We start from the raw sequence: 260,670 nt of genomic DNA, 5'->3' as shown, positions 1-260,670 counted from the left end.
CTAACCTGAGTTAAGCCTACACTTGACTCCTACCCAAAAGATGCCTGGATCCTAAAACTACAGTCCCTTTCATCCATGGACTTCTTTAAAATTTTTTGTTTGTTTGAAAGGCAGAGTTACATAGAGGGGAAAAAAAATAGAGTGAGAAATCTTTCATCTGCTGGTTCACTCCTCAAAAGGCCACAATGGCAGGAGCTGAGCTGACCTAAAGCCAGGAGCCTCTTTCGGTCTCCCACACAGGTGCAGAGTTCCAAGGCTTTGGGCCATCCTTGACTGCTTTCCCAGGCCACAAGCAGGGAGCTGGATGGGAGGTGGAGCAGTCCACATGAGATGCTGCTGCTACATGTGGAGTTTAGCTACTACTGTGAGCTGGACTGGAAGCTCACAGCCAGACCCTCGTGTGGGGTGTGGGAATCTGCAGCCTGGGGTCAATCGCTGTGTGTTGCTGTCAGTTTCCAGGCTCCCGCCAGCTGTGTGATGCTGTCACAGCCGTCTCCCTTGCTGTCATTGATAGTTGTCAAGGGAACTTTAATCTCTTATCCTTAGAATCTGCAGAGAAAGGGCCGATCAGAAGTGAGCCATGGACCAAGAAGATGGAGTGAATGTCAGGGGCCACATGAAGGTCACCCCACTCACTTCCTGGGAAGTGTTATAGGCAGGGAACCCCAGCTTGCCCCTGAAAAGGCATTCCTGTTCACTGTTGTAAAGCAGATTGCAGTCTGCAATAGAACCAGTGTAACAACTAGGAGTTGCATTCCTAAGAACTTAGCATCAAATATACCAAGAGATGTGATTTAAAAAATATATGTCATAGAGGGATGCAGAAGCTCAACACCTGTAACTGTGGAAGATTCTGGTCCGACTGCCCCCCCCGCCCTGCTGTGGCTGACCAGGGTCCTGGACATTGCCCAGCCCTACCTCTCGTTGTTGTGGACAGTAAGGGAGCTGGACCACAGTGTCTGAGTTAGTGCGGGCAGGGAAGCCTCCCTTCTTACCAGGTCTGGTAACTCCTGGCCCACAGTGCTCCAATCACCACCCTATCCAGCCTGCCTTATGAAAGAGCTATAAAGCAGGCATTAAAGTACAGGGCACACTGATTACATGAGGGCCCCGATGTGCTGTAAAGCTCATGGGACAGTGTATAAAACACAGCTCTATTGTAACACACATTTGACCTATCTAGTACATTGTATGCTAACTACAATAAAGACTAATTAAGTCCTTAAATAATGATAATTTTGTTGCCTTCCAGGATATAGAAAGGCCCTGGAGGAAGTGATTGGAACAACCCATATCCCTTAATGGGCAAGCTTTGGGCATGTGCATTGATTTCCTTTAAAACAATTCCCTTACTCCTTTGAGAACTACATGATTTTGACACATCAGTGGCAGTCGGCAGTGCTTACTATGCCTCTACAAATCCTGTGCCTGCAAACTGTGGCTTATGCAAAATATGGACCCAGGTCCCCAGAGGCAATGCCAGGGCCTGGCCACTCACTGGACGAATCTCTCCACAGCATCCTGTTCCTTCACATACATGCACACCAGGCCAGCTGGGCTCTGAGTAGCTTTGTGATGGGAGTCCTCAGTCCCATGTCAGAAGTGAAGTGAGGGAGTCAACCTAAAGGCTACAGGGGTCATGCTGGTCTTAACCCTATGGTTCTGACATCACATGTATGGCTGCACAGCAGGAGGATCTTGAATTGGGTCCTCTGGGTGACATGGCCTTTGTTTCCCCCTACTCCCTACACGGAGGGGGAGGGGAATCTAGAGCAGTGGGGAGGGTGCGGGTGCCACCCACAGAGGTACTTGTCACAGACTTCCCCTGCACACCCCACCCTGAGCTGCCCTAAGAGAGTGATGACTGTTGGATGTGAATTGGCGGGGAGAAAGTCTGATTTAAGCCTAAGGGCTGGCTACTTTTATTTTTTTTTTAAGAATTGTTTATTTTTACTTGAAAGGCAAATTTGCAGAGAGGAGAGACAAAAAAAAGAGAAAGATCTTCTATCTGCTGCTTTACTCCACAAGTGCCTGCAATGACCAGAATTGAGTCAGGAGCTTCTTCTGGGTCTCCCATGCAGGTGCAGGGTCCCAAGGCTTTGGGCCATCCTTTGCTGCTTTCCCAGGCCACAAGCAAGGAGCTGGATGGGAAGTGGAGCAGCCAGGACTAGAACTAGCACTTATATGGGATTCCAATGCTTGCAACAAGATTAGCCAATTGAAACATCGTGCAGGACCCAAGGACTGACTTCTGACCTAGGAGGAGGAAGGACACTGCAGAGTACCATGCCATGATCCAAGTGAGGGAAGTGTATTCAGGTGGGGGCTTGGTTTAAGGATCAAGTGTGTGGTGTTGAGCCAGCAGACCAAAGCTTTTTCCATAACCTCTACAAAAAAAAAATCAGTTTTTCTCTATGAGAGAGAGATAGACACAGAAAGAAAAATTTTCCATCTCCTGGTTCACTCCTCAATTACCCACAATAGCCAGGGCTAGGCCAGACTGAAAGCAGGAGCCAGAAACTCCATCTGCATTCCCCATGTGGGTGTCAGGAGCCCCAGCATTCATTCAAGCCATCTTTTTCTACTTCCCAGGATGCATAGCAGCAGATGGAACCAGCACATTCCATATGGGATGAGCATGTCCCCAGCACCAACTTAATCCCCCATACTGTCAGACCTTCTCCTCATCAGCTCTGTTCTGCCCAGTTGGGGCACTGCTCTGTGTCCTTAGGGCCAAGAAATGATTCCTCTCCTCACTCAGTGCCCTGCCCCTAGGTGAGAGGACACACTCATCAGGACCCCAAACTGAGGCAGGTGTTGGGAGAGGGTACCGGCTCTGCTCTGCTCTGGATCTCTCTCTGCCCAGTCCCTCAGTGAATGACCTCTGTTCCAGCTCCCTGCACTCCTGGGCCAGCTCCCTGTTGCCTAGCCTTTCCTGGCTCAGGTCCTTCGGCCTCATGTAGCATCCTTCCTTCTTGGCCTAAACCTGGTCTTCCCACTCCCTCACCAGCCTCAGCGTTTCTCCTTCCTTATCTCCGTCCTCTGCCTGCCCTTATGCCATGTGATGTCTACTGCTGCCTCTGAACAATATCTGTTCCCTCTGCATGTACCCTCACAGTTCATCGGCCGTCCAAGTGGGTGGACATTATGCTGGCCCTTGGGAACCCAATGATGGACAAAGGATCTCACTGTTCAAATGGACTGGACAGAGAGTAAACTCACAAAGAGCCAGGGAGATTATCACATGTGATAGCCATGTATGAAGGAAACAAGGAAGGCGTGTGGAGAGTGACAAACGCTTGCAGTGGTCAGGGGGTGAGAGTCAGGCTGAGAGCAGGTGTGAGCCAGGTAGCTGCCCATCTACAAGAGGGGAAAGGGGTTCCAGAGAGAGAGCACGGGGAGAGTAAGGCAGCTGAGAACCTGGCATGGCCTCAAGACCCAGTGGTCAGCAAGAGAGAGGAGTGGCCATGACACCGGCCCCTGGGCAGCACAACCTTCTGGGATAACAGAAATGTTCCCTCTGTGTAGGTGTTCAAATCAGCTGAAATGACAGGACATGGAAAGCTGCATTGCTTGGACATACCAACGTATCTGCATACACGCAACCTTAATGTGCAGGAACACACTAAGGCTGACCCCCACTCTAAGAGCAACGAGAGGCACTTGGAATGCCTAAGACATGGGGGTGACAAGCCCTGCCTGCTTCCTACCTCCAGCCCCTTGGTCATCCTCACTGTCTTTGGGGGTGGGGGGAGTCCTCAACCCTAGGCACCTGGTGCCTCCCTGTGCAGCAGCCCCTGTCCACTTCATTCCACCCTTGCGTCCCTGGGACCTCGAGCAGCCTAAGGGGCAGCATGCATGCTCTTCGCTTCCATATGCCTGATGCGTGCAGTAAGGCCATGCCCAGACCTCCCCAGAGTCTTCTGCACCCAGTGTACTCTGGCCATCTGGGGGACATCATTGCTGGAAGTCACCTCCCCAACGGGCCTGGGAGCCAGTGCCTTGAAGCAAGTTCATGGTGATTTCTTCCTCATGATAGTACTGGGGCAAGGAAAGGACCAGATTCCCCTTACCTCCTGCTGTGTCCATCTGGCCACCTAGGTCCCAGATTGCCAGATCACTGGGCTCTAGAAGCTAGCTCAAGAAGCTACCAGCCATGGGCCTGGTGGTGGGCTGGGGGAGGGGCACAGCAGAAGTCTCCTCCTCCCCCAGCTCTTTGGAGCATCAGAAGCTGAGTCCCCTCTTGGCCAGGACCCTAAGTGAGAAGGCTGGACTGGGCTGCCTACTGTGCTCTGGAAGGAGCTGGGGCAAGGAGCTGGCCGGGGGGGGGGGGGGGGGGCTTTGGGAAGGGGAAGGACAGACGGCAAAGAGATTGGGCCCAGAAAGGAGTGGCGGCGTGCTGGGCTAGGCTGGCAAAGGGGTGAGGCTGGGCTGTGCCTGGAGCTCCTCCACCCGACCCACCAGCACTCTCAGGGCTGCCCTTCTCGTCTCTCTGGGCGGGGTGGGTGGGGCGGTGAGGAGGGGGAAGGTGATGAGTCGTGCAACAGGGACCCAGCCCCTGTGGAAGGGCTGCCGTCAGCACAGAATGGCAAGGAGCCCCACCCCTCCACCAAACCCACTCTCCCTGTCCATGTCCTCTTGGGGAACTGCTTGCCAACCCCTTTTCCTTTCTCTGCCTTGGTCCCAGCTGTCCATCAGAGCCTAGAACTACGATAGTCCAGAGCCCCAGGTGTGCCAGGGAAAGGCAAGTGGAACCTCAGAGCTAGCAGACCAGGTGTGCAGTCCCACTTTGCAGCTGTGGCCTTGAACTTACCTTCCTGCATGGCAGCTCCCTTACCTGTCACATTATCAGAGATCCACAACGTCCACTTACACCAGTGGGGGTGTGATGTGCAAACTGCCCACCTCCCAACTGCCAGCCTCGGTGCCCTCTGTCCACACCCTACACTTGAGTTGCTTGATCCGGGGCTGTATTCCCTTGCCCAGGGCTTCAGATAGCTGTCCCATGCCCAGGGAGTAGGGACATACCTCTCTCTTCTTCCCACACCCAGTGCATATGTGTTCCCAACTGTTGCTTCATTCTCATTGAACTTGGAAAGCAGAGCTTCCAAGACAAGGGTCTCTAGAGGCCAACTTGTGGATAGCCCTTGACTCAGTAGAATGAGGGCAGAGAAGCCTTCCGCCATGGCTCCTGCCATGGCATGGAGCACAAGTCCCTGCTTCCCTTTATTGTTGGTAGATTAGGGTGGGAACTCAGGACCAGACTCTCAGCCAAGAGAGAGCTGAGGCAGGAGTCAGCTCCTGGAAGTGCTGCCCAGTTGGTCCGTGCCCAGTGGCTGGTGTTTGGGGGCGGAGCAGCAGGCCGTGGGAGCTGCAGAGCTGGTTGGAGTGTGGGGACGTGTGTGGAGCTGAGCAGGCCCCTGTGCTCATTCTCTCTGTCTCACAGTCACCTGCCCAGCCCCAGCTCTAGCCCCAGCCCTGCATGGCCTCCATGGCAATTTGATGAGTCACTTGCCCTTGCCCACAGACAGGATGGCCACACCCGGGGCTGCTGGCACCTTGAGCCGTATTCCTGCTCTGAGCTGCTGGGTGGGCAGCCTGCCAGGCCGCAGATGGGCACTGACAGGGAGCTGAGGTGTTCTGGGCTTTGGGCCAGAAGAAGGACCTGCTTAACTACAGAATGCCTTGTCTGTATGGCCAGGCTTGGGGTCTCATGCACAAACCCTGGCCAGGAGCCTTCTTCTTATGATAGCCAGTTGCCACCAAGAGCCAATGAGTGTGTCCCTGGACTTGGTAGGCTTGGGCTGCAGGCTGCTCCCAAAGGGTCTAATGCCTGCACCAGCTGGACCTGAGTCAGAGCCAAGACAGACAACTCTTTAGCAGCTTCAACTGCTGCTTCATGGGGTGCAGAGTCCTGCCCTCCCCAACAGCCTTCCAGCGGCCCAGTTGCTATTAGCTCCACCTCCTGACCTTCTGGTTGAGCTGTCCCTCTGTCGCGTGCACGGCCCAGCCTTGCATCATCAGCAAACCTGTCACAGCACCCTCCAGTCTGGGCTGCGTGCATACTGCGAAACACATGCCTTCCGCAGGGCACCCCAGGGACCCTTGCTGACTTGATGCTTCACCCCTGCTGCCACCTTTTCCTGTACAGACTCATGGGAGTGCTCCTCATCTGTCTAGTTCTCCATGTCCTTTATCGCTCGGGATCTGCCCATCACTCCCTTGAGGAGTATGGCTGCTGCTGCTATTAGCACTCATTGTAAGGCTGTGGAGACAGGCTCAGGAGAAGAGATGTACCCAAAGTTAGAGGCAGAATGGGGGTACCAAAGTGCTTGCCCTGGGTGTTGTGTCCATGCCCTAAGCACACACACTGAAGCCGTGTCCAGGTGGGGGGTAGCTAGGGCAACTGGGGCACAGGTGACACTTGAGTGGTTGATGGTTGTCCCCCTCCAACAGATGATTCTGTGCCCAAGGATCCTGAGCTAAGAACACCCTGGAACTGGTGCATGTCTGAAAGTCAGGGGCAGATCCAAGAGAGGAAGGAGCTGAGGAAGAACTGCAACACAAAGGGGTAGGAGCTGGCATGCTGCCACCCCCAGCCAATGGGCCCCAGGGCTGCCAGAGCTGGAAGAGGCAAGGATCGGAGCTCCCATAAGCAGCTGACCAGAACCCAGCACCTCGATTTTGGTACTGAGAGAACACATGTCAGCTGTCATAAGATACCAAGTTTGTAGTCATTTGAGCGTAAGCCTCAAGAAGCAGAGTGACAACAACCCCATGTGAGGCAAGAGCCATCAGCCTGTGTCAGCACATGGCTTGAAGCAGGTGTGAGACTCATGACTGGCCAGGGAGGGGGCAGCATCAAATGACACAGTGGCTCAACAAGAGCCCCGTATATGTGGCAGCCAGCGGCACCCACTCAGCTCTGGACAGCCAACTTCCCGGCCCACCCCTGCAGTTTGGTTTTGACACCCATGCCCCAGTGGCTCAGGGAGAAGCAAGAAGGTTGAGCAGACGTCACCTCTGTCAGGAGGACTTCACAGATCTGATTATGCCCCTTTGAAAGTCAAAGGGGCCCCAGCCTCAACAGCTGGTGGCCCATCGTTCTCAAGCTTCTCCACTTAATGGGGTGTCTGTAGGCAGTCGGAGGCAGCACAGTCAGCATTAAACACTCCAAGGGGACAGAATGGGGCCCTTCATGCAGGGAACCCGGGCAGATTCATGGGCCCTGGGAGCCCCTTGTTACTTCCCTATAAATGGGTAGAATAAGATATAGTACAGGATAAGAGCCTGAAAGGGCTCAAGTCACATGATCTGACAGTATTGCAGCTGGGAACTTGGCCTTGGAAGTCCACCAGCTGCCTGGACAGTTGGGCCCAGCAGGCTTTTGGCCTTGTTGTATCTTCTTAGGGATGGGACAGTTCCTGGTTTGCTAGGGAGTAGAGAGGTGCAGGCAGGGGCATGACCACTACCTTTGGAGTTCTCAACATCTCACTTGGAGTTCTGAATCTGGCCTGGCCATTGACCACCATGTGATTCTGGGTCCTAGTTTCCTTGCCTGTCACATGATAGGGTGGGAATGGGTGCTAGAGTCCTGCTGTGTGTGTGGAGTCACTCAGGAGTCTGGTAAGGGGACCTGATGATGCAGGCTGGGCTGTGCCCAAGGCTGTGCATCTTTAGTGCTGTGTAAAATGCTGTCACCTTGGCATCACCAGGGAACTGCTGGGGTTACATCCAGGACCTGGGGCACGTGTGAGGGCCTCTACACATCAGTATGTCCTCAGCAATATGATGAGGACCTGGCATTTGGAGCCAAGATCAAGTGTTGCACCATTTGGCAGCCAGGTGCACACTTAGGACAGTACTGGTCTCCTTGAGCCTGTGAAGTGGGAGCAGGAAAACCTAGTGCCTAGGCTTGTCGGGAGGATCAAATCAGACCACGGAGCACAGCCCAGTGTTTGGAGGACCTGGTGGCTGGAAGGAAGTCGCTTCTCCTCTTACACAGTCCCGTTTGCGGAACTGGAACTGGCCAGTTTCCGCCTTCCTCAATGAAGTTCACCTTCTGAGACAGGTGGCACCTGCTCTCCTCCAAGTCTCTTCAAATGCCCCTGTCCTTGACAGTTGCCTCCTGCTGCTTTGGCCTAAGCTCCCTGATGGCACTGGTGTCTGCTTGGAGCAGCCTGGGGTATTTGGACATCGGCCTAAACCCCCAGCACCCAGCAGGAAGCGGCTCTACCCCAGAGAGCTGCATTGCAGTGTTTGTCACCCGCAGGTGCTCAGGATGGGACACAATGGTCTTTAAGGCTGGAAGCCGGCTACAGACAGGGGTTCCAGTTCCGACGTGTGTGTGTGTGTGTGTGTGTGTGTGTAGGGGGATGACAGCCAGGAGCAGGCATGCATGGACTACAGAGAGGCTCAATGTTCAGATGATCTCCCAGCCTGTGCTGGCGAAGCCACGTCTAAACAGAACAATTACCCTAATTGCTGTTTGTGTGAATTAAACTGTCATTGCATGGGTCTGACAATGGGGTGAGTGTTGCTCACCTTGCCCGGCTGTGGAAGAGCCAGTGGCCAGCTCCAGGCAGAGCCCGAGGCACTGGACCGGGAGGGCCGGGAGTGCAAGCTAAAGCCGGGATCCTTGGGGGCCCAGGTTCCAGGCCTTGGGAGACCTCTTGGGTTCTAGGTGCAAAAATGCAAAGCTGACCTAATGCCTGGCAAAAGACACACCTGCCGTGCCTGTGGAGGTTTTGTGGGTCACTGCGAAGCTTGCTTAGAGCTTCTCTCTCGGGCCTTATCACAATAATCTCGGGGTGCTGTCAGTTCAAGTTTGCATTTTCTTATCACATGTTTTTGACCAGAGCTTTCCCAGTTCTGCCCCAAATGAGCACCTGTGAGAGAATACAGCTTGCCCGCTGGCCTCTGCTCTCTGTCCAGGACTGAGGTGAGGCCCTGGGTGGCACCCAGAGGGGGCAGCCAGGTCCCCTGCCTGGCTGGACCCACAGCCTCAGTGCCTGCTGGCCCTGGGGACGTCCTGAGCTTGGGCTGTGACAAGAACTCCACCCCAATATGGGTGTGTCATGCTGCAGGCTCCTGGCTGCTTTGCTGGCCCCAGTGGTGACTCTATGGTGAATGTGCCAGTCATTACTCTTGAGCTCCTTGGCAGAACTTTCTAGATGCTCTGTATGTGTTATGAAGATACCTTTCTCGGACACTTGGAATTTTAAAAATCCGTTTTAAATGTGAGAAAAAAGAGTTTCCTTCTGTTGTCTCACTCTCCATACACCTACAACAGCAGGGGCTGGGCCAGATAAAAACCAAGGTCCAGGGACTCCATTTGAACCTCCCACACGGGTGGCAGAGACGCAGCTACTTGAGCCATGACCCCTGTCTCCCTGCGGCCTTGGCAGAGCTGTGGGGCTGGCATTGTGGCACAGTGGGTTAAGTTACAGCCTGCAACACCAGCAACCGATATGAACTGCTAATTAGAGTTCTAGCTGCACTGCTTCTGCTCCAGTTTCCTGCTAACGCAGCTGTGAAAGCAGTAGCTGACTCAAGTGGTGTGGCCCTTGCAGCTGTGTGGAAAGCCAGGATGGAGTTCCAGGATCCTGGCTTCAGCCTGGCCCAGCCCTGGCCATTGTGGCTATTTGAAGAATGAATCCACAGATGGAAGATCTCTTTCTGTCTCTTCCCCCTCTCTGAATCTGCTTTTCAGATAAATAGATAAATCTCAATGAACAAATAAGGCTGGAAACAGAGACAGGACTGGTCCCACAAGGCACTGTGCTGCACGCCCTTCCCTCACGGACCAACTAATGCCCATGAGGATCCCTAGACTTTCCTGAGAGGCTTGCAATATCCTGGGCCTGGTCCCTTATGCAAGAGCCTCCCACCAAGGCCCTGAGCAGGTCCCCATCCCTAAGTGATGCTTGCTCTTCCTCTACTATTGAACTCAGCAGCGGGAGAGGAGAGCAGGGTATCCACATCTGATGCTCATGTCCTCCTCCTCTCTGCCAGGCTCCAGAAGGGGTTTTCCTGCTTTTCTTCCTGGCACCACACCCCTCTTCTGTATCCTCCACTGAACCCTAAGCTCCTGGCTTAGCCTAATCGCAGCGGAGCTGCAGGGAAAGGAAGCAAAATCTGAATCACATCAAGAGTGCTGAGACTCGCAAATGCATTACACGGAAAAGGTGCTGCCGCCACCATGGTGGGGGACTTCCAGGCAGCAAGAGCACACTTCCCCAGAGGAACTGGGAGCGTGAGCCGGGCAAAGCACTCCAGAGCTGTCCCATCGTCACGGGACCTTGGGGCAACAGCCCACCCAGATGTGTTTGAGAGTCTTCCCTGGTTCACCAGAATACAGCTGCAATGGGACTCCTGGGAGACCCTGCCCCTGGCCGTGACCAAGGCCCCAGTCTCACTCCCAAACATAACCTTGGTCATGGACTTGGGTGTACATGAAAACAGGACTCTGTTCAGATATTACAAGAGCTGGGCAGGCTGGGGTGGGCAGAGCTGGGGAAAGCCGAGAAGAGGGACCATGCAGAAGCCTGTGCACCTGCCAGGCCTTGTTGTGTGCCTGGAGTGGTCACCAACAAGGGCCACTGCTTCCAGCAAGGCAGGCTGGGGCTTGGACAATGGCTCACTCTCTTACAGCTTCCTGTGGAGGACACTCTGGAAGACAATCAAGTGGGGGTGTACATGGGGTGTCTAATAGCAGGTAACAGGAAAAAGAGAGCCATTGCACCATGGTGCTGACATTAGGTCAAGAAGAGCCAGTCCACTTCCAGGCCTGAGTTCCTCAGGCTGCTCAGGGAGGGTCCAGGGCCAGCAGACAGCCAGAGTGGGGTAAGGTCACTTAAGACTGCTCGGCCCAGCCCTCAGCCCATGGGAGGACTCTGTGGCATTTTCACATAGCCATGCCTGGCTGCTTATGAGGCCTCCTGACCCTAGTCTGTGGTTCACACAGCAAAGAGCATGGGGCCCTGGGGCAGTGCTTTCTTATGATATGTATTTGTATTTTGATATATTCAAAAGGCAAGACACATAACAGAGAGGATTTCCATCTGTTGGTTCCCTCCGCAAATGTCTACAACAACTGGGGCCAGGCCAGGTTCAAATCAGGAACCTGGAACTTGGTACCTGAGCCATCATCCTGGCTCTTTAGCAGGAAACTGGGGCCGGAGGCAGAGCCGGGACCTGGCACTTGGATACAACCTGTCCACCGACCCAAGCAGCGTTGTAAGTACTGCACCCAGTGCTCACTCCTGTAGTGCAATTTTCACAAGCTTGTTTCTGGGAGCTGGCATTGCGGTACAAAAGGCTAAGCTGCTGCCTGCCACCCCAGGATCCCAGTTTAGACACCTAGCTGCTCTGCTTGCCATACAGCTCCCTGCTGATATGGCCAAATATTTTGACCCCTGTCACCCAGGTCTTGGTTTCTGGCTCCTGGACCTACTGTGACCATTGTGGCCAAAAGGGACATTTCAGGAGCTTAGAGAGGTGTGGACTTGGGGATTCAGGAACATGATTTTAATACATTTATTCTGCAAGTCAGAGTTATAGAGAGGGAGAGAGAGAGAGAGAGAGATCTTCCATCCAATGGGTCACTCCCTAGCTGGCCACAATGACCAGTGCTAGGCAGGCCTGAAGCTAGGAGCCAGGAACTTCATTGAGGTCTCCTATATGGCAGCATTTCAACTGCTACCCAGGTCATTAGCAAGGAGCTGGGTAGAAGTGGAGCATTCAGGGATGAATCGGTGAGCAACACGGATGCCACTGTTGTAGGTGGCAGTGTTACAGGCTATGCCACAATGCTGGTGGCAGGATTATGATTTTTTGTAAGATTAATTTATTTTTAAACACATTTTATTTTGTTTTATGATATAGTTTCATAGGCTCTGGAGTTGCCCATGCCCTTCCCCAGGGTCCCTCCTCCACCATCCCCATTGATTTCCCCTCTAGTTTTACCATGGATGTCCTTCATGAATAGTCATAAGTCCTTCGTGCTGTTATTGAGTGTTTGCTAACAACGTAGGCATGGACATTGTCAGGGAGTCCATCGTATTACTGTCAGGAAAGTTTCAATTCTTTCACTGGGAGTCCATTTCTGGTCTGTATGCATAGTGATATACACATGTTGTCTTCATATCTGAACGTATCAGTCTCCAAGGATTCATTTATTTATTTGAAAGGCAGATTTACACATACAGGAAGAGAGAAGGAGAGAGATTCTGTTCACTGGTTCACTCCCCAGTTGACTGCAACGGCCATGGCTGAGCCTGTCTGAAGCCAGGAGTCAGGAGCTTCTTCTAGTTCTCCCACACATGTGCAGGGACCCCAGCACTTGGGCTAGTCTCTGCCTCCTTCCCAGGACATAAGCAGGGAGCCAGATGGGTAGTGGAGCAGCCAGGTCTTCATCTTGTGCCCCTATGGGATCCCAGTGTGGCAGGTTGTTCGACCATGTATCTGAGGAGTGACTTGCAGCCAGGCCATTGGGCCACCCTCACTGCTGTTCAGGACTGGACTCTGCCATCACCCCCCACAAAATCCCTTGGTGAATTTGACCATCCCAAGAGGCTGGCATTGGTAGAATCACATAGTCTTGGTGCTGTTGTGTCTGGCCTGTTTCTTGCAGCATTATGTCACCAAGAGTTGTTCCTCTCATAGCGTGGGCCAGCATGCTTTCCCTTTGCTGGGCTCGGTAATACAACATTCTGCTGCAGGTACTGTTTGAATCTTGTTACGCACTCACTTGTCAGTAGACGAGTGGGGTGTTTCCATCTTTTAGCTATCGTGTAAACACGGCTCCCATTTTCACTCCTTCAGGAACACACCCAGACTTTTCTCCCTCTTACTTCAGTCACTTCACCCCTTGTATTGGCACAGCCCAAACCCCTGTTGATTTCTATATTCCCATCCCCACTGATTGTCTCTTGCTCCTGCCCCTTCGTAGACCATTCACATATTCTCATTGCTGGCTTAGGAGAACACTGGCTGGGGGCTGTCCCAGGATAAGTTTTGTGAGGTGCCTGCCTCAGCATTCCCCAGTCTGCCCCATTGGGACTGTCTACTCTGTCACTGTCTACTCTGAACTCAGCCTCCTGCCTACCAGGAGTTGAACGGTAATTGGAAGGGATTAGTGGGCGATCAGCATGGAGGAGCTGGCACGGAGCAGTGTTGGTGGTTGGCGTTGCCCTGCAAAGCTTGTTCTGACAGGGAGGAAGTGAGCTGCAGCATTCTGCAAGAGAACTTGGGGGAAGCAAAACCCCCTCTCCTCAGGGAAACCACCCTGTGGTCTTTGGTGCCATAAAGGCAGTGTGAAGGCCAAAAGGCAAACCCCAGAAACGAGCTGCCTGAGTGGCAGCAATTTCTCTTGCTGAAATCCAAACACATTTCACCTGGGAGTATCCCAGGAGGTCCCCAGAACAAGTGACTGCTCAGAGTCCCCGGTGATCATCAACAGCCTCTTTGGGCAGGTCAGGAGTCAGGAAGCGCCTACTTCCACCCTTGACACTGAAAACTCAGACATTCGGGGAGCAGCAGCAGGCTGGGGCGGGATGCAGCACAGCCCTTGTGCCCAGGGAGGCCGCGGGCGTGAGGGCAGGATTTACGCACATGAGGCAATGCTGAGAACAATACAAGACAGAAGTGAGTCATTCACTTTATATCAAAGCAAACGGAGGGTGTGGGCAGAAGCAGCTCAGGTTGGCATAAAGCAATATGAAAAGAAATAGTACAGCAACTAGGAAAATAGACCATGGTGGTGGGGGGGACAGGCAGGGAGGAATCCAGCACGAGAGCGAGGGGTAAAGAACTCAGTCTGGAAGAAGAGCTAATGCTAGAAGCAGAAACTCCTCGCTAGGGTCTCTCGCATTCCTACTGCCTGAATACAAAGAGCAGATGCTAATAAAACTCAGTGTGGCAAAGAGGGATGACAGGGGTAGGAAAACGCATGGAGAACTAAACCTAACTGCGCATCCAATCCATGACCCCGAAACCACACCATTCCGGGCCAAAAATAAGATGAGAGATGCAAAGGAAAGACCTGAGCCTGTCATCAACCCAGGTGGAAAAACAGCCAGAGATGAAAGCGACAGAAAGAGTCCACTTGGAGGACGGATGGAGCACAGATCACGGTGACAGCCACGAGTGTCACTCTGCAAACAGCAGCAGAGAGATCAGCACCATGCCACGTCCTGGGTTAGTTACTGACCCTGAGGCAGGAAGCATTTTTCCGACATCCAGGCAGAAAGCAACAAGTCATTGCAGGAGGAAAAATCAGGTCTACCTCAAACTTTTCCACAGTCAACGCCAGAAAAGAGTAAAGCCACGTCCACAGCACACAGAGGGAGGGAAGACGAGACCCAACGAGGCCGTTCATCATCAGACGAGCCTCGGCACAGAAGTGTGCTCTGAGAGCCACAGGGGATGGCACCAGTAGCGGCTGTTGTATCTATGTAAATACAGAGTGGCCAGCACCATGACACAGTAGGCTAAACTTCTGCCTGCAATGCCAGAATCCTATATGGACACTGGTTTGGGGTCCAGCTGCTCCACTTCCCATGCAGCTCCCTGCTGATGCGTTTGGGAAAGCAGTGGAATGTGGCTCAAGTTCTTGGGCCCCTGCATCCACATGGGAGACCCTGAAGAAGCTCCTGGGTCCTGGCTTTGAACTGGCTCAACTCCAGCTATTACAGCCATTTGGAGAATGAACCAGCAGATGGAAGTGCTCTTTCTCTCCTTCTCTTTCTCTTCTGTGTGTGTCTCTCCTCGCTGTAACTCTGCCTTTAAATTAAAAACAAACAAACAAACAAACAAACAAAAACTTTAAAAATAAGTAGATACAGAATGGCTGAGCAGGATAGAAACTGCAACTCCCCCAAGAAGAAAAATGTTGCAAGCGACTGGAATCAGGAAGTGGCAGATGGGGCTCAGCATGGCAGCCAGGCCTGACCAGCCCACTGCAGTCTGTTAAAATTTTCCTAAAACAGCTGTTCCAGCCCACAAGGGGGTCCTATAGGTGCAAAGAGCTTTGCAGGTTTAGAAATATCTACCTGAGGTTGAAAAAGACGCTGCCATCTTTGTTCTCACGTGATGCTTGTGTACAAATGAACTTAACATGTTCATATTCTTTAATTACCTGCTATCCCATTTTATTTTACAAAGATTCTTTCTTTTCCTCCCTTCTTCCCTCCCTCCCTCCCTTCCTGCCTTCCTTCCTTCCTTCCTTTGATGGAATGACAGGGGGGTGGAGGGGAGATCTCTCATCCACTGGTTGACTCTCCAGTTGACCACAGTGGTTGGCCTACACCAGGCAAAACTAAGAGCCAAAAACTCCATCTGGATCCCCCACTCAGGTGGTAGGGGTTCAAGATTTTAGGCCATTCTCTACTGCCTTCCCAGGTGCACCAGCAGGCAGCTGGATGGGTAGAAGGTCACTCGGTCTAGACCTGGCACTCAGATGTGGGATGTCGGTGTTGTAAGCCATGGCTTAACCTACTGTACTACAACACCTGCCTGGAACCCATTCTTACAAAGCTGTTGGTAGATCACCTACTGACCATCTTGTATTTGTCATTTCTAGGCTGTTAGGGCTGATGCCTAGCACATATTCCTGTGGGTTTTCCTAGGTGGTAAGGTCTCTGTGATTTGGATTTTGATAGCACACCACATAGCATTTTGACCAACAAGACCATCAAAATCTTCACTGGGAAACATTGAAGGAAAGATTGAGTGGGATGTACACTTTCTCCTCCTCATGGGGCCTCAGTTGTTCCTCCCCGGACAGGGACAGGGAGGGACAGAGCCCTTGGAGGATTCCAACTATAGTAGGGAGAGGAAGGGGCAGTGGCAAGCAGAGGTCACAGTGGTGACACTGCCCACACCCATGGCACCTGCAGGGCACAAAGACTCAGCTCTCTACAGGGGTCATGCTCCCCTGCTCCTCTACCTCTGAAAGGTCATTAAGTCCTTAATTACACAGCAGGTGGCAATAAAATGGTCTGGGGCTTCCTCATCTTTCTCATCTTCCCCCTGACCCGAGGCTGCTGCTTAGGGCAGCGGCTGCTGTACTGACTCCCCCAATCTACCTGCAGGCCATTGGGGCAGCTACACTGCCATGGGCCAGCAGTCCTGCCCCATGAGACCCAGCAGGGGCTGAATCTGGACCCAGACATGCAGAGGGACCCCGGCCTTTGGGGAGGATTTGGCCGTGTGCGGGCACTGCTTTGGTCCCAGGGTGGACGAATAAAGTGCCCTGTGGCCAAGCCTGGCTTTGAGGTCCCCTCACTTACCTCACTGTCAGCATCCCTCACCCTAACTATCTCCTGTGGAGTTTGGATGAGGTCACAGAGCAGGCACCCCTTCCTGTGGCCCCTTTTCTCACTGCCCCATGGACCCGTTCCACCCCAAACAGCGGGCTTTCCTCCGGGCTCCGTGTCTGCACCTGCCCTGGTGGCCCCCCATTTGACTCCACACAGGGTCCCAGTCTCTTCCAGTGGGAGGGGCGGGGCCGAGCAGTGTGCTGGATGCAGTCTGGGGTTCTGCAGCAGGAGGGATATGGCGGAGACACAGCTGTTCCAGTACAGGGCAGTGTCGCACTTTCTAGGAGCTGCATTTTAAGAACCAAAATGAAACTAGAGAAACTGCTTTTAATGATGTGTTTTTATTTAGCTTGATACTTCCCAATGGTTATCCCTTCAGCATCTGATTCATAGACATGTTACTGAGATGTTTGATGTTCTTTTTCTTCCCCTGTAGTGTTAGAAACCCGTGTTCTACCACCACAGCTGGGCACTGGGTGACCCAGATGGTCAAGGCAGAGACTGAGGGGCTGGAGTGGACAAAGGAAGCATAGTGAGACATCCATCCGTTCGTTCGATTGTTCATTCATCAGACACTAGTTCCTTCTTGCTACTGCCAGGTTCATTGCCAAAGGCCTCCTTGCTATGTGCTCCCCCTCCCATCCCTGCATTCCTGCTCCCACTCCAGGTATCTTGACAGGTGCTCTGCCTGGGGGGATGGAAGGGGAAGAGAAGGACAGGCAACAAGGAGGAAACAAGAGCTTCCCAAGAGTCTGCAGGGGCCCGGGTCCTGGAGATGCCCTGGAGCGGGGGTGCTGACCAGCCCCTCACTCCCTGCTCTTTCTGGCTCACCCACGGTGTGTCCGCAGTGCACCAGGACCACACGCTCTGTCACCATCTATGACCACCCCCAGGAGTGCTGAGCCACCTAGCCCAGGATCCCTTGGGGCTGTCGGGAGCCGAGACTGCCCCTTTCAGGGTGTCTGACGCGCTCCCTGCTGCATGTCTGGCATGCTTGTCTGGTGACTGTCGGGGACGCCCACCCACCTACACAAGCCTCTGCGCCTCCCCCTCCACCTGATTCTCCTGCAGAAACAGGGTTTCGGCAGAGCCAGGTGTGTCAGTCTGGGCCGCTTCCTCCCTGGGCTCTAAGCACGCTCTCGGGCTGTGCAGTGGGGCCGTGACACCATTCCGTGGGACATGGCTGTGAAATGAGGTCACGAATCCAAAGACAGGGCAGGGATTGTGCCCTCTCCTCCTTCCACAGGGGACCCCACCCTCTCGCAGCTCCCCCACAGTGAGCCTGGGACTGAGGCAACCCTCTCTGGGAGCAGGAAGCCTTGCAGGGCGTGTCATGGCCCCAAGGGTCTCACATCGAGCTGGGGGTGCAGCAGTCCCTTGCCCACTTCTACCTGCTCGGCACCACCTTTATCTGCCTGATGTTTTAGGTTCCAGGTGTTACTGTTGTAAAGGGAGTCTTAGCATCCAGACTTGAGTCTTTGATCACAGCTCGGGGAACAAATGAACGAGGTAGGTGCAGAAAGTGACCAGGAACTGGGGCTGTTATTGATACAGGTGGGCTGAGTAGGGGCGGGTGGTGGGCCGACTCAGGACTCAGCTCACCAGTACTCTGGGGTCCAGGCAGGGCACCATAGCCTGGCTGAACTATGGGCAAGCCCAGAGGCCCAAGCAGGGCATCACCACTGGGCATCTACTAGCCCAGCTGCCAAACCCACAGAAGACTCCAGACACATGCCAGGGTTCCAAGAGCTGCCCACCCCTAAAGAAAGAAGGTAGGGGTGTCTATACTTGGGGGTTGAGACACAAAGCCTTCCTGAGTACACACTGGCACCAGCTGTCACCAGGAGGTGCTGTTGGGGTTGATGTGGTACGCTGGATCTTAATCTGGACACATTTGCCAAAGTCATCAAAACATGCTGGTGACATCTACATTGTGCTGGACACCCAAACCAGACCCAAATGGTTCCCGAGAAGGGAAGTGGTGCACTGGGCCGGCAGACAGGTGCTTCCCAGGGAAAGGGGGTGTGAGGTGTGGCTCCCAACTCAGCTGGGAACCCTGGGAGTGATCAAGGGTTTCTGGGCAGAGGCAGCCAAGGCCGACACACCCACCTGCGTGTGCATATTCAGACCTGATTCTGCCGTCAACCCAGCCAGCTCTCTCATGGGCAGGCTGCGCCAGACCTGCCCCCACAGCATGCAAGCTCAGCCCTGGCCTTGGGGCTTGGGTGTGAGTGTCGGGGTGGGGGGTGGAGATAGAGGGGAAGCGGGGCAGGGAGCTCTGCCTCCAGTGTCCGGGAGGTGGTCACGTCTGCCTGCAGCTCCAATTCCCAAAGGTGTCTCTCCTCCAGAGGCTGGGGATTGGGGCACCTGCCAGTGTGAGGGCCATTTGCAGAGAAGGGTTCAGGACCACCCCAGCTGCCGCTGTCCAGGATGACAGGGGTGTGAGCTGCCAGCGGCCTGGGGAGCGGGCTGGGAGCCGTGTGTCATCGCTCAGGAAGCTGGGGGCAAGCGCTGACAGCTCCCCTGACGCAGGCAAGGGGTGGGGGGCGGGCAGGGGTGGCTGCCAGGGGACAGCAGCCCCGCTTGGCAGCCACACCAGCCCCCACCCAGCCAGGCCCAGGGGTGGGGTGAAAGGAGGCAGTCCTGCCCCGAGCCATTCACGTACCCAGTGCACTTTTACTGGGGAATCGAGGCATGGGATTGGGGGAGTGCAGTCCAGGCCCAAGGAGACCCTAGTAGGTTCGGTCTCCTGCAGGAGAAGAGGCTCTGGGGACAGCTCCCTGGGGGAGGGTGGGCAACAAGCAAGCTCCTCTTCTTTCACCTGGGATTGGTGAGCACACCAACCTGTCCTTCCTGGGGCCAGACCCCTCCACTATGACCCCCGATCATTGTAACTGCCTGCTGCAGACCACCATGGGAAACTCACCAGAGAGTGGCAGAGTGGCCCAGGGCATCCCCAGTTCCTGGCCGGACTTGACATGGTGCCAGGAGGAGCCCACATGGCCCCTCGCATGCTAGGAACACACTGCTCGCCTCTGAAGGCAGGCAGATCGACCACGGGCACCCTGAGAGCTCAGCCAGCAGGGTCTATCAGCAGGAGCAGCTCTTGCCCCCGCAGCCCTGCCTCCATCTAGCTCTGTACCCCCTACCTCCACCGTGCCCATTGTGCTCAGCTTGGCACCTGCACATGATCCAGCTTTGCATCCCTGGGGTGGGGGCTCTTGGAGGGAGGGGACAAGCAGACAGGGCTGTGTTATTAGGGTGCAGAGGTGACCGTGTTGGGGGTTGAGACGCAGGGGGCAGCCACCAGGGCTGGGAGAAGCTGCCCAGCCACATGTGCTGGCAGCTGGTTCTGGCCACCCCCTTCCCCTGGGCACCCCACCCTGGCCACTCCTGTGCCCCAAAAATGCCAGGCGCCTCACCCAAAACTCTGCGACTGAGGGGTGTGACGGAGCTGTCAGCAGCCCAGGCCACTCCTAGAAGGGTCGCTCCTCCCGCCTGGCCAGCCCTGCCTGCTCCCCCAGCTGAGATGCATGTGGTGGGAGGAAACCCAGTGCCAGCTCCAGGCCTGAGCCTCCTAGTATGGCCTGTCACAGCTCCCTCGGCCTCAGCTTCATCCATGGTTCTGTGGCCTGTCCAGGCTGTCCCACCATCTGTTCATACCCTGGGAGGCCTGACGTCTGCTCTCTGACCCAGTGCCCAGGAGGGACAGAGGAACAAGACAGGAAGGTTAGATCCTGACATGGGCAGCAGAGAGAGAAACTGTTGAGCAGGACCAGCAGGTGTGAGTGTGGGGGAGGGGAAGGAGGAGTGCCAGACACCCAGGACTCCTGTGCACCTGTCATCTACCATAAACCTGACTTCCCCATGGAATCTCTTCTCCACAGTGTTCAAAGCTGGAGGCCCACTGAGGGTCTGTCCAGGCTAAGGACCTAGGAAGACAGAATGGGAAGGGACTCTGTAGTGCCTAGGACCAGGCACAAAGCTCCTAGGACCAGCGTCAGTTTTCCCTAGAGACTCAAGGAAGGACACTAGGGGAAGAACCTGTCACTAGGCTTGTTGCTGCCCCAGCACCTTCGCTGTTCTGTCTTAAAACCTGCCAGGAGCGAGGTGCACCACCCCTATGTCGTGGTTTCTCCACAAGTCTGTGCTGCCATCTGGTGGTCATACCTGGAATGGCAGGAAGTGGTGGTGCTGGAAGAGGGGAGGGTAAAATGAGGGGTTTGAACCGTTCAGGAGCTTGCCCAGGGCGGAGAGAGCAATGAATGGCAGGCAAGCTGAAAGTTCCCAGTCATGGACTCACTGTGGGACCCAGACAGTCCTGGTCCTAACTGGCAGCTGAGGCTCAGACCAGCTCATTGTCTTAAACTGCAGTGAAGATGGGCACCCAGGGAGCTCCTCAGTGAAGCTCCCCTGCAGGGATCTGACCCTGACCCCCAGCGCAGTCAGGAACCTCTGGGTGAAACCGTAAGTGCAGAAGCCAGCCTGGCCTGTGGCCGCTCAGGGTCTGTGCCTCTGGCATCCTGCCCCCCCCCCCCAAGGGATGCAAGCAACCCCACACAGTCTAGCCCGTGGGATGGGAAGCCCAAGAATTCCAGGAACCAAACACCTTCAGGACCTGTCCTGAGACATGCTTGGGGAGAGGCCAGCCAAGTCCCTCAGAGCCTGACTGAGGGCCTTTCCTAGCCTGCACCTGTCAGGGATGGGACCCTGCTGGCCCTGGGGCTGGTCGGCTCACCCTTCCTGTTTTCCCTTTCCCGCTGGCCGCTGGGGACTCGAGAGTCGTTCCCAGGTGCTTGACAGTACAGAAGTCATAGTGAGTCACACAGAAGGGCTTCTGGGAAACAGAGGCCGTGGTCCCACCTGTGACCCGTGTCAAACCCTACTGCCTGCCCCACCCAATGGCTTTGCTTTGGAGAACCGTCCCTCCATGCCCACCCGCCCCATCCCTGAAGGAACATATAGGAGATGCATCCGAATTTGCTTCCATTTAATAAGGGATGGGGAGGCACCCCCACCAGTACCCTCAAAGCCCACACCCTCACCCACGTCTTCTGCTCACAGCAGGTGTGACTCTGCCTGCCCCTTGCAATGGGGTCTGGGCCGGGTGAACAGGAGCTGGTTTCTAGCAAGCTCTTTCAGGTATAGAAGAAAGAAACAACTCCAGCAAGGGTCCTGGAGGGTCCTCGCTGTCCTCCTGCTCAGCCATGCCTTTCTCTTCCTTCCTCAGGGATTCCATGTCCTTCTGGGGGAGCTCGTCCCGCTCCCACCTCCTTGGAATTCCGGGCTCTCTGTCTTTGCAGGTTGGCTGAAGTGGGCTCAGGCAGGACCATCCCAGAGTGCAGAGGGCTAGAAGTCAGGTTCTGCAAGAGATAGGGACCCCCAAAGGGTCAGGGAGCCAGCTGTCTTCCCATTCATCCCCACCCCTCGCCGTGCAGTGGGGAAAGCTGTTCCATAGGGGGCAGACCCCAGGCTCTGCTGTCTAGACCACCCTCTGGCTCTGAGCTCGCACCAAGTCCTTCACACCCACCCAGGCTCTTCTAGGGACACAGCACCCTTGGCCGGGGCACCTTGAGGTGCCTCTCAAGGGCAGGCCGTCTTTGCACAGAAGTTAATTCTGCAAAAGTGAAGGCTTGTAGGGGTTCCTGTATGGGTCAATTTCAGGATCGAAAAAATGGTTTATTGACAGCTAGTGTTTATCACTCATGTAAATTTGAGCATTTTTTTTAATGTGATAAACAAAATGAGAAAAATGAGTTTATTTTGGTGTAAAAAATAATTAGGGTTGGCACCTAGAGTGCCAGCATCCTATCTGGGCGCTAGTTCTAGCTCCGGCTGCTGGACTTCCCATCCAGCTCCATGCTTATGGCCTGGAGAGCAGCAGAGGATGGCCCAAAGCCTTGGGATCCTGCGCTCATGTGGGAGACCCAGAAAGAAGCTCCTGGCTTCAGATCAGCTCAGATCTGACCGTTGCGGCTGCTTGGGGAGTGAACCAATTGATGAAAGACTCTGTCTCTCGCTCTGTCCATAAAATCTGCCTTTTCAAATAAAAATTTTTAAAATTCTTTGAAACCCATGCATATAAGGAGTCTTCCAAAAACTTTATAAGGGTTTAATGCTGTGATGCAGTGGGTCAAGCCACGTTTGCAGTGCTGCCATCCTGTATTGGACCACAGGGGGTGCTGGCTGCTCTTCCAGCCCCGTTCCCTGCTGACACTTCTGAGAAAGCAGTGGAGGGGTCCCAAGTGCTTGGAAGACCATGATGGAGTTCCAGGCCCTGGCTTAGGCCTGACCCAGACCTGGCCTGTTGCAGCCATTTGGGAAGTAAACCAACACATGGAAGATCTCTCTCTGTCTCTTTCAAATACATAAATGAAATAAAACATGTTTTAAATCATAAATATATATTAGGAAAAACTATATTGGTTTCAAAAATTTTACATCAGAATAAACTGACAATTCCACGGTCTATGAAGTCTGATGCTCCCTTTAGTAGATAAACTATTGAATGCCAAGGAGAACAGCCGGTAGCGAAAGCTACCCAGGTCTGCATGTCTGTGAGGGTGCACCTGACTACTCACCTGAACGTTCTGCAAAGCACCCTGGGAAGCACGGGTGGTCAAGTGGCAGTCCCTTCCATCAAGAGTTGCTCATCTGGGACTGGTCATCACAGGTTAAGCCACACCCTGGACACCAGCATCCCATATGGGTGCCAGTTCAAATCCTGGTTGCTCTACTTCCCACTCTGCTCCCTACTAATGCACCTGAATAACACAGCGGATGATGGCCCAAGTGCTTGGGTCTCTGCATTCACATGGGAGACCCAGGGGAAGCTCCTGGCTCCCAGCTTTGGCCCCATCATCTGGGGAACAAATCAGCAGGTAGAAGATTCATTTCTGCTTCCCTCCCCCTGTCTCCTCCCAGCCCTCTGCCCACAATTCTGATACGCTGATGTTCAAATAAATAATTAAATCTTTTTACAGAGTAGGAGTTCTTTGTCCAGTTCATTGCACAGATGGGTTAATCCCGGGGTGGGGGGCAGGATGACACAGCAGGGAATTGGTACGGAGCCGCCTGCTCTGCCAACCCACAGCCAAGCTGCCCTGGAAAGGGCCAAGGGCCACCATTACCTGTGACAATGAGGGTGGCCACACTGACCGCCTGGCCCAGTGGGTTCTCGGCCACAGCCTTGTACTGGCCACTGTCCTCGGGGCCCACGTTGGCAATGACGAGGGAGCAGACGCCCTGCACGTCGGTGCTATACACGGTGGGGTTCCTGTCCAGGCTCTGGCCATTCTTATACCAGGTGACACGGGGCCGGGGCCAGCCCTGCACGGCACAGCTCATGCGGCACTCACAGCCCTGTGGCAGCAGGTGCACACGCAAACCCACCAGGAAGCGCGGCTTCTGACGCAGGTCAGGCTCCTTGTAGCTCGGGGCCCTCATGGTGAACTTCTCTGTAGGGAAGTGGGGGCAAGAGCCAGGAGCATCAGTGGGGGACCGGGAACTGAGCACAAGGGCCAGGCCACCACTGAGCTACCTGGTGTTGCAAAGTTTTATCTTTTTACATTGCTTCTTTTACTGCAAGCAAACACATAGTCCCTTGCCAACAGGCAGCACAGAGAACCCAAAAGAGAAAGAAGAAAATTCAGCCTTCCTCTCTCACCACCTGCAACTAATATTTGTGTGTGTGGAACTTTCCAGAAAGTTCTGTGTTCCAAAGTTGAAATCCGTCATCTGACTTCCCCACCCGCCGTTTCTAGCGATTATTCAAGGTCTGCATCCAGGAGGGCGTGTAAAACCCACTTTGCTTTCAGAGAAAGTGATTTCACATTACCTTCCCCCGGTCACCCTAGAGACCCAAAAACCCACAGCCTAGGGGTGGAACCGCCTGGCTGAGACCCAGAACTGCCAGGCAGCAGGTGGCAGAAGCCAGCTACGGCCATCTGCCAGGGAACCTTGCCCTGCCCTGCTCTGCCTGCCTTGTGTCATCAGGACTCCCACCTCGCCTTCGCGGGGTGCACCAGGGCTGGCTGTCTGAAGGTTCGCTGACCCCCAGCTCGTTCTTGGCCACCACACGGAAGTAGTACTCGTGGCCGGGGAGCACACCCAGGAGAGTAAAATGGTTAGTGTGCACGCGACTGGCCGCTTCCCTCCAGGGTCCATGGTCTGTGGAGCGGATCAGCACAGTGTAGTAGAGGGGGGGTCCCTGGGCTTCATCCGGCGACGGCTCCCATTCAGCTGTCACCGTCCCCAGCATGTTCCCCTGCAGGCGGACCGGTCCTGGGGCTTGTGGGCGCGCTGTCGGGGAGAGGTTGGGGGAGACCAGGTTAGAGCTCATTTCCCCTCTCCCCAGTCTGCTAGCCAGATGGGTATCCAGGGCCCCCAAAGAGCTGGCTCCAAAGGCTGGACAATGATTCTTAAATTCACCTTAATTTCCTGGGGAAGTGACAGGCAACTCAGAGAGCTGCTCTTACAAGGTGAGCAGGTTGGGTATGTTCAGGGACCCCTCCAGGGCCAAGGGTTGCCCTGGCACGTGGGCCACAGGTCAACCCCTTGGGAGCCTCTGAGTCCTGGCACAGGGTCCCTGCCCCGCACACCCCAAGTCAAGTGTAGCCCAAGTCAGGATGGAGCCATGGAAGAACTATCTGTTTCTTGGGCTCCTCTGACTTTCTGCCTTCCAGCACACAGGGAGCAGGTACCAGGGACTCAGCCAGACTGTGCCAACACCTGCCTCACCTGCCACTGTGATGAGAAAGCGGTGGTTGATCTCCTTGCCCTCGGACGTCCTCAGCATCACGGAGTAGCGGCCACTGTCCGAGAGGCTGGCTGTGGGGATCAGCAGCCGAGTGAGGCCATCCTTGGTGGTTGTCACGCTCCTTCTGGGCAAGGGAGCACCGTCCTTCAGCCACACGACCTCAGGCATGGGGGAAGCCTGGGGAATGGACGGGGCACATGCTGTGATGGGGAAGTGTTGTGGCCACAGCGGCTGGGCCAGGGACAGAAGCAGGAAGAAGCAGGTACTTCCAGTACCTTCTGGAAGTAGAGGCAGCTGGCCCGAAGCACAGAAACTTGGGACCAAGTAGGTGACTGGGGAAGCCCTGAGGGACGGCCAAGCCAACTACTTCATGCTGCCCACGGCATGTGGGGCCCTCAGAGCTGAGAGCCCTGGGCAGTGGGATCAGATGGGGGGATGCCCCAGGCATTTTCCCAGCTGGAGGGTCCTGAGAGCTCCAAGGGCTGAGCCACAGGCAAGCACTACAACGCCTGGGATATAGTGGACACAGTGGCTCATGCTGCAGACTTTTGTCGTGATGATTGGATCATTGAGAACATGTGATGCTTTATTCTGAAGATATTTATTTGAGAGGCAGAGAGGTGGGCCGACAGAGAGTTCCCATCCTCTGGTAGGCCAGGCTGAGGCAGGCTGAAGCTGGGAGCAATGAAACTCTACCCAAGTCACCACGTGGATGGATGCAACCCATTGAGCCACCTCCTCTGCTTCTAGAGGTTCATGGCAGCTAGAACAGGGACTGGAGCCTGTCCAACGTCAGGCACTGTTTAAGGGCTCTCTGAGTCTTCAGAATGAGCCTCTGGGAGGTCACCCATTTGAGAGGTGAGAGCACGGAGACAGGTTAAGGCACAACCCAGCAGCCTGGCAGCAAGTGCTCCTAATTGCACTACAGCTGCATGGTGGCAGTGCAGCTCAAGGGTTTATCCACCCTGCAGCCACCCCCAGGGATGCAAGAAAGACTCAGCCAGCAAACACTGAGCCTCACTAGGCGCCTGCAGGTGCAGTACCAGATGCTTCCCCTAGAGGACGCAGCAGGCTTGGCAGACTCGGTGCAGGCTGGGGCCAGCTGAGGGCTGTGCCTCCCCAAACCCTCCCTCCAGGGCCACTGGTTTCCAATATGCCCTGTTCACTGACCAGAACCCAGAAGCAAACAAGGAACAAAGGCACCTGTAGGAGTACATCTGACACCCTTGGTCACTGAGGGCTCCCGATCACATCCCCTGCGGACACTTACCTCAAAGGTGACAGGCACACGAATGGTATCCCCAACCCTGAATGTCAGCGACTGGCTCATGCTGGAGTCCATCAGGAACCTGGGGCCAACTAGAACACATCGGACATTTGGGGCCCAACCCCTATTCGCCAACTGGGTGGGATGTCTAATGGGGCAGCGACCCCACAGAGCTGGGGCATCAGGAAGATGGGTAGGGGATCTGAGGGAAGGGAGGCCCCTGGCAAGCATAGGGCTGGCCGGTGAAAAGTGTCGTGGCCTTGGTGTGGGGCAGAGGTTGCCACAGATCTAGGTAGGAGGTGGCTAGGGATTGCAATATGGACACATTTCAGCCTGGTGCCTGGCATGTGGTAGGTGCTTAGTAAACAGTACCTAGCACATACTGGCTTGCTTCATTAGTTCAGCAGGGGCACAGCTCAGGGAGTGGGGAGGCAGCACTAACCAGCCACAGGCTTGGCATGCACCAGCGTGTCCAGGGCCACGGGCTGGCTGCGGCCCCCTGCGTTGACTGCTGTCACTCGCACATAGTACCCCTCTTGGGGCCGAAGCCCCTTGGCTGTGAAGGTGGTGGCTGCCAAAGTCCCCGAGTGGCATGGGCTCCACTGGAGACTGTCGGAGCCACATAGCTCTACCACGTAACCCTGGGCCTCGTCGCCGTCCTGTGTGTCGGGCCCAGTCCAGCTCACAGTGATGCTGGTGTTGGAGGTGTCTGTGACCCGGAGATCCTGCACGGGCGCTGGAGGTCCTGCGAGAGCACCGTGGGAACATCAGGAATGGCCCCACAGCTCTTCCTTCAGCCCTCCTGGGGAGAAGCCGGGTCCCTCGCTCTCAGCCAATTTTGCACTGGCCCCAAATCCCTACTCTCTCAGGTCCCACACATATCTTAAGCCATCTCCTCCTGAAAGCGCCCCCTCCTCCCCTCGCTGTCCCTGCATCATTCCCTAACTCGGCCCTACGGCTTTTGTTGTGTCATGCTGACCTCCAGGTCCCCTGTCTTGACTGCTTCTGGCTTCCCACTCTGCCTAGTGAGTGGACTGTAATTCCAGCATGCACGGCCACCCAGGGGCAAGGATGGGAGTTGCAAAGCACCCAAGTGAGAGGGACTTGCTCACAGCTTTGGCCTCAGGCCCCACTGTTCATTGAGAACATGGGGGAATTATATTCCAGGCCTAGCAATGCCACCTTGAGACCTTATTCCGCCAGTTTTTTATAGCCTTTTTAATTATTTGAAAGGCAGAGAGAGAAAAAATTCGTCCATTCACTGGCTCATTCCCCAGTTGTCTGCAATAGCCCAAGCCAGGGGTCAGGAACTCAGTTTGGGCCTCCTATGTGGGAGGCAGAGACTGAAACACCTGAGCCACCACTTGCTGCCTCCTAGGGTTGGCAAGAACAGAAAGCTGAATTAAGAGCAGGGCTGGGACTCCAACCAGGCTCTCCGATAGTGTCGTGGGTGTCCCACATGGTGACAGCCTCTGTTCCAATGCCCCTCCCTCCTGCAGCATCGGGAGCTTTAAAAGCCTTCAGGTGTTTCTAAATGAAGTTTGGAATCACTGGTTAGGGCCAGCACTGTGCCATGGAAGGCTAAGCCGCCATCTGTAACGACAGCATCCTGTATGAGCACTGACAGACTCAAGCCCTGATGCTCCACTTCTAACTGAGCTCCTGCTTAATGCTGGGAAGGCATCCCAAGATGGTCTGAGTGCTTGGTTGGGTCCCTACTACCCACAGGGGAAGCCTGCACGGAATTCCAGGCTACTGTCTTCAGCTTGGCCCGGTCCAGACTGTGGCAGCTATTTTGGGAGTGGGCCAGCAGATGCCAAGACTCTCTCTCTCTACCTTTCAAAATAGGATTTGCATTAAGATCAGGCAGGCCATAAGCTTGGGTCCTACACATCTTTGATCACAGAGGGTTTTGGCTAATGCTGTTGTGCTAAAAGTATCTACCAGCAGCCTCCAGTGGCCCAAGGTCCCAGGGAGGGGAGTGCAATTTGAGGCTCAGTGTCTTGCGATGGACACCAGGACAGGGCTCTCAGCAGGTGAGCAGATGTTCCGTGGGTAAAGAATGAACAAGGAAGTTCCCCTGTTTGCTTCTGAGGAGGGTGGGTGGGAAGTCGGGGACTGTTCTGCCCCGAGTCCAGCGTGGGTGCTGCAGACTTGGGAAGACTCCTGGCTCCACAGCTGGCTCTGAACAGGTGCAATTTCAATTCAGTGCCTTCTGACCTTGGCCTTCTAGCTCCCCCTGACCTGTCACCATTCCGGGCTGATGCTTCACTTACTCAGGGGGTCCGAAGCGAAGACAGCTTCTGATGGGGGCCCAGGCTCTCCAGGGCCTGCAGGAGCCACCGCTGTGACACGAAACTCATACTGACAGCCCTGCCGCACGTCCTCCACTGTCCACCTCCTGTCTGTGAACAGCCCACTCCGTGTCAGGCCACAAGGCTACACAGCAGGCCACATTGAATCACCCCCTCCCTGCTGCCCCAGCCAGCAGGTGTTATCTGGTGCTTTCCAAGGGGAATGAGCCACATTCATGGTGACAAGGCCCCGATCCCCGCCCAGGCCTGAGTGTTCTGGGCACACGCCTTCACCTCTCTGGTTCTCTCTGTTTGCAGAGCTGAGGCCCATGGGAGTGTACCCACAGCTTACCCCATCCCTTCCCCTAGAGACGAGGATCTGAGGCCTGGAGGCCATACCCTGAGCCTCAGGGCCTGAGTCCACCGACTCCATACCTGGGCCTCTTCAAACAGAGCTCAGAGATGCCCAGGCCCTCAGGGGACCCCAACCCTCCAGTTTGTCAAGTTCTTTCTGTCCTCAGGAAAGAGTTCCTTAAGAGATGAATTGGTGCTCCTGAACGTTATTATTTTGACTTTTTGTTTTTTCTGGAACCTTCCTTGGAGTGTGTTGAGGAGGGGCAGGCTGTCTCATCTCTGTTAGAAGATGTTTATCTACACTGCTGTCTCTACATCTTAGATGCCAACAGCATCTTTCCCAGCCCAATAATGACAATCAAAACTGCCCCTCGTAATACTGTTTGCCCACCCAGATGGACCCCTGTGCAGGACTCTCACCGGCCACGGGCTGGTCATTCACAGTTGTCCAGGTGCTGCTGCCCTTCTTGCGCTTTTCGATCAGGTAGCCCAGGATGTGGGCACTGCTACGGGGTGCCGTCCATGTCAGTGTGATGCCCCGGCTGGAGGCCGACACAATGGTGGGGCAGGAAGGGGCCCCCGGGAGGGCTGTGACGGAGAGGGAGGCTGGTAAGCCAGAGACTAGGCTGGAGAGCCAGGCGGTGCTCTGGCTTTCCCCAGGGAGTGGCAGGAAGGACAGAACAGACCCTTCCCTGTGGCTGAGGGAAGATGCTAGTGGTCCCTCCTGCATCCAGCCCTGACCCTGAAGCTCCTCTCACCTTCAGGTGCCACTAGCAGCTCCTCAGACTCCAGGGCCTCCCCGGATCCCTCGGAGGTCACAGCCCGCACACGAAAGGCATACTTCCGGCCCCGCTTGACACCATTGTCCATGAAGGTGGTGCAGTCTGGGGGAGGCTCCCCCACCTTCAGCCATGTGCTCCTGCCAGCCTGGCGCCTCTCCACCACATAATGCTCCACGGCCCGGCCCCCGTCATCCCGTGGGGGCTGCCAGCGTAGACAGACCCCAGCCTCACGGCAGTCCTGCACCTCCAGGGGGCCCAGCGGGGGCTGAGGCTTGTCTGGGACCCACGAGAGAAGGCAAGAAGAGAGAGGCAGTCAGGAAACCACAGGGTGTGTGGCTGCTCTCCCCCACCCTCGACTCTGTCCATCGGCAACTGCACCTGCAGCAGGATGGGCCAATCAGATCTTGAGATACCCTCTCCCTGCTCAGTGATCCCAGGGATGTGCTGTGGCCCCACCAACCTGGACCCACACCTGCTCAGCCCTTTGGACATAAGCAGTTGCATATAGCTGCACCTGCTCAAGGCCCAGGCCCCAGCAGCCTTCTTCCCCTACCTGCACCCTCCAGCAGGGGACTGGCCCTTTGCTTGTCCCTTTTGCTCCGTCCTACTGCCTCTTGCGGGGCACACAGGACAGGTAGATGCAAGAGGGTTTTTGCATAGCATGCAAGTGAGGGTCCAAGCCAGCAGAGGCTACACCAGACCCCACCTTGGCGGCAGGGAGGGAGAGGCTGGGGCTGGCACCTAGGACCTGCAGGGTGAGGTGGGCCTGTGTGGAGCCTCCTTGGCTCTTCAGTGTCACACTGTACTGGCCAGCATCCTTCCTCCTAGCGCTCGGCAGGCACAGGCGCGTGTAGTCATTCCCTTGGGCCACCTGGGCACCCTGGCGGCCGCTGCCCAGCACCTCGGCCCCATCCTTGCTCCAGGCGGCCTGCACAGGAAGGCGGCTCTGGAAAGGTATCTTCATGGTCACAGGCTTGCCGGCCTTGACCACCAGGGGCTCTCTCAGCTTCTCCAGCACATCCAGAGAGATGGTGGGGGGGTCTGGAAATACAAGGGGCAGGGGGAGAAGGAAGTCAAGGAAGCCAGGACCCAAGGCTGCTCAGGAGCAGATAGAGAACTGAGAGGGACATTCTGGCCAGGAGTGTGGAGCCTTGTATTCCACCTTGTCCTATGGATTAATAAGGAGAGAGGACCTGGTGTGCGACAGGATGGCCCAAGGTTAGAGCTCACGGAGAATTTCCAGACAAGAGAAGATGCCGGAATAGGGAGGGTTAGCGTTGGCTCTTTTAAGCCCCCTTTCAGATGGCAGAGGTGGAGCGAGCCTCTGGCTGTGGCCACAAGCTCAGGATGGGAAAGAGGAGACAGTTGCTTGGTGCAGAGATTGTGGGGGACAGGGAAAGCAGTGTTGGCTCTCACCCTGGACGGTCAAGGTAGCTTCGCTCTGCTGGTCACCAACCATAAATGTGTACTTCCCTGCCTGGGTCCCCTGCACGGCGGCAATGACAAGTCTGTGCACCAGGCCTTTTTGCTCCAAGATGACCCCATCCTGGGCGGTAAGCTGCAGACACAGGCCCCAGCAGGAGTCGATCAGTTTCACTGTCACAGGGCCAGCTGGGTTCCTTGCAACCACAGTGAGGTCCTAGTTACAGTGTGTGGTAGGGGAGGAGGGCAGGGGAGGGAGCCACGGGCTAGTGACCCAGCTACCAGGCACGGGTGCCCAATCCCATGCTTAGAGTGGCTCATTGAACCATCACGGTAACCTTAGCGAATGTGTGCTATTCTTAATCTCATTTTTATAGGTAACTCTAGTGGCAGTGCCAGGATCTGCAATGAGACCTCACTGGTGCCAGTATCCGTGCTCCGAGCATCAGGCTACAGCCCCATCCTGGCCTGACAGCTGTTGCAGAGCATGAAGCCAGAGATTCCACCTGCTTGGAATGGCAGGGCGACATTAATCACAGGCCTTGAAGGTTGGACACAGGTATGGGGAGGCATTTGGGACGGTTGAAGGAGGCCCATATAATCTTAAACATAACACACATTGTTAGCTGTTTAATTTCTTTCCGTTAGCAAGAGCCCCTCACCCCACTTCTTCTGTTTCCCTCCCTGGGAGAGAGATGGTTACAATGGTACCTTAACCCCATCCTTAAACCATGTGCCGGACCCCAGGTCGCTGGTGAGGGTACAGGAAAATGTGGCGGCTTCCCCCTGTTGCACCTCCACATCAGCCAGGCCTTGGGAGAAGTAGTCCCTGCAGCCTGGGGAGATACAGAGAAAGTCCCCATGGCCCACGCCATGCCCTGGGTGGCCACCCATTGCTGCCAGCTGGGCTCAGCTGATGTCAGCCACACCACACCTCCCAGTTGCTCCGGCAGCACCCAGGCCTTTTGGGAGGGATGGGAGAAGGGAGAGAGGACAGAATCAGAGACATACCCCTGGGACTACAGCGAGCATGGAGACCCAGCCCAGCATCCCAGTGCTTGGAAAAACCCATACTGACACTTACCTTGGCCATCCGTGGAGAGGGCACCCACACTGGCCTTGTCTCTGGCCCTGGGACTCCTGGTGACTGCAGGGCTGATGCTGTGGGCGTCTGAGTGGCCACCCTGGCTACCAAAGGGCTTTGGGGGCTGCTGGCTCTGGGCTTCACTCAGAGACTCCCCCGGGCACCCCCCTTGCTCCCCTCCAGGTGGCTGCCGTTTGCCTCTAGCCTCCTCCACATCCCTCCTCTCGGGTACTCCAACTTCAGCCCCTGCCTGAGCTTTCGACCACTTTATCCATGCCCCAGGTCTCTGGTCTAACCTGCCAGACTCTCCCGCTCCCTGCACCTTGTCCCTGGTTAGTGCTGCAGGACCTTGGGCTCTCCTGGCCTCAGCCCACAGACACCCCTGCATCCCAGGGGAGACCCAGCCTCCTCTCTTCCCCTTGCCTAGCTGTGTCCCTCTTGCTCTGTCACCATCGGAGCCACTCCGGGTTTCCCAAGACCCTGACTCCTCAGGTTTGGGGTTAGGGCCATCACCCTGCCCACTGGCAGCGCCTTGGCGTGAGCCACTTAAGTTCTCTGTGTGACCAGTCTTGCCTTTGCCAGGGCCTTGCTCTCTGCTACCCAGAGGCTCAGGGCCTTGATGCCCCCTGACCACCTCTTGCCCTGTCGCGCCTTCTCTGCCCTGTGAGCCCCCTGGCCCCTTGTGGGTTCCCCCCAAAGTGGCCTCTGTCTCATGGAGTGAACCGTAAGCTCTGGAGCCTGAGAGCTGGACCCCAGGCCTCATGTTGCTGTGGCCAAAGCCCTGGTCTTCCAAGCCTGAGGCTTGAGCATTGCTCATCCCCCGCCCACCCATAGGCCCTGACATTGCCTCGCCCCCTGCCCTGGCCGCTGAGCCACTGTCCACCCCTGCTGGGCCCCAGGAGTCTGCTCCTGTCCTTCCATCTCCCAGCTGCGAGTCTCCAGCTCCAGGAGGTGCCAGTGCTCCCTGGTCAACAGCTCTGTTCCCATCTGTCGTCCCTGGGCCTGCTTTCCAGGAGGCCCCATCATGCCCAGGTGCCTGAGCAGCTGTTCCTGGCCAGCTCTCAGCCCCGCTCTCCCAACTGGGAGTCACACTGTACCCCATGGAGCCTGTGGTCCCAGAGCCATCAGGCCACACTCGGACCCCTTCCTGTCCCCTGGAACCAGCAGCACCCTGGGCCTTAGGGCTCCCTAAGATGCCACAGTCTCCAAAACTGTTCTTGGAGCCCACCCCATCTGCAATGGTCTGGGGGCCTCCTTGAGGCCCCAGAAGCCCTGGGTCTATGGGACTGTCCCCAGATGCTGTGCCATCTGTAGGACCCAGCATTCCTGCTGCTCCTGGGCTCTTCCCAGGACCGACCACATCCACAAGCCCCATTCCTCTGCCCCTCTCTGGACTACCCTTAGTGCTGGTGCCACCTTCTGATGCTGCCCAGCACCCAGACCCCTGACCCCTGGCTTCATGGCCACTGAGTCCAGCTTCATGCCTCATTCCAGACCATGAGCCCAGTTCTCCAATCTTGTCTGAACCATGTCCACTGCGCATCTGCCCCCCTGGCCCTGCTTTCCCAGCCACACCTGGGCTTCCCTTGTAGCCACCTTCACCCCCTGGACCCATCACGCCAGAACCACCCAGGCCTCCCCTATAGCCTCCTTCATCTCCTGACTCTATCCCGCCAGCAGTACCAGGGCCCAAGCCAACCCTACTTGGGCCTCCCCTATAGCCTCCTTCACCCCTTGGCCCCATCGTCCCACCTGGGCCTCCCCTGTAGCCCTCTCCATCCCCTGACCTTACTCTACCAGCCCTACCTGGGCCTCCCCTGTAGCCTCCTTCACCCTCTGGAACCATCCTCCCAAAACCACCTGGGCCTTCTGTGTAGCCTCCTTCATCCCCTGGCCCCATCGCCCCAGTCCCACCTGGACCTCCCCTATAGCCTCTTTCACCCTCTGACCCTACTCTACCAGCCCCACCTGGGCCTCCCCTGTAGCCTCCTTCATCCCCTGGCCCCATCGCCCCAGTCCCACCTGGACCTCCCCTATAGCCTCTTTCACCCTCTGACCCTACTCTACCAGCCCCACCTGGGCCTCCCCTGAAGCCTCCTTCATCCCCTGGAACCATCGCCCCACCTGGGCCTCCCCTGTAGCCTCCTTCACCCCCTGGCCCCATCGTCCTACCTGGGCCTCCCCTATAGTCTCCGTCACTCCCCCCAGCCCCACGTGGGCTTCCCCTGTAGCCTCCTTCACTCCCCCCAGTCCCACCTGGGCCTCCCCTGAAGCCCCCTTCATCCCCTGGCCCCATCGCCCCAGTCCCACCTGGGCCTCCCCTATAGCCTCCTTCATCCCCTGGCCCCATCGCCCCAGTCCCACCTGGGCCTCCCCTGTAACCCCCTTCATCCCCTGACCCTTCTCCGCCAGTCCCACCTGGGCCTCCCCTATAGCCTCCTTCGCTCCCTGGATCCATTCCCCCAGTCTCACCTGGGCCTCCCCTGCAGCCTCCTTCACTCCCCGCAGTCCCACCTGGGCCTCCCCTATAGCCTCTTTCACCCCCTGGCCCCATCGCCCCAGTCCCACCTGGACCTCCCCTGTAACCCCCTTCATCCCCTGACCCTACTCCGCCAGCCCCACCTGGGCCTCCCCTGTAGCCTCCTTCACCCCCTGGCCCCATCGCCCCAGTCCCACCTGGGCCTCCCCTGTAGCTTCCTTCACTCCCCCCAGCCCCACCTGGGCCTCCCCTGTAGCCTCCTTCACCCCCCGGCCCCATCACCCCAGCCCCACCTGGGCCTCCCCTATAGCCTCCTTCACCCCCTGACCCTTCTTCACCAGTCCCACCTGGGCCTCCCCTGTAGCCTCCTTCACCCCCTGACCTTACTCCCCCAGCCCCACCTAGGCCTCCCCTGAAGCCTCCTTCACTTGCCCCAGTCCCACCTGGGCCTCCCCTATAGTCTCCTTCACTCCCCCCAGTCCCACCTGGGCCTCCCCTATAGCCACCCTCACTCCTTGATCCTGCTGTTCCCCAGTCATTCCTTTGCTTTGCTTCACCTGCTGATCCCTCGGAGCTTCTGCCCAAGGCTGCCTTACCCCCTGGCCCTATCCTCCCAGTCTGCAGACTCCTTGATCCTTCTCCATAAGCTGTGCTGTCCACAGTACCTGGAGGTCTGTACATTTTGGATGCCGTCCCATCATCCAGCATAGCACCTGACCCAGAAGCCCACTGGCTCTCGGCAGCAGCCCCAGCCTGAAGAGCTGATACCTCAGGGGACCTGGAATGGCCCCAGGAACCAGTCTCAGCTGCAGAGGCCTGAGCACCGAGGAGCCCACGCCCCTCCCCATCACCCATTCTACCTCCTGCCCTCATAGCTCCTGGCCCCCCAGGGCCATCCTTATAGCCTCTGTCCCTGACTGTCTCCAGGGACTCTGAGACTTTGAGACTGCCTCTATCCCCAAATCCCACTGCACCAGGATCCCCAAGACCACCATCCAAACCATGCCCTTCCCCAGGGCTGGCTCCCTCCAAGCTTCTGGACATAGCCCAGTCCCAGGCTCCACCCATGAGGGTTCTCCCAGGGCCACCCAAGCCAGATCCCCCTGTAGCAGCACCTGAGGGGTCTTGGTTCCCAGCATCCCCTGCACTACACCCATAAGCACCTCTGGCCTCACCCTTAGCTTCCACAGCTGTCCCAGAGCCTGATCCTGTTTTCCCCAGAAGCCCTGGGCCCTGGCTAGAACCAGCCCCTATGGTGGCACAGAAGCCCCCAGAATATGCCAAGCCACTCCCATGCCTGTCCTCCGTACTCCTTGCTCCTCCAAAGCCACCTGCCACCCCCCGGTTACCCTCTTCCTGGGAATCTGCTCCAGTGCTTCCTAGTGTCCCCAGGCCCCAGACGGTCCCGTTGTGCCCTGTTAAGGAGGAACCATGCCTGCCACAGACACCTGCATCTGGGTGGGCTGTGAGCTGGAGCCCAGAGGCAGGCTCAGCCCCCTCGAGGGAGCTAGCCACAGTGCCCTGCACTCTGGCTTGCCCTGCCTGGACACCGAGGTTGCCGGAGTCTATAGCTCCTGAGGGCTGGGCTCCCGGCATGTGTGGCTGCTGATCAGCGTGAAGGCCTTCATCCTTTCCGGCTTTTGGAGAGGTGTGGTTTCCATAGAGGTCAGCACCCATGTGGAGGGCAGAGGGAAAAAATGGAAACCCATGTTAAATCCAGCCAAAGCCCCTATTAGGCCCCAACCTCAGTGATCCCAGCAAGGGAATCAGAAGCTGGACTGGGCCAGCAGGTGCATGGGTCAACCCTAGTTCCTCACCCAACTGGTGAACATTTTGACCCATGGATACCCAAGATAAAAGTCATTTGTTCAGCAAGCTGCCTGAAAGTTACATGGTCTTTAAAAAAGATCTTGCCCTGCCACCTGCCCTACATGTGACCAATTTGTAGTTTCCTAGAAAGCCACTGAACCCATCCCTGTCCTCATGAGGCTACAAGGGTGTCCTCTGGCCTGGTCCAGGGGCTTCCTGTGTGGGAACCAGCTCCTGGCCAGGACCCTCAGGCCATCTTGGATCTGTGCTCCTGAGCAGTCCTAGAGGGCAGGATCAGGAGCACTCCTAAAGAACCCTCCTTTGACCTCCCACCTCCCTTCTTGGGCACCCCTGCCCTGAGGGGCTTGCCCTGGCAGGGCAAGTAGCCACTTACCTTCTACCACCAGCCAGGCGCTGGAGGCATGGAGCCCAGTGCCCAGTGAATAAAGACCCCTGTCTGAGAGCTGGGCCCCTCTCACAACCAGCCGGTGGGTCAGGCCATCGGGTGACACAGACACCTCATGCCGATCACTGGGCCACAGTGGCTGGTGCTGGAAATGCCAAGTGGCATTGGGGCAGGGGCTGGAGAGCGTGCACTCAAAGACGGCGTCGCCCTGCTCCTTGCAGTGGACGTCAGCCAGTGGGACCACCGCCTGGGCAGGGATGGCTAGTGGGAAGCAGGAACAGGACCATTGTCAGTCTAGTAGGGGGATACAGCAGGACCAGGTGCAGCAGGAGCCAAGGACCTAGGGAGCCTGACATCATGCCAACTGGGACACAAATGCCCTGTGTGGCCTCGGGTAAATCACCAAAGACCTGCAAGCCGGGGCGTGGGCTACATGCTGCAGGGCTGTGGAAGGCTGCAGAGTCCGCCTGCTGAGAGCACAATGAGCTTGGCAATCAGAGAACATGGCTAGGGAGCCACCTGAGTATGTCCTTGGAATGGAGACTACACTCAGTCAGCCACACTGCATGCCCAACAGACGTCATCCATGACCCTTCCTGGAAGCCCACTCACCACTGGCTTGCAGTTCCGTGGAGAAGACCACGGTGTCCTCCACCCTGATCTGATAGATGCCAGCATCCTCGGGTCGCAGGTCCTGCACCTGGAACTGGTAGCGCTTCCCCAGTCGCCGCAAGCAGTGCCTGGTCTGGTTGTCAGAGCCATAGGGGATCATCCCTCCATCCTGAGGCCGGGAGAAGAAGAAAGGACAGTTCAGCACATCTTGGATTCCCAGAGCCTCCGGTGCCAGCCCTGCTCTGGCTATATGCAGTGGCTTTTGCCCACTACCCAGGCAGCATAGTGCTACCATGGTAATATAAGCAAGGGCCTGGGAAGAGCTGGGTCTGGTGGACATGGCAGGACATGGCCATGGATGAGAACACGTCCTGGGAACAGCGGTGATTTCCACACAGTGAAGAATGTGCAGGTGTTCTGTGAAGAGGCAGAACTTCTGTTCTGTTCTTGTGCAGGCTGGAGCCCCAGCTCAGACCGGGACAAGAGGCTCTGCCCCAGTATGGCAAGGGAGGCATGAGGCTGGGAGCAGTGATCCAGGGCCTCAGTTCATTCATTCATCAAGCAAGGCTGTCCAAGTGCACTGCCAGACATCCAGCCATCTATATATACCTCCACCTTCAGGAGGCAAGACCTGGGCAGACATGCTACTTGCTCAACAATAGCCAGCACCAACACCCAGCAAGTGCCCACTGGATGCCAGGCAAGCACTGCCTTAAGTGCTTTGGGCACCTAAGTATAGAAAACACATGCGGATCCTGCCCTTAGGGAACTAATGTTCTATGGAGGAGACAGAACATTTCTGAACATCATAAACAAGTATGGTAGAAAGACAGAACTATGGTGGGGGGGGCAGGGTAGAGTCACACACAGGATGGGGTGGAAAGTCTCTCTTAACCTTGACCACTCGCCTGCCCAGTCTATGTGTTGTGTCCTAGCAACAAGGGTGGGTTGAGATGCAATGGGCAGAGGGGCAGAACTGATGGTGAGGTGGGGAAGGGGGCTCCAGGTTTAGACTTAGCCCCCTCAGTGCACAGGGAGACATGTCCGCTGTCAGCCCCATTTCACAGGTGAGGGAAATGAGGCAAAGGGCTCATACCTGACCTAACACCACACACACCTGCTCAGCTATACCTGCAGCTACTTCACTGCCTCCTGAGGCCCTTGTGGCACTGGGTTCAGCCTCAGGAAGAAGCTCCACATAGCAGTTGAGTGGCCTCAGGACCCTCTTCCTATACTACCCTGGCACTCAGTCATGGGCCCAGCCGGAAACGTGAGAGGTTCCTGTGCCAAGGTGTGAACCAAGTCCAGCAAGGGGCTCCACGGGCCCAGGAGCTCACAGCCACGCTCCCTCCCCAGCACCTGCAGCCTCACCTTGTACAGGTAAATCTTGCTCTCAAGATCTCTGAGCTCCAACTCCAGATCAAATGTGGCCACCCCTTCCTTGGTGACTCTGATGTGCCTCAGGTTGGAGACGGCAGTGACGTACTGAAAGGCAGACAGGAGCAGGGGGTTAGCCTGCGAGCTCCACATTGGAGTGCCTGGCTTCTACTCCTGCCTGCAGCTGCTTCCTGACTGCACCTTCCTGCTAGCGCAGACTTGGGAACGCTCACACCATCTGCCACCCACATGGGAGGCCTGGATTGAGCTTCTGGCTTTGGCCTGGCCCAGCCCCAGCCAGTAAGGGCATTTGAGGAGTGAATCGGTGGATGGAGTTTGTCCTTCTGTCTCCTGGCAGGGCACTGAGAACCCCAAGCCCATGGTGTTCCATGCATTGGCCCTTTTACAATTGGGGAAGAAAATCCCCCCCACCCAAGGAAGGTCCCTGGGGTGCTCTTCCAGCCATAAATTCTCCCAGCTGACAAGCTTCAGCTCAATATCTGCTGGGTGCTAAACTCTGTGCGGGGCTCCAGTCTGGAGGCTTGAAGAATTACCCACAAGGTAACAGAACACTGCTCTCAGAATAGTTAACTTAGACAAAGGAAGGAACTTGCTAGATGGTTTGTAAAGCTAAGGAGGCCATGGCTTGCCCTTCCCTGAGCGTCTTGGCAGCAGCTCAGGGCCTCCCTGTCTAGCCTCGGCAGTGGTGCCAGTTGGTGGTCAGCCAGTGTTGTGTGCCAGGCACCAGGCCAGGAGCTTCTGGTGCGTGCTCTCACTCATGCTCTGATCAGCTCTACCAGGTAGCTACAACTGCAAGCCCCATTGGACAGAAGAGTCAAAACAAGGCCTAGAGGCCCTATCTTCTACAAAGCCCTGCATCTTGTCAGCATCAGAGCTGAGTTGCAAAGCTGAGTGGCAGCATAGGTCCTTAGCTCCATGTCCGTTGAGGGCTTTGTGGGAGCAATGCTTGGCTCCCCAAGACCTGTCTGTCAGCTTAATGCTAAATGCGAGGTCTCTGCGAGGCACCTGTGCTTCAGGTGCATGGTGCTACCTGGGCCATCTTGTCCTCCTGCTCCTTCTTCAGCTCCTGCAGCTTGCGCAGCATGCCCCGAAAGTCAACGATGCCATATCTCATGCAGATCTGCTCATAGTCCTTCCTGTCTGCTGTCATCAGCAGCTGCCACACCTGCTCCAGATCCACCTTCTTCTCTGGGGCTGGAGGCGGGGCCCTGAGGAACAGAGCCAGCAAGTCAAAGGGCACAGGAACCCTAAGAGGTCCTGGCAAGCTGCACCACTGGCATCCAAGGAAAGGGGCAAAGGGGCTGCAATGTCGAGAACAGGCCACGGTGGGGACTGCAAGGACCCAGCTGAGGGTAGGCCAAGCCTCAGCCCCTGGCTCTGGATTCCAAGAGAAACTATTCAGCTAACTTGAACTTGAGCTATTTGGTTAGATGTCTGGGGATGGGGTGGAGTTTGCATTGTCCCCTGACTTCACAATCAGACTTTTCTGGCTCTCTATTGGGGGACCAGCCCACTGGGAAAGCGAGGAACTCAGAACTCAGAGGGAGATGGTAGAGCCAAAGATGGAGCGCTTCCCATGGCCAAGCTGGACCTGGTATGGTCAGCTCAGGCTCTCCCCATCCACCCTGCTACTGCCCCACTGCCTGGACCCCTGCCTATGCTGGCAGCAGCCCAGGCCAGGACATCAGAGCAGCCTGCAGATTCTCTGCCTAACAGGCCCACACTCACCTCTTCTTCAGCATCTTCCGGAAGTCTACCAGTTCTTTCTTGAGATCTAGGAAAGGAGCAAGAGTGAGGCACTGAACCAGCTGACCCAATGCCTCAGCCTCACTGGGGGCCCAGCACATTGCTCTCAGGCCAGCTGTGACTGGCTGTGACCGGCCATGACCAGCTGCGCATTGGGGTGACTGGGCCCAGCAGCCTCCCCATACTGCCAAGACCCCAGGAGGTCTTTGCCAAGTTTACCTACCCTCTTGGGGTTCATTCTGTCTCTTCCGGCCCTTCCGAAAGCCCACTGGACCAGCCAGGGAAGAAAGGTGGGAGCCGAGGTGGACCAGCAAGGAGAGAGGCAAGACACATTGATGGTATTAATGGAAATCCGTGGAGAGTCCCAGAACTCTGGCACCCCACTGTACTCTAAGGCAAGAGGAATGGAGCTGTCAGGGGTGGGGGTCAGGTTCAGGGGGCTCTGATCCTCCAGGCCCTTAACACAAACTTGGGAACCAGGTGGAGGCATCTGTCCAGTAGTGAAGGCCCCTGGCTTGTGCACGTAGCATAAATGAGCAAAGTGGCTCTGGCAGCCACAACAAATGGAACCTCATCTAAAGGGACAGCCGCAGGCTCCTAGTTCAGGACAGAGGCTTCATCTTGCCAGATCCATTGGCCATAGCTGCTTGGCCACTCGTGTGCCATTCACAGTCCTTCTCTTCATCACCTGCTTCTATCAAAGAGGATGGAAAAGGTAAATGCTGGCCTTCCCAGCTTTCCTTGCCAGCGGCAGTGACCATGGCCAATGTAGAGACTTGATCTGCTTCCCCAAGAGCTGCCCACCTCCTGGATGACTAGAGGCTGCTACTTAACTCCCAAATTCCAGGCACCATGCAAGCCACAGAGAACATGCCTAAAAGGGGATGTAGCCCCAGTGTCACCTGTTGGTCCCTTGCTGCACTAACTTTACACTAACTTTATCCAGCTAGGACAGCAAAGCCCAGAGAGGAAACAGAAGCCCCTTATACAAGTTAGCAGCAGGAGACCCAGGACTAGAACTGGGCAGTGGTTTGCAGGTCCCAACCTCATGGCACGAGCTGAAAGAACCTGTATCAGAGCCTGTGCATGGAGAGGAGGGCCAGGCATCTGCCTGGGTGGGCCTTCAGTGTGGGAATGAGGGAGGGGGTCCAGCCCTGGGGGAGAGAGCTCTCTGGAGGCCTGTGCCCTGATGGGCAAGCCCCAAGGGAGTGGCCCACCTTCAATGACGGTGAGTCTAGCTGAGCATGTGGCTTCCCCGTACATGTTCACTGCTGTGCAGCGGTACAGGTCCGAGTCATCACCCATCAGCTTGTTGATCTGTAGAGAAGCCGAGGGCAGGGGGCACAGGGCAGGAGAGAGCAGGGTCAGTATTGCCCACCCCTGCTCTGTTTGCCAGCCATAGCTTTACACTCTGGTCCTCAGGGAGCTCCCAAACTCCCAAACACACAGCACAAGGCAGCCACTCCTTGCCATCAGTGCCTGCTTTGGTTGAGGAAGGTGTCCAGTGGATCTAGAGTGCTGGTTCTGTTACTGATGACCAACCCTGAAGCCCTGGGCATGGTACCTGACCTCCGTGGCCTTCTGTGTCTTGCCTTGGAAGACAGGGGTAACAACAATGTGAAAAGAAATGGGTGCTTAGGACCCAGCACACAGCAGCTGTGCAGTGACTGGTATTGGCAACATTCTAAGGATTAATCAAGAATCAGGGAGTGGCTAGACCCTGATTCTTGCTCTGTAACCCTCAGCTCTTCCTAGCAACATTGAGTAGCACCTGCTGCAGCCCTATTTTACAGACCTGGAGACTGAGGTGGAGGGAGGTAAAAACTTTCCCAAGCCACTGTGGATGTGGCTGTAGTTTTTTTGGGTTCCAGGACTCTGATGCTCTCCCAGAGAGAGCCCTCTGGCTCATACAGCCTCTGGCCTGGGCATTGCCCTGGGTGGGTTCACTTCCAACTTGCATTGTCTCTTACTCCCATGGGGATTTCAAGCCCTGTGTCACGCTGTGCCATCCCTACCTGCAGCGTGTGCTCCTTGCTGCCAGCAGCCGAGATCTGGTACTTGCTGGAGTTACTGAGGTCACCTTGGGAATTCTGCCAGCGCACCTCAGGCATGGGCTGTCCACTGACCACTGCCCGGAAGATGGCATTCTTCCCTGTGGTAGGAAGAGGCCAGCAGGGAGCCAGAAATCAGGGAGTGGGGACTATACTTGGCTAGGATGCACATCTGATTTGTGTCACACTGCCTGCTCTGGGTATTTCAATTGCCCCTTCCAAGAAGGAGGCCAACCTTGGTCCATTGGCCTCAGGACATGGAAGACAACATGTTGCAAAAACTTGGACTCCTGACAGGACAGGTGAGGCTGAGCTGGCCAGGTGGGAAGGGCAGCTGGAAAGGGCAGAGGAGGATGGGACAAGTTTCTACTCTTGAGTGGAATAGGGAACAGCAACCTTGGAACACAATGGCTGCTTGGTACCCACCAGGCTGGACCTGACACACATGGGCTTCCACCCCAGAAAAGACTCCAAGCTCCTTTCTCCCCTCCAGCCTCCCTCCAAGAGCATCTCCACTCTGTGCTAGCAGGTCCTAGAAGGCCCAAGAGTCCTCCCCAAGCTGATGTTTAGAAAAATAAGTACAGCGATCCTGCTTGTCTACAGAGGATATGTTCCAGAACCCTGTGGATGCCCCAAAATGGGAATAATCCTAAGCCCTATATCATTTTCCTATATGTTTAATTTATACACTAGGTGAGGAAGGTGATCCACTGTCAAATAGAACCACTGTAAAGCATCCACCTTGCAGATCCGTGAACATGCATTCTCTTGCTCAGAGCATCTTACTATGCTGCCACCTTTTCATTCAGAGGAAGCAATTGGTGGCTTCTCTCTGGCATGTGGGCATTGCCAGCATCCCTGTCTTTGTGCTCGGTCTTTTCAGCAAAGTGAGGACTGTTTGAACACAAGCCTGCCACACATGAACTGCAGCAGGTGGATCTCCTGGCCAAGCAGTTGCTAAGTGACTAATGAAAGGGCAACACACAGAGCCAGAGCATGAACATGCTCAACAAAGGGATCCTTCACTTCCCAAGAGGGATGACACCAGACTCGGACAGCACCTAAGTCTCCGAAAGTTGGGCATTGTTTATTTCTGGATTTTCCATCAGAGTGTGTGTGGCCATGATAACTGAGACTGGAGATAAAGAAAGTGACTACCCCGTCCCCAGCAAGCCGTTGTCCCCAGTGCTTTTCTGGAGTGATGGTTCCACTGACCTTCCAGGAACAACTTCCTTGGGCCCCTGGGGTTTGATTGATGCCTATGGGGATTGGGAGGCACCAAAGGGCCATTCTGGGACAGTGGGGATAGGAGGAGTAGAAAATAACCCCAAGTCAGTACTTCTCCCTCCTAGTTCGCCTCCCTTCCCCTCATCAGCACCCCAAGTCTTCTCCCAGGCACCCTTAAAGATAGGAAGGAGCCTTCAAAAACACCACAAAAGCAAATATGATGAGAACATTATGCACGGATTTCCATTCTTTTTTATGCACCAAAGTAATTCCATTTTAACTAAACTTTCTAATATGCCCTCATGCAACGTGCTAATGGACCTGAGCCCCCTGCCTGGTGCATGTTGGAACTAGTGCCAGCCCTGGGCAGCTGCCTTCCAGGGTCTCACCCTCCTGCAGAGCCAAGGTCACGGGCTTCCGCTCAAAGCCAGGCAGGCTGCCGCCTTCGGGGATCTCCTCCACCAGCTGCTGGACGCTCACACCAGGCATGGAGGGCTTCTTGAGGGGCTTCCCTGCAAAAGGCGACAGAGAGGGAGCTGGGGCTCCCCTTCCCCCACACACTGGGTAGTCTTGAGCACCCATAGATCCTCCCCCGTCCCCAGGAAGGAAGCACCTTCCTACTAGGGGCAGGGGCAGGTTGGTTGGTTCTCCCTGCTGCCCTTAAGGTAACCTTAAGCCTGCCCCTGGGGAAAAGCTGGAGAAGGGGGAGCCGAAAAGGCTCTTCCCCAGGAAGCAGGCGCCTGCATTGGCACTAAGCACCCCTTACTCAGGAAGACGAATCAAAACCAACAGCCCAGGGACCAGCATTGTGGCACAGTGGGTAAAGCTACTGTCTGCAATGCTGAATCCCATATGGACGCCGGTTTGAATCCTGGCTGTTCCATTTCTAATCCAGTTCCCTGCTAATGTTCTGGGAAAGCAGTTGAGGATAGTCTGTACCCACATGGGAGACCTGGAAGTATTTCCTGGACTCCTGGCTTTGGCCTGGCTCAACCTTGGCCTAGCCTTGTGTGTTGTGGCCATTTGAGGAGTGAACCAGAGAGTAGAGGATCTCTCTCTCTCTCTGTAATTCTGTCTTCCAAACAAATAAATACATCTTAATTGGGGTGCAGGGGACACCAGCCAGGGCCGGGGCTGGGCTGGAGCAGGGTGATCAGTCCTCACACCTGCCATGGTCCTGCTTCCTGCTGGGTTCTTCCGAAGATGGGAGCTGGAAACTGGTTTCCTGAGAACAGAAAGCAGGTTGCTTATGAGAGGTGCACACCTGTGTGTGTGTGCGCACACACACACACATATACACACACACACACACAATCTGTTCATCCGTGATGCCTCACAAGGGAGCTAGGAAAGGCCACGATCCTCAAGAACTTGTCAGATTCCAACTTAAGCCATTGACTGGCTTCCTGCAACCAGACAGGGAGAAGGCAGAGACCCCAGCCTGACAACCCCAGGGGTTTCCCAAACTGGAGGAACTCAGACTCATTCCAGGATGTGAATGCTCCCAAGCCATGCCCTGGGCCTCTTGGCTCCTCCTTCAACTCTGAGATTTCCCCACAAGGCCCAGCATCTCTCTCCCTCCCACAACCTCATCCGATATGGAATCCTTCAGATCTCAAGGTCTGTAGAGGACGGTCCCTGGCTTTGGCTGCCTTGAAGCTCTTCTTGGCCTGGGCCTGTAGGTTCCCCATAAATCCATCTACTCCTCTCTGAAGCCGGTGAGTGATGTGTCAGGTGAACAGGAGTCAGCCAGCATGCTGGGAGCATGCACCTGCTCTGGTCAGTGGGGAGTCACCCAGGGAAAGGAGGTGCTGGCTCTGGGATGGATGAGAGCCATGAATGGGGAGGGGTCTTAAAACAATTCTCTCACAGTCCCTTCCTGTGTGGTTGGCCAATGGCCAGGAGACTCCATTAGGAAAACTCCATTTCCAGACATTAGGAAGGGTACATCCAAGTCTTCTGGGAGGATACTGACACTCCTATGTCATAGCTGCCCACCCGCTGGCACTTGTGGCCCCAGGATGTCCCTTCCACTGCCCTGTCAATCCCTCCTCCAATGCGCTGGAATGCCATGGTGCGCCAACTGAGCACTGGAGCGGTCACAAGGCGCCATAGCCGCAGCGCCCAAAGGGGTCACAGGGGAAGGGATGGGAGGGCAGCCACCAATGGGGAGTACCTGCGCTGGCCATGGCTGGGGGTGCTGCAAAGACCTATCACATGGTAGAGTTAGGCATCGTGGCCCACGGCCACAGCCCCCACACTGGGATGGTGTGACATCACCAGGGATGTCTTAGTCACCATCGCCCCCCCATGGTCTTGCCCCACCAGTTGTCAGCCAATTACCCGCTGTGTGTCACAGTCCTTTTCTCCCCACAGCCCTGACCTTCAGATTCCTGCAGAGAGGGGGCAGAGGGAAGTAGAACTCCAGAGGGGGCATCTCCGGGGCTGATACAAAGCCAGCTTAGCCCCTAGAACCTGCTTCTCCCCCAGGATAGACCAGCCTTGGGCCAAGGTCAGTGACCAGTGGCTGATGTCCATTCAGCTGGAGACCCCAAGGCCATGGTCTTGGAGGTCATGGGAGGAAGTAGGGAGAGAAGCCAAAATGGCCTCCATGGCTGGTCCCCACATCACACAAGAATTGTGCTCCCTCTCAGAAACATACAGCAGCTCCCCTCAGCCCAGCCCAGCCCCGCTCTGGTCCCAGGAACCCCAGCTGTGCCCCTTGGCCTCTCTCTGACACATATCCCTGCTCTCTACTTGCCCCACTGTCACATCCTGCGGGTCTAGGTCTCTGCTACTGCTCACTTCAACCAGGAGGAATTAAGCAGGAAAAGCTAAATGCTAGTTGCCCTGGTTGTGCTATTAGCCAGGCCAGCCTTGCAGCCAGCCTTCTGACCTGCCGGTGAGGTTTTCATCTGATCATCATGTCATACCCTAAGCCAAGCAGGGCGGGGCAAATCAGAGTGAGACCAGAACCCACCAGAGGGGCCCTGCATGCACCCCAGCATGGACCAGCCAGGCAGGGAGCGTCCCAGGGCTGATCTCACACGCCCACCACCTGCTCTGCCTGGCTAGGAAAGACAGAGAGCTAGTGCCTCCATCGCTGCCCTCCCTGGCCTGAGGGATGAGGGGGGCTGACCTGCCCGGGTGTGCAGCCGCCTTCCTGCTTCCTGGCCTCTTCCTCCTCTTCCTCGTCTTCGTTCCCAGCTGTTGTCCGCAGCCGCAGACTCTGCATCAACCGGTGGTGGTGAGGCAGGGTTGTAGCAGATGTAGGTCATCAAAGACGCCAGACTCCCTGCCCCTCCCACTCGCCCCGCCTCCCTCTTGCTCCAGCCCTGGCTTGGGAGGGCAGGGCAGGGCAGGGCCTCCCCCACCCCTCAGGGCTAATCCCCAGCCTCAGAGGAGGCTCCCTTGCAAGGGTCCTGAGACACCCCCCCCCCCACAATTAAGCAGAGCTTTTAAGTTCCCAACAGACTGCTCAGTGGCAGTTTGCTCGGTGATGTCACCTTGTTTATGCCATCTTTCTCATCATCCAAAGCCTTTTGTTCCAGTAAAACCGATCTCCAGAGACTTGGCCCCTTAAGTCATACAGACCTTGGAGAATTCCACGCCAAAGACCACAGCCTCTGAGACCCAGACCAGTAGAAAGACTGGTCCCTTAGGCTGTGCTTGGTGGCTGCTCTCCCCTGATAGTGGCAGGGCAGGGGACACCCTGAAACTCGTACACCCAAGAAGATTCCAGCCAATGTGAGCTTGCCCAGGGTAGAGGGGTGACCTGTTCCCACAGGCTGTAGTTGGTGGGGCAGCTGGCTGGATTTTGAGGATGCATGGACGGAAGGTGGAGATCAGAAATAGGCTGGCTGGCAACAGACCTCCAGGACAGGGCAGGACAGCTGAGGCCCTGAAGGAAAGGTGATGAGGCAACCTGGGCAGGAAGGAGCCACCTGCTCTCTCCTTAAGGGCAGAGAATGGGTTGGAGGCAGGAACAAGGCAAGGGGACTCATCCCTTTAGAGGTAGGGTGCCCCGCATTTGCCCATGTCGTTCATGCCTTGCCAGGGCCTCAGCCATCACCTCGGCAGGTGCAGAGGAGGTTACAGACCTCTTGCTCTCAGAGATGTGTACACGTGTATGTGTGACTGTGTGTGTTGCACAAACGTACACATGCACTTCTATCTATGTCCCCTTTCCCATGTATTTCAGAGTCTGAGGTTGGGCTGCCATTTATTCAGTCTGTCACAGGTGGAATGCAAGGGTAACTTAATTTGGTGAGAAGAACTTTGAGATGCGTGTGTGGTTTTTCCATCATTGGCTTTTTGCATGAATGTTTCAGAGACTCCTCATACGCAAAGATTTCCATTTTCTCTTAAACCAAAATAAACTTATCTTTCTGTTCCATTTTCCACGAACCCTTCAAGGTAGCCTCAGAAGGAATGAATTCCCACCTCGTGTTGGGTCCTTTGAACTGACAGGGCCCTCCCCTCAAGAAGCTTACAGTCCAATGGGCTGGACAGAGATTGACTCTCCTGTTGCAAACTGCTGTGCAGGCTCTGAAGGACCTGACATGGAGTGAGGGTGGACACGTGGCTTTGCAATGCCCTGGAGAGGATGGCTTTCTTATGGTGGAGTATGAGGTGCCAGGGGCTCTGCTAGGCCACCCTGGACAGGAATCTGTGACCATGGCTCAGTACAGAGCGCTACCGCATGTCAGGTGCCTCTCCTGACCACGTACATGGAGGCCAGCAGGCCCAACCATCCCGGTGTCAGATTAGCCCTCTCCAGGGGCACCCCTGCTGTCTTCCCTGAATCATACTTGGATCCCCGTCACTGCAGTGAGACGGACATTTCATGCCTCCAAGAACCCGAGATGGGTCAAATGATTTTCAGCCACACTTTATCCTTGATCAAATGTCACGCCCAGGAATATTTAGCTCTGCCTGGCCGCCCAGCCAGCAGCAGGAAGGTGAGAATCTTCAGCTGCGTGCAGGTCCTATCCCAGACAGGGCTGGTGCTTCCTGTGACTGGCACTGGTAGGCAAGGAGAGAATAGCCAAGGGCCCAGGCCATCCTGGGAACTGTCTGCCCACCCCTCAACCCAAGAAACGGGGCATTGCATTTCAACCTTTTCCCACTGATCTGTCCCAGGGGTCAGTTTTTCTCCAATGGTGAAATTTCCCACATCTGCCCATGGTCCAGCTGTGTTACATCTCCCAATAGGCAAATCCTTGTCGTTACTGCTCAGGGAAATGATTGAGCCACAAATGATTGTCCCATGCCAGGGCTTTGTGTGCATCATTCACTCTTTCTCCCTGCTCTGTAGTAGGAAAGGGCTGGAGAACTTGGGGACGGGAAAAGGCCATTATGTATTATCAACTTTCTGTCTTCTCCACTATCCCCCCAGAGTGGAATGGCAGATACCAAGGGACCCAGGCTCCCTCTGGAGGTCATTGTAGTTCCCATGGCCACGAGTAGACGCAGACAACCTTTGAGATCCTCCAGTCTTGTGATTTGCTGAGTGGGTCCCTGAGTAAGGCCCCTGTGGAGCTGACAAACAGGGCAATCCCATGCAAACTAAGTTTAGCTGTTGGCCACGGCTGCCTCTGTGCCTTGGGGTGAAACAGTTCTGTCCCAGCTGGTCTGCCCAACTGGACAAGACAATGAAGATGTCCTCCAGGGGGCAGAGTTCTCTCTCTCCCCACTGTAGCCCAGGCAGATGGGCTGGGGCAGCATGGTTCTAACCAAACACCTGCACACACATGCATGCACACGTGACCATATATACAATATACACATGTGCGTGCACATACAACACACACATACACCTGTGAATACAGCACCATCTCATGCACACACACTGCCACCTACAGAGCTGAACTCTGGTGAGTGGCACAAGTCCTGCCTGTGGAGACAGCGTCAAGGATTAGGGCCTTCTCCTGGGCCTAGGACTAGGGTGCGGGACTCTGTTCCAACCACAGGCCTTACCCAAGGAGCTACAGCTCTGCACACTGAGGACAGATAGCACTCCCCCTGTGCCTCCCCACCCTGGTCCCTGTGGTCCTCTGGGCCCCTACCAGGGCTGCACTCCCTGGAGCCTGCTCTTTGAAGCCATCCACCAGCCTGGCCTGTGTGCCTCCTCTCACCTTGGCTTTCTCACTTAGTGTAAGAAGTCGCTTGTGGCCTCAGGGGAAGGAAGATCTGGGAGACCCCCAGGGGTGACCACAGGCTTGCTAAGCTGGCTTCCCCAACAGAGAAACTGCAGCCAGGAGTCACTCCATGCTCCCAAAGCTGCAAGAGGAGTCCCTTGGAGCGACAAAGAGGAGAGGCTCCAGTTTCTAGGAGCAGTGAGGACACTGCAGGGGTCACTTTGTTAAAAGGACAGTAGAGACCCTGGAAAGACCAGAGCTGGACAGGATCATTGAGGTCATCTAGCAACAGCACCAATAAAATTAGAGCCGCATGCTTGACCTTTGGGGAGCTCTGGCTATGTGCTGGCCATCCTTAAAAGTCTTTAGTTGCTTTAGCTTGTTTCATCCCACCCAACCAAACCCTAGGGCAGAATCATTATTGACACTGTTTTACAGAAGGGCAAACTGAGGCAGAGGTGTACATACTGGCCCAGGTGAGTGGCAGAAACAGGATGGGAGTCTTGGTGCCAGCCGCTGTTTTCTTGATCAGTGTTCTTGCGGTCCCTTGTATTACTCCCAGCAGTGTGTACTGGGTTCTGTGGAAGGCATAAGCAGATAAGTCACCCCAGCAGGGGACAGTACAGGATCCTGCATTGCACTAGAAAGCTGCACCTGCCTACTGGAGTCTATCAGCTGGTGAGGGGCACACAAATCACTGCTGTGGCCCAGGATTCAAGTTCTCTTGCTGGTAAGGGCTTTGGGCCCCATGGTGGGCACAGCCAATAGCATGCCCAGCCCATCAGGCAGGAGCCTGGCCCAGGGCCCTCAGCCACTGCATGACCCTGGGTTGTTTCATTTTGCCCACAGAACACCTTTGGAGGTAAACTCATTATCTGCTCCTGAGACTTTTTTCTGTTGTTCATTCTTTCTTTTTTTAATGAACAAGTGATGAGGCAGGACTCAGAAACAGGTGATGGGTTTGGCTATGTGGTTTGAACCACATAACACGTTGAATTCAGGGACACAAACACCTTGCAAGGTCATGGTGCAAGTTGACATTATTACAGGACTGGCAGATGGGTGAGTCCTTGGTGCCCGCCCAGGAGCGTGACATGGGACTGGGCACTCTTAGTGGCTTGGGGTATGGGAGGAGACTCCTTTGCTTTCTTTTCCATCGGGGGCTTTGTTACAAGCCTGTGGGTAACTTGCTGGGAGACAATATTAGAGCTTTTCATGGAGCAGCCCACTCCATACCCTAGGAGGGTCTCCCGGGGTTCAGAAGGTGCTCTGCCTCACCCCTCTGGAGACCCCACAGGCTCAGTGCAGCACCCCAGTTCATCATGTCCTTGGAAGCTGCCAGTGACAGCATGGAGGGTAGAGGGAGGAGATGGCAAGTTGACTGGGAGGGAGACACCTCCTACACACCACTCCCAAAAACGGTGATGTGGAAAAGCATGGGAGCCCCTACAACCAACTGCCTAAAGGCAACCATGATGTATGCCCTAGGCCACTGCCACCACAAAGGGCCCCCCAGAAACATGCCCAACAGGGACGGAAGTTCTCCTCACCCCACTGGCATTTCAGCTCAGTCACCGCCCTGAATGACTGAGCCTGGGAACCCTCAGCTGAATACTGTCTGCTCTGAGGGCTGAGAGAACATTGAGGGGGCCCTGAGGCTGAACCGGGATTGGGGAGTCAGGAGCCCCAGCTCCTGGGACTGGTCCCTGGAAGATCCAGCAGACTGCCTGACTCAGACTCTCAGATTGGAAGCTGACACCAGCAGGACTTAGTTTGAGGTGGAATCTGCATTCTGCCTGTGCAGAAAGCCTGGTTGCAACAGAAGCCAGCTCTTCATGGCATCCAAGCTATCCCCTCCAAGCAATGCCCTCCCCATCTGCCTTCCTGCCAGCCGCCTGCCATCCAGCCAAGTTAGCTTTTGTCCCACACCCCGTCACCCTCCTGACTGCAATGCCAACCCTGCCCTCCTGGGATGCCCACGTAAGGCAGTATCTCCACAGAGCTGCACTTTTTCCCCCTTAGTTTTCCCAGCTCCCTCTGTGTCCTGGGAATTTCTGAAGCACCTTAACAGGCTCCTTCTCCTGCCACACCTTCCCACACCTTTACCCAAGCATGGTGTCCCCCTGGGCAAGGCTCTGCGGACCTGGGCAGTTTCTGCCTAGTCCACAGCCCTGGGGGTTGGAAGCTGGTCAGCAGCTTTACCTACCCTTTCCCTTCCCAAGCAAACGAACTCAGCCCACGCAGGTGTCTCAGGCAGGCCACATTCCTTGACACTTGAGCCAGGGCCCTTCACCAATAGCCTGCAGGCCTCCCACAGTCCTTTGTGCCTTGCCTATGACTTGGTGTTGATTTCGGAGTGGGTGAGGGGTCCCAAGAAATTGGCTGGCACAGAAACAGCAAGCTTCTGCTTTAGAAAGACCCTTGAGTGTTGTGCAGTGGGTACATTGGAGTTGAAAACAACATCTGAGGCTGAGATTTGCCTCCTGGCTTTGACTGGCAGGGCCCAGGGGAGGGGCCGCCTCCCCTGTCATGTGGGCTCCTGAGGGCAGAGGCAGGAACTCCCGCACCAGACACACGGGAAAAGTGTGCTGAATGTCCGTGCACTGACTGATCTGCATAGGAACTGAAGCTCATATGAGTTCTGATCTGTCTGTGAGAGGCCCACCCCGCCTCTGGCCAGCCATACCCAGGACCCTGGAGAGATGGCCTGTGGCGCAATCCCCCCTGCCTCCAGCATGGTTCCCTCCCTGGGATCAGCTGTCCTTGCTCTGGCACCAGCTTTGCCGATTCCCAGCAACCTGACCACATGTGGCTGGTGGTAAAGATCAGCCTGAAACCACATCCCTGACCAGCACTTGGGCCCAGAACATGGTGCCAGCTCCGGGCACTGCAGAGAGGACCAGGCAAGGGCTGGGCAAGGAGCAGGCCGGACCTTACCAGGCCCCTCGAGGTCTCAGGAAGTTCATCCATGGAAAGGAAAGACCCTGGTATAACTCCAAAGGCAGACCCTGCCCCAAGGGGGCTGGAGGGAGCCAGGTCCTGCCTCCTCTGATGAGGAACACAGCCTCTGCCTCCAACAGTTGCTGGCTGAGGGAGGTAATTTAACCACATAAGCTCTGCCATCAGGTCACCAGCCACAGCCGGTCAGGCAGCTTTCTCTGTGACAAGTGGAGCCGGAAACCAACATGGGCTGAACACGGATAGTGGGCAGCTGAGTAAGGCACTGGGCAGTCCACAAGGCACCATGTAGGAGGTACGCCATGGCCGAGCAGATTCCTGTCTAGATGGGCTCAGGTTGACCATTGATTAGCCAAGGTGACCAACAGCGCCTAGCGCCACTGAAGCTACCTTACTCCATCCTTAGGACATTGGTGCATTTATTGGTTCTCTCCCCACTTCGATTTTTATTGATTGATTTGAAAAGCAGAAGGACAGGAAGAGATGGAGAGAGAAGGAAAGAGAATCTCCTACCCACCACTTTACTCCCTAAATGCCCACGGGGCTGGAGCAGACTCAAGTCAGGAGCCCTCACACAGGTAGCCAGGACCCAACTGGAGTCACCCCTTCCTGCTTCCCAGGGTCCACACTGGCAGGAAGCTGGACTTGGGACTTGAACTCAATACTTAGCTGTAAGACGCATGTGTCTCAAATGGCACCGTGCCCACTGCATCCAACGCCCACCCCGACCTTGGTTCTTGACCAGCCCATTTTAACCCTCCTGGATTCTTATCACTCTTCAATGGCCATTGCTTTGAGTGTGCCTACCTCCAGGATCACACGCGAGAAGCCACAGTTGAACTGCCATTTGGCAGTTGTTGGAAGAAACGCCTCAGGATTTCAATGGCACTTGTTTGAAATGTCCTTTGAGAGCTGTACTCTCGTGTGCAGCTGACCCAAGTGTGACAGTTTTGGCATCTGTGGCGTGAAAGTTGGCTCCACTTGCATTGTTCAGTCAGGATTGTGTAAGCTGAATTGATTGAGACGCCCATGGTAGCACCACTGCTTCTGCTGTGACTTGCCAGTCATCGACAAGGAGGAATGAGCAAGATGACCATCTTGTAAACTGATGAGGTGATCTTACTTGTCATCATATCCCTTCTTCAAATGAGTTGTTGGGGCTGGTGCCCTCGCTTAATAGGCTAAGACTCTATCTGCAGTGCCAGCATTCTGTATGGACACCAATTCGAGTCCCAGTTGCTTCACTTCTGATCCAGCTCCCTGAAAACGGCCTAAGAAGGCAGCAGATAATGGCCCAGGTCCTCGGGCCCCTGTATCCATGTGGGGGGCCTGGAAGAAGTTCTGACTTCCAAGCGCCCATCTCTGACCATTGTGTCCACTGGGAGTGAAGCAGCAGGTGGGAGATTTCTCTCTTTTTGTCTCTCCTTCTCTCTCTGCTTTTCAATTAAAAATAAAATATCCAAAGAAGAACTGTCGACATGCAAACTACTGATTTCTTTGGGAGTACAGACCAAGGAACTTTACATAAATTAGCAACAGTGTCATCATCATCACACCCCATTTCCCAAAAGCAGGGTATCTGTTCCAGCTCCAGTTGTGACAGAGTTCACGTTGCTCCCACAGAGTTCTCCTCAAACAGAGGTTGTGTCCTTCTTAAGGCTTCCTCGGGAAGGAGAATCCTGTTCTGCAACTCCCACAAGAACTCTGGAATCTTCTAGCTTCTCTTCACACAAAGGTGGTTGGTTGTAGCTTCCAGGTTGAGGAGCTGAAGGCCAAAGGTCAGGATAAAAGATTCATACAGCTCTCCTTTCTTGCTCAGCCCCAACTACTGGTTTATGAAAGAGTCGCACAGTCACCAATTAGCTGGTCAAAACCATCTACCTTCCATTTCCTGAATGGAAGTAGAGAACTGGTTAGCAAGCAAAAACTCAAAGGGAACCACAACAGAGTTGAATCAATCTTTCTCTCTCTTTTAATATTCATTTATGTATATATTTGAAAGGCAGAGAGATCATTCAAAGTTGGTTCACTCCCCAGATGGCCACAATGACCAGGGCTGGGCAAAGATAGAGCCAGGAACCTGGAATGCTGTCAAGGTCTCCAATGTGAGTAGGTGAGTAGGAGAGATTCAAGTACTACTTGGACCATCTTCTGCTGATTTCCAAGATGCATTAGCAGGGAGCTGGATCAGAAGCAGAGAGCTGGACCTTGAACCAGCACTCTGATGTGGGATGCTGGTATCACAAGGGGCGGCTTAACCTGCTGCACCACAACGCTGGCCCCTTGGTTGATTTTGGTTCACAAAGAGAAAGCAGGGATTCAAATGGCCAACCAGAACTTGGGATGCAGAGTGCTAGTGCTCCATCAGCTCTTCAGGTCTCAGCAAACACAAACACCAGGGCAGCAGAGGAAGGAAGCACTCTGTGCGAGAGCTGCATCAGCAACTACAGAACCACTGCAAGAACCATAGGTGTGCTGGGTGACACACTCATATCAGGCTCTCCCGGGAGGAAATTCAGGCTGTTCCTCTGATGGCCCAGATGCTGTCGTCACTACGATTGATCCTCATTCATTCAATCTCACAACCAGGCTCCAGGTAAGCTTGGAATTTCTTTTCTAGGAAATTCAACATTCCAAGGGGATTTTGCTGCTGCCAGAGTCCAGAGTGAATGCCAGACAGATGAAGATCTTGGTAGTACCCCCACCCCAGCTCTTAAAGGTCTGGGTACTATATGCAGTGGACAGGAAGCCTGAGGCATCACGATGACGGGAGTTGGGCTGACCAAATGAGCCCTATTGGTGCAGCAGCAGAGCTGGCAGGAAGTTGAGCAGACACATCTCTCCCTCCAACAGTCAGGGCTCTCCCCACATGCATGAACAGAGACCCAGACCTGATGCACTGCACCCTGGCTCAGGTGCCTCAAGACTCAGAAGAGACTCCAGGAAAAGGAAGGAGGGAGAGAGGGAAGGAAGAAATGAGGGATGAAGGAGGGACAGAAGGAGGGGAAACAGGAAAGAAAGAAGAGAGGAAAAAAGAGTAAGGAAAGGAGGGTGGGAGGGCAGGAGGGAAGAGAGGAAGGAAAGAGGAAGAGAGGGGGGAAGGAAAATGCAGGGGAAGAGGGAGGAAGCGAAGGAATGTGCAGAAGGGAGGAGTGGAGACAGGATGGGGCCCTGAGATCCAGGAAGACATAGAGGACCAGTGGGAGGAATACTGTTGCTACCAGAGTCAGGGAGGCAAGGGCTCCTCTGTGTGTCACGCTGAGAACTCTTTGGTGCCAGTGCCCAGGTGTCATAAGAAAATGTGCTCCCTTCCCCCCTTGCGGCTTCCTTTTCCTCAAACTCCCAAGCCACCCACTCTCCATGCAGTTAATTTTGGAAAATGCCCAAGGTAGTCCCTGGCTCATTCAGAGCACATCCCAGGGGGCCAACTGTCAGCCTAGGTCATGCTCCTGGGAGACTGGGCAGCTGGGCGGCATGAATGTTCACGGAGGAAACGGGCTTTGCCTCTGGGTGGCCAATTGGCGCCCCTGGGAAGACACCATCAGGAACCAGCTCCACAGCCTCGTGGATCCTGAGGACCCGAGGCCCATTCTGGGCCCAGCCTGAGCCTGTCCTGTGGTTAGAAAGCCCACTGTTCCCCTCCGGGCTGGACAGAGCTCAGCACTCTTCCCTGACTGCTCCTTCTTGTGGAGTATGAGCCGGCCATGGGACAGGGAGATGGGATCCCAAGATGGGCAGGCTTGGCCTCCATCCCACCCATGTTTGACCCCTCCTTGTGCACAAGGAAGGTTTCTGTTGGCTTCCCTAAACTTGCAGGCAGCTGGGGCCAACCTCGCAGGTGCCACCCTCAGCTGCGTTTACAGGAGTTGTAGGCACAAAAAAACACACCCTTGCTAATTTCAAGGAAGAGGAACTTTCACTTCCTGGGAGACTTGCTGAGCTCAGTGTCAAACAAGCTCAGGTCAAAGAGGAGCCAGACCAGGAACTCAGGTGGAAGGGAAGACTGGGTGCTTAAGTGTGGTGGGCGGGACTGGGGGCATGGGCGGGGCTGTTTCCTGGTCACCGTGGTCCTGTAAGGTGGTTGTTAGTAGTTGTGTTCAGGTGCAATGGGATGGGAAGACTAAGTACTATCCTGAACACAGCAGAGTGGTAAGTGAAAAACAACTGTAGCTCTCCAAATAGCCAGTAGAGAGGGGGTTTAGAATGTTCCCAGCACAAACAAATGCTCAACATTTAAAGCGATAGGCCAATTACTCTGGATCATTGTTGAAATCACACACGGAACCCCATAAATGCATGCAACAAGTAGGTGTCAATTAAAAGTAAATGTAGATATCGCTTTTAGAAAGTAGCAGCAGCAGTAGTCTGGGAGTCCCCTGGGATTTCTGTGGCACAGCCCTAGACTCCACTCTTGGCACTGACACTTCCTAGCCCTACGACCATGGCCGAAGCACAGGCTCATGGAAGCCCCGGTTTCCACTAACATGATCAGCACAAGGGGCCTGGGCTTCAGGATCGGGCACCTGCACGGGAGATGTGAGGAGTTATTCGAATATCCCACCCTGGACCCTACACCATTTCTTCTTCCTCACAGCTCACGAAATTCGCGCCAGTCCAGCCATCCACCAATCAGATGTAACCCAGCATTTCACCTGAGAATCCCACCCCCAATCTTCCAACCCCTTCCCCAACCCTTCCCACTCACCAATCATCCCCAGGCATTCACCTGCAGGCACCAATCCCCTGGGGTCTGTCCTTAAACCCTCCCAATCCCCGCCCCCCCACACCTTGCAGACAAAAAGGCCCCCAGGTGTGGCTATCTCTCTCTCTTCTCCTTCCGGCCTTCCTTCCCCACTCCTTCGCTTTCCTCCTTTTCTTTCCACCACCTCCACCCTGTTCCTGCCCCACGGGAATAAACCTCCTAATACCTCAATGCGTCTGGTGTTTTCAGCTCACGGTAAAGAACCAGGTTGCTGGAATTAACTGCGTGTAATAATATTGTAATATCGTATGAACTAGAATGCTACCCTTTTTAAACAACTAACAGGAGACCCGAAAGAAGTTCCTGGCTCCTGGCTTCGGATTGTCTCAGCTCTAGCTGTTGCAGCCGCTTGGGGAGTGAATCATTGGATGGAAGCTCTTCCTCTCTGTATATCTGACTTTTTCAATAAAAATAAATAAATCTTCATAAAAAAGTAAATATTTTTGAAGCACCACTCGGGACAGCTGCATCCCATATCCTAGTACCTGGGTTCAAGTCCTGGCTCTGTGCTGATTCCAGCTTCCTGTCCATGCACACCCTGAGGCAGCAAGTGATGGCTCAAGCCCTTGGGTCCCTGCCACCATCCACGTGGGAGACCCCAGTTGAGTAACACGCTTTAGTTGTCGTGGGCATTTGGGCAGTAAACCAGCTGATGAAAGATTTTTTTTTTAAAGATTTATTTTTATTATTTTTTTTTATTGGAAAGGCGGATATACAGAGAGGAGAGACAGAGAGGAAGAGCTTCCATCCAATGATTCACTCTCCAAGTGACTGCAACAGTCGGAGCTGAGATGATCCAAAGCCAGGGGCCCAGAGCTTCTTCTGGGTCTCCCACGTGGTGCAGGGTCCCAAGGCTTTGGGCTGTCCTCGACTGCTTTTCCAGGCCATAAGCAGGGAGCTGGGTGGGAAGCGGGGCTGCTGGGATTAGAACTGGCACCCATATGAGATCCTGGCACATGCAAAGCAAGGGCTCTAGTCACTAGGTCACTGTGCTGGGTCCGATGAAAGATTTCTGTGTCTCTCTCTCTGCCTTTCAAATAAAACAAAATAAATTCTTTTTAAACAATGGGCTGTCAGTTGAGCCTGGAAGAATAGTTCTCTCACAGAGAAGCAGAAAGCAGACTTTTTAGCCTCTACGTAGGCTGGTGGCAGTGACCTTGAGGGATAGCCTTGAAAGGCTGATGACAGATGGAACAAACCTGAGGCTGTTAGGGAAGGGTCAGGTGAGCAAAGGCAAGCCAGGCCCCTGGGGAGGAGCTGGAGCAGGAAAAGGGTGCTGGACTTGGCTCTTGTGACTGTGGAAATAGAGAGGCCCTGTCCCTTGATGCTCATTGCCCATGACCGGCTCACTAACATCCTTAATCCTGCAGGGTGTGCACAGCCTCGCCTACTCCCACAGCGATAGCTGACCTCAGTCAAGGCTGCCTGTCTGACGGCACAGGCACCAAAGCGGGTGTAGCCTGAAGGGGGAGGTGCTCTTTATGGGGACCTCCTGGGGCTGCCTTCATCACCCTTCCCACCCTGACCAGTGGGAAGACAGATTATTGCCAAGTCCTTCCTGGGCCTGTCCTTCTGGGGGACCCCAAGCATGGACCCCGCAGAGACAGATGACCTGGGTTTGAAACCCAGCTCTTTCTTGGACTTCTTTCCACTGCTGTGTGCAAGCTTGGAAATGGAGCTAAGAGGCTCTCTGCTCTGTAGAGCTGCTGTGGGCTAACATTGGAGTCATGAGTGAGAATGGCAGGCAGACAGCAGGTTCCCCGTGCATGGCAGCGGGTGACTCACTCAGGTATAAAATCCTTGACCCGAACTAGCACTTGCTTGCTCTTGCTCTAGGTTCAAGGTCATCAGCAGTCAGCAAAAGGTGGCGGATACTTCCTCTGGTTGGGACCTCAAGGGATCTGACAGCATCTTGGGTTTCAGTGGTATGGTGTTTGGCCATGACATACAATCTAACTATGGCAGGCAGAACCTTCTAGATAGGGTGGCTAGACCACTGGAGTGGCAGTCTTGGTCTAACTAGATTCCAAAGGATCCAGCATCTCCAGTAAGATGAATGAGACTCACAGCCCTTTGGACATCAAGCCAACATCTTGAGTCACAGAAGTGTGCCCTCCTCACTGCCCTGGCACCCCTGAGTGTCCAGTGCCAACTCCTTCTGCCTTGGGGCTGTGTGTCACTAGGTGCTGCCACATGGTAGGCACCAGAAAACACCAAAACCCTTTTGGGTAAAGCATTCACAGGCCGGCATTTCACTGATGGGACATCTGGGAGACAGCAGAGTGAGCCAGGCACCAATGAAGAACGCCTGTGTGCCCGATGGGGGAGCCTCCCCCTCCCCGAGCCTGGCCCTTCCCTGCGTCCTCCTACCTGCCTTCCTGTCCCACCCAAGCCCCTGTCCTGAACCGGCCAGCTGCAGTTGGCCGTGATTAATGGTCTCTATTAACAGCAAGTTGTAAACTGAGTGAGGATCAGGAGTCCATGAAGAGCTTACCTCTGCTGCTGTAGCCGTGTGCTTTAACCCCTGAGACAGCCTCAGGGAAAGATCAAGGCAGCCACCTTAGCTACCCACAGGTGCCATCGGGAGGAGCCAAGCCTGGGGGCTGGGTCCCAGGAGCTGGTCTCAACAAGCTGGACTTTACTTTCTGCTTTGTTTAAAGACAGGCTTAGCTGCAAGGACTCCCGCCTCTTCCCCTACTCAGCTGACCTCACAGCTGGCCCAAGTCACACAGATGTCACTCCAGACCTGGTCTGTCCCACTCCTCACTTTCCCACCCCATCACCCCGCCTCCTACTCTGAACCTACCCAGCAGCTACCAGCACCATCCTCTGGGGAGCCAAGAGGTTGCCACAGGGCACCACTGTGTCCTGTAGCAACTTTGCACTCTGGGGGGTCCATCTCTTATCTGTAAAAAGCAATGGGACTCACAGGCTGTACCTGAACCCACTGAACAGGTGGGAAAGCTGAGGCCCCGAGAAGCTTCTGTCCCTCAATGCTGCTGCTGAAAACTTAAGCCTCTATCACCAACAGCTCCCTTCAACTATGAGTGCAATTTCGGGTTGGTAATCTCTCGCGTGTGAAGTGCTTACGTGTAAAAACAGCGGATTAGTGTCACCTGGGATCAGCAGGCCATGCTGCCTGCTTGGGACCCAGAATGGTGACATCAGGGTGCAGCAAGCTGCCCTGTGCCTCCTGGAGCACAGGGTCCTACCGCCTGTGACCTCCGCCTGAGTTTATGGGCGCCACCCTCCCTCGCTGGTACTCATATAAAACCCTCTCCCCCCCGGACTCCAGGAGAGATACCCCGATAAAAGCCTCCGCGAGTGGGTGGCAGAAACTCGGCGAGTTTTGTCACATATTTCCCCGGGTTAATGACTTCGGAGAGGGAATCTGAGCCGCGGCTGTCTCGGGCACAACAAGCCTTGTCGCCTGGTGGGACCATCTCAATCTTTCTTAGGTGACAGCTGCTGGCGGGCCTGGGACTGACATGTCCTCATTCCAGGGCGCCACCTGCTCCACGCGGCTGCACGCGCTCCAGGGGCGGTCTGGCAGCGGGGCGGAGCCCCTCGTGACGTGGAGGCCGGGATTGGGCGATTGCAGTGTCAAGTCACTTGTGTGGGCAAGGCTAGGGCGGGCCTCTGCGCCGCTGGGCATCTCTGGCCGGCCAGTCCTAGCCTATTCGACCCCTACGGCCACGGCGTGGCGCTTGCCCTTTGCATCTCGGTGGGGCACATGGTTGACCTTTCCATTTTTGTCCTGGGTTTAATGAGTCTCGATGTCCGGCCCCGGGCTTGACACAGAGTGGCATCTGATACCTGTTTGTTGGGTGTGTGAAGCCGTCGGCTTGTCTGTCGCCCGGGGAGTTCTAGGGCTAGTGCGCCTGGTGTTAAAAGCTGAGCCACCAGAATACTTTGTGAATCATGTCAGCCACAATGCAGCTCTTTCTTGGAGCTCAGATGGGCTGTCCTGGGTGGGGGAAAAAGGGGCAGGGAGGCTGGAGACCACTCCATACTTGGTCCTTCTAGGAGGGAATTTACAAAAAAAAAAAAAAAAAAGAAAAGAAAAAGCACAGACTGGAACAAGGGGGTTATTCTGGTACAAACTATGTTGCAATTCATGCACAGCTAGTCTATAATATGTATTTTCCATGAACTTTTAGAAGTATCTGCCAAAGTTCTGATTTCATTTGGAGGGATGGCGTTGAAGCAGCAGTCGAGACTTCCTGACCTTTTTGTCGACTAGTGGATGTGAGACAAGTGTGTTGCCTGGAACGGCGCTGTCTTTGGGATTCTGAATCCTGACACCGCTCCCTAAAGGCGAGGGACACTTCATCCTGGAAGGTGCCATGAGAGGGGGGTACTCCAGTGTCAGCCTCACTACTCCGCCATGTCTTAGATGAAGTCCCCATGTCTTCCCAGCAAGCTCCCATTTTCCTTGGGTTCCCCACCAGCATCTGAGGTATACCACCAAAGCCCCCCACCTATGTGCAGGAGCCACAGGGATGGGCTGCGAATGCTTGTGGAATCGTATTCAACGGCAAAGCTTCCTTGGTGCACCTACTTATTTTGTAGATGAACCACAGTTCCCAGAAGAAAGGTGACTTAGCAAGCTTACACGCAACCAGACTCCCAGTGTCTTGGAGGTGAGCGAATCTTAAATCTCTCATCTGATGCTTCAGTTTCCTTGCTTCAGCAAGTGGCTGTCCAAGAGGCGTGTGAACACCTCTGGTAATCCCAAAAAGTGCCGCTGGACAGCCCTTTCCTTCTTTAGACAGCCTGATTGGGCATTCTTCTCAATGTTATGTCCAGAGGCGTCTCTGTCCACGGGGTACTGATCTGCTTCCCTAGGACAGCCGTGATGACAGCTGTAACACCTCCGGCATGCCTTTCCCAGGATGGTCTCCCATTTCTCATGGCTCTTCTTCATGTGGCCAGGATCAGGGGGGCCCGCCCTCCTGCCCGCTGTCCTCTGTGCCCTGTGTCCTCAGATGGAACGCAGCACCCAGCTGTGAGCCATTCTTACTCTGGATGAACTGAGCACTGATGTCCCAAGATCTGCTAATTCAATCTGAGGTCAATTTCGTTTGTTTGTTCTCAACAGTCAAGTTACACAGCGCTAGCATGTTCATGTCCTCTGTCACCTCTGCGTATCCACCCCTCCCTCTTCCTTCCTTCCTTCCTTCCTTCCTTCCTTCCTTCCTTCCTTCCTTCCTTCCTTCCTTCCTTCCTTTCTTCCTTTCTTTCTTCCTTTCTTTCTTTCTTTCTTTCTTTCTTTCTTTCTTTCTTTCTTTCTTTCTTTCTTTCTTTCTTTCTTCTTTCTTTCTTTCTTTCTTTCTTTCTTTCTTTTCTTTCTTTCTTTCTTCCTTCCTATTACCAAGGCAGAGACAGACAGAGAAAGATCTTCCATCTGCTGGTTCATTCCCCAAATGCCTGCATCAGCCAAAGCTGTGCTGGTCTGAAGCCAGGAGCCAGGAACTTCCTCTGGGTCCCCACATGAGTGCAGGGTCTTAAGAACTTGGGCCATCCTCTCTGCTTTCCTAGGCCATTAGCAGGAAGCTGGGTTGGAAGTGGAGCAGCCAGGATGTGAACCAGTGCCCATACAGAACACCAGTGCTGCAGGCTGTAGCTTAACTGGCTGTGCCACAGACCTGGCCCCATCCCCCCATTTCTTACTTGTGTAAGTGGGAAGCTCAGGTCCAGCCTCACTGTAACCTTACAAGATTCTTTTTGCTTCTGGTATTCCCTGTGCTGCACACTCCTGCCCACCCTGCCCCTTACACACATGCCGCTTCGTGCCTGCAATTTGCCAGGAGTGCACTCTGTCTTTACCCCACCTGCCATCCAGATGTGTGCCTACCCCCATCTGCCATCCAGATGTGTGCCTACTGCTACTCTCTCTTCTATAGCTGTGCTCACTAGGATGCTTAAAGCTCCCCTGTCTGAAAACGTTCTAGTCCTCTTCCCCAAATACACTTCCATGTCTTCAGACAAAATTTTGCACGGTAAGAACACCAAGTCCCTAATGACTCAGCAAGCGCACTCTCAGGTGTGTGCCTGGCAGAGGTAAGTGACCCTGCCAACCAATGGGCATTTGCAACAGTAGCTCAAACTGGGAACTTCCCAAATACCCACCAGAACTAGGGTGGAGAAGCGGCTGGTGATCTGGTATGCAATGTGGCAATGTCAATGAATGAACCACTGCTCTGGGGAACAGCACGAGTGATTTTCACAGACATTGATGAAGAGCAGATAACTCCATGACCTCATGACATGCCATCATGAGCAGGTAAAGAACCCATTATACTGATAAAGCATGGAACTCTGGCTTCCAGAAACCAGGAATGCATTCTGATTGGGCCAGAACACACAGAGACTTTGGGAAACTGAAAATGGTTTGTACCTGAACTTATGAGAGCATGTGCACCACTAAACTGAACTGTTCTGTTAAGACTTGTGTAGTTTACTGCATGCAGATTATAGTTGAACACAAGAACTTAAAAAAAAAAAAAAAAAGCATCCCTACCAAAGTAGAGAGTGCTCTTCCTGGCCACAGCCAGGCACCACACTTTGTGCAATGCAGATCTGGCTTGACACCCTCTCTTGATTGTGAGAGGAAAACTGAATTTCAGCGGGAGCTTAAAGTCCCAGCAGAGTTGGGACAAAGCCAGGGCTCCTGACTCCCATCGTACAAATTCATCCTGCTATACACTGGCTTGAATTGTTAGGCCTCCTTAAAAACAAACCAAACTAAAGAAAAAGCCAAGTATGTGACAAGACTGGGTTCTTTCCCCTCTTGGGATCACCCGTGGAGAGTTCTTCTAACACAGTAAAAAGAGTATACTTGCTGAGATGCAACTGATCCAAGAATGGTGGTGGGTTTAGCAAGGCCCGCTATCACCCTGCGGTTGTCTGAGCACATGACACCTCCTGCTCTTGGGAGGTAGTCAGGCCCATGCAGAAGGAAAGCCCCATGGGACCTTGGCACCCAGGGTTTCCTCACAGTAGGGGACCAGTGACAGCTTCAGTATAACCTGCACATCAAATCCAATTTAAAAAAAAAAAAAATCAAATGGCTGTATGTCCAGTCAAGAAGAATGTTGGTCTTATGACTACCATGGAGCAAACTGTGCATCTCAAGTTTAAGGGATCTGGAGGACGCTGGTTAAGAGTGAGCGATCGTAGTCCCAGCCTCCATGCGGGGCTGCCATTCTAAATGATTCTGGTAAACTGGGCCAGCTACCAAATGCAAGAGGTAGAAGAAACGGAAGGAAGAGGCAGGGAATGAGAGCATAGGGGAGCTCCAGTTCCAGCTGAGCTCCCTGCTAATGTGTCTGGGAAGGCAACAGAAGACGACCCTTCCCTGGGTCTCCGCCACCCATGTGAGAAGCTCAGATGGAGTCTGGCACAGCACTGGCCATTTGAACCATTTGGGGAGTGATCCAGTGATAAAAGATCTCTTTATCACACTCACTCTGTTTTGCAAATAAATGTCTTTTTAAAAAAATATTTATTTATTTTTATTGCAAAGTCAGATATACAGAGGAGGAGAGACAGAGAGGAAGATCTTCCGTCCCATGATTCACTCCCCAAAGGCTGCAACATCTGGAGCTGAGCCAATCCGAAGCCAGGAGCCAGGAACCTCTTCTGAGTCTTCCACATGGGTGCAGGGTCCCAGGGCTTTGGGCTATCCTTGACTGCTTTCCCAGGCCACAAGCAGGGAGCTGGATGGGAAGCAGGGCTGCTGGGATTAGAACTGGCACCCATATGGGATCCTAGCACATACAAAGCAAAGATTTTAGCTGCTAGGCTACCGCGCTGGGCCCAAATATGTCTTTTCTTAAAAAGGCCTCTGGACTTTTCAAAGAGCTTTAGAGATGAACAGTCAGGTCATCGTCATGATTTTGTTCCCCCTGGGCTTGGACCAACCTCCAGGATCACCTACCAAGCAGATGGCTGCCATCATGCCAAGCTAAATCTCTACCATAGCTAAGCTAGGCCCCACCCTTGGAGGCAAAAGGAACATTCTCTGAGGCAGAAGCCGTGGCAGTAAATCGTTGTCTGAAGCTAACTTCTTTTATTCTGTGTCCACTGTGAGCCTTACACGCATGGCTGGGCAGCAGCCCTGTGCCTTCTTGGGTCTCTACGTCACAAGCATAGTATTATGAAACAGCACCCTACCACCACCGTTGTTTGTTTGTTTGTTTTTTCTTTTCTCGTAAAAATTTTATCTGAAAGAGAGAAAAAGAGAGGGAATCATCATCTACTGGTTTATTCACAGGAGGGACACAGTGGCCAGAACTGGGCCAGTCTAAACCCAGGAGCTTTCTCCAGGTCTCCCAGATGTGTGCAGGGGCCCGAGCACTCAAGCCATCTCCCACTGGTCTCCCAGGCCATTAGCAGGGAGCTGGGTTAGAAGTGAAGCCTCCAGGACTTGAACAGGTACACATGTGTGATGCTGGCAGCAAGCAGAGGCTTAACCTGATACATCAAGGCACTGGCCCCAGAAGACCCCTTTTGAGTATTCTTACAATATGTGGCCGATTTCAGCTAGTCCTGGCTTTCAGTCTTACCTTAGCAGTAATGAATGCACAAATTTTTTCTTAAAAAGTGATAACATGTGATACATGTTTATTTTTTAAAACTTAAGCAGAGAAAATTAAAATAAAAACAGTAAGCTAACTGTAGTCATTTCCTGAAGTACAGTTACAAAAAGCAAGTCCATAATAACAGTGGTTATTTCTGGGTCCAGCACAATAGTTTAAGTGGCTAATCCTCCACCTGTAAACACTAGCAACTCATGTAGGTGCCGGTTCATGTCCTGCTTGTTCAATTTCCATTCCAGCTCCCTGCTTATTGCCAGGGAAAGCAGCAGAGGATGGCCCAAGTCTTGGGACTGTGCACCCAAATGGGAGACCCAGAGAAGCCTTCTGGCTCCTAGCTTCAGATCAGCTCAGCTCCAGCTGTATGGATCATTTGGGGAGTGAACTAGCAGATGGATGAGTTTTCTCACTATCCTTCTCTCTGTAAATCTGTCTTTCCAAATAAATAAATAAATCTTAAAAAAAAAAAAGGATTGGTGTTATTTCTGCCCTATATATCTGTCATCCATCTGCCCGCTTAACTGGTAGAGCAGTCAGTTTGCCTTCTGGAGCTCCCATTGGCCTCAGTGGTGATTACTCATGGTGTCCCACCTCCTGGTGAAGCTAATCAATGGTTGATGAACCAAAGCCAGTCAGAGGCTTCTCTAAGATCGACCACACAGATGCTCTGGATTGACCTGCTCCTCAGTGTTGAGGTCATTAGCAGCAACTCACACCCATGAAAGGATCCTATCAGAGGAGAAAACCGATCCCCAGAACCAAGGAAAGGCTGGAGAAAATTAAATCCCTGAGCATGCTGGTGGATCCAAGGGACCCAATATGCCTGAGGCTCTCTTTTTGTCTTTTAAATAAAGACAAATAAAATTTGTCAAATAAAATATATTTTATTTGAGGATCCGGCGGCGTGGCCTAGTGGCTAAAGTCCTCACCTTGAACGCGCCAGGATCCCATATGGGTGCCGGTTCTAATCCCGGCAGCTCCACTTCCCATCCAGCTCCCTGCCTGTGGCCTGGGAAAGCAGTCGAGGATGGCCCAAAGCCTTGGGACCCTGCACCCGTGTGGGAGACCCGGAAGAGGCTCCTGGTTCCCAGCTTTGGACCGGCGCGGCACCGGCCGTAGCAGTCATTGGGGAGTGAATCATCGGACGGAAGATCTTCCTCTCTGTCTCTCCTCCTCTCTGTATGTCTGACTTTGCAATAAAAATAAATCTTAAAAAAAAATGTATTTTATTTGAAAGGCAGAATTAGCGAGAGAGGATACAGAGATCTTTCATCCACTGGATCACTCCCCACATGACTGCAATGTCTGGGGCTGGGCCAGGCTGAAGCCAAGAGCCAGGAACTCCACAGGCCTCCCACGTGGGTAGCAGGGCCCAAGCACTGCTCTTCACAGTGCACCAGCAGAGAGTCGGGTCAGAAATGGAGCAGCTGGGACTCAAACCTCTGCCACAATGCCAGCCCTGGGAAGCTTGCTGTGCAGTGGAATTTCCCACCGATATGAACTATTCATTCCCATTATGTTATCTTGACTGGTATAAATCATCATTTTGAAGTCAGAAGCAGTCGAAAAATAAACCTTTGTATATGGTTCAGCCTAATAATTAGAGCAAACTTGCATTAGATTTTGATTTGGCCTCTTAACTAGTTCTGGTAGGCTTTCAAAACTTGCAACCTTTTATAGTGAGATAATCATAGATTTACATATAGTCGTAGGCAATGATGCAGAAGAGCTACCTGTAACATCGTGCAAACAAAGGTGCAATATCAAAAGCAGGCTATTCACGTTAATATTACAAGCGGGATAACTGTGAAGGTTCCAGATCATTTCTATCATGACAACAATCTCTATGCTGTTGTTTTTAGTTAAACTTCTGCCTCTCGCCCCTGATCCTCAAGCACTTGGCCACCACTAACGTGTTCTCCATTTCCATAATCCTGCCATTTCTGGATTGTTATATAAAGGGAATCATACAGTATGGAACCTTTCGGAGACTGTTTGACTCCATAATGTTCTCTGGAAACACATCACGGTTGTTGCAAGCACTTGGGGTAGATTCCTTTCCATCACCGGGTTACAGCTTGTGGCATGTATCTTCCAAACCATGTTTAACTGTTTGCCAGTGACTTAACCATTCAGTTGTCCACTTTCTTCTTCTTCTTCTTTTTTTTTTTTTTTGTTTGGCTATTTTGAATAAAGCTGCCACACACGTTCATGGTCAAGGTCTTGTGTAACCATGAAGGTCCGTTTCTCAAGGTTAAATGCCTAGGAGTGCACTTGCCCAGAGTCATGTGGTATTTCCAGTTTGTTAAAAAAAAAAAAAAAAAAAGTCTGCCAAATTATTTCCCAGTGACACGGCATCATTTTATAACTTCATCAAGCCGCGTGTGCGTGACCTATTCCTTCACATCCTCGCTGGCCTCCGGTCTTATCATTTTTCTTAGGTGTTGATTTCTTAGCCGTTTTGAGAGTTAGGTAGTGATTCCTAGTTGTGATTTTAGTTTGCACGTTCCTGGTGTCTGCTGCTGGAGGCAAACATTTCTTCCTGTGTGTCCTCTACAGGGAGATGCCCCTCCCTAACTTTTGGCTAGTTCCTGGAATTTTTTTTTTTTTTTTTTTACCATTGAGTTTTTTAAATTCTCAAAGGCCAGGGCCATGACATAGTAGGTTAAACCTTTGCTTGCAGTGCCAGCATCCGATATGGATGCCTGTTCAAGTACCAGTTGATCCACTTTCAATCCAGCTTCCTGCTAATGTGCTGGGAAAGCATTGGAAGATGGCCTGAGTACTTGTCCCCTTGTACCTATGTGGGAGACCTGAAGAAGCTCCTGGCTTTGGATTGGCTCAGCTATAGCTGTTGTGGTCATCTGGGGAACAGTAGATGGAAGATTTCTCTCTCTCTCTCTGTAAATCTGTGTTTCAGATAAAAACAAATAGATCTTTAAAAAGTAATACTAAATTGTCTTTCTGTTCCATCTATTAGCCCTTTGCCTGAGAAGCATTTCTCAGATGTTTTCTACTCATCTTCTGAATGAGATTCCTTGGAGATCAAAAAGCTTTAATAAAATCCAAATCATTGTTTTTTTTTCCTCAGTGCTTTTGATGTCATGTGGAAGAGCTCTTGCTTCACCTGGCCTTCCAATCCTTTCCTTTTATGATTTTTTCAAATAAAAATTTCATAGTCCAAGGTTTTGTATTTAAGTCCATGGCTTTCTTTTTTTTTTTTTTTTTCAGTTTTATACAGTGGGAAACTTCACGTGAGGTTAATTTTTATTTTCTTTTGTTTGTCTTGTTGTTTTGGCCCATGGATGTCCAGTTACTGATGTGTCTTTGTCTCCTCCAGCATCACACCCTTTGATTATTGCATTTTTAAAAGAGTTACTTACTTTTATTCAAAAGGCAGATTTACAGAGAGAAGGAGAGACAGAGAGAAAAATCTTCCATCCTCTGGCTCACTCCCCAAGCAGCCACTACAGCTGTAGCTGAGCCAATCCAAAGCCAGGAGCCAGGAGATTCTTCCGGGTTTCTTACATGGGAGCAGAGTCCCAAGGCTTTGGGCCATCTTCTGCTACTTTCGCAGGTCACAAGCAGGGAGCTGGATGGGAAGTGGAGCAGCCAGGATACACACCAGCACGCATATGGGATCCTGGCATGTGCAAGGTGAGGATTAACTACGGAGCCCTTGTGCCAAGCCCTGATACTGCACTTTTTAAAAATGTTCCTGGCATGTAGTATTAGGAGAGATTCAGGAACTCAGAGATGAGACACCAAGCCTTTGACAGGAAGCAGTTCTTTATTACTATTGTTTATTGCTATTATTATTACTGTTACAACAAAAGGCTGATTTGGATATGTATCCAAAAGACTGAGCCCCAGGCTTGGGTCCTTGCGCCCACATGGGAGACCAGAAGAAGCTCCTGGTTCCTGGCTTTGGTTCGGCTCGGCCATCTGGGGAGTGGACAGTAGATGGAAGACAGAGTAGATAGAGACATTTCATGATACGTATTTTCAGCTCCTTTGCCCCCAACATGTGGTTCCACGCATTTTTGATTGAATGTCTTAATGCTACACGGCAGCTATAGGAACCAATAGAAAACTGCATATACATACACAGACCAGTTACTGATAAAGTTTAGCTAATTCCCCTTGAAACCCCTGATATTCCCTTCCCCCACACACTGAGCTGCGTGCTGTGTTGGCATAGACTAACCCCATTGTTCTGTGCAGACAATTAGGGTACAAAATAGTTCCAAGCAACAAGGAGAGATGACAAGCACATTTCATTCCTGCAGTTAAGTTCTCTTTTCCTGACCTCAGGCAAGCCTCCACCATAATGGCTCCTGGCTTTGGCCTGGCACAACCCCAGCCGTTGTGGACATTTGGGGAGTGAATCAGCACATGAAAGATTTCTCTCTCTCTCTCCTCTTCTTGCTGCCTTTCAAATAAATAAATAAATCTTAGAGAAAGAAATTTTGTCTTCAGTATGGAGTTTGTGGTCAAGACTATGATCAATATCACACAAAATCTGTTTTAGGGAATTCACAATAAGGTTATCACACCAAAGCATCTTAAAGGACTTGCACTAGCATGTGCCCTACGTGATTTTACATTGAACTAAGGATTCCCAAACTGATATATTCAAAGAAACCACATTTGCCCCACTTCCGGCACCACACTGCGACCCATTTCCTGGGAGTGTATACCAGAAGTGGGTTTTGAAAACCACCACGGTAGATAATCTCAGGAAGACCACAGACTGCTCAGCTCTGGTAGAAATCTTAGTGTCTTCTAAGAAAAGAGCAGTTTAGGAAGCATGATCTGAGACCCCCGGGGACTCCCACGACTCTCACAGTAAATTCATCAGCACACAGCCTTTTTCCCAGCAATCTTCTGCAAGCTTCCTGTGGAATTTTCCAAAGGCAAGATGACATGCTATGGCGCAGGCAACTGAAGGCAGGAGCAGATGTGAAAATTCAGCTGTCCTCTATTCAACCAGAGTCAGAGAATTTATTAGGAAAAAAAAAAAAAAACTGATGCCACTTTTCTCATGACATGTTTTTCTTTTGGAAAAGATAGGATTTTTTCCCATCAAAAGATGTGTTACACATGCTGGGGTTTATTAAGCTTGTTCAAACCATTGTTTTAAAATTTCTCAGTCCGAATTTGAACACTGTGTGTACAGATAGAACTCCCATAAGCAAAAGCTCTCTAGGCTCCTCAGTCACTATTGCAACTATGTGAAAACATCAGATCACAAGGTTTATAAGCTGCTGCTCTAAGCCAGCCTCTTGGGAGCCAGGGGAAGCTGGCGCCCCAGCAGGACCAGTGCTGTAATGGGGCTGAGCTCAAAGTAGAGCCCACATCTTGCCAATTTTGGTCCCTGACAGTTCCCACAACCCTACCTTGCCGACTGTTCACTTCTCTGCCCTGAAAAACAAGCAAACACACCCTAAGACACTGTGTAAGAAATTGGAAAGTAGAGAGTGAACTGTTACCCTAGACTTAGGCACATGGTCAAGTCTACACCCAACAACATGTGAGTGTGCAGGGCAAGGAGCTGAGCCAGGAGGTTCCCAACATAGAGAGCTCGGTACCTGGTGGGTAACTGCTGGGGATGGAGGTGCCTGGCATCAAGTGGCCCCAGGATTGATGCAGATGTCTGTGTGGCACAGGGAGCTCACGCTGGGGTCCTGGCACATTTCCTGGCTCCCATCCTATGTTGATGTCACTGAGGTCTTGCCTGGCTTTTCATCCTGCCCTCCCCTTCCCACTGCTTGCCCTGGGTTCAAGCCACTAGAGACACCCAAGGGCCATAGCTGGGTGCCCTTCCCTCTGTGGGCAAAGCCAGCCAGGACACATCTAGTGTCTTTCCATGGCCACATCTCCTTCTCCAGAGCAGCTGGAAAAGACCCTTCTTAAGAACTTGCCTGGTTGTACTGGGATGGGCCAAGCTTATTTTCCTCTTGTCCATGGCCCTTGTGCAGCTTCAAAACATGAGATTATTTTATATTTTATTTATTTTTGGGTGCAAGACATCTCAAATCCAATGTGTTTTTTTTTTTTTTCACACTACACATCCTTCACCTCCCTTCTCCCTGGATTGCCAAGGAGGATCTGGGAATCCCATCAACTTCCTGCAGAGGCCAGCTGTAGGGAAGGCCAGAGCCTTCCAGGGCAGCACAGCTGCTTAGTGGTGGGGCCACTGGCCCAGAGGCCGGGACCCGAACGCAGACATTCTCAGCTCCTGCGTAGCTAGTGAGAAGCTCACTTTTGGCCTTGAGCAGCCAGGGACCCCTGGCCAAGGGCTGTGGTGCCTACTTCCCTACTCACTGCCAACCTTGATTTTCTCCTCCACTGGGGGCGTGGGTCCTCTGCAGTCAAGATACAATCAAGGAATACCTTCCTCCATTCCCATTTTCAGAACCAAGCCCCTTCATGTATTAATGTTCTTGTAACGGCTAGGGCACAGTCCTACAGTGTGCGAGACGGTTCAAGCTGAATTTTCCAACCCCAGGAAGGGCGCAGCACTGCAGGAATGGTGCTAACTACACCGCGGCCGAACCCTGCGGCTCTAGCAAGGCAGACAATCCCTTTTCTTCTCTGTTCGAGTTTGAGAACTGCTCTTCTCTCCCTTGCGCGGGAGCCTCAGCGCGCCGAGGCGAAGGCGGGCTTTGTTGCCAGGCGACAGCTGAGTGTTGTGCTGAGTGGCTGCTCCAGTAACCAATAGCACGCCGACGGGGGCGGAGCCAGCTGGGTCCCGTGCGGCAGCGGCCGGGTTGCAGGTTCGTGGACCCCGAGTTGGGGGAGGGGTGCGGGAGGTCTTGGGGGGTACTAGGTGTATGGGGGGGCACCCTGGGCGCGGTGGGCACTGGACGTCGGACCAGGCTTCCCAGACTCTGTACTTAAAGTTGCCGGCGGGCTGGAGTGGGGAGGAGATGGCGGAGGGCGGTGCGCCGGGGCGAGGGTCACAGCCCGGCCTTGCCCCGGCCCCCGACGCCGCGGCGCCCAGGAAGCCCTCCTGCTGGTCACGTCAGGTGGCCAGTGGGGAGGGCTAGCCATGCGCTGGGCCCTGGTGGTCAGGAGGCCCTGGGATCCCGCGGCCCGGCCCCCGGGCCCAGCCCCCCGCTGCCCGGCCCAGTCCAGCCCGGCCCGCAGGCTGAGGGGCTGCGCGTGCCGGGCCGTGCGGTGACCGCCTCCCTCGCGTCTCTCTTGCAGGCGTCCGGACCTGCCGATCTGGCCGGCCTGATAAGCATGAAGGTCCTGTGCTTGGTGGCCGTGGTCGGCTGTTTGCTGGTGCCCCCAGCTCAAGCCAACAAGGTGAGGGGGCAGAACCCTTCCTGCCTCGCCCTCGCCCCCAGGGCTTCCAGGGAGGATATGCCTGGAGGGGCTGCAGGCTGCAAGTGGAGGGAGGATTTGGGGTGTCGTGCCCAGTGTATGGGTGCTGCTCTAAGTGACCTGTAGGGATGGACTTCCGGCATGGAGGTGGCTGGCGGGTAGGATATTGAGTTCTTTACCCACAGTTTTTGATGCCGTGACTTGCACCTGGGTAAAGTTGTGAGTGTCCTTGCCGCACCGCTGGGGATGGTCAGCCACACCGTGGTGCACATATGGCCTGGAAGTGAAGCCTTGTGTCGAACCCCGTGAAGCCATGGGGTCCTCAGGTATCTGGAGGGGCAGATGACCTGCAGTCCACTTGTGGAGTATTTCCATCTGAAAGCCCCTAGGATCTTGAGCCATTGACATAGAGGGTTTGTTTACATTCCCTCTTAGGAAATCTTGTTTAGGATAAGAACTCCTTGGGCTGCTGCCTCTTGCTGCTGGGCTCCCCATGTGTTCGTGACCCAGGACCTTGGAGATGGGGTTAGCCTCGTGGATGGAGGTGCCAGGGTGTCGCTTGTCTTGCTGCTCATCTTCAGCCCCTGGACGTGGGGAATGGCAGCCTTTGGTAGCTTGCTGTGGACCACACAGAAGTGGCCACATGCCCTCTCCACCAGGAAGTCCCAGCTGAACGCGGGCAGTCACGTGACGACACAGGTGCCTTCCCTTCCAGAGCTCTGAAGACATCCGCTGCAAGTGCATCTGTCCCCCGTACAGGAACATCAGCGGGCACATTTACAACCAGAATGTGTCTCAGAAGGACTGGTAAGGCGCTGCTGACGGGCTGGCCCTGGGGTGTCCCTTAGGGTGGTCGGACCCCTGCAGGGGACACTTGCTCTCCCCTCGCTGGGAAGAGCCTTGCTGTGGAATCACTTATCCTTGGTTGGTTGTGACTGTAACCCCACCATGTACACCTGAGGGGTTCCTGACCAGGGCATCAGTTTCGCTGTTGGCTTTGGATTTGAGACTTTAATGATGTGCACTATAGCACAGAAGCTGGGAGAGGTGGGTGTGATGGTCTCCTTCTGAAGGGTATTGGGTCGGTAGGCTCTATTCCCATTTCATGCGTGGAGAGACTGAGGCCTACAGAAGCAATTGAAGGGATTTATCCACTTCCGGGAGCCTCGCTTTGCTATGATTTGGTTCAGCTTGGTGAAGGCAAGCTTAGGCACTTGGTCCTGCAAGGGACGACTCGAGGAGCTAGAGATGGCCTCAAGTGGACAGGACCAGGGCTGTGGGGAGGGCCGGCTGCCAGGGGAGGCATCCCCCACTGCTGTGAGTGGTTTCCACAGTGCGTGGGCTGAGGCATCTGAGCACAGACTCCTTGTCAAAGAGCTCAGCCGGGAAGGCAGACCTGGGTTTGTACTGCACTTGCTGGGCATGTGCTAGATCCTCGGGCAAGCTTTGTGAAGAAAACCTGGGCAAGGTGGTGGCAGCCTCCTTAGGTGCCCGGGATGCCCTTGACCCAGTGAAGCATTTTGAAGCTAGCGCTATGTCCAACTCCAAGCAGTTGCAGTTGGTCACATGTACTCCGCAGCCACCCTTCCAGGCTTCAGATCCGGCTTCAAATTCGGCTTTGCCCCTTGGGAACCACGTGAAATACTTTGTTGCCAGCAAGCTTTGATTTCCTTATCTTTCAAATAAATGAGAACTAGAATGGAGGCAAGATATGGAGTGTGTATGTGTGCAGTCACACGCAGCCATATACAATGCAGACACTCCACACACAGCCGTGCACAATGCAGACGCTCCCCAACGTACAGTGAAGTGATGTCCCCAAAAGCCTTTGATAGCTTGAAAATATTGTACACTGAAGCATGCCTTGGTCACAGTGAATCGACACAGCACGTCTGCTTAGGGACATGGGACACAGGCGAGTGGGAGTTGTTGGCCCTCACCACAGCTGGGCCGTCTGGGAGCTGTGGCTCCCACCCCTGTCTGGCTGCAGTTGGAAAGTAGAGGAAGTCGAGACCACCTGTAACAACAGCTTTGTTGGTGACATATAAATGCTTCCCAGTCACAGCGTGATTAACAACGCGTGAGCTGGGGGCAGCAGAGTCAGCGCCACGCTTAGCCTGCAGCCTGGGAAAACAGTGGCTTTCCCCAAATCCAAAACAGCAGACTTTCCTGCTCTTTCTTCCGCCTGTCCTGATGACCCACAGGGCGTGAGGCCCGGGTTGTTATTTAGATGGCATGGTGTAGAGGGGCTGACTTAATCCTCTTGTAATAGGGTGTATTGCATGCTCCTGTGGGTTGTCAGCATATAACCCACGGCCTGAAGACCCCCGCATGGTTGGCTACAGTCCTGTCCAGATGTGCCTGGCTGTACTGCCTCCACATCCTCTGATGCCCCTAGAAGTCAGAATTCTGGGCTGCTGGCCAACAGCCTTGTATGCCCAGACCCTCTAGACAGTTCCACGAAGGGTGATGTGTGTGAGGGCTGCAGGCCGGGAGGTGAGGCTCCAAGATGCCAGGAGTCTGTCAGACTTACCAGGCCTGGGTCAGCTCAGGCTTTCTGGGGCCTTGGGGTTGGTTCCTGCTCCACGACCTCCAGACTCTTAGCATCTCAGGGCCACTTTGGGTTTTCAGGTCACTGCCACATTGTCACTCTGGTGACATATGTGGTCCCCTGCAGGGCAGCAGTGGCCGTGTCCCCTTGGTGACATGGGGTGAAGCCAGAACCCTCAGAGTCGCAGGCCTCAGGCTCAGTGGCCTCTGTTGCTGGTCTTCTCTGCGTCTGTCCAGTTGGCCCCTGGGCTGCTGGTATTCTGCCATCTAGTGTTGAAGATATGTATCTGCACTGTAGAGGAAGGCAGAAAACACTGGGCCCCTTGTGAAGCTGCCAGGGTACAGTGGAGACCTAGGGTCTGGCCCAGCCTCAGTTGCTGGTCCGCCTAAGGAGTGAACCAGAGGATGGAACCTCTCTCTTCATCTCTCCCTTTCTCACTCTGCCTTTCATCTAAAAACATAGTCTAAAAATCTATTTCCTTGAAAGGCTGTTGGGATTCGACTTGATAAAACAGCAGCCGTCTTGCTCTTTCGGTGACCCTGCTGGTCATCCCAGGCCTGGCGGGAACCCCGAAGACGACCAGCTGCTCACTCTGCAGCTCCCATCTGAGTGTCTCTTAGGACAGTTCACACCTTGGCAAGGTCCAGAAGACTTTTTTTTTTTTTCCTTTAAAGATTTATTTATTTGAAAGACAGTATGACAAAGAGGGCAAGACAGAGAGATTTCTGATCCACTGGATCACTGACCCACATGGCCGCAATGGCCAGGTCTGGGTCAGGCTGAAGTCAGGAGCCTGGAACTCCCTCCCAGTCACTTGGGCTGTCAGTAGCTGCATTTTTAGACGCATTAGCAGGGAGCTGGACTGGAAGTAGAGTGGCCGGGCATGAGCACTCATGTGTGGTGGTGGTGTCACTGGCGTTAGTTCAGCTCCCTGCCACACACAGTGCTGGCCCCTACATAAATATGGACGGTAATACCAACCCCTCTACAGACAGAAACTGTTGAGGAAGCACGAAACGTGTGAAGCCCAAACCAGGATTGTTGTGGCTGGGAGGCAGGGAGAAGCAACCTTGGCCCCTCTGGCTCCTGCACAGGGACCCCCTGCCTCCCCAAAAGGCACCTCTAGTAAGGTCAGGCCATGCTTGTAAGTGTGGAAGCCAAGGCGCGGTGGGGTTAAGCCCACTCCCTGCGGACACAGCAGGTTGAAGAGCACATGTGGCCAAGCTCCCCTTGTGCTCCTCCCTGACCCCTCGAGTCCCACAGGTCCCAGAGGCCGAGAAGGGAGACGCCAGGAAGGACCTTGTTGGTTCCTAGAAGAGCCAGAGGCAACTCCATCCTTTACTCCTTAGAGCTGTTATCTTGAGGAACAGGACCCTGATTTGGAAACCGGGTCAACCCTTTCCAGCCGCACCCTATTGTGGCCTTGTGGGAAATCTACTGACACTTCGCACACACCCAAGTCACCTTTCAAAGCCAGGACCCCTAAGGGGTTGTGGGTATGGCTCAGCCAGAGAGCAGGCTGGGTGGGAGACCCTCAGGATAGGAGAAGAGCTTCGTTAGCCCCACCCTGGGGTGTTGGGGATGCACTGTCTGGTTTTGAGCCTTATGCTGATGAGAGCAGGGTTCTGCTGTGGTGAGGCTCCTTGGTGGAGGTGCGCTGGTGGTGGTAGGCCAGGTATGCAGTTCCAGGGAGGGGCAGTGGGGACCCCGGAACCGGCATGGGAGGCGGCAGGACAGGGAGCAGAGCTGAGAGTGAAAACATGGCAGAGATGCCTGCCCTGAGGGTGGGACCAGCCAGCGGGGTGGATGGCAGAGGTATACTCTCTGCCCCTGGGGAGGACAGCTGGTGAGCCTGTGTGGGACTGGGTGAGCCTGTGCAGGACTGGAGAGGTGAGGGTGTCTCTTTGAGACTTTCAGATTGGACCTTATAGGGCTAATGTGAGGGTCAGCTCACGGGAGCACTGAGAGTGGAGATTGAGAGTCCAGCCCATGCCACCTCCAAGTTGGAGCTTTGGGAACAGGGCATGCGCGGCATGGGGCTTAGTGGTGGGGTCCCCTGTGTGGGGAGCCAATGGCCAGTTCAGTGGCGATAGAGATGGTGGGCTGTGGAGTTTTGCCTGACACTTCTCCCCCAAACCCTGCCCCCCCCCCGCTCCTCATGGCCCTGCTGTCTGTGTTGCAGCAACTGCCTGCATGTGGTGGAGCCCATGCCGGTGCCGGGGCACGACGTGGAAGCCTACTGCCTGTTGTGTGAGTGCAAGTACGAGGAGCGCAGCACCACCACCATCAAGGTAGCCCCCAGCCCCTGCACCTGCAGGCCAGGTTTCTTCTGGAATATTCCAAGTGGCTGAGCCAGGCCTCTGAGCTCCTAGGCTGGTCTGTTACAGACGTGGGGACCCACTTCCTGTAGTCAGAGCTGGCTCCCGACTCTCACCCTCCCCAATAGGGAACTGTTGGGGGTCTCCCTCTCCCTTCCAGCTGTGCCTTGAGGAACTGTGGGGGTCTCTTTCCCCTCCAGCTGTGCCTTGAGGAGCTGTAGGAGTCTCTCTCTCTATCTCTATCTCTCTCCCATCCAGCTGTGCCCTGGGGAGCTGTGGGGTGGTCTCCCTCTTTCCTCCAGCTATGCCTTGAGGAGTTGTGGGGGTCTCTTTCCCCTCCAGCTGCGCTTTGGGAAGCTATGGGATTATCTCTCCTGTCCAGCTGTGCCTTCTGCCCCTTCTTTTCAGGGAGAGAGCTGTGCTCACCGCTGTCCTCTCCCTTCCTGCTGCAGGGAGCTGCAGCCCCTGTCCCCCAGCTGTCGCCCACTCTGGGCTCACAGTGCCAAGGAGCTACTTGTCCTCTGCCCGCAGTCCCCCCGCCCCACACAGCCCGCTGTCTCCTCTCTGAACTTGCTCCCACTGTCCCAATTCTTGGGACCAAAGTCTAGAAAGCTTCAGTTCAGTGCACAGACAGGTTAACAGGGAAGTGACTCCGCGGCGTGGGGACCTCAGGAGGCTCCCGAGTCAGCAGGCTTCTGTCCGGTTCTTACCCAAGGGGTTCTTCCTTTCTGGGGTACAGCCTGAGGTCTTATCATTCATCCTGTGTAGAGCATCCTGAATGCTACTGGCTTAGCCAGGGAGGAAGCCAATCCAGTTGAACTTGGCTGTTGACTGGACTGGATACAAAACTTGAAAGTCCCAAGTTCCCATCCTCTCCTTCCTTTCCCCTGCCACCCCTCCTCCCCCTCCCCCCAGCCCAGGGCTCGGGCAGGAGGCAGTGGCCAGGCATGGTGGAGGTCAGCACAGTGTCTGAGGTGGAGGCAGCAACATGGGGCTAGGTCATGGCTTTGCCTCTCCCCATCTGCACTTTCTGGGCTGGGTGATTGCAGGCCCTTTTCTCAGTGAGTGTGGGTGTACCCACAGGCTCATGGAGGTGATCCTGTGGTCCGGGTAACTGGGCTGTGTTACCAACCCCATTACAGAGAGTCAGGTACTGCTTGCTTGCTTGCTTGCTTGCTTGCTTGCTTAGAGGGTCCTACCTTACAGCTGCTCTGCACACCTCAAACTCTGACCCACCAAATGGGTCTTGTCTTTAAGATAAACACCCATGGGGATGCTGTTGTTGTGGGAGGTGGGGAATGGCCTGCCACTGCCTGTTGGGCAGCCTCAGCCAGTGGCGGAGTCCCTTACCCATGTGTTCAGCTCCATTGTGCAGGGGTGCCTGGCACCATATCCATTCTGTCTGCATGTGGTCCCTGAACCTGCTGGCCCGGGCACCCTCTGACTGGCCTCTACTCTCGCTATCACCAGCTGCTGGCTTCTGTTCCAGTCCTTGTCCCTGATGGCTTTCCTGCCTTCCCTTGTGAGCCCCAGTCTCTAGCTGCGGCATCCTACTGCCATCCCAGGAAGCCTAGCACATGCCTCACTGTTCTTGGGGAGCCCTCTTGGCCAGGGTTACCTCCTAGTCCTGCCTCAGGGTAGCTTTGGGGTCACCACCAGGTGGCACAGAGCGGAAGGGCCTTGGGTTCCTGGCCCCTAGCAGGTGTATTCACAGAGCACTTGGGACTGCCCCTAGGTCATCATCGTCATCTACCTGTCCGTGGTTGGGGCCCTCCTTCTCTACATGGCCTTCCTGATGCTGGTGGATCCTCTAATCCGGAAACCGGACGCGTACACTGAGCGGCTACACAACGAGGAGGAAAATGAGGTAGTCATGCCCCAAGCCCCACTCTGTGAGCCCCCAGGGCCAAGCGTGGAGAGCGTTACCCAAGCTTGGGAGGGGTCACCCTCGTGCTCCAGTGTCCTCCACCCGACCCCGACTCAGCAGGGACTCCCCTTGGCCTTGAGTTGAAGTGGTGATGACCCAGTATTTTGCCAGTGTCCCTGCATGAGCTGGGAGCTGTGCCTCCTGTTAGACATATACACGCACTAGTGCAGGCACTAGGGTGGCTTGGCGGGGAACTTGGGAGCGGTGGGTTCTGAGATCACATAAATATCTGTGAAGCTCTTGGACAAGGTAGGCATGGCCTTGGGGCCTTGCAGGGTAAGCCAGGACCTCAAGAGCAAAGGGGGAGCCGGGTAGATGTTGATGGGAGTGACGTTGCCATGGCTACGTGAGGACCTCTGGGCAAGCAGGGGTAGCTGGGGAGGAGCTGCAAGGGCAGGAATGTCCAGGGAGCTTCTTGGTTTTCTCAGATGGGGAGCTCCTGGCTTCTAGATTTATTCAGAGGAAGGTGGGGACTCGCTGGCCCCAGACCCCCTGCAGGCCCCGTGGAAGCATGGGCAAAGGTAGGTGAGCTGCTGGTCGCGCTCATGCCAGGCCCAGCACACTGATGGCCACTCCCCACCCTTCTCCCATCATCCTCCAGTTTTGCCCAGTATTGCAGAGAGGAGCCACCTTTGTTGGCGGAGCTGGGGAGGAGGGCGTCTCCTAGGCAGTGGTGACCACATAGCCCCACGTGTGCCCCAAACCCTCCCAGTCACACTCACCACAGCTGGCCAGATGCATGACAGCAGGGATGCGGGTCTGAAGCAGGGGCCTGACTCCCACCACTTCCTCCTCAGGAGACACAACACACTGTGTTCCTGGGCTGTGTCCGGAGGCCCTTGCTGCTCCCTGGATGGAGTGAGGGCAGCAGGGAGCGAGCTCATGCACTGGTGGTGGGGAAGTGGCTCTACCATGGAAGAAATAAAAGAGCAGTGGAGGGGCCTGCAAGCCCGGTGATGGCTCCAGGGGCAGACTTCCTGCCGACAACACAGCCTGTGCAGTTGTGTGTTGGAGGTCAATAGAGGTAGCCTGGCCTTGGCTGAGCTAGCTCCAGGCAGTCAGAGTTCAGAGTTCCCCAAGTCCTTGACTGGAGGGGGACAAGGGGTGTGTGTGTGTGCGCACTGCCCAGTTGCAATGCATCTGGGCTGACATGAGCAGGGGCCAGGGCAGGGGAGGAAGGGAAGCAACAGCTGCCTGCCTTGGTATGTGCCCAGGCTGCCCTAGCCTCCTGCTGACAAGGGTTTGGCCGGAGGTGGAGTGGAGGGTGTGAGGCTGGTCCCAGGAGCCAGGGAACTGGCGGTGCTGGCGTTGGCAGTTGGGTGGTCTGCATCCAAGAGGAAGCCTCGCCTGCCTACCTGGTGATTAATGCGGAGTAATAGCAGCTCTGATAGGGGAGGGGCGTCGCCACCAAGCCTGCGGCGATTAGGGCGCGGCGCTAATTGCAGCCCTGAGTGGGGGCGTCCCTGAGAGCCCATGATTACAAGCCCCTGCTGCCATTTCGCCGGAATGTGTGGCTCTCGGGCACGGCCTTGTGGCTCCTGGCGTCCTGGGTGTGGAGCCAGGGGCGGGCAGCCTGTCGGGTAAGGGTGCTCCTCACCTGGAGTCTGGCTGTGGGAGGGGCCCCAGGGGTGGAAGGAGGGGTTGGAGCCCGCCATCCTACTTGTGGAGGCTGAAGCAGAGTCAGAGGGTTTGGCTTGGGAGGCAGGAATGATGGGGTAAGGCCGCTGTCCAGCCATGCTGAATGGGACACACGTGCTGCTAGGGCCGTGGGCTGTCCCAGGCAGTGCTGGCAATTCCAGGCTCAGTGCCCTGGAGACTGGCATGGATATGGTGGCCCCCTGCCTCCCACCCCAGGGTCACGCCTTTGTGGGGCAACAGTGGGTGGATGAGGACGCTGGACACCCCTGTGCACCATTCATCCCTGGGGTTCCATCTGGGCTCCTGATGGCTACAGGGCTTGCATATGAACACAACCCAGACCTTGCATCTGCCCTGGACTTCAGCTACCTGAAACACAAGGGTCCTTCCTATGTGACCTCAGGAAGGAAGGCTGCCTGGCAGAGGCAACGCCAAGCAGGAGGATGGGCAGGCTGTCACCTTCCAAAGATGCCTGGGAGGGATAGTTCACTAGTTTACTGGGCCACTTCAGTCAATGTGCGAGGGGCAGGGCCACCTGAGCAAGCAGCAACTGAGAAAGAGTGGGCCCCCAGGACCTGGCAGGGTTTAGTCTTCTTCCTAAGACCAAGAAAGCCAGGGCGAGGTTTCCCAGCCTTGGCACCCTTGGAGGGAGAACCTCGGTGCTGGCACCGCGATGCAGTGGGCTAAGCCTTCCATACCAGAGTGCCTGTGCGAGTGAGTCCTGCATGCTCCATTTCCTGTCCAGCTCCCTGCTGATGTACCTGGGAAAGGAGTTCCAGGCTCCTGGCTTCAGCCTGGCCCGACCCTGAGGGGTGGACTGAGATGGAAGTTCTCTTTTTCTCTTTCTTTCTCTCTTTCACTCTGCCTTTCAAATAAATAAATAAAATAAAGACCCTGCAGGCCCTAAGGCCTCCCAGCGCTGCCCTCCCCCTCCACCCTGAGTCAGGGACCCAAGCTGAGCTGTGGTGGTCAGAGCACCTCTGGGCCCCATTTCCTAAGGCCAAGAGCACCCCTGCCCTGAGGCTGGGGGCCCAGGAGAGGAGGGGGCGGTGGGGGTCCGTGGCGGGAGATGAAAGCCTCCAGCGCAAGCTTTGAAGGCCCTGGCAGAGCCCTGGTGGGCGCGGCTGCGGGGGCGCTGCCTCTTGGGATTCCAGCGGCATTAGGGCTAATCCCCAGGCTCAGACGCCCTTTGAAAGGAGGAAGCGGGCCTGTTTGCTGCGACAGAAATGGCAAACAGAGCCGTGTCAGGTGTACGGGGCTGGCCCCCTTTGAAGAGTGGCGAGTGAGGGCCCCTGAGATTGGGATGGGGGTCCTCAGGCCCTCGCCCCTGAGTGGGGGCATACAGGGGAATCGAGGCAAGGTGATGGGTAGCAGGCCCTCCCTCATGCATCTATGGGGAAGAGAGAGGACACAGGGACCTGCAGCCCTGGGAAGTACAAAGGACCAGGACAATGAGGGTGACCAGTGTCCTTCCTTCTCCCTGAGTGCAGGTGTGGGATTCTGCAGACATTTCTATAACATCCCTCAAGGACAGCACCGTGTGTAGTCATTGAGAAAGGGGCTTCAGGCCCCTCACCCAGACTCCACCCCCGATTCCCCTCAAGGGCCTGGCCTTGTGCTTGGCCTGAGTCTGGAGTAGATGGAATGGCTCTTAGCTCAGCCCCACCACAGTGCTGTGTGAGCGCCTTCTAAGTGCTCATCCACCCTTCGCAGTCTGGTAGGGCTTGCAGGGGAGCTGGGGAAAATGGAAAGTGCAGCAGCATGATGTGACCCCTGGGCAAGGTGACAGGCAGCCAGGGTCAGAGCTAACCTTGGGCTGATACAGAGCAGCCGCATCGCTGCTTTGCATGAAGGCCCTACTTGCCTGCCTGGCCACGCTCCCCACCCCAGGATTGGGGACAAGGACCGAAGGCCAGCTGCAAGAGGGCAGAGCTCCGGCTTAGCCACTTGGGTGTCAGGGTCTTCCCAGCGTCGGGAAGGAGGCTTTCCCTGGGCCTCCACAGGCACTTGGCTGTGCTCTGACCTGGAGAGCAGTTGTGGCCCGCACTTTGGCAGGCCTGTGGTTCCCGCACAGAGGACACCAGTAGAGCAGATGGGTGCGAGGCCTGGCCCTTGCCCTGCCGCCACACTGCTGCGGAGCTGGCAGATACAGCTGCCCACACAGGGACTGTTGGCTAAGGCTGCACGTGATGGAAACAGATGAGACTGCCACACTGTGCCTTCTGCCTGCTCCTTAATGCCTGCTGTCGGCTCTCACTGGCACTGCTCCATGAGAGGCTGTCCCAGGATGCAGAGGGCTCATGGAGGACAGGGCAGGGGCCCCGATGGCCCTCCGAATCGGGATGGCTGAGTAAGGAAGATCAGCTTGGCTGAGGCCAGTCCACAGTGCTGCACATGCCCACGTGGCCCAGCTGAACCCTGAGATGGGACTGTCCGCCACAGACAGCACTTCTGTCCTGACCCCCACCTTGTAGAACCGCCTAGGGTTTGTGGGGGGTGGAGAGTGGATAATTAGCACTACTGTATGATTAAGGAGATGCTGTTTCAATCTCTGCCTCAGGATGGAAGAATAGGTCCTGAGAGTCCCGTAACTGGCCCAAAGTCACCCACCCAGCTAGGGTCAGAGCCAAGATTCAAAGCCAGGATGGTTTGGTTTTAAACATTGTGCTAAACTGCCAGGGGAGGAGCCAACCAAACATCTCTTCTCTCCTGCTGCTGCCTGGTATCTGGTATACCAGGGGCTGCAGGATGTGTGTGAGAAATGGAAGCAAAAGACAGCGTCTGTCCTGCGGCAGGAAAGTTGGAAGTCCTTGTGTCTGCCGGTGTATGTATTTCCGTGACCATCTAAAGGTCTGCCTGCTATTTAGCTTCACTCTACCCCTTTGCTCACTAGGAACCAGTGTCTTGTGGGTCACAAGCCTTTGAGTCATGAAATGAAATTGGGGATTTTAGCAAAATGGAAGTGTGTGTGTGCATACTGGGTAGATTTATTAAATTGAAGTTTTGGGGCGAATGGAGTGACTTGTCCAGGGCCACATAGCCAAGGTCTTGCCCTGTCCTTCCAGCCCCTGCTGTGCTGCCTGTGGTAGTATCACAGATGGACCCCAGGGGTGTCTGAGGCTACAGGGAACAGGTACTTCTTGGGGCACAGCTTGGAACCCAGGAGACCTCCAGGAGCCAGCCTTCCTCCGAGCTCAGTGCGCCCCCTGCCCAACACTGCCTGCACCTGCCTCTCGGGTAGGGTCTGGTCCCGTAAGGACAGAAGAAGCCTTCCCCAGGGGACCCCGGCTTCCCTACCTCCTTTACCCTGGAGATGAGCAGTCACAGGAGACTTTCCCTGACGCCTCGCCTGGCCTCCTTTGCAGGGCCAGCCCCTTCCTTGTCTTGCTTACCCTCCCCTCTCGCCCGCACCCCTCCTGCCTGCGCAGCCTGGCAGGTGTGAGGCGACAGAAGCCGCGCCAGCTCAGGGGCGTTCGAAGCTAAGTTGCATTTACTGGGCGGCTCTGGGCTTAGAGGGGATCGCTAATCCCTTAAGAGACGAGTGGCAGGAGATGAGAGGCAGAGAGAGCCAGGGAGGAAATCCCCATGGGGGGTGGGCCTGGCCCTCGGCATTCATCCCTCCCACCCCAAAGATCAGCTTGGGGTCTCTCAGGAAATGCACAAAGGCACGGAGGTGCTAATTAGGGGAGGATGCTCCTGACAAGAGGCAGGTCTGGGGGGGGGGGCGTGCCAAGCAGGAGGCAGAACAGGTCCTAAAATGCCAGTGCAGAGGTCCAGCTCCAAGTTTCCCTCCCTGAGCAGGCCCCTCCCATTTGGGTCAGGTGGCTGGAGCCCATCCTGGGGCATCCTGCCTTTCCCCTGGGCAGTGGTGGGCGGGCGGCATCACAGTGTGTTGGCTTGTGGCCTTAGCCCAAAGTCCCCTGCTGAAAAGCCTCCACTCTTTAGTCCTCTCGGGAGGCAGAAATGGGCCTGCAACCATGTTGCAGGAACAGGGACCCTGCAGGCTGCTCTGGCAGGTCCTGCAGGTGACAAGGCCAGGTCCTCTAGGGTGTCCCCAGCCTGCTGGAAGCTCCGAGTCCTCCTGCACCTAGAGCCAGCCGTACCAGAACTGCCCCTTTCTTTCCTTCCTGCTGCAGGACGCCCGCTCTATGGCTGCAGTCGCTGCATCCCTCGGGGGCCCCCGGGCCAACACGGTGCTGGAGCGCGTGGAAGGGGCCCAGCAGCGGTGGAAGCTGCAGGTGCAGGAACAGCGCAAGACGGTCTTCGATCGGCACAAGATGCTCAGCTAAAAGGGCGCCGGGGACTCCAAGACCCAAGGCTGTGCTGCCCACTGGACGGAGTCGGGGACCACATGCATCCCTGTGTCGACACAGGGCCATTCTTTCCCGAAGCCTCCCTCTGGCAGCCTGTGGTACTTGTCCTACTTCTTCCTCTAAAAATGCAGGACTCTGCTGTTTTAACCAGGGAACACGATGGTACAGGGACAGTTTCAGATCTCTAGTCTCCCCAGGTCTATGGGGGTGAGGTGGTGAGGCCAGCAGCGGGAAAGCTGTGCCATCTTGGAGTTGGTCTTAGGACTGAATGGCATCTCTCCTGGCTGCACCCTCTCCACCCTTCCACCTCCAAGTCCTGGGGATGTGCGTCCTCAGAAGAAGGCGCTGGGGCATCCAACACTCCGGGTTGAAGGAAGCACAGCCCAGCATTCAGCAAGGTCCCCCTCCTGCTGTGTCCTGTACCAGCCCTCAAGAACAGCCCAGACCCCTCTGGAGACTCCTGGGAGCTTGGGGCTCCTCCCCTTGCAAGGGATGTGGCAATGCCCATGCATTCCTGCTCACCCTGCCACCTGCCCCACCTGTCCCCAGTGTCTACAGTTGCCAAGCCACACTGGGGAGAGAGACAGGACACAGGAGGCTCCCGTCCTCGGTGACACCATTAGTCCCCGAGTTTGATTGGACCACTGCATGGAGAGAAAGGTCTGTCCTTCTGTTGTCTGTCAATCAAAGCCATCATTAAATTGTTTGAGTTCTCTTTCTCCCCATGGGAATTGCCGTGCCTGATGTCACCTTGATGTCCCACAGTCTGCCGGAGTCCAGCTCCAGCTGAGTTCGGAACTCGTGAAGGGTGCGTGGATGAGGCGCAAAGGGGAAAGAAAAACGGACCACTAGGATTTCATGATCATAATGGACAATGCACGAAAGCTGTCCGCTTTATTTATACAAAATCAGTCAAACTCTGGCTCAGACTTTTTACATCATGGTCAAGTGGGTTTTTCTAAGGATAATTCTGCCATTTGTTTTACCTAAAAACAATAGAAGTTCCTGCTACAATTCTTATCCTACAACTCAATCTTGTATCAAAGAAAAGGGGAACCTAAAGATCAAGGAAAGAATGAAACCCTAAATATAGGTCCCTTGATTAGCATAAGGTCAATGGAAACTGCCAAGACAGTAGGAATAATAGAAGGCCCTTTTGCAAGACATTTTTATTAACATTAACCTCCAAGCTCACATTGACTAAAAGGCCAGCCTCACAGTAGCAAACAATGCCTGGATGGATTAGAATTCTTCCACAGGGTGGTCCAGTGTCCATGCAAAAAAAGGTGGAAGGTTGTAGAGATGTCCGCTGGGCCCTGCCAAATAGCGGGAAGTTCCTTGCGGCCCTGCCTGCAATGGAACAATACTCTTCACACCTTTGTGTCCCCCACACCCACTGCATGGACCCCAACAACAGTCAATGGTGCTCATTGCGAGACACCCAGGATCCCCAAGGGAGGGCAGCAGGCATCAAGAGGACAGCCACCCCAAGGAGCCTGGCACTGAGTCAGCTCCATAGCATGATGAGCAGGGTGTGGGCAGACCCAACCAGAATGAGGGTCTGTCCTCAAGGATTGTTCCCATGCACAAGCACCACACTGGGTTCTTGGTGAGGGCTGGGAGCTGAAGGGACCCCTTGGAGCTCTTGTTTTTTCTGAAGTTCAGAGCCAAGGATGAGGTGTTAGAGGGGATGGGAAGAGGGCACGTGCTGAGGAGGCTTCCTAGATGCCAGGGAAGGACACTGCTGAGCAAACTGTGGGCTCCTGGGCTCATGTACACATGTACATAGTTGCCAGGGTGTTAGTGCCAGGATTTCCCCGACAGGTACACAGGTCATTCTGTGCAAGGTGGGGCCAGAGGGACCTGAGCTGACAACATCTGTGCCCTGTAGAGCACTCAGCATCCCCTGGGGCCACACACTGCCTGAGAACTGCTGTGGCCACTTTGTTCTTTCATGATGGGGATGCTCTTGTAAGAGGCAGGTGAGCAGGTGCAGAACCTCATGAGCAACCGTGCCAGCAAGATGCATCTGGCAGGACCAGATGTCCCTGTGAGATCACACTGCCCAGGGACACCAAGAGCTGCTTCTACAGACAACCCCAGCCAGGCCCTGGGTCAGCTGTGAAGCAAACAACCAGCTAATTAAGAATGAGCCCATGTGTGGAAAATGGCCATTCTACACAAGGATTCAACGGCAACCAAACACTCAAGAGGCCTCAACTTCACAGACACACACATAGACACAAAATCTGAGCTCCAGAAAGTTCCAGAATGCACCTCATTATCTTCCTATGCATCCCAAAAGGACAGGCCCCCGAACAAGGGCAAGGAGGCTGCCTGCTGTTGGGTCGCAGGGACAGCAGTGTCTGACCTACCTCTTCCCCTCCGTGGCGCTTCCTGTGTGGCTGGCCACACTCAGGAATGCCCTCAGTCCACCAAGAGCAATGACAGGTTGGGTGTGGCCCTGAGCAGTAGGATCTCAGAATTGGTCTGCACCACTGGAGGCTGGCACAGTTTCCTCAGGTGGGCAGGTGGACCTGTCTCATCATGCCCCCTCACTCTTCACCCTGAGGAACTTCCTTTTTCTGGCATCCATCCTTACCCAGCTGCCCCAGCCCCACTTCACTGCTCCCCCGGGTTGCTCAAACAGCCGTGGAGGCCGAGTGGTATCCTTCCCTTGCCATGGGGACCGGTGTGTTTCCTGGGACTCCCTCCTCTTTCCTACTGCCTGGAGAAGCCTGAGGCTACCAGGCACAGCTCTCTGCTGCAGGGACATTTCCCTTGTTCCCACCTGGCACGACTTCCCTGTGGCCCCTGCTGCTCCAAGCCAAACTAGGAGGAAACTCCCATCATCTCCATCGTTGCTCCATTCTCCACCCCGCTCCTCAGCCTGTAAAAAGAACCTTCCACAGGCTGCAAGCTACCTGTGGCCGCGGTGGAATCTCCCAGGCCTCACCTGCCATTGCACACTGCTCACCACTCTACTCCATGCCCTATGCGGGCTGACCTCACCCTCCCAGCTTCCCCCACATAGTTCTCAGCCTGTCAGGGCATTGCCTGTCTGCTGCACTTAACCCTGCAGGAAGGTCTGCTGCTTGTCCCCAGGCATCTGGATTCTGACCACCCTCTCCCATCTCCCCCAAGTGCAGCTGCCCTTGCTCAGCTGGCCCCATCTAAGCTGCCACACCCAAAGATGCTCGCCAAAAGTGGATTCTCTGACAGCTCTGTGGCCCACAGCTGCGACCTGGCCGGCCCCTGAGCTCCACACTTGCTGACCTGGTTCTCATTGCTGGCCTGTCCCCTGGGAGCCCCAGATCCTCCTCCAGCTGGGGGAGTTCAAAATTGACCCCTCCCTGTTGTGAATTGTTCTTGTCTGTGCTCTGTGTCCATTGGTGGTACCCATGCCCAGCTCGGGTGGTCATCAGGCTTCATCCTTGCCCTGAGTCACTGAGGGTCCCTCCAGAGCCCTGGAATCTGCCCTGCCCTGTCCCTCCTTGCCACCTTCCTGGGTCTAGTCCTCATCAATTTGCATGAGGTACAGCAGTTCTTATTGGGAGCCACCAGGGCCCTGTCACTTCCCTCTTGCCCAGCCACCGGAAGTTCCCTACTTCCTAAGAGGAGCCCAGGAGCAATTGAAAAGAATTACATGCCGGGCTCTGTCAGGCCCAGGAAGTGACTGCCGGGTCTCAGGTCCCCAGCTGCCCTGCAGAGTCATGTCCTGGTCAGGGACTGACCTAGGTGTCCCTCAGCTCCTACAGTTCAAGTCCTGCCCTGGGAGTCAGAAGAGGAGCTGGGCTCAAAAGAGGATGACCCTGCTGATGTCACTCCTTGGCAAGTGGATTCTGCTCAGCTGTGTCCTCCCAGGCTCCAGGGGTCAGCAGATGGAGCAGAGGCCAAGCTGGGCAGGCTGGGAGGCCAGGGCCCTGGCCCGTGGCCTCAGCAGGGTGGGTCTCCTCTCTACGCCTCAGCTGGTCCAGAGAGTAAGATGAGGAGGGTTAAGCCCGTGGTCCCCCACAGCATCTCTCATGTGCCAGGCATGCTTAGATGCTACCAGGAGGACACTTTTTACTCATAGTTGTGAAGTCATTTCAGTGGGGATCAAGGAAAGGCACGGCTAGCACATGCATGGCCGGGTTTGGTGGGTATGGGTTCCAAGGAGCAGAGAAGGGTGGGGAGTGTATGTGGAGCAAAACAACAAATGCAAATGGAACTATGAGTGGCACAATTTTGGAGGAAGCTGGAGACTGGGGTGTGGCTTTGGGGCCCCTAAACCCATGGGTACCTTCAAAGCTCATATCTCCTAGAGTTCAGCCTCCCCAGGTACACAGAATGTTCTGGAAAAGTGCAGGTGTGGGGAAAGGTGTTAGAGCAGCACAGGCCAGGCTCCAGCATACTCATGGGCCCTGGACCTTCCTCGGCCCAGGAGAACCTTACGGTGCAGTGGCCAGGAGTGTGGACACTGGAGACAGACTGGGGTCTAACCCTAGCAGAATGGACAGATCCTCCTGCCTTCATGGTCACTTCGGGGGCACTGGGAGGGGTGAATGCAAGTGTGCAATGTGACCTGGCCAGTAAGAAGCACCCAGAAGGTTCGTGTAATCTTGGTCTCAACACCACCCTATGGGTGGGAACGCGGGCTGCAGCTATTGCCCGGAGAAGTCCCTACTGGCGCCTGAGCCAGCCCCACCAGGCTCCTGCCTGCGGAGCAGGGTAGGCAGGGGGAAGGCAGTGTTGAACTCCACGCAGGGTGAGGGTGATGAGGCTGAGGCTAAAGAACATACCTCTGGTGGGCAGCTTGTATACCGCCTCCCTGCCCAGGGCAGCCGTGCCCACCGGGCAGAGCTGGGCTTCACTGGCTACACATCCCTGGGCAAAGCGCTTCCTCTCTGCTCAGCTGACCCCTGAGGGGGTGGCCGGGGTGATGTCCCTGGGGTCCCCTGCTGTCCTCTCAGCACCCCTATTCGGTCCCACCCGACAGCATAGCCCCCAAGCTCCTGTCCATAGGGCCTTCCTCCGGCAGGAAGAGACCCCTGGCCACTCATATGACATTTCCTAAGCTCTCCTGCGGCACAGATTGTCCACTTACACTCTCTGGGCCTCCTTGCGCACCACACGAGGGGTGTGGCCCCAGCGTCGGCCCAGGGCTAAGCTGGGCTAGGCTGGGCTAGGCTGGGCAGACAGGCAGGCAGACAAAACAGCATCACCTGTCCGCCTGGGCCAGGACTCAGGGTAGCCAATCACAGGCGGCCAGGAGTGGCCCTGTCTCCCTCTGGGAACAGAGCCCAGATGAGAGAAGCCCCCACCGCACCCCTCCCTCCCCCTCCCCTACTGGGTGTGTCGCTGCCGTTTGAAGCTTAATCAGGTAAAGTGTACCTGGCTCTTGGTGCCGGGGCAGGGAAGCCGGGGACAGACAGACGGGCAGCAGCTGAGATCCTGACCGGGACAGCTATGCCAGAAGAGTGACGGTCCAGAGAGGTAAGGGGGTGTGGGTGGTGGCCAAGGGATGTGGCCGGCTTAGTCCTGTGGGGCTGATGGCCCCATCCACTCTGCAGGGGGGAAGCCAGGCACGCCATTCTCTAGGGGCTTCATCTCCCGCCTCCCTGCCTGGAGGAAAGCCCAGTAGAGTCAGCCACCTGCTGGGCTGTGGCAGCAGCACCCACCTCTGAGGGAAGAAGGTGAGCCTAGCTGTGCCTCCAAGCAGGGGCTTCTCTGTGGACTGGCCTGCTGCTTGTTGCCACTGTCCTAAGATGAAGCCCTGAATGCTCAGGCTGCGTTCTGGGAAAGGCTTTCTCAAAAAGGAGCTAAAATGTGAAGGGGGTGGGTAGGCAGGGGACAGCCCGGTTCTGTGTCTGGACTCGGTAGGGGAAGCAGGCCTAAGACGGTGTGGGGAAGGGCCAGGGAGCCTGATTTCTGCCTAGAGTCACGGATACTCGTCGCAGCCTCTGCAGCTCTGTGCAAAGTGAACCATTAGAAATGAGCCCGCTGTGGACAGATTGCCTTTTAAGTCCCACGGCCTGCGGTTGCCTTGGCAGGGCCAGACCAAACGCCTTGGGGTGGGGGCCTCCTATGGTCCGTGGGCTGGATGTTCCCCGGCCCTGGTTAGGTGTGTGGCCGGTGAAGCACTCTGTCCCAGGCTCAAGTCCTAACTCTGTCACCAGGAGGCTGGGCAGCGACAGGACACCGGGCTCTGTTCCATCTTCTGTGACATGGATTAACAGCCACCTCCAGCCCAGGACAGATGCTGCATAGATATTTTTTGTTGTTTTTAATCTGGCTGTTTACTAGAAAGCTCACTTGAGCTCTCTGAGTTTCAGTTTACCCATCTGGAAAATGGGATCAAAAAGTCAAGGGGATCACATCGGTTGCTCAGCACTTGGTAGGTGCCAGATAAACAGTGGCCTCTTTTCCCGTGATGTGGGCTGAGATTCTGCCCCCTGTGGGAGGGTAAAGCCCTGAGTGTCCTTCCCCTCATACCTGTGCTTTTTCTCCTGTGCCCAGTGGAAGCCGCTTAGATGACAGAGTTGGTTTAGATGCCCTATCTCGCTGCTGAGTGCCACAGGTGGTAGATGAGCTAGCTGTGGCCTTGAGGACACCTGCTTTACCGCACAAAGTACAGATCGGGGATATAGGGGACTACAGGCTTGGGCCCTGGGCCTCCTGCACTTGAGCCTCCATCTCGGGCACCTCCTACATGGCAGGCTCAGGGCTGGCCTTGGTGCCTCTTAAGAAACTGTTTCTTCATCCTTAGAAGACAGCAGGACCCGATGTGTGACGAGGGGCAGCTAAAGAGCGTCCCACGCCCCTCACAGCTAATGAGGCACCAGCACGTGCAGGCTTTAGGACTTGGAGCAGAAGACAGAAGCCAGAGAGGGTGTGCCCTGGGCCAGGAGAGACACTAGCAGGTTCTTTAGGGAAGGGAGGACTTGGGCAGGTGGAGGGACCCTCTACTGCAGACCTCAGGATGGAGGGGAGAGCGCAGAGGCAAGAAACTCCAGGGACGTCGGCAGGGGGACAAGGGATATGGTGAGAGGAGCTGGGGAAGGTGGCAGGTCACTGGGGACCAAATGGACCAGTGATACTGTGGCCTTAGTGAACTACCTGTTACATATCTGGGCAGTGACAGGATTGAAGTCATTGGTGCTTTAGGAAGACAGATCTGACCCTGGACTTCTGGAGAATGTGTTCAAGGAGCAAGGTCAGGGTGGGAAGCAGCGAGCATCCACGGCCAGCATACCTGCCGGCTGCCCAGCGCCTCCCAGCCAGGCTGTGCACACAACAATGCTTTCATGCCTGAGCATTCTGAACTTCATACTCAGAAAGCAGAGGCTGCAGCTCTCCAGGTCCCGTGGAGGAGGAGACAGAACAGCAGACAAAGCTGGGGTCCAGCCCTGCTTGCAAGCCAAGCTACGAGATGAACAGAGCTCCCGCTGCCTCCAAACTATAGGGGGAACTTTGTGCATGGGCGACAGGCAGGAAGGTCCTGGTGACTGTATGCATGGGGAGCTGCTGTGACCCCAGCCCCAGGGGAGCAGCCAGGCCAGGGTTCTGTGTTCCTCTGTGGAACTGCTGGAGTCTCCATCCGCCCCATGGCGACACAGGGGGCAGATGCGATTCAGGGCGTGGGTGCTTACGCTGCCTCCTGTCACCACACCAGGCAGCATCTGCCTCAGCCCTGTGACTGGGGGTCACACACTACATCAGCACTGGGAGGACAGCAGGTTCACTTTTTCTGAGAAACTTCAGAGGATTCCACCAACCTGCAAAATCCCTAAGAAATCTCCCTTTGGTGAAGGGGTGAGCCTCCCTTTTCCTCCATTCCTCTGTGCTTCAGGTTGGCACTGCGACCCAGAGCAGGAGGCCCCGGGGGGTGACAGCCACAGGGACAGGCGGGCAGCACTGTCAGGGTCAGCCCCCATGGCACCTGCCCAGTCTCCCTGGTCCCCGTGCATGCACCACTGGGTTCAGTGTGATCATGCCCCCACAGTATCTGCAGGATGCCTGTCCTCATCCTCTGAAATCCAAGAGATTAGCGTAGAGCATGTTTGCTCTCCAGGCAGGACTAGCGGGTCACTGGAAGCTCAGCCAGGGTCCTGCCCTTTGCCTGGCGACCCCAGCTGCTCTCCAAAAGCAGCGGATTTGGAGTGGTGGCACCTTCAGGTAAGAGTTGTCTGCGGAGGCACAGTAGCACTTACTGGTAGCTTTGAGACAAGAGGTCAGACAGAGGTCCTGGCTCCTAAGCCGCAGCACCTTCCTTCCCCTTACAGGTGCAGCTCACAGCCAGGGCACCGGCGAGCGTGAACTAGTGGCAATGTGTGACAATTTCTCCTCTCATCTCAGCTTTCCTCTGGATGCTATAACAACACCCATGTGTGCCGGCTTCTCTTGCGACCTAGGTCCACTGTCAGCTGTGTGACCTCAGTGAGTGACTCTCCCTCTCTGTGTCTCTTGTTGGGAATGCCTGCCTTGTCCTGGGGATGACACGTGCATGAGTACCGTTGCCAGGGTGGCTTCTGGCAGGGTTAGCTCCCAGCTCTAAGCACTGACTGGCTGCTGAGGCCCTGGGTTCACACTGTGCCTGCAGGTCGACCCAGCAGGTCTGCTAGTGACAAATTCAAGTGTGAGTTTTGCTCAAGGAGAGAGAGATTCGCACTGAATTAGTAGCTGTTACATTAAAAATGGCCAAGAAAAATCACACTTTACCTGTAGAGTTCTCCTTCTAGGACAAATGTGGCAATGGACGCCCATGGCTGTAGGCATCCATTCTGTGTCCAGCTGCACCAGTTAGGGGTTGGGGGTGGGAGAACACTTTCTATCCTGGGAACTCTCCAAGTCGCGTCCAGGGCGGCCTTCAGAGTCCCAGCTCTTCCCAACGTCATCCTGCCTTATTGACAATGGGTGCTACCATTAATTCAGTTCCTATTCAGTGCTGCTTGGTCCCTGATCTTTTCAAGCTGCTGTGTAACGGGTATCATTACTCTCATCCTACAGTTTGGGAAACTGAGGCTTATAAAAACCAGTGACTGGCTAAGACTACGAGTTCATCTGGGCCAGATCTGTCCTAAAGTCCACATTCCATTCTCGGGCCAGGCTGTGTCCCACCTAGGAACCCCCCCCCCCCCCCCCCAGGGACAAGAGGGGCTCTGTAGCCCTCCTCCCCACATCCTCAGGGCTGGGAGGCGATCCTGTCATCTTCCTGGGGAAGGGGAGGTCACCTCCCTGAGCACAGCCCTGTGACTCCCAGCATTGCAAACACCAGGCTAACGGCAGGGAGTTCAGAAGGGTCCAGCGCCTCTCCCCAGTCTAGTCCCAGGCCACACTGTAAGCATCAAGACTTGCTACAAAAACAAAAACAAAACAAAGAAAAAAAAAACAAAAACAAAAAAACTGACCTCTAGAGGTCCCTGCCCAACCAAGAATGTCCTGGTGCACCAATCCAGCCAGATTGTGGGGACCTGTGACAGAGCTGTGCGACTCCTGCCGCCTGGCAGCAGGAAGGCGGCCATGGGACAGGACAGGGGACCATCACGCAGACTTCCAGGCGCCAGCAGCCTCCTGCACCTGCTCACCTGCCTCTCTCCATTCTCCCTGAACTCCTCAGCGTAGCCATGCCACACCACGTTTGAAGGTGTGGCTCTGTCAGCCCACGCTTGGGCTCTGCCATACTTTTCCATGGGGAAAAGTGGCTTCAGGCAGGTTCCTGAAACCTGAAGCAGGAAGGAGGCGTGCAGGGCAGGTGTGGGGCTGAGCCCAGCTGTGGCACGGTGTGGGGGGAAGCCAGGTGCCATGCGGATGGGGGGACCTGCTGCCCCTTAGTCTCAGCCATGACTGCTGATACTCTCCCAATGCAGGATCCTGCAATGGCTACTGATATCAGAAGGTGGTGATAGCCTACCCAAAGACAATCAGAGTGGCAAAGTTATCCTTCTAGAAATATTTACAATGGAAGAGGAGGAAAGTCAGGCTTTCTCGTTACGTGTTATTTGATGTATGTGGCTGGAGAGTGATTTTTGTAAGATTTACCATTTATTTGAAAAGCAGAGTTACAGAGAGAGAGGAAGAAAGATCTTCCATCTGCTGATTCAGTTCCCAAATGGTTGCAAAGGCTGGGGCTGGGCCAGGTGGAAGCCAGCAGTCACTCGGGCTGTCCTCTGCTGCTCTCCCAGGCACATCACCAGGAAGCTGGAAGTGGAACAGAAGCTAGCTCTGCAGGTGATACTTTAACCCACTATGCCACAACACCAGCCCCAGGGACTAGTGTTTTTTTAGAAGTGTTTGTCTTAAGGCCCACTTTGGGACCTTGTAGGCTCAACACAGATTCCTCTGCTGCAGAATGAGATGCTCTGGGATTTCTATGACGGGAAACACTGACTGCAAACCTCCCGTTTTGGGCCACAGAGTCCCCCTCCCCCTTTAAGATCTATTTATTTATTTCATCGAAAGGCAGATATACAGAGAGGAGGAGAGACAGAGAGGAAGATCTTCTGTCCAATGAATCACTCCCCAAGTGAGCGCAACGGCCAGTGCTGTGCTGATCCAAAGCCAGGAGCCAGGAGTTTCCTCCAGGTCTCTCACACAGGTGCAGGAACCCAAGGCTTTGGACCATCCTTGATTGCTTTCCCAGGCCACAAGCAGGGAGCTGGATGGGACGTGGGGCTGCTGGGATTAGAACCGGGTTCCATATGGGATCCCGGTACATGTAAGGCAAGGACTTTAGCCACTAGGCTACTGTGCCAGGCCCCCACGGAGCCCTTTGATTAGCAACCTCACTGCCTGGAGGCAGGGCTGAGAGGGAGTGGGGTTCTGAGGGAGGAGTACTGGGCAAAGCCAGGGAGTCCTTGGGCTCTTTACAGATCGCCGCACATTCTGCCTGAAGAGGCTATGGGCACAGCCACTGGGGAAACAACCAGTGTGGGCTCACAGCTGCCTTTGCCCATTGAAGGCCTCACTGGCCCTTCCCGCCCTCCACCCGTGTCCATCAGCAGACATCTCCTGAGCATGCGCAGTGGGTCAGACAGGAGTCCTCACACTCCCACTTTACAAGCCGGTCCCAGGGACCACTGTCAGGAAGAACCTCTAGTCCGCCTGTGTCCAGGGAAAGCAGAGAGGGGACCAGGTGGAACTGGCTCTGCAGAGAGAGCTGCAACGGGCACAGAGGCAGGCAGCGAGGCTGGCAAGGGAATGGCACAGGACAGACCGCAAGCTGGGGCAGAAGGCAACAAAGCTCTTCTCAGCGTTGAGTGGCAGCGGGAACTGCACACCCGCAGTGCACTGGGCACTGAGGACAGACTCCATGTAACTGACATCTCAATGGGAGCTTTGGGAAAGTTCAGCGCATCCGAGGGGCCCATCGGGCACAGCAGAGCAGGGCTGGTGAGGAACGGGCATGGCTGGTGCTAAGGACCTCTCCCAGCTGGTCGTCTGTGGCTTGGAAGTTAACACACATAGGTTAATGCAGCCAGAGTCCTTCCACACTCAGAGGGAGAACCACTGTGTTCTCTTTCAGAACCACACTTTTCTGAGTAAGTTTAATGATGTAGTATGTTGTCTTTAATTCAAAACAAATCACATTTAATTGTATGTGAGTTTTACTCACCTGTATATGTAAGAGTTTACATGCTGTGAATTCATTCACAGACTCGGGGATCAAAGAAGACACTGAAAGAAAGCACAGCCACTGTCTTCCTCAGAGGCGCTCTGAACTTTCCCTAACACGTCCGGAGTCACAACTTGCGCACCCTTTGGACAGGTCACAGTGCAGAAAATGGCCACCGGCTGCTGCACCACTTCTCATCACCACACTGTGGCGCTGTTCACAACAGCTTCTGCCTAGTCCAATGAGTTGGAAGCAGGGCAGTTTGCAGCCACCAGATCCTGCCCCCCAACCCGCGGGGGTGAGGGTACAGGTGTGGGTGGGAGAAGCCTTGCTCTGTTTTTTATTTGTTTTGTTCTTTTGTTGTTTGCTTGTTTGCTTTAGTTTTTGGCTTAGGCAGAAGCACAGCCAAGGTGCCAGACTCAGGCGTCCTCCCTACAATGCAGCATCCTCAAAGGTGGTTTACCTCAGCCATGAAAAGTCAGCTCCTCTTGGTGCCTAACACTTGGGTCGGGGCTGGGAAGCCCGTGTTCGTGGCCAGGGACTGGAGTTAGCATGCCTTCTAGTGGACAGCAGGACCAGAGTGGGCAGAGAAGTGTAGGTGGTAGCCAGGACCCTTGAGACAAGCAGCCAAGATATGAAATCAAGAATGAACAAAGATATCAAGAGGAACTGAGGGTGTGTCTGGGAGACTTATTTTTTCTAGAAACTTCTCTTGAAGTCATAAAGACCCCTGTGTCTGTTTCCCTTCGAGAGCATGTGCAAGTCTCCACTGCTGTTTTTTTGGTTGGTTTGTTGTTTGGCCTCGTTCAGCACACTGGAAAAAGCTAGCTGACAGCAGGGTCGGGGACTGCAGGAGAAGGTGCAGAAGGAGACACGCTCCTAGGAAACCCAACTTGCCCCAGGGCTCCCCTTAGCCAGGAAGGAGCTGGCCCCTTGCTGTCCTCTCTGTGGACTGCAATCCATACCCCCGCCCCCATCTCCTCCCCACGCAGCAGGCTGAAGTGTGGCCAAGCAGGGGAGGGGGCATGGACTGGGAGGTGACGCCTACCTACCTTGGATCTGATAACATCACTTGTGGGGAGGCTTGGTGGCACCTGGCTCAGCACAGACCCCTCATTTCTGAAATAACAGCTTCCTTACAGCTGGGGGAGAAGCCCTGTGGGGCCAGGTCCAGCCCAACAAATCCAGCCTTCTGCCTAATCCCCAGGGACTCCGCTGTGATCCGTGTGGCATCTGTCTCGTGCCAGGGGCTGGCTTGCCTTGGGGGCATACAGGAGGGAAGGTGGGAACGTACCATGAAGGAGAAACCCAGGCCCACCTGGGGAGTGTGGATCCCAGACCTCTGGTACCTCGTGTGGCTGTCCCTGGCAGACATCTGAGTGGCTGGCAGCCCAGCCTTATATGGAGCCGTGTGATTCCTCCTGAGGCACCCACTGCTGACCTGCCAACTCCTGAGTCCCCTTGTTGGGGAAGGTCAGGTTCCAAAGGTCTCAGGGAGTCAGTCCCTGGAAAGCAAGACCCTGCAGGAGCCACTGGGGGCTGCCTCCGGCTCCTACTTGGTTCTCACGAGTGAGTCCTCTCCTGCGAGGATGTTGTCCTTGTCTCTATAGAAACCGCAGATCAAAGATCACCAGGTATCCAAGGGTAAATGCAAAGTTCTAGCCACATCTGGGTCCCCTTCAAGATGTTCCCAACCCACGCAAAGAAGGAGCAACCCCAAGAAGCCTCTTAACTGACCTTTCCTTTTCCTCCTCTTCAGAAACACACGCCCTGGGGGACGCCCTCTGCTGACTCAGCTGCTGCCACTCACCAGAACAGCCTGGGACCTCAAAGGCCTTCAGGAACAAGAACGAAGCACTGCGGGGACCCTGGCATGGGGCCTCGGGGTTAGTGCCCGGGGAGGGCCCCTCACTGGGCTGCAGGTTGCAGGCAAGGGCAGAGGTCACTTGTTCACCCATGGGTGCTGAGAGGGAGGGCGAGGGCCCTGAGAGTAGCACAGTGCCAGGCGCTGGACTGGAGATGGTTCCGGCTGAACCCCCGGTTGGGGCTACACGTGCCCGAGCCATGGCTTGAGCCAGGGTGTCCTGGGGAGCTACCCCACAGGGCGCAGGGAGGCCTTAACACACAGGCTCCCGGAGCAGCTGCTGGAGATGTGACTTGTCCCAGTGGCCAGGCCAGGGCAGACCCCCACTCCTCCACCCCCGGCAGGGGCCACGCAGTGAGGGTCTCTGCACTTCAGGCCCCGCTCCACGCAGCACCATGAATAACAACTTCTGCAGAGCCCTGGTGGACCGGAGACCTGTGGGCCCCCCCACGTGCATGCAGCTGGGCGTCATGCCGCCGCCCCCACAGGCGCCCCTGCCCCCCGCCGAGCCCCTGGGGCCCGCACCCTTCCTACTGTACCCAGGCCCCGCGGAGCCGCCCTACTGCGACGCCTACGCAGGAGTGTTCCCCTACGTGTCCTTCCCTGGCGCCTTCGGCGTCTATGACTATCCCTTCGAGCCCGCTTTCATCCAGAAGCGCAACGAGCGCGAGCGGCAGCGGGTCAAGTGTGTCAACGAGGGCTACGCGCGCCTGCGTGGCCACCTGCCGGGGGCCCTGGCGGAGAAGCGGCTGAGCAAGGTGGAGACGCTGCGCGCTGCCATCCGCTACATCAAGCACCTGCAGGAGCTGCTCAGCACGCCACCCGACGGCCCCGCCCGCGCACCGCCCGAGTCTGCCGAGTCTTCCCGCTTCTCCTCCTCCTCGCCTTTCTTAGAGTCGGAGGAATCCAGCCACTGATCCGGCCTGAGGCCGCCCGGGGACTCGCGGGGCGGAGGAGGAGCCCTCAGACTCCGTCCCACGCAGGAGCAGCGTGGAGGCCGCTGTGACATCCTTCCAACACCCCATCCCACCTCCGCTCGAGGCGGAGGGGCAGGGGCAGAGAGACAGCTACTGGAGGCATCCCCAGCGGGTGCTGGGAGCGGCCGCTGCGCACTGTTACCTCCGAGCCTGACTCTCCACTTCTGCCTCTGCTCCTGGTTGGTGAAAGCGGGAAAGTGGTGGCTCTGCTGCGTCCTCCGTGGCGGCAAGACCCTCACTGATGTCTGCGGCAGCCTTGGGCAAGCCAGACTAGAAAGTGCCATGCCTGGCTGAAAATACTAGCAACTTTGGAGGATGGAGAGGACACCCAGCCCCCTTGGGACAGACAGGTGTAGGGAAGAGGCAGGGTGTGTGTGCTGGTGGTCACAGTGGCTTCTTCCTTGGAGGGCCCTGCCCTCCTGCTCCCCCCTCCTCAGTCCCTCTCCCACCCCCTGCCAGGTGGCTTTCTCCTTTTGCCCAGATTGCAACAAGGACTGCGATTTTTGCCCCCAGACTGTAAGCCTCCAGGGACACACGGGCATTGTGTTTGCACAAAGGGCTAAATAAAAGGACTATCAGACTTGGTGACTTCTGGATGATCCTCCGCCCTTGCCCACCCTGATGCACCTTCACACGCCTTTCCAGGGTCCGGGACACTTGGGGCTGGGGTGCAGTGTCCTGCTTATGCAGCACCCCACAAAACAAGCGCAGAGAGTTCAGCATTCACCAGGAAACACACAGGAGTGGCAGGGACCCAGAGATGAGACACACGTCCATTGCACAGGTGGGAAGGGAGGGTCACCACAGCGTGGCGAGCGCTATGCTAAACGTGTGCACCCTCCATGTGGCCTCAGGAGCCTTCCACCCTATTGGGAGGAAGTTCACCATGACCCTCATGTGGGGCATGCAAGAGTTGGGATGCAAGTAAGAGAAGCTTTGGCCTGGGCAGGTCTGAGATGGACAGCATGGCGTTGGGGAGTGGGGCGGGGAGTTCCTGGCTGGGTGGGTAGGTAAGTGAGGACCCCAAACTTAGCCTTGAGATGGGGAGCTGGTCTGAATTGAAGGTGCCATATCATAGGCTGCCATACTCCAAACTCCAATGCCCCGACCTTACCTCATTTCCATCCAGGCTGGACTGCTTCTGCCTTACTCAGGGTGTGTATGAGTCCCCTACCCCCACCCTCGCGGGGGAGGGGGCTCAGTCTGGGATGTCACTGGCTGGGCCGGGAAGAATGACAGCTGCCTGGCTTGGACAGTCCCGCGGTGACTGCCTGCAGCAGGGAGCCGAGGGGAGGCTAATTTTACTACTGGGAGCAGGGAGCCTAATCCTGCCACCCCTGCCCCGCCCACGGCTGGCTCAGCAGGCCAGGCTCGGCCCAGCAAACTCAGCCGTCCAGTCCCCGAGGCAGCGGGGCACTGGGGACGCAGGGAAGAGAGGGCCGTGGGGCAGGGGAGCAGGAGGAAGCCATGGAGCCATCCTCCCCGCAGGACGAGGGCCTGAGGAAGAAACAGCCCAAGAAGCCGCTGCCGGAGCTCCTGCCCAGGCCGCCCCGGGCGCTGTTCTGCCTGACCCTCCAGAACCCCCTGAGGAAGGCTTGCATCAGCATCGTGGAGTGGAAGTATCCTTCTTCAGGCAGGCGGGGCAGGGGGCTGGGAGCACACACACCCCAGGGACAGCGGCAGCCGGGGACTTGGCAGAGGGGCACTGCCAAGGCATGAGGCAGGGGAGAGAGGGACTGCTGAGACTTGTGGAGCCCCAGCGGGCAGGCAGCTCCAGTCTTGGATGTCAGCCACAGTCATGGATGGCAGGGCCCACTTCATATAGATGGCGGCCAGCTGTGCTCAAATCTCCATCATCAAGGGCATGGCCGGGGTCTCGGGAGTGGCAGCTGACTCCTTGTGGCCACTTGAAAGCCCCCTCCCAAACCCCCACCTCCTAGTGGATCTGACAGTGAGGAGAGAGCCAGGGTTGCTGGAGGCCTGCGACCACATCCCTCCCCCAAGGAGCTCTGGGAGAGAGCAGGAATGATGACAATGCCTGGGTTATTTGTGGCAGGCAGGCAGGAGCCCCAGAGAGGAGGGGAGGCCTGAGTCAGGTGGGCTGTGGGAGCAGCTCCTCGGGAATACTCGGAATATTTCCTAAGGGTTTGGGAAGGCTGGGCTGCCTCCAGCTGTTCCCTGGGAGAAAGCAGAGTGAGGAGGCTGGAAAGATGGAGTGGAGTGAGATTGCCGTGTGGAGCCAAGGGCAGCCCTGCTCCTGCAGCCATACAAGGCTGCAGTACTCTCACCTGGGCCTCTCTCTCTCCACCTGCCTCCTGCCAGGGCTCCCCCACTGCCTCTTGTGCTGCCTCGACTGCTCAAGAAGGAAAGCTGGATTTTCCCTCCCTCCATGTGTGCGGTGTGCCTGCCTGCCCCAGCAGCTCACTCTCCCTCTCTCTACCCTTCCCCAGCTCCTGCACGCCTGCTGTCTGGGGTCACGCAGTCCAGGAAGGCCGCTCACCTGCTTCTGGGGACTGAGCCCTGTGTGGCAGGTGCTGAGCCCCAGGTCTGCAGCAGCCCCTGGCCCCTACCTGTTTTTATGGGTGAGCTCCCGCAGGGGCCCTGGCCGGCATCTCAGAATCATGGCTCCAAGGAGGAAGAGGAGGTGGCAACACGGCTCACACATGTGCCTAGAGTGGAACAGAGTAACTGTGTGCCGGGAACAGCATCTCTGAGGGCTCACAGAGAGGAAGCGCCCTGCTTCTGGGGAGTGGGGACTGAGCCCTCAGGGGAGGCCCCGCAGCGGAGCAGGAAAGGGGCAACAGGGCAGAGTGCTGGGTACAACGCACCACGTGGTGTTACAGTCACAGCTCAGAGGGAGCCGGTGCTTGCTTCTCCTCTATCCTGCACCCCCCACCCCCATGCCTTACTCGCTGGCCCTCCTTAACCCAGACCCCAGACCCTTTGAAACCATCATTCTGCTCACCATCTTTGCCAACTGTGTGGCCCTGGCTGTGTACCTGCCCATGCCCGAGGATGACAACAACTCACTGAACCTTGGCCTGGTAAGAACGTGGGCCAGACTGCCCTGGCCCTTGCTCACCTCGCTGTTCTGTGGGCAAAGAACCAAGGCCACCGAGACCGAGAGAGGGGACAGGGAGGAACCTGCCCACCCCATAGCTAAGCAGTCATGCTGGCGGACTCCGTAGTGTCCAGCTCGGTGCTAAACAGTTTGTTGTGTCATTCAAGCTCCATGATTAATCCTGGGGGAAGTTACTCCTCGGTGCGGTTGCATCATTATTCCCATGAAAAAGACCAGGCATGTTCGGCCTCACTACCAGATCTGCGACTCCGAGCCCTGGCAGGCTAGACTGGCCTTCAGCGTCGGTCTTGGGGACCTCCTTAGCCTTCAGGTGAACTATTTTCAGGCCTTGGGTCAGAGGCTGACGGACTTGGGCAAGTGACTCTGCCCTCCACAACAGGTGTCAAGTTACCGTTGTGCTTCTGGCATCTTGAGACAAAATGGCTGCCTCCAGTGTGTGCTGGTGGCCACAGGGGTTTCTTCCAGGGCTATGAGCTGGAGCTCCCCAGCCTCCTCGGGGTACGGTCAGGGCTCCAGGACCTGAGGGGGTGAGCTCCCCGCAAGAGGCAGAGGTGATCCGCAAATACGACAGATAGGATGTCAGCGATAAGAAGGAGGAGGGAAAAAGGGAGGAGCCCACCACACCAGCCGCCAGCCGCTGCTGTGTTCTCTCAGCCAGAGGGGACAGGAGGGAGGAAGGCAGGGGCCCTTGGCCCGGGGGCTGCCTGTGGGTGTCTGAGGAAGGCGGCTTCTAAGAAGGGAGGCTCTGGGCTCACTTCTGCACTAACTTCCTGCTGCCGTAGTCCTGGAACTCACTGAGCATGGAGCTATGAACAGACCTATTCCCTTCGTCAGGGAGCTTAATCAGACCCATTGTTCCAGGAAGTTACCGTTAAGCTGATTAAATAAGACAGGGAAATGGCGGTGGAGATGGATGAAGCTGAGGGATGCTAGGCCATCTAGGGACAGGGCCAAGCTGGTCCTGGGGCCAGGGCTGGATGTTGCAGCTGAGACCCAAAGGAGGAGGACAGGGACAGCTTCCTGGGCAAGTGACCTGAGCAGTTCCACAGATGTCCCAGCTTAGGGGGCCCCAACTTGAGGTTTAATTCTCCAGGGGCTTGGTGTCAAGCTGTTGATTAACTTGGTCTGTGGAGTTGGGTTTTGTGGGTGAAGTCGATTGGCCCACGGCACCCACACCTGGAGCTTGGCTCATTCATGGTCTGCCTTCTGCCACCACTTGCCTGCATCATCAAAGGGTGGCTTCTTAACCTGGCTTCTTGCCACCTGGGGGTGGGGGGCTTAGAGTTGAGCCTGAGCTCTTTTCTTTTTTTTTTTTTTTCTTCTTCTTTCTAAAATTTTATTTACTTTACTTGAAAGTTACAAAGAGAGAGAGAGAGATCTTCCATCCACTGATTCATTCCCTAAGTGACTGCAATGGCTAGATCCAAGCTGGTACGAAGCTGGGAGCCAGGAGCTTCTTCCTGGTCTGCCATGTGGGGTACAGGGGCCCAAAACCTTGGCCATTCTCTGCTGATTTCCCAGGCCATAACCAAGGAGCTAGATCCAAACTGGAGCAGTTGGAACTCGAACCAGCACCCATATGAAATGCTGGCACCACAAGTGGAGGATTAGCTTGCTATACCACTGGCCCCTGAACTTTTCTTAACTGATGGGCAGGAATGGGGAAGCCCATCACTAGGGTTGGGTCTGTGGGCCTTGGTGTCTCAGCTGTCTTTGGGAAGAACATGATTGTGTTGGTCTCTGCTGTGGGCAAGGTTGAGCAGATCTGAGTAAAGGGAGACACCTGGCCCCACTTGTCTGCCCCTGGCCTGGGCCCAAGATGTCAGATTGGTGTGTGTGTGTGCTGGGTGTGTGTGTCAGATTGGTGTGTGTGTTGTGTGTTGGGTGTGTGTGTCAGATTGGTGTGTGTGTGTGTATGTGTGTGTATGTTGGGTATGTGTGTGTTGTGTGTGTTGGGTGTGTGTGTCAGATTGGGGTGTGTGTGTGTGTATGTGTATGTGTGTGAGTGTGTGTATGTGTGTGTGTGTGTGTATGTGTGTGTATGTGTGTGTGGTGTGTGTATGTGTGTATGGTGTGGTGTGTGTATGTGTGTGTATGTGTGTGTGGTGTGTGTATGTGTGTATGGTGTGGTGTGTGTGTATGTGTGTGTGGTGTGTGTATGTGTGTGTGGTGTGTGTATGTGTGTATGTGTGTGAGTGTGTGTATGTGTGTGTGGTGTGTGTATGCGTGTGTGGTATGTGTATGTGTGTGTGTGAGTGTGTGGTGTGTGTATGTGTGTGTGTGTATGTGTGTGTGTGTATGTGTGTGGTGTGTGGTGTATGTGTGGTGTGTGTGTGTGTGTGTGTAGGGCAGACTGGGAGGAGGTGCCTGTGACGGTGTGCACCTTTCCCCCATAACACTAAATCAACGATAAAATGCCACGATAGACTGGGAAAGAATTTGAGAAGCTATATATGTTAGTACCTTCATCGGCAGTAACTTGCTACTTCTCCAGATGGATCCCCTGTTATAATTTGTACTATCCTTGCTCCTCAACTATTAGGTGGCCATTCATAGATGAGGAATTAGGGTGGGCCGGGCAAGAAGAGGGGTTAGGGTGAGCCAGGATCTGGAGGCAAAGTAGAAAAGAAAGGTGTCTCAGCCAGCCAGCCAAGTATGGGTTGTGGTGCGTGGGACAAAGCAAAGGAGGGAGAGAAGGAAGCAGGCTAGACCAGAGATGGGTTGGTCAGATGAATAGAAGGGGCCACAGAGGGCGTCTCACAGATGGGAGCGGATGGACAGGTTCTTGACTGCAGCTGGGGTGGTGGCCCTGGGGACAGAGAGGGCAAGGTTGACACCGGGATGTGGATTGGGGCTCAGAGCTGGTGGTGGTGACACCAGGGGCAGCAGCATGGAACTGGCAGGGGGAGAAAGTGGCTCAGCCTTTGATGTGCTAGGTTCCAGGGTCTGTGTCCACTGAGTGAGCAGTGTGAGGAGTTGACATCATAAGAAACCTCACCTTGGCACATGGTAGGGCTGGGGTGCACCAAGCTTCCCACAGGTGGCTTGCAATGCCAAGTCAGGGGAAGTGGGCACACTTGACTATGGACTGTCGCTGTGAAAGGGGCTTCCCTAGGTGGTCCCTCCAGGAGCCCTCACCTGCCCTCACAACATCTCCTTTCCCCAAGACTTACTAGGGGTCAAGATCCTGCAACTGTGGATCTCTCTGGGTCCAGAAGTGCCCTGACTCTCCTGGTTCTGTGTTGGTGGGAAAGTTTGAGGTCCTTTTGGGACAGAAGAAGAAACTGGGGACTGGAGGGTTGAGGGTCTGAGGGAACACACAACTGGCCCAGGAGGGAGAGGAGGATCGGCTGCTCATGCCTGGCCAGGAGGAGGAGATGGGCTCCAAGCTCAGCGAGATGGGAGGAGCCACGCAACATGCGGTTAGGAGAACGTTGGCTGTGTAATGTGAAACGGATACTTAACCCCTCATTTGTAAAGTGGGGTGATATGTTCACCCTCAGATAACCTCAGTGTCCCCGATTGCCAGGAGCCTGGGCCTCTGTCCTGGCCTCCCACGTGGGTGGCAGGAGCCCAAGCACTTGGACCATCATCTGCTGCCTTTCCAGTACCTTAGCAGGAAGCTGGGTCAGAAGTGAAGCGGGGGCTGGCATCAGGGCATAGTAGACTAAGCCTCTGCCCACAGCACCAGCATCAAATATAAGCACTGGTTCAAGTCCTGGCTGCTCCACTTCCAATCGAGCTCTCTGCTTCTGGTTGCTAGGAAAGCAACAGAGATTGGCTCAAGTTCTTCGGGCCCCTGCACCCACATGGGAGACCTGGAAGAAGTTCCTGGCTTCAGATGGGCTCAGCTCTGGCCATCACTACCATTTGGGAAGTGAACCAGTGGAGGAAAAATCATTTTCTTCCTCTGTGACTCTCCTTTCTGTAACTGTGTCTATCAAAATAATAATAGTTTTTTTTTTTTCTTTTCAAAAAGTGGAATAGCTGGGATTTCTCATGCTCTGATATGGGATGCTGGGGCACAGACAGTGGTTTAACTCCATGACCCAGCCCTGACTTCGTGATCTTTGGGAAATCACTGATGGATCCAAGACCTTCTAAATATGGAGCCTTACCTACCAACAGAAGGAACTGGGATCACACAGGTCCACGGAGATTTGGGCTGGGCTCCCCAGCCAGGAAGCCTGGACACCAAAGCACCGCCACCCCCAGATGGTTCTAGCAAAGGGCTCAAGCCTCACAGCTTTGCCCAGGGATTAGCACACATAGAAGGCTTCCTCTTCCCTCTACCCCTGTCAGGCAGCTGACCCTTTCCCTTCCCTTTCTGAAACCTCCAAATACCCGACGGGCCCACTGGGCACCTTGGTCATGAACCACCTCAATACCCAGCACACTGGGAGCCCGTGGTAGTCAGGCCCTGTTGTAGGGCCCCAGTGCCCACAAGCAGCTATTATTGTTAGGTGTGTGACAGATGAGGAAACCAAGGTGTGAGAGAGGAGCGAGGAGGGGCCATCCCTGGCCTGAGGGCACAGATCCCGCTGGCTACCATCCTGCTTGCTCCAAGCTGCGGAGCAGCCACCTGACCATGCCAGAAAGGATACTCACAGCATCCTGTGGGACCCCACTGGACCAGAGAGCAGCTGTCTTAGTGTTGGGGGGTGTGTTGCAAGGAGTACTGGGGCTAATAGAACCTCTCCCAGGAGAGTGGAGGGCTTGGGAAGGGGCACCTGTGTCAGAGACCTGGGGCCAGCTGAAGAGCAGGGCGAGCCATGACCAGAACCCAGGCCCTTCCTCTGCAGCCCAGACCAGGCTTTCTTTTTTTTTTTTTTTAAAGATTTATTATTATTATTATTATTATTTACTGGAAAGGTGGATATACAGAGAGGAGAGACAGAGAGGAAGCTCTTCCGTCCAATGATTCACTCCCCAAGTGAACGCAACGGCCGATGCTATGCTGATCCAAAGCCAGGAGACTCTTCCGGGACTCCCACGCGGGTGCAGGGTCCCAAGGCTTTGGGCCGTCCTCGACTGCTTTCCCAGGCCACAGGCAGGGAGCTGGAAGGGCAGCGGGGCTGCCGGGATAGAACCGGCACCCATATGGGATCCTGGGCGTGCAAGGTGAGGACCTTAACCACTTGCACCACCACGCCGGGCCCCAGACCAGGCTTTCAAAACCAGCCCTGCCCCTCAGGTGCTGCCTGCTCCCCAAGACTTGAAGGGGTTCTTCTAGAGGAAGTCCCGTGAATGATTTGAGGGAGACATTCCAGGGCCACCACATCACCCCGTGGCCAGCCTGAGGGGGTCTCTGTGACAAAGCACAATGACAATGGGGCTTCACTAATTTCTGGCCATGGCCTAGGAGCGGACGCCTCGTCCCCCTCGGCTCATGGCTTCACTAAAGCAGTCCTATGTGGAAGTGCGAGAACAGTACTAGGACAAAGCCAGGTGGACAGAAGCAGGCACAAGTGCCCTGTGATGCCAGGGGAAGAATGAGGGGTTAGGATCACCATTGTGACTTCCGGGCTGGCTAATGGCATCCCAGGTAAGGACACTGCCTACTAGGCTGTCCTTCCAGCGCATAAGTCCCATGGAAGTCTGGGGACTGTGTAGTGTGAGTGCAGTGAAGGGGTGTCCCAGGGTTTAATAGGGAGGGGCAAGTGGGAGGATGTCTGCCCACCAGGGAACACTGGGTGGTGCCCCTCCCACCGGCAAGGATTCTCAGGCACCAATGTCAAAATGACCGAAACAGGGAAACTGTGAGGTCACCGCTGGCCAGGCCTGTTCCCAAGCATCCCAACATGACACAACAAGGAGATGGAGTCCTCCCACGGCCTGATTTCCAAACTTTGGACAATCCTTATTAACACCGGGTCAGGCCACTGTTGCCTGCTGCTGCCATGTTTATTCAACCCCTCTGTACTCCCAAGTGGCCACCGCCCCCGGGGCTCGCCAGCCCCCTGCTGCATTCCTGGGGTTCAGGTTGCCACCCTGTAGCCTCTGGCACCCAGGGTGGTTGTCTTTTTATAGGGTCAGGAATGCGCTGCTGCCCGTTCCACCTGCTGTGTGGGATGGGTGAGACCTTGGAAGGACCCTCTGCTCTAGCCTGGTCCCTTGGAGCCCCGGGACCTACAGGGACAAGTGAGGCTGAAAACTAAAGGAAAACCCAGCTGTCAGCTCATCTTCCCTGAAGGCTGTGGATGCAGCAGTAACCCAACAGCAAATGCCTCAGGGCAAGTCCTGGCTGTTGGCTACATGGGTCAGTGGGAAGCAATGGAGCTTTCAAGTCCTGCAAACTGCCTCCCATCTGGGCCTTGAGGCCTTTTCCCAACTGCTGGCCACAGGACCCTCTCTGGTCCTTCTAACCACCTGGCTGTTGGAGCCTGGCTCTGCAAATGCACATCCTGTTTGCACTAACAGCTATGGCCACTCTGAGCCCAGGCCCATGGAGAGAGCAGTGGGAGACCTGGGGGGTGGATCTGGTGGATGCATTCTAAAGTCCCATCCTCCTTTGGAGTCTGAACCTGTACGCAGTACTGCCCCTCAGTAGCTGTGTGCTCCTGGGGAACTCACTCAACCTTTCTGTGCTTCCATTACTTTACCTGTAAAGTAGGGGTGAGGGAATCCCATGGACAGGGCTTGGGTGAGGATTAAATGCACACATGTGCCTGGAACAGTGGCTGCTAAACAGTGTGGCTCGTGTCATCTGGTTCCCTTTCCCCCTCCCCGGCCCTCCCACCCCTTTCCCAAGGGTACTGACCATTCTTCCAGTCCTCAGCCCCTCTGTTCCCCTGCCCACATGGCCCTGGAGCTGGGTTCCACCAGGGAGAAGGGAAATGGGGAGCTCAGAGGTCAAGAGGCCCTCTGAGGTCATGGCTGTCTGGGGGAGGGTTCATCAGGCCCTCTGAGGTGCCTCCCTCACCTTACCAGGTCATTGTCCAAACCTGGAGCCTGGGAGTGTGGTAATATGCCTCCTTCATCCCCCAGCTCACACACACCTGGTGGAGGCTGTGGCCACAGTGACCGGCGCCTGAGGCTGTTCCAGAAAGGCTGACTGCATCTCTTGGGTGGGGCGGGGCCTTGGACTCCTTGTTTGTGAAACAGGGACAGGGGATGGCAGGGCCGATCTGGGGTACCCAACTGAGGGGTGTGAGAAATGCCTGTTTCTCCTCTGGAGCCACTTGGTGTGAGTTCTGCATGCCCAGCCCTGTGGGGTAACTCCAGGACAGTCTGGGTGCTTGCGGTCATTCCACCTGCCAAGGTCATGGGGTCATAGACTAAGACAGGAGTCTCCCTGCTCTCCAGGAGGTCCCAGACTCTGCCACATCTCGCACCCTGAGGGCCCTGTGACTTGACTTTGAAGATCTCCCATCCCTGGAATGAATCATGGGGTCCTGCCACAAACCTTCTGGGATAGATTCAAGGGGGTGGACAAGGAAGAAAAGCAAGCGTCACTGTGGGAAAAGCACTTCACAGCAGTCAGGCCTGCCCTGCTGTCCGAGCACTTGCTGGGAGGCTCCTCAGAGTGGAGGGATGTGTGTGGGTCTCACTGGGTCCCCCACCCCCTGACCTCTCCTGGCATCCTGTATCCCTTCCCCCTCTGCCTCCCTGAAGCAGGTGCTCCCCAAAGAGTGGACAGCACCAAGTGCCTCCTGCACCTGCAGGATTTGTGAGACCTTAACCCAAAGGAGGATGATTTTCAGTTCCAAGGATGGACAGGCACTGGGTAACAGCCATGTGCCCACAGCAAAACTTCTCTGATGCTTCTGACATCCCACTCTAGCCATTAAGGTCCTTTCTGCAAACATCTGTGCGTCCAAGAGTCCTCCAAGGGGACACAGGCAGCCTGGGAGAATAGAGTTCAGACCAGGTCATAGCATTTGGAACTGGAGTGCTGGGGAAGGAGGTGGCAGAGGTCACAGATGGGGAGATATGCAGCGCAGGTGCGTTAGGACGGGAGCCCAGCTTGATCCCGTCTTCCCATAAGTCAAGCAGTGCCAGGTGGGGGAGCACCTGGGACTGGCTCATCCTTGGGATGGAAGACTTGACCTGGAAATGGAGGCAGTGGGGAAATGAGGGGGTGTGTGGCCTGAGCCCTGCCTTCTTCAGCCCAGAACTTAGGGAGGGCCAGCTCCAGCAGCCCTGGGAGCAGGTGCAAGGTCTAGGGGTCAGCATTGTGCCCCAGGCCTACCTCCCACCAACAGTGGCCCAGGATGTGCAAGGAGAACTGCAAGGAGTGGGTATGGGGTGATAAGGACCCTTGTAGGGTGCTGATCCCAGAGACCCCAGAGTGCTTGGGCCTGGTCTGAGTTCAGGAGGCCGAGGAGGCCAGGGAAGGTCCTGTCCCTTGGCTGTGGTGGCAGGGGCTGAGGTCTGGTGTCTCTGCTACAGTGGCCAGCACAGCTTCCCATCGCTCATTCCTTCACCAAACATTTCTCAAGACATACTGTGTGGCAGCATGATGTGCTCTGAGATGCTCTGTGTGAGGGCCAGTCTGTTGCTGTCATCTCCAATCCTCTGTGTCCCATCTCATGGTCCTGCAAGAGGGCTATTTCACAGCTCATGCCGCAGGGACCTGGCCTTGGGACTGACAGGCCCAGCTGGGAACTGCTGCCCACCCACATGCCACATTCTGGGAAGTGGCTACAGATAGGATCACCATAAAAGAGACTTGGTGCTGCTCAGAGCCCAAACTCACCCCAGAGCCACTGTGGCTGGCGTGGAGCAGTAGCTGCCCACAGCCCGTTCCACAATGACAATGCTTTGGATGCTGGTTCCTTCAGCCAGGCACACAAATCAGCAGGGTAGGCACTGTCCCAGGTGCAGGAAAGGCAGCTAAAGCAGTGATGTGAATAGCTGGAAAGCCCAGTGCTGCCCGATGTTGCCAAGAGACATAAAACAGAGTCAGAAGACAGAGGAAGACTGAGGGCTGGCGGGAGACAGCCAAGTGACCTGGGATGAGCACCCAACGGAGGGCAGAGCCAGGGTTGGAGCCCTGAGCCTGAATTTCCTCTGGGTGTTGAGGACCTGTGTCCTGGGGATGGGGTGTCAGGACTCCCAGGGGAGATAGCCACAATGCTTGTTTAGACAAAAATCTTGCCCTCAGTCACCTTCAGTGGCAATGGGTGCATTAGCCCCATTACACCATTGCTGCTGGGGAAAGGTCTTGTCTGTCCTGGCACCCCTACTGTTAGGGACACCCCATGGGCCTCCAGGAAGTTGCAGCTGGCCAAGGGCGCCGTCTGACAGCTAAAGTGAACTCTCCTATGGGTTAAAAAGGAGAGGTGACAGGCTTGGGGACCAAGCAGAGAACCTGGCAGAAAGGCCATGGTGGGCACAGGCATCATGGCTAGGGCAGCTAGGGGACACAGAAGTCTTCCCCATGGGCCAGAAGTGTGGCCAGTAGCCAGCAATCACATGTCACACTCAGAAGCTTAGGAAGTTTCCCAGTAGAGCACAGCCTATAGGCCAGATCCCAGCTGCCTCCCACCTGCTCGTGGCAGATGCCCTGCCGATGGAAATCAAGATGCTTTAGGGAAAAGTTAATGACTTTGATCTTGCAGAGACATCCATAGTGCCCAGTCCAGAGCTTAGTCACTCTCTGTGGCCTGTATGCACCTCATTCCCAGTGGAGGCTTCAGCTTGGGCTTCAGAGGCCATAGGGCCAGCACAGGGTGACACGGGTGCCCCTGGGCTCATGGTGTACTTTGGGCCTGGCCCTCTTCTGCCTCCTCCTGGCCAGGACCCGTGGCATGCTCTCAGCCCAGGCTCTCCAGGACTGGGCTGCAGGAAGGAGGACAAGGTGAGCTATACCTCAGAGCCATGGGCTGGGGAACCTGAGTGACCCCAGCTGGGCCCATGGCCCCAGTGAGCTGGGCAGTGGCTGGACAGGCAGTGGCAGGTGCAGGCAGCTCTCCTGCGCGTCTGGCTGGTTGCCCAGCCTGTGAACACTGCAGCTATTTTTGGGTCCTGTTTTCCCTCCCCTCAACCTTCCTCTGTCTGTGTCCTGGGGTGGAAGTGACCTGAAAATTGAAATGCTGACTGGACCTTCACTCTCTTCCCTACGCCTCTGCTTTAGGTGGCTTGGTTCCCGGGATAGCACCTGGCCAAGTCCAAGGAGACCCATGCCTCACACCTCCTCAAAAGCAGCCTGTACCCCAGTCCTCTCAGTAGGACAGTATCCTGACTCCCTCTGTGGTCCCCTTCCATGAAGTAGTCAGCCCTGGATTCCCACATCATGTTAAGCAGGGTCCTGACCTACAGGCCCTTCTGCAGCAGGATGTGGTCCTGCAGTTCAGTCATTACACCGTTGTCTTCTGGAAGAAGGAAGAAGCTTTGAGGGCACAAATCAGGAGATAGAATCAGGGGTGAGGCTCAGGAAAGGACTCCAGCCCATGCGTGTCTCAGTTCCCCTACTACACCTTGCTTCCCCCACCTGCACCTTGGTTCCCCCACCTGTGCCTCAGTTCCCTTACCTGCTGCGTGAAAGAAGAAGGGCTGTATTCAGGGAAAATCCCTGAGTCACGAGTCTGGAGATTTCCGGTGCCACATGCAAGCTTGTGCCCATGTTTCACACATCTGCCCCCTTGGAAGCAAATTCAAATTCCAAATCACAAGAATGGATGGGGCAAGCAAGTTCCCAAATCTGGCTCTGCTTGGAGTCAAGCAGCAGCTATGAGCCCACAGTGTGAGCTATGCCTCTGCAGTGGCTGGTGGGCAGAGGGCCTGGGCCTCTTGGCCTGCTTTGCTGGCAGAGGGTATCGGTGACTCGCAGTGATGGGGCCTGGGACCATGGGACACAGGCCCTCTTGTAGCACAACTGCAGGGGTACCATCAAGTCTTTCTCCTCCACGAATTGTACAGTGCTACAGCTGGCCCAGGTAACAGACTGGGCAACAGCTCTTGGGGAGGCTGGGGAGGCTTGCTTGGGGTAGTCTGGTGGGGGCGGGCAGGGCTCTTGGGAGCTGCCTAACCAGGATTCAAATGGCTACAAGGAAGGCAGTGCCAACCTGGTGACCTGCAGTAGGGACCTGCTGCCTTAGAATGAACACTCACCTGAACATGAGGTAGGAGGGGGAGGCAGCCAGGAATGAATAAGTCAGGAGATCTGGCTGCAGGGGAGAGACCTAAAGGAGTCAGCCAGGCCCTCTGAAAGGTGGGGCTTAGCTGAACCTTCCACCTCTTGCCTGCTGGCCTCTGCCACAGGAGGTCACCGGGCACTCCAGCACCACCCCCATAGTAGTACAAGATATGGAGCAGTGGTCTGCGAGGTGGGGCACCCCAGGTGCCCTGGGTGTGTGCCCATTTGTGGCCCAGGTGTGACCAGTTACACCCCCACAGGAGAAGCTGGAGTACTTCTTCCTCACCGTCTTCTCCATTGAAGCTGCCATGAAGATCATCGCCTATGGCTTCCTCTTCCACCAGGATGCCTACCTGCGCAGTGGATGGAACGTGCTGGACTTCATCATTGTCTTCCTGGGGTGAGCCTGGTTTGGAGGCGGGGGTTGGAGGCTGAGCCTGCCCGAGGATGCTGCCCAACCACAGCCAACAGCCCTGAGGCAGACAGAAGCCCAGTGCTGTGCTGGCCACACCGTGGAGCAGCTCCTGAAGGAGGCCAGCCCTGGCAGTCACCACCCCTCCCCTTGCTAGGTACGCATGCATTCTTCCACCTATGTTGTTGAGTCATTCACTACACAAACCTGCTGTGGGGTTCCTCATGTAAAGTACATGAAGATAAGCATGGAGTGGCCACTAGGCTGCCCAACACAGTCCACAGAGGGGCTCAATCACAGGAGGGTTACTTTCCTGCAGTTGTGCAAGCGGCGGGTCCCAGGTCGCAGTGACAGTGGGTTGGTTCCCCCGACTTCCCTCCCTCCTGCAATGACAGATGCCTTTTCTCAACACGTCCTTCTCATGATCTCTCCCTGTGCACAAGGAGCCTGCTCTCTCTCTCTGTGTCCCAAGTTTTCCTCATAAGAGCATCAATCAAACTAGATTGGGCTGCCCTTGTGACCTTATTTTAATATAATCACCTCTGAAGGCCTTTGTGTCCACACACAGCCACATCCTGAGGTCCTGGGGAGGCAAAGTTAGGGCTTCACCAGGTGATTTCAGAGGGGACACAGTTCAACCCATAACACGACCTTTAGTAGCCACCACCCAACTAGAACAGCAGCATTGATTGAGCAATTACTATATACTCTACACATCTCATTCAATTCTTCCAGGAATCCTCTTGTTTCTCCCATTTTAGGGTCAAGGGACAGAAGACATGGGCGGGTTATCCAACTTGCTTCAGACCACATAGCCAGCTGGGGGGGGGGGGGGCTAGCCCTCAAACCAAGGCAGCCAGGGCTACAGAGCCTAGCCTCTTTTCAAGAAGTATTTATTGTGCCAAGTGTAATGGCTCAATTGGCTAAGTCTTCACCTTGCAAGCACCAGGATCCCATGTGGGTGTTGGTTCATATTCCAGCTGTTATACTTCCCAAACAGCTCCCTGCTCATGGCCTGGGAAAGCAATAGAGGATGGCCCAAAGCCTTGGGACTGTGCACCACATGGAAAACCTTGAGGGAGCTGCTGGTTTCTGACTTCAGATAGGCTCAGCTCTGGTCATTGTAGCCATATGAGGAGTAAATGAAAGATCCTTCTCTCTGTCTCTCCTTTTCTCCATAAACCTGATCTGCCTTTCCCATAAAATTAAATCAATCTTTGAAAAAATTTATTATTTGTTTGTTCGGAAGACAGAAACAGAGGGAGAACTCCCATTCACTGGTTGACTCCTGAAAAACCTGCAAATGGTTGAGACTGGACTGAGTTCAAAACCAGGAACAGAGAATTCAGAATTCAGTCCAGGTCTCCCACTGGAGCGTGAGGAAGCCAATTGCAATAGCTGCCTCCCAGGGTCTGTACTAGCAGGAAGCTGGAGGTAGGAGCCAGAATTAAATCCAAGGGTTCAGACATGTTGTGGGTGCTTGGCTAACATCTCAACTGCTGGGCCCGTCAGTTTGGCATGTGATATGTTGGTATCTACGGCCTGTCCAGCACTGCCTTCTATGAATTAGCCTTTATCCTTCAGGGACTGCACTGGCTATAAGCCAAGACAAATGAGTGCTGAATGATGTGGTGTGAAAACCCAAGGCTATAAGTACCCCTTGTTTCCAACATGCTTTGGCCAAGGGGTCAGGCTGGTGAAAGAACGATTCATAGGCAAGGGGATTTGAAGTGGATGCCAAGGGCTAGTGGGGATTTGTGCAAATGGGAGAGAGTTAGCAGGAGGGAGAGTGCAAGGGCAGCAGCTTGAGGACAAGCCTGAGGGTCAGCTGGCACTGGGCTTTAGGCTGGAGTGACCACTGTGGAGCCCTCGGCCCACCTGGAGTGTTACACAGCGCCAGGCCAGTGACCTCAACCTCGCTTAGGTACCAAAGCAGACATGTCTAGTGGATCACAGCACTGCAGCACCCAGAGCAGACCTGGCGAATGGATCATAGTGCTCTCCTCGGAAGCCCCGGCACCCTTTCCAGTAGAATGTTCGCTCACGAGGTGTTACCCAACCAGCCAAACTTAGCAGGAGCATGAATCCTGTTTGCCTTCTCTCCCTTGAACCTTTCCACAGGCTCCCTCAGCCAGGAGGGGACCCAGGAGGCCCTGGGACAGCAGCTCCTCTCACCACTGGCCCTCCTTGGCCCCTTCTGCCCCCCAGGGTCTTCACCGCAATTCTGGAACAGGTCAACGTCATCCAGAGCAACACGGCCCCGATGAGCAGCAAGGGAGCTGGCCTGGACGTCAAAGCCCTGAGAGCCTTCCGTGTGCTCAGACCCCTCCGGCTGCTGTCGGGGGTGCCCAGTGGGTGGCAGTGCCTGGGCAGAGCCCTCCCTCCCCTCCTGCCCTGGCCTCTTGTCCTCAGCTTTGGTGTCTCCACCTACCTGTGGGTCCCAGAGACAGCCCAGATCTCCAGGAGGGTGGGCCCAGAAGTCCAGCAGAAGGACTGACTTCTTCTCCTCTGCCACTGCCGCAGGCCTGCAGGTGGTCCTCAATTCCATCTTTAAGGCCATGCTCCCCCTGTTCCACATCGCCCTGCTGGTCCTCTTCATGGTCATCATCTACGCCATCATCGGGCTCGAGCTCTTCAAAGGCAAAATGCACAAGACCTGTTACTACATTGGGACAGGTGAGTCCCCTGTGAACTGCAGGGTGGGAGAGGCCCAAGGACAACTCAGCATGGGACCACCGCAGCCCATGAAGACAGGGGTAGGAGTGAGTGGGGAGAGAGGTAGGCCTTGGCCTCCCACACTTACTGTCCTGGAGAATGGCCTTCTCCTGGGCAGCAGGCAGCTGCAGGATGGACAGCTCTTCCAGAGCCAGTTATCCAGGGGAGTGGGCTGTGTATTTCCCTCCAGTTGTATTTCCCCTTGGAGGTAAAGTTCCAACTTCACTTCCAGGGGCCTCTCAGGGACGGTACCCCAGGAAGCCTCTGAATGGGTCCTCGGGAAGGGAAGCATGCAAGTGCCAAAACCACTAATGAATCCATGATGTATGGACATAAATAACATATTTTAATAAACATTATCTCTATTTTCCAAAAAAGGAAATCGTGAGAAGGGCAGCAACATTTTACAGTTTTTACAAACCTTCCTGTTGCCTGGCTTAGTGAAATCAGCTGGCTCTCCTGGCCCCTTCAGCGTGTAGTCTGTCCCAATGTCATATTTCCTAGAGCCACCGGTGACCCCACCGGGAGAGTGGTCTGAGTGTTACAGGTTAAGCAGCTCTGTCTGAAAAACCCAAGATTTAAATGGCCCACATGTCCCACAGTGCTGACATGACTGAATGCCACAAGTGGAGAATCTCACCCCACGAAGCTGCCTGTGTGCAATGCTGTTAGAAATATTGTATAAGCTTCCTTCTGGCTAGGTGTCTAAAATTCAGGTAAAACATAGACAGCCTTCACGTGGAGGCTTGGGTCCCACTCCCAAGGCATTTCACCATGTGTCCACAAGTATTCCAAAATCAGAAGTTTTTCTGGGCCTAAACATTTCGGACCTGGGACACTTAGCCTGAAATATGCAGATAGTCAGGTGGATGCCCCCAAGGGCTTCCATGCCCTCTTCTGGGGCTGGCCACTCCCTGCTCACAGGCTGGGGTCCAGTCTCCACCTGTGGATAGTGCAGGAAGGAGCTGACCCCTCGTAAAGCGAGACCAGTCCCCGAGCCCAGGTGTCTAACACCATGGGGATCTGCCGTGTCTCATGAGGAGAAAGTTGAGTGAGGCCTGAATCTGACATTAACAAGTCAGCTCTTATGAAGCTGTCTGCTTCCCCAGCCCCACCCCTTGCAGCCTCTGTCCATCACTACGACCACCTACATGGTCTGTGACACTCAGATGGTGGTCTCACAGGGTGTTCTCGTGGCATCCTGACACATGCTCAGAAGGCCCCCTCTGTCTGGGTCTCCCGACAGCACGGGACAGGGACCTCATCTGACCATTAGCATTCTCCCCACCAATCCATCTTCACAGAGTTGAGCCTACCTGGTAACTCAAGTGAGGCAGGATGCTCTATGGCTGGGGAGCTAAGCTGTGGTCAGAACTCAGAGGGAATTAGAAGGTACCCACACTGAGGAGCTTAGAGACAGCAGCAGGGGGAAGGAACATGGGCCAAGGATGGGCAAGGACTCCACCAAAAGAGGACCCTTGCACGAGTGCAGGGGTCCGATGCAGCCTAACACAGCACTCTCAGGTTCGCATCCCACACAGGATGCGCAGGTCAGAGCTCCCAGCTGCAGTCTAGCTGGGCCATCCTGCTTCTTGTAAAGTGTTATGGGTACACCTGGGTTACTCAGCTCCGTGGTTGCACCTCAGCAGCCCTCAGCCTGCCCGACAGCCACCACCGCTACGCCTTGACTCCAGGGCCCCCCTCCGTCTTTCTCCCTTGTTGTCCTCCCACTCCTGTCTCTGCTGGTTTCCTGCAGACATCGTGGCCACAGTGGAGAATGAGAAGCCCTCTCCCTGCGCCAGGACAGGCTCGGGCCGCCCCTGCACCATCAATGGCAGCGAGTGCCGGGGCGGCTGGCCGGGGCCCAATCACGGCATCACTCACTTCGACAACTTCGGCTTTTCCATGCTCACCGTATACCAGTGCATCACCATGGAGGGCTGGACTGATGTCCTTTACTGGGTGGGTAAGGTGGGGACGCCTGGCCATTCCATTCAGGGCGGGGGGTGGCGGGACGTGGTGGCGGGATCCTGACTGTTAGATTTGCCGACCACTTGTAAAAACAGCAGCAGATTGTAAAAAAAGATGCACAGAGGCTTTTGAGATCCGTCCTTGGGCCTTTACCCCAGACAGCACAGCAGGGGTGGGGGAGGAAGAGGAGAAGGGAAAGAGAAAGATCTGAGGACTTGCAAGGGAACAAAGGCAGGCAGAAGGACATGCGGGAGTGTTTTATGCCCCTTCCAACATGGAAGCTGGCACAGGCTCTGTTTAAGTCCTAATTAGGTAAGGAATATTAAGGTAGGCTCACCATTGGCCAGCTGGTGCCCTGCTAGTCCAATGACGTGTCTGGCTTCTGTGGCCCTTTCCGGTTCCGGGCTGAGGCTGGAGTGACCTGTCAGGTCTGAAATAAACCCAGCCCCTCTCCTGCACCCATGACAGCCATCACTAACCAGCATGCCTGGGTCCGGGGAGTGAGCGAGCAGAGTGCCTGGCCATTCCACTTAGGGTGCTGGGGCAGGGAGGGGTGGTATTCCTGACCAGTAGCCTACCTCTGCTTCCCCAGTTTAAGTCTTCCCAGCATCCTGTAGGGGCAGTCCCATGGTACAAAGTGTACAGAGGTGCAGGCCGAGGGGATGGGGAAAAAAAGTGGGAAGCCACCTGGGTTCCCCAAGCCAGGCCGTGAGCTGCCCCCTCCTGAATCTTTCTCCTTGCCATCTTGCGAGATCGCTTTTCTGAACTCAGAATCAGGTTCCAGCGTCTTGACCTGTAACACGAGAGTATTGATCCCGCCTGCATCACACAGGGGAAGAGTGTCTGGTGCAGGGTTAGCACTGTACGAGGGTTTTCCAGTAGGAATGTGCTGTTTGTGCTTATTAAGAGCCAGTCTGCATTGCTTATTTAATTCTACAATCATGGAAATGCAGATAAAGAAATCAAGTCTCAGTGAGGCCCAGGAACCTGCCCGTGTTTATGGACTTTAGGGAGCCACTGACCCAAAATTGGGCTCTAATCTACTGGCTCCAATCTAGAACTCTTCATCACGATGTGACAGTGTCTAGACCTCTTGAATATTTTGCAAATATAAAGCATCGGGATGAATACTTTCAGAGCACTCACATCAGCAGAGAGGAACTAGCAAATGTGTCAGAGGACCATCACCTGTGTCACAAGACTGGGAAAAACGGGCACTGGCTGTGGTGCCCACTAGATAGATGGGAGAATGCTCAGACGCTAGGTGACCAGGTCAAGGTCACAGGGTCACATTTGGAAACCTGGCTGGAGACAGTGTCCAGGAGGGGCCAGGTCAGGGCCATGCTGGAAGAGCTGGAGGGCAACTGGTCCATTGGCTAGCCACGTAGACAGTCATCAGGGCATCCCTGGAGATCCTTCCATCCCAGAGCCTGGATCCTGGGGTGATGGGGTGCCCCTCATTGGGCCCACAGCCCTTTGCCTGTCTCATGGGTCAGGTGGAATCCCCCGTGTGCTGGGGAGGGAACCTGAATGGCATGTTACAGGGAGAGACTCACATCTTTGCCTGGGCCAGGTCAATGATGCCATCGGGAACGAATGGCCCTGGATCTACTTCGTCACCCTCATCCTCCTGGGCTCCTTCTTCATCCTCAACCTGGTGCTGGGTGTCCTGAGCGGGTGAGGACACTCAAGGGCAGATGGGCAGTGGGGAGGAAGGGAGAGGAGGAACCGGGAAGAAGGGAAGCAAGGGTAGGAGCGGCCCTGGGATTGTGCTGGCTGGAACCATCCCCTGGAACCCCTTTGCCCAGCTGGCCAACAGCACTTCCTTCTGGCAAGTGTAGAAGAGACGTGAAGTGCAAGCAGGAGCCTTTCCACACTGGGTTTTCCTCCCTCCTCTGCCTCTCCCACCTTTGCCTCCTTCTGCCTGGGGCTGCATTGCTAGCCCTGAGCAGAAGCCCCAGGCTCCCACCGCCTGGCTCTATGTGCCTAAGGGCACGCTCAGCAGAGCTTGACTGCCAAGTATAAACCCCTGCCCTCTGTCCAGCCGCTGTGTGACTTTGACCTGACCACTCCCCCTAAAGTGTAATATCTCAGTACTCAACTCCTAGGATGCTTGTGAGGACAAAGTACTTAGCACTAAGTACTAGCAGTTGGTACTCATTGATCAGTAGCACTGTTCTCCCTGGGACAGCCCTGCTGAGATCCCAGCATGTGGAGAACCATTGGCATTGCCCCACCCCCTAAGCTTCCCTCCAGGGCTCCAGGGGGCTATGAACTTGGCTAGTTCTTCCCTTTGCTTTGCATTACTCTAGCTGAAATATCAGATTTCTGTTAACAATGACCATGGTAAAGCAGCACAAAAGTCAAAGGTCGCAATCCAGCTGTTGCCAATGTTAGTCACACCCATTGCGACTCTGAGCTTATCACGGTTACTAAGCCTGCAACTAGTTCTTGCCTGCCAGCAGGTTAATAGAAAAGCCATCTGGCTGTCACATTTTCTAAACTTGTAGTAGTACTTACTGAGATACTGTGATTGCATGATTCTCACGGCGGCTGCACGGGCTTCACTTACTGCCAAATGGTCCGTGGCACAAAATGGTTCAAGCTCTGCCTAGGCCCCACGCTGCCAGGGAGACCTGGCCAGTCCTCCTGCCCTCTGGAGCCTCAGCCCTGCCCAGAGGCCTGGGGACGCCCCCTGCTGGTCTGAAGTTTGCTCACTGAGTTCCTGGTCTCTCCCTCCAGCTCCACAGCCTCTAGGCCCAGAATTTTCCTCAGGCCTTATGTTCTGTGAAGAGTTTCAAAGGTTCAAGTCCCATGACTGGCTTGTTTAGGGCCATGCACTCCGCTGTCATCTAAGACAGTGAGATGGGGTGGGAAGAAATATGTAAGAAGGTGCAAGCAGTACCCCAAGGAGGTTGGGGACAGGGCAGGGGGTGATGAAGGGGCTGCATTTCAGGGCCTTAAGGGGTCCAAAGCCTTAGGTGATATCCCAGGGACAGAGCAAGGTGTACACACCTCCAGAACGTACCTGCTCTGTCCTCCGAAGTTCAGTCTGCCTCATGCCCACCCCTTGTCCCTTCTCATTTTCCACCTGCCTGTTTCATTTCAGAGAGTTCACCAAGGAGCGGGAGAAAGCCAAGTCCAGGGGAACCTTCCAGAAACTGCGGGAGAAGCAGCAGCTGGAGGAGGACCTTCGCGGCTACATGAGCTGGATCACGCAGGGCGAGGTCATGGATGTGGAGGACTTGAGAGAAGGTTTGGGCCCAGAGGTCCTGGCCAGTGGGTCCCAACATCCCCACTGAGCAGGGGTCACATTGTCCATCCAGGATGATGGCCACCCAAAGCCTCCCACCTTTCCCTGTGGGTTCCAGGAGTGCCAGCGGCTTCTCTCAGGCCAGCCACTCCCCCCACAGAGGACCTGGGTCTCAGGAAAGCACCCCGTCTCAGTACCTCACAGGTACTGCCCAGGCTGGTTGAACACCTGGGTCTTTCCCACTCTCTCCCCAGGCAAGCTGTCCTTGGAAGAGGGTGGCTCCGACACAGAAAGCCTGTATGAAATTGAGGGCTTGAACAAACTCATCCAGTTCATGTGAGTCTCTGCTCATGGCCCCCCAGGAGCCTCCCAGCCCCCAACCCCCAAAACTCCTGCCACCTCCATGGCTTTAGAGTCCCTTTCCAAAGCCCTAAGAAGGGTGGCTTTTCTGAGAAAATAGGGCCAGCTCTCACTCTGAGTGTCTGGCCTGCAGCCAGGTGCTAGGGGCTATGTGGTCAAACTGGTCCTGGAACAGTGACCTGTCTATGCACCACATAAGGATGACATGGGAGCCTTCAGGGCCACGGGACAGCCACCACCTTGCCGACTCAGCTGGGGTGCAGGTAGGGGAGCCAGCCGGCATGGGAATTCTCACTCTAACTGATTCATCTGCAAGGTGTGGGACAAAGAGGAAATACAAAGCAGGGAGCTTTCCAGGCAGCCGGTGGGCACATAGGGGGAGGGGTCCAGGCGATGGAGGCTCTGTCTGCTGTGTGGCTGGCCGGCTGGCTGGCCGGCTGGCCGGCTGGCTGGCTGGCTGGCCGGCTCATTTTGCAAATTCACATGCAACTAAAAGCTCAAACAATAGATACATCCCAAGGGCCCACTACCCTGCCAAGAGGTAACCATGGCAACAGCTAGATCCATGTCCCTCCTAGATCTGTGCTGTGCCGTCTTCTCTCTGACACACATGCCCAGGATTTTTCTGGTTCTGTTTTATATGCTGAAGGTGTTTATATTAACTTCCATTTCTACAGAGATGAGAACCATGCCTGGCACATAGGTGCTACCGAGTGAAGATGATAGTCTCACGATGAACATGTCTCATGGTTTACACGCTTTACTTAGAATCCTCTGTTGATTACACACACACACCAGTATGTGCTCATGTGTATATATGCACATTTACATAGATAGATAGATAGATAGATAGATAGATAGATAGATAGATAGATAGATAGATAGATACACATACCTTTTTTTTTGGTGTGTCTTTGCTTGTAAAATACCCCACAATATAATTATGTCATAATGGTTTTGTTGTTATTGTTGTTGTTGACTTAAAACAGAGAGAGAGGGAGAGAAAGGAAAATGGGCAGAGAAAGAGGAATATTTTACCCATTGACTTATTTCTCCCAAATGGTTGAAATAGCTAAGGCTAGATCAGGCCAAAATCAGGAGTTGGAACTCCATCTGGGGCTCCCATGTGAATGCAGAATCCCAAGTACTTTGGGCCATCTTCTGCAGCCTTTCCAGGAACATTAGCAGGGAGCTGAATGGGAAGCAGAGTGGCTGGTTCTCTAATCACCACTCTGATATGAGCTGCTGGCATCGCACATAGTGGCTTAACCTGCCATGCTACCATACCGACTCTCCAGTTGGGGGCAATGTGGAAACACTGTGCTGAAGTACCACTGTGTCTGCTGGGCAGAGTCCTAGAAAGGATTACTGAGTCAAAGGGCAGTAGGTCTTAAACATTGGATAAATGCCACCCAGTCACTTGTCAAAAAGGTTACCCTAACCATGAAAGTGCCCTTTTCCCCTCACTGTCTCAGGAATTATTAATTTGTTAAAGAAGCATTTTTCTGGTGGGTGAAATGTGGCATCTCCATATCGCTTCCATTGAAATGACAACTTTATTGACCTGTCCAGTGCCAGACCCTGGGCTAAGCCTCTTGCTAGCATAATCTCATCTAACAGCCCCATTGAGTGCCTATTACTTATTGGGCCTGTTATACAGTGTGAATTATTGCTCTCATTTGAAAGAGGAAGACCCTTGTGGTGAGCAACAGCTTGAAATCAGCCTAGCTCCCTGGCTTCTGCCCTTAACATCTCTCAGGTGGCTGGAGGGGAGGATGGGTGATGAGGCCATGCATGGCTGGCATGGCTGGCATGGCTGAGAGCCAGGGCACAAAGCTCTTGGCCCCTCCTACTCTGCCCCTCCCTCAGCCGACACTGGCGACAGTGGAACCGTGTCTTTCGCTGGAAGTGCCATGACCTGGTGAAGTCCAGGGTCTTCTACTGGCTGGTGATCCTGATCGTGGCCCTCAACACCCTGTCCATCGCCTCGGAGCACCACAACCAGCCACCCTGGCTGACCCAACTGCAAGGTGAGACAGTGTGGGATAAAGCAAGCGAGAAGGCAGGTGCGATCTGATGAGAAGCCGCCAACGGCATGGCTGGGAAAATCAAATCAGATACAGCCATCGTGATTTCCTGGAAAGAGTGGACTGTGGATGCTGGGCCTTAAATTCTAACCCCATCCTTTCACAGCAGGGAAATGGAGACCTGACACCCCAACTTGCCTCTTCATGGCACTGCTAGTTACGAGGACTTGGAACGGCAGCACAAGACAACCTCCCTCCCAGTGCTTGCCCAGGTGCCTGGGCAAACTGTCTCAGTCCCAGTAACTTGGTGCTCTCGGCAGCCATGGTCATTCAAATCACACTATAAACACAGCAACCTGTCCCCAGCTACTTACAGAGTGCACACTGTGGGGAAGGCCTAAAAAGCAAGCCAAGACAGAAAGAGAGAACTGTTCTTGACTTTAAATATTAAAATATTGAGGTTGTTTTGGTGCAAAAGCTTTCAAAATCCATGTATCTTTGGGGGTCTTCAAAAATCTCCTGGGCAAGGCATATTACAAGAAAGCTAAGACCTTTTCTACCTGGGCCTAAACCCTAAAAGCTAGCAACTGGGTTCTAATTGCCCAGTCAGGGACAGGAGACAGGGCCCTGGGCCTATCTGAGGCAGGGAACTGGGGCTGGCATACCACATAGAGCCAGGGCCCTGGCAGGGCTGCCATGTGTGAAAGCAAAAAGCCCACTGTCTCTTGGGGGTTTGGTCCTTGCTGGGGACCCTGAAGGGATAGGAAAATGACTCCAGGGGAAAATGAGAACTCACTCAGCACCTCGACAGCACATCTGTTCAGTGTGCAAGGGCCCCTGGGCTGAGACAGTAACATGAAAGTTGGAGGCCAGCAAGAGGGATCCTGAAAGGACACAGGTTGCCCCTCAACCCTGTACACTGTGCCAAGTTCATGGAAAATATAATTTTAAAATGAGGTTTTATTTGGATGCAAACACATTTCACATTTGTCATCCTTGCATAATTTTTTCCATGATTGTGAATTTCTAAGAACTTTTGGATGCACATTTCAAAATGTATTTGTAGTAAAATAAACTTACTTTATGATTCAGTTTTTTCCCATGAACTTTTAGAAGCATTGCTGTAAAATTCTTTAAAGACTTAATTATTTTTATTTGAAAGGCAGATTTACAGAGAGAAAGAGGGATAGAGAGAAAATTCTTCCATGAGCTGGTTCACTCCCCAAATGGCTGCAATAGCTGGAGCTGAGCCAATCTGAAACCAGGAGTCGGGAGCTTCTTTCAGGTCTCCCATGTCGGTACAGAATCCCAAGGCTTTGGGTCATCCTCTGATGTCCTCCCAGGCCACAAGCAGGGAGCAGGATGGGAAATATAGTAACTAGGACGTGAAATAGTGCCCATGTGGGATCCTGACATTTGCAAGGTGAGGACTTGACCATTGAGCCGTCATACCAGGCAGTGTTGTAGAATTTTTATGGAGAATGGGTGCCCTGAAGATGAGCCCCCAATGAAAGAAGAGACTCTGCTTTCAGTGGCCAAAGGCATAAAGAAGGAAAAGTAGACAGTCTTTTCTATGGGAAGGAAACAGGATGCCTTCATTCATTCACTACAATAAATCAGAGAGTCCCTTAAATGGACCAGGCACTGTCACTGCATTATCCATGACCCAGTGTAGAGGAGATGGAGTCAGGATGTGAGGGTTTGGGCTCCTGCAGAAAACAGTGGTTGGTGGTGTCATTGAGACAGAGGGACAGTCGGTGACCAGGTGTCCCGTGAGTGAGGAGGAGGGCAGCCCTGAGAGGCTGGTGTTGGATGTCAGGTTGGCTTTGAATCATGCCAATGGAGCAGGCAGGTGGAGAATTGAGTCTGGAGCTCCTGCAGAGATCTGTGGGCAAAAACTAATGTCATCAGCAGGGACAGCTGTCGGAACTGCCATCTGAGCTAACACCACCCATGGCCAGGGGATGATGCTCACTCAAGCGTGTGGCTCCAGCCAAGCATTTGGTGACCAGGAGCAGGGGTGGCTCTGCGGAGAGAAGCCGAGGAGGCAAGCGAGTGTCTGCAAGGTGGCCTAGAAGGCAGGCTTGGGGAGGGAGAATGCACGAAAAAGCCAGACAGCAGCCTTCACTGGGGATTGGGAGAAGAGGGCTGACATTTCCACCTGGGTATGGCCATGATGAGACGGCTGCTCACCCTGGGGACAGCCACGTGGCTGGATGGAACAGTGGGAGTACATTGTGAACGGTGTGGACTGAAGAACAAATGGGGCAGGCAGATTAGGGTGTGTAGAGGGAGTGCTGCTCCTGGGGGCGGGCAGTGTGGCTGTGTTGGCAAAGCCAGAGGGAGGCCAAGAGATGGAAGGAAACCAGGAGAGATGTGGGCTTTGAAGAAGCCAGAGGGACCATCAGCAAGAAAGATGGGTACCTCTGGCAGTGAGCTGCTGGAGACGGGGGGTAGAGGATGGCAGGGCTTGCTGGGCAAGACAGATTGGCTTCAAACAGCTGTGGCTTCCTCCACCACCAGGGAGGGGTGTGGTAATGAGGGAGCCACAATGCTTAATGGGCTCAAGAGGGTCTGGAAGAGTTAAGACCCTGCACTGTTACAGGGGGTGTGCTTGGGCTTGCTAGAAATCTAAATGAGTACCCCCTCCTGTGAGCCACGCTGGCTGAATCGGGGTGTTCCGGGCGGAGGCCAGGAGGTACTGAGGCTGTGCCACCCACACAGACATCGCCAACCGCGTGCTGCTGTCGTGCTTTGCCATTGAGATGCTTCTGAAGATGTACGGGCTGGGCCTGCGCCAGTACTTCATGTCCATCTTCAACCGCTTCGACTGCTTCGTGGTGTGCAGTGGCATCCTGGAGCTTCTGCTGGTGGAGTCGGGCGCCATGACGCCCCTGGGCATCTCCGTGCTGCGTTGCATCCGCCTCCTGAGGCTCTTTAAGATCACCAAGTGAGCACAGGCCTGGTGAGGGAGAGGGACGGGGATGGAGGGAGAGAGAGGGCAAGGAGGGGAAGGGGAAGGACTGAGGATGAGAAAAGGGGAGGGCCCGAGGCTGATGCAGGGGTGCGGAGGGTATATCCGAGAGCACCCGGGGCTTGTAGGCCCAGAAACAGGAGTGTGGCCGCGTCCACTGAGGAAGGAGATAGGGCGCTGGAAACCTTTCTGCCTCATACGTGTCCTGTCAACCTTTTCTGGCTGGGCCCCGTGCAAGGGCTCTGCTGCCACCTCCCCACCTCGCTATCCGGCTCCCGCCAGGTACTGGACATCATTGAGCAACCTGGTAGCCTCTCTGCTCAACTCCATACGCTCCATCGCCTCGCTGCTGCTGCTGCTCTTCCTCTTCATTGTCATCTTCGCCCTGCTGGGCATGCAGCTCTTTGGGGGCCGATACGACTTCGAGGACACGGAGGTGCGGCGCAGCAACTTTGACAACTTCCCCCAGGCCCTTATCAGCGTCTTCCAGGTAGGCCTTCCCTGTCTATATGCGGTCAGTTGCCAGTTGCTGTCTCTTGTCCTCCAAAGGCAGAAAGGGGCACCCTCCTCCTCCAGGAAACCTTCTCTGATCTGCTGGTTAAGTCCCCATTCCCTCTCCAGGCAACCCGCCACCCATGCAATGCTGACCTGCTTGTCTCCCGCAATGCGGTGGTGCCCATGGGCAGCAGCTGCTAAATGTGCAGCTGGGGTGGGCGTGGAGATGTGAGCTGTGCTTTCCCAGCCACATGCTCTCAGAGGGCAGTGAGCACGGTGAGGTCTCCCCATGGCTGGAAAGCCCCAGAAAAAAAAAGTGACCCGATTCTCACTCCAGAGGGTGACTAGGTCACTCGCCTGTTCCCCAGAAGCCACCCAAGAGATCATGGCTGCAAGTCAGAGTCAGGGTGTACAATGGCTCATCCCAGCTGTAGCCCATGTCTCCTGTCATGTGGACCAGCCTGTGCCATTGGTCTTCAGCCAGCAGCTTCCTTCTTTGTCTCCCATTCCCCTCACTGGCTGGTGTGGTGCCAGTTCTTGCAAGAGACTGACATTTCACACTCTTTCTGGAAGCTTCCATGACAGGGAACAGCATAGAGGATGTGGCGACCCCAACAGGTTCTCTAGTGTGGCTCGGTTTGATGAGATTATTAGGTCATTGGAAGAAGAGCCATGGGAAGACCTGTGCATCTCTGGATAGAGAGGAAGGGGTGGGAGCTGCCATGTTGGGAGAAGCCCTTCATTAGTCACCCTGTCCAATCCTCCTCGCACCCCCTCCTGCTAGGTGCTGACAGGCGAGGACTGGAACTCCGTGATGTACAATGGAATCATGGCCTACGGCGGCCCGTCCTACCCCGGTGTGCTTGTGTGCATCTATTTCATCATCCTTTTCGTCTGTGGCAACTGTATCCCCTTGGGGCTTGGGGAAGGGGCAGGGAATCAGGCTTCCAAGAGGGGTCCAGGGTGGCTCCTTCAAGGAGAGCTACAGGTTAACTCCCTCCTCCAGGAAGGTCAGAGAGACACAGCTGAGACTTGCTGCAGATGGCAGGAAGCAATCCCACCCAGGTGAGCCGGAGCCGGGAGGAGGAAGGCCAGACTTCGCTGAGGGGCAGGGAGAGGAGGGAACAGCCTGAGCCAGAGATTCCAAGGCAGCAGAGACGTGTGGTCTAGGGGTGGCCAGGGTGCACCCTGGAACCAGAAAGACTGAGATGGGCACAGAGAGAGGTGGGCAGTACCTGTGGGATCCTGCTGCAGACATCATAGGATTTGATATTGTGGGGAGGTGGGCAATGGGGGCCGGGGGACAGGGGAAACCCTTGTTCCTGAGCTCAAGGGGTGCCCAGCCCCATCTAGAAGGTGGGGTCAGTTCTGGACAGGAAGTGGATGAGACTCAAAGATGGTGGTAGGTTCAGGTCCCCTTGGGAGTGGGATGCTCTAGGGCCTCTGGTCTGTGTCCCCAGGCCCATGCCCTTCAGCCCCCCTACCCCAGCTGTCAGCTGCTGCCAGCATATAGGCAGGTCAGGACTGCTGCCCCCGACAAGGTCCTTAGCTTGCCCCCAGACATCCTGCTCAACGTCTTCCTGGCCATTGCTGTGGACAACCTGGCTGAAGCAGAGAGCCTAACCTCAGCACAGAAGGCCAAGGCCGAGGAGAGAAAACGCAGGAAGATGTCCAGGTATGTGCCTGTTCCACAGAGGGGAACCAGACAAGCTTGGCTGAGGCTGTGGCCATGGCCTCCCAGTGCTGGGCAGAGGTCTTCCTGGGGCTGGATGAGTATGATGCTGGCTGGTCCTAGGGCAGCTTTCTGCAACCAGGATATCAACGGTGGCTCTCTCCAGAACTTCAGCGATCCCTTTGAGTGAAGGGAGGCAGGCTGGCTTTCCAGACAGGCCTCAGGGTCTAGAGGCAGCAATGGGCCGCTACAGGCTGCCCCAGGGAAGCACCTCAGCCCTCATGTTCTGGCCTTGCTCCCAGGTTCTGTGCTTCCAAGAGGGGGGCCACTGAGCCATTTCTTAATTTATTCGTCTGAGATCTGTCCTGACTGTCACCTGGACCCTCCTTTTGAGTGAAAGCCACACTGGTCATCTAGACCAACATTTCTCAAATTCAACCTAGGGGTCTCCCTGACAAGACAGAGGAGGAGAAGTCCATGATGGCCAAGAAGTTGGAACAGAAGCCCAAGGGGGAGGGCATCCCCACTACTGCCAAGGTGAGCCCCCATGTGGGCAGTCTTGGGGCAAGAATGGGGGGTTTTGAAGGTCCCTAGGTCTCTGCTGTGCTTCAGGGAGAAAGTAGAGGGTCCACCTGCCAGGCTTATAAGGTTATCAGAGGGTGATGGCACCTGCCTGCTCTCTGTGCGGGGAAGAGCCGGGCTCTTCATCCAGTGTTTGCCACACCAAGAGGAAGGCACCCCAGTCTGGGCTCTTCCCCAAAGCAATATGATGCCACCTCCCCAGGATACCCACTCTTACTCCTGCATGGACAGGTAGGCCTGGCCTCCACCCTGGCCTGTTACTTCAGCCCGGCTCTGCCCAGCACTCCTGCAGACAGAGGAAGTAGAGAGCAGTGTCAGGGAATCCACACTGAGGGGCAAGTGCTCTGCACCTGGGGGGCTCCACAGTGAAGACAGGCTTACTCGGCTTCACCCCTCGTAACCCTGGCGGGTTGTGTGGCCTGGCTGGGCCTAGTCTCCCCACTGTGAATCAGCCAGGATCTCACCCCTGCTCCTTGGTGCCTCCCGCCCAGGTTGTGGGAGGGCTAAGCGAGCCAGAAGCATCCCAGAATGGGTTTGGTCTCTGATTACCGCAGCTTTTATCTCTCTCTCCTTTTCACTGTGTCTCTCCCTGCAGCTGAAGGTTGACGAGTTTGAGTCAAATGTCAATGAGGTGAAGGATCCCTACCCTTCAGCTGACTTTCCAGGTGAGGAACCCTCAGCCCGGGCTGTGCATGGGGCTGGGACCAAGCAGAGGGCACTGGTGCTGAAGGCGTCCCCCATTGGCTGGCAGTGTGTCTGCTCTGGGACCCCACCCCCCACATGGAGGTCAGGAGGCTGGCGTGCCCCTTCTGTGCCCAGCCTTGCTGATAACCTCCGCCAGCCCATCTCTTCCTCCTACACACCTCACAGAACACCTGCTAGGGGTCCACCTGCTAGGATTCACTAAGCACTAGCTGTGTGCTTCTGTGCTAAGGACTTGAAATTCAAGGAGCACAGAAACCTGTGGGTCTTGTCTAATAGTCGTCCAGTACAGCCCTAGAGGAGGCTGTGTCACCTTCTAGAGTTTGGTGGGGCTGAGCTGAGCTAAATGGGACTGTGAGTAGCATTGCAGGAAAGAGAGAGACCAGAGCAGGAGCCAGAGGATGGGTAAGACCACAGCTTGGGGCCTTGGGTAGTCAGTGGTCATTGCAGAGACTGCTCACCTGGCCCAGGGGAGGATGCTCAGGGCACACAGCCCCAGATGCACCTGTCACAGAGGCCCCTGTGACAGCCAAGGCCCAAGAGTTCTTCCTTAGCCAGCTACAGGTCCTCAGACCCCTGCACAAGTTTCTGTGTCTGTGGAATCACCTGATTGGCTGCAATGTGGCCAATTATCCAATGACTTTAAGTTCCCCCTTCCAAGTGGCACAGGAAAGGCATTCAGGAAATGAAATGAAGGAGACAACGGATTGTGCAAAGTGTGGGAAGCATGAGGCTGGTATGGGATGAGCTGAGTCCATTTTTGTAAGCAGAGATGAATGCTTGTGCTTAGAGTAATTCATTCAGGGTGACTGTGCCTGACAGTGGCCACCTATCCCATGGGAGGGGCTGGTGTACATGTGGGAGGGGCAGGAAGGAAGTAGGCAGGGCCTATTCCCCCAGGACCATGGCTGCCTGGGCAGGACCAGAGGGTCACAATCAGACCCCTGTCCTGAGGGAAGGGAGTGGGGTCTTGAATTCTTAGCAGGGCGGGAAAAGAGGCTGATGTGGAGGGTGTGAGCCCCAACAGGTGGCTGTGATGGAGAGAGTAGAATCCTGGGCATTTGTGCAGGATCCAGCAGGGGCAGAGAGGAGGTGACTGCTGGCTGAGAACCCAGAGGGACCTTGACTGTCCACAGTGCCCCCTGCATACTCCTGGAGCCCACCACTCAGAACAGAGGACCTGGGGCTCTGGGCTCCCTCTTAAGGCCCAAGAGCCAGTGACCACATGTGCCTTGTCCATCTCTCCCTCCTTTAGCCCAGGCCCTCATCTCTTGGGCCTGCTGTGGTCCTGGGGCCTGACTGAAGTGCGATGGAAACCTGCTCTTTTCCGGCTGGCAGTTTTTGTCACAGTCATTATTCCTAGCCCAGGGAGGGACCCCGAAGTTGGTTTTTCTCAACAACTCCTGCCCCTTGTCAGTTTCACAGACTGGGGAGGTCAGAGGTGAGGGGGATGGGAAAGTGGTGGTGGAGGTGGTGGTGGAGGTGGTGGGCAGAAGTGCCCAGCAAGGAAAGGCAGAGCCAGGACCTTGGGCTCCCCAAGCAGGTTCCCCACCCCACCCCCAGCCCCTCAGGTTTTAAGGCAGTGTGTAGGGGTCCAGAAGATACAGCAATAAGGTTTCTCAGCCTGACTCCACTACTGGAAGTTTCTGAGCCTCCCAGCAATTCCTAATGGCTCAAGCCTGCTGGCCATAAAGCCGGAGGAAGGTAGGGCAGGGAGTGGGTGTGCGAGGACTGGCCCTGCTCATGCCACCTGGGCCCGCCAGCTTCCTGGGCTACCAGGAGGACACTGAAAGCGGAAGCCAGGGGCACAGTGAAGTATGGGAGGGCACCTCTAACTTCCCTTCCTCTTCTCACAGGGGATGATGAAGAAGATGAGCCCGAGATTCCAGTGAGCCCCCGACCACGTCCGCTGGCTGAGCTGCAGCTCAAAGAGAAGGCAGTGCCCATTCCAGAAGCCAGCTCCTTCTTCATCTTCAGTCCCACAAACAAGTAGGTGGCCCCTTGGCTGCTGTGGGGACACTGACAGGCTCCCTGAGAGAGATTTCTGGATTCTCCATGCCAATAGGCCACTGTGGGGAGTGTGCGCCTTTAGCTCAAGGTCTTGCCAGGGTCTCTTGGGGAAGTACAGGAGATAGAAAAATTCTCCATCCACTGATGTTTTATTTCCCCAAATGCCCACACTGGCCAAGGCCAGGCCAGGCGAAAGCCAGGAACAAGAAACCTCCTACAGGTGTCCCACATGGATCCAAGTGCCCAAGCACTTGGGCCATCTTTGCTTTCCCAAGCACATGAGAGGGAGCTGTATTGGAAGTGGAGAAGTCAGGACACAAACCGGCAGCCATATGGGATGCCAGTATCACAGATGGTGGCTTAATCTGCTACACCACAGTACCAGCTCCAAGAAGGGCTGCTTTAATCCTGATCACCAACTCACACCTAAGCAGGACCGTGTTGATTGCCTTCTTCCTGAGAGCAGCTTCAGTGAGGGCAGGGAGACGAGGGCTGGGGACACTGTCGTCTTTCTCAGCTCCGTGACTTCACCCCTTTAAAAGACACAGACGCTGGTCTTCCTGGATCTCATCTGCCTATGCTAGGGCTAAACATCAACTGTGCTGAACGCTGGCAGGGCACTGGGAAAGGTGGTGGATGAGGCTACAGGGACTAAAAGAGGGGTCTTCTACATGTCCAGCCAAAGCACCATGAAGAGCCAAGGCCATATTCGCACTGACCCCATGGAGAGTAGGCAGGAAGCAGGTCCAGTGGCCCCATAGGACCCACTCTGGTGAGTCCGGGGCTTCCAGCAGCTCCCTGCTCCCCTGTTGCCCCATCCCCAGGATCCGTGTCCTGTGTCACCGCATTGTCAATGCCACCTGGTTCACCAACTTCATCCTGCTCTTCATCCTGCTCAGCAGTGCTGCGCTGGCTGCTGAGGACCCCATCCGGGCCGAGTCCACAAGGAACAAGGTGATGGTGGTCTGTCCACCTCGACCACCCTGCACCTCATGGTGCCCAGACTACAACTGTGTCCTCCCCATGCCTACAGCATTTGAGTTCCTAAGATTTTAAAGTTCTGAATGGCCAATACTGCCCAGTGCACTCTTGCTGCCTGTTTTTGTTAATGATGATGGTGATGGTGATGCTAGTGCTGGTGATAATGTTGTTGTACTGATGATATCATTTTGTACCGCTCACCTCACTGAGATACTCCCCTTCCTGCTCCGTCCCCAGATCCTTGGGTATTTTGACATTGCATTCACTTCTGTCTTCACGGTGGAGATTGTCCTCAAGGTGAGTGAAGGCTGTGGAACAGGCATCCTGCATGTGGGCCTTGCTGGGTCAGGAAGGGGGAGGGAACCTCCTCCAACATAGCCAAGCTGAGCTCCCTTGGGGGCTGGGCTTCCACTGCTGAGCCAGGTGAGCAGGTGAGCAGGTTCCTGCAGGGCAGGCTGGAGACAGGAAATACAGTAGCCCAGGGTTCACCACCCTGATCAGCCTTCAGCCCTTCTCTGTCCCACAGAAGGCACTTTTAGCTTAGCAGTGGACTAGGGCAGTGGTGTTTGTTCCTAGGAGTTCCTGGAGGTGTGACATTGTGCCCCCATCCCCCTGCTGGGCTTTGGCCTCTAGTGTACCCTGTCATGCCTGGGCAGCACATCACTGCTTACCTGTTCTCAAGGGACATGAGGTCCAAGTCATTACACAGTGATGGGCTTGCCTTCATGAACAAGAAGAGGAGGGGACAGGTCCCCCCTACACACTCCTCCCCACCCAGGATGCTGCCTGTCTCCCCCCAGATGACGACCTTCGGGGCCTTCCTGCACAAGGGATCCTTCTGCCGCAACTACTTCAACATGCTGGACCTGCTGGTGGTGGCCGTGTCCCTCATTTCCATGGGACTTGAGTGAGCAGGGGCAGGGACCAGCCCCCAGATGGACACCTCCCCTATGCTCTTGTCTGGGGTCTCTGAACAGGAATCTTGTGCAACTTTCGTGGGACCTATGCTCCTAGAAGCCAGCCTCTCAGGGTCACAGACAGGGACAAGGCGTGTCTTGGAGGCCAGAAGGGGATGCCAAAAGGAGGCGGCAGTCACCCACTGGTGTGACCCCTGCCTTCAGACAGAGGCTGTTGCAACACATAGAGAAAGCATTCTGCTGCATGGCCCACAGGGGGCGCTTTCCCCTGGGGTGGTGGGAGACAGGGGAGGGAGTGCTTGCAGATGGAAGGGCAGCTGTGCAGAGAGCTAGGGCAGGAAGTGGCTGGAGGCTGCCCTAGCCCGTGTCCCTCGGCACCTTGTCACAGGTCTAGCGCCATATCTGTAGTGAAGATCCTGAGGGTGCTAAGGGTGCTCCGCCCCCTCCGAGCCATCAACAGAGCCAAGGGGTTGAAGGTAAGCAGAAGTGGGATCCCTGGGGCTGGCCGAAGGGGCTGCAAGATTCAGACCCTAGAAACCAGAGCCTGCCTTGGCCAGGGCACATGTCCATCCCCTAGGCTAAGGGAGTAAAGGGGTGTGGTCAGCAACCAGGCTTCCTCCTGCCTCCTGTTGGCCTGGAGACTGCAAGTCTCACCCTGGGGGAGTTCTCTGGGCTGGGCTAGCGGGGTTGTGGCTGGTGCAGACCCCGCCCCCCACGGGCCCTCTGTCCCCAGCACGTGGTACAGTGTGTGTTCGTGGCCATCCGCACCATCGGGAACATTGTCCTGGTCACCACCCTCCTACAGTTCATGTTTGCCTGCATCGGTGTCCAGCTCTTCAAGGTAAGCCCTCTTCCCACTCCTGGCCTCAGCCGCTAACACCTCCACAGGCCTGAGGCTGGCTCTCAGGCCTCTGCAGGAACCCCCTGCAAACAGGGGAATCCTCAGGTTGTGAAGACAGTGGTCCCCAACTTCATGATCTCAAGGCTAGGATGGCACAAGTCAAGATCAGGCTGGCGTTGATGGTGGCACTGACTGCCACTACCATGGTGGTCCCTCTGTCCCACAGGCCCTGAAGCCACCCCTGCCTCTCACCACCTCAGCCACAAGTACCTGACCAGCCCCTGGCTCTGCCATGGGTGCCTGCCGCCTGGGCTCCCATTGGCATGGTCTCTGTGCCTGCTCCCCAAGGAGGGCATGACTATGAGGTTGCTTTCTGAAGATCAGCCCTCTAGGGTATCCTCCCAAAGCTCTGATTCCAGGTGCCTTGTGCTGTCACATTATCTACTGGACACAGATTGGCACCTTGGTGGTCCCTGTCACAACCCCAAAGCATGATCTGCAAAAGTCACTGCATCTCAGACGTGCAGTGACACCTCCATACAAACACCTGTTCACTCAACAGCACTTGAGACTGGAGCATTTTCTCTGTGCATGTGCGGAGACCCCTGTTGGGACTAAGGGGTCACAGACTCAACAAGGCCTTTCCTAAGGTGATCCCAGGCACCTTCAGAGGGGCCTGTGCCACTGGTCCTGTCTGGGAGGGGTAGGAGTGCTTAGTGTCTGGACTAAGCGGCTGCACCCAGTCCTCTTCTCCCAGCCCCCCCTGTCCTTTGCCCCCTGCCCTCCATTGTCCTTGGGCTTTGAGTCCCAGAACTCTGAGGGCATAAACCTCCTCTGGCCTGGTGCACAGCCCTGGGCCAGGCCCAGAGGAAGCCACCCCTCCTAAACCAGAGAATGAGAAGCCACCAGGATGGGTGACCAGGACCCTTCAGGATTCCTTAAGTCTGCCTTCCTGCCGACCTACGGTTTCTCATTCAAAGACCCCAGGTGCTGGTTAGCCAACTAACAGGAAGGCCTCGGCCAGCAGGGGGCACTTCACACAGCACCTTACTCTGGGAATGTGTGCTGTGCCCTCTACATGTTGCCAAACGACCCAGCTCTGTTTTCCATCTGAAATCGGGTGTCTGATTTTAAGGGCCCAGAGGCCATTGTGTCCATTCCCTGCTCCCCCCTGGGCCACGTGCTCCATCTCTGCCCCCTGCTCCAATGCCCATAAGGAGGGGCATGGTGCAGACAGCACCACAAGTTGCAGGGCAAAGGGCAGCTGTGCTCTCAGACAATGCCATAGTGACAGTTCTGTCTCCGGGCCTTGGAAGGAGCTGGACCAGAAGCCATGTACTCTATGCTCAGCCTGGTCACATCAGGATCGAGCAGTGAACTTCTTTGATTCAAGCAAAATCCCTTGCAGGTGCCCAATAGATGGCATAGGTGAGAGGAGAACTGATTTGGCTGAAGTCAGTATAGATAGAACAGATCCTACTTGCTGAGGCTGTGGGGTGGGCCAGCTGGGGCTGAGCGCTCGGAGGGCCTGCTGGCTCCGTCTCTGCGGCTCTCGTTTTCACAGCAGCCAGCAGGGGAAGGAAGGTGGAAGGCGGCAGCTTCTTCTCTTGCTCTGTATGTAATGACATGAGAGCAGACCCTGCAGCAGCAAGGGCAGTAAGGAGGAGCAGGGTGTCAAAGTATCCCCACCCTGATCCCATCTCAGCAGGGCACTCAGCAGATGACCGCCAAAGGTCCTGGATTCTCAGCTGTGGTACCAGCTAGGCGGGCTGGGAAATCTGTGAAGGAGCCATGGCAGTGGATGGTGGTGAAGGGGCAAGAGCGCTCAGGCCCTTGCCCACAGCAGAGGAAGAGTCAGGCTTCTCCTTCCAGGCAGCTGCCCCGGCCCTGGGCCTCCTTGGCCATCCCCTGCCCGAAACAGCCACTCTCCCTCTCCCCCTCCTGGTGCAGGGCAAGTTCTTCAGCTGCAACGACTTATCCAAAATGACGGAAGAGGAGTGCAGGTGCGCAGGCTCTGCCAGCCCAGTGTACAATGGGAGGGGACACCAGCAGGGACCTCATGTCAGGGAGGGGTCCCATCCTGGGGTGTTCACAGAAGCCCCTTTCCTTGGTTCACCAAGGGGAGGGAGCATCCAGGAGTCCCTTCTCATTCCCAACCTGGACCCTTACTTCCTGTGCACCCTTCTGCTCCGAGGACCAGAAATGGTGGGTGGGCAGTGGGCAGAGGCAATGCCGTGACTGTCCACCCCTCGTCAGGGGCTACTACTACGTGTACAAAGATGGGGACCCCACGCAGATAGAGCTGCGCGCCCGCCAGTGGACACACAACGACTTTCACTTTGACAACGTCCTCTCTGCTATGATGTCACTCTTTACAGTCTCCACCTTCGAGGGTTGGCCTCAGTGAGTGCAAGCTGGGGCCTGGGGCTAGTGTGCATGCTCAGGGCTGTGCCAGGGATGCAGCAAGCCAGGCAATCTGCAGAGGCCACCAGCTCACTCATGCTGTGTAGGACAGCTGTTTCCCTGCTCATGCCAAGGGGAACCTGACCAAGAACTCCATGGGTCCCCCACACGCATGTGCCCCTCTGCCTACAGGGAACCCACTGACTGGGCAGAGATGGGCAGGGCACCCCATGGAAACTGAGCCTTTGCTGGACCAATCCCAACCTCTCTCCTATCACCTGAGCACTTAGAAAGCTCCCTTGGCTCCCGCCTGTCTCTGCCTGGGTCTCTGCTTCATACCCCAGCCCAGCAGCCTCTCTTCTCTGCCTATTCAGGCTACTGTACAAGGCCATAGACTCCAACCAGGAGGACATGGGCCCTGTTTACAACAACCGAGTGGAAATGGCCATTTTCTTCATCATCTACATCATCCTCATCGCCTTTTTCATGATGAACATCTTTGTGGGTTTTGTCATCGTCACCTTCCAGGAGCAGGGGGAGACGGAGTACAAGAACTGTGAGCTGGACAAGAACCAGGTGCTTGGGCCACCTGCTGGGGCTGGGGGATGGGAGCAGAGCCCTAATTGACCTCTACCAGTCTTGGGTCCCAGGCTCCCTTGGGAAACAAGCCCAGCCCCAGCCCTCACACCGTGTCCTTCACCCTGTCTCCAACCAGAAGTGACAAATTGAGGGTGCGGTGGTCTCTTCTCACAGAATCCTCATGATGTCCATAGAAAAGAGGTCATTCGGTGTTACTGGCTGAGGCCAACGGATGGGCAGGGATTACTCCAGGAGCATCTGTGGCCCAGTGCAATTTTTTCCCCTAAATATTTCACAGAGTGCCCTATCCACAAGCTGCTGACCACAGCTGCTCCCAGCATGCAGTGGCTGCGGGCATGGGGTGGGAGTAAGGGGCCCCCTCAGTGCTGACCTGCCCTGTTATGTTGCCCCCAGCGCCAGTGTGTGCAGTATGCTCTGAAGGCCCGCCCACTGAGATGCTACATCCCCAAAAACCCATACCAGTACCAGGTGTGGTACATTGTCACCTCCTCCTACTTTGAATACCTGATGTTTGCCCTCATCATGCTCAACACCATCTGCCTGGGCATGCAGGTAAGGTGTTTAGGAGCCAAGTGCGCTCCCTGGGCCTCCCAGGTAGACATCCCCGGGATGCCCACTATGCACTGGGCACTCCGGAATTCGTAAGGAGGCAGCTCAAGCCACAGGAGCAATTGGATTCTGCAAACAGGAGATGCTCCTGCTGTCTGCCTGTCATCTGCTGGCACACAGCTGGATAACTGAATGAGTGGGACCTTGGTTTTGTCCCTCTACACCCCCCATCAAAAAGGGGGCTTAATATTTACAGAACAGGTGCATTTCAGAAGAGCTGTGCATCCTTTGTAGACAATAGTTTTGTGAGTGGCATCACTAGCAAGCTTCATTAAGTATTGGAGCCCTGAAGCCCGTAGAAAAGGACTTGCACAGGCCACCTGCCATGTCCCAAGGAGTCACACCCACTGTCCAGGTGGCGAAGAGATAGGAGGAGACAAGAGGGCAGCAGGCCAGGGTGGTACAAGATGGTGGCTTATCTACAGGCTGAGTCAGGCAGTAGACCAGGGGCATCCAACCGGGACCAGGATGATAGGAGGTGAGGTTGGGGGGCAACCGCCAGACCCCACAAACTACATGGAAGAGATGAGATTCTATTGACTTTCTGACAAAATAGTCAGAGTTCCCCAGGAAAATATATCAGAGCCTGACCTAAGGAGGGCCACAGCGGCAGGCCCAGGAGGCCAAGGTCATTGCTTTTACAGCCTCCAGTCCCTGCCTTCAGGAGATCCCCTGTCACAGGCATCCCAAAGCGGATCTGCCAGTGAGCTCTGGCCTGGCAACCTGTGTGGGACTAACCACCCCCAAACAGGGCTTAGAATGGAAGCACTCATCCCCTCCTCTCTTCACCACTTTGTTGTGCTGCTGGGAAACTGGGGTATCAGAAGATTTGGTGGCCGGCAGGGGATTGCAAAGCAGCCTCCTGCTTTTCTGGAAAGACTGGACTCACCCAGGGAGAGGAGGGGGTCTGGCAATGCCAGCTGCAGGTGGACAAGCCCTCCCTTCCCATATCTGCCACCACCGCAGCACTACAACCAGTCGGAAGAGATGAACCACATCTCAGACATCCTCAACGTGGCCTTTACCATCATCTTCACCCTGGAGATGGTACTCAAGCTCATGGCATTCAAGGCCAGGGTGAGTGCTGGGACTGCAGGCCACAGGGGCAACCATGGCCTGGCAGGGGCTGGAGGGGATCTCCCATAAACCACTCTCCCTGCAGCTGCTCTGCTGCCAGCTGGCCCGCGATTTCCACCTGCAGAGGCAGGGCAGGTACCAGGGGCCTCCTCCCCATCTTCCCTTCTTTGCACCCATTCTCCACCTTCCTTGTATCTTGTGAAAAATAGACTCAGGGCTGGGGAAAGCATCTTGCCCTGCTTGCAAGTCCACGCACTTCCTACCCCTCAGTTCTATGTGGTCAGTCCCTGGGTAGGACCTCAAGTGAGCGTGGGGCATAGATGGAACTGCCATGCCCTGGTATCCTGCCACACGATGCTCAAGAGGAAAGAACTCAGAAGCCCAAAGGGAAAAGGTGCTGAGGCGGGGTCAAGACAGCATGGGGGAATCGCAGCCGTGGGCACCCCTGCCCCATGCCTGCCTGGCCTGGCAGATCTGCTCTACCTCTACCCGTCACCCACTGGCTTTAGCAAGCTAGCCCTGGCTCTGCTGTCTTTTCCTCCCAGGGCTACTTCGGAGACCCCTGGAACGTGTTCGATTTCCTCATTGTCATTGGCAGCATCATCGATGTCATCCTCAGTGAGATCGACGTGAGTGGCAGGTGGAAGGCCTCTGCGGGCTGGGCAGCAGGCACTTGTTCAGTCCATATATCCCTGAGGACACCCCTGGTGTGCAACAGAAACCCTGGGGGTACGCAGAGAGGGAGATGGCCAGCCAGCTCAGCCCTCCTGCTCTCAGAAAGCCACTGTCCTGAGGAGCAGAGAGGACTTGGCTGCCCCATAGGGGTCATGGTGGCAGTGGGCAAGTAGCCAGAAGGGTGGAGGTGGTGCTGTCTGCCTTCAGCCAGAAGTCCCTGAAGGCTTTAGACTAGGGATGAGAAAGATTAGTGCTTTATTATTATTATTATTATTATTATTATTATTATTATTATTATTATTTTATTGGAAAGGCAGATTTACAGAGAGAAAGCTCTTCCCTCTGCTGGTTCACTCCCTAAGTGACCACAATGGCCAAAGCTGAGAGCGTCTTCCAGGTCTCCAATGCAGGTGCAGGGTCCCAAGGCCTTGAGCCATCCCCCAGTGCTCTTCCAGACCAAAGGCAGGGAGCCAAATGGGAAGTGGAGCAGCCAGAATATAAACTGGCACCTATATGGGATCCCGGCGCATGCAAGGCAAGGACTTTAGCCCCTAGGCTACCATGCAGGACCCGATTAGGGCTGCTTCTAACAAGTTAACCTAGAAATGAGACAGTGAAAATAGAGATCTGGTTCCGAGGTTGGTCCTTATTGCCAGAGACTCAGTAATGAGCTGTGGGGAACCCCAACCATGCCAGATGTAACAAAAACATGTAGTGGAGGCCTCAGAGTGGAAGGGAGGCGGGGAGACAATGGAGCAGAGGCCTGAATGAAGCCAGGGAGGGAGCCACACGGGAAGAGTGCTATCGGGGTGTGGAGACTGTGACAAGGCCCTGGGGCGGGACTAGCAGGTGACCCTAGCAATGGTGGCAGGAAGCAGTGGACAGTGGGGCTGGTAAGAGAAGGCCCTCTAAGGCCACAGTCCAAAGCTGATCCAAAGCCAGGAGCTTCTTCTGGATCTCCCATATGGGCACAGGGTCCCAAGGCTTTGGGTCATCCTCTGCTGCTTTCCCAGGCCACAAGTAGGAACCGGAAGGGAAATAGTGTAGCTGGGATAAGAACCGGCATCCATCTGGGATCCCAGTGTATGCAAGGCGAGGACTTTAGCCACTAGGCAACCTTGCTGGGCCCATAGGTTGAAGTTCTAAAGGGACTGCCCTGGCTGCTGTGAGGAGTACATGCTAAAGGGAGCATGAGAGCTGGCCCCTGGGCAGGAAGCCAGGTGGGGGACAATGGTGGTAGACAGGAGGCAGCTGTGGAAACAGTGGGAGGAGTCTCATGTCCCTTCTGAAGGCTGCACTGGCAGGAGCTGGACCAACAGGCTCAGTGTGGGAGTGGAGGGGTGGGGTATGGCTCAGGTAGCGAGGCACACATCACAGGGTCTGAGTTGGGAGTGCAAGGGAGGGGGAAGGTCCAGGCTGAGGGTCTGAGCTGAGGGAGCTACAGCTGGAGGAGGGGTGAGGCAGTAGGTCCAAGATCCAGAGGCTGAGATCTCACAATTGTTTCCCTCCCAGCATGTGCAGTGTCCTCAGTCCAGAAGGATGGTGGCACAGGAGAGAGGGTGGCAGCGGTGGGAGAAGGGCATTCCCTAGCCATGGTCATGGAGGGTCTCTACACAAAGCTATCTGACCCGGTCTCGGAGACCCCAGTGGGCAACCAGCCCCTGAGCTGGAGAGGCTCATCCGTACACAGGGCAGCCTCTTGCTGCTCCAAGAGTACATTAGGCTGCACCAGCTCATGGGGTGATGGGGGTGGCGGGGGTAGGGGCAGGAGGACAGACCAACCCCGGAGATGTCTGGGGACAGGAGTCGGGGGAGGGGATCAGCCCTCGACTGAGGCTCCCACGGGCTGCTCTCTGGCAAACGGCCCCTCCTGGGGACCTGGTAGCCAGGGCAGTGGGCCGCTGTGTTTCGGGGTGGGGGCCTGGAGACCTTTGACCCTTCCTCCCCACCACGCCCCCTGTACAGAATACACAGTGATGACAGACAGCTCTGTGTGTTCAGGGACCGCAAAACACAATGAGTAAACATGTGTGTGTGTGTATGTGTGTATAAATGTGTGTGTATCTCTGTGTTTGTTGTATGGCTGTGTTTGTGTGGGCACATGTGTGTGCCTGTGTTTATATATGTGCATGTGTAATTGTGTGCCTGTGTCACATACATGTATTTGTGTGTTATATTATTACTTGTGTGACCATATGTTCATAAGTGTATTCTGTGTCTCTCTGTATGTAATGTCTGTGTGCCTCTGTGTGTGTATGAGAATGTGTGTCTTATGTGTATCTGTGTGCACATATGTCTTGTATGTCTGTATGTGTGCATACATGTGTGTGGGTGGGTGTCTGTATGTGCGTGTGTGTGTGTGTGATATATTTCCACCCATGCTCAGGTGTTGTTGGGCAAACAGTACCCCACAGGGCCCCATGCTCTGAGGGCAGCACTTTCCATAGCATGGTCAGAAAACTCTGTCAGAGCGAGGAGCCCACGGCAGGCATAGCTGCTTCTTGCTGCCTGAGGTCTGTGCAGGGGTGGCACGGCTAAACGACAGCAGTTTCTTGGTGGTGACAGACAAGAGGTATCATTAGCTGCTGTTCTGTTTTCAGGACCAGCAGATGAACCTTACCAGTAACGTTTGCTTGGAGTTCTGTTAAGATGGATTTTTATTACTGATGCATAAACCAGGGAATAGCCTAGGGCAGCATGTCTGTCAGAATTTTCTGGAATGATAGAATCCAATATGGTAATCTCTACCCAGATGTGTCTCATGGTCTCTGGAACTGTGGCTGGTGTGTGGCCAGCAGCCAACATGTGGACAGCATAGATCTGAGTCACTGCATTGTCCTCCCGGTGCGTGTGACAGTCACCCAAGGAGCACGTAAACCCCTGAAGCCAGGCCCTGTCACCCGGACACTGACCTAACTGGCCTGCGTGGAGATGTAAAAAGACATGTATGTCTTAAAGTTCTGCACGTGATCTGCACACACGCAGGACTGGAAGCCAGTGGTCTGGGAAACAGCCGCCCGAGGCAGACCAGCTACCTGCAGATCACTCAGATAACTGCAGGACAGGGCAGTGACTTCGCCTGGGGGCTTTGAAATGAGGGCTCCTCATGAAATGGAGCCCCAGGGAGAACTGGGGGCTCCCATACACTCAACCACCTGCTCTTCAAGAGCCAGTCCCTGGGATGGGCACAATGACCTCTGCTGTTGAGATGTCAGTGTCCCCAGGGGAGCTCTGTGTCTGGAAGGGGGCACTTCCCTAAGGGTCTCGACCTGACATCTAGGTGAGGGGGTGGCCTGAGTCCACCTGCAGCGACAAGCAGGTGTTTGCCAACATACCCCAGCATCATATGATCCAGACAGAGCAAGGTTCAGGTCCTGTCCCCTGCACATGCGTACAGAGCTGAGCGGGTCCCATCTATGTCCAGTCCCCCTACCCACCTTGTTGCTCCCTTGCCCCAGCCTCCCGCCTCACTGCCCCACAGAGCTTTGTCCTCACTCCCACCCATCCCGCCCCTGACTGCAACCATGTGGGGCCGTGGCCCCTGCCTCTCTCTCTTTTTCTCTCTCTAACTCGTCTGTGACTGTCCTTTCTGACGCTTCTCTTCACTCCCCCCCTCGTGTCCCTCCTCCTCTCTACCCTCCCCTTCCCTCCCCTCGTCTCTTTTCTCCACAGACTTTCCTGGCCTCCAGCGGGGGACTGTATTGCCTGGGTGGCGGCTGCGGGAACGTTGTAATTCTGGGCTGCATGAGGCTCCAGCACGCCCGCCACCCCCCCACCCCGCCACTGCAGCATGCTGCCACCTGGCCGTGCCACTGCATGGGGTGCAAAGGCACTCAGGGCTTCCTTCCCTAGAGCTGGCTGCCTGAGGAGCCGGGCTTAGGGTGGCTGGGGGTGCTGCAACCAAACATGCATGGGTGTAGCGGCTTCCTCAAGCCTCCGGAAGGACAGGCCTCTCCACAAACAGGAATGTACAGGAGGACTATGGTTGTAGGTGCTGGACTCAAGGGCCAGTTCATTGGGCATGAGGCCCTTGGGGGCATTAGAAACAGGGTGGGCAGGGCTGTCCTTTCCAGTGCCATGCTTGTGTCTGAGCCGCCACAGGACAGAGACTGGTCCGGCTGAGGGTACGGTTACGGTGTTGGGGGTGGAGGGAAAGGCCATGTTGAGTTGATGGTGACAGAGCCACCAAGTTTTGGGACTTTTTGCACTGGGAGGGCACTAGGCAAGGGACCCCAGGTTCCTCAGCTCAGCAGCAGCTGGAAGAACAGGTGAGGAGAGCAGGAGGTTCCAGGAAGTCTGGCGGTAGCCATGCCCAGGCACACTCCCTGCTGCTGCCCCAAGCATGGGCTCAGCGCACGGCTTGGTGCCCCAGCTCCCAGCTCACCTGCCTCTACTCTGAGCACCAACCCTGATGTCAGCCCAGAGCTGGTGGAGGACAGGGGCCATGCCGACAGGGCTGGGGCTCCTCCCACCCACTGACATGCCACCCTCCCCACCTGCCCCATGCACACAGCACCTCTGCCCTCCCAGCCCCCTCTCCCACCCCACCCCCATCCCAAGGAACATCTCCCAGACTGACCTCTGGGGCTGCCGCCCCACAGGACCCAGACGAGAGTGCCCGCATCTCCAGTGCCTTTTTCCGCCTGTTCCGAGTCATGAGGCTGATCAAGCTGCTGAGCCGAGCGGAGGGTGTGCGCACCCTACTATGGACGTTCATCAAGTCCTTCCAGGTGCCACGGGCGGGGCGGGCCCTGCAGGGACAGGCCACTAGGACCATCCTCCTACCCCTTCCTCCTTCTCTTCCCTCCTCAGCATGGATCCCTGGGGACCTAGGTGGTGGGGAGGGCTCTGGGGAGCTGCAAAAGGGCAGGGGTATGGGGCAGACAAGTGGAGCCATGGCGCTGACGCCCCTGCCTATCCTGCAGGCCCTGCCCTACGTGGCTCTTCTCATTGTCATGCTCTTCTTCATCTATGCTGTCATTGGCATGCAGGTGAGAGGCAGAGGGGCCTAGGGGAAGGTTGTGCCATGGCCATGCTAGAGGGGGGTATCTGTGAGCTAATCAGTCTGGGCCTGGCCCTGCCTCCAGCCTTGGGCAGCCACGAGGTGAGCTGCATGCCGGCTTCTCAGATGCCTGCTGCATGAGAAACCTGGAGGGCTTCCAGGAGAAACCTGGGCATGCAGACAGTCAAGAAGGGGCCAGGTGGTGTCTCTAAGACCCCAGTCAAAGGCCTGGGTGGCCCGGGGCACCCTCATCTGAAGGCCCTTCCCCTACCCCTGGACACCTTGGCCGGCTTGCTGCTGGGCACTTGGATCTGCTGTCTGGACACAGACTAGAAAATTTGACCCAGCCTAGAAAGAATTCAATATGGTTGACTTTGGGGCTGGCATAGCCTGAGGGAAGGGGGTCTGGGAAGAGTGGGGGCTGAAGGTGAGGGACAACAGGAGGGGAGTGTAGGGGCCAATGAGGTCCAGGTCCCGAAGCTGGGTACTTTGTGTCTTGTAGATGTTCGGGAAGATCGCCATGGTGGATGGGACCCAGATCAACCGCAACAACAACTTCCAAACCTTCCCGCAGGCTGTGCTGCTGCTCTTCAGGCAGGTCCCACAGCCCAGGCTAGACAGGGCCGTACTCCGAGAGCCCCCGTTCAGCCTCTGGCCAGCTGTCACCTCCCAAAAGCTGTCCCCACTGCTTCACTCTGCTCCGGGTCCCTCTGTTCAGCGGGATGCCACTTACTCCTCCAGCCTGTCCCCCTGCCACAGGAGACAGAGGTTAAAGGTCCCTCCCAAGAGAGCAGGGGGTCCTTGGTGGCCCCCAGCCTTGCCTTGCCATGGTCAGGACAGGGATATCCATTCTAGCTAACAAGTCCCAGGGCTGTAACTCAGCTCCTACTTGTGGTATCCTTGATGGTGGAACAGAGGGTGGAACGGGCGCCCTGCTCCTCCCGAAGCTACACAGTGAATTTGGGCATCTGACCTCTCATGGACCACATCCTGCCTTGGCCCTGGAGTGACTGGGGCTTTTGTTTGGCAGGTGTGCCACAGGGGAGGCGTGGCAGGAGATCCTGCTGGCCTGCAGCTACGGGAAGCTGTGTGACCCCGAATCGGACTATGCCCCGGGCGAGGAGTACACGTGTGGCACCAACTTCGCCTACTACTATTTCATCAGCTTCTACATGCTCTGCGCCTTCCTGGTAAGAGGCCAGCGCACTTGCACCTGGGGAAGAGCTTGCTGTCTCCTGCCTGGCTAGCCATGTCTTAGGAACCTAGGCGACTCTGGCTAGATTGTCCCGCCTTCTGGCCATCATGAGCATGGCTGTGCTTTGTGAAAAGTTTCCCATCTGTCTCCATATCTGATTAGCAATGCTGGACAGCAATCAAAGGCATTTTGTGAGGTCCTGCCCTGGGTAGGCCTTCCCAGGGAGCCGTGTCCCCTGGCTGGTCCTCAGAGGAAAAAGCTTCCCTCTACGAGGAGACTGAGACTGAGCCTCAGAAGACAACCTTGTGGGGTTAGCGACTGAGTCCCAAGTCTTGCTGAGAGCCCAGTGGTGCCATCTTTGCAGGAGGAGGTGTTGAGTCTACCCTCATTCCTTCAGATTTTGATATTTCCTGAAAATCCTGGACCGAGGTGTGCCAAGGTCTGAGATGGATACAGAGGGTAGAGATGGAATGCAACGCAGCCCTGCCCCTGTGGGAACTTGTGGGGAGAAAGGGGAGCACGGGGAGCACTTACATGGGCAATCCAGGGGGGATCCCTCATATTGAGGAAAAGACAGGAGCAAAAACAGGGCACAGAGGAGGGGCGAGCCCCTTTCTGCGGTAGGGCAGGAGGCTGAGGCAGGAGTGACTTCCAGTGAGGTGCTGAGCTGAGCACCAGTCCCCAGGCAGAGGATCCTGCCTGTGTGTGAACCCCAGGGGCACAGCCCTGCCTGCCAATGGAATGCAGGTCCTGCATTGCCCAGGCATTGGAGAAGCCGTGGCCCCAGGCAATCTCGCAGTGCCCCCACCCCATCCCTTCTTGTTCTCTTCCTATAGATCATCAACCTCTTTGTGGCTGTCATCATGGACAACTTCGACTACCTCACACGTGACTGGTCCATCCTGGGCCCTCACCACCTGGATGAGTTCAAGGCCATCTGGGCAGAGTACGACCCAGAGGCCAAGTGAGTCCTGTCTAGAGGTTCCATGCTGGACCCTCCTCAAACCATGAACCCACTGTCCCATGGAAAGCTGCTGTTCAAGGTCCCCATCCAGAGGCCTGGAGTTCCGTTTTGGGAAATGGCACCCAGCTTCTGCTGGGACACTCCTAGGAGTGGGCAGCTCAGGATCTGACTGGACACTGCAGGCCCTGGCCACTCATAGAACAACCAACAAGAGCTAGAAGAAAATGTAGAGTTCCAAGCCTTACCCAGACTGCATCACTAGTAAACCTCTCCCCAAGCCATCAGTATATATACATGAAAGCTTGGGAAGCACTTCTCCCTAGCCAAAGAGGACAGGTACCAGGCCCTAGGCTTAGCACCACACGTATTGTCTCATTCATTCCTCGCAACCAGCCCAGACATTCTTAGTCTCCCTGATATGAAAACTGGGGCTCAGAGAGACTTGGGCCGTGTGACTGGTCGGAAAGGACGTTGGGATCCAACATTGATCTGCCCAGCGCAACCAGGCTGTAAAGTGTTTATGCCAGAGCGTCCATTCCCTGTCTGCCCCACTCGGCTTTCTGCCAGTCCTTATCCAGTGTTCCGGGGCCAGACAGGAAATGCTCCCTGTCTCCCAGCAGCTCATCAGAGGAAAAAGGAAGTGCTCCCATGCCTCCCACAGCTTCCTCTGACCTTGCCGGCTGCTCTGCTTGAAGCACTGTGGTTTCTGGCTCTGGGCCAGCTCTGCAATGAGGTCTCCACCTCTTTTGACCCCCTGCCCTGAACTTCTGTTAGCACAGCCCTGCAGCCCCCTGCCACAGGGGACTGAATCCAAGGGAGGAACAGCCCTGGGGAGAACAGAGTCCAGCTTCCAGACCTGTGGACCCGCATTGGAAGGGATGCCATTTCATGTAGTGGGGACCACCATGAGCCCATGCAAAGGGAGGGGATCCCCCAAACAGCTGCACAGCAAGGACCCATGACTTTGCATCTCCCAGCTCTGCAAGGCTGCGGGCTGGGTGGCACTGCGTGGGACACCAGTCTCCATGTCCTCCCACAGGGGGCGAATCAAGCACCTGGACGTGGTAACACTGCTGAGGAGGATCCAGCCCCCTCTGGGCTTCGGGAAGTTCTGTCCCCACCGTGTGGCCTGTAAGGTAACCGAGTTGCTGGTTCTGGGGGAGCAAGAGGAGCCAGTGTCACGGGGGCCCAAGTCCCTCCCTAAGGACTCAGTCTCACCACACCAGCCCCTCATGGAGATGTCCCCTGGTCAGCCTGCCCATCTGCCCTCACGTCCCACCCATCCAGACCAGGTGGCAGACTAGCAGCAAACCCCTGTCCCTACTCCCTGACCCCCTACAGCGCCTGGTGGGCATGAACATGCCCTTGAACAGTGATGGCACCGTCACCTTCAATGCCACGCTCTTTGCCCTGGTGCGCACAGCGCTCAAGATCAAAACAGAAGGTGAGGGCCTGCCAGTGGCTGGAGGTGGGTGAGCAGGGGGGAACTTCCTCCCAGGCATGCTTCCTGGCTGCGACTCTGCCAGAGGACCCCAGGCCATGCCACAAGGTTTTCATGCATCTTGGGGCTCAGAGAAAGCTGGAGAATTCTCTGCTGGGCAGGAGATGTGTTCCCCGACTCTCCCCACTGTGTCTGTGCTCAGGGAGGGGTGTGGCACCCTGAGGGCAGCTCTGGGCAGGAGCAGAGGGCTTAAGGGGTACTGGGCAGGTTGGAGCATAGACAATGAGCTTGCAGGTCCTGTAGCTAGGAAGATACAGTCACGGCGGGAGTGAGAGAGGAGTCAGGGTAAGCTGGGTCTCAGAGTAGGACTTGGGACCATCATTAGAAAGAAAAGGAGAGGAAGATGGGGTTAGGGCACAGCAAGAGGCCTACCCAAAGGTGCTGGGTACAGACCATAGCACAGGAGGAGTCAAAGGTTTGGGGGAAGAAAGGAGGAGGAGGTGATGGACCCCAAAGTCAGCCATTCTGGGTAAGTGCATGGAGCAGAAGCAGGTAGCCTGAGGACTGAGCTACCTCACAAGGATGGGGAAGCTGGCACCCTGTCTCTGGTGCCCAGCTCTGCCGCTGCTGCTAAAGGAAACTCGGGCCATGCATGTGGAGTATATGCCTAGTTCCCAGAGCAGTTCAGATCGTGCTGGGTAACCTTGTCCAGGGCTTGTGGCCTGGCCTGATGACTCAGGCCATCCTTGCCTCTCCTCTGCCCCAGGGAACTTTGAGCAGGCCAACGAGGAGCTGAGGGCCATCATCAAGAAGATCTGGAAGAGAACCAGCATGAAGCTCCTGGACCAGGTCATCCCACCCATAGGAGGCAGGTGCTGCTTTGGGAGGCCAGGGTCCAGAACCCGTGGAGAGAAGGGGATGAGTAGCTGCCTGGGAACAGCCTCAGCCTTCTGTAAATGCCTTAGGTAGGCCAGGTGGGCATCTAGCAAGCACCCCAGCAGTCTCAGGGTGTGAGGTGCCCCATGATCTGATCAGCAGTCCAAGGATTGCCAAGGGGCCTAGCCCCGGCCACGCTCTGAATCCAGTGCCAGATTCCTGTTGGGCTTCAGGACTACTCTCATTGACTCCCCTGCAGATGACGAGGTGACGGTGGGGAAGTTCTATGCCACCTTCCTCATCCAGGAGCACTTCCGCAAGTTCATGAAGCGCCAGGAGGAGTACTATGGCTATCGGCCCAAGAAGGACACAGTGCAGATCCAGGTGAGTCAACGCAGGGAAGCCCTGAGGGGCCCTGGGCCCAGCCAGGTTTCAGCCTCCAGCTCACCAGCTGTGTCTTGGAGGGTCCAGGAATGCTGGCACAGAGAGTAACAAGGATGCCAGAGGAGCAAGGAAAAGAAGGGATGGCTCAATCTGGCCCTCTGCTGTCACCCCACCATGAGAACAATCCTCAGACCCAGTTAGGGTGTGAGCTGTCCCAGAGGGCAGAGCAGGACCCAGGAGCTACACAGGACATTGGAGGAGCCCCAAGTAGGCATGGGGTCTGAGTGATGCGATGAGAATCGGAGAATGAGAAATGGGGTAGGGTGTGGGTCTGGTCATCTCCTCTAGACTTTGCCCCCACCTCGCAGGCCGGGCTGAGGACCATTGAGGAAGAGGCAGCCCCGGAGATCCACCGGACCATCTCAGGGGACCTGACCGCCGAGGAGGAGCTGGAGAGAGCCATGGTGGAGGCTGCCATGGAGGAGGGGATCTTTCGGGTGAGTGAAGTCCAGGGCCACACCTGGCCACCTAGACACAGTGAGTGGTAGAGATTCCTGGAGGAGAGGAGCCTACTCTGCAGAAAGCCTCCCAGCACATCCTGTCCCTGCCTCTCTCACGACTCAGTCCATGACCCAGCAGTCCAACTCCAGGGTCAGACATGGAACACCTCCCACCTCACCCGCACCTCTACCCAAAAGCCCCGGCCACTGTCCATAGGCCTGAGCCCCTCCACCCTCATGGCCCCACCTGCCTCCAGCTGTGTGGTCTCCACTCCCTCTCCCTGTCTAGTGTTTCTTGGAACACTTTGGATGGTTCCCATAAGCCTTTCTAGGTGTGTGAGGAGGTGGGGGCCCAGAGATGATGTGGGATGCCCCATACAGGCTCAGCAGGGAGCCCTGGACCAGCTCTACACATTCCCAGTTGAGGGCTTGCCCCGCCCATCCCTTTCCCATGTCTGTGTGGCCAGACCCCCTGTATGATCCTGTAAGTCTATCACAAGTTTTAGAAAGCAAATCAAGAAGTTTCTGCGTGTTAGGTTTTTCCTCCTCTGATTTCTCTGTACCATCCATCCTCCTCGGGCTTCACTGGACTTGTCCCCAGGAAACAGCCCCCTCCACACCAGTTCTCACTCCCACTTCTCGCCATGGTTCTTCTCCTACTTGCCACTAGAGGACTGGAGGCCTGTTTGGCCAGGTGGACAACTTCCTGGAAAGGACCAACTCCCTGCCCCCCGTCATGGCCAACCAAAGACCCCTCCAGTTTTCTGAGATAGAAATGGAGGAGCTGGAGTCGCCTGTCTTCTTGGAGGACTTCCCTCAAGACCCAAGCACTAACCCTCTGGCTCGTGCTAACGTCAACAATGCCAACTCCAACGTTGCTCATGGCAACAGCAATCATAGCAACAGCCAGACGTTTTCCAGGTAGTGGTATAACTTCTGACCCTGAGTGTAGGGCTACTGGGATAACATTGGGAGGACCTATTTAGGGGGTTTCAAGCTGACTTAGAATGAACATCTCCCAAATTGGCCAGATGTCTTTTGTACACCTTTGTGGCCCTTTGGGTTCCATCTTGCACCAAAGCTGCAGAGACTGTTTTAGCCAACAGGTGGCAGGCTCTCGTCAGTGTTGGCCTTCAGCAGCTCCCAAAACCAGTGCAGTTGTGAGATTCAGAATTGAAAAACGCCATGCTGCTGGGCTGTCCCCATCTCAAGTTCAAGTCAGACTGGGGACAAGAGCCTCCTGCAGTCACAGCTGCAGCCGAGTAGCTGGCTCAGAGGCAGAACTGGTTGTGGACGGGAGGCTGACTGGTGAGAGAGCTGGAAAGGCTATGTTCCAGGCCTCAGGGATGGGCAGCACTGGGAAAAGCCAAGCAAACAGCTCCCCAACCCGCAGCCAGATCTCCCCAAGGTCAGAGGAACCCCCCTTGAAAGGCACGGTGGCTACGGGTTGCCATGGTGTCAGGTGCCGCAGAGGGATGGGCAGATGTTAAGGGCTGTGCTAGGGCTGAGGTGGTGAGTGATAGTACATCCTGGGTCACCGCATTCTGATGGCTGCAGACCCCAGAGGAAAGGTGTGTTTGTGGCCCCAGAGAGTGGGATCAACAGGAAATCGGCCACCTGCTCTGCCTTACCCAGCCTCCCTTTCATTTCAGCATGCACTACGAAAGAGAGTTCCCAGCGGAGATGGAGACACCTGTGATGGGACGAGGAGCCTGTGGCCACCCTCTCAGGGCCCTGGGTCAGTCCTTCCCCAGTACTTGAGCAGCTGGGACTGCCTCCAGAGAGCCTTGCTCTGTCCTTGGGCTCTGGAATCCCTGCTGGAAAGGGAACAGCTGGGCCCCCAGGTTGCGAGAGCCGCCAGGGCACACTGTTCATGCAGGCAGAGGAAAAGGGACCAGTTCTGAATAGGAGTGAAGAGCAGCATAGCATGTTTATACCATGAGGGCCTCCAGAGGCCTGCTGGAAAACTCATCACCAACCCCCACATTGGTCCAGCAGGGGAGTCCCCTTCTCCTGGCACCCCAGAAGGGCAGCCTCTGCCTCACTGACAGTGTGGCCCTGGAAGGTCCCACACTGTCATGTGACAGGGGAAGCCCTAGGAATACTGGGAGCAGTACAGGTGTATCCCCACCTTCCCGACACGCACACAACTTCCACATGCACACACTCATGAGCTGGAGGACAACTTGGTTTCTGCCAGCCTATAAGGATGCAAGGCAAGGTGGGAGGATGTGGGCAATTCCACCTGGGCCAGAGCTGGTTGGGCCCATGACATGTCCACTGTTTAACACCTGACACCCTGAATGTAGCTGGTCAACCAAATGATGCTGTGTGGATTGGGGGACAGTATCACAGCCCCCCTTGTCCTGGCCCCATCTTGTCCACAGGAGCCCGCAGCAAGCCCTGTTCAGAAAAACCGAAGGCACAGCTGGCCCAGATGGTAATGCCCACTGACCAAACCCCTCCTGCCTCTTGCCAGGTAAGAGGGCAGCAGCCTGGGAAGGGAGCTCCACACAGAGACCGCACCAGGCCTGGCTGCAGGTGGAGTTGGGGCTGGGGAGGGGCCTGCCAGCCGCTTGCCCGTCAACCCTACAATGTTCTGCATTTCAGTGGGTGCTCCTTTACTGTGGGTGTTGGTTGGGGCTCCCTCAGATGAGCCGGAATTTTTGCCATACATATGAGCTCCAGCATCCCTGTTGGGGTCTTTGCTTTTGTGTATTTGGAGCAGCAACCCAGCATGGATGCTCCAGAGCAAGGGCAGAGGAAGAACTCCTGGGCAGGGTCTCTGCAGGAGGAAGTGCCCCAGAGCAGGTGCTCCAATGGGAGCACCCCTCAGCACCCAGGTCCTGCCATAACCATGCTGATCCGAGAGGTGAGGCTGGGTGGGAGCAGAGGGTGGTCTTGAGGGTCAGCCCCAGAGCAGCCTGGCCTGGAGACTGTAACCCCACCCCACCCAGCCTCCCCTCCTCCCTATAGGCTCTGCTTCGAGGAGGCCTGGACACCTTGGCAGCTGATGCTGGCTTCGTCATGGCCACAGGCCAGGCCTTGGCAGATGCCTGTCACATGGAACACGAGGAAGTGGAGGTGGCAGCTGTGGAGCTACTGAGAGAACGGGAGGCTATACAGGGCACAGCCAGCACCCTGGGAAGCTGGGACCACAGCTCCTCCCTGCCTGGCCTTGACCAGATGCAGGGCTCCCAGGAGCCCCTTGTTCCTCCCAAGCTGTGACAGATGTGTAGCATCAACATAGGCTAGAGCTGGTGCAACCAGGAAGCAGGGTACTGTGCAAGAGAACTTCTTCTGCTGAGCTGTGGTGGTCAGAACTGGCTTCGGACATCCAGGTCCCTCCCTTTGCCAGCAAGAAAGGCCTGGGTAATGGGAGCAGATCACTCTGCCAGCAGTACATTAAAGTGTTTAGGTCCGTGGCCCTGGCACTTGGCCTCTGGTTGCTGCTACTGTGAGCCCCTCTGCTTTTCCTTGTCCCCTTTCCCAGCAGGTGTCACCTGCCCATGGGCCATGTGCGGTCTTACTGTGTGTGAAGCACAGAGGGACACCTTGTAGACACCCATCACCAGGCGCACCAGGGGGCTGAGTGACCCTGCTCGGACCCGACCACACCCCAGTCACACCCTGACCAGCATTTTCAGAAGCCGGGGCTGTAAGTCACTGGCCAGAGTCCACCACACATGCCCTGGGAGCCTCCAGCTGGCCCATATGTATGGGCTTTGGGTTTCAAAAAGCTGCAGCCTCCACAACTCCTCTCATCCTTGCCATGCTCCCATGTGTACTTGCAGAGCCTCCTAGGGGCCGGCTGCACACATGACAAGTGCCCTTACTGCCACACCCCAACTGTGGGAGGCCAGCCTAGGATCTGTGTTCATGATGTGGAAATGAAAATCCAGAAGCTGGGGATGCAGGAGGTGCTAAGTCCCTGCAGGGTCCCCGGGTGCCTATCCCCACTTCACCGAGTGTTCTCTCTCGCTCCCTCCATGGCCGCTATTGTGTGCCGAGCGCATGCCAAGTAGGTGGCAATGGCTGTGGTAACCAGGCTGGCCTCTGGGGTGGCCTCCTGGCAAAACTTGGTGGCTTTGTGGCTTATGGGTGCTGCCTGAGGCTGCCAATTGCCCAGTACAGGGAACTCCACTCTGAGTGTTCCTTCCCTGAGCTGGGCCCTGGGCTCTGGTCCCCCAGGAGCAGCTGTTCCTGCTGCCCCCTGCCCTCCATTGCCAATGCATGGAGTCCTCCCTCAGAAAGGAAGTACCAGTAGGGCCTCCCTCAGGGCATCCCCAACACCGATGCTCCTGCCAGCCTCTGCCCTCCATCTTCCCTTCTGACTCAGTGGAAGCCAGGTTTTTCCTTCCCTAGTTGCACAAGTTCTACTGCAGTCAGTATTCCCATCCCTGCCCTGGCTCCTTCTGTCTGCATGTAGCAAGTTCTTGCTGCTTCCATTTTGGTAGCATAACCCTGCCACTCTCTGGTCTATCTCTCCATCCATCCATCTCCATCATCTATGCATCTAAAATATGCCTATAATCCACTTACCCACCATCTATCACCTGTTAAACATCCATGTATCATCTACCTCCATTGGCCCATCACCTATCTGCCCTTCCCTTAGTACTCTGTTATCTATCTATTTTTAAGATTGATTCCTTTTTATTTGAAAGGTAGATTTTACAGAAAGGAGAAACACAGAGAGATCTTCCATCCACCAGTTTGCTCCCCAAATGACCACAACAGCTAGAGCTGAGCCAATCTGAGGCCAGGAGCCAGGATCCTGCTGTGGGCCTCCCCCATGGATGCAGGGGCCCTAGGATTTGGGCCATCCTCCACTGCTTTCCCAGGCCACAAGTAGAGAGCTGAATGGGAAGTAGATGGGATGCTGGCACCAAAGGTGGAGGCTTAGTCTACTATGCTACCAGTCCCATATCTGCATATTTACTTACATCTCTGTGATCTATATTGCCATCCATCTATGATCTATCCTCTGCTTCTGTTTATTAGTACCAAATTTCTTACCTGGTTGTCTCCACTTATGTTTCTGCTTCCTACTTATCTCCAGCCTACTTTGTGCTCCATGCTTTTATGAAATCCTGCTCTTTTCCCTTAAGATTTTTTTTTTTTAATTTGAAAGGCACAATTACAGAGAGAGAAGGAGAGATAGAGAGACTTTCATGTACCAGTTCGCTCCCCAACTAGCTGCAATGGCTAGAGTTGAGCCTATCCCAAGCCAGGAGCATCTTCCAGATCTCCCACGGACTGCAGGGATCTGAGCACTAGGCCCTCCTCTGCTGCTTTCCCTGGTGTATTAGCAGGGAGTTGGATCAGAAGCAGAACAGCCAGGACTTAAACTGGTGCCCATCTGGAATGCCGGCACCACAGGCAGAGGCTTAGCCTGATACACCATGGCACTGGCCCCTCTTGCTGCCTTTAACTCCTATCTTACTTGACTTGTAAGCAGCACTAAGTACAACTCCTACCCTGCCCCTGCTGAAATGTTCCCCAAATCCCAGACCCACAAGGGCTCTCCTGCTCATAGCTCCTTGTGCATCCTCCCTGGGCCTGTTTGTCTCTCATGTGGGTTCTGTCTGTTTGAGCCTTTCTTCCCTTGCAATAACTGCCCTGGATCGTCTCAGCCTCTCCCAGCTCTAATTGCATTTATGTGCTGGTAACTCTCCAGTTTGGATCTCTACTCCAAATCTTTCCTGCATTCCCAAACTCTGCAATCTTTGTCCCACCTGCCTCCAGTTCACTTGCCTGTGTGGAACAACTGTTTCTCTGGGTTGGTGTCAGGGAGGGCCACTGTTCATCAAACCATAGTGCTAGGGCCCAGCACAGTAGCCTAGTGGCTAAGTCCTTGCCTTGCAAGTACTAGAATCCCATATAGGACCCGGTTCTAATCCCAGCTGCCCCACTTCCCATGCAGCTCCCTGCTTGTGGTCTAGGAAAGCAATTGAAGACGGCCCAAAGCCTTGGGATCCTGAACCCACATGGAAGACCTGGAAGAGGTTTCGGGTTCCTGGCTTAGGATTGGCTCAGCTTCGGCCGTTGTGGCCACTTGGGAGTGAACCAGTAGACAGAAAATCTTCCTCTGTCTCTGCTCCTCTATGTATATCTGACTTTCCAATTTAAAAAAAAAAATCTAAAAAAAAAAAACAAAACATAGTGCTGGCTCAACCTATCCTCTTGCCCTTACATGTCCCATAGAGTCCGAAACCTTCCTCACAGCTGCCTCTTCCTCGTGTCATCTCACAGTCGCTCAACCTGTCCTGCTACAACAGCCTGTGAGCTGAAAGTCCGGCCTGGAGAAACCTACTGTGTTATTTCCTGGCTTAAAGCCATTAGCATGCGTGTAGCAGGAGTCGGGGTGTTTGGTGTGGTGGTTGAGATGCTGCTTGGGTTGTCCGTATTCTATGCCTAAGTGCCTGGCTTTGTTCCCTACTCCTCTGCTTCCAGTCCAGCCTCCTGCTCACGCGCACCCGGGCAGCAGCAGGCGACAGCCTAAATACCTGATTCCCTGTGACCCAGATAGAGTTCTGGACTCCTGGTTTTAGTCTGGCCCAACCCTGACTATTGCAGGCAGTTGAAGAGAGAGAGAGAGAGAGAGAGAGAGCTTTCAAATCAAATGAATCTAAACAAATAAAAATGAAAAAGAAACCTTATTTATAGGCACCTGAAGCCCCCCAAGCATCAGATAAAAACCATGGCCTCTGCTCACACGCTTCCCACAGATCCGCCCCAGGTCCTGGCTGGTTCCAGGCAGAGTGTCCCATGGCCAGGGCTGAGCTGGACTGTGTAGCTCAGTCTGCAGACTCTGGGCTTCTGCCTGCTCACCCCACACTGCCCACAACCCAGCCTGGACTCTGCACTCCAAATCCCGCCCTCCTTCCTAACCCTGGTACAGCAGGGGTATGACCACACTGTCCCTGCGTGCCATGCAGGCAGAAGCTGTGACCAGGGCCTGAGCACTGCTCAGCCCCTTTGGAGGCTCAGAAGCTGATCATTGGCTTTGAAGGTTTACGTACTGGAAAGGCAGAGTTACAAGAAGACACAGACTGATCTTCCATCCGCTGGTACATTCCCCAAGTGGCTGCAACAGCCAGGGCTGAACCAGGCTGAAGCCAGGAACCTGGGACTCCATCTGGGTCTTGCTCCTGGGTACAGGGGCCCAGGCACTTGAGCCATCCTCTGATACTTTCTCAGGCACAATAGCAGATTGGATCAGAAGCGGAGCAGCCAGGACTCTGACCAATGCTCCTACTGGTGCTGGCCTTGCAGGCAGTGGGTGGACCCACACATTCAGGAAAGAGCTGAAAGTGCAGGCTTGGCGCCAGGTGTCACCAAGCTCTGCAGCCTCTGTCCCCGTGACCGTCATCTGGCAGCAAGAGGCCACGGCACGTCTCCATCCCATGACAGTCCCCTGCAGCCACCTCGACTGTCACCACTCAACAGACCCATCTCTGGGGAAATGGGATAATGTGAGATAATATGGGTGACAGTGCTTCCACCTCTGTGAGGTCCGAAGAGGGATATCTTTATTCATAACAGGGACCTGGGCATCTCATATTAATACATTTCATGTATAAAATCTCAGCCACAGTGAAGACCCCTGCAGACTCCCTGACCCTTGGATGCAGCCAGCTGTTACAGATGTTTGGGAAATGAGCCAGTGGATAGGTAGTCACTGCTTCTCTCTCTCTCCAGCTCAAATAAATTTTATTCTTTAATTTTAAAAATTATTTATTTTTATTGGAAAGTCAGATTGATAGAGAGGAGAAGAGACGAAGATCTTCCATCCATTAATTCACTCCCCATGTGGGCTGCAATTGGCTGTGCTGATGTGAAACCAGGAACCAGGAGCTTCTTCCAGGGCTTCCCATACAGGTGCAGGGTTCCAAGGGCCATCCTTGACTGCTTTCCCAGGCCACAAGCAGGGACCTGGAAGGAAAGTGGAGTAGCCAAGATATGAACCGGTGCCCGTATGGGACCCAGGCGCATGCAAGGAGAGGACTTTAGCCACGAGGCTACTGCACCAGACCCTTCAAATAAACATTAAACAAATAAAATGAGCAAAAAGGTGGCTAGCAAGAAAACCAAAACCTGGGGAAGGAAAGACCTACACACACCTATCATAGCTGAGTCGGCAGGAGGCAACACAGAGACCCCAGGTTGGCCTCATGCGTGCGTGGACAAGCCATGGCAAAAGGTGGAAGAGCCCAGGACCTGCAGCTGACCCTGTGTCTAGCAGTTCTTGTAAAACTCCCCTGCAGAAAACACCAGCTCAGGTCCTTCAAGCAGCTTCACCCCAAGCACTGCCTATAAAATATTATTCCTGCTAACCCCATTTCAGGATGAGAAAACTGAAGTTCCCAAAGGCTATGTGAATCATTCCCAGTGACTTGACCGTGAACTGGTGGATCCAGGTCCCTTTCTCAACAGCTCACTCCTGTACTGTTGCATGGCTCATCTCACAATCTCCCTGGCCCCCAGCCCCACCTCATCCTCTCCTAGGAGCCAGAGCTGCTTTCCACACCCAACCCAGCCACAGTCAATCCGCAGGCTGTCTGCATGCAGACCCAACTCCTTCAGGCTTCCAGGGCAGCACCCTGTGCTCCCTGCACTCCCAAGCCCTGATGATGTTCGTGGTGTTTGTTACATCTTATCACCATCAGAGCTGTTGGTCTTTTCCCCAATATTCTAGAAATTTCTCAAGGGCAGGGGCTGGGTCTTTATCTTCTGTACATCCTTAGCTAAGAAAACAAGAATAACAAGAGAAAGGAAGGAAGAGAGAGAAGGAGGCAAGAGGGACAAGCAGATGAATGTGAGATTAAACCAAGTTGGCTGCCAAGCAACGTGGGCAAGACTGAATCATCAGAGACGGCCTATATTCTCTACTTTCTGGTCTTCAAAAGGGGGAGACTCCGAGAGATCGCCAGTCTTGCTGGTTCACTCCCCAAAGTTCACAGCAGCTGGGGCTGGGGCTGGGGCTGGAGCAGGCTGAAGCCAAGGGCCTGAAGCTCCACGTGACCCTCCATGTGAGTGGCAAGGACTCAAAACACCCAAGCCATCCGGATGCACGAGGACAGGAAGTTGAAATCAAGAGCAGAGAGAAGACTTGAACCAGATCCTCTGACACAGGAGGCTGGTGTCCTACGTGGGTCAAGTGCCTGCCTTCCACGTGGCATATTGAACGTGGGTTTCTCACCATCCAGCATCATTCCAGTACTATTGCTGCCCCTCTGGTAGTCCCTATTTCCAGCCTTTTTTGAGGGAGAATAGCTCCCAGCCAGGTAGCATCCTTCGAAGGGTAGTCCTTGGGCAGTGTGAAGACTGACTTGGCAGCAGGGGGCTCCTGTCCCTGTGGTCCAGGCACCTCAGAGGTTGGCTCTGTTTCTAGGAACACCCCCTCTTTTCCAGAAACCTGAGCCTGGTCCTCTTGTGTTAGGAGCATGATCCTCCCTCCACAAGACTGGGTCCCCATTACCTCCTCTTTCCCCTTCACCATCCGGAGGGACCCCCAGCAATCCAGCACTGGTGTTGGGACAGGGAAAGGATGATGAACCTCTGCATGGGTCAGGACCCAGACTCAGCCCCAGCCAGCACAGGAGAAAAGCTAAGTTATTTTCCTGCTTCTGCATCCTTGTTCCCAATCCTTGGGCAAAGGATCCTCTTCCGTTTGCCAGTACAGGGTCCAGGAAACATAGATAAACTTTCTCAGAACGGTTTTTTCCTGCCAAGTTCTCTGGGAGATGCTACACATAATACCCACGGGGCTAGGGAAAGGACCACCGTGGTAGGCAGGGCCATCTCACCTTGAGGATTCTGCAGCCTGCCTGTTCCTCCCCACAACCTCTCACCCTACAGTTAAACTGTTAAATGCTGGGGACACGCTAAGTAGCACAGTGGGCCGGTATCCTATGTCAGAGCATTGGTTCTGGTTCCAGTCCTGACTGCTCCACTTCCAATCCAGCCCTTCTAATGTGATGGAGAAAGCAAGATAGCTCAAGGAACTTGGGCCACGAGCAGGGAGCTAGACTGGAACAGAGCAGCTGAGACTAGAACCAGCACCCCGATGCCAGTGCCTGGATCACAAGCACCAGCTTAATTCCCTGAGCCACAGCACCGCCCCCTGATCTGCTTCCTACACCACAGACTCGTTTGCATTTCCCAGAATATTTCTGTCAGTAGAAGCATATAGCATGTGCTCTTCGGGACATGGCTTCTCGGAACACAATGAAGTCTGAGTCTCATCCAGGTTGCTCCATGTGCCCATGGCCCACGGCTTTTTCCATGCAGTGACACACCACAGTCTCCACAGCCAGGATGGTAGGCATGTGAGCTGCTCCCAGTTGGACCTGTGCAGGCAGCTGTGCTCATCTATGTACGAATCTGTGAGCAGGTGGCCTTCTGGAATGCTCTGCCATTCTCCTTCCTGACATCCCCTTCAATGGCGTGCGGCACGGGGTGAAGCCTGCAGGAGACCTGCTGGACCCTTGTGCAACTCTGGCTGTCGAGGTTTGCTTTGGAGGATGACAGAAGAGGATTGCTCCTCCCTGCCAGAGTCACTGTGAGCATTGCATCACCGCAGGGATCCCAGGAACAAGCCCACCATTCAGGGGTAGAAGCTGTTACTATTTCACAGGCACCTCTCAGGAGACGGACACACTCCACAGCCGGCTTCTGGCACCTCCAAGCAGGGCCCAACGTTGCACCACAGGTTAAGCCACCACTTGTGGTAACTGCTTTCCATATCAGAAAACCAGTTCGAACCCCAATTCTTCTGTTCCAGCTTCCTGTTAGTGCTCCTAGGAAGGCAACAGAAGATGGCCCAAGTACTTGGGTCCCTGCCATCCGTGTATAAGATCTGGATACAGTTCTAGGCTCCTGGTTTCCACCTGTCCCAGCCCCAGTATTATAGCCATTTGCAGAGGGAACCAGCAAAACCAAAGATTCTCTCTCTGTCTCTGACACACTTACTTCCAAATAAGAATAAATGAAAAAATACATTAAAAAAAAAAAACACTTCAGTTGATCCACACCCCTTGGAGGGCTCCATTTCTTCCATTTCTTGTATTATTTATTTATACTGGAAAGGCAGATTCATAGAGAGAAGGAGAGACAAAGAAGCATTTTGTATCTACTGGTTCACTCCTCAAATTGCCACACAGCTGGAGAAAAGCTGAACCAATGCCAGGAGCCAGGAGACTTCACCAGGTCTCCCTCGTGGGTGCAGGGTCCCAAGGCTTTGGGCCGTTCTCAGCTGCTTTCCCAGGCCACAAGCAGTGAGCTGGATGGGAAGTGGAGCAACTAGGACAAGAATTGGCACCCACATGGGATCTTGGTGCTTGCAAGGGGAAGATTAGCTAGTTGAGCCATCACACTGGGTCCTGCACTAGATAATCTTGTGACAACTTTCCAAGCGTAGAATTTGGTGCCATTGAGAAGAGGGCCCTGCTGCTCTATGTGAAAGCAGGGCAAAGCTGAAGGGAGGAAAGGAACCCACGCATGAGGTTATACGGAGTGTTTATTAAACCCTTGTTAGCATTGGAAACCCAAAAAAGAGTTTTGATTTTTTCCCAAGGCTGCTGCTGAGTTGTTTGCCATCGCAGTAGTCCTCGCCTCCCTTGCTATTTATAACAGGCCCTGATTTCCTCTGCGGCTCCGTCTGCCTCCTCTTCTAACAGGGGAAGTCAGGCTGAGCCGGTGCCTCAGCTTGGACCTCCCCGGCCTGCGTCCCACTTGACTGCGGGGTTCCCGAGCTCCTACTGGCAGCAGAGCTGCCTTCTCAGTGGGCAATGAAGGGTGTGGCGAGACCATCTGACCACAAATTGGGCTGATGGCCGTTCCCTGTACAGAATCAGGCATGGCAATTGGGGAGGGGGGTTAGGACTGCAGGCCAGATAGCCCTCTCCTGGCCCTGGGCTGTTCAGGTTCCTGTAGCTTTTGCACAGATCAATGCCCAGTGTTACCAGCCGAACGGGGCCCAGCTCTCTGGAGTCATTTGCATGTCCTGGGTCTCTCCTAGGTGTTGTGGTCTGCTCCTGTTAGCACAGCTATGGAAGGCCACAACATGCCTGTGAGAACTGAGCCAGATGGTTTTTCTGAGTCGCGGCTGGAGTATTTTAACTCCAGTAGCGTGGGAGCGCCCTGCCTGGGAGGGGGCCCTCCCCCAAGGGCTCCATCTGCCCAGACGCCCACAGCTCCCGTCAGGAGGAAAGACGGCAGGACCCAAGATGCCTGGGAAGGAGGAGCATCCATGCAGGGCAGTCCAGGGCTTCCAATTCCAGTGCCATATGGGGCCTCAGGGCCAACTCACAGAAATGTGTATGTGTGCACGTGCTTTTGACAGGTAGCCAGGTGGAGGGCCAAAAGACGTGTATCAAAGCAGCTGAATCCGAAGAAGCTTGTGGTTGCTAAGCAGAGAAGGAAAAGAGCAGCCAGCAGGAGGCGGGGTAGAAGTGGGAGTGCCTGTAGGAGTGGGAACAAACTGGAGGCCGAAGCAGGGCCTGTGTGGAAGCTGGACAGAGCCTGCATCCCTCCATGCTGCTGCTTAAGCCTCTTGCCCAACCAGGGTTGGGGGAGGGCCCCCTCCCAGGCAGGGTGCCCATCTGGCCTCTGCCCAGTTCCGTCCTCCATGCTGGACAGCAGAGCCGGGGTCAGGTCCAGGCCCCTAGCTGTGGCCCAGGCAGGTGATGCTGAGGGGCTGCAGAAGGCCTGGGTGGCCTGGAGTCGCTAGCCCATGCTCCTTTCTGCTTCCCCTGGCTTGACATCCTGTGGCCTGGGGAGACACAGGGGAGGTGGGGGCGGGGGTGGGTTGTGGTGGCATTTCCCAGCAGCGGACCCGTGAGTCAAACTGCACGGAGGAAACCAGGGCTGCCCACGGACAAGTCCAGAAGACTCCAAGAGCGCAAGATGCAGCTCTGCAGCATCATCCAGAACCACGTCTGGAGTTTGCCGTGCCTGGAAGAGAAGCTGGGGCCAAGCCCAGTGCCCAGTCACACTTGCAAAACCGGAAGACAATGATGGCACTGAACTCACCCGGTGAGGAGGATGAGTAAGAAGGTGCACACAGAGGACTCCCTGGTGTGGGCGGCTCACACGAGCAGGGGGTCACAAGACCTGACCCAGCTCGCCCAGCGCCTCCCACTCTGTGACACTCCCACTCCCTTCCCGTGTTCCCAGGAAGAGGTTCCTTCAGGTCACAAGGCTGGGGAATGTGCCTGTGAGAATGCTGGAAGGCTGTGTTGGTTTGACCTTGAGATTTGCCCTTGAGATCATCTTTGCTGTCTGGGCTACTGGCTAGGACAGTTATCTTGGGGTGCAGCTGGGGGTCGAGGAGGATGGCGGTAGTAGATGCGGCCGCTCACCCTGCTGACCTGCGCATCTTGCAGCTCTGCAGCGGGTTGCATCATGTGAGGCTGATGCAAGAAGCCTGCAGGCGATTCCCTGTGCTCCCCTCCCCCGAGATGTCCTTCTGCATCTGGAGCTGCAGCTGGTCCTTCTCTTGGGTCCTTTCCAGGGGAGGGAGCCAGGCAGCTGGCAAAAGGAACCCCTGTGAATGGCCCCTATGTTGGGAGTTGAGGGATAGGGAGGTGGGAGTCTGGCTGGGCGTGGGGGTAGAGGGGCCTGGGAGGGAACTGTCTCCTCCACTGACTGCCCCTTCCTTTCATCCACTCCTGCCGGCAGCTCCTCCTTCCTTCCCCGCCCACCTACCCAGGTGCCCGGAGCTCAGTGCCCGCTTTGTTCCTGCCTGTCCCGGGGCGGCACAGGCCTCCCACACTGACCTTCTGCCCCCTACGGTCACAAGGGGCAGATGTGAGCAAGCCCGCGGCGGGACGAGGGGGGACGGGTCATGTGTGGGTCATTAAGGTCACAGCAGCCGGACCGGGCGGGGAGCCTGGCCAGGATGCCGCGCGTGGGGGTCGGGGCTTTCTAGGGATTCCGTGGCGAGAATCCCCGTGCATAAAGGTCAGAGGGTTTACCAGCATAAAGGCAGAAGGGAAACTTTCCGAGCGTTCAGCCGCAAAAGGCTCATCACTGTGGGGTGCCTGGGAGGGCAGTGCCCCAGGGCTCCGACCCGAGCTCAGCCACTGCCTCGCCGCGTGACCTTCAGTAGTTCCCCAATTCGCGTCCCAGTTCCCTCCTCTGTAAGCCCAGGATCCTACCGCGGCTGAAGAGCTGCGGCTCCACAGTCTCAGGCCGCGGCGTGGTGACAACCCGGCCCGCAGCCACCCCGCAGCAACTCCCCGCTCCCGCCCCGCCCCCCAGCCGCCCCGTGGCCGCGAGCCAAGAGGGCCCTTTAAAGGCGCAAGTCCCGCCCCCCGCAGCTCGTGCGGGCCCCGGATTGGCGGCGGCGGCGGCAGCCCCGCCCCCCGGGTTCGCGCGGCGGCGGGAGGCGCGGCCCGGCCGAGCTGCGCGCGCGGGAGCCGCGGCGTGAGGAGCGCGGGGCGCGCTGCCGGCTGTCAGCGAGCGGCCGCCGCCGCCCATGGCGCGAGGGGGCGCGCGGGCCCCGGCGCGGGGCGCCCGGCGCGGCTGAGCCCCCCGCCGCCGCGAGCATGTCGCCGGCCGCAGCCGCCGGCCGCCGTCGCCTCGGGCCTCGGCCCCCCGACCCCCGCCCCTGACCGCGCCGGAGCAGCGCCGAGGACCATGGCCGGCCAGGGGGACTGCTGCGTCAAGGTGGCCGTCAGGTGGGCGAGGGGGGCGCGCCGAGGGGGCTCGGGCTTTGTCTCGCGGGGGCGCGCCGCGGCCGGGCTGGAAGGGGGCTTTGTTTGCCTTGATGATTTCGGGGGCCCTCCAGGGAAGCCCTCGATGATCAGAAAATCGAACAAACAAGGAAATCCGGTATTTCACACCCAGCCCTGGCCCGGGCCGGGCGGTCCGTGTGTTTCCGCTTTGCGTCCCACGAGGCCGCCGGCTCATCACGGTTCCCTGAGGGGGCAAACTGCACCACCCCCTGGCTCGGACCCGTGCCGGGCCTGTTCTGCACCCCGAGGGCCGCGCGGGCGAGGGCAGCCCCTGGCCCAGGGGTCGGCTTTGCACACCGAGGTCGGTCCAGGGGCCGCGATCTTCTTTTCCTGTTGGAGCCCTTTCCGTGGGGGTCTCAGTTCCAGGGCTTGGAAGGTGTCCTCCACCCCACCCCGGGCTCCATTCTAGGGCAGCCCAGGGACTGCCCTGCGCTGCAAAGGATGTCCTGGCCGTGCTAGGCTGGGTGGAGTGGGTGGATTCTGCGGGGAGGGGCGCCCAGGGGTGCAGGGGTGTTCTTTGTGCTGGGTGCTGATGCTGGGCAGCGCACTACTGCTGCTGCCTGCTTTTGTTTGGGGTTTTCTCCTTGGGAGGGGTGTGTCCGCGGGAGTGTGCCAGCCTGGGCTGGCCGGTGAGGCAGAGATGTGAAGAGGACCCCCCCCCCCCACCTCTGTGGAATGAAGGACCTAGATCCCCTGCGACAGAGGTGACCCAGATTCCAGTGGTCCGGTGAAGCTGCTTCTAGATAGAGTCACACACGGCCATCGATGGCAAGGCTTCTTGCCCCAGGCAGGGCAGATGCCGCTGGCTGCCTGGCCAGCCCCTGTGCAGTCCAGGGAGTGGAGCTGATCGCAGGACACAGGATGAGGAAGCATCAGGACCTTTCCATCCCAGGCTGTGGTAACTGGGGGTGCCCCTCTTGGGACACACTGTCCCGGCCCTACCCAGCCTGGGAGACAAAGAGTAGCTTGCAGGTGCCTGGTGGGCGGGCGGGCTGGGGCGGGGCTGGGCTGACATTGCCGCAGGAGCGGTGGAGGTCGAAGGAGAAAGGGAAGCAGGGAGGGAGGTGTGGTGATGGGGTGGGAGTGAGAAATGTAAATACAGCATCTGCGGCAGATCAGGAGAGTCAGCGAGTGCCATAAAAGGTAGCTGAAGCTCCAGCCCCCAGCCCGTGAGACCGAGCTGAGAAGGAAGGGGGCTTTGGGGCACTCTCGGCAGAGGGGCCTTCCTTGAGGCTCCATCTTGCAGGAGAAGGACAAACAAAAGGCCTCCACCTCTGCTTAGGGTCCCTAGCCACACCGGGGCCTGGGAAGGTGTGAGGGTTGTCTGGGATTGGCACCCAGGGTCCTGGAGTCAAGAGAATCTGGTGGTGTTCCCATTGCTGCCCACAGGGGCACTGTCTAGAGAAGGGGCTATGATGGGCAGTGAGGAGGTCATCCCTGCTTTTACCTCTGACTGGTCTTGGAGCTGCTAATATAGACAGAAGGGACTCCACACCTCAGAGACTGAAGAAAAGGAGGGCCCCGCCCACGCATCTCTACGCTGGGCAGCCCCGGCACACGCCAGACCTCAATGGGCAGCAGGCCGTGGAAGGCAGACAATACCTGGACAGAGCCCAGTTTCTAACAGAGCCGAGATGGGACTGGACTAGACTTGGGGTTGGGAGGGGGAGCAGATGGTGTCAGGGATGGATGCTTCTGGATTCCCTACTAACTCCCCACCCAGCTCCCAGGGATCCCTTGAGCAGGGGGCCAGGGATCTGGAAGTGCCTGGAAGATGCACCTCACACCCCACCAGGCTCTTCGCCTCCTGCTGGGACCTAGGGAAGTCCCTTCTTGCAGTGCTCTTTGAATTCTCAGCAGAGTAACCTGCTGTGAGCGATGGGGTACAGCTCCAGGGACAGGGAGGCCAGAAGGGAGACAGGCTGTGTGTGTGTGTGTGTGTGTGTGTGTGTGTGTGTGTGTGTGTGTGTGTGTGTAAACCCCAGGCTGCTAGATTAGGTGACAAGTGCCAGGCCCAGAGCACTGGGCCCTATCTCCGTCTGGACGAGGATCAAAGCTGGCTGTGTTATAGAGTGCTCCGGGAGGGCCTGGGGTCCAGGAAAGCTGAAGGAGGAACCTTCCAGGGCCTGGAGCTTTAGAACATGGGCCGGGCAGGCCCTGAGCATGGTTGAAACCTGTCCACCTCTGTACCCCAGCTTTTCTGGCTTTGTACCTGGAGATTCCAGGCCAAGCTTCTGGGGCCTGCCCTGGGATCTCTTTATCCATTAATCCGCTGACACTGTAAGGACTCAGCTGCCTCGGCTGTACCTGGGGGTGGGGTACAGTGAGACTAGGAGAGCTGCAAGGCTAAACTGCAGAACTGGAGGCTTGGAAAATGGGGGGAAGGGGACATGGCGGTTAAGAAACACAAGTTGGCAACGTTGAAATTGGGGAAGGAAGCCAAGTCACATGTGGTGCATTTATTTAACCCCCTTTCAAGCCCCTTGCTCTGAACCCCCACCAGGAGGGCAGCCTTCAATGTTACCTAACCCCTCCCCCCTTATCGCTGCCGGGTTCCCTAAGCTTCCTTCCTGTAGTGTGCTGGGGTGGGGAGGGGCCTTGGCCAGCCCCAAGTCCATCCGTCTCCATGCTGGTTGAGCAGGGGTGGGGAGGGGCTGGAGGGCAGCTCCAGCTGGCGTTAGATGGCACACCTGCGGGTGCCCATCTGGACTACAGATGCAGAAATTTTTCTGAGTCCCAGACTGCCCTGCAGTCTTGGTCTTCCACGGTCTGAGAGGGTGAAGCAGAAGATGGAAGAAGCTGGGTGGGGCAGTCCAGCAGGATGCCTTGGCAGGCAGGGCTCAGGCCACCTGGGTCTAGGAAACTGAGGCTTAGGCAGGGTTGTGTGGAGCCCCAAAACTGAGATGGTGGCCTCCAGCTGCAGAAATAAGGTTTATGTCATCCTAAGGAAGTGTAGTAACCACAGGCCCCGGAAACCGTCCCCTCCACACCCAGCCAGCTGCTCGGATTGGATCTCAGTTTTGAGAACCGCCGAGCTGAGCAGGGTGACGTGGGGCCCAGCAAGCAGTGAAGGTGACATACGCCCGGCACCCTGACTCTTACAGTCCTGGGAGCAAAAGGGCAGAGCTGGGGCCAAGGCAGTGCATCTACTGCTGGCCTGTTTGTTCTTCTAGGTTTCAGATTTACCCACTGGAGAATGGGAACCCCTGGTTTGCTCTTTTGGGAAGAGTGGTGGCTTAGGTAAAGGAGGCGACATACCGTTTAATGCAGCAGACTGAAGCAGCTTCGTTTCTATGCAGCTCAGCAGGCTCCTTGTGCTTTAAGCTGTAGCACACTGTTCCCCGTACACAGAAATGTGCTTTGCTTTTTTGTTTAGGCAGGACACACACTGTCATAGGACAGAGACATACCTAGGCAGTGGCTAAGCACCCTGATTTGTTGAGCCCTTATGCTGTGCCAGGCTCTTTGCCTATGACATGGCACCGTGCCTGCCACTGACTGAGGTGAGTCCCGTCATCATACAGGTGAGCACACAGGGCCAGCATGTACAGGAGTCTGTCCTGGAGCCCGGGGCATTCTCCTTTACAAGCCCCTGCTCCTCACTTGGCTCTGTGCTCCCCCCGGCTCTGCAGCCCACATGCCCTGTCCTCAGAGCCCTCAGTCTCAAATGCCTTGACACACACAGTGGGTAAGGTGGACAGGAAGGGCCCTGGTGCCGTGCAGATGTGTGACAAGGGGTGGAGCTGCCCTGGTTCTGCTGTGAGGTCTCCTAGCATGCCTGGGACAGCCTGTCAGCAAATCCAGGCTGTTTCTTTTGTGCTTGGGGAGCTTCTCCCCGTCCCAGCTCCCTGCAGCTGTCCCTAACATCTGTCTTTCTCCCTAGGCTCCCCTGCCTCTGTCTAAGGCAGGAAGTTCTGGGACTATCACATCTCCTCCTGCCATCCCTGTCCTCCCCTTGCTACACACACACACACACACACACGCACCCCAATCCCATGTCACAGCCCCAGCTGTGCTGGGTCTCCTAGACAGAGGGAGTCAGTGTTTTCTGTGAACAGCTGGAGGAGCTGGAAGGGGAGCCCAGGCTTCCACCCACCCACCCACTAGCACCTAGGTCCTCCCCTGCATCCCTGCAGTGAGGGAGAGTGGCTGTGAGGCCCCAGGGCAGGTGACAGCAGGGTCCTCTTCCCTGGGTGGTTCCAGCTCCAGCTGGCTCCCCAGGGTGTGGACAGGAGGGTGTGCTGTGCTCCTGGTCCCCAGGGTGTCCCTCTCCCTCAGCATGCCAGAGCAGCAGCCAACTACAACACAACTGGAAACTGCCTATGTTTTCCCTAGGCTGGGCTGGTCCCACCTGAGGCGGGAGTGCCGAGTGGCCTGCACGCAGCTGGCAGTGGGGGTGGACCCAGGGCCAGCGTGGCAAGCAGGCAGCCAGCTGCTCTTTGCTCTGCATTCCTCAGCAGGGAAGCAGTCCCCAAGGGCCAGTCCCCACCGAGCTGTTCCCCACCAGATGCAGATGCCGTCACAGCTCTGGGCTGTGGGCTCTAAGCATCTCCAGTCTCCTGGGAGGTTATGGGAAACTCCTGCCAGATGCCCTGAGATGGGGGTAGGACAGAATGCAGCCGAGCTCAAGCACTGCCCAGAGCTGGCCTGAGCTCGCTGCTTTCAGCCCCTGAGATGCCTTGGGTGAGACTTGCTCAGGTGGCCCTGCCCCTTAAGGTGGAGATGACCGGCTCTGGTCAGCCCCTTTTCCCAGCTGCTCCTCCACATCCTGTCCCCAGTTCCTGCCTTCTCACCTCACCACCACCCACCCAACCCCTCATGTGTGGCTTGAGGCTTTCTGAGGCTGAACTCCCGATGCCTTGGCCATCCTCATGGTGCCCCCTGCCCTGCTGCCTCCCCACCCCCACTTGCTCCTCCCCATCCCAGACATTACTCAAGTCCTCAGCCAGGACTGAGAACTGAAAACGTCAAAGACACTTGCTTTGAGAAGGCAGTGGGGTCAGGATCCTGAGGTACCTGCTAGCTTCCTATCCATTTTCTTGGGGTATCACACCCCTTTGCCATGCTCTCAGGAATACTGGAGGGCAGGACGCCAGGCAGAAAGGGTTCCTAGGGGTTAATGACCCCCCTCACCAGCCTCCTAGGGTCTCAGAAACTCATGTCCCTTGTCCTCACAAACAAAACCTTCTTGGAGGGGTTCAGAGGCAGCCTGCTCATCATTGAGGGCACTGGACTGGAGGCCCAGCACCCAGGCTACATCTAGCCACCTTGACTTGGAGCAGAATGCCTCCAGGGAAGGAGGGTGCCATATCTGGGCAAAATCAGCTCCAAACCCCTCGGGTGTCTCAAAGCCAGACTCCCCTGAGACAAGCGATTTTGCTAGCAGCCGTCTTGCCCAGAGCTGGCAGGCTGCCACAGGGAGGAGGAGGAGGAGATAGGATGCTCATTAAGGTGGGGGTGTAGACATGCTCTCTGTGCAAAGAAAGCTGCTTCCTTTGGTGGGGATACTGCCTCTGGGCTCCTCTGGGCTCCTCCAGGCTCCCAGCTCTGTGCTCTTCCAGGCTCTGGTCTCAAACCTGAGGCCAGTCAGGAAGCTGTGGATACACTGTACTTGCTCCTGGGATCAGCCTGGGAGAATCCCACCGGGGTCATTTTTCACCAGCCACCCTTGCCTCCAAGCCTGGCACAGAGCAGCTGGGTGGGAAGCAGGCAGGCTTGCCTTGGATTTCATCTCTACCACCACCGATTGTGTGACATTTCACACCTTCCAGGTGTCACAGGGGGCACAATCCTACTGTTTGACAAGGTGTTTGCAGCAGTGTGTGTGTGTGTGTGTGTATGTGTGTGTATGTGTGTGTGAGAGAGAGGGGGAGAAAGCTGAGCGTGTTAGACCTCAGACAGGCCTAGGGGTGGAGGAGGTGCTTGAGCGAAGCGGGAGTGATGTGTCCAAGAGGAATGTCTGCTGAGGGCAAAGGGCTGCTTTCCTGGGCTTAGCCGTCTGGGCAGGCAGGAAGTGCTTTCTGCTAACTTTACTAAATCCCTCCTTGGATTTTGCCCCATCCTTGATGACATGTGGCTCCAGCAGTTCACAGCCTGGCTAAGTGGCCCTGTGTGCCAGGCACACCAGCAATCATAAGGCTCCTCTCTATGTCCCTGCCCCCAGGCCCACCCCCTTGCAGACATGTGCGCCCCCACCTTCCGCTGCCCCCTATGGCCTGTGTCTGGAGCCAGACGTGAGATGGGGGCGAGGAGGGACGCTGGTAGTCTGGGCAGATGTGGCCTGGTTCCTGGGGCTTGGGCACAAAAGACCCAGAGGCTGGCTTTGAGGGCCCTGCCGAGCTGTCCCTGTAGCCTCTGGGAGCTAGCTCCTTTTCGGGATCCCAGAGAAGCATTGTGGTCCTAGAGTAGGAAACGGTTGTTGGCTTTATTCCCTCTGGGCTTCTTCCAAAGGGTCTAGTTATAACACCATTGGAGGGGTGGTGCCTGGCCAGGGCTCTGGCTCATCCTGGGCCTGTGGAGAAGGCCCTGATGCCCAGGCCTGGTGACTGCTAAAGGGAGTCTTCCTAAATACCCGCCACAGCTCTGAGCTGTGTGGTCTTGAACTAGGCATTTCTCTCTGAACTTTTATTGGTCAGTGAGGGGTACATACCCACATCAGTGCTGGATGAGTGGGCATTTGGCAGCCCATTTCGGGGTTCCTGGCCACTCCCCATTCCAGCTTGCGGCTAGTTCAAACCCTCAGAGGCAAGAGATGACAGCTCAAGCACTTGGGGCCCTGGCACGCATACGGAACACCCAGAAGGAGTTCCAGGCTCCAAGCTTTGACCTGACCCAACCCCGGCTATCATGGTCATTTGAGAAATGAACCAGTGGACAGGCCATTGTCTGTGTGTCTCTCTGCCTTTCGAAAGCTTTCATATAAATAAATCCGGCACGAAAGCCTAGTGGCTAAAGTCCTCGCCTTACACGTGCGGGGATCCCATATGGGCACCAGTTCTGATCCCAGTGGCCCTGCTTCCTGTCCAGCTCCCTGCTTGTGGCCTTGGAAAGCAGTTGAGGACAGTCCAAAGCCTTGGGACCCTGCACATGGGAGACCTAGAAGAAGCTCCTGGCTCTTGACTTTGGATCAGCTCAGCTCCGGCTGTCACGGTCATGTAGGGAATAAACCAGCAGACAGAAGATCTTTCTTTCTGTCTCTCCTTCTTTCTGTAAATCTGCGTTTCCAATAAAAATTAATAAATCTTAAAAGAAAAATAACTGAATGATGGTGGGAGGACCTATAGCAGGTGCATCCTAGGTGGTGTGTAGCATGAGACCATCTTGCTCTCTGTGTGGCCATTGTGGTGGCTGTTCTTTGAGCGAGTTGAATAAATCAAGGTCAAGTACCAGCAGAGAAAAGACATCAGGAGCCAAAGGCTGTGCATCATTTCCGTAAGAGTTATTTAGGATTCTAGGACAGTTCTCGGTGAAAAGTAAGACTCTTCCTAGTGGGAGGCGCCTCAGCCTCATGGCAAAGCTATGGCCAGCAAATCAGTTAGGAACCAAAGGAGTGGCCAGCTGGGGCCATGCTGCAGGCACATGCCTGATGTGCCCATTGATATCCTCAGCACAGGGAGTTTTCTCTCCTTGGCAGCCTCTCCATGCCCCTGCTAGCCTGCCTCCGCCATCTCCTTCAGCTTCCCCCTTCCGCCCTGGCTCCACCAAGAACGCTGAGCTCAGCGCTTCCCACAGCCCCCGGCTCAGGCCTTTGTCCCGCCCTGTCGCTGCCACTCCGTGGAGGGAGCTGCTGTGTGGGGTCTGGAGGAGTGGCGTCTCAGCAGCCAGTGCCTCCTTGGCCCCCACTCAGCCCTGGGGGCGGGGCGGCTTCCCACATCACAGCAGCCCCTCCCCCCTCCGCTGGGCTGGTCTTGCACAGAGGAAGCCAGCGACCCCTGGGCCGGCTGTGCCAGATCCTGCCTCTGAAAAGCACTGGGCCCTTTCTCCTCCTCCAGCTCAGCCTGCCACTGCCAAGGAACAAATAGTCCAGCTCTGTTGTGCTCCGGGCCTTTCTGAGCAGGGCTGCCCTGGGCCTCCTTCCCTACAGGACGTGCACAAGGGGTGGACTTGGGGGAAGGTGCCCTCTGCTGAGAGTCAGAGAGTCCCTGGGCTTGGGCAGTCGACAGTGATAGGCAGCTGGGACCATAGGTTGCCAATTTGATTTTTCAAAAATGGGAATTCATCCATTATCTTTTTAAAAAAATTTTTTCATCTATTATTATTTGAAAGGCAGAGTGTGACCGAGAGGAGAGATGTCTTCCATCCACTGGTTTGCGCCTCAAATGGCTGCAACAGCCAGAGCTAAGCCATGAGCCCAGAGCTTCTTCCAGGTCTCCCACAGGGAGACCCAAGCCCTAATCCATCTTCAGCTACTCTCCTAGGCCAGTAGCAGGTAGCTGAATTGGAAGTGGAGCAACCATGAACCAGCATCTATATGGGATATCCACGCTGTAGTGGGTGGCTTAGCCTACTGTGCCACAGCACCGGCTCTATCCAGTATCTTGATCACCAAGCTTCTTCCTTGCCTCCTGAAGTCAGACACCTCACTTGCTTTACGCTCCTTCTGGCTCTGGTCTTAGCTCCTTGGGCTCAGGGTTCAGCTGGGAGAGGCCAGGGACTGATCCCTAAGTACTGGGGGAGGGACAGGGCCAACTGGCTCTACCCTCACCACCCTGCTGTCTGGGGAGGCTGCCTCCTTTCCCCTTATCTGGAGCTGGTGGGCCACTGCCACTTTGAGAGCAGCCCCTAAAAGTGACCTCACCCAGGGTGGGGCCAACAGAAGAGGCTGCTGGAGGGGGAAGGGCGAGGGGGTTCTTAGAAAGTACAGACTGGGAAGGGAGCTCCCAGAGGCCCAGCAGGAGTAGTGAGCCCCAGGAGAGGGCCCCTGCTCTCTGGTGTCCCCCGTGCAGGGCATGGATTTTGAGTTCACTCGGGTTCATGGCTTGGAGAGGACCTGTCCCAACACAGTTGCCTCTTCAAGGTGGGGCCTGCTGCATGGAGGGACACACAGAGTCCCCTCACAGAGCCTCCCTGGCTCAAAAGGTGGTGCCAGCCATCTCCTTAGCCTGTGGGGACTCAGGGCTGTCTGCATGAGAGGCTGCTGGGGAATTGCAATTACATTGACCATTGCCAGAGCAGAACATACTGGCCACTTTGCTATGTCCACTCTTCTGTGTTAAGTTGCCACCTCAAAGCCCAGCCACCTTCCTGGAAAATGGAGGTGGACTAGCCCAGCTCACAGCTGCATGTGGATAGGGTAGCCTGGCAGGGTCAGATACACAGAGAGGAGGAGAGACAGAGAGAAATAACTTCCATCTGACGATTCAGTCCCCAAGTGGCTACAAGGGCTGGAACTGCCCTGGGCCAAAGCTAGGAGCCTGAGGCCTCTTCTGGGTCTCCAGAGAGCTGGTTGGGAAGCGGGGCCACCGGGATTAAAACCCGCATCCAAATGGGATCCCGGCATGTGCAAGGCAAGGACTTCACCCACTAGGCTACCGTGCCGGGCCCTGGGGTCTGTGTCCTTTATCTCCCAGTGGTTCCCATTTGTCTAGGTGACACTGCTCACCCACCTGGACCCTAGCAAAGACCCTGGTCTTAAAATGACCAGCATGGGACTGGCTAGCTAGCTCTGCCCTTCAGGATGTGCTGGACCAACATGGGATTCCAAGGTGAATGCCTGATTAGCCCCACCACTCCTGAACCCTAACACCCTGGGTCCCTCCCCTACCTCTTCTGTCTCAACTGCTCTTGTGTGCAGGCAGGCTCCCTGGGTGGGCTGGTGGCTGGTTGCACATGCAGACGCTGGTCCTGTCACTGAAGGGTCCTGACAAGCCGTGCTGCTGCCTCCCACCCACCCCCTCACAGTCTCCAGAGATGCTGATTCGATTTCCTCCTATTGCCAGCATTGCCATCCGCCTGCTGTAATTAAATGCCATTTGAATTAGATCCAGAAATCCCATCACAAGCAGCCCCGTGGTGGGGAGTGTCTTCAGGAGCTGCTGCTAGCGGGTAGCACCGGGGACTTGACAGCCGCTGGCCGGCTGGAGTCTCGGCTCCCCTGGGACTTCAGACCAGTGCCTGCGTGCAGCACCCCTCCCTCCGAGCTGCCTGTCTGTCTAAGATACCTTGCCCTTGGCACAGGGAGCCTCGCTCCTCAGAGCAGCCTGGGAGGGCTGGAGATGACAAGGCCAGCAAATGCACAGGCTCCTTGCTGTCTGTGAGTGACCTGCCCCCACCCAGGTTCCTCACTTAGAAATGGAGGCGGCAGGACTCCCAGCGCGTTACTGAGGATCTGGGCTTAATACAGGCCTCCTACTTGTGCATAGTCTTCCTGGGTGAGTGGTCTGTGCCGCTGTTCGTGGTCAGGGCAGAGGTCTCACCGGAGCCCCACTGAGTTTGAGGCTTGGCCAGGAGTCAGGCTTCTGGTCTAGAGGTCCTGAGGGGATGCACAGGATCCATCTGGTCCCTTCCCAGGCAGGAATTCCTGCAGGGGGAAACCTCGGCCCAGCTCAGCTGGCCTTCGTGGGAAGAGTCTCTGACCTGCGGGGACCTGTACTCGCCTCAGGAAAAGCACGTGGTCTCCCATCTGGAGGCAGGGACTAGCCTAGGGGAGCTCCCCCGACGGCCTCCAGGACTCCTCCCACTGGTCCAGCTCCTGTATCTCAGCCAAGTGCAGAGAGAGCCCACACAGGCCAGCACCTCCCGCAGCTATAAGCAAGTGAGCGCTGGACACAGGACAATCCTCTTCTGATGGACGCTGGCCCCGGCCCCTCTAGTTCTTCTCTTGGTTAAATGCTGGCATAGGAGTGAAAACCAGACAGGCAGCCCATTGTGAGTGCCCTGCCAGGGCTGGCTCGGGTGAGCCTGTGGGCATCAGAACCTAGCCCACTCCCTTCTGCTTCAGGGTTTGGGGTACTTTTTGCCAAGCCCCCAACAAGCATGCCCAGGGACTCCGACTTGGTTGCCAAGGGGACCTCGTGCTGGCTGCTTGGAAGAGGAAGTTGAATGAGGCAGTTGTGTCTAGGCTGGCAAGGTTGGGGAGCTGGGGCTTCGAGAATTTGGGGATACGGGTCTGTGCCCTGGCTGTCCTGCCGTCTGTCCCCACTCCAACGGGGACTCTTGGCCTTGACTTGGGGCTGCCAGAGCTGTGTCTGGTCTGCTCCTGAGAAGGTCTGCCAGGCTATGGCATCTGAGGAGCTGGGGGTGGGGGGCTCGTTGGCCGCAGGGGCCCTGGAGGAGCTGAACTTTGGCCCTGGGGAACATGACTGGGAGCTGGATAGAGTGGCCACGCCTGGCCCTCTGAGCCTCACTTTGGCTCAGGAGCAGGCACACTGTCTTTTTTTCTCCTGCCCAGTGCTGGGTTTGGCTTGGCCACTTTACACCAAACACCCTGGGGCAACTCTGTTACATTCTCACAGCCTGCGCATTCATCCATAAAATCAGGCACAGATTTATGGTGAAGATCCTGTGAGTTTGCTTACAGCAACCACATTTAATGCGGATCCGGTGTGCACTGAATGCTGGGCACATGTTAGCAGCTGCTTTCCCAGTGAGGGGGCCATTGTTACTATTGGTCCCCGTGGACTCCCAGCCTGCCTTCACTCTGCCATGGAAGGGTAGAGCCAGCAGCGGTGCCCTTCAGCGCCCCCTGCTGGGCCTCACACTGGGCTCTCCCTGTTCCTGGGCAGGATCCGGCCCCAGCTGTCAAAGGAGAAGATTGAGGGCTGTCACATCTGTACCTCCGTCACCCCGGGGGAGCCCCAGGTCCTCCTGGGGAAGGACAAGGCCTTCACCTATGACTTTGTCTTCGACCTGGACACCTGGCAGGAGCAGATCTACTCGACCTGTGTGAGCAAGCTCATCGAGGGCTGCTTCGAGGGCTACAATGCCACAGTGCTGGCCTATGGGCAGGTCAGTCCCCTTCACTCTCCCCAGGGCCCATCCCTCTCCTGGTGTCCCTGCACCTCAGCCTGATCAGGGTGACAGCCCTACCTTTAGAGCCGTGCAGTCTGTCTGCTGTCTGAGGATGCTGCCTCAGCAAGCAGAGCAAGGAGTGCTAGGGAGAGGGATGCCTAGCTTTGGGACCAAGAGGGGTGCAAGTTTGACACACAGGGCCCCTGAAGGTCCTGGGTGACACCCTTCTTCCACCTCTACCACACAGACAGGAGCTGGGAAGACATATACTATGGGCACGGGCTTCGACATGGCGACATCGGAGGAGGAGCAGGGCATCATCCCGAGGGCCATCGCCCACCTCTTTGGAGGCATTGCTGAGCGCAAGCGGCGGGCACAGGAACAGGGCGTGCCCGGGCCTGAATTCAAAGTCAGCGCTCAGTTCCTGGAGGTACTGTGGCCTGGGACATGGAAGTTGGCCCTCCTCCCACTGTGGGAGGGTTGTGTGGGGAGCATGAGGAGCCCCAGGGGTGTTTATAGGTGAGGGACACCCCATGAGGCTCTCTGTTCCCATGGGGCTTGAGTGATGCCCCTCCTGACCAATTCTACCTGTGATGCTTCGAGCCAAGAGACTTTGAACAGATCCTCTCTCCTCTGGGGCCACTGTTGATTCAGATGGTAGTGCCTGGTGAGGCCCATGCTCCCTCCCTTCTGGCTTTCACAGGCCCCTCTGCATCCAAGCAGCCTGGTCCGTCGCTTCCTGACTGTGGCCTGCTCCACCCCTTGGGGCCTCTGCCTACAGGAGGGCAGGGTCCCTAGAGAAAAGGGTCTTCTTGGCATCTGGCCTCGTTCTGGCCCTGGGAGCGCACAGGGATGTGGCAGCCAGGGCCTTTCAAGGTCAGGCAGGCACCTCTGAGTTCTTTGACCCCTAGACCTGTCGGATCTCAAGCTCAGTAACCGCAGAGGCCATTGTTCCCCCTGTCAGGGAAGGATTTCTGGGATGGTGGGCACTTCTGCCTACTCTAGCAGCTGCTTCTCTAGGGCACAGCTTCCAGGGCTGCTGTTAACCCTAGCCCGAGGACCCTGGCAACCCTGGAGCCCTGAGGGTACCCCGGCAGCCCTCAGCTGTGGGAGTGTGACCTCCCTCTTCAAGCTGTGCATGCCCTACCTTGCTTCTATCCCCCCAGGGACTCCAGAGTGCACACCGCCTGTGCATCCAGCTGCACCGTCTCCCGTCAGCTTTCTTCCTCTCACGTCTCTTCCTTTTCTTCCCTTCTCCAACCCCTTGCTGTGGGTTTCCCTCAAAGAACAGGCCAGTTCCTGGAAAATTAATGGCCTGGAGTGAGCCCCAAGGGGTTAAATACGCCATCCCAATGCAGACAGACACACGCCTCAGCACCCATCTGTCCCCCTTCTGTTTCCTCTTCCCCTTCCTGTGAGGTATTTCTGTCCCTTTAAGGCCATCAAAGCCTCGGATGTCCAAGGGCTGCCATCTCCCACCCGCCCTGCCCAACGGGCCAACAAGATCTAACTCCCACACCGCTTCCATCCTTTTCCTGTTCCATGACCCAACTCTGCCCATTGGATGTCCAGCCCCTTAGTACGTGGACCTGTCCCAGCCAGTGCTTCCAAAGCACTGGAATCTGCATGGCTGCCTCCTCCCCCACCCCCAGATGGTGTGACTGCTCCTGGCCTGCAGGAGGCTACAGCAGTGGAGGGTGTGGGGATAGTGGCCTGCTCTCCGGAACCAGCACAGAGCAAGGTGCAACCACTGAGGGCTTGTCTTCACCTCAGCCCTTGGAGACAACAAGGATCAGGGTAGGGTGGCTCTGGTCTCCTCCAGGGCCTACCTCTACCCTCCCTCAGTTAAATCACAGCCCCATTTCCTCTCTCCCTTCTCAGAGACTTATTAGCATTTACCCACGTCAGGGTCCTGCTTCCTCAACTCCAGGTGGGACCAAGGGCTGCTGGAAGGTGGTTCTTGGAGAGCCAAGGAGCAGGGCACAGCCTCAGGCCAGCTCTGCCCAAGGCCCAGCTCTCCCTCCCCTGTCCAGGAGAAAGGTGGTAGAACTCACACCCAAGGGGCCCAGGGTTGGGGACCTGTGATGCATCAGTCTGCAAATCTGTGGGGTGGAGCGTGAGTGTGGGAATGCCCAGGAGCTGTCTCCTCCCCGCCGCAGCTCTACAACGAGGAGATCCTTGACCTGTTTGACAGTACCCGCGACCCTGATGCCCGCCACCGCAGGTCCAACATCAAGATCCACGAGGACGCCAATGGCGGCATCTACACCACGGGCGTTACATCTCGCCTCATCAGCTCACAGGAGGAGGTGAGCTCCCACTAGAGGGCCGGGCAGGCACGCGGTGCTAGGGAAAGGTCGGATCCCAAGTATTGCCTTCTGCCTTCTGCCTTCACCCCCAGCTGATCCAGTGCCTGAAGCAGGGCGCCCTGTCACGCACCACGGCCAGCACCCAGATGAACGTGCAGAGCTCACGCTCCCACGCCATCTTCACCATCCACCTGTGCCAGATGCGCCTGTGCACCCAGCCCGACCTGGTAAGGAGCCCCCTGCCCGAAACCCAGGAGCCAAGACTGGCAGAGGGCACAGTGTGGGTACAGAGCCAGCACACCAGAGCCGAGGCTGGCCTCTGCCACTAGTTGAGTTTTCTGCTTACCCACATCCACACAGTGGCGATCTGATGGCCTCTTTTGCTGCATTGGGACCAGTCACTGAGAGTTAGCTGGGGACTGTGGGTACTGAGCATGCAAGGGGAAGGAGGCCCAGGGCAGGTGTGGCCCACTCCCTGCCAGCATTGAGGCCAGGTGGGCCAAGAGCTGGACAGTTAGGTGCCAAACTTTGCTGCAGGGTGGTGAGGCCATACCTGGGCTTCCTGAGGGCACAGCGCCTGCGAGTGAGTATGAGACCCTAACCGCTAAGTTTCACTTCGTGGACCTGGCTGGCTCAGAGCGCCTGAAGCGGACAGGAGCCACCGGCGAGCGGGCCAAAGAGGGCATCTCCATCAACTGTGGCCTGGTGAGCACACGGTGGGCCCCAGCCCCAAACAGCAGCCTGGCTTGGGATCAGACCCTTGCAAGACCCTGCAGTGCCCAGGCCCTCCTTGGGTACCTTACTCCCTGGGCATCACTCCTGTAAGGTCTCTGGCCCTTCATCCTGCAGCCTCCTCCCACCTCCAATATCCCAATGTCACCAGCTCACATCAGCCTATGACCTCACCAGACAGTATGAATGCCACTGGGGCCAGGGAGCTGATCTGGGAGTTCCCATCCCCTGCCATGTGTATGATCCTGAGTGACAGGGTCTGTCTCCCACAGCTGGCCTTGGGCAATGTGATCAGCGCCCTTGGCGACCAGAGCAAGAAGGTGGTGCATGTGCCCTACAGGGACTCCAAACTAACACGGCTCCTGCAGGACTCCCTGGGGGGTAACAGGTACCTGGGGGCAGCATCCAGGGAAGGGGCAGAGGCAGGGGGCTGCTGGGGGCAGCATCCAGGGAAGGGGTGGGGGCAGAGGGCTACTGGGGGCAGCATCCAGGGAAGGGGTGGGGGCAGGGGGCTGCTGGGGGCAGCATCCAGGGAAGGGGTGGGGGCAGAGGGCTACTGGGGGCAGCATCCAGGGAAGGGGTGGGGGCAGGGGGCTGCTGGGGGCAGCATCCAGGGAAGGGGAAGGGGCGGGGGGCTCCTAGAGAATACAGATATGAGGGTTTGCTGCATCCTGACCCTGGGGAGGATGGATTGAAGTGCTCCATGGCCTTTGGCCAAATTCAGTTTCCTTAACCTGCACAATAGGAAGTCATACAGCCCAAAATGAGATGACAGATGGAAAGCGTTAGAAAAATGTAAGGGCTGTGTGACTCAGGCTTATAACTAACTGTGGCAGTTACCCATCACCCCTTCCCCAGCCTTGTTACCTGCCTTCATTGGAGTTACCCCGGGTTGGCACCTCCTGGACAGGTAGCCAGTCCCAGCCCCACATGGTGGGTTCTGCCCCTGTGAAGGGCTGAATTCTTCCAGCATTAAGGCAGGGGTGGGGATGGACGAGCAGAGGCGATTGTGTCCTCAACTTCATGCTGGCCTGGCTGCAACCCCTAGCCAAACCATCATGATCGCCTGCGTGAGCCCCTCAGACCGGGACTTCATGGAGACCCTGAACACGCTCAAGTACGCCAACCGGGCCCGCAACATCAAGAACAAAGTGGTGGTGAACCAGGACAAGACAAGCCAACAAATCAGCGCGCTGCGAGCCGAGATCGCCCGTCTGCAGATGGAACTGATGGAGTACAAGGCGGTGAGCACCCCTCACCCTTGGGTGCCAGCCAGCACTCCCGCCAGCGCAGACTGAGCCCTGGCATGCTTAGAATGCCAAGTTTAGGCAGGGGGAAGCCCCATGCTTACCTGGATGTCGGGGGTTGGGCCAACACCATCTAAGGTACTCTTGTGTCTGCTGGACACGCAGGGCTGGCATGAAACAGGATCGCCAAGCCATGGTGCACAGTGACTGCTGGAAGGGACCGTGGGGTAGTCCCAGGTGCTGCGGTGGGCAGAGGAGAGCACTGGCCTCCTCACACACAGTGGGCCTCATGGAGGAGGGGCCTTTTGTGGGCTTTGAAGAATGAATGGAGTATTAACAGAAGGAAGCGGGGGCGGGCAGGCATTCTGGGTGGAGAACATGTCATACACAAAGGATTAGAAACCCTGAGTGCTTGAGAGAAAGTGTGTGAGTTCACACAACCAAGGCTGACATCACCACCTGTGGCCATGGCCTGTGTTTAGTGCCAGATGGGTTTTTGTTTGGCTCATACTCTTTTTTTAAATAATGTACCTTAGGGCCTGGTATGGTAGCTTAACAGCTGAAGTCCTCATCTTGCATGCTCTGGGATCCCATATGGGCACCAGTTCGTGTCCTGGCCAACCCACTTCCCATCCGGCTCCTTGCTTGTGGCCTGGGAAAGCAGTCAAGGATGGCCCAAAGCCTTGGGACCCTGCACTCGAGTGGGAGACACAGAGGGAGGCTCTAGGCTCCTGGCTTTGGACCAGGACAGCTCTAGCTGTTACAGCCACTTGGGGAGTGAATCAGCAGATGTAAGATCTTCTTTGTTCCTCCTCTCTGTATATTGGACTTTCCAATAAAAATAAAATTAAAAAATAATAATGCACCTTAATTGTCAGCACAGTGACAGAGAGGGAGAGCTGCAGACAGATTTTCCTTCCACCTGCTGCTTCACTCCCCAGGTGCCTGTAACAGCCAGGGCTGGGCCGGGAGCTCCCACCTGCAGCAGCCAGGGCTGGGCCAGGCTGGGCCAGGAGCTCCCACCTGCAGCAGCCAGGGCTGGGCCAGGAGCTCCCACCTGGGCTTCCCACATGAGTGGTAGGAACTCGGGTACTTGGGTCATCATTAGCCGCCTTCCGGAGTCCATCAGCAGGAAGGTGGATTAGAAGCAGAGCCGCCAGGACTTGAACCTGCACTGTGCTATGGGTTGCAGGCAGCTTAACCTGCAGTGCCACAATACTTTCCCTCTCATCCTTCCCAGAAATCAGAAAGGTTCAGTTTTTCTAGAAAATGTGGAGAACTGACACCATGTGCACTAAGGTGGCTGCCCCCTTGAAAATCTGCCTGTTAGCTACAGTCAGCTCCTCTCCGTGTTGTAGACTCTGACTTAAAGAAGCTGTACTTTGAGTAATAGGTCTTTCCACCACAGTAAGTTTGATCAAACTGAGTCACTCATTTATGCTAACTTCATGGTCCACATGAAGTTTGACCCTTGGATTAGCGTTTATGGAGAAGTGCGCATGTTTGGTGGGGAGGGTGGGGCTTGTGGAGAGCTGTGAACGGTTGTGCAGAATTTCGACCTGTTGTCGGGGAGAGCTATAGGAACTTACTGAGCAACAGCAAAACAGAACTGGGTTCTGGGAAACCTGGAGCAGAGGAGGCCGGCAGTTCTGCCCATCCACGGCAAGGGAGGGCACTTGAAGGGGGCATCACTGTCTCCATCATCCCGTGAGCTCCAGTGCCAACCTGCTTCACATCTGCTCCTCCTCCCAGGGCAAGCGCGTGATTGGGGAGGACGGTGCTGAGGGCTACAGTGACCTGTTCCAGGAGAACGCCATGCTACAGAAGGAGAACGGGGCACTGCGGCTGCGGGTGAAGGCCATGCAGGAGGCCATCGACGCCATCAACAATCGTGTCACCCAGCTCATGAGCCAGGAGGCCAACCTGCTCTTGGCCAAGGCCGGTGAGTTGGGTGTCCAAGGCCAGCTCAGAGTGTCCTGGAGCCGGGCCCTGTGCCCGCTTCCCCACCCCAGAACCTTGAGTGGCTAGGCCATTCACCCCGTGAGCTGAGCACCTCATTTTTGCAAATTTTTTTCCAATTGATTTTTCAGTATAGTTAGGGCCAGTGTTGTGGCACAGTGAGTAAAGCTGCTGTCTGCAACTCCGACATCCCATATGAGCACCAATTTTGGCCACTCTACTTCCAATCTGGTTTCCTGCTAATGACCTGGGGAAAACAGCAGAGGATGGCCCTAGTGTTTGGGCCCTAGGATGCATGCGGGAGACCTGAATGAAGCTCCTGGCTTGGACCTGGCCCAGTCCCAGCCATTGTGACCATGGGATGGAAGATCTGTGTCTGTGTCTCTTCTTTATCTATGTCTTTCAAAATAAATCAGTCAATCTTAAAAATAAATATAAATAAAAAATAAAAATAAGAGAGAAGTTCCATCCATTGGTTCACTCTGCAAATGGCTGCAACTTTAAGGGCTGAGGCAAGCAGCCCGTGGCTCCCACATGGGTGGCAAGGAGCCTCTACTTGAACCGTCAGTACTGCTTGCTGGGCTCCACGTTTGCAGGCAGCTGGAGTCGGGAGGAAAGCCGGGCATGGCACTCCAGTACCTGCAGGGTGGGGTGGGGTTCCGGCATCTTAGCTGCCGGGCTCAATGCCTGGGCCTGAAACACACGGTCTGTGTGAACACGTGACAGAGGCACTCCACACAGAAAGGGAGAGATCAGAGTTTTTCTCACAAACTCTCCACCCTGCAGCTTTTCTGCTCTCCCACAGCAGAGAGCAACATGACGCTGTCTCCTGGCACTTTGCACTTTTCTCAGTGCACTTGTGTTGTGTGTGTGTGTGAATAGATGCTACTTTTTCTGTGTTTGAAATTATTTGATGGTGCTTCCAGAGTTCTTGGGAAACAAGATGACAAAGTAACTTTATTTTGGTGGATCTTTAAAAATCTGTGCATAGTTTTTCCATAATATGCATTTACACTACATTTAAAAAAATTTTTTTATTGATTTGAAATACTTATTAAATATTTACTTTTATTTGAAAAACAAAATTCCTGGCTTCTAACCTCAGCCTGGCCCAGCCCCAGCTCCTGTGGCTGTTTATAGAGTACAACAGCAGACAGCTATCTCTCCATTTCCCTGCTTTCCAAATAATAAATAAATAAATAAATAAATGATGGGAAAAAAAGAATATCTATTTAATTGTTTTGAAGCCACATATATCATGGTGTTCCATTAGAGACAATGATGAGACTATGGCATAGCAGCGCCCTCTGGTGGATTTTGGGATCATTGGCTCGTTTCCGTTTTCCTGCTGTTGTCAGGTGCTTGTGTGCACCTGTGCACGTTCCCCTTGGGCTGTTGCTTTCATTCTGGAAAAGGCTCCCACGCTCACCCTGCTGAAGGTGCAGGCCCAGGGCTCAGGTGCAGAGCTGAAGGTCCTTGTTGCTGTTTCTCTTGTTCACTGTTCCCCCCTCTGGCCCTTCCATCCACAGGTGATGGCAACGAGGCCATTGGTGCTCTGATCCAGAACTACATCCGGGAGATTGAGGAGCTGCGGTGAGCCCTGACTAGTGTGGGCCACAAGGGAGGGCCAGAGGTAGAGGTGGGGTGGAAACCTGGGCCAGGGCAGGCCAAAGACAGCGCCCACTCACCTCTCCCTCTACACACAGGACGAAGCTGCTGGAGAGCGAGGCCATGAATGAGTCCCTCCGGCGCAGTCTCTCGCGGGCCTCTGCTCGCAGCCCCTACGCCCTGGGAGCGTCTCCAGGCGGCCCAGCCCTCGGAAGCCCAGCCAGCTCCATGGAGGATGCCTCCGAGGTGATCCGCAGGGCCAAGCAGGACCTGGAGCGGCTCAAGAAGAAGGAAGTCAGGCAGCGCAGGAAAAGGTGAGCATGCTGCCACCACCTCCCCTGATCCCCATGGCTCCCCCAGGATTGCCTGGGAATCCGTGGAGCAAATTAGCTCAGCCTCCCATCAGTGTACCCCCTCCTTCTTCCTCCCCAGCCATGAGTAATTGTGGGCCTGATTCTGCAGAGTAAAGACATGGTCCTATCCCAGGCAAGAGCCTTCCTCCTCCTACCCTGGTGCTCGGGGCTCAGTTGATCCCTAATCTGGCCTCCCCTTTGCTCCCCCAAAGCAGCCCAGAGAAAGAAGCCTTCAAAAAGAGAGCGAAGCTCCAGCAGGACAACAGTGAGGAGACTGACGAGAACGAGGCTGAAGAGGTGAGGCCACACCCCCTGCTCACTGCGCACTCACCCCCTGCCAGCTCCACACTGCTCAGGTGCCCGGTGTGGCCTTGCGCCAGTGGAGGAGGGGTGGGTCTGCATCTGTTGGGTCCTTGGCCTTCCTGATCACACTGACTGGTTGCCGTGTTGCTGGCCATCCCAAATGGATGATGCACGGAGGATGGCTGTCCCAGAGGACTCTGCCAAGGCTCCTGGGGGAGGTGGTGTTGTCCACTGGGGACGTGGCAGAGGGGCCAGCTGCCATCTCTACCCTCCGGGCACAAGGGAGGCCTTGGGTCTGGACCAGCCTCTGCTCCCAGGCCCCTTTCCCCGAGGCCAGGCCCAGCCTTCATGGTGCTTGGTGCCCAGGAGGAGGAAGAGCGAGACGAGAGTGGCTGTGAGGAGGAGGAAGGGCGTGAGGATGAAGACGAGGATTCGGGCAGTGAGGAGAGCTTGGTGGACTCTGATTCCGACCCCGAGGAGAAGGGTGCGTAGCCCTGGCTGGGAGGTAGGGAGGGGTGAAACCTGCATCAGTCGGCACTGGCCCCAGAAAAGTCCCAAGCAGTGCTCCCAGATGGGGGTCAGGCCCTGTTGGAATGATTGTCTAGGGACCGGAAACTGGTGACAAGGAGAACAGTGATTAGCACTGAGCGCCACGCCCCACACAGGCTCCGCCTTCGTTTGGTCCATGCAGAGCTGGGCCTCCAAGAGAGGCCTGGCTGGTGCCAACCCCCTGTTGTTCTTCGGCCGCTCTGGCCCACATTCCAGCCCGGTGCTCCTGGTCCTCTCACCCACCCCCACCTCCGCAACAGGTGGACCCTCTTCTGGGGTTAGGCCCTGCCTTTCCAGGGCTCCTCTTTCAGTAACCCCGGCCCTGATGGCAGCACATCCTCCCTTCCCCTCCTCTCCGCTGAGCGGCCACAGCTGATGGGCAAGCCCCAGTCTGAGCCTGCAGGCTGTGCTGCAGGGCTGAGCTGGGCTGCATTCTCTGCTGGCAGAGGTGAACTTCCAGGCAGACCTGGCTGACCTGACCTGCGAAATTGAAATCAAGCAGAAGCTAATTGACGAACTGGAGAACAGCCAGCGACGGCTGCAGACGCTCAAGCACCAGTATGAAGAGAAGCTGATCCTGCTGCAGAATAAAATCCGCGACACACAGCTGGAGCGGGATCGCGTGCTGCAGAACCTCAGTGAGCCCGGCCCCAGCCCCGATCAGGGCACCTCGGCGCTCTGGCCCCCAGATAAAAGCTCATGTGGCCAACCGTCGTTCTCCTGCCACATGTGCAGTTGGCTGGTTTTTAGCTTTTTCCTGTCACCTAACATCTTAGAATCCTTTACCTGCCTGGGCATGGCAGTCCAAGGTGCTGCCTGCCTGCAGTGCTTAGGGTCTGTTCCTCTAGTCCATGGTCGGTCTGCCTCCTGCTGTGCTGCAGCCCATTCATCCCTTGCTGTTTATTTAGCAAACATTTGATAAACACACGTTGCACAGCAAGCGATACTCTGGGTACAGGAGAGACTGGGTTGAGCCAAATCCCTGTGGTGGAGAGACCCAGACATAACCAGAATGAAGAAACGGGATGACCAGTATTAAGAAAAAAGAAAAAACCAACACAGCAGGAAAGGGGATAGGGAGCCCCGGGGCATGGTGTGGCATTTTAGAAAGGCTGGCCAAAGGAGAGTCCACTGAGAAGTGACCTTGGCACTGACCTGATGGCCATGTGGCAGGGCAAGGACATTTTGGGTGGAGGAAGCAGAAGTTGCCCTGCTGTGGGTGGGCACATTCCGGAGGTGCTGGCAGGATGACCAGGGTACCAGAATGGTTGAGATCATGGTGAAAGGGGATAATGGGTCAGAGAAGTATGGGACCCTGTCCTGTTCCAAAGACAAGTGACCAGGTCACTGTGAGGACGTTGCCTTAAACACCTAAGCAAGATGCGGGGAAGGCCAGGGGCTTTTGAGAAATGTTGGTGATGGGAAATGGAGAAGCATTTCTAGGCTCTCACTTGGGGTGTCATGTAGGGGAGCAAAAGTCGGGGCTGGAGCTCACTTGGGAGATCCCGGAAGAGATGGCCATGGTAGGAGGTGGCAGGATGAATGGTACAGGTTGAACCTAAAGGATTTGCTGAGGTTGGCTGGGAACTGGAGTGGGGAGGAGGCCCAGGAAGCCTAGGCATTTGCTTCCAGGAAGACAGGGCTGCTGCTTCCAGAGGTGGGGAGGGGCACCTCCTGCCGCACCTGCTCAGTAGAAGGCGTCTGGAAGTTTTGGAAGCAGAGGTCGCCACGGGTCAGCTTCTCCCTGCTGCTTGGGCCCACCTCACTGTCTTGCCAGCTCTTCTCCTTCCCATTAGCCCCAGCTCCTGTCTCCACCGGGTATCTTGGGGCAAAACATAGTTACCACTGAGTGGGCTGCAAGGTCCTCATGGAGGCTGGGGAACAAGGACTCAGGAGCTGGAGCCGGCCCCTGACGTTCCAGCAGAATGTCATAGCAAAAAGGGACATCCTAGCCTACTCATGGTTCACAGAAATAGGAACAGATTCTGGGAGAGCTGTGACTTAGCCAAAGCTGTGCAACACGACTGGAGGGCGGGCATATGGGGCACAGCTGGCCCTGACCGTGCCTCCCTCCACTCTCAGGCACCATGGAGTGCTACACGGAGGAGAAGGCCAACAAGATCAAGGCAGATTACGAGAAAAAGCTGCGGGAGATGAACCGGGACCTGCAGAAGCTGCAGGCAGCCCAGAAGGAGCATGCCCGGCTGCTCAAGAATCAGTCACGCTATGAGCGGGAGCTGAAGAAGCTGCAGGCCGAGGTGGCTGAGATGAAGAAGGCCAAGGTAGGGGCCGAGGGGCTGCAGCAGTGGCCAAGGCGTGACCCTGCTATGTCATCCTAGAGATCCTTTGCTGTATTCAAAGCAATCATTTGTCATATCCTGGGCCCACACCATTGCCAGGTCAACCCTGACCTGACCCTGAACACCAGCCTCTTAGCTGAGTCCGTGTCCCCTTGTAGTGTGTGTGCCATAAAGGGCTATATGTGGGGGTCTTGTGCAGGACTGCTGCCTTTCTCAGGATTCCTTGCTCAGTGCTGCCCCTGTGGTGGGAAGCTAGTCCGCAGGTCCCTCTGTCTTCTTCCAGGCCTGGTATCACCATGAGAATTTTGTTATTCCAAGGCTTTCTGTGACCAGGTTAAAGACTGTAGGTATGGTCACATTAAGGCCCTTGGAGAACCCCAAAATGGAGTCTGGTGGTTATTCCCACTTTGTGCATGGGAAGGTGAGGCTCAGAGAAGGGAATTCCCATTGCCAGGAGGTCATGTTGTACCCCTAACCACTATGTGTTGGAGTGGCCCTGGCCACCTTTCCTCAGAGTGCGAGTCTTGTGTCCAGCACCCAGGGCTGCCCTGGATCCTACTCAGAGTTCAGCAGACCCAGTCTCCCTTCAAGGCTTGCCCTCTCTGCCCTCCAGCCCCTGGCATAGCCCCTGGCGTAGCCCAGCTACCTACAGCCCTGGATCCCTAGCACAGCCCCAGCAGACTGTGAGGTCTGTCTGGGCAGCAGGCCAGAAAGGAAAGGTGAGCTTCTAGAGGCCCACTCCCCAGAGCCATCAGCAACTGTATCACTGACCTTCCTGTCCACTCAACTGGCGCTGACCAGTGAGCAAGAGGAGGCGCAGGGGTGCTGGCTGACAGACATTCCGAGAGCAGATGGGCCTATAGCTGTCGTTGCAGCCCAGCTCCCTTACCTGGGCAGGTGTCCCCAAGCCCAGACCCCAGGTGCAGGTGTTCCAGCAGTGTTACCTTGCTGTGCTCAGTTGGCCTGGGCTGACCCCAAAGAACCCCATTTCATCTTCCCCTGTGTCTACACTGTGGACAAAACACCATTGACGGGACTAGGAGTTCAAGTACCTGCAGTTCCCCTGGGCTACAGCGCCTTCTGGTGGTGTGGTCAGAGAGCCCAGAAGGCCTTGGTTGCCCCCAAGTATAGCTGTACCCTCACTGGGGCCTACACTTTCTATAGCTGTTCCTCTTGCCTCTGTTCCTTGCTTTGTCACCCTGGATGTCCCTAGCCAGTGCCTCTTTAGGGTGGCACTACACAGCCCCGCCAACCCCCTGCTCAGCTGACGATGGAAATAACTGAATACCCCTGGTGTGCTGGGTATCAGAAGCACCCACATACACATGTGTGTGTCACTCAGGATCTCTGAGACCCTCCCTCCAGGGCCCCACTCTGACCCTGTGACTGTGAGCCTGGGACTGGAATGGGAACAGACATCTTTGGGTCATCCTAAGGGAGGAGCCCAAGTTGTCTACTGGCAGGACAGAGGGTACAGCATTCCAGGGCCTCACCAGAGGCTGTGTCCAAGAATCTGCCACCACAGTGGAGCCCCAGTGAATCACAGGACCAGGGGTGAAGGGACGCCGACACAGGGTGTCCTAGGAGGAGGGCTCTGTGCCTTCTGCTTCAGATCCGTGGCACAGCGCTGGCCTGGGAGCCATGGCCCATCTCGGCACCTGTTCCAGCAGGGTCACGTCTGTGCTGACCTCCACAAAGCTGGACCACATGCGCACTGCTGGGCAGATGGGCCTGGGACCAGGGGGAACATGGCAGTCCAGGACCCCTGACTCTGGGAGAGACCCCCGCCCCCAGCCCCAGCTAGTACCTAGCTCCCACTGTGCTGGAGTGTTCAGGGCCACATTTCACCAAGGGCATGACTTGGTCTTCCCAGTCCCTGTCCTTCAGGACACTTGTTCTGTGCCCTGACGACCTCTGTGGATCCAGCTCGGCAAAGCCTGACCCCCAAGGGGAAACCTACTTTGCCAGCTACTGGCCCCTTGGCACCTGCTCCCTCCCTCTCTGGCTGTTTCCCAGCTGTCAGGTGGGTGACATTCCTGGTGATGTCTGGGGTCTCGTGGGCCCATGTAGCCATCCTGCCATCACTGGAAGGCATCTAGGGTCCTGTGTGTGTAGTCTGCCATCATGGGTGCCAAGCCCCAGGATGCTGGCTTCCCAGCCCATTGGGCAGTCTTGGCTGCTCTGCTATGTTCTCTATATCTTTGGCCAGACCCTGGAGACCCCTGGGTTCCAGGCCATCTGTGCTAGTCTCTCACTCTGCCCTCCCTGCCTCAGTGCCACCCGAGGCTAGAGAAGAAGCTAGACTGAGGAGGCAGGAGAACCCTGGGCACCACACTCAGCCACCCAGAGCTTATTTTCAGAACAGCCCCAGTAGTTCCTCTCTTCCATGAGTATCACTAGGATGCTGCTGAAAGCATAGTAGTTCTCACTATTGCTCACTGTTGCTCTGTGCACCTGGTCCCAGCATCTGTCCCTGACCTACACCTCAGCCCTGTCCACAGCTTGGGCTGTCAGTGACAGAGACCTAGGGGCTGGGACACTTAGCCATGCAGACCAGGGTAGGACAGTGAGAACACCTACCACGGTTAGGCTGGCCGTGTGGCCACCCTTGCCAGAGATGGTCCAGGTGACTTCACCTCCCATGATTGCTGTCCCCCTCCCGGGCTGCCACACTGCCAATGTCCTCAGCCCCGCCCCATCCCTGCTGCCTCTTCCCATCCAGGTAGCCCTGATGAAGCAGATGCGTGAGGAGCAGCAGCGGCGGCGGCTGGTGGAGACCAAGAGGAACCGGGAGATTGCTCAGCTCAAGAAGGAGCAGCGACGGCAGGAGGTGAGGGTGGCCCCGAGGGGTCCCAGGAGCCATGAACCCCACGCCCCCATCTTCCCTGTATACCTGGCCTCCCAACCCACCCACCTGAGCCTCGGTCCTCGGTCCTCACTGGGCTCAGGGTAGAATGCAGCCTAGCAGGGAAGGGCGTGGCCTTGTAGACTTCCGGTCCAACCGCTATGTGTTCCAAGGAGGGTGTGAGCCCCAGAGCAAGGCGGTGCCCGGCCCAAGGCCAGCAGGGCAGCAACACATGGCTGCCAACCTGCAGAGAGGCCTCCTGAGCTGAGCTCTTGGCCCAGGACTCCTCGACCATGGCAGGAGACAAAGCTGAGGGATTTGGCCGTGCAGTGAAGGTGTGTCTTCATGACTTCTGGGCAGGGTTGCTCACCTCCAGATCGTACACTGTCAGCCCCTGGCTGCAGGAGCACTGCCCTGACTGCCAGGCTTGTGGCCCTTGGGCCGGCCAGCAGGGCTCAGGTGCCACCCCTCCTTTTCTCTCACCCACAGTTCCAGATCCGGGCTCTGGAGTCACAGAAACGGCAGCAGGAAATTGTACTAAGGAGGAAGACCCAGGAGGTGAGACCCTGCTGGTGGGGACCATGGCCTCCTCAGCCTCCAGCGAAGCACACACGGTGTTCCCCTTCTCCCCTAGGGCCTTGGGGGTGGCATCCCAGCACTGGGGTGAAGGCTGCATTTCTGTCTGTTGGAGCCCAAGGGAGAGCAAGGTGTGGGGGTGTGGGTGTGGGGGGACGTGTGTTCCTGGCTTACCCTACTCTGATACAGTGAGAAGAGCTGAGGCCACACCCAGATATCTGAGCTGATTGTTCAAACAAAAAGGTGGCAGTTGTTTTGGGGTTCGTTTCGCACAGGGGATACCTTGGCCTTTGTGCAGCCCTAAGCCAGCACCAAAAAGCCTCTATTCCCAGAGGTTTCCTGTTCACCTGCACCCTTTTCCTTCCTACCCCCAGGTGTCTGCCCTGAGGCGTCTGGCCAAGCCCATGTCTGAGCGGGTGGCAGGGCGTGCCAGCCTGAAGCCACCCATGCTGGACTCTGGGGCCGAGGTCTCGGCCAGCACCACCTCTTCTGAGGCCGAGTCCGGTGCCCGCTCCGTCTCCAGCATTGTGCGCCAGTGGAACCGCAAAATCAACCACTTCTTGGGAGACCCCGCACCCACTGCCAACAGCTCTCGCCCAGCCAGGTGAGCCATGCTAGCGATGGATGCCCTGGCCCCGGGGGGTGGTGACTGAGGCAGGAAGGGGCGCTGGGAATGTGCCTGCCATCCCATCCCTGTCTCCAGATGTGGGCTTGGGAGTTCATTGCAGTCTCCTCTAATGCCCTCCTCTGTGCCTCAGGAAGAAGTTCCAGAAGAAGGGGTCAAGCCAGAGCTTCAGCAAGGCAGCCAGGCTCAAGTGGCAGTCCCTGGAGCGGCGCATCATCGACATCGTCATGCAGAGAATGACCATCGTCAACCTGGAGGCCGACATGGAACGGCTCATCAAGGTCCACCACCTCCCTGACTGCCTACCACTGAAGTGCAAGGGCGCTGGGGATCACAGGGGCCAGGCAAGGTCAGCAGCTCTCTGAGGCCTCCTCTCCCTCCCTTCTGCCCTCCAGAAAAGGGAGGAGCTGTTCCTCCTGCAGGAGGCGCTTCGGAGGAAGCGAGAACGGCTGCAGGCCGAGAGCCCCGAGGAGGAGAAAGGGCTGCAGGAGCTGGCAGAGGAGATCGAAGTGCTGGCCGCCAACATTGACTACATCAATGACAGTATCACTGACTGCCAGGCCACCATTGTGCAGCTGGAGGAGACCAAGGTGCCCACCTGGCCCGGCCCTGGGAGGGCTAGGGAAGCTAGGGGGACAGGGGCATCCCCCGAGTGACGGGATCTCTGCCTCCATGCACCAGGAGGAGCTGGACTCCACGGACACCTCGGTGGTGATTAGTTCCTGCTCCCTGGCTGAAGCCCGCCTTCTGCTGGACAACTTCCTCAAGGCGTCCATCGACAAGGTGAGCCGCAGGGACTGGCGGTGACCTGCAGGCCCAACTTCTCACCTCACTGGCTACGAGCTGCCTCACTGGGCCCCGAGTTCTGCAGCTGTAAAGCCAGCATAATGACTTAGAGCCAGCTGAATCGCTTGAATGGGATGATACACATAGAGGGCTTGGCTGGTGCCATGAGTGGTGACCCCACAGGCCTGGCCCCCTGCAGCGCTGAGCTCGAATCCATTGGCGGTATAGCAGTGTATGTATTGTGGGTGAGAGAGCAGGAAGTGGACAGACAGGTGGCCCATACTCTGCCAGGAAGGTTTGTACCAGAACATTCAGTACTACTTCTCTTCTCTGTCCTTGGCAGTGGATGTGCCTGTGGTCTCCAGGGGCAGACACCACAATGTGGGTGCTAGAAGGCACTGGAAGAGGGCCCTCCCTGGCCCTCCTCCTCCAGGCAGGAGGTTCTCCAGCTCTGCTCTGTATCTGATGGGCCTGCGGAAGTCAGCCAGAGCAGCCATTAGCGAGCAACCCGGCCCTGGGGCCTTGGCCCCCCCAGCATGCATGGCCTTATGGTTCCGGAGGCTGGAGGTTCATGCCCAGGGAGTGTATAGAGTAGGCTTCCTATGATCATCAGTGCTGCTCGTGCCCACCGGCCTCCTGAAGCCACCTCTGTGTCCATGTCATGATGCCCTGTTCTTTTTTTTTGAGAGAGAGAGAGACATTTACTTTTGGGAAGGAAAAGGTTTTTTGTTTTCTCTTTTTAAAGATTTATTTGTTTTGTTTTTGTTATTGTTGGAAAGGCAGATATATAGAAAGAAGAGACAGAAAGATCTTGCATCTACTGGTTCACTCCCCAAGTAGCCATAACAGCCAAAGCTGAGCCAATCTGAAGCTAGGAGCTAGGAGCTTCTTCTGGTTCTTCCACATGGGTTCAGGATCTCAAGGCTTTGGGTCATCCTCTGCTTTCCCAGGCCACAAACAGGGAGCTGGATGGGAAGTAGAATAGCTGGAATGTGAACCAGTGTCCATGTGCGATCTGGGAAGATGCAAGGCTAAAATTTAACCGCTAGACTATTGCACTGGGCCCAGCAAGTTTTGTTAAAAGATTTGTGGATCTATTTGAAGGAGAGTTAGAGATCTCCCTTTTGCTGGATCGCTCCCCAAATGGCTGCAATGGCTAGTACTGGGCTGATTCAAAGTCAGGAGCCAGGAGCTTCTTCCAGTCTCCCATGCGGGTTCAACATCCCAAGGCTTTGGGCCATTGTTCACTGCTCTCCCAGGTTACTAGCAAGACACAGGATCAGAAGGAGAGCAGCTGGGGCTTAACCTGGTGCCTGTATGCGATGCTGATGCTATAGACAGCAGCTCTGTCTACTGCACCACAGCACTGGCACCAGTCCTGTTCTTCTAAGGATACAGTCATGTTGGTTCAGGCTCATGCATATGACCAACTGTTGCCTCACTTACCTCTCTAAAGGCACTGTGTGCAGTCACATGCTGAGGCCACGGGGGTGGGGCTTCCATTTCTGGACTGGGAAGGACACAGTTCAGTCCCTAGTGGGGTGTGTCTGAAGGTGGTCTCACTAGTATGGGGCTAAAACTTGAGGGCTGGGGTGCATTTCAGGGTGGGTGACAGACACAAGGGTAGTGTCAGGACCTAGGAGGCCCTCCAAGGTGTCTGATGGGGAGCAGGTTGAGATGGAGGGGGTTTCCAGGCCAGGATGGATAATCCCACATCTTATATCCTATCCTCAGGGGCTGCAGGTAGCACAGAAGGAGGCCCAGATCCGGCTGCTAGAGGGGCGACTGAGGCAGACGGACATGGCAGGCTCCTCCCAGAACCACCTGCTCCTGGATGCCCTGCGGGAGAAAGCCGAGGCACACCCTGAGCTGCAGGCCCTTATCCACAATGTGCAGCAGGGCATGGGTAGGCGTGGACCCCAGCTCTGACTCCCAGGACCTCACTTTCCCAGACTGGCCTCCAGTCTTGGAAGCTGTGGCCTGATGGGACTCGGGAGGAAGGCTGCCCACTCTCCCCACACCTAACAGTGCTACTCCGCTCCTCTTCCCACAGAGAACGGCTACGCCAGCACAGACGAGGAGGTCTCAGAGTTCTCTGAGGGGAGGTGAGTTTCTACTCAGGGCCCAGTGACTGGCAGGAAGGGGTTTCCAGGGCTCTTCAGGATCCACACGTTGAAGTCTCAGAGAGCTGGGACAGAGGACAGGTGTGGGGGATGGGGGTTGTGGGAGGGTTGTTCCTGTCCTCACCTCTGTGCTGCTTCTTCAGCTTCTCCCAGTCTTTCACCATGAAAGGTTCCACCAGTCATGATGACTTCAAGTTGAAGGTGAGCATCCCTGAAGCTGGGCACTGATGTGGTGTGGCCAGCCTCCCCACTTCCTGGTCCCCTCCCCTGCCCTGACGCAGCACTGCCCCCAGTGGGGATGGAGGTGCCCAGAAGGATGGACCCTGGAATTGGGGTTGTCCTCATAGGCAACCCTTCCCAACCCAGTCTTTCCAAGTGAGTGGAAGGCCAGGGATGTGACCATTGCTGTCCCTTGTTCCCACTCTGCCTGGTAATGTCACCGTGACCACAGCCCCCCACTTTCAAACTTTGCCCTTGTCCACATGAGGTTGCCTTGTGCTATGGGTCAAGGCTCCCACCAGATGTATGATTGTCTTGCTATAGAAATCCAACTCCATAGTGTGTTAGCCAGCACTGAGGGCTGCGTTCTGGGACCAACCCAAGACCTGGGTATATTAGAGAGAGGATGAGGGGCCGCTGAACTGTGTGGTTTTGGAGCAAGCTGATAGCTGGTGAGCAGAAGAGATGCACTGGCTTTGCATGCAGAGTGTCAGGCTGTAGGGTCCGCGAAGGCTGGCAGGTGTCTGATGGGCACAGTCTCTGGGGACATGTGGCTGGAGCCTTCTACCAGCTCCTCCTCTACAGAATCCAGGGTAGTCCCCTCTATGTCCACCCCCTTTTGCCTAGTTGGCACACCACACCCTTCTTTCCCCAGGGTGAACCCAAGCTGTCTGCCCAAATGAAGGCGGTGTCGGCCGAGTGCCTGGGGCCCCCACTGGACATCTCCACCAAGAATATCACCAAGTCCCTGGCGTCTCTGGTGGAGATCAAAGAGGACGGGGTGGGCCTCTCCATCCGAGACCCCTACTACCGGGACAAGGTCTCCCGCACTGTCAGCCTGCCCACCCGGGGCAGCACTTTGTAAGCATGGGAGCCAGGAGTGTGGGTCAGCCCAAGCAGGGAGTCAGGCTGGGCCTCACAGGACCCTTCTCTTGCAGCCCCCGGCAGTCTCGAGCCGCGGAGACGTCCCCTCTGACCCGCAGGAAGTCGTATGACCGAGGACAGCCCATCAGGTCAGAGCACATTCTGGAATCTTCTAGCATTGCTGTCGGTCTCGTCCTCAGGAGCATGAACAGCTGCAAGGTTCAGCTGTGGGTCATCACATACACTTTCTTTTTAGAAAGAATTGCTTACAGATTTATTTATTCGTTGGAAAGGCAGAGTTACAGAGAGAGATCTATCTGCTGGCTCATTTCCCACAAGGTCACCATGGCTGGGACTAGGCCAGGCTGAAGCCAGCAGCTTGGAAGTCCTTCTGCATCTCCCACATAGGTGCAGGGGCCCAAAGACTTGAGTCATTTTCTGCTGCAGTTTCAGGCCTGTCAGCAGGGAGCCAGATCAGAAGTGAAGCAATTAGGACTCAAATTGGTGCTTTTATGGGATACTGACATGGCAGACAGTGGTTTAACTGCCTGTGTCACAATGCAGGCCCCGAGGGGTGGACTTCCTGACCCAGGCCAGATGCGGACCCTGGAGGTGTCATCTCCACACAGTACCCGGGGGTGACTAGCCAAGCCCAATGCTGCAGGCCACTGCTCGTGTGTACTCCACGTAGGTGGCTCTGTGGTTGCTTAGATCTGCAGATAGTATGGTGCCTTTAGGGTCACCTGGCCCAGGCACCCTAGTTTTTGGAGGTCTTGTGACCTCCCCAGCAAGTCACACAAAGTGGATAGTCTCTGGCAGATGCCCACAGCCCAGTGGCTTGCAGAGTGGTCCTGTTCACTTGGAGTTTGGCCAGCTGTCCCATTACCTGTGGATGGAGGGCTTTCGGCAACACTCTTGGCCGCTCTGAGGGGAGGGGACAGGAAGGCAGAGCCCAGTGAGAGCTTCCACAGAGCGGGCCTAGGGGCCCAGGAGCCACCATGCCCTGAGGAGGCCTTCAACCTGCAGACACCATCGTTGCTTGCCACTCGGGACAGGTAAATCTGAACCAACCCCCTGCTATCAGGCAGAGCCTCTGCCCATACCAGCCAGGGCCTCACCATGCCTGAGGTGTGTTTCTCTTAAAGACACCTGGCCTCGTGTGTGGTGTCTGTTGGCTGGCATCACCTGAATGACGACACGGTCAGCAGCTTTTCTTGCTATGGCACATCACAGCTTCTGACTCCAGACAGCACTCAGTGTTCTGTTTTCCTTTTAAGATTGATTTTATTTATTTGAAACACAGTTACAGAGGAGAGAGCAAGACCATCCATCTACTGGTTCACTCCCCAAAAGGCTGCAGTAGCCAGAACAAGAGCAGCATGACTGAGACCTGGAGTTTTGTCTCCAGCTCTCCGCCATGGGTGCAGGCACTCAAGCACGTGGGCCATCCTGTGCTGCTTTCCCACGCCATTAGCAGGAGCCTGATGGGAAGCAGAACTGCTGGGACTGGAGCTGACACCTATATGGGATGCCAGTATTGCAAGTGGCGGCTCTGCCCACAGTACCACAGCACCAGCCCCACTTGGGGCCATTTAAAAAATTGAAATCACCAACAAAAGCACAAAAATACCAAAAACCAAAAACCTCACATGGCCCTGGGGCCATGGAGAGGACACCTGCTGACCAATTGAGAGCCGACGCAAGCCAAACAGGGAATAGGTATGTCCAGCACTGCATGGTTCCCCTTGCCTGTGCTCACCCTGAGTGAGGCGAAGCACCCCCGGTGTGGCTTCAAGGGGCACAGATGGCTTTAACAAGCAGGGCAACCCCCAGGTAGGAAGACTGTGCCTGGGGGAAGGTGATCTTCAGAACCAGGCTTAGGAGCATGGCTGGGGCTTGGGCTTGGCCCCATGGGCCTCATCCCCTAGACAGAAGATGGAAGCCCAGTGCCTGGGGTGGCCTGCGGGCAGGGGTGTGGCTGCCAACCATCGCCACTCTGTTCCCACTTACCAGGTCCTCGGACATGGGATTCACACCCCCATCGTCCCCTCCCACGCGGCCCCGCAATGATCGCAACGTCTTCTCGCGTCTCACCAGTAATCAGAGCCAGGGGTCGGCACTGGACAAGTAAGGGGAGGGCCAAGGGGTAGCCGGGAGGGTGTGAGGCATAGCGTGGTCTGGCTAGAAGAGCACAGGAGCTGGCTGGACCTGGCCCTGCTATACTGGCCCCTCAAAGGGATGAGGCCTCAAGCCCTTGTCTTGCATCTGTGCCCTTGCCATGGGGACCCTGAACCCGCCCTCCCCCAAGCAAGGAAAAAAGGCAAGAAGGAGGCTCCAGGGATTGTCGTCGTTAGGGTGGGCACACACAGGGGCTGCCCAAGAGCACTGCTCCATCTTGGCTGACTTGATTTTCTCCAAACTGCTTTAGCCCCTCTCCTGCAGCCAAGGCCCAGTGGCCCCACGGGCAGATTCAGCCCCTGAATCTCTGCCTCCTGCTACCTGTAGTTACCCACAGTATCCCGCAGAGGGGGCCCTCGCCTCCTCCTTCTCCTCCTCCAGGATCATGTCCTTTACGCTGTCAGCATTGTGTACTTTGCCAAAAGAGGAATGAGGCCCCATGAGCGAGAGAGTAGGAGCAGGGCCCTGATTTCCTAACAGTGCATGTTGCCTGGCAAAGTGGGGCAGGGGTCCCCGTGGCCCCAGACTGCAGGGCCCAGCATGTTCCTCACTCTGAGCCTCTCTCAGGCGTGCCTAAAAGCTTTCCTAGCCCAAGAGGCAGCAAAGCCACGTGCTCCAAGGAGCCCTAGGCCAGAAAGCCCTGTACCCGGTGCTAAGCAATCCCTCACCCCTTCCTGCTCAGAACACTGCCCTGGCCATGCTCAGCCGTGGGGGAGGCCCAGCAGACCCTCACTCAGCCCGGGCCCAGCCCACCACGCAGGGTGCACCAGGCTGCCACAGTGGACAGGCCCCCTAGGAAGGACGGGACAGGTCACTACCTCCTGCTGGTGGCCCTGGCCCCTGGGAGCAGGGTCCCACCAGTTTCCAGGGACAGAGGGCCTTGTAAGCCAGTGAGCTCCTGAGGGCTGGCCGGTGAAGCAGCTCCAAGGAGTGGACAGAGCAGGTCCGGCAGCTTGATCCAGCCATGGGTAGGCGTGTGCCATGGGGCAGCCGGAGAGCTTGGAACCAATAAACAGCCCCCCAACTGTCTCACCCTGGTGTGGGGCTGGTGCTCCCATGGCCCCGCCTCACTCCTGCCCTGCCCCACCCTGCTAGCTGGGGGACCTCCGGGTGCTTGCTCCTGGGGAGCCCCCCAGTTCGCAGACTACCCCTCCTCGCCTCCTTTGAAGGCTCCCTCCTCCACCTCTCTTGCTCCCCTTGAAGAAAATAACCCACCCTCTGACCTCCTGGTGCTGCTGCCGCCTCTGCCGCCCTGTGTGTCTCTCCCATCTCCCCCTAATCCAGCTAATTTTCTGCCCTCCCCAGGTCTGATGACAGCGACTCCTCTGTGTCGGAGGTCCTGAGGTACACACAGAACGTCTCCCATGCTCACCCCTCCCTTCCTTCCACTCTCTCCTCCCGACCTCCGGCGGCACCCCCGCTCCTCCTCAGCATGCAGCCCCAGCTCTCCACAGCCCTCCCCACACCCGTCCCCACCTCATGGTTCCTCCCTCTCAGGCACCCGGCCGCATGGCCTCGACTGCACCACACCCGGCTGGAGCTGGCGGCGACCTGAGCAGGGGTGGGGGGTGGCCTGCAGCTGCTTGTGGCTGGCCCCTGCTCTTCTCCCTCGAGGCCTGGGCAGGGAGGGGACAGCACGGAGATCCCAGGGTGCACCTGGGCTGGTGCCAAGGGCCAGGTGGCTGCTTACTCCTAGGAGGTGGTATAGGGGGCTGTGCCAGGATCCTGGTGACCCATGCATCTTGGCCAGGACAGGCCAACTGTTCCCAGCACCCAGAGTGATGCCCCACAGCCAGGAGTGAGCCTCCAGCCTCCTGCCCTCCAGGCAGCACCCTTTGCCTCTAGGGGCAGCAAGTCTGCCATGGTCATCCCTGGGATAGCGGGACTGGTCAGGGTGTCAGCTTCCTGACACGTTTCCATGGCACACTTGGGCCTCCTCCCTGGCCACTCTGTCCATGTCAGCTAGGCAAGCATCTGTGTGTGAGATGCCAGGCCAGAGCCTGGCTCGCGTGGGTGGGGTTGTTTGAGTTGTCCCACCCAGGACATCGGTTACTCCTGTATGCTCTTGGTGCGACTGTTCGGAGCAGCTCCTCGGCCCAGGCACCTGTCCCTAGAGGCAGGACATCCTTAGGCCCCCCTGATGCTGCGTAGCAACCTCCTTAAGTGTGTTCAAGCCAGCCTCACCCCTTCATGGCATCACACAGGTGTACAGGGTCATGTCACTTCTATGTGGCCTCACTCTAGAGGCCCCAGGCAGGATCTACCCTTTGTATATGACATCATGGGTCCAACCACACTGGCCCACAAGGGCTGTGGTAGCATTGTGTGTACATGTGCTGGTATGTGTGTATACATGTACAGGCATGCAAGTTGCTTGGGAGGTGCCATCCTGGCCAGTGGGCATTTTGTGGATGGGGTACCTAGGGGTGAGGGCCTGGACCAAAGGTTCCCCCTAATGCTCCCCCACCCTGCTCCCTGCTGGCAACTAGCAGCAGCTGCAGGGCTGAACCCAGCACTTGGGCCTCTGCCCTCCCCTGGATCAGGCCCTGTGAGGTGAAGGCTTTGCTGCGGGAGCAGGGCTCGGCACAGAGCTTTACTTCATGGTAGTGCTCAGGACCCCAACTGACAGAGCTATCTGGGGCAGCCCCCACCCCGTAACAGCTCATTCCTGCTCTCAAACCACAGTGGAGTTGGGCTGGAGCCCATGGAATCTCTGTTACTAGGCCCTACTCCCCTCTCTGCCCTGCTCCCCGTTCGCCCGCAACTGTCTGGCCGCAATCCCCCCGGCTGATGGCTCTGTCCCCTGTCTCTCTCTCCCGGAAGGGGCATCATCACACCTGTCGGAGGCACCAAGGGCGCACGCACGGCCCCACTGCAGTGCATCTCCATGGCCGAGGGCCACACCAAGCCCATCCTTTGCCTGGATGCCACGGATGAGTTGCTTTTCACAGGGTCCAAAGGTGGGTGGAATCCCCTGCTGGCCAGGGAGGGTGGACACTCTCCCTCCTCTCCCAGGTTCCTTTGCCAGCATGGATAGTGAAGGGGTCAAACACAGAGTCCCCAGGAATGGCGAGTGTGGAGGCAGACTCACTCAGCATCCCTGTTTGTCATCTCCCGTCTCACACACCCATGAGCCTTCCCTCATAGCTAATCCCAGCACCCCACTCAGTACCACTCTCCAGAGCTCCCCCAGAAATTTCAGGAAGCTTCTCAGGCTCCCACCTCACCCCCAACATCACCCAAAGTCATATGGCGCCTAGTCCCAGTCACAGAGGTGGCAGTTTTACTGGTAGAAGGTTGGTCTCCCATCTCTATGGCAGACACAAGAGCTGTCAGTCAGGCTAACAGTCTCTGATTGGGTCTTGGTTTCCCCCTGAGAGTTCTTTTCTACCTGTTCATTTGTTTCATTAGTCATCAGCAATGGTAGGACCAGGCACCGAGGGCCTGAGGTTCTCACTTTAGCTTAGGGTACCTTGTCCATGCTCAGGGGACTGGCACCTGCTGCATGCTTGCATGCTGCAGTTTTGAGCCACCTTGCGTCCCCTGAGGCTCTTGGAGCACATGTTCTCGCCTACAAGCACACACGTCTGTGGCTTCCCGACACTGAGCAACCCCTTGCAGGGGGGAGCTGGCAGGGGCCCCCCACTTATGTCTGCCTGTGTCCCCACCTCTCAGACCGCAGCTGCAAGATGTGGAACCTTGTCACGGGGCAGGAGATCGCTGCCCTCAAGGGCCACCCCAACAACGTGGTGTCCATCAAATACTGCAGTCTCTCAGGGCTCGTGTTCTCCGTGTCCACCTCCTACATCAAGGTGTGGGACATCCGGGACTCAGCCAAGTGCATCCGGACCCTCACGTGAGTAACCCACCTTCCCGCTCCTCGTCATGGGCCCAGCTCAGCCTGGCTACATAGGCACAAGGACCTTGCAGCCCACAGACGTGGCCTAGCTATGAGGGATCAGTGTCTGAGCCAGCCCTGTGCTGAGCCTTTGTCCTGTTGGGCTCCTACCTCCAGCCTGTTCCTGAAAGCCCTGCCCTTGAGATTGCCCTTGAGACTGGCAGATAGGAGCTGTCGCCTGCCTGCATAGATAAGCCACCTGATAGCCTTGAACTCTCAGCTTGGCAGTCTTTGCGTGGAGACAGACATGCAGGAGACAGAATGGAGGCCAGGACCCTGCAAAGCCCGGGTGCTTTGGGCAAAGTGGTGCTTTGTCTCTTACATGGCCCTTGTCCGCCACAATTGGTCCCTTCATTTGCCCCTTACAGTGTGGGCGCAAAGGGCTCTGGGGCTTTGGGGAAGACTGGCCTCGGGGCTCATCCATCCCCTCTGCATCCTGCCCACCCCAAGAGGGGGCCTCCCAACCATGGGCTGCAGAGGCTCTGAGGGTCACAGTGAGGTGGGCTGCTGTGATTAGGGCCCTACATGAGAGGGAGTATGGGAAGTGGGGGGTTGTGTATTTGGTGACTGAGTGTATGCAAAGCTTCAGGCCCTTCTGTTCAGTTCGCTATTTTCCAAGAGCCTAAAATCACCTTAGGAAAGTAGAGCAGGGGTATTATGTTTTCGCAGATGAAGAAAATGATTCAGGTTAAGTGATTTTCACAAGACCCAGTGTTCCTGGCAGGGCCTGGGCACCTGGGCAGGCCATGTGGTCACTGTTGTACTGGGCTGGCGTGGGGCTGCCACTGTCAGCCTGGGGAAGCTTCCTGGAGGAAGCAGCTTATAGGAGCTGGTCTGAGGGAGGGTTGCTTGGTTTTCTGGCCCATGTGGACAGACTATTTTGACCTGTAGTTGTGCCCCCAATCTTCATGGGCAGGTCCTCAGGCCAGGTGATCTCGGGGGACGCCTGTGCTGCCACGTCCTCACGTGCCATCACCAGTGCCCAGGGAGAACATCAGATCAACCAGATCGCACTCAGCCCCTCGGGCACCATGCTGTACGCCGCCTCGGGCAATGCCGTGCGCATCTGGGAGCTCAGCAGGTGAGGCGAGAGCCAGGGAAGGCACCCAGGGCTCAGCTGGGCATGACCCCTGCAGGACGGACAGAGCACAGCTGCACCCCCACTTGCCCACGCTGCTCCTAACGTCCACATTCTTTCTCACCTAGAAGGGAGGAAGTGTTCCCTTACTGGCCCATTTGTCCCGGGTGCAATACCCCTACCCTAGCCTAGGGTCCCTCCAAAGTCTACCTGCCCCTGACTGGCCTTTCTCCTCTTTAGGTTCCAGCCTGTGGGCAAGCTGACCGGCCACATCGGCCCTGTGATGTGTCTGACAGTCACGCAGACCGCCAGCCAGCACGACCTCGTGGTGACTGGCTCCAAAGACCACTATGTGAAGGTAGCCGAGGCCTTCATGTCACTCCTCCCCAACCTTTGCCCTCTCACCCTGGGAGTTCAGGTGGGAGGCAGGAAGGCCCCAGAATGTGTGCTGACAGCATGCGGAAGGTGACAGATGATAGCACTGCTCCGTAGATTGCACAGAATGGAGAACAACCTAAATATCTACTGGTGTGCAATATTCTGCAATAATCTAGAATATTCCAGAAAACTCTGGGAAATCTACCAACAGGATACAATGCCACTGTGGAAATAGTAAATGGGAAATCAAGACGGCAAATGTCCCAGCAACACTAGCTGGGTCTGCTTCCCACGCCCGTTGAAGCCAGTGCAGTGGGAGCTCCGGGGTCATGCTAGGAGGCCTGGTTACAGAACATACAGTGAAATTCATGTCTTCATAAGCAAAAGTGTTACAAAGGGGGCTCCTGCCCTGGGCGCTAGACCTTAGTCCCCTGTGCTGTGTGGTTAGCTGGCATCTCTCATTGATGAACCTCTTCAAGTCTCCAGCCCTGTTGTTGCCTCTTCCAAAAGCCCTGGGGAGACCCCTTCCTGTAGGGTCAGCAGCTGCCCTCCTGGGCTGGGGGTCTGTCCCCAGGGGCAGCAGTGCAACAGAGGCCAACCCTCCCGTTTCTCTCCTCACCACAAGATGTTCGAGTTGGGTGAGTGTGTGAGCGGCACCATCAGCCCCACCCACAACTTCGAGCCGCCGCACTACGATGGCATCGAGTGTCTGGCCATCCAGGGAGATGTCCTTTTCAGTGGCTCCCGGGACAACGGCATCAAGAAGTGGGACCTGGAGCAGCAGGAGCTCATCCAGGTGCAGGGGCTGGGGGCATGTCCCTGGAACCCCCCCCATGGGGCAGCTGAAGGGTGGGGTCTGGGCTCACTGCTCCCCGGGCAGGCAGCTGGTATGCATAGCTGCCCCATGGCCTGCCCTCAACTCCCCAGCTCCCTGGAGCTGCCCCTGCTGTCTGCCTGTGTAAGGCCTTGCTCGCAGCCCTGGCTCTATAAAGGCTCAGCTTCAGGCTTTTTATCACCAGAGCTCAGACAACTTGAGCCTGACCCCTGTGGGAGTGGGCAGCATCTCCACCGGCACAGGGCACAAGGACCCACCCCGGGGCCCTATGGCCCCCAGCACAGACCAGCCCTTGAGACCCTGACTGGGACTCCAGGACATACCCTCCTGCCTCCTCACTCCCCTGGTCCTCACCATCTGTGCTCCCTCTGCAGCAAATCCCCAACGCACACAAGGACTGGGTATGCGCCCTGGCCTTCGTACCAGGCCGCCCCATGCTGCTGAGCGCCTGCCGCGCAGGCGTCATCAAGGTCTGGAACGTGGACAATTTCACACCCATCGGCGAGATCAAGGGCCATGACAGCCCCATCAACGCCATCTGCACCAATGCCAAGCACATCTTTACGGGCTCCAGGTGGGTGTCACACCACGAGGAGGCTGCCCCTGCCCTTAGCCGCCTCCTGCTGTGGGTGGGGGACCCTGCAATGCCCCCCCTTAGTACGCCTGCCACACTTGGCCTCCACTGGGTGCCCACCATGCCAGGCACTGCACCGGGCAGGGGAGCAGGGAGCTGCTGGGACCCAGAGTGGGTCTCCAAGCCCTTCCTGGCCCACACCACGGTCTCTGCAGGTACTGCAGGCCACCCAGCGCAACCCCTGCAGCCAGTGCCCTCGGCCCCGGGGTGCGCCCCTTAGACGAGTTCTTTTCTCTTGTTCCCACTGTGTCCTTCCTCTCCCTGTCCCTCCCGTGTCCACCGGCTCCGCCTCCCGCCTCTCTCCCCCCACAGTGACTGCCGGGTCAAGCTGTGGAATTACGTCCCTGGACTCACCCCCTGCCTTCCTCGCCGAGTCCTGGCCATAAAAGGCCGCGCCACCACCCTGCCCTGACCCTCCCTCCTCCCCTGTCTCTCTCCTTTCCCCTCTCTCCCCTCTTCGATCTGAGCTGCTTCTTCACGGTACGAGATTCTTTTTCTCCTCTTCCTATAGCTTGCCTGGCCCGGCCGCTGCCTGCCCCCTGCCCACCCCCCGTCCCTCTTCCAAGCATGAGCAGTGGGACCACCCCCCAGATAGGGGTGCCAGGTGCCAAGCAGGGGGGAGCATCTGCCACACAGGAAGCCCCAAGGCCCCATGGGCCTCGTCCCCCTGCCCCGCACGCCTAGCTCCGAGCAGTTCCTGCCCCGCACGGCCTCAGCTGCCTTTGCGGGCTTTGAGAGACCCTCCCCATAGCCCACTGTTGAACTGACCAACACCTCTCTGTCCTCCATCCCAGTGACCTGACGGTGAAGTTTTGGAGTGTCCGGCGGCTGCCTGGTGGCCCATCCTAGGAGCGAGGCACAAGGATGCCCGGACCCTCGGCCCCGGCCACCCGGATGCTGGGCAAGGGAAACTGTGGTCCGGCCTGTAGGGGCATGCGCTGGGCACAGAGGCTGCAGCCCCTCTCCTGCCCCACTTCCTCTCGGCCTCCCACTGAGCACTGCCCCTTAGGGAGAGGCTGAGAGGATCAAGCTGTGAAGCCAAAGGGCATTACTCACCCCCTCCCCTCCCTGCCACCACTGGCCACGTGGTCTCCTGCCGAGCCTCCAGGGAGGGCCCTGAAGTCCCAGCCCCAGGTGCCACATCCCTCCATGTCCCATCCCAGCCCAGGAGTCGCCACACCTGCCTCTGAGCCCAGCGAGAGTCCTCAGGCAGCCCTGGAAGCCAGTGCAGGCAGCTGGCCCTGGCCCCTTCGGTCCCTGACGGCCGGGCCTGGGCAGAGCTGTTGGGAAGCATGCTCCGGGGACATGGGCCGGCAGACTAGTCATTTAATTTATTATGTTTTCATTTTTGTGTTTTGCCGTTGCCTCCTGGAAACTGACTTGAAGTTTCTTCCCACGTGTTCTTCCCCTCAGCTCTTGGGGCTTCTGCTCCCTTCCACCCTTTGCAGCTTCGGCCTGTCCCTGCCCCTGCCTCCACCCAGCACACCCAGGGACCCTCCCAGTGTGCCCCTGGCCTCCAAGCCGCCCGACGCTGCAGTGCCTTCCCCATCCTGGGGCCTGGCACCCGTGCTGGGCAGCCTTACACCAGCTATGCCCGCCTGCCACACGTGTCTTCTACTCCATGGGCCTCATGCCCACCACCCAGAGAGGCAGGGCTGGGTCAGGGTCCCTGCAAGGTGACAGAGAAAGCAGCTCAGTGAACTGCCGGGGGCGGCCGTGGGGGTGAAGACCACCCAGCACCCCTGCCCTCCTCCGCGCCTCCCCTCCCTGGCAGTCAGCATCAGCAGCTGTGCTTCCTAGCCTTAAACCAGCCTGGGCACCAGCCCTGCCTGTCCGGGAGCTTGGCGAGCTGCTTTCTCCTCTCCTCAGACCCTAGCGCCCTCTGGTGGGGCCACAGTGAATTTACAGGAATGGGCCTCCAGAGAGGGGCAGGCCCCCTGCCCGCCCCCAACCTATCTACACTGGGTTATGTTGCTTCACTGGTCTTGGGTGACCCTAGCTCCGTTCAGGCAGCACCATGACCGGGACTCAGCCAAGCTGGCCTCTGCTTTGGCTGCCCTCCCTCCGGCCTATGTGATCCAGTGAAGGCCAAAGAGGCCTGGCCACCTCCCAGGGCTGGCCCAGGAGCCAAGAAGGTCACGGTGCTGAACTCTGGGCTAGCTGAGCTGCAGTAAGGACACCCCTGAACCTGGCCTCAGGCACCTGGACAGCCTCAGTGATAACAGCAGAGGACCACCCAGAAGTCACCCCAAGTTGCTTGCCACCCACCTTGTTCCTCTGTGGCTGGACAGAAGGCTGGCGTGCAGCCTCTAGGAAGAGCCCTGTCTGCATGACTGATAATAAGCTGTTGGAACCAGAAGTCCCAGGTTGCCCACACCAGGGCCAGGTGCTGGGCACCACAGCCGTTTCCTGCTGTTTCCGCTGGGTCAGCTACCTCACACAGGGCCGGCTCTGCTGTCCTGGCGAGCATCCCTTAATCAACTTGAAGGCCTGGGAGCCCTGAGCCGCTCGGAGCTGTGCTCGGAGTGCCGGCTCTGCCACTCTCAGGGAGCCCAAGGTCCATGGTCAGGGGGCAGGCCCCCAGCTCCGCCCAGTGCTCGGCCAGCGCCCAGATGCCCAGCATCATTGGAAGCACAGCATGATCATGATTGAGCACAATAGCACCAGACTAGGGCCTGCGGCTCATCCTGCTTCTGGGGCTGACCCTGCTCCTTCCCTTCCCTCCATGCTGTATGTGTGTGCCCAGGGCCCCATCCAGACCCCACACCCAAATCTTCAAATGCTGGGGCGCGGGCTGGGACCCCGCCTGATGGACACAGAGTGGCTCTCTCTGCGGCCGAGCCCCCGCCCACACTTGTGAAGCAGATGGCAAGTCCCCTCTGCCCTTGGGGACCAGTCCCCGGTCATGGTATTAACCAGTTTAGTGTTTATCATGTGAGTGACTGACCCTCCCCAGGGGTGGGTGAACACGGGAAGAAGAAGACTGGCTCCCCTGCACCCTTGAGGGGGCTGGATACCCCCTTAGCCCAACCAGAGGCTGGGGAAGTGCCCTGCCCTCAGTGGCAGAGTTGGCCAGCCATGGCCAACCTTGGCCAACCAGTGGTAAGTCCAGGGAACAAGCCACTGTGGGGAGGAAGCTGAAACACAGACCCCCAGGCACCTCCTACAGTGGGTGACCACAGGCAGTGGCTACTGGGGAGCTCCTCTGATGACATCTGGGCTAGCGCAGGTGCAGATTCTTGGGTGTGCCCCAAATGGGGTGAGGCCTGACCTGCAGAAGCCAGGAGCTCCTTCCCACCACAGGGCCCAAACCTGTGACACCTGCTCCTTTACACCATGAGCAGAACACTTGCTACTGTCATTACCAGGCCAGGGCCACCTCCTCCAGGCCAGCCTCAGCCCCTACCCCATCACCTCTCAGAGCTCCCGCGGTCTTCAGCGCAAGGGAAGGTGCTGTTTCTTGGTCATCCTCCTGCCCCCTCCGTGCCCAGCTCAGTCCTTTGAACCTTCGAGCCCAGAGCCCAGCAGGAACCAGGCAGTAGCAGCTGGGAGCCAAGGGACGGAGAAGAGCCGTGCCCTGCCCAGCAGCCTTTTCTTGCCACCAGCCTGCCTGCCCGGGCTTGTGCACAAAGTGTGTGTCTGTTTTGTACCTTTGCCGCTGCCGCCGGCTGTACATAGTGTATGAACGTGATGGGAACCGCCTGCTGTACCCTCCTGTTCCTAGATGGGATGTGTGTGTTCTAAGATGTCCTAAATAAAACCCCACTGACCATCACCAGTGCAGATGTGGCCCAGAGGGCAATGTTCTCCAGACTCTGTAGGTCAGCCCTTGGGGCAAATGCAATTGCTGGAACAGTAAGTCAGCATTGGCTGAGCACCTGCTGGCATTTTTCCTTGGGTTGTCACCACCCCCAGTGGCCAGGTTATGTGGCGACTGCAGGAGATGAGACCAGTCTCCTGGCGGGAGGGACTCAGGCAGGCTCAGGGTTCCCACAGCCTCAGCCACCTACATCACGAGCCCCTGGGGACCTGCGGTGCATCACACCCCTGGGAGACTGGCAACACCTCCTTTCCTGCCCCTCATGGAGGGCAGAGACCAGCTGCTTCATGCAGAGGTCATCATGGGCAGAGGGGTTGTTCCTCCTTGCAGGGAAAGGCCCTGACCACGGAGGGAAGCACGCAGCCCCCACCCCCGTGGGGCAGGATGTTTGGCACCTCACTGGAGCAGGCTGGGTGGCCTCTTGCAGCCATGTTCCCAGCCAACAGCTCTACCGCACTATGCACGGACCCCATACACACGTCCCACATTGCCAACTGCAGGTGGCACAAGTAGACCCCTGTAGCAGTCAGAGGCCTCAGAATGGCCTTTCCACTTGAGCGCCCTGTGATCAGGACACCTGGCAACTAGAGAGGGAGGGACACTAGGCTTAGACATGCCTGTATGTGGGGCAGCCAGCGTGGGAGCTCTTTTTCCCAACTTACAAATATCTACTTTTTAAAAATCACCTAGAAAACAAAAAACGGGGGGTGGGGAAGGAACACACCCTGCATAAGGTATAAGCCTCGAGGGATTGTCTCAGACATGGGAAGCAGCATTTGCTGGGATCCAACAGGGTTGTCTCCTGTCCAGGCTGAACAGAACCCTAAGGATGCTCTCCCAGCCCCCTCTGGTCAGAGGGAGGCCACTAAAGCCGTACACAGCTGGCCGCGGGATCTGTGGAATGCACCTATTCACTTGTCTGTAATATCTTAAAAAAAAAAATGTATTGGGCCAGGCACAGTAGCCTAGCAGCTAAACTCCTCACCTTTAACATGCTGGGATCCCATATGGGTACCAGTTTGTATCCCAGGAGCTCCACTTCTCATCCAGCTCCCTGCTTGTGGCCTGGGAAAGCAGTCGAGCAGGGACCAAGGCCTTGGGACCCTGCACCCACATGGGAGACCCAGAAGAGGCTCCTGGCCTCTTATGTATTTATTTTAATTGTAAAGTCAGATATACAGAGAGGAGGAGAGACAGGAAGATCTTGATGATTTATTCCCCAAGTGGCTGCAATGGCCAAAGCTGAGCCAATCTGAAGCCAAGAGCCTCTTCCAGGTCTCCCATAGGGATCCAGAGTTCCAAGGCTTTGGACAATCCCTGACTGCCTTCCCAGGCCACAAGCAGGAAGCTGGATGGGAAGTGGAGCTCCTGGGATACAAACCAGTGCCCATGTGGGATCCCGGCACATGCAAGGAGAGGACTTGAGCCACTGGGCTGCTGCGCCTGGCCTCTGTAATAAGATCTTTGAGAGCAGGTTTTAAGTCCATTGCTTATAACAAAGAGATTGTCTGTGGCAGGAGGCACTGCAGGGGTAGGAAGATGTCAAAATCCTCGGGTGTCCATGTCCACTGCCATCAGCAGATAAAGTCCCCACAGGTGCTGGGTCCTGGCTGATCTGGGAGCTGGACGGCAAGCCTTCCAGGCCACAGGCACATGGATGGTTCTAAACGCCATCTGGGAGCTTGTTGCCAAGCAGGGCGCTCCAGCTTCTGGGACAGCACTGCAAGGACTATGGTTGACACCGAGAGGGAAGCATGCGGAGGCGGAGAGAGCCAGTGAGGTGGGAGCACAGTGTGTCCCCCAGGGTCAGGGTGATGGGATGGCCCTGCAAGGCACACACTGCACCAGCCAGGCCTCCACCTTGCTGCAGCCAGAGCTGCATGTGCTGGAGGTCAGGGGTCACTGGTGATACCCTGGATGGGGGTAACAGGGCTGTGGGAGCAGTGCATGACCCTGTAGAGACGCCAAGAGGCACCCAGGGACTCTGTCAGACAGACCGGCCTGGGGAAGACCAACTGCAGCCAGAGCAGTGGGAGCCCATGGGTGCTCCCTGACTTGGGAAGGGGGTTCTGGGCTCTCTCCGAAGGCTCCAGGCCCAAGTGTAGTCACTTGAGTAATGGTTTGGGCTGCACCAAGGAGCCAATAGTGGTGTTTGTCTATAGAGCAGTCCTCTGATCTTCCTCTGATACTGGGGGGCAGAGGCGGGAACTCTCCACTAACCTGTTAATATGTCACTTGGATGATTCAGCTAACTGAAGCAGAGCTGCTCGCCATCCTGGACACTTCCCAGAGCACCTCCTGTGTCCAGCACCCCATTGGCAATCCAAGTTGGTTTCCAAAGAAGCTACCAGGCCCTGCCTCAGAACATGTGGTCACGTGGGAGAAGTGAGCAGGGTGCAGAACTGGGAGAGGCCCAGGGCTTTGTGGCCAAGGAGGCAGCCTCCCCCAGACGCTCAAGAACAGAAACGGGCTACATCCAGAGGTACAGGGGTTCTCCTTTTATTAACCCGTTTCCACAGGGATGCGGGAACCTGGGCCAAGCCTCTACCCAGCTCACAGCCGGCCCCTGCGGGGTCGCCCTCTGCAGAAGCAGGATGTGGAAGTCTTGGCCTGTGACAGCTTCCGGTTGGCTTCCAGGATGTAGAGTGTCTGTGTGGTGAGGCAGCTGACCATGGGGTCGGGGTCTCTCCGCATGGACCTCAGGGCTGTAATGGACACCGCTTTTGAGCTGTGGATGGCCCAAGGCTGCTAACCCAGGCCCTGCTCTGGGGAGAGGAACTGGTTGATGGCGTGGGACATGGAATTGGCAGCTTTGGAAACAGGAGCAGGAGTTTCTTACGGGAGCCCATGGTGTAAATAAGCCGGATCAATGTAGGGGGAAGCTGTTGCCTGGGGCTCAAGGAGAAGCCAGCCTGCCTGGGTCTTACCTTCCTCCCTCACCTACTCCCTGGGTCTTCCCCCCCTGCTGCCACCACACCTGGGACCTGGCACATCAGGGATTTAGTGCCAGATAAGGACTGGGTAAGCTGTGCAGAAGACGGTAACTACAGCCCTAGTAGCGTTGGCAGGGCAGCAGGAGAAAGGAGCCCCTGTGCTTCCTGGGCATAGGGTAAGGAAGCAATCCCGCCTGAGGCTTGGGTTCCAGGTCTCACAGGAATGTGGTGGCAGGCCTGCTCCTCTGCCCATTCCACATCTCCCTGCCTCCCCACCCGTGCCTCCAGGGGCAGGCGACAGGTGCCACTCACCTGCATATGCGTCCTCCAGTTCCTCCTCCTCATCCATGTCTAAGGTTTGCATAATCTGGCCTGCAGGGGCACACATGGGAATCCTGGTGGGCCCCATTAGGGAGACGGGGGCCCTCAGCACTCACCTGCCCCTTTCTCTGCCTGTCTGTCCTTGCCTCGACCAGTGGTTTCAAGCCTGGAGTTGGCCCCCTCTGCTTCCTGCAAGGCTCTAGGCAGACAGGGCTGGGAGCAGGAGCAAAGCCCCATGGCATATTGATAGGAGGCTGTCCCCCAGGAGGGCTTCCACTTTCCAACCATGATATCCCGGCTAGCTTGGTCAGGGATGTAACCCGTTCTGTGGTCGGAGGTCACCCAGCCCGACCAGAAGCCTCCTGCAGGATGGATGGTGTGTGTGTAGGGGTGGAGGGAGCAGGTGGGGACTGTCCACCCTACCATGACCTTGATTCCAGGAACCTTAGCCCATTTGGGGGACCACCACAGCTGTACCTGCAAACCAAATGGCTGCCTGGCGGATGGCGGCCTGCGGGCTCCGGAACAGTGCCACGCTCTGCTTCAGGAACCACAGGGCCTTGCTGGCCTGATGCTGTAGCTGCAAGGACAGAAGCCCCGTGACCCCAGGCCCTTGCCAGGCCCCCTCGGGGGCCAGCCTCTCCCCGTGGGAATCGGTGCAAGCCTGTGCCACCAAGCCTTCATTCCCTCCCTGGAACCTTGCCAAGCTTCAGTGGTCACCTAGGTGCAGCCTGGAGTCAAGGCCATCCACCCCACCTGTTAGCTCCCACAGGCTCTGTCTTCCTCACCTCTGCCTGCGCCCTCCCAAGCTGGCACCAGCTTGGACCCAGAGCTGTAGCTTGGGCCACTTTTTTAGGACGCCCAGCCATCTACCCATGCTGCCTTTGCCTCCAAGGCTTCACGGACTGCCCCCGGCCAGCAGCCCCAGATCTTGCTCCTTACTCCTGCAAAAGATGGCCTCAGGAACCTGGGAAATAGGACCTGCAGCCAGGAGTCCCCACTTCTCTAGCTGGTCCTCGGCTGGAGCTGAGCAGAGCCAAGCACCCAGGCACCCAGCCACCCAGGCACCCAGCCACCCAGGCACCCAGCCACCCAGGCACCCAGCCACCCAGGCCATGGTTTTTGTTGTTACCACGATGCAAAAGAGGATGTTCACGTGCAGCGACCCCTGGCATGTTTGCATCCATCAAAACCCCATTCATACATGTGACTGTCCTTCATAACACAGAGTACTTTTTCCCAGCTTGAACATACCCCAGATGTTTCTAGAAATGCACCTGGGACAGACAGCAGAGACAATGCTCCTTTTTGTCCAGGACGCCACCAGCAGGGACTCATGGCTTCGAAACGCGCACCGCCGGCAGTGGCACTTCTTGCAGGATTTGAGTCCCCAGCGTGGCTCGCCCATGTGCCTGCACTTACAGCAGATGAGGCCATGGTGGTTCTATCCTGTCATGTCTCCTGGGGCAGCTGGGCACGTGTATAGTGTATGTTATCTGGCATGTAACAGTGTGCTGTGTGAATGTGTACACGTCATCTGAGCATAAGCACCTTCACCCCACTCTAGCGTGGGCATCTGTGTGTTTTGAGGAGTTATTTACTAATGGCTTCACCCTGGGTACTGGGAGTGGGATTGCAAAAACAAGGACGCCTCACATCTGAGCAAGATGACAGCAGTCCCAGCTGGCCTGTGCAGCTAGGAGTCTCCCCTGGGCCGCCAGTCTGCTCCAGTTTGTACTTCCCATGTGGCCTTACAAGTCTCTACTCCCATGACCCCTAGGCACTTGGGGCTCCCCCACAGCCCCTGTCCAGCTGTGAGCAGCCAGGGCTGGGGGACAGGGACAGGATGTGGCTACACCACTCTCTTCCTTTTGCCTTCCAACACCTCTCCCAGGAAGCCTACCTTCCACTCCCAGGCTGGGCTGAGCTACTGTTTTCCAGAAGTATCTACTTGTGTGCCCGGCTAGACAGGAGGCACTAAGTGGGCAGGAGTGGCAGCCAGGGCCGAGCACAGAGATAAGCAGCAAGCACCTTGGAGCTGTCGCTGCAGCCAACACAGCTGCTGCCAAGTGCAGAGCCGAATAGCCGTGACCTTGCCCTGCCCCACCCAGGGATGCTCACCAGGGCTCTGAGGATGGTGAACTCATCTTCCTCGGCCACCACCAGTCTGAGCCTCGACCAGTGCAACAGCATGACCGTGTGGCTCAGGGCAAGCCGGCTGACCTGGGGAGACAAGGAAGGTGCTAGGCAGAGACGGCGGAGACCAAGAAAGGGAGCAGGGAGCAGAGACTCCAGAATAGAAGTCCAGGGATATGAGAAGGTGGGGGACATCCAGGCCTGGGACTCAGCTCACACCCTTCTCATCCACAGGTGGAAAGTGGCTGAGATTCTGCTGTGAAACCCAGGGCAAAGTACTGCTACCTGCCCTGGGGCCCCATCCTACAGAAATAGACCTCCCCAAAGTCTCCTTGGCCAGGTTGGCAGCTGCTACGCCCATTGAAACATCACCGCCAGTCCACCAGTGCCCACTGCGGGCCTGCTGGGCACACTCTGCAATGGTCAAGGCTCAGGGAGCCCACAGCCCTGTCCGGCGGCTCTGGCCATGACTGGGGCAGATGCACCTGCCCGGTCCTGCTCTGTGGCCCACCAAAATACCAGCCCTGGGGCATAGGGGCACCCCAGCACAGACTGAGCTATCCAGTTTCCCAGTTTGCTGACTCGAAATTCATGGAGGCTTGAACCTCCTGGGTTCCAGCTCAGCCCATGCACCCCACAACGTAAGTCAGTTCTGGAACCTCACTGCAGTGTCCCTTCCCCCCACAACCTCACTGCCTTCTCGGGAACCTTCTACCCCAGCCCCCGGCCCACCCAAGGAACCTTGTCTCCGCCCCATGGCAAGGCAGGGCACACAATCAGCAATGTTAGGAAGAGGCCCCCAGAGCCCAGGGCAGGCAGAAAGAGGGCCCGGAGCTGGGCTGTAGGGAGTCCCCCAGGAGTTGCCAGCCAATGCCACACAGACCCGGCAGCTAGAGAGGGCCCCGGCTCAGTCCCAGCCCCTGCTGAGGCCTCCCAGTGTGGGAGAGGCCCGGCAGCCACTGACCTGGGCCACGTTGAGGCTCTCGTCCTTCAGGTGCAGCACCAAGAGGACAAGCAGGTTGACCACCTGGTGCCTCAAGGGGAAAACGAGTGCACTCCTCTTGACCTTGGCCAGGAGGCTGCTGTAGACCTCGAATGCCATCAGGCGCAGGTGCTCTGACTCCTAAGTGAAAAGACACCCAAGGGTTCAGTCCCCTGGTCGGGTGACTCCCACCTCTCAATCCTCCCTCCCCAGCCTTCACCCCACCTCCTCAAAGAAGGGCACCAGCGTGAAGGAGAGCTGGATGAGGAAGGAGGAGGAGACCTCCCAGGTGAGATGCTGCAGGAGGCGATTGAGCACCTGCAGGGTCTCTGTGACAATGTCCCCATTGGTGCTGTAGCAGCAGTTGAGCACGTGGGGCTGCAGGATGCGGAACCGTCGCTCCTGCGGGGCGAGCCAGTGACTCAAGACACAGTGACCCAGCCCAGCCCGGTCTTATAGCACTGACCTTCTCTGCCCACCCTCCTCCCAGTCTCATGCCTTTCTCATCCATCCCTCCGCGGAGACCCTCAGCTCCCGCCCTCGCTTCACCGTGGTTGGGTGTCTCCCGAAGACCTCAGCCATGTGCAGCAACACCTTCAGTGTGCTGGGCTGCTCATACTTGAACCAACTGGCCAGGATGTGAGTGGTGATGTCATCCACGATGGCCGCCACCTCTGGACACTGCAGCAGCTGGTGGAAGTAGATGGAGAAAAACTGCCGGGAGTGGCCTTGCAGAAGACAACCTGTACAAGCTCAGGATTGGGCCTGCCTCCCTGGTCAGATCTTCCTCTCTGTCTCTCCTCTCTGTATATCTGCCTTTCCAATAAAAATAAAATAAATCTTTAAAAAAAAGATTAAAAATATACCTTCTATATTGCCCAACAAGCCAGTTCCTAGGTCAAGCGCAAAATCCAGACACATTCATCCCTCCTGCAGGCTCACTCCAAGCTGCTTACATTATTGATGTGATTTATTTATTTATTTATTTTTTACAATTTATCTGGTTTACAGAGAGCCAGAGAGTGCATCTCCCATCTGCTGGTTCACTCCCCAGATGGCTGCAATGGCCAGGGTGGGGCTAGGCAGAGCCAGGAGCCTGGAGGTTCTTCCAGGTTTTGCATGCAGGCACCAGGGCTCAAGCACTTGGCCCTTAATTGGAGATGTTCCTTTCAGAGCTCCTCTGTGGCAAAGTCCCTTGGCCGTGTCTGCCTCCCAGAGGAGCCCCCTCCCCTGTACTCCTCCTCCTCCCTCCAGGAGCCGGTCACCTCCACCAGGAACACCAGGGCAGTGAGGTGGCTGACACACTCCAGGTCCTGGAGGAGCCTGACGATGTGACTGAAGACAGGGCAGTTGTGCCAACAGTTCATGACCACCAAGGACCTGCCAAGGAGAGTAGGGGCCAGGGATATGGCCAGCACTACAGGACCTGGCTGAGGGGACAGCCAGCCAACCTCCCCCACCACCCCACTACTCCACCCCCTGCCCTGAGGGCAGCTCACCTGGCCAGCAAAGTGACCCCATCATAGTGCCTTTCGGGGTTGACGAGCAGCTCCCAGCCCCCCAGTTTCCGGATGTAAGTTACATGGTCTGCGTACCCTGAGCATCGCATCAAAGTCTTCAGGGCTTCCACGGTGGAGCTGGGAGAGGGGCAGAGGGCAGACAGGAAGTGACTGTGCCACCCGCTGAGAATCAGGGACAGTTCTCAAAAGAGGCCACTATGCCCAAGAAGGGCAGGGAGGGGGGATGAGGTGTGTGGTCCCCAAGCTGTTTCACTCACTGTGCTGACTGCCCCAGGAGTTGGGGGGAGGGGAGGGTGGGCAATGGGATCTTAGCATCAGCCTCGCTTTTGCTCACTAAGTGTCGAGAGAGAGCCCGCCGCAGCCTTGGAGTGGGACATGGAAAGGGCCCCAGGGCAGCACGGGCACCTCACGGGATCCACCCAGTTGGTCACATGCTGCTGGTCCTGCATGGCTTCGGCACAGCCCTCCACCACGAGGAAGGAGACCTGGCACAGCAGGGCCACAAACAGCGGCGAGAAGAAACTCTGCACCTCCATGCGCCGGCTGGGCTCCAGCAGGAGCTCATGGATGGCCCTGGTGGCCTGTGGGCCGGGGGAGCGGACGTTACCACCCTGCCCTCGACCACCAGCTCTCCCCACTGCACCGCACGCTTGCTCAGTGAGAGGCAGGGCAGGGCAGCCACTTGTCTTTCCTAAGCTCACCCCAGGATAGGCATGGAGTGAACCAGGACCCAGCTCCCTGCCTGTCTCCCACACTAGGCCAGCAACTGGCAATCCTTTCCCCTACCCCCGCCCCAAGCTTCAGGTGGCATAGGAGAAGGCATGGGGGCATGGGTAGGGTGGGGAGACCTCTGTAGCCCCCTCCTTACAATCAGCGGGGAGATGACAGTGTGTGAGCTGGGTTCCAGGTCCTGGTACTTGTTTGGAATCAGCCTCTGCAACAGGTGCTCCATGATGACCTCATAGCCTTTTGGGAAGGATGCCAGGATTTCCCAGGGTTTGCGGACCCCTCTGCAGAGTCAGAGAGCCCAAGTTACACTGCTGGGACCCACGACACGCTGGCCCGGCAGAAGGTACTTGGGGTTTCTTTGTCTGGCCTGGCCCTCGCTCCTCTGCCTACGCATTCCCTGCTTATTGTCCCAGCTGCTTTCTCAACACCTCCAGACTCTCTCCTCTGGACAGCCCCTGGATCAGTGCGCCTGACCGGGAGGCAAGAGCTTGGTGGGCTCCCCTGAGTGTGTGAGGTCCTTAAGCAGACCCTCCTTAGGGGGGCCCTCCCTGCAGCCATCTGACTTCCTAGCCCCCTCAATGCCTACCCTTGTCCCCGCTGGCCCCTAGCACTTGGTGGGTTCCCAGTGCTTTGCAGAATCGCTGCTTCCCTCTGCCAGCCTCCGGGCTGGGTCCCTGCTGAGACCCCCGCCTTGTGACCTCCCGCAAAAGCATTCTCTACTGCACAGAACAATGGACTGAACCAGTGGGGCACTGCACTGGGCATCCTCAGGAAATGGTGTCCGTTTGAAAACAGGAAGAGAGAGCACGAGCAAGTAAAAGTAATGAAGTGTGAAGAGGGGCACAGCACTGTGGCCAGTAAAGCCGCCTCCTGCAACGGCAGCTTCCGCCATGGGCACCGGCTGAGTCTCTGCTGCTCCACTTCCCACCAGCTCCCTGCTGATGAGAAGGAAAAGCTCTGAGCAGACACACTTCAAGGGAAAACCAAACTTGTTTGGGAAGTTGTAAGAGAAGTTTCAGATGCAAGAGGCACAGTGAATCCATCCAAGGATGGCTTGACACCTGTCCATCTAAACACGGCATTAGGGCCGGGATGCTCCCAACAGCCAGCTGCCACCAAGAGAATGCTTTCCCAGGCCACAAGCAGGGAGCTGGATGGGAAGTGGAGCTGCCGGGATTAGAACCTGCGCCCATATGGGATCCCGGTGCGTTCAAGGCGAGGACTTTAGCCGCTAGGCCACGCCACCGGGCCCCAATAAACATTTTTAAAAGGAAATTAATAGGACGGCCCAAGGCTTTGGGACCCTGCACCCGCGTGGGAGACCCAGAAGAGGCTCCTGGTTTCCGATCGGCATAGCATAGGCCGTTGCACTCACTTGGGGAGTGAATCATCGGACGGAAGATCTTCCTCTCTGTCTCTCCTCTCTGTATATCTGCCTTTCCAATAAAAATAATAAATAAAATCTTTTTTAAAAAAGGAAATTAATAACAAGTAATCTTAATTTCTTTAGTTAAAATAAAAAACAGGCATTTCCTCGCATGAGAAAATAAAATCAGTGTTCTGGGCCTGGCGCATTGGCTCAATTGACTAAATCCTCCCCTGCGTGTACCAGTATCCAATGTGGGTTCATGTCCCACCTGCTCCACTTCCCATCCAGCTCCCTGCCTGTGGCCTGGGAAGGCAGTCAAGGATGGCCCAAAGCCTTGGGACCCTGCACCCGCGTGGGAGACCTAGAAGAAGCTCCTGGCTCCTGGCTCCTGACTTTGGATCGGCTCTGCTCTAGCCATTATTGCTACTTGGGAAGTGAACCAGTGGATAGGAGGTATTTCTCTCTGTTTCTCCCTCTCTTTGTAAATCTGCCTTTCCAATAAAAATGTTTTCAAATCTAAAAAAAAAAAAAAAAAAGAATTCTGCCTCTTTCTTAAAAAAAAAAAATCAGCGCTCTCCAGAATAACCTGAATAAGATCAAGATTATACTCAAGAGCCCAGCACTATGGTGTGGATGGTTTGTACAGTTGCTGCCTGCCATGCTGGCATCCCATTTGGATGCTGGGTCAACTCCTGGCTGCTCCACTTCTGATCCAGCTCCTTGCTTATTACCTGGAAAAAGAGGAGGAGATGGTCCAAGTCCTTGGGACACTGCACCCACGTGGGAAACCTGGAAGAAGCTCCTGGCTTCCGCCTGGCCCAAACTGGCTGTTTCGGCCATTTAGGGAGTGAACCTGGAGATCCAAGAGTCTCTCTCTGTATCTCACTCTCACAGCAATTCTGCCTAAAAATAAATCTTTATAAAAAGATTATACCGGGCCCGATGGTGTGGCCTAGTGGCTAAAGTCCTCGCCTTGAACGCCCCGGGATCCCATATGGGTGCCGGTTCTAATCCCAGCAGCTCTACTTCCCATCCAGCTCCCTGCCTGTGGCCTGGGAAAGCAGTCGAGGACGGCCCAAAGCCTTGGGACCCTGCACCCCTGTGGGAGACCTGGAGGCAAATTCCTGGATCCTGGCTTCGGATCGGCATAGCACTGGCCGTTGCGCTTATTGGGGAGCGAATCATCGGAACGAAGATCTTCCTCTCTGTCTCCCATCCTTTCTGTATATCTGACTTTCCAATAAATAAATAAATCTTTTAAAAAAAAACCTGAAAAAAAAGATTATACCCAAATATCTAAGCTACCACCCAAACTTACCTGACAGCCAGAAAATAAGAAAAAAGTGGCTACTTCTCCAGGAAAGATAATCAACAGGTGACAACTCTGAGATAACCTGATGAACTTGAACCAGAGTTCAAGTTTAACGGGACCAGTGGGATGCTGGTACTGCAGGTGGAGCTTAGCCTGTACAGCACAGTGCTGGCCCCGAGGCAGTTTCCTTTAAAGTTAAAAGTATGGGGCCTGGCACGGTAGCCTAGTGGCTAAAGTCCTTGTCTTGCATGCACCGGGATCCCATATGGGTGCTGGTTCTAATCCCAGCACCCCACTTCCCATCCAGCTCCCTGCCTGTGGCCTGGGAAAGCAGTCAAGGGCAACCCAAAGCCTTGGGACTTCGGATTGGCGCAACTTTGGCCACTTAGGGAGTGAATCAACGGATGGAAGATCTTCCTCTGTTTCTCCTCCTCTCTGTATATCTGACTTTCCAATAAAAATAAAATAAATCTTAAAAAAAGATTAAAAATATACCTTCTATATTGCCCAACAAGCCAGTTCCTAGAAACATTTCACAGCAAAGTGAAAGCTTATGTTCATGTAAAAGCCTGCACACAAATGTCTAAGCAGCATTGTTCATAATTAGTAAAAATGAGAGACAATCCAAATGAGGGGTGAAGGTGGCCCTTCCCTGTGAGGGGTGAACTCTGGAGCCTCACAGCCACGCACAGCGTGCTAATAAAACCATAATCAAAAGGCTACACACAGGCACAGCGGGTCACGCCCAAATCTGGGACACCTGCTTCCCACATAGGCATGGGTTTGAGTCCCAGTTGCTCCGCTTGTGACCCAGATCCCTGCTTACGACCTTGGAAAACAGTGGAAGACGCCACAAGTCCTCGGGCCGCTGCACCTGTGTGGGAGTCCCGGGTGGAGTTCTGGTTCCTGCCTGGCCCAGCCCAACCTTCATAGACTGAACCATCAGATCAAATATCTTGGTCTCTTTCTCTTCGTAATTCTACTTTTCAAATCTATAAATAAACCTTCTTTTTAAAAAAGCCCACATACTTTATGATTCTATGTCTAGCACGTTCTGCAAAAGGCTGAACTCTAAGGACAAGGAAGAGATCTGTGCTTGGGTCAGGGAGGGACTGACCCCGGCAGGGGAGCATCAGGGAACCTGGGGGAGGATGACAAAACAGCCTCACATTTTGGCTTTAGTGTAAGGGCTGTGACTGTGCACTTGAGAAAACCTGGGACTGTTACTACCTGCAAATTTAAATTTTAAAATTTTTTTTAAAGATTTATTTATTTTATTGGAAAGACAGGTGTACAGAGAGGAGGAGAGACAGAGAGGAAGATTTTCATCCAATGATTCACTTCCCAAGTGGCCGCAACGGCCGGTGCTGTGTCGATCCGAAGCCAGGAGCCAGGAACTTCCTCCAGGTCTCCCACATGGGTGCAGGGTCCCAAGGCTTTGGGCGGTCCTCGACTGCTTTCCCAGGCCACAATCAGGGAGCTGGATGGGAAGTGGAGCTGCCAGGATTAGAACTGGCACCCATATGGGATCCCAGGGCGTTCTCTTTTTAAATTTAAAAAAAGAAAATTATAATGTAGTGCAGTTATAGATGATAACACCAAGTAGCCATTAAAATTATATATATGATAGTACATATAACTTGGGCAATTGCTATAATAACATGTTAAATGAAAAAATAGGCAACTCTGTATATATATATCTTGGCCTGGCGGCGTGGCCTAGCGGCTAAAGTCCTCGCCTTGCACACACCAGGATCCCATATGGACGCAGGTTCTAATCCCAGCAGCTCCACTTCCCATCCAGCTCCCTGCTTGTGGCCTGGAAAAGCAGTTGAGGACGGCCCAAAGCTTTGGGACCCTGCACCCGCGTGGGAGACTCGGAAGAAGTTCCTGGCTCCTGGCTTTGGACCGGCATAGCATCAGCCGTTGCACTCACTTGGGGAGCGAATCATGGGAAGGAAGATCTTCCTCTTTGTCTCTCATCCTCTCTGTATATCTGACTTTCCAATAAATATATAAATCTTTGAAAAAATATACATATATATATAAAGTGCATATATATATTATATATAGTCAATATGTTTGTGTGTATGTGCGTGTCTGTGTGTATATATATATAAACAAACACCATTTTTTAAACAGCATTTTTTTTTAAAGATAAGTATTAGGGCCCGGTGCAGCGCAGTAGCCTGGTGGCTATGGTCCTTGCTTTGCACGCACCAGGATCCTATATGGGCACCAGTACTAATCCCAGCAGCCCCCTTCCCATCCAGCTCCCTGCTTGTAGCCTAGAAAAGTAGTTGAGCAGGGACCAAGGCCTTGAGACCCTGCACCCACATAGGAGACCCAGAAGAGGCTCTGGGCCTCTTATGTATTTATTTTTATTACAAATCAGATATACAGAGAGGAGGGGAGACAGAGAGGAAGATCTTCCGTCCAGTGATTTACTCCCGAAGCAGCTGCAACCGCCAGAGCTTTAGCCAATTCGAAGTCAGGAGCTTCTTCCAGGTCTCCCACATGGATGCAGGGTCTCAAGGCTTTGGGCGTCCTCGACTGCTTTCCCAGGCCACAGGCAGGGAGCTGGAAGGGACGCTGCGTCCATGTGGGAGACCCGGAAGAGGCTCCTGGCTCCTGGCTTCGGATCAGCTCAGCACCAGCCGTTGTAGCTGCTTGGGGAGTGAATCAATGAACGGAAGATCTTCCTGTCTCTCCTCTTCTCTGTATATCCAATTTTGCAATAAAAATAAATAAATCTTTTTTTAAAAAAAGATAAGTTTTAAGTTTTATGCTCAAGTAATAGGAGAGCCTGCCACTGGGTGAAATTTAATGTCTATTTTTCACCCTTTCAAAATTGTGCAAGTTCTTAAGTCTTCTTAGATAAACAGTGCTACTATTTCCATCTCTACACTCCAAATATATAAGGGCCTGCAAAAATGGATCCATATTAAGAACAAGCAGAGATGGGCCAATGCTGTGGCACTGTGAGTGAAGCTGCTGCCTCTACTTCCTGCTAAGGTTCCGGGGAAAGCAGCGGAAGAGTCCAAGAACATGGACTCCTGCACCCTGGTGGGACACCCAGGAAGTGCAGTGCAGGCTCCTGGCTTTGCCTGCTCAGCTCTGGCCACCATGCCCGTCTGGGAGTAAACCAACAGACGGATTATTCTCTCATTCTCTCTGTATCTCGTCTTGCAAAAACATAAAAGGAACCTTTTTTAAAAAAAAAAGCAAAGAAGAGGGCTGCTGAGCCTTCCACCCACTTCTGAGACTGGTCCTCGATTTTGAACAGAGTCAGGATAACGTCGTCAGTGTAGGACTGGGCCAGCAGGTGGAGGATCTTCTTGACAATCTTCTGGGCTGTGGCCTCTGTGATGCTGTTCATGTGGTAGTAAATGTACTGGATGATTTCTGGCACCTGCAAGGAGAGAAAGCTGCCTCTTGCACAGGCCCGCTGCTGGCTGACCAGGGTCCCCTAGCCAGGCGGCAGGCCTGCAGGGGCACACAGATGACCACTGCCCAGGCCAGATCACACATGCAGGATCAGAGATGGCAGAAAAATCAAACTGAAAGATAGGTCTATCTGAGGGCAAAATCAGGTTGAAATTCATGCATGGCTGCTTCCTTGGACAGCTTTTCTGTGGCTCTCTCAGCTCCACTCCTGGACACAGCCCTGACCTTGACCATGCAGGTCCATCTGAATGAATGAAGCAGGGCCCTTAGAGCCACCCCAGGGTGCTGTCTGCAGGTGGGGGTGAAGACCACCCACCAGTCCCAGGGCTGCCCCCCCCCCAGGGATGTCTCCTGACTGGAGACCATGGCTGGAAGGGGCCACGTGAGGACGGTTCTACCTCCCCCATGGTGTGGAGGGGCCACGAGAGGACAGTCCCACCTTCCCAATCTCCGGAAGTGAGTCCTTGAGGATCATCTTCAACATCCGGGACGCAGCGCAGATGTCAGCACTGCGGGAGCTCACCAGGGCCTCCAAGGCCACAATGAACACATCTGCTCGCTCGTCAGGGGTCAGGTACTTCCTGAAGAACTGGAAAGAAGGGTGACCACTGTCCCTCACCTGCCCACTCAGTGCACCCTCTCACCTGCCCACACAGTGCCCTCTGACCTGACCCCTGACTGCCCACACAAGCCTGGAGGAAAAAGAGGAAGAGACATGGGCCAGGTGAAATGGGGAAACTGAGGCAAGAAAGACAGGGCCATGACAGCGGAGGCCACACCATGAAGGGAGTGTGGATTGAGGCTAGCATTATGTGTTTCCGGTGGAACCATCCGTCACAATAGCAACCCACATGGGCTTCAGGTCAAGTGCTGGCTGCTCCTTGTCTGATCCAGCTCCCTGTTAATGGCCTGGGAAAGCAGCAGGGAATGGCCCAAGTGCAGGGACTCCTGCTACCCCAGTGGAAGACCCCGAAGAAGCGCCTGGCTCCTGGCTTCAGAGCAGTTCAGCTCTAACCATTGTAACCATCTGGAGAGTGAACCAGCGGATGAAAGATCTCTCTCTGTAGCTCCAACTTTCAAACTAATCAATCAATCTTTAAAAGAGAGGAGTGAGGATTTGGAATAAGAACAGTGGGAAGGCAGGGTCAAGTCTGACGGGGAATAATGGAATGAGCTTTTACTCCAGAAACAGTCCCCAGCTCAGAAATGATGTACAGGCTGGCGCTGTGGGGTGTGGGTAGAAACAGGAGCCCGGGGCGGAGCGGGGGCAGAGTGGACAGGCCTGGGGCTGAGCTGGGTGAAGAGCAAGAGAAGGGGAAAAAAGGGACGAGGGTCATGCCTGCGTGTCTGGCTGCAGAGACTTGGTTGACTGGAGCCTGAAGACACCTGTGTACCTCAGCAAGCCCCCAAAGGAAGGGCCAGGGCGCAATCTTCAGGAGCACTAGAGGCAAATAGATTCCTCTTCTAAAACACTCCAGCAGTCCAGGAGCCCAGCTTCTGTCAGCTGGAGTGCAACTGTGAAGTGTGTCTGACTCTTCCAGAAAGATCCTTCCCTGTGTGGGTGGAGTGACCCCTCCAAGGCGCCCCCTTCTGCCTCCTTCCCAGCACTCCCCACGCGCGTATCCTTACCCACGTGAGGGTCTGCATGCTGGCCAGCCACTCCCCACGGAAGTGTTTCTGCAAGTCCTTCAGGATGCTCTCCGTCTTTTGCTTCACACCTGTTGTCCCAAACAGCAGGTAAGGGGCAGGGCCAGGCACTCCCCGTCCCAGCCCCCAAGCCACCCAACCCCAAGCAGGGCAGACATCGGCCCAGCAGGATCAGGAGAGAAGTGCCCAGCACCAGGTTTGGGGTGGAGGGAGATGGGGGCACAGTGGAGACCGAGGACCCAGTCCTGGGGCATCACAGCCGACTGAGCCCAGGGCCTGCTCCATCCAGGCTTACTTCTCTGAAGCACAAGGATCTTGAAGAGGTAATGCAAAGCCTCCGACGCCCCCTGGCTGATCTCAGGGTTGGAATGCAAGCAGAAGAGACCCCAGAGGCCCATCAGGGTCCCGGTCACCGAGAACTCCTGCATGTGCTGCCGGGAAAGGAAACGGGTCCCCTCACTGGGCCGTCTCCATAACCCCACTGTCCCCTCCCTCCAAAGAGCAGCACCTTCCTGATTAGCACTAAGGGCAAGGGGGCTGCCTCTGGCAACGCCCCCATCCTCCAGGCTTGCAGGGCCAGCCTCCAGCCCTCCAAACCTGCAACCCTTAGCACACTCACCGACAGTTTGGGGAAATTACAGATGAACCTGAGCAGGCGGGTGATGGTGCCCAGTGCCCGGGTCTGCTCATGTACTTTGTCAGACATGGTCACCCAGGGCAAGAGGATCTGCAAGGGAGCAGAAGGTTCCTGGGCAGGCCAGGGGAGCAGCCCCCTTCCTTCCTTCCTTCTCCCCCCACCTCATCTGCCAAAGAAACAAGGTCCCCCTGCACCTCATCTCTCATGCCCCAAATCTTTTTCTGCACCATGGGCTGGGCACTTGGCACATCAATTAAGTTGCCTGTTGAGACATTCCACATGCCCTCTGGAGCACCTGGGCTCCATACCCAACTCTGCTCCCAATGCCAGCTTCCAGCAAACGCTGGTCCTGGACACATCAGTGATTGCATCTGAACAAGGAAGGGAGGTGAGGTACGAGCAGGTGGCAGCAGATGTAGACAAAGCCCTGCCTGCTGGGTCAAGGACAGGAGAGAAGGGATTCTGAGACAGTAACTTTTGATGAGTCATTCCCGTGGGTGATTCCACAGAGCCCTGCTCTATGGATGGGAACTCATGCATTGCCCAGACAGCCAATGTGACAGGTGCCAGTACTGCTACACTGAGAACCCACTGGATGCAAGGGGCCCGTGTCCTGGCTGGAGCAAATAGATATGTGTGTTCCTGCTCAAAGCTGCTGGGCAGGGCACTGAGCTCAGTCATGGCCTTCAGACAATAAAAAGATAAAGGAAAGAAGAGGGGAGGGGAGAATCCTTTCATGAAGTTGGTGGGGATAAATGCTACTCCTGGTTAAGGCTCAATATGCCAGGATTCTGGTCAGAAACGGGGCCTCAGCCCCACGTCTACCCTCCACTCGAAGCGGGACCAACCCCCAGGCGACCCCGAGGTTCCACTTCTCCCTCTGAGGGCCACCCACCTCCAGGAAGTGCTGCAGGATGAGCATGTCTGGGTCCAACTTGTCCATCACCAGCACGTGGAGCATGTCATCCAGGGCCTGCACCGTCTGACCAGTGGGAGACGGCCAGGCTCTAGGGACCCTGCCCACTCTGTTGCACCCCGACACAGAGGAAGGCGGGAGCCGGGCAAGTTCTGTGCGGGGCATCCTCTCCCTCTGGAGCCCCTCTGGCCGGCCCTGGGGTAGACCATTCCTGGCCCAGTTGCAGGGCACTGGGCAGTGAGGACCACCCCGTCAGGGCAGGGCTCACCAAGACAGATTCCTTCTGTGGCTTTAAGGGAAGGTCTAGTTTTGAAAACCCAAAGCCTGGGAGAATTTGGGCAAGTCTCTTGGTGAGCAAGTCCCTGGCATCTCGGCTTGATGTCTAGCCCGTCTCCTGAGACTGACTTTCAGGAAACCTGGGAAGAGGTGTCCCCATGGGAGGAGGCGTCAATGGCCTGGGACCGCAAGGGATGGCGGGACAGCCCTGAGTTAGCTCCCACAGCACCAACACGAGGAGCTGGGACACACCAGCTCCTGCAGGAGGAGGGGAAGAGGAGGAGAAAGTGGGGGAGGAAGAGAAGCAAGAGGAGGGGGGAGGAGGAAGGGGAGAAGGATGGCTGGTGGCCGAGGAAGGCATGCCCCCAGCTCCCCACCTGCAGGTAGAGACTGGCGCTCTCCTTGCGGTCCAGGCTGGGCACGATGAGTGGCAGAGAGAAGACGCTGGCCACGGCCACATTGACCAGGTCCAGCTTCTGGGATAAGTGGAATGGGGGGTTCACCTGGCTGGGGATGGGAGGAAACAGGTAGGGCATGACCAGTGGCTCAGGGTCGTTGGGAGAGGCTGCGGGCCCCTGCCCTGCTTCTCCCCGAGACTCAGGAAATGGGTCATGGGTGGTGCCTGAGTCCCATATGCTTCCCAGTGGCCCCGTTTCTGGGGTGACAGGCCTGGCTGCTGGGGCAGCCTCCCCACATAGGGTCATTCTAACAGTGAAACCTGGGGTGTGCCCCAGTGCCCCAGCATGCAGGCAGATGGAGCAGCATCCCCCAGGGCTGGAAAAAATCATGTCCCTCAAACTTGGCCCTTCCTTCCTCCTGATACAAAGGCTCCAGCATCAGGGGTTACAGTGGGGTCACAGTGGGAACGGGACCTCAGGGCCACGATGCAGAGCATGGCCTGCTGGCGCACACTGCTGTCTAGGATCTCGAAGGACTCCTCTAGGATCAGCATCTAGAAGAGCCAGGAAGAAGGTACAGACAGAGGGAGACTGTCCTGCACCCCCCGACCCAGGGGGCTGCCACCCTCAGCCCACACCATGACCCCCACCATCTGGCTCTCACCTTGATTTTCTTGGCCAGCGCGTTCTTGGAGCAGTAATCATTCATGTTGCCGTCTGCCTGCGCACGCACGACGCCACTCAGCGTCTCCACCGCCCGCAGGAAGCTCAGCTTGGAGAACTCGCACTAAGGCAAGGGATGCAGTTGTCTGGTGAGCCGGGCCAGGCCCACGTGTGCAGGCCACAGCAGGATTCCTCAGCATGGGGGTTCTAGCCCTCCTCACCCTGACTCAGGGCCTCCTCAAAGGCCCCAGGAAGGGCCTGGGAGACCCAAATTTCAGACACTTGCCTCTCTCCTGACCCCCCAGGCCAGGCAGGCAATGAGCACTGCCTTCCCCTGGTGGGAGAGCGGGTCTTCCAGGCAAGACCCCCAGACCTGAGAATGCATGAAACCTCTGCTTCCCTCTTAAGTTTTCAGAAAATTCCAATCTCCTCACCATCTGTTCCTGCTGTAGAAATTCCATGATGGCCTCGTAGGCATCTCTTTCGGATTGGCGCAGGCCTGGAAGGGGACATGATCGGAGGGAGGGGAAGGGCTGACTCTCCCAGATGGATGAGCAAGATGGAGCCCCACTCCCTCTGCAGGGCCAGCACCCCTGAGCTGGACCCTTCCATGTGAGACATCCTGCATGGGCAGGCATGGCAAGGCAGGCAAGGACAGCCGCCCAATGCCTACAGTCTCTGGGGGATGTCCTGGCTTAAGTGGGATAAGTGGGATGGAAACCTCAGGGTGACCCATGGGACCCACCTCCTGGGGCAGAGACCCCAGCTGGGTAACAACACAGGGCGTGGCACCGGTCCACTTTACCCGGAGCCAGGAGCGGACGGAATAAGAGAATGCTGAGGGTGGCAAGCCTAGGACCTGAAGTGGTGGGGACAGGGGCGCCTGATGTGGGCAGCCGCAGCCCTTTCACCTTGGCCCTGCAGGCCAGGCACCCCCGGGGCAGGTCTAGGGGTGCTGAAGTGCAGGGATTAGTTTGCAGGGCAGCGGGTGAGGGAAGCATTAAGCCCAGTGTCCTTTAGCATCATCAGGCCCCTCCCACAGGTGCAACAGAGTGAGAGCTGTTGTCGGGATGGATTCAACGTCCAATCAGATACCCCTTTCTCCTCGCCCCATCACGCCCACCAGCTTCTGTTCTGTTCCTTCATCTGTTGTCACTGTCTGTGAGAAAGGTGGAGGCCACTTTCTGGCCCAAGGAGACAGGGGTTCTACAAAGCTGTTCCTCAATGCTTCTCTTGGGCACCCTTCGGGCGCAGCAGCCAACGGAAAGGATATGAACCGCGGACAGGGACGCGGCTGGACCAGGGCTGGCTTCCAAGGAGCAAGCCTGCTGCAAGAATGTGTCTGCACTGGCCCACCCAGTGTCTGCATCCACACCCAGGGGCACAAGGGCCGGCTGGTGGAATGCAACTGGGCTTGAAGGACAGTCACACATCTGGAGAGAGGGCACGGCAGGCCCAGGAACAGCAAGGGGCAAATGCCTGGCATGCCAAAGGCAGGCGCCTGCAGCGCAAGGAGCAGCCGGAAGAGGGTGGGTGAGGGGAGGGAGCAGAGGGCATGGGGCTCAGGCTGGGGGAGGGGGCGGTCACCAGGACAGCCAGCAACTGGCCCAGAAAGCCGAAAGGATAGAGTTGCCACGAAGGGACACAGAGAGTGGATTTGATGGTGATGGAGAAGCAAGGCAAGGAGTTTGGGCCACATTAGCTCTGAGGTCATGGTCAGGGATCAATCACTGTGTCCCAGGCTGTGGGACTCTGGGGTACAGGGGCTGTAGGTGTCGAAGTGGGGGTTTCAGTGTGGGGGTGGCTGGCCCTGGGCTCTCAGAGTGGCCATCACCCACACAGCAGAGCCCAGATGCCAGACCATCTCCAGGCCTGAGGCAGGCCAGTGAGAGGGCAGGGGCGTGGCTGGGCACGGGGCAGCGGCTCGCCAGTGCTCCCTAAGAGGCAGCTCACGCCAGGAGGAGGCTGGGCAAGCAGCATTACAGAGCCCTGGAGTCAGTACCAACTGCTCACCTGACAAGTCTGGCTCCGAAGCGACACGCGGAGTTGGAAACTCGAAGGTGACTCTGTGCGAAGTCATCACACACACAGGAGACCACAGCAAGGCCAGGGAGGCTGGTCCTGCCGTTTGTTTAGAGAAGCAATGGGCTGAGAACAGCACTGGGGCGTGCTAAGCTTCAGCCTCAGGAACTGACATCCCATATGGGTTTGTATCCCAGCCACTCCACTTGCCACCCAGCTCCCTCCTTGTGGCCTGAAAAAGCAGTTGCAGATGGCCCAGAACCTTGGAACCCTGCACCTGTGTGGGAGACCCAGAAGCAGCTCCTGCTTCCTGGCTTTGGACTGGCTCAGCTCTGGCCTTTTAGGCCATTTGGGGAGTGAACCAGCAAATGTAAAATCTCTCCTTCTCTGCAATTCTGCCTTTCAAGTAAAAATATATTGAATCTTTAAAAAAAGAAAAAAAAAGGGACTGAGCCTGTTTCCTCCCAAGGGAAGAGGGGCTCATCCTGGGATTCCTCCTTCAGGATCTAGTTGCAGAGCAACTAGGCCTGCAGACCCTCTGCAAAACTCCAGATGCTTCTGCGCCCCTCCCCCAGTTCAGAACCCCAGGCCTGCCCTCCCTCACAATGGCACTTCCCAGCAGGAGCCCCACTGTGGAGGCTGTGGGGAGGGCTCCCCAACTGTTCCCCCTCAGCCCTGCCCCTCACAAGTCTGAATACAAACCACGGTGACTTCTAACACTCTTCCAGACACTCTGGAGGACACTGCCCACAGCTATCCACAAAGGCCCTCAGACATCCGGGACCCCCTGTCCGTGACAGGCCAGGCTCCTCAGGTCAGGCTGTAGGACTCTCCTGGCTCCAGGGGGCGCAGTGCTCCCAGCCCTGGGCGGCCCCTGCTGGGCAGGCAAGGAGGTGCTCCCAGCTGCGAGCAGCTCCTCCCTGCCCCCTCCTCCGACAGGGGCATACAGCATCCCAGCCCTGACCAGGCTGGCACCCAGGCACCCAACCTTGGAGCAGCCTCTCGGAAAGCCGGCTCCCCCACTTCTCAGCCACTGCCACCGCTTATGCCTGGGGTGACAGGAGACCCTAAGGAGCCTTGTTGCTTGGTGCTGGCTTCCATCCACTCCAGACCCACCCCATGTGCTCCCCAGGGAGCCGGCCAGACCAGCTGGATAGGAAGCTTGTCACAAAAGACCACTCTAGTTCTTGGCTCATACAGAACAAATTTTATTCAGATGGGCACCACCAAACCCACACAAGCCCAGGATGGGAACACAGGATCCAGCAGTTACTGCTTGGGTGTGCCCCTGGCGTGGCTCCTGAGGCCCCCGGGCTGGCTGTAGAGCGCAGATCCTTGCCACCCCTGCTCGGGGCTCTGCAGTTCCCTCAGCGCAGCTCTCCTCAGGAATGGGTGGTTTGGGATAAGCCACAGTCCTGCTGCACTCAGGACTTGAGGGGAGCTCAGTACCAGCAAAAGGCCACTCCTCATCCCTTCCCAGCCTCAGCTGGGTGCTTCCTCAACCAAGCAGGATCCCTCCTCAAGGAGCTGACCTGGTGGCCAAGGGGGCCCTAGGCTGAGGACTAGGAGGTCTGGAGCACAGGCAGCTCCCAGGCTCGGCCCAGGCTCAGCAGCCAGGAACGGTGTTGTCATGCCCCCTGTGAACACCATCTCCCCTCTCCACGTGGGCATACACGAGGGCTTTCAAAGTGTGGCTGGGCGGGTAGCGGAAGCTACCACCTCCTCGGCCACCACAAGCGGGTCCTGAGAGGGCAGGCATCTCGGCAAGGATGAGGGCTTTATTTTCAGGGGCTCCAGGAGACGACGCAGCCTTCACTGGCTGGTTCTGGGAGCCACATGACCCGGACGGGGAACTGTGATGGGAGGCCCTGTGTGAGGACTTAGGGAACAGGCAATGGCAGGGTCCAGAGGACAAGGCCACTCTCTTGGTGTGCATCACGGAGCACATTACAGAAGGGAGGGCGAGCCCCCTCCCTCCAGTCTATGGTCCCCAGAGACCAGGGAAATGGCAGCGAGCCAGCGCCACAGCCGTCAATGGCAGGATGGCGGCCAGAGGTGATTGGCCGTGAGTCCTGGACCTGAGCAGGCCCCCTCAACTGCGCCCACCACACAGGCAAGGCTGTAAGTCCAGGGGGCCCCACCCTGGGGTGGTGGGGGAGGGCAGGAAGCATATCCCCTCTCTCAGGGCCAGGCTGCACACACACACACACACACACACACAGTCCTCAGCGTACAGCCGCGGAGGGCCGGGTGGGGGACGACGACGGACACAGATGGGTCTCCACTCCGGGTCATCGGCCTGCGATGGGGGCCAGGAGTTGAAAGAGGCACTGCTGGTGGTGGGGTGGGGGGGTCTGGTCCTTCACAGCGGCCTCCATGCGCATGCGCTACACCTGGCTGATGATTTCATCGTTGTCAGGGACGTACACTTGCACGGGGGCCCCCTCGGGCGATCTCCGGAGCACACGGACAGCGGGCACCTGTGAGGGGCAGGAAGCGAGGAGAGCTGGGTGTGTGACCTTGGCCTGCCAAGCCACGGACAGGCTCCCCACACCCTGGGTCCCTGCGGGTTGCGGCAGGCTCCCTGGCCTCCCATGCCCACCTCTTCTGGCTCACTGCGCTCATCACCCTCCCAGGCAGGCTTGGGCCAAGATCAGGTTCAAGCTTGCGTCAGCTGGAGAGGGTGTGGCCTGGGCCAGGGACAAGTGCAGCCCGGAAGGGTCGGGGGGTGTGGGGGTGGGAGGGGAGGTCCTCGCAGCTGGACTGCCAGCAGTCTTGGGTCTCAAAGGAACAGCCTGTTGGGAACTCCTGGAGCATATCCCCCGCAGGCCCTCCGTGCCGCGGAGGGAGAATAAAGACGGGATTCATGCATTATCTCCACTCCGGAATGAAGAAACCGGATCCACGGAAACCAGGGCTACCCTCTGTCCCACGCCAGCATGCCACCCACCAACCTGGCCCGGCTGTGGCACTATGTCTGGCTCTGGTCATCTTCACTCTTAGCCTCCTCCTAGCCCTTACAGGAGGCCCACTGCCCATTCACCGTGCTGGTAAGGAGCTGCAGCCTCGGGCTCTGGCTCAGGGTCCCTGCTGTCAGCCGCCTACCCTGCCACCTGCTTCCTGGCTTGGGTAAGGTCTGTGGCCGGCTCTGGAATCCCATTATCTGGACTCTGCTTCTGCCCTGCTGTCTCCCCCACTAGCCTCCTACCCTGGAGTCAGGAAATGAAGGGACTAATTGCGTCAGGGATGTCCCTCCTTCTACTGGCCGGGCTAGAACTGCAGCCCATCCCCATAGGCGTCATCTCCTTACCCCTGCCAGAACAGCCATACCTGAGTCCGGGGTCCCAGGGCCCGGCCGAAGCTCTCTCTCCCAGGGGGTAGACTCCTGATTCGCAAGGCGCCCTGACGGTCCAGCGAGTGGGGCCGGGCACTCCGGAGGCGCGCCCGCTCATGCCACCACTTCAGTTCCTCCGAGACCGCAGCTTTGCTGATGCTCCGGCCCGTGGGACAGTCCTTCAGGGAGGGCGTGCGCACCAGGCGGCTGTGGGCCGGCAGCAGCCGCTGGTAGTGCAAGGGAACGCCGCCATCAGCCTCACAGGCGGGACCCAGCGCCATGGCGCGCCGCAGCTCCCACTCGGCCGGAGGCAGGTGGCTCTCGGCCACCATCACGTAGCGCCCAGCCGGAACGTAGCCACTGGGCAGCAGCAGCTTGGAGTAGTGGGCGGCCAGCTCCCTGCTGCTGCCGCTACTGACAGAGCCCCAAGCACCGCGGGGGCGCTGGTACTGGGCTGGGGACAGGGGCCGCAGGAAGGAGATGTCCGGGCTGCTGCTGCCAGGCGAAGTGGGGTGCGAGATGCTGGAGGCATCCGAGGCGCTGTCCTCGGAGCAGGAGTGGTAAGCAGGGTGCAGCGGCAGCGGCGGCTTGGCGGCAAAGCACGAGTCTGGCACCGTCACGGTGTATTGTGTGGGCCGGCGGCGTGGGAAGGCGCTGCGGCCTCGGCCTTCTGGGCCAGCCCGGAAGGAATCTACCCTGTACCGGGAGAAACAAGTGCATGGGGGAAATTCCACGTGCAGACATCACACTGATTGTTTTTTTGTTTTTTTTTACCCAAATGACTGATTTTTACATTCTGTTGTTTGTGGTGAAGGCCAAAGCTCCCCCCATCCCCACCAGAGATAAGGCAGGGACCTGCCAACACACACCTTCCCTCCCCAGGTGTGAACCTGCCCCTGATTCACCCATAGCCTGGCAGTTCACACCAGGTTGCTGCACCAAGGCTGTGGACTCCAGCTCCTGAGGCACTGAATTTGCTCCCGTGGAAGGGGGTGGGGAGGACTGGGGAACAGGAGGCGGTACTTGACACAGACAGGCCAGGCCATGTGGAACGACGCTACCTTTTTAAAATGATCATATAGGCATCACATCGTAATCGGATGCCGGTGGTACCTGAGCTGTTAGCATCCCCTGCCTCACTGAGGAACAGCTATCCCAAGCTGCAGCCAGTCAGGGCTACCAGCCAAGCAAACTGAAGGTGCTTGACAGCCCTAACCCAGCCTGTCAAACTACTACCCTCTTGGCAGAGAGCCAGATGAGCCCACACAGATGATTCTCAGATCCACAGACACTCGAGGTCATTTCTGGACACTGACAAGCTTCCGATGCTGGCCTTGTGGCATAGGGGGTGAAGCTACTGCTTGTGGTGCTAGCACATGGAAGCACAGGTTCAGGTCCTGGCTACTCAGCTTCTGATCTAGCTCCCTGCTAACATACCTAGGAAGGCAGAAAATGACCCAAAGTGCTTGCCCCCCCACCAAATGTCAGGGACCCAGATGGAGTCCTGGGTTTCCGGCTTCAGCCTGGCCACGTTCCAGCCATTTTTGACCATTTGTGCAACTGGAAGACGTCTGCTTCTGTCACTCTGCCTTTCAAATCAGCACTACCTGTTCAACATGGCAGTCCCCACAGGGCCACGGGCTCTGCACTGCAGTGATTGTCCAATCACCCCTGTGGATGAAACTCAGGATGGCATTGCCGGTGATGGGCAGCAAAACAAGTGTGCGGGTGCCTGTGGCACCGGCATCGGGCAAGGCCAGAGCCTGGAAGGGACAGCCTCCTTCCCCAGGCAGCTAAGGAACTGCCACGGACACAGCCGTGTGTCACTCACAGCTGTCCTGCCTGTACACTGGGAGGCCTGGACGGTCATCACCCCACCTCTCATCGAGTGTCCGGTCTCTTACCTCAGGGACTGCGACTGGCCCCTCCGTCCCTGCATCTCGGGGGTGGCTGGGGCACTAGTGCGCCCCTGGCGCTGGCCGGGAACGCTGCGGAAGGGGACCATGTGGTAGGTGGGAGGCTCTAGCAGCCATGCACTGGAGACACTGGGCCCGTCCTGCGGAGTGGTGGCAGGGCTGCTACAAAGGGGATGGGGGTGGTCAGTGACAGGGGACCCCAAAGTTGCCAGCTCCACCCTCACGCACGGCCACCTGCCCAGCCTCCTTGGCATTCCCCATTCTGACCTGGACTCGCTGCCAAGCTCTGAAGACTTCCTGGGCCTCTCGTAGGGGTGGTCGAGGCTTGTCTCCTTCCAGGGGCTGTTCTGGATGGGGGCCCTCTCCAGGTCCCCCATCTGCAATGCTGTTGGCTGCAGCCCCTCCAGGCTCTGGGGTGGTGGGGGTCGGGAAGCTGGGGCTGGAGATTCCGGGACAGACTTTGGCACTTGGGATTCCTCTGCGGTAAGGGTGGGAGGGACCAGAATGCTGGTAAGGGCAGGGGCTGGAAGAACCGGCCCAGCAACCACCTTGCAGTCCCAGCCTTGCTCCCCCTCCCCTGGCTGGCTTGTCCAGACGCCCCAGCCCATGGCTCCAGCCCCAAGGTGTGGTTTCTTCTCCTTTGGCACTTTTTCTTACCCCCTATTAGCCCTATTTTAGTTTACTTCTGGGGGCTGACTTCCCCCCACCTAACCCAGTTTATGCCACATGCAAGTGCTGCCCCTGAGACTCTAGATTCTTAAAGTTGCTTCATGCAGGTGCTGCGTTTGCCACCTCTCCTCCCTGCTCTGGCCGCACCCATGTTCCCACGTACTTAATGGCCCAGGCACTCCCCTGGGCAGAACTGCACCAGACCGCCATCCACCTTGACCCCAGTAGGCCCAGGGTCTGTAAACAGCATTCTTATCCAAAGATATGTCCCTGCCTCTTCACCCCCAGGGCCAGCTTCTCTGTAGATGGCCCCAGGGTCCAAACAGGGCTGCGTGATTCTAATTATAGAATGGGGAGACAGCACCACACCTCCACCTTCAACTGAGCAGGTGCAGAGCTGGCCAGATCTGAGTGGGTCTGGCAGCCCTGCCTTCACTAACAGCGGCAGGGCCTGCTCTGACCAGGTCACCAGCAGACTTGGTCAAAGCCCGGGACTCAGGACCAGCCCCAGCTGCCTCTCTCACCTTCCTCCAGAAGCCGCCCATCGGAGAGGGAGCTGTCATCCGAGGTGCTGAGCTCTGGAAGAGGCCAGGAGAGAAGGAAGGTGAGGGAAGGCCAAGACTCGCTCACATTTCTCCAGTGCCCCAACTTTCTCCGTCCTTACGGTACAGAGGCCTCCGGACCAGCCAGGGATCACCACTGCTCTGTGCTGGCCGATGTGGGTAACAGGGCTGAGGCCAACCCAGAGCACACTGCCAGTGTACTAGGGTCTCGGCCCTTGACAACTCCAACCTCACTGGCATCCTTTACAACAGGGGCTGGCAAATGATAGCTGAGGGGCCACCTCTGGTTCCGTTTTATAAAAACTTGCCCAGCCTGCCCTCCTCTGAGCTCTGACAAAGTCAGAGTGCAGGGTTTTACTTTTTGCAAACGTCAGGTCGGAGAGATGGAGGAATTGTTACTCTCGTGGTCTGATCATGAGTTCTGGTTTAAATAAGTGATCTAGCAAGAAAGATGCTGATTGCTGCCGCCCGTACCCCCATCTTTATAGAAACATGCAGATTGGACTTGCAGAGGCCAGAGGGTGTGACACAGAGGGCAGTCAGAGAGGTGGGGAGCTGTGCGGGAACTGCCCTGTTGTCCCTGCCCAGCCCTGCTCCTGCCTACGGCCAGGACTCATCCCACCAGAACAGCAGAGATGGCCCCGCCACTAGTCCCCTGTGGCTACTTCCATTAAACCAAAATAAAACACAGAATTCAGTTCCTGGATGGGAGCCAGGCCTAGCAGCCAGGAAGTTAACCTGAGTTTCACGCCTGACTCTGGTTCCTGAGCCCAGCTTCCTGTGTGCGGATAATGGACACCCAGGGGCGGATTCAAGTACTTGGGTTCCCGGCACCCACAGGCCAGACCTGCCGTGAGTCCCTGGCTCCGAGTCAAACCTTCAGCCCTGTGCTGGGGCCGCTGTGAGCATGTGGACAGTGAACCAACAGAGGAAGAGGCAGTTCTCACACTCTCTCAGATAAATGAATAAATCAATTTTTAAACATCCGCTTTCCAGCTTTGGCCCTACAAGATGGCTCCCACAAAGAAGGTGGTGACGTGGAAATACACTATCAACATTCTCAAGCCCATCCATGAGTGGTGGGTTCCAAGAAGCGTGCTCCTCCGGCGCTCAAAGAGATCTGCAAGTTTGCCAGGAAAGAGATGGGGGCTCCAGGTGTGCGCATGGATACCAGGCTCAACCAAGCTGCCCGGGCCAAAGGAATACGGAACGTCCCATACCACACCGTGTGAGACTGTCCAGAAAACGCATGAGGATGAAGATCCACCTGACAAGCTTTCCACTTTGTTACCTGTGTACCTGTCACCACTTTCAAAAACCTGCAGTCCATGTGGATGAGAACTAAATTTGTAAAACTGCCAAAAATAATAACGTCATTCTTCTGGGGCTATTACTGAGGAGCAGCAAGATGAACTACCACCTGCAGTGCCAGCGTCCCATCGGAGTGCTGGTTCAAGTCCTGGCTGCTCCACTTCTGATCCAGCTTCCTGTTAATGGCCCAGGAAAGCAGCAAAGGATGGTGCAAGTGCTCAGGTCCCTGTCCCAACACAGGAGAAGCTCCTGGCTCCTGGCTTTAGCCCAGCCCTGGTAGTTGTGGCAATTAGGGGAAGTAAACCAGCAGATGGAAGCCTTCTCCTCTTTTCCTTGGCCTCTCCCTCTGTTTAATTCCTCTCTCCAAATAAAAATAAAATCAATCCCACCGCCTCAGAGATCCTAGTACAGCTGCTCCTGTTGGCGCTGCTGATCAGCATGCACCCACAGAGCACCTTTCAGACCCCGAGACAGGGTGTGCTGGCGTGGCTCTCTGCAAGTTCAGCACCTGCTGCACCCTGCCACCTGCTGTGTGCTAATTACTCTCACCGGGCATGACTGCCAACTAGAGCAACTCCTGTGTGGGGGTGAGGGTGGGTGGGGCAGTTTCTGCTTTTGGGGTTTATCTTTTTGAGTTACTCTGTCTTCCATCCACCCCCGCCCCCTTTAACTTTCAGCTACAAACCAATGATGAATTCCTTTCTACTTTCTCTTTCTTTAGAGAATAGAGAGCAGAGCTGGGCAGAGCAGCACGAGCTACTTGTCTGCAAACAGCTGAGGATCTGGGCACCATGAGCTGGGAGGAAGGGGTTTCCTCTCCATGCTCCCCTCCTCCCTTGGGCAGAGGGCCATAAGGTTGTGGACGCTCAGCCTCCCATGGAGGGTCATTTCAGGACCCTGGGCACATACTGGTCTGTGCCCGACTCCCACCCAAAGCAGCCATTGATCACAATGGCAGTAGCATGGTGACAGCACAGTGCTAGCCTGGCACAAGCCCTCAATAGGCAGAGGAGGTGCCAAGGCCACAGGGGAACAGAAGGGGTTGAGACCAGCTGCAATCAAGTGCACCCCACCCAAGGGCTCCCTGGGAGACAGAGCAAGGCTGGGGACTTCTGGGACCAAGTCAATAAAGCTGCCTTTCATGGGAGTGTCCAGTCCTGGGGACCAAGCCTGCAATGGAAACTTTCTCTCCATTAGAGCCTTGGGGATGGGAGTGTACCCTGGGCCTTGGCTCTTCTGGCCAGGGAGACGTCTGCCTCTTGGACCTGACTGGCCCCACGGCCTGCCAGGTCCCTACACCAGCTGCCATCCCTTGCAGGCACCTCCCCCCTTGTCATCCTCCTCCTAGCTGCTGGAGGTGACATGGGTGTTCCATTCTGCATTAAAACCATGAATGACAGCACAGATTCCTGGGACAGGAGCTCAAGCCTCAGAAAGGGACAGAGGCAGCAGACGGGCCCTTCACAGCAGGGCTGGGAGCAGCCAATCATCTCCAAGTCGAGCCCAGCGACCACCCGCTGCAGCCCCCTAGTCCAGCTAGGCAGAGCAGGAGCAGGTGAAGAGCCTGGCGAGGGGGCGGGGCTGCACTGGGGCCTGGAGTGGAGGAATGGAAGGCGGCAAGTCCTGACCTGATCCACTGGATCTAGGTCAAGGCAAAGAGAAGCTGTCGCACCTCAGGGCTCAAGCACCTGCTGGAAGGAAGCTCATCTGGGTGGAAACCACAGACACCTCATGCTGGCCCCGGGCTGTGCGACCACCAGGCCCTCAGGGGTTGAATGACAGACATGGGCAAGAGCAGGACGCATGTGGAAGGTGCTACTCATGTCAGGGTGTCACACCAGAAGTGCTGCATTCCACCCTGAACACCGCCACAAGCAGCTGTGAGCCCCTCAAACAGCCAAGCATGGCAGGTGCACCCCAAGGGCTGTCTAATCTGGCAGGGGTAGGGCCTCAGCTAAGCCTGGGGCTTATATGAGCCTCACACTCCCCAGACCCAGACAAGCCCTGAGGGTCTGGAATACTCCAGCTGTATCAGCCCTGGACTGGGCTTGTGCAGTCCTAGGAATGCAGCCTGTCTTGGAAGAAACCTCCTTGTGTGCTGAGATGGGAGGAGGGTTTCACGCAAGAGGAAGGCTAGTTGAGATTACAGAGTGGGAAAGCAAGTTCACCCAATGGGAGCCCAGGTACAGTGTTAAACACGGAGCTGGGCAGAGTGACCCAGATCCAGCTTACCTGGACTGGGCAGGGGCTCACCTGGGCCCAGAGGGGGTTCCCTGGGGCAGGGCAGACTGGCTCACCTGGGCCTGGAGGGGGCTTGCCGGGGCTGGGCAGGGGCTCGCTGTTGCGTCTCCGCTCGCCCAGATGGTGCTGCAGCTCCCGCAGCTTTCTCTCCTCCTGCAACGCCACCTGCTTCCGTTGCCTCCGTGCCTGCCGACCCAGGTTCTCCTCCAGGCACAGGCGCCGCGCAGCCTCAGTGATCTGCAGCTGCAGGGCCAGCTGGCGCTCCAGGCTGCTCAGGGGGTCCTGAGGAGGGAGCGTGATGAGGCTCCAGACTCAGAGGGTGGTAGAGTGTGGGGGTTAGGGAACAGGTGGCAGGTGGCAGGGGAGGAAGGCAGCGTCCAGGAAGCAGAGCAAGAAGATACTGAGGCAGGAATGGCCCACAGGCCACCTGCAGGGCCAGGATGGTGGGGAACCATGGGACACTTTCTCTCCTGCTCCAGAGGGCTAGGCAGGCAAGGCCGCCTGGACCACTCCCGCCTCCTTCCGACTGGCCAAACAGTGGCACAGCCCTGGGGACCAGAGTAACCTGTACCAACCGGCCCTATATCTGTGCCACAGCCTCCTGCCCACAGAGCCACGCCAGGGTCCTCCCCCTCTGAGTGCCAGGCTGCCTCTATCTCCCTTCCACATGGGCTTCCCTAGGTCACTCACCTCCTGGTGCAGGGCCCACTCGGCCAGCCGGTATGCAGCCCCGACCCTGCGGCGCACAACAGGGGCCGTCTCCCCCGGCTTCAGCGGATACTCCGCCGGCAAGGTGCCCGTCAGCTCCTGGGATGAAAGCGCGGTCAGCTGTGTCTAGGTCGGGGCTGCCCACCCAGCCCAGAGTACAGGCCACAGAACCCCTAAGAGGGCCACAATCCCACAAGAGGTCCCCTCCTCCCAGAGGATGGAGCCGGGCTGCTCAGGAATGACCCCCTGGTATGGTGGGGAGCAGGGTCTCCCCATTCTCACCGCCTCCCTCAAGCACAGTCTCCTCAGTTCCTCCAGGCAGGCTTCCAGGCGTGCCTCTAGGGCCCTCTGCTGCTTGCGCACGGCCTGGGTCAGCTCCTTCATCGGGGAGACAGGGCTGTCTGGGCCTGTGGGAGGACAGCAGGGACACAGAATCAGAAAGGAAGCCACGTTACACTGGAGTGTGTGCCATATCATAGCCACACAGCACTGGGCTGTCCGTCGGCCACTGCCAGCTCTGTGTGCGAGAGGAGGGCAGCAGGCGGGCTGAACCACCACCAGGTGACCTGCACAGCGGAGGGTACTTCCTCCCCTCCTCTCTCTGTCTTGCTCCTTTTTAAAAAAAAGATTTACTTATTTGAAAGGCAGAATGATATATATATGCTGAGAGAGACAGAAGGAAGAGCCCTTTCATCTTCTGGTTCACTCCCCCAGTGTCCACAATAGCCAGGCCCAGGCTGAGGTGAAGCCAGGAGCGCCAGCCACATCTCCCACATGGGTGGCAAGAAGCGAAGCTCGTGGGCCATCCTCTGTTGCTTTTCCACATGCATCAGCGGGCAGCTGGATCAGAAACGGAGCGGCCAGTGTGCAGTGCCCACATCATACACCACAGCTTAACCTGCACCCTAGCCCTGCGTCTCTGCTGTCTGTCTGCTCTGCCGTTCTCCGGCTGCCTGTCTCTGACACACAGACCTCCTCTCCCTTGTCCTTAGGCAAGTCCAGGCCAGCAAGCTCGCACTGGGCTCCGGAATGCTGGCCACAGGAGATGTTTCCACTTCTTCGCAATCACTGGGGATCAAGCCCAGCGGGCAGCAGGTCCTTGTTGCTGGCAGGATTCCAGAGCTGCCTCCCCCCCCCAATCCCGCACCCTCCTGGCCCCCGGGGTCCAGGCACAGCGGGACTTCCCCAAGCACTCACCAGACTGCAGGATGATGCCGCTGTCTGTGTCACTGACCTCTTCCTTACCCTCCATGGTGGACGTCTGCGTGGAGTGGGCGCGGATGAGTGAAGGATGATGCCGGTCGCAGCCTGGGCTGGGATGTGCAATCCGCCTGGCGCCCCTCCAGCTGCAAGAGCAAAGAGTAACAAAAGAGCTGGATGCAAAGTGTCTTGGTGGCAAGCAGAGCTTAGGCGAGGGGTGTGAGGGTAGGGACTAGACACGAGGATGTTTCCAGAACCCCCCATCCCAGGGTGGGCATCCTCTTTAGGCCAGAAGGGCTGGGTCCACAGGGGCTGGCAGCAGCGCCGCCCTTGAGAGCCACGGGTGGTGGTGGGGAGATGCCCCACCATGGGGCCAGCTAGCTTCAGCTGAGCCATGCCCTATTGTTCCAGTGGGGTAGCTGCTTCTGAGACACTCGGCCAAGGCCATGATCTAGGCCTGTGAAGCTGCACCAGGTCATTCCTTTACAGGCAGGTGTAGCCACTCACTTGAAGCTTCCACCTATCCCCAGGAGAGTGTTCTGGGAGGAATCAGCCTGCATCCCTTCCATCTCACAGCCAGAGAAGTCAGGCGTGCGTGCTGGATGGGGGTGAGGGATGGCGGGCAGTGAGCAGGACAGAGCTGCCCTGGCCAGAATGGAGCCCACAGGCTTCTAGCTGCCAGGGAGGCTCAGGTGCAAGCCTGGATGTATCTCAACAGCTGTGCTCACATCTTCCTTCTCGGCAAACTCACACCCCTGTGAGGGGTCCCGGGGCCAGAGCCCAGCAGCAGCTGCTGGGGGCAGAAGGAAGAGGACGGGTGGAGCTGAGGTGGTAGTCTAGAAGAAGAACCCTCCCTGAGTCAGCCCGTTGAGCAAGAGTCCAAAAGTCCTCAGAGTTTCTGTCTGGAGCTTATCCTGCCTCCCGGGAAGCGCTGAGCCAAGGTGTGGCAGCGGCCAGCACAGCCAGGTGGGCCTCGGGCAGGTGGACCACCGAGCCCAGCCTGGCCAAGCACTGAGGTGGCCCACAGGTGCACCTCCCACTTGGCAAAGTTCTTCAAGAAGTCTAGAGAATGCACAAGATTTTTTTTTTTTAAGTTGACATGGGGCGCCAGGAAGATCTGGCCACACAGGCTGGAAAGCCCTGGGTCCTAGAGGTGGACTCCGAGCTCAGCTGGTCCCGCCTCCTCCCTTGCTCCCTCCAGCAGATAAGCACCCAGCCTCCCCCACCCTTCCCAGGAGCCAGGGGCAGGGCCCAGTCCAAGCCTCAGCCCTTCTGCTTTGGACTAGGTGTTGAGAGAGGGCCAGCCACTAATTAGTCACACTTGCTAATTAATTATTAACCACAAAGGAGCTGCCTTGGGAAGAGCTGTGATCACTAGACCACTCAGCCCCTGGTTCCCAAGGGGCTCCCAGAGTGTGGCCCCAAGGAGGGGACGGGAGCGGGGAGGCGCTTGGTCTCAGCTCTGGGCTGACTGCTCCAAGAAGGGCAAAGGGCCCAGGACCGGAAAGTCTGGAGCACTGGCGGCAGGCTCGGTTGTACTCCCGGCCCGCGCTGCCTGGGGCAGCCACCTGGCTTGGCTCAGCCCCTTCCCCACCACCCACCCCTTCAGGGGCAGGGGAGGACGATCAGACAGGGCCAAGGCCCCCTAAGAGGACACCCTCACAGTCACAGAGGGTGTCCCCCACCCAGAAGGGAGTGGGCCTTAAGAGCCCAGACCAGCGCTTACAGATAAAAGCAGTTCAGGTGACAGCCCCACCCCCAGCCCTATCCCCGGGCTCCCTCCAGGTCCCCTCCTTGGCCACCACCTTCCAGACCCTCAGCACCAAGCCCTGACCAGCCCTAGCCCAGGCTGAACAGCACCCCCAAAGCCAGGATGAGAGGAAAAGATGGGGCAGAGTGAGGAGTTGCTTCCCCCACCACAGATGGGTCCCCAGAGCCAGGTCCCGGGCCTGTCGGTTCCTGCTCCTCACTGTAGGAGGAAAATGAATAACTCCAGGGAACAGGCTCCACATTCCAGCCCTCAGCCAGTGTCCCTGTACCCCAGACGTGAGCTGGGAGGGCAAAGGGGCGCGCATCCCTAGGGCCACTGCCTCCTGCGTACCCCTACCCCAGGCCCCAGCACCAAAGTCTGGCTCCCATGGGCCCCACCCTCACCTGCTTCCGGGCTTCAGTCCAGGAGTTCAGGAACAGCCCTTGCACCCAGGTCAGCGGCGGGGGGGTCCTCACATGTCTCAGGGGGTCTCCAGCCTGACGCTCTCCCCTTGGCCAGGCTCCCGCACCCTATACGCTGCCACGGTCGGAGGACCTCTGGCCGTCCCTCCCAGGAGCAGGGCCAGGGGAACCAGGTTACTTGTTATGACTTGAGTCAGAGGGAGGAGCAGGTGAGCAAGCCCTTCCCTGAACTAATCCCGCTGCTGGCAGCCCGGGGCCTCTGCACTTCCGGGCCAGGCTGGGGCGCTGGAGGAGGCAGCCCCAAAGCAGGCAGCAGTCTCCGCAGCTTTGGGGAGACCCTGGGGGAGGCAGCCTGCCTGCCTGGTACCTTGGTTGCCCTTTGCTGAAATCCAGGCTAGCGTGTGAGCTCCAGCTGAAGCTCACAGTCAGGAAATTTACAAATATGCCAAAGGGCCCCAGCTTGTGCTTCCAGACCCAGACCTGCTCTCTTCCTGGGCCAGGACTGCGAAGCCTGGGCTGCAGCTCCACCTGCAGAGGCGTCTCTGCCAGCAGCAGCCAAGGCCCTTGGGCCCTGGGACCCAAGGAAAAAGGGGTCACTGTGACCCCAAGCTCCGACTCTCCCAAACACGAGGGGGCAGAGACCACACAACTGGTTATCCACACACACAAAGGCTATACCTCTAGGTTGCCCACTCCATGAACCCCTGAGGTAAAAGTGGAATTGTGTGGAATCCAGCCGGTCTGTGGGGGAGGGGAAGCAGAGTCAGGTTAGGCAGGGGCCAGAGCCCACAGAGATAAGCTGCACCCCCAGATCCCAGCATCTCCTCCTGGATCTCCCGGTGCTGGGAGGAGGAAGTTGGCTTCCTCCAACCTTGTCCCATGCCTCTCCTGGCCAAGGGCCCCTCCCCCCAGCTCCTGCCCGTTCCGGCACACACCCTCTTTCCAAACAACCACCAGCCTACAGTCCCGTAGGCTGACCAATTTTGCTGTTGCCAGCTGAGGCCCTTCCAGGGGACAACCCCCAACTGGTGAAGTCCCCTCCCCACCAGACCCACAGTGCATCACAATACAGCAGACTCCACCTATCCCAGGCCGAGCACTTTCTCCCTCCTGGCCCATCCCCCAGCTCCAGGTGGAGGCTGGTGGAAGTTTCTAGAATCAGTCACAGATCCTCAGTTTGAACACTGTCAAATAAAATGATGGGGTGGGTGTCTGGTAGGGCGGTTAAGACACCGCTAGGGACTCCTGTACCCCACACAAGTGTCCCGAGTTCCACTTTCTGCTAACGCACAGCTGGGGAGGCAGCAGGTGCTGGCTCAAGCACTCTGGCAGACTCGGTTAGTTTACGCCTCGTGGGTTAGGCCTGGCCCAGCCCTGGCTATCGTAGGCACTCCAGCGAGGGAAGCACCTCATAAGCAGTGGGCATAAACAGCATTTCAGGAAAAGCCCTGAATTCCATCCAGATGCCTCCGTGCACAACGACCAGGTCATCCATCCGTGCAGCGAGCTCGCACTGACCCTCGGCGCTTCCTCCCAATCCCGACACCGGCCCCGCAGATCCTGGGGCGGTCAGGGGGCCGGTAGGGAACTAGTGAGCCAAGCTTCACGCCGAGAGCGCCCCGCTAGATCCAGCCCATCGCCCTGAAAGGCCAGCTTGGAATCCGACAGTCGGTGTCCCGCAGCGGTCAGCTGGGACCCTCACGCCGCGCTCCGCGCCGCCCGGGGGCTCTGTGGCCGCGGCCACCGGCAGGTGGGAAGCGGGGCTCGCGCCCAGCGGCGGGCGCACCTGGAATCCGGGCTCGGCAACTCCCCCGGAAGAGAAAGGCGCCCCTCCCCTTCGGGTGTTGGTTTAGGACCCAGTCCCGAGCCAGGAACGCCCCCGGCGGCCCCGCGGGGGGGACCCCTGGAAAGGGCGCGCCTTCACTCCTTTAGGGCGCCCGTGAGCCGCACCCGGAGTGCTTTACAACACGGGCGACGTCCCGCCGTCCACGGCCAAGGGCGGCCTCGCGCACTCCAGAAACTTAATGAATTGGGAAGCAAGCCGCCGGCCCGGGACCCTCCCGGCACGAGGGGACGGAGACCCCCTCCCCCCACCCCAGCCGTCTCCCGCTGCCACTCGGTCCCGGCCCATCCAGAAAGGTGTTCGCCTCCCCCTCCCGGGCCCCGGAGGGGCGGTCGGGGCCGCCGGGAATGCGCCCGCCACCGGACCTCGGGGCCGTCTCTGAAGGGCGCCTTTGTCCGGCCCGCCCCGCTCCCCTCCCCCACCGAGCCGTCCTCCTCCAAGCCGGCCGGGACGCCGCTCCTTTTGTCTGACTGCGTCCCGGCGCCCAGAACCTGCCCGCGGGATCCTCGGGCGCGGGGAAGGTGGCCGGCGCGGGGCTGCGGGGCTGCGGGGCTGGAAGCGGGCGCCGCGGGCAGCCACTCGGGTAGCCGCCCCCGGCACGGATCGCCCGGCTGCCCACAGGCCCCTCCGCCGCGGCTGCAGAACGTGGGTCAGGAGCTCGCCGCTTCCCCCGCCGCCGCACGCCCCCGCGCGCGTCCCCCTTACCTGTCCCGGGCAGCTCCCGCGCCGTGCGCCCCCCGCGCGCGCCTCGCGCCGGCGGAACCTGCGGGTCGGGGCCGCCTCCTCGCCGCCCGGGCCTCCCCTCGACCCTCCCTCCCCGGAGGTATTTCATTTAACTTCGGCATTTGCAGCATCCCAAATGTTAAAGATCCCGAGACATCTGTCCCCTGGGGCATACCAACGCCCCCGGCCCGGAGGGGGACGCAGCGAGCGGGGACTAGGGCTCCTTGCCCCGCAGCCTGGAAGCGGCGGCGCGTCGTCTGGGCGCCCGGGTGTCCGCCAGGGGTCCGTCCCGCGGGGGCGACTGCTGGAGGGTCGAGGCCGCCCCCTCCTCCCGCCGGCGGGCGCGCGCGTCGGACGGCACACCCCCGGCGCTGGCAGTTTCCGCGGCCCAGGCGGGAGCTGGCTCCCCCGTGGGTCCGAAGCCGCCTTTCATCCGCGCGCTCCGGCCGGGCAGGGGGCACTCTTCATTCCGGGAGACCCCGGGAGTGGAGGCGGGGGACAGAAGCGGATGAAAGGCGACCGCGGCGACGCCTGCCCACCTCCCCCATCCTGAATGCGCACCGGGGCGCCTGGTCCAGCCAGGGCGGCCTCCCCTCCCGCGTCCGGCGCAGTCCTGGGACTGGGGGCCGACAAAGGCTCCCCGCACCCACCCGCCGCTCCCCGAGCCCCTCCTCCCGCTCTCTGGGTACCACGGCGGCCCCTCCTTCTCCCATTCATTCCTCATTCATTCATTCCCTGGCTAGGCTTTCATTTGTTCCACAAAGGTGCTCTAAGTTGCAGCCCCATCGCAGGAGGGCGCCCGTGCGCAGCCCAGGCCTGGAGCGGGGATGGCCTCGCAGAGGGCCACCCGGGGCTCTAGGCTGCAGCCTGGGGCAGGCGCGAAAAGGGAGCACGGCTTCTGGCCTGGGAGAGCGGGTTGAGATGCGTCCACTGCGAGGAGGTAGCCGGGCCGAGCTGTCCCGGGGATGGGGGAGGGAGCGGGAGGTGAAGATTGAGGAAAACACGGAAAGGGGAGTGTTGGAACGCTTAAGGGCGGAGAGGGAAAGTATCTTTAAATGCATGCGTACTTGTTCCCTCTAGGGCACTTAGCCTACAGCAGGATTGGTCGGTAACACCCCCTATGCACACCCTGCTCCCTACCAGTGTTGGAAGCCTGGATTCCGGTGGAAAGGAAGTGAAGTGGTGCCCCCGCCCCCATTCAGGCTCCTTCACTAGGTTATATCCCCTCACCCCCTTTCCCGGGAGCCCTGTACACATCCGCTGTCTGCGATGGGGTCCCACCAAGGACGTGGGAGCTGGGTTAGCTTCTGTTTGGAGTCACCCAGCATCAAGTGCTTGCTTACGGAAACACAGTGGCAGATCCCCACTGAGACCACGCCAGGGGACTTGACAAATGGCGTGGCTAGGAGTTTCCAGGGTACCCTAGGGAAGCGGCCGGACATGGGCAGGGTGGGAATTGGGTCCCCAGACGGGCAGCTTCCCTGGTGTGTAGGGAGAGGGGAGCCCCGGCTGCGAAAGGAGCCGGAGCAGGAAGGGTGAGGTCAGGCACTTTCTTTGGGGGCTCCCCTAAGCCCTCGGGGTCCTGTATAAGAAAATGGAATTTTTTCTGCCTTCCCAGCAAGTTGGGGCCTGGGATAAAATCAGACTGATTTATAAGCCACAAAGTGATTCATGTACCAGCTTTGGAAACTCAGCCGGCTCCCAGTATTTGAGGGCGGGGCTTACAAGGTAAGAAGGGTGAGGTGAGGGTGGGGCCCTGTGGCTGGAGGAGAGGAAATGAGACTCCAGCTGGCACCCTCCTGCTTTCTATCCCCCTGCCCAGGCCAGACTCAGGCCCCCAGGCTCCAGAACAAGGAGGTGGGTCCCAGCGCCCCATAAGGACAGTCAATGCCCCAGTCTAAAACCGGAACTAGTAAGCGGCAGATGGAATCTCAAGACAGATTCTGCCGATTCCATCTCCCTACACAGGTGGTTGGCCGGAATGGTGGGGGCAGCAGGGCAAAGGGGGGATGTTTGGGGTGAAACGTGGGGGGAGGGAAGGAAGCCCCTCCCTGTGCTCTCCGTGCCCTCTGTTGGCTCCGGGGCTGGGGTGAGGAGTGCATGCTCAGCAACCCAGACTGTGCCCTCTGGTTGCCCTCTGTGAGCCACTCTTGGGAATCCCCAGGGTGACTGGGCGCGGGGCCCCGGCTTCCTTTCCTGACCGCATCCTGCAGCTCACGTTGGGCAGGTGCAGCTGGGGCGCCGCCCAGCAGCTGCTGGGCACCAGAACACCGTGGATGCACAGGCTGGCCGGCAGCTGGTGAGTAGCTATGCCAGAGGCTTTGAGCCAACCCGGGCGGGGGGTGGTGAGCCAGGAACCCAACTCGCTGCCTAGGGGAGGAAAGACACCCCCGTCCCTAAAGCTGGGGCAGGAGTCTGAGACTCTCAGGAGCTGCTGGGAGCTGAGTCTTGTGTGTGCTGGCAAAGGAACCCTCTGCGTGCCCCTGGCCAGAGTCCGGGATGGTTTCCAAGAGGTAGAGGAACCCCTCCTGGCCTCTCTCATCTCTGTCGTTTCTCATGTGCCTTCTCTCTAACCTCCTCCTCGTCCTCTAGACCCTCAGCCCTGGTCACCTGGGCTCCCCCCAGAATTCTGGAGCCACAGAAGCCTGTGGTCTGAGGCCTGCAGGTGTACTAAGGCTATCCCTGCCTACATTTTCTGGCAACACTGGAGCCAGGACCAGGCGCAAGTCGCACTACCCTCAGCCACCACCAGAGGGCAACGGTTACTAATCATCGCCTCTGGCTCCAGCGCCTGTGTGCCCTGGAGAAGCCCGGCTGAGGGGTCCACAGGGTGGGGGCCGCAGAGCGAGCTCAGAGAAGCTGCCTAGAGACTCCCGCCAGCCTGGGGCACGTCCTTGCTCCCTGTGGTCCTGCTGATGGACGCTAGGACCCCTCCTCTGAGAGGGGCACCCTCACCTCTCCACCACAAGCCCAAACACCTGGCTGCCTTCACACCCCGACCCCCACCTCACCACCTTTCTCCCAAGCCCTGAGGCCTTGGCCTGAGAATGGGGTGTTAAAAAAGCTGTGAAGGATATTAGAATCCAGTTCAAGTGGAAAGGTGGAGCATCCCCACCCCCACCACCCTTCACGCAGAGGTGGGGCAGGTTGCCCGCAGGGCCTGTCTGCTTGCTCCAGGGTGGGGCGGGACAGAGCCTGTCCAGTCCCTGGTGGGGCGGAGATTAGTGGGAAGACAAGGTTGCCACAGATGGAGCTAAGTGTCTTGTTTTCTGTGTGTGTGGCTCATGAATCAGGGGCCATCATGTACAAAATGCAGAGAGCACAGCAGAGGAGGCAGAGAGGAACTGGCACAGGCCATGCGGGGCTGAGGGGGACTGGGAGGGGACTTCCTGACCACACTGGCTCAAATTGACCTGTCGGGGACTTGCCCACTGCCATCTCTTTCCTTCTCCCCTTATCTGTTGGAAAGTCAGTTTCCGTCTGCCTTGGGGAACCTTTGGAACGAGTGACTGAGTTTGGGCTGGTGGGGCCTGGTGCAGAGAAGCCCCCTCCAACTTCTGTCTCAACAGTACGGATGGTGGTTGCACCTGCAGGAGGCCTGGCGCTGCGGCCGCCCCCTAGAGCAGGGCCTGAGCCACCTGGGGCATCTTAACGCTCAGATGTGCAGTGGAGAGACTTGGCCATGGGAATAAACATCACCGTTGGATTCCGTTTCCCATGCTGACTCCTCGGGACATCTCTGTTCCTTAGGGTCCGACATGCTGCTTCATCGGGTAGCCCACCAGGACCGCTTCCATGGCCGGGACAAAGTGTTGTGCTGGCTTCGCACATCGTAAATGCCCAGTACATGGTGACTACGTGGTGAGGATTTTTAGAAGTTGTTTTCGTTGGGCCCAGCAGGGTAGCCTAGCGGTTAAAGTCCTCGCTTGAACGTGCCCCAGGATCCCATATGGGTGTTGATTCATGTCCTGGCTGCTCCACTTCCCATCCAGCTCCCTGCTTGTGGCCTGGGAAAGCAGTCGAGGACAGACCAAAGCCTTGGGATCCTGCACCCATGTGGGAGACCTGGAGGAAGTTCCTGGCTCCTGGCTTCAGATTGGCTCAGCTCCAGCCATTGCAGTCACTTGGGGAGTGAACCAGCAGATGGACGATCTTTCTGTCTCTCCTCTCTGTAAATCTGCCTTTCCAATATAAATAAATAAGAAGTTATTTTTGCATCATTGCCATTTAGAAAAACAAACAACTTTTCTGGTCCCTCACGCCTAAACCCGAGGGAAAGAGTGATGAGATTTCCGCACGCAGCCTTCCCTTTTGGGTGCAGAAGTGTGAGCAGGCTCGCTTCCTGTGGTTTAGCAAGTTCAGGCTTCAAAAGGCCGCGCCTTGTGGCTGGGCTGGCGTCCTCAGTCCTCACAGCTTGGACTCCTGAGCTCCTCAATGAGAGCGTGCCGCCAGGAAGGCTGCCGGGGGCCAGAGGCTGGACCTGTAACCTTGCCCACTGCCGCCACCACCCCTCCAGCCCAGCCCTCGTGGCTGCTTTATTGAGATCAATACTTTGTCACTTATTTGATCATCAGTGAGTGGTCTGAGGAATGGCCAGGGTGGGCAAAATGGGTCTGGGAATTAGCTCGCTTTGCCCATCACAACTCAGTAATGACTGCCATTCCCATCCATGCCCTTGCTTTATTTTTTCAGTGAATCACCTTAAGGAAAATTCTAGGCCCGGTTCAGCTCTCACTTGCAAATTTCAGAATGCGCTTGAAAAGAAGGGGATATTTTCATACAGGATCATGTGGCCATTATTGCAATAATAATTATTTTTTTAATTTGTTTTTTACTTTCTTTAAAAAAAAGTATGTATTTCAAAGGTGGCGTTATAGAACGAGAGGGGGAGACAAAAAAATTTCTCATCCACTGGTTCACTCCCAAATGGTCTCCACAACCCGTGCTGGGCCAGGCTGAAGCCAGGAGCCTAGAGTCCCACCCCATCTCTCCTGAGAGTGGCAACTGTCACCTGATGCCTTCCAGGGCCCAGTGGCAGGGCACTGGACCAGAGGCTGAGCAGCGAGGCCCAGGCCGGCGCTGTGCTGTGGAGACCTGTGACCTGACCTACCAGAATACAGCACTAGTACCCAGCAGCACTTAAGCAGGCTGAGAAGTGTGTTTTACTGGCATGAAGTTAGCTCTCTCTTTTTAAAAAAAGATTTACTTATTTTTACTGGAAAGGCAGACTTACAGAAGAAGATACAGAGAGAAGAAAGATCTTCCATCCACTGGTTCACTCCCCAAATGGCTGCAATGACTAGGGGCAGGGGGCTGACCCAAAGCCAGGAGCCAGAAGCTTCTTCCAGATCTCCCAAGTGGGTGCAGAGCCCAAGGACTTGAGTCATCCTCTGCTGCTTTCTCAGGCCATAAGCAGAGAGCTGGATCAGAGCGGAACAGCCGGGACACGAACCAGCGCCCACGGAGGATGTCAGCACTTACATGTAGAGAATTAGTCTGTTGAGCCACCACACCAACCTTTCTTTGTGGTTTCCTGTTGATGGGCTTACTCCTAGGAATGACTGAGTTCACTTTTTTTTCTTTTCTTTTTTTGCCTTGTTTGTTTAATTTTCAAGCGGACTGGGTATGTGAGCTATCTTTTGATAGGCACAATATATAAACCTTAAAAAATTTTTTTTAATTTTATATCATTTTATGACACAGTTTCCTAGGCTCTGGGATTCCCCCAGCCCTTCCCCAAGCCCTCCCCCCATATTGAATTCCTCCATATTGTTACATAGTACAGATCATATCCTCATGATTCCTTCATTGCGGGTATGGACCATGTGGAGAGTCCAGCATCTTATTGTCCAGATAAATTCAACAGTTTCGTTGGGAGACCATCCTTGGTCTGAAAGTAGAGCTGGCAGAATATCATCTCCTCCAATGAGATGTCACTACACATTTTCAACAACAGGAAGAAACATCAAAATTAACCACATCATGAAGTTAATTAACATGGTATTGAGTGACCAGCATGTTAGAAAATGCACATTTTCTTAACCACATCCTGTAACTACTTCCTTGACATCTCAATTTTAGTATACACACAACCAGTTGCTATACACCTTTTTTTTTTCTCCCAAGCTAACATGTTTTTGAGTTTAACTTAAATCAGAGCGGCACAGGACAGTGCAAGCATCTACATTAACATCCATCATATATAACAGCTGAATACAAACTTAACATCAAAGTTTCTGTACTGTTACATCTTGTGTGGCATCAACAGTCATAAATTGCTAAAACTTATTTTTAACAGAGTTACAGAGAGAGAAGGAGAGAGAGAGAGATCTTCCACTTACTGAATCATTCCTCAAGTGGCTATAATGGCCAGATCTGGGCCGATCTGAATCTAGGAGCTTCTTTTGGGTTTCCCATGTGGGTTCAGCGATGCAAGGCCTTAAACTATGTTCTGCTGCTTTCCCAGGCGCATTAGCAGGGAGTTGTATTGGAAGTAGAGCAGCCAGGACTTGAACTGGGGCCCATATGAGATGCTGGCCCTGAAAACGGGTGTTTAGCCTACTATGCCACAACTCTGCCCCCTATGAATTTTTTTTAAAGGATTTATTTTTATTGCAAAGTCAGATACACAGAGGAGGAGAGAGAGAGGAAGATCTCCCGTCAGATGATTCACTCCCCAAGTAACCGCAACGGCTGGTGCTGCGCCGATCTGAAGTCAGGAGCCAGGAACCTCCTCCAGGTCTCCCATGCGGGTACAAGGGTCCCAAGGCTTTGGGCCATCCTTGACTGCTTTCCCAGGCCACAAGCAGGGAGCAGGAAGGGAAGTGGAGCTGCCGGGATTAGAACTGGTGCCCATATGGGATCCTGGGGCACGTTCAAGGCAAGGACATTAGCCACTAGGCCAAGGCCACACCCCCCCATGACTTTTTTAAAGCAATGAACTAGCTGTATCTCAGGAAAGCAGGCTGGGCTGACAGTCATGGGGTCTGGGGACCTCTGGGCTGACAGGGATGAGTGGCGTCCTTGTGGTGCTGAGGCCTTGTTGGCAGCAGGGCTGGGCTGTCCATGTTTGCACACAGCAATTAAGCGCTCCTGTCATTGTGGGTAAGACCCTTGGTCCCACTCACTCCAGGAAACGTTCTGGGCTGGGCTGGAAAGTCCCACCCCGGAAAGTGCAACATCCTGGCTGCATTCTTGTCGCCCACCCGGGGACATGCCAGCTACTCAGTTCTCTGGAAATCAGTGACATGTGAATGCAACCAGGATACAACACAGATTTCGATGAAGGCCTTGTGGTTTGGGGAAGACCTGGGGGTCAGCATTGTGGGTCAGCTGGTTAAGTCACCACGTACGGGGCCGCAGCCCGCTCCAAGCACCCGTTCAGCTCCTGTTCTGCTGCTCCACTTCTGGTCCAGCTCTCTGTTGGTGCACCTGGGAAAGCAGCGGAAACTTGTCCCTGTACCTGGGCCCTGGCCACCATGTGAGAGGCCCAGGTGACACTCCGGACATCAGGCTGACCCAGGCCTGGTCATTGTGCCATTTGGGGAGTGAGCCAGCAGGTAGAAGATCTTTCTCAATCTCTCCATCTCTTGTTCTCTGTGTAATTCCGCTGTTCGGAAGAATAAGTAACTCTTAGGGTTGGGGGAGATAAAGAAGAAGAAACAAATACCCTTTATTCTTGATTACAAGTGCCTGTGGCTTTTCTTTCCTGCTTGGCTCCGAGCAGACCATGTTTTGTTTTTCCTTGCTGTGGGGGTGGGGACTGAGGTCATGGCATCATTCATGGGAGGGATGGGGTCAGCTCTAATCTGAGTCACCCAGCCCTGCCCCGGCCTCGGAACAGAGGAGGTAGGAAAGCAAGCTGTGTTGGACCCACAGACCTGAGAGGAGAAATCCTAAATCATGACTTGAAAGGCAGAGTTACAGAGAGATCTTCCATCTGCTGGTTCACTCCCTAAATGGCTACAGCAGCTGGAGCTGAGCCAATCTGAAGCCAGGGACCAGGGTCTTCCTCAGTTCTCTCATATGGTTTCAGGGGCCCAAGGCCTTGAGCCATCCTTTGCTGCTTTCCCATGCCACAAGCAGGGAGCTGGATGGGAAGTGGAGCAGCTGGGATTAGAACCGGCACCACAGGCAGAAGATTAGCTCACTATGCCACTGCACCAGCTCTAGATAATTTCTTCATGTGAAAGATAGAGTGACACAGAGAACGAGGAAGGGACAGAGAGAGAATCTTCGCTCTGCAAGTTTGCTCCCCAGTGGCTGGGCTGGCCCAAACCTAGGCCATGAGTCTACAGTTCTATTGTGGCTTTCCATATGGGTGCCAGGTGCTCAGGTACTTGAGTTATCTTTCACTGCCCCCCAAGGAATTAGCAGGGACCTGGATCAGCATCCGGGACTGGAACCAGTGCTACAGTAGAAGCTGCCGGTGTCGTAGGTGGCGGCTCAGCCCACTGGGCTGCCAATGCGTCCCTCTTCTCATGTACCACACGTCTTGCTTGTGTATTTTATTCCTAAGAAGTTGAGTCTGTGAAATGCCGGATGGCGCTGGACACGCCACATGTGAGGCCACTGGATCCCCACACACCCTGGGAGAACGGCTCGTCCTGTCGCAGTCCGTTTTCTGCTGCTAACCACACAGCACCACACACTGGGTTACTTAGTTAATTTTGGTTCATTTGGTTAATTTGTGTGTGGCCTTGGGGCCACAGCAGGTGGAGGCTGTGTGGCTGGCAGGGCCCCTCGGCCATGCTGGGCGTCACCTTCTGTGGTGAGATGTGGGCAGCGTGCATGCCTCTGTTCCTACAAAGCGACTGGCACCTAGTGCTGGGACTCCATCTAAGCCCGGGCCCCTGTCCCTGAAACACCAGTCACACTCGTGTCGGGGTTGGGATGGAACAGCCGCAGGAGCCTTGGAGGGGACAGTGGTGCAGCCATAGTCTACCCCGAATGGCAGGTGAGGATTCTAGAAGGAAAGAAGGGTTCCCAACCAGCCAGCAGGGAGCTGGGCCCTCACCCCTGAGTAATGGCACCAGCGTGACCACGTCCCTGCTGCCCAGCTCTACCAGCAAGCGCTGACACATGTGACACCAACATGTGACTGTCCCCTGTTGCCCTCTCGCACATGTGACCCCGAAGAGCTCCGACTTGGGCTGCTGAGCTGTTACACGTGTCGAAGAGCTGAGGCATGGTGGCAGCAGAGGGAGGTACCTATTTCCTGTGACCCTGCAGGGCAGGGAGAGACAGGTGGCGGGGGCTTCACTCAGTCCCAGAGAGGGCCACAGAAGTGTTAGCATCAAAGCAAACGTCCCCTCCTCCACAGCAGCGTGCATATGTGGGGTGGAAGAGGCACTTCGTGGCCTGCACTGAAAGGCACCTTGGGACATGCACAGGATGGCACTGGGGGCGCATGGTCACTGCAGGTATAGAATGAACTGTGACCAGGAAGGGTTGGAGGAAGCAACAAAAACAACAACAAAATCTAGGTGGATGGGTGGAGGATTTTTAAAAATTAGTTATTTGAGAGAGAACTGTATTCTCTAGTTTATTCCCCAAATGGCCACAACACCTAGGGCTGGACTAGGCTGATACCAGGAGCCTGGTGCCCAGCGGGATCTCCCCTTTGGGTGGCCAGCACCCTGGTGCTCTGGCAATCAGACACAAGAGCAGGGAGCTGGGCTGGAAGTGGAGCAGCCGGAACTGAAGCCAGTGCTCATATGGATGCCAGCATCTTGGGGCAGTAGCTTAGTTTTTAGATTATTTTTTTGTTTGTTTGAAAGGCTAAGTTGAGAGAGAGGGAGAGACAGGGAGAGATTTTCTATCTGCTGGTTCACTCCTTAAATGGCTGCTGTGGCATGTTGCATTTTTCTCCCATTTTGGTCTGAATAATTTTAGAAACCGAGACAACTTGAGGTAATAGGATCACATAAAGGACCTTGTTCATAAGGAAAGAGCTCACCAGGTTGGGACTGTGGGGACCCAACGAGGGGCAGCCCATGGTGAGACCTGCTGGTTCTGGGACGCTGGGGGCTGGGGTGAAGAGTGAGCCCGGCGAGCAGTCATTTCCAGAGCTGGGCAGGCACCATGACTCACACCCTGTCTAGCACGGCTCCGGGGCAAACCACAGCTTCCACCCAGCCACGGGCAGCTGTCGTCTCGGGCTGCCACTTCGGGCTGTGCCCGCCGATGCCCGGCCCCGTGTGCCCAGGTCCAAGGCCCGCAATCCCAGGGTTGGTGGGGTTAGCACCACTTCTCCGCAGCCTCGTTCTGGGCACCACTTGTCCATCAGGGTCAGTCACAGCAGCCTGGAGTTCCGGGCATCCTGAGGGTTAAGAGTAAAGCCAGTTGTTGCTGGTTCAGTGGGAGATGGAGGAGGGGCTGAGCTAGGACCAGGCCACGAGGGTTTAAAGCCCTGCTCTGTGTGTGTGAGACCCCATCTGAAAAAATGGGGGGTAATCATACAAGTTATCGAGGCCAGATACTTTGAACAAGTTGTATCAACTTGCCAAGACTCAGTTTAAAAATATTCATTTTATCTGAAAGGGAAAGAGAGTGATCTTTTATCTGATGATTCACTCCCCAAATGACTACAAGTCTGACCTAGGGCACGCCGAAGCCAGGAGCCGAGAACTCCAAGCAGGCCTTGCATGCGGTGGCTTCGAGCCGCCTTCTGCTCTCGCAGGTGCATTGGCAGGGAGCTGGATGGGAACAGCTGGAACTCAAACCAGTGCTTTTCTAGGATGTCAGCATTGTAGGCCTAGTTTTTCCCAGTGCTGGCCCCAAGACTCAACTTTTTAATCAGTAGAGACCTTAGTAGTATGAACCCCATGAAGTTGTTTTAAGATTCAACACAAGCGGGCCTGGTGGCGTGGCCTAGCGGCTAAAGTCCTCACCTTGAATACGCCAGGATCCCATGTGGGTGCCGGTTCTAGTCCCAGCAGCCCCGCTTCCCATCCAGCTCCCTGCCTGTGGCCTGGGAAAGCAGTC

The 260,670-nt window shown here is 56.3% G+C and overlaps 7 protein-coding genes across 11 annotated transcripts; 4 read left to right on the top strand and 3 right to left on the bottom strand.

Annotated features, from left to right (window-relative positions):
• Nucleotides 1-21,671: 21,671 nt before the first annotated feature.
• IGFN1 (immunoglobulin like and fibronectin type III domain containing 1) lies at nt 21,672-47,246 on the bottom strand. Its single transcript, XM_040985784.1, has 29 exons — nt 47,151-47,246; nt 46,395-46,404; nt 44,401-44,523; nt 42,749-42,885; nt 41,951-42,050; nt 40,957-41,001; nt 40,716-40,761; nt 40,018-40,195; nt 38,961-39,074; nt 37,590-37,758; nt 36,966-37,238; nt 35,560-35,730; nt 34,648-34,935; nt 33,733-34,008; nt 33,376-33,516; nt 32,915-33,078; nt 32,284-32,647; nt 31,911-32,035; nt 31,194-31,335; nt 30,519-30,818; nt 29,754-30,053; nt 29,416-29,583; nt 28,624-28,752; nt 26,790-27,092; nt 26,351-26,439; nt 25,062-25,257; nt 24,327-24,623; nt 23,453-23,779; nt 21,672-21,685 (listed from the first exon to the last, which is right to left on the bottom strand). The coding sequence occupies exons 1-29, from the start codon at nt 47,244-47,246 to the stop codon at nt 21,672-21,674; spliced, it is 5,085 nt and encodes a 1,694-aa protein (XP_040841718.1).
• Nucleotides 47,247-73,196: 25,950 nt separating this feature from the next.
• On the top strand, nt 73,197-87,281 carry TMEM9 (transmembrane protein 9). The gene is made up of 6 exons (XM_040985429.1): nt 73,197-73,250; nt 73,684-73,785; nt 74,519-74,610; nt 78,537-78,645; nt 80,408-80,539; nt 86,374-87,281. The coding sequence occupies exons 2-6, from the start codon at nt 73,720-73,722 to the stop codon at nt 86,524-86,526; spliced, it is 552 nt and encodes a 183-aa protein (XP_040841363.1). The 5' UTR covers nt 73,197-73,250; nt 73,684-73,719; the 3' UTR covers nt 86,527-87,281.
• A 13,121-nt stretch (nt 87,282-100,402) lies between these two features.
• ASCL5 (achaete-scute family bHLH transcription factor 5) lies at nt 100,403-100,924 on the top strand. The gene has a single exon (XM_040985212.1). It carries the CDS (start codon nt 100,403-100,405, stop codon nt 100,922-100,924), a length of 522 nt encoding a protein of 173 aa, XP_040841146.1.
• A 1,527-nt stretch (nt 100,925-102,451) lies between these two features.
• Nucleotides 102,452-156,012, top strand: CACNA1S (calcium voltage-gated channel subunit alpha1 S). The gene is made up of 44 exons (XM_040985211.1): nt 102,452-102,603; nt 103,923-104,028; nt 115,407-115,546; nt 117,767-117,909; nt 118,082-118,234; nt 120,030-120,235; nt 121,818-121,921; nt 123,354-123,499; nt 123,752-123,833; nt 125,727-125,887; nt 128,609-128,834; nt 129,141-129,348; nt 130,138-130,258; nt 130,914-131,028; nt 131,469-131,562; nt 132,203-132,272; nt 134,166-134,298; nt 135,144-135,273; nt 135,538-135,597; nt 136,101-136,207; nt 136,606-136,693; nt 136,951-137,058; nt 139,009-139,061; nt 139,315-139,461; nt 139,836-140,037; nt 140,455-140,613; nt 141,637-141,747; nt 142,293-142,376; nt 146,095-146,151; nt 147,024-147,152; nt 147,348-147,413; nt 147,927-148,018; nt 148,455-148,614; nt 149,456-149,583; nt 150,623-150,719; nt 150,925-151,027; nt 151,791-151,892; nt 152,160-152,284; nt 152,653-152,781; nt 153,455-153,705; nt 154,437-154,522; nt 155,172-155,263; nt 155,513-155,656; nt 155,761-156,012. The coding sequence occupies exons 1-44, from the start codon at nt 102,452-102,454 to the stop codon at nt 156,010-156,012; spliced, it is 5,622 nt and encodes a 1,873-aa protein (XP_040841145.1).
• An 11,325-nt stretch (nt 156,013-167,337) lies between these two features.
• Nucleotides 167,338-211,651, top strand: KIF21B (kinesin family member 21B). Of its 3 annotated transcripts, XM_040985425.1 has the most exons (35): nt 167,338-167,471; nt 179,252-179,474; nt 179,725-179,907; nt 181,637-181,786; nt 181,879-182,013; nt 182,324-182,491; nt 182,791-182,906; nt 183,567-183,762; nt 185,518-185,707; nt 187,254-187,317; nt 187,431-187,646; nt 187,901-187,982; nt 188,355-188,472; nt 188,984-189,175; nt 190,620-190,819; nt 193,560-193,667; nt 194,172-194,240; nt 194,633-194,862; nt 195,017-195,164; nt 195,279-195,473; nt 195,565-195,666; nt 197,404-197,569; nt 197,723-197,774; nt 197,936-197,993; nt 198,667-198,872; nt 198,950-199,024; nt 200,889-201,002; nt 202,359-202,397; nt 203,877-204,013; nt 204,729-204,909; nt 205,868-206,032; nt 206,270-206,387; nt 207,033-207,203; nt 207,617-207,816; nt 208,189-208,303. In XM_040985425.1, the coding sequence occupies exons 1-35, from the start codon at nt 167,431-167,433 to the stop codon at nt 208,286-208,288; spliced, it is 4,908 nt and encodes a 1,635-aa protein (XP_040841359.1). In that variant the 5' UTR covers nt 167,338-167,430; the 3' UTR covers nt 208,289-208,303. The 3 variants fall into 3 exon arrangements, with proteins under 3 accessions (XP_040841359.1, XP_040841360.1, XP_040841362.1); XM_040985426.1 differs by lacking the exons at nt 167,338-167,471; nt 179,252-179,474; nt 202,359-202,397; nt 208,189-208,303 and adding an exon at nt 208,671-211,651 and having other exon boundaries at nt 179,822-181,517; nt 187,898-187,982; nt 197,404-197,575; XM_040985428.1 differs by lacking the exons at nt 167,338-167,471; nt 179,252-179,474; nt 200,889-201,002; nt 202,359-202,397; nt 208,189-208,303 and adding an exon at nt 208,671-211,651 and having other exon boundaries at nt 179,822-181,517; nt 187,898-187,982; nt 197,404-197,575.
• Nucleotides 211,652-214,249: 2,598 nt separating this feature from the next.
• On the bottom strand, nt 214,250-232,096 carry LOC121160095 (maestro heat-like repeat-containing protein family member 7). Its single transcript, XM_040985783.1, has 22 exons — nt 232,078-232,096; nt 231,417-231,481; nt 230,984-231,106; nt 230,794-230,873; nt 230,299-230,428; nt 229,625-229,711; nt 228,712-228,819; nt 228,388-228,523; nt 228,075-228,163; nt 226,885-227,034; nt 226,256-226,410; nt 220,457-220,598; nt 219,994-220,169; nt 219,568-219,705; nt 219,334-219,448; nt 218,618-218,758; nt 218,294-218,470; nt 218,051-218,209; nt 217,072-217,173; nt 215,428-215,530; nt 214,942-215,001; nt 214,250-214,401 (listed from the first exon to the last, which is right to left on the bottom strand). Exons 1-22 carry the CDS (start codon nt 232,094-232,096, stop codon nt 214,250-214,252), a joined length of 2,607 nt encoding a protein of 868 aa, XP_040841717.1.
• Nucleotides 232,097-235,391: 3,295 nt separating this feature from the next.
• INAVA (innate immunity activator) lies at nt 235,392-249,857 on the bottom strand. 3 transcript variants are annotated; one of them, XM_040985208.1, is made up of 10 exons: nt 249,667-249,857; nt 244,944-245,092; nt 244,029-244,153; nt 243,729-243,845; nt 243,095-243,320; nt 239,448-239,501; nt 238,522-238,732; nt 238,243-238,416; nt 236,335-237,034; nt 235,392-235,484 (listed from the first exon to the last, which is right to left on the bottom strand). In XM_040985208.1, exons 1-10 carry the CDS (start codon nt 249,855-249,857, stop codon nt 235,392-235,394), a joined length of 2,040 nt encoding a protein of 679 aa, XP_040841142.1. The 3 variants fall into 3 exon arrangements, with proteins under 3 accessions (XP_040841142.1, XP_040841143.1, XP_040841144.1); XM_040985209.1 differs by lacking the exon at nt 249,667-249,857 and adding an exon at nt 236,174-236,177 and having other exon boundaries at nt 236,399-237,034; nt 244,944-245,033; XM_040985210.1 differs by lacking the exons at nt 243,095-243,320; nt 243,729-243,845; nt 244,029-244,153; nt 244,944-245,092; nt 249,667-249,857 and having other exon boundaries at nt 238,522-238,730; nt 239,448-239,486.
• Nucleotides 249,858-260,670: the final 10,813 nt, after the last annotated feature.

Source organism: Ochotona curzoniae, unplaced genomic scaffold (assembly GCF_017591425.1).
Source record: "Ochotona curzoniae isolate NIBS_2020 unplaced genomic scaffold, NIBS_Ocur_1.0 contig_430, whole genome shotgun sequence".
Lineage (NCBI taxonomy): Eukaryota > Metazoa > Chordata > Mammalia > Lagomorpha > Ochotonidae > Ochotona > Ochotona curzoniae.
This window is presented reverse-complemented; position numbering and strand designations above follow the sequence as displayed.

Coding starts and splice junctions, on each gene's coding strand:
- IGFN1 (XM_040985784.1), bottom strand. CDS start 47,246: ATGCAGAGTCTGCGGCTGCGGACAACAGCTGGGAACGAAGACGAGGAA. Junction 33,517..33,732: donor CAGTGGCCATGAAGCCAGGG/GTCAGGGGTCTG, acceptor AGACCATTGCAG/ATGGGGTGGGCTCCAAGAAC. Junction 29,584..29,753: donor GCTGCTAGTGGCACCTGAAG/GTGAGAGGAGCT, acceptor TCTCCGTCACAG/CCCTCCCGGGGGCCCCTTCC.
- TMEM9 (XM_040985429.1), top strand. CDS start 73,720: ATGAAGGTCCTGTGCTTGGTGGCCGTGGTCGGCTGTTTGCTGGTGCCC. Junction 74,611..78,536: donor AATGTGTCTCAGAAGGACTG/GTAAGGCGCTGC, acceptor TCTGTGTTGCAG/CAACTGCCTGCATGTGGTGG. Junction 80,540..86,373: donor ACAACGAGGAGGAAAATGAG/GTAGTCATGCCC, acceptor TTCCTGCTGCAG/GACGCCCGCTCTATGGCTGC.
- ASCL5 (XM_040985212.1), top strand. CDS start 100,403: ATGAATAACAACTTCTGCAGAGCCCTGGTGGACCGGAGACCTGTGGGC.
- CACNA1S (XM_040985211.1), top strand. CDS start 102,452: ATGGAGCCATCCTCCCCGCAGGACGAGGGCCTGAGGAAGAAACAGCCC. Junction 120,236..121,817: donor GGACTGATGTCCTTTACTGG/GTGGGTAAGGTG, acceptor TGCCTGGGCCAG/GTCAATGATGCCATCGGGAA. Junction 123,834..125,726: donor AACAAACTCATCCAGTTCAT/GTGAGTCTCTGC, acceptor CCCCTCCCTCAG/CCGACACTGGCGACAGTGGA.
- KIF21B (XM_040985425.1), top strand. CDS start 167,431: ATGGCCGGCCAGGGGGACTGCTGCGTCAAGGTGGCCGTCAG. Junction 179,475..179,724: donor CAGTGCTGGCCTATGGGCAG/GTCAGTCCCCTT, acceptor TCTACCACACAG/ACAGGAGCTGGGAAGACATA. Junction 197,775..197,935: donor TCAGAGTTCTCTGAGGGGAG/GTGAGTTTCTAC, acceptor CTGCTTCTTCAG/CTTCTCCCAGTCTTTCACCA.
- LOC121160095 (XM_040985783.1), bottom strand. Junction 229,712..230,298: donor GCGCCAGTCTCTACCTGCAG/GTGGGGAGCTGG, acceptor CCCACTGGTCAG/ACGGTGCAGGCCCTGGATGA. Junction 219,449..219,567: donor GGGGTCACTTTGCTGGCCAG/GTGAGCTGCCCT, acceptor TCTCCTTGGCAG/GTCCTTGGTGGTCATGAACT.
- INAVA (XM_040985208.1), bottom strand. CDS start 249,857: ATGCCCCAGGGGACAGATGTCTCGGGATCTTTAACATTTGGGATGCTG. Junction 239,502..243,094: donor CAAGCCCCCTCCAGGCCCAG/GTGAGCCAGTCT, acceptor GGCCTCTTCCAG/AGCTCAGCACCTCGGATGAC. Junction 235,485..236,334: donor CCCTGGGACCCCGGACTCAG/GTATGGCTGTTC, acceptor TGCCCCTCACAG/GTGCCCGCTGTCCGTGTGCT.